At 40.9% G+C, this 288,358-nt stretch overlaps 1 protein-coding gene and 1 long non-coding RNA gene across 3 annotated transcripts; one reads left to right on the forward strand and one right to left on the reverse strand.

Moving 5' to 3' along the window:
• Window positions 1-1,466: 1,466 nt before the first annotated feature.
• CLNK (cytokine dependent hematopoietic cell linker) lies at window positions 1,467-234,110 on the reverse strand. Of its 2 annotated transcripts, none has more exons than XM_037829402.1 (19): window positions 233,922-234,110; window positions 184,914-184,966; window positions 120,177-120,248; window positions 109,589-109,617; window positions 99,143-99,180; window positions 88,785-88,926; window positions 86,713-86,819; window positions 83,846-83,891; window positions 69,024-69,049; window positions 68,793-68,812; window positions 65,057-65,167; window positions 56,776-56,803; window positions 53,253-53,271; window positions 50,125-50,206; window positions 48,202-48,242; window positions 31,940-32,073; window positions 28,989-29,063; window positions 28,221-28,376; window positions 1,467-3,349 (listed from the first exon to the last, which is right to left on the reverse strand). In XM_037829402.1, the coding sequence occupies exons 1-19, from the start codon at window positions 233,922-233,924 to the stop codon at window positions 3,203-3,205; spliced, it is 1,329 nt and encodes a 442-aa protein (XP_037685330.1). In that variant the 5' UTR covers window positions 233,925-234,110; the 3' UTR covers window positions 1,467-3,202. The 2 variants fall into 2 exon arrangements, with proteins under 2 accessions (XP_037685330.1, XP_037685329.1); XM_037829401.1 differs by having other exon boundaries at window positions 184,754-184,966.
• LOC119529227 lies at window positions 140,111-184,470 on the forward strand. Its single transcript, XR_005215829.1, has 4 exons — window positions 140,111-140,311; window positions 145,725-145,853; window positions 177,770-177,919; window positions 183,758-184,470. It is a non-coding gene; the product is annotated as an uncharacterized LOC119529227 (long non-coding RNA).
• Window positions 234,111-288,358: the final 54,248 nt, after the last annotated feature.

The raw sequence follows: 288,358 nt of genomic DNA on the forward strand, positions 1-288,358 counted from the left end.
ATGAACGTGTTTGATGAACCCCTCAGGAAACGAACCGGCAACTTCGACGAACTCCTCAGGAAATGCTTCACTGGGCAGTCAAAGAAGTGAAGGTCCTCTATCTTTCTCGCTTATAAGTCTTCAACTGATTAATTGGATTAAATCCAGCCAACTGCCTTCTCTCATTGTGGAAGGCATGCCTTTTGGTGAGTCATCAGTCACAGCTGCAGTCAATTGACTGATGATTTAATAAACCAGCCTGTTGGTTTACTAACCAGCCTTAAACATCTTCACAGCAATTGTTAGGCCAGTGTTTGCTTGACCAGACAGCTGGGTCACCTGGCCAAGTTGACACATGAACCTAACCATCACAGACAATGACCAGGAAACTCTGACCCACTATCGCAGCACCCAGACCAGGAAACTTAGCCGTCTTCCTGCAGCAATCAGTCCAGGACGCTGGCCACTATCTACAGCAACCAACCCGGGAAGTCTAGACACAGTCCTTAGAGCAATTGGCCCAAAATAGCCAGACTTGATTAATAACTGACAGCTGCACTGTGGTTTGCCCTGCAGCCAGTAAAAGCCAAACATGTTCCTCTAACCAATCACAAAGTATGCTCCAGCCTCCCCTGGCCAACAGCCTCCAATCAGAGCATAGTGGAAGGCTTCCTTTCTGCACTATAAAGCTTTCCCACTCCTTTCAGTTTCTGCCAAGCTCAAGTGATGGCGGCTGACTCCTTTGCTATAGTGAGCTTTGAATAAATAGCTCTTGTTTGTTCTCATTCAGGTGTTCTTCATTTATTTCCACATGTATAAGAGGTGATGAAGCATTTAAAAATGTGAACTGATAGAATGTTAGCCACCCGATGCCCATCTTCTTTAACAATAATGCTTGAGGAGACTCAGAAACATTTCTTGAGAACACAGCACTGAATGGCGCAGCCACATGAATCAGGGAATCGGGAATCTTGGTGAGGGAGAGATTCCTCCTGCATGTCAGCCTGGGCCTCTCTCTGGAGTCTGTTTCCATGATGGCCTGGGCTTGCCGAAGTCCAGCTGAGTGTGACCGGCAGCCGTCCTTCCTTCAGATCTGATCATTTAGCTTCTTGATAGCCAAGCTCCAATTAAGCATCTTGTTCACATGTTATCTAGTGCAGGTGTACTTTAAGATAAGCTGACTTGGACATCAAGAGTTCCAATTTTATAAGGAGCTTCCTCATCAAATGCTCCTGACTAATTTAGGAGGCATCACCTCATGTTTGACCTTGCAAAAGAGGAGTGCCTGTGAAGTTGTTGGGTTGATGGGTAGATGCTAAGTGCTCCTCTCCAAACTCATTGTCTGCTATTTTAGAGTAGAGACACCCCTCATTTTCCTTTGCGTTGTTTCCATTGATTTCTTCTGCCTTTCTATTCTGCTTTGGTTTTATTTCTGCATCGAATCTGCAGATTCAGTATTACACAAATACAAATACTCCCTGTATTTCATATAGAGGCTTTGGTAACATCTGATGCCATCATGTGCTTTTAATTTCAATAGCAACTCCTTTCTTTCTTCTTTTTTTTTTGTATATTCAATCTCTCAACTATAAATGCATGATATAATGTTAAGAAGAAAAAGAAGTAGCTATCACCACCTCAAGAGTTTATTTATTTTTAAGGTGGGTGTGGTAGGTTGAATTATGTACCCCAGAAAAACATGTTCTTAATTTTTACTCCGTTCCTGTGGGTGTAAAGCCATTGTAAATAGCACCTTTCAAAGCTGTCATTTTTAGTTCAAGTGTGGCCAATTGAATCAGGATGGGTCTTAATTCTATAACTGGATGTCATATAGAGAAGGTCACAGGGAGAAAGTCAAGAGGGAGGAGCAGAAGTTGGAAGTCAACAAAGCGAGAAGATAAAGGAGAGCACATCATCATGTGACAGAAAAGCCAAGGAACCCCAAAGATTTGCTGGCCAGCCAGAAGCAAGCCTTCTAGTTTCTGATCTGTGAGCCAATCAATTCCTGTTGTTAAGCCTACCAGTTGTGTGGTATTTGTTTTACCAGCCAGGAAACTCAGGCAGTGGGTAAATCTATATTTTCAAATTATTTCTCTTTCTCTTTTTAAATTTAGCTCCTCAACTCGACTGTCAACTTCCATAACACAGGGCTGTACTGGAGGAGATGAACTTGCATGGAGCCCGGCAAAATGGATTAAAATCTGGGCTCTCCAGTGACACTGCGTAAGAGAAATAACTTCTTTGAGCCTCAGTTTCTCCATCTGTATTATAAAACAGGAATGAAATTATAACATGTGCACTGACACTGCAAAACATTAGCACTCATTTGAAGAAAGTTCTCTACCATAGAACGAAATGAAAGTCTGTAATTAGAGTTTTTAAAAAATTTATTATTATTATTTTAAAAATTTTACTTACACTCAGATTTAGGTCTGATTAATGCCTAGCAGGATACAATCTTCTAAGTTCCTCACCCTGAATTTGCTAATTCCATTTGGATTAAAGCTACTCTAATCAGCCTATGGTAGAGACTAGTCCTGTGACCATTTCTCACCATAGTAAAAGTGTTTCTGATTTCTGTCTTTAAGGTGATATTCCCAAGTGCTCTTGTTTTCCATACCACATTCCTTCCCTATAATTGACATTCCAAGATTGCAAAAAAATATATATATATATAAAATAAAGATAACATTTACCAACTCATTTAGCATAAGGAATTACTAAAACATTGTAAAGGCACAAATCCAAATAGTTCTGACATAAAGACAGCGCAGTGTCCTGGACATAGGATGGATTTGAGAATCTCACATAGACATTCAGGTGCTCGGTGCAAAAATCAAACAAGATTCTTGGAACCTCTTTTGCTCATCTACAACATGCCTATAAAGACCATGTTTATGTGCTTTTTTTTTCCTTAGGAGGTGTTTTTAAAAAGTTAGTTTTTATATTTTCATCTTACAAATATTTCCTCTTAAGGTTTGAACTTTCACAAAAGTGATTGCTGATTTGTTTTGTATGACTACGTGGTATGTGAATATATCTCAATAAAATGAAGATTAAAAAAAAAATTGATTGCTATTCCAATTTCCATTAAAGAATGTTTTTCTTTTGTATGAAGTCCGAAAAGCAAGCCCTTAGCAGGCACAGAAAATAATCTTTTGAAATAAGTGAAAAATGATAGGGGCATCAGATCCACTGAACTAAAGATAACACAAAGACCAGGCTACTTAGGTGAGAAGTGTCTATCGAGAGAGAGTGGCTGAGTTAGGTAGCATTGTTCCCTGTGGATGCCAGTTTTATCTTTCCCATCAATTAGTATAATAGGAAAATTCTTGTAGTGTTCGATGATATCTTCCACGGAATCAAACTTCTGAAACACAGAAAAGAAAGTTAATGAAATTTAAATAACTTTAGTGTCTGTAAGTTAAAGCGCAGTTCTAAAATGCTTAGTTTTGCTTCAGAAAGAGGTTAATTTATTAAAAAATAATTCGTATTGTAAAGGTGTGCCAGAAGTGATTTTTAAATAAAGATGAGGCACAGAAGCTCTTGAAAGGTGAGTGATAAGCATGACAAGATACCAAGGGAGAATGAAGGTGCTAGGGGAGATCAAAAGGCAAGTTTCCCACCCACTTAGTCTTCACCGGAATTGGGTTACTTAGACTGGTCAAGCTCCACAACTTTCATATCCTAAGCAATTTGGATGGGTTAATTACACAACAATTAACCACATGGAAGCTGTAATGCCTTCCTAACCTCATCCGTAACGGTGACAATCCAAAATGTAGAAGATCAAGGCTGATCCCACCTAGTGAATGTGTGGGAAAGCCCTGCACTGAACTTCTCCCATGAGTCCCTCTTGTTCTGACATGTTCTAGAATACTCAGAAGGGACAGAGTATTGGTTGTCCTTGACAAATTTTGTTTCCTTCCCTGAGCTTCTTGTGAAGTAAGATGACAGTAGATCACTACCTTTCTGTATTTCTAGAGATTCATAGATAAAGAGCTATGACAATTTGCTGGAGAGGGAGATTATTTCAAGTTTAGGGGAATCAGAGAGTTCTTTGTCAAAGATATAGACGTGAATTGGGCTATATGCCATGGATAATTCTTGATAGGTGGACAAGGAGAGTTTAAAGATATTGAAAGCAGAGTAACAAGCATGCACAAAGAAATGCTGTTGAGAATCGTGGGCACAAACAGATATTCTCATTTATGAATGACTGGATGAAATCTTGAAGGAGACTACTGGGAGATAAATTGGGAGAGCTTGCTGTGCCTTAAGACAACCTTGATCATCTTCAGCAACCCTGTAGTGAGCAGGGCAGGTAGAGTTATATTCCCTGAAGATCTCAGGAAATTGAGGCTCAGAGAAGTGAACTGATTTGCTCAGAGTCATACATCCAGAGAGCCAGAACCAGGAATGGAAACTTGTTTTTCTGACCGTTCTTTCCATTCTACCACTTGGAGGCTTGTGACAGCTGGTGTTCCAACAGACTAAAGTAGCGATGACCCAGCCTGTGAGAAGGGAGCCACAGTGGGAGCTACTTTGATTTTGATTTAGTTTTGTACACTCCTTCCTCCACCCAGAGTATCCTAACAGCAGAAATGTTTGTAGACCTTAAGGATATCCAGTGGCGATGGAGATTTACAAGGTCCCTGTCCTCGTGGAGATTACATTCTGGTGAGGACAGACAGAAAGTAACTGCCTATATGAAGAGATGATCTCATTTAGGATATGTGCAATGGGATAAAGTGGCTGGGGGCCAGACAGGGAGGTATCTCAGCTGCAAGTTGACATGAGAACGAACTAGGCACGTGAAGATGTCAGGGGCTCAGTTGACGTTTAGTGCCACCAACCTGAGCAGAAATGAGCTGGGTATGTCTGACAGATAGAAGGCCAGTGTACCGGCACTGAGTGAGAGATTGGACTATAGAGCTTTTCCTTTAGCTGTATTTTAAATGAGATACAGTATCTTAGAGTTAGGTTGGGATCAAAATTCAACTTTTGGAATAATTTTTCAAAAATGAATATGCTTACTGAACTCAAATTTACTGGCCCATAAATGACACCCCAGGGTCTACCCAGTCCCTGGGGAATTGGGTTAACTTCTTGTGGACATTCATTTCTACCCAGTAGGTGATGAGTTGGAATTTTTCCTGTTTTTAAAGTGAATTTAAATTCCAAGCTGAAAAATCTGAATAATGTTTGGTGACAGGACCCTAAAGATATTAGCTGAAAGTTACATAAATTTTTGCTTTAAAAACAACCCCTTTAAGTGCTACAATTTGCATTTGCACATTTTAGTGCTACAATTTCCCCCTCTAAGTGCTACAATTTGCATTTGTACATTTCCAAAAGGAACAGGGCTGAAGCTTACCATTGCATTATTAACAATGGCCAATTGTCAAGAATCCTAAACATGCCTGTAAACTGTAAAGCCTGCACACAGAGTAAAGGGGCATCATCTCACCTATCTCAGAGGGTTACTGAAAACCTTGAGTATTATTGTCTTCACTTGGCTCGGAGAACTTCAGGGGCTCAGAGAACTTCAGAGACTTGTCCAAAGTTGCACAGCTAATAAGCAGGAAAACTAAAAAGTTTGAGTCTAGATCTGTTTGATCCCAGAGTTTAACCTTTGAACTTTAGGCCACACTGTCTACCTCTCTATAACAATGCACGTTTCAGTATTTTTATTTTTTTGGTATGGATACACTTATATGAAACATAAAGAATAGGCAACCCATAGAGACAGAAAGTTCATCAGTGGTTGCCAGTGGCTGGGGGCAGGCAGGAATGGGCAGTGAATGCTAAAGGATACGGGGTTTCTTTTTGGGGTGATGAAAATATTTTGCAATTAGATATTCATTATGATTGCACAACATTGTATATAGAAAAACACTTAACTGTACACTTTAAAAGGGTGAACTTAATGGTACGTGAATTATTTCTAAATAAAACAAATGAAAAAAGATTATATTGCTACTTTTTAATAAATTTTCAAACAGTGAGAAACTGCTGTAATTAGAAATTCAGATTTTCATGTGAGTCTCTTTCCCTGAGGATAAAACATTTCCATTCCCATTAATTCATTAATTCATTTTACAAAGAACAGGCAAGTTTTCCTTAGAAAGCATCTGTAGTATACTTGACAATGTTGTCCAAAAAACTAACAAAAAAGCTAACTCAGCATTTTAGGAACACATATTTGTGTAAAATGAAGGACACGTGCATGTAAGTTTGTTGTGTTTATTTGAATTAGAGGGCTTTGATTGCTACTGAAAATAGAGACTCTCAGTACCTAATGAACTTGAACCTCAAATATTCAAGTTCCTAGTGAAATGCTCTTAGGGCTTGGATGAAATGCTTTCTAAATCCCTTTCTCTTTTGAATGACAGTGTCCTTCACAAAATCTAATGACTATCCTTATGAATATGCTTGCCATATGAAGCTAGAGCAGAAAGCTTTTGGTGTGCCTGGATTATTTTTCCTTTTCCCAACCTATCTGTGATTAATCCCTAATCCCTGATTAGATCTATCCCTGATAACTCCGAGTGACAGCACTGATGTGGATGATTCGGGCATTTCCATCAGATTCCCTTCAGCATCTCAGCTTTACACCTCCCAGCTCTCCAGGTCAGACATGGTGTGTCTTTTGACTTTCTTACTCTGAGTTACATTGAATTTGAGTTTGATAAATATGTTTATAAGTAAAAGATGTTTATACTGCTATTTCAATCAATTATTATATGCATACATATTAGAAGTAAATCCTTTGCCCTACTAGACTATAGGAGTAAAAACATCAATCAAAGGATGTATGTTTATAGTTCTATAAGTATTTATCATATACCTCCTATTTGCCAAGTACTGGACCAGACACTGGTATATAAATTGATGTCTCTCTTTCTGTTTTACTGCTTATCAACTCTAAATTGTGGGCTTCATTTGGGTAGAGACCATGCCTGATTTTTATATTAATATAGACCCAGTGCCTGGCATATATTATATAGTCAGTGAATATTTGTTGAATGAATGAATAGTTCTAAATGATATTAGAATGCTTATTAGGTGTATTTCTATAAATAAAAAGAAGTTAATTATCAAATAATATAACTGTATGAAAAAAATCTTGCATAATTTAATTTCTTTCTAATTAGGTCTTTCACATGATGCAAAGTGTGCTTTTAGAAATGAGAATGATCAAAATCCAAAAATAAAATGGAGCCTTCTCAATAAGCAAATAATTTATCTATCTGAATAATAATAATAGTAGTAGTAACAATAATAGGGTAATGTAAGCACTGGATAAATATTAGCCAAATGCAGTGTGTGCACTACTCTGCTTAATCTTTACAACGCTCCGTGAGGTGCTACTGCTACCATTTTATGGATGAGATAAATGAGATTGTGTGGTGGTTTGAAGCTTTTTGTTCCTGAGAAGAACATGTTCTTAAATCTCATCCATTCCAGCGGGTGTGAACGCATTGTAAGTAGGACTTTTGATGAGGCTATTGCAATTAACGTGTGTCCTACCTCATTCAGGATGGGCCTCAATCCTCTTTCTGGAATCCTTTATAAACAGAATGAATATATGAATATACACACACACACACACATACATGTACACACACACACACACATATATATATAAACATATATATGGGGGAGAGACAGAGAGAAACAGAGAGAGAGAGAACCACAGAAGCAAGAAGCTAAAAGCAACAAAACTTTGAGGAGAAGGGAGAGACAGCAGATGTCACCCTGTGCCTTGCCATGTGGCAGAGGAGCCAAGGATCACCGGCAGCCGGCTTTCAGGAAGAAAGCATTGCCTTCATGATGCCTTGATTTGGACATTTTCTCAGCCTCAAAACTGTGAGCTCATAAATTCCCATTGTTCAAGCCGAACCATTTCATGGTATCTGCTTTAAGCAGCCTAGGAAACTAAAACAGGTGAGGAGAAGTTAAGCAATTTGTCTAAGCACATATGACCAGGAAGTGGTGGGCCCAGGGGTCTACCCGACTCCAGAGACCACGCTGCCCAAGAGGAGCTGTGTGGGCCAGAAGAGTGAGCACAGACAGAGAGAAAAAAGCCGGAAGTCTGCCCTAGCTTCCCCTTGTATATGTGGTGTGACCCCAGAGAGGCCCTTGGCCTCCCTCAGCCTCAGTCCTCTTGGGAGGGTATGGCATCTTCTGCCTGACTTCTGAAGACAAGCTAATTCACCTGAAAGCTCTTTGCTGCAGCAACAATCATATTTCCCCCACTTTCAAATATTTCATTTATACAGTAGCAGGAAGTTGTTGACGGGAATTTCTCAATAGAAGTTTCTGTTAGAAGAAATTCCTCTGAAGCAATGTAATGATTTAATTAAGCTTGCTAAATAGGCTGTCCTGGGCAATTTTTTAAAAGGACAATATTTCCATCCTCTCTCATGTTAAAAATGCAATGTAATGGAGACAGCCTAGCCTCTGGGGACACAGAAAGACCTGGGTTTGAACTCATAGTCATTCATTGTTTTTTTCTTTAACTTTATCAAAAAATTAAAAAACAAACAATAAAAAAAATTTCAAACAAAAACAAAACAAAGGAATAAGAAAAAAACAAATAACCTAAAATAACTACATTGCTTCCAACATGTTCCTACCCTACCCTAAGAAAATAAAGACTATAACCCAACAAAAGAATAAGAACAAATAACCTAAAATAACTACATTTCTGCGAACTTGTTCCTACCATACCCCCCAGAAATTAACATTAACTTTACCCTCCATAACTTATCCTTACTTATTAAATTATCGCTCCCCCTTCATTATTTGCTGTCTATTGCTAGGTTCCCTACATTCTATAATAGAAACCATGTACTTTACTTTTTTCTCAGTGTTCATATTAGTGGTAACATACAGTATTTCTCATTTTGTGGCTGGCTTATTTTGCTCAGCATTATGTCTTCAAGATTCATCCATGTTGTCATATGTTTCATGACACTGTTGCTTCTTACTGCTTGTAGTATTCCATCATGTGTATATCCCACATTTTATTTTTCCACTCATCTGTTGAAGGACATTTGGGTTGTTTCCATCTCTTGGCAATTGTGAATAATGCTGCTGTGAACATTGGCGTGCAGATATCTGTTCGTGTCACTGCTTTCCGATCTTCCGGGTATATACCGAGAAGTGCAATCGCTGGATCGAATGGTAACTCTATATCTAGTTTTCTAAGGAAATGCCAGACTGTCTTCCAGAGTGGCTGTACCATTATACAGTCCTACCAACAATGAATAAGAGTTCCAATTTCTCCACATCCTTTCCAGCATTTGTAGCTTCCTGTTTGTTTAATGGCAGCCATTCTAATTGCTGTGAGATGGTATCTCATTGTGGTCTTAATTTGTATCTCCCTAATAGCTAGTGAAGCCGAACTTTTTTTTTCATATGTTTTTTGGCCATTTGTATTTCCTCTTCAGAGAACTGTCTTTTCAAATCTTTTGCCCATTTTATAATTGGGTTGTCTGTACTAATGTTGAGTTGTAGGATTTCTTTATATATGCAAGATATCAGCCTTTTCCAAATACTTTTTCCCATTGAGTTTGCTGCCTCTTCAACTTTTTGACAAATTCCTTTGAGGTACAGAAGCTTTTAAGTTTGAGGAGTTCCCATTTATCTATTTTCTCTTTTGTTGCTTGTGCTTTGGGTGTAGGTCTAGGAAGTGACCTCCTAATACAAGGTCTTGGAGATGCTTCCCTACATTATCCTCTAGGAGTTTTATGGTACTGTCTCTTATATTGAGGTCTTTAATCCATTTTGAGTTAATTTTTGCGTAGGCTGTGAGGTAGTGATCCTCTTTTGGTTATGGATATCCAACTCTCCCAGCCCCATTTGTTGAATAGACTGTTATGTCCCAGTTCAGTGGTTTTGGGGGCCTTACCAAAGATCATTCAACCATAAATCTGGGGGTCTATCTCTGAATTCTCAATTTGATTACATTGACCAATATGCCTATCTTTGTGCCAGTACCATGCTGTTTTGACTACTGTGGCTCTAATAAGCTTCACAGTCAGGGTGTATAAGTCCTACCACTTCGTTTTTCTTTTTTTTTTTTTTTAATCATCATTTTATTGAGATATATTCACATACCACGCAGTCATACAAAACAAATTGTACTTTCGATTGTTTACAGTACCATTACATAGTTGTACATTCATCACCTAAATCAATCCCTGACACCTTCATTAGCCCACACAAAAATAACAAGAATAATAATTAGAGTGAAAAAGAGCAATTGAAGTAAAAAAGAACACTGGGTACCTTTCTCTGTTTGTTTCCTTCCCCTACTTTTCTACACATCCATCCATAAACTAGACAAAGTGGAGTTTGGTCCTTATGGCATTCCCAATCCCATTGTCACCCCTCATAAGCTACATTTTTATGCAACTGTCTTCGAGATTCATGGGTTCTGGGTTGTAGTTTAATAGTTTCAGGTATCCACCACCAGCTACCCCAATTCTTTAGAACCTAAAAAGGGTTGTCTAAAGTGTGCGTAAGAGTGCCCACCAGAGTGATCTCTCGGCTCGTTTTGGAATCTCTCTGCCACTGAAACTTATTTCATTTCCTTTCACATCCCCCTTTTGGTCAAGAAGATGTTCTCCATCCCACGATGCCGGGTCTACATTCCTCTCCGGGAGTCATATTCCACGTTGCCAGGGAGATTCACTCCCCTGGGTGTCTGGTCCCACGTAGGGGGGGGGCAGTGATTTCACCTTTCAAGTTGGCTTAGCCAGAGAGAGAGGGCCACATCTGAGCAACAAAGAGGCATTCAGGAGGAGACTCTTAGGCACAAATATAGGGAGGCCTAGCCTCTCCCCTGCAGCAACCGTCTTCCCAAGGGTAAAACCTATGGTAGAGGGCTCAACCCATCAAACCACCAGTCCCCTATGTCCGCGGTCCCGCCAGCAACCATGGAGGTGGGGTAGGCAAACACCCCGCATTCTCCACAGGCTCCTCAAGGGGGCACCACATCTTTTTTTTTTTTTTTTCCTTGTTTGTCTTTTTTCTTCTTTTTTTTTTTTTTTTCTTTTTTCTTTTTTTAACTTTCCCTTCTTTTTTAAATCAACTGTATGAAAAAAAGTTAAAAAGAAAACAAACATACAATAAAAGAACATTTCAAAGAGACCATAACAAGGGAGTAAGAAAAAGACAACTAACCTAAGATAACTGCTTAACTTCCAACATGTTCCTACTTTACCCCAAGAAAGTTACATAATATAGCAACATTTCAGTGAACTTGTTCCTACTACATCCATCAGAAATTAACAGACCATAGTCATTTCTGGGCATCCCCAGAACGTTAAATAGCTTATCTGTTCTTCTTGGATTATTGTTCCCCCTTCCTTAATTGCTCTCTACTGCTAGTTCCCCTACATTCTACATTATAAACCATTTGTTTTACATTTTTCAAAGTTCACATTAGTGGTAGCATATAATATTTCTCTTTTTGTGCCTGGCTTATTTCGCTCAGCATTATGTCTTCAAGGTTCATCCATGTTGTCATATGTTTCACCAGATCGTTCCTTCTTACTGCTGCGTAGTATTCCATCGTGTGTATATACCACATTTTATTTATCCACTCATCTGTTGAAGGACATTTGGGTTGTTTCCATCTCTTGGCAATTGTGAATAATGCTGCTATGAACATTGGCGTGCAGATATCTGTTCGTGTCACTGCTTTCCGATCTTCCGGGTATATACCGAGAAGTGCAATCGCTGGATCGAATGGTAGCTCTATATCTAGTTTTCTAAGGAACTGCCAGACTGACTTCCAGAGTGGCTGAACCATTATACAGTCCCACCAACAATGAATAAGAGTTCCAATTTCTCCACATCCCCTCCAGCATTTGTAGTTTCCTGTTTGTTTAATGGCAGCCATTCTAACCGGTGTTAGATGGTATCTCATTGTGGTCTTAATTTGCATCTCTCTAATAGCTAGTGAAGCTGAACATTTTTTCATGTGTTTCTTGGCCATTTGTATTTCCTCTTCAGAGAACTGTCTTTTCATATCTTTTGCCCATTTTATAATTGGGCCGTCTGTACTATTGTCATTGAGTTGTAGGATTTCTTTGTATATGCAAGATATCAGTCTTTTGTCAGATACATGGTTTCCAAAAATTTTTTCCCATTGAGTTGGCTGCCTCTTTACCTTTTTGAGAAATTCCTTTGAGGTGCAGAAACTTCTAAGCTTGAGGAGTTCCCATTTATCTATTTTCTCTTTTGTTGCTTGTGCTTTGGGTGTAAAGTCTAGGAAGTGGCCTCCTAATACAAGGTCTTGAAGATGTTTTCCTACATTATCTTCTAGGAGTTTTATGGTACTTTCTTTTTATTGAGATCTTTGGTCCATTTTGAGTTAATTTTTGTGTAGGGGGTGAGGTAGGGGTCCTCTTTCATTCTTTTGGATATGGATATCCAACTCTCCCAGCCCCATTTGTTGAAAAGACCATTATGGCTCAGTTCGGTGGCTTTGGGGGCCTTATCAAAGATCAGTCGGCCATCGATCTGAGGGTCTATCTCTGAATTCTCAATTCGATTCCATTGATCTATATGTCTATCTTTGTGCCAGTACCATGCTGTTTTGGCAACTGTGGCTTTATAATAAGCTTCAAAGTCAGGGAGTGTAAGTCCTCCCACTTCGTTTTTCTTTTTTAGAGTGTCTTTAGCAATTCGAGGCATCTTCCCTTTCCAAATAAATTTGATAACTAGCTTTTCCAAGTCTGCAAAGTAGGTTGTTGGGATTTTGATTGGGATTGCATTGAATCTGTAGATGAGTTTGGGTAGAATTGACATCTTAATGATATTTAGCCTTCCTATCCATGAACATGGAATATTTTTCCATCTTTTAAGGTCCCCTTCTATTTCTTTTAGTAGAGTTATGTAGTTTTCTTTGTATAGGTCTTTTACATCTTTGGTTAAGTTTATTCCTAGGTACTTGATTTTTTTAGTTGCTATTGAAAATGGTATCTTTTTCTTGAGTGTCAATTCCGTTTGTTCATTTCTAGCATATAGAAACATTACTGACTTATGTGCATTAATCTTGTATCCCGCTACTTTGCTAAATTTGTTTATTAGCTCTAGTAGGTGTATCGTTGATTTCTCAGGGTTTTCTAGATATAAGATCATATCATCTGCAAACAATGACAGTTTTACTTCTTCTTTTCCAATTTGGATGCCTTTTATTTCTTTGTCTTGCCGGATTGCCCTGGCTAGCACTTCCAGCACAATGTTGAATACAGTGGTGACAGCGGGCATCCTTGTCTTGTTCCTGATCTTAGAGGGAAGGCTTTCAGTCTCTCACCATTGAGTACTATGCTGGCTGTGGGTTTTTCATATATGCTCTTTATCATGTTGAGGAAGTTTCCTTCAATTCCTACCTTTTGAAGTGTTTTTATCAAAAAGGGATGTTGGATTTTGTCAAATGCTTTTTCAGCATCTATTGAGATGATCAGTTGATTTTTCCCTTTTGACTTGTTAATGTGTTGTAATACATTGATTGTTTTTCTTATGTTGAACCATCCTTGCATGCCTGGAATGAACCCCACTTGGTCATGGTGTATGATTTTTTTAATGTGTCTTTGGATTCGATTTGCAAGTATTTTGTTGAGGATTTTTGCATCTATATTCATTAGGGAGATTGGCCGGTAGTTTTCCTTTTTTGTAGCATCTTTGCCTGGTTTTGATATTAGATTGATGTTAGCTTCATAAAATGAGTTAGGTAGTGTTCCATTTTTTTCAATGTTTTGAAAGAGTTTGAGTAAGATTGGTGTCAGTTCTTTCTGGAAAGTTTGGTAGAATTCCCCTGTGAAGCCATCTGGCCCTGGGCATTTATTTGTGGGAAGATTTTTGATGACTGATTGGATCTCTTTGCTTGTGATGGGTTGGTTGAGGTCTTCTATTTCTTCTCTGGTCAGTCTAGGTTGTTCATATGTTTCCAGGAAATTGTCCATTTCTTCTATGTTATCCAGTTTGTTGCCATACAGTTGTTCATAATATCCTCTTATAATTTTTTAATTTCTTCAGGATCTGCAGTTATGTCACCTTTTTCATTCATTATTTTGTTTATATGGGTCTTCTCTCTTTTTTTTTGTCAGTCTAGCTAGGGGCTTGTCAATCTTGTTGATCTTCTCAAAGAACCAACTTTTGGTGATATTTATCCTCTCTATTGTTTTTTTGTTCTCTATGTCATTTATTTCTGCTTTAATCCTTGTTATTTCTTTTCTTCTACTTGGTTTGGGATTGGTTTGCTGTTCATTTTCTAGCTTCTTCAGTTGATCCATTAGTTCTTTGATTTTGGCTCTTTCTTCTTTTTTTAATATATGCGTTTAGTGCTATAAATTTCCCCCTTAGCACTGCTTTTGCTGCATCCCATAGGTTTTGGTATGTTGTGTTCTCATTTTCATTCGTCTCTATATATTTAGCAATTTCTCTTGCTATTTCTTCTTTAACCCACTGATTGTTTAGGAGTGTGTTGTTTAACCTCCAGGTATTTGTGAATTTTCTAAGTCTCTGATGGTTATTGACTTCTAATTGTATTCCATTGTGGTCAGAGAATGTGCTTTGAATAATTTCAATCTTTTTAAATTTATTGAGGCTTGTTTTATGTCCCAGCATATGATCTATTCTGGAGAAAGTTCCATGAGCACTAGAAAAGTATGTGTATCCTGGTGATTTGGGATGTAATGTCCTGTAGATGTCTGTTAAATCTAATTCATTTATCAGATTGTTTAGGTTTTCAATTTCCTTATTGGTCTTCTGTCTGGTTGATCTATCTATAGGAGAGAGTGATGTGTTGAAGTCTCCCACAATTATTGTGGAAACATCAATTGCTTCCTTTAGTTTCGCCAGTGTTTCTCTCATGTATTTTGTGGCACCTTGATTGGGTGCATAGACATTTACGATTGTTATTTCTTCTTGCTGAATTGCCCCTTTTATTAGTATGTAGTGGCCTTCTTTGTCTCTCAAAACATCCCTGCATTTGAAGTCTATTTTATCTGAGATTAATATTGCTACACCTGCTTTCTTTTGGCTGTAGCTTGCATGAAATATTTTTTTCCATCCTTTCACTTTCAGTTTCTTTGTGTCCCTGTGTCTAAGATGAGTCTCTTGTATGCAACATATTGATGGTTCATTTTTTTGATCCATTCTGCGAATCTATATCTTTTAATTGGGGAGTTTAATCCATTTACATTCAACGTTAAAACCGTGAAGGCATTTCTTGAATCGGCCATCTTATCCTTTGGTTTATGTTTGCCATATTTTTCCCTCTCTCTATTAATATCCTTTATTGTACCCATACCGAATCTCTTTAGTACTGAACCTTTCCAAGTCTCTCTGTCCTGTCTTTGTTTCTCTGTCTGTAGGGCTCCCTTTAGTATCTCCAGTAGGGCAGGTCTCTTGTTAGCAAATTCTCTCAGCATTTCTTTGTCTGTGAAAAATTTAAGCTCTCCCTCAAATTTGAAGGAGAGCTTTGCTGGATAAAGTATTCTTGGCTGGAAATTCCTCTCACTCAGAATTTTAAATATATCGTGCCACTGCCTTCTTGCCTCCATGGTGGCTGCTGAGTAGTCACTACTTAGTCTTATGCTGTTTCCTTTGTATGTGGTGAATTGCTTTTCTCTTGCGCTTTCAGAACTTGCTCCTTCTCTTCTATGTTTGACAGTGTGATCAGTATATGTCTCGGAGTGGGTTTTTTTGGATTTATTCTATTTGGAGTTCGCTGAGCATTTATGATTTGTGTATTTATGTTGTTTAGAAGATTTGGGAAGTTTTCCCCAACAATTTCTTTGAATACTCTTCCTAGACCTTTACCCTTTTCTTCCCCTTCTGGGTCACCAATGAGTCTTATATTTGGACGTTTCATATTATCTATCATATCCCTGAGGTCCATTTCGATTTTTTCAATTTTTTTCCCCATTCTTTCTTTTATGCTTTCATTTTCCATTCTGTCATCTTCCAGGTCACTGATTCATTGTTCAACTTCCTCTAGTCTTGTACTATGAGTGTCCAGAATCTTTTTAATTTGGTCAACCATTTCTTTAATTTCCATAAGATCATCCATTTTTTTATTTAGTCTTGCAATGTCTTCTTTATGCTCTTCTAGGGTCTTGTTGATTTCCTTCATATCCCGTACCATGGTCTCATTGTTCATCTTTAGTTCTTTGAGTAGCTGCTCTAGGTGCTGTGTGTCTTCTGGTCTTTTGATTTGGGTGCTTGGGCTTGGGTTATCCATATCGTCTGGTTTTTTCATATGCTTTATAATTTTCTGTTGTTTTTGGCCTCGTGGCATTTGCTGAACTTGATAGGGTTCTTTTAGCGTTTGTAGACCTACTGAAGTCCTTATCTCTAATTTATCAGATCTACAGCTTCGTGGAGTACACTTTCTCTAACTAACCAGCAGGTGGCGTCCACGAGCCACCTGTTCTCCACAAGCCAGTTCTCCCCTGCTTAGCCTTTTTGGTGAGTGGGGGAGTGAGTCTTGTGGGGCCCAATTGGTGTACCAAGCTTGCGTGTGTAGTTGGTGTTGCCTGCCCTGTATGTGGGGCGTGTTTCTGGGCAGTCGGGGAGGGGGGGTGGCCCTAACAATCAAATCTCCCTGATGATCCTAGAGTTTTAAAGGTGCTGCAATAGTCTAATCCTTCAGTTCAGTCCTGCCACAGTTTGTCTCTGCCACTGACCCACAAGTCTTTGGTATTGGCGTATGGCTCCTGAGACTTGCAAGTGGGCCCCTCTTCCAGGCTGTGCACCCCAGGTCCTCTGTTGAGGGATGACTGTGCTATGTCACAGGTGAGTGCCGTCCTCCCAGGGCAGTTCTGGGCTGCTGGGCTGTGTAGGGAGGCTCCCAGTCTGCTCAAATGATGGCTGAATGGGGCTTTGTTAATTCACACTGCTCCACCTTCCCAGTTCTGGGACATTCAGCTGAGGTTGCAGGGAAGGCTAATGTCCACGCCCAGTTTTGTGGTGTGCCTGTTATTTGAAGCACTTCCGTCACACTGGTTGTTTCTGGGGCAGCTCTGGGCTATGGGGCTGGCGATGGGCAGGAGTGTTTCCTGTCCACCAGGATGGTGGCTGTGAGCGGACACCCCCCTGTTCTTGGGAAGTTGTGTTGTTTATTGAATTTTCTCAGCCACTGGATTATTGCCTTTTTCTCAGAGCTCTCTTAGTTCTGCTCTTGACTTGACGTGCCCAAATTGAAAGTCTTTGAAGCTTTCTGTATTGGGCTTCTTAGAGTACTTGTTTTAGAAAAAGAAAAAAGGATTTAAAAAAAAAAAAAAAAAAAAAAAAAAAAACGGCCCTCCTCAGAGATCTAATGGGTTATTGAAATGCTAATAGACGAAGCAACCAGGGTCATTAAGGAAAGGTCCACAGGGCAGAGAGATCAGCTTTTCTTCGGGATTTGCATATGCGCCTCAGGGCCTGAGCTCAGGCTTGAGCTCTGCCCTTCCCCCTTCTATGTTCACCAGAACTCCAAAAACCTTCCGCTTTTATTTTGGAGTTTTTCGTGTTGTTTTTTTTCTATGCCTGTCTCCTCTCTGCTGGGCTGGCTGCTCTCAGAGTCTCTGGTGTCTGGTCTCAGTCTATCTATGGTTGGAGTTTGATCAGTAGAATGAGTTTCCGATAAGAGCAGCCACTGCAATTCTCCCTTCTCCTTCCCGGAGCTGACAGCCCCTCCTCCCCCGGGACTGAGCCTGGCAGGGAGGGGCGCGGGTCCCCTGGCCGCAAAAACTCACAGATTTCGCTGATCTCAGCAGTTCCACGTTTCCACGAGTGTTGTATGAAGTATGCCCAAAGTCAGATTGCTCTGTGGTGTCCAGTCCACGCAGTTCCTGGCTTTTTACCTACTTTCCTGGAGGAGTAACTAAAACTTACAGCTCACCAGTCTGCCATCTTGCCCCGCCCCCTTCTCGTTTTTCTTTTTTAGAATATTTTTAGCAATTCAAAGCATCTTCCCCTTCCAAATAAATTTGATAACTAGCTTTTCCAAGTCTGCAGAGTAGGTTGTTGGAATTTTGATAGGAATTGCATTGAATCTGTAGATGAGTTTGGGTAAAATTGACATCTTAATGACATTTAGCCTTCCTGTCCATGAACAAGGAATATTTTTCCATCTTTTAGGTCCCCTTTCATTTCTTTTAGTAAAAAGTTATTAGTTTTCTACATAGGCCTTTCATATCCTTGATTTTTTTAGTTGCTAATGAGAATGGTATCTTTTGCTTAAGTGTCTCTTCAGTTAGGTCATTTCTACGTATAGGAACATTACTGACTTATGTGCATTAATCTTGTATCCTTCTACTTTACTAAATTTGTTTATTAGCTCTAGTAGCTGTGTCGTTGATTTCTCAGGGTTTTCCACATATAAGATCATATCATCTGCAAATAATGACAGTTTTACTTCTTTCTTTCCAATTTGGGTGCCTTTTATTTCTTTGTCTTGCTGGATTGCCCTGGCTAGCACTTCCAGCACAATGTTGAATAACAGTGGTGATAGCAGGCATCCTTGTTTCATTTCTGATCTGAGGGAAGGCTTTCAGTCTCTTGCCATTGAGTACTATGCTGGCTGTGGGTTTTTCATATATGCCCTTTATCATATTGAGGAAGTTTCCTTCAATTCCTACCTTTTGAAGTGTTTTTATCAAAAAAGGATGCTGGATTTTGTCAAATGCTTTTTCAGCATCTATTGAGATGATCACTTGATTTTTCCCTTTTGATTTGTTAACGTGCTGTAATACATTGACTGATTTTCTCAAGTTGAACCATCCTTGCATGCCTGGAATGAACCCCACTTGCTCATGGTGTATGATTTTTTTAATGTGTCTTTGGATTTGATTTGCAAGTATTTTGTTGAGAATTTTTGCATCTATATTCATTAGGGAGATAGGCCTGTAGTTTTCCTTTCTTTTCTCATCTTTACCTGGTTTTGGTATTAAAGTAATGTTAGCTTCATAAAATGAGTTAGTTACTGTTCCATTTTCTTCATTTTTTTTTCAAGAGTTTAAGTAAATTTGGTGTCAGTTTTTTTTTTTTTTTAATGTTTGGTAGAATTCCCCTGTGAAGCCATCTGGCACTGGGTATTAATTTGTGGGACTGATTGAATCCCTTTGCCTGTGATTGGTTAGTTGTGGTCTTCTATTTCTTCTCTGGTAAATCTAGGTTGTTCACGTGTTTCCAAGGAATTGTCCATTTACTCTATATTATCTAGTTTGTTGGCATACAGTTGTTCATAGTACCCTTTTATAATTTTTTAAATTTCTTCAGGATCTGCAGTAATTTTGCCTCTCTCATTTATTATTTTGTTTATTTGGGTCTTCTCTCTTTTTGATTTTGTCACTCTAGCTAGGGGCTTGTCAATCTCGTTAATCTTCTTAAAGAACCAACTTTTGGTGTTATTTATTCTCTCTATTGCTTTTTTTTTTTGTTCTCTATGCCGTTTATTTCTGCTTTAATCCTTGTTGTTATTTCTTCTACATGGTTTAGAATTTGTTTGCTGTTCATTTTCTGGCTTCTTCAGTTGTTCCATTAGTTCTTTGATTTTAGCTCTTTCTTCCTTTTTAATGTATACATTTAGAGCTATAAATTTCCCCCCCAATACTGCCTTTGCTGCATCCTATAAGTTTTGATATGTTGTGTTCTCATTTTCATTCATCTCTTTATATTTAGCAATTTCTCTTGCTATTTCTTCTTTAACCCACTGATTGTTGAGGAGTGTGCTGTTTAACCTCCAGATATTTGTAAATTTGCTAAGTCTCTGATGGTTATTGACTTCTAGTTGTATTCCATTGTGACCAGAGAATGTGCTTTGAATAATTTCAATCTTTTTAAATTTATTGAGGCTTGTTTTATGGCCCAGCATATGATCTATTCTGGAGAAAGTTCCATGAGCACTAGAGAAGAATGTGTACCCTGGTGATTTGGGATGTAATGTTCTATATATGTCTGTTAATTCAAAATCATTTATCAGATTGTTTAGGTTTTCAATTTCCTTATTGGTCCTCTGTCTGGTTGATCTACCTCTAGGAGACAGTGATGTATTGAAGTCTCCCACAATTCTTGTGGAAACATTTATTGCTTCCTTCAGTCTTGCCAATATTTGTCTCATGTATTTTGGGGCCCCTTGATTGGGTGCATAGACATTTATGTTGCTATTTCTTATTGTTGAATTGTCCCTTTTATCAGTATGTAGTGACTGTCTTTGTCTCTTATAACATCGTTGCATTTAAAATCTATTTTATCTGAAATTAATATTGCTATTCTTGCTTTCCTTTGGCTGTAGCTTGCATGTAATATTTTTTCCATCCTTTCACTTTCAATTTCTTTGTATCTCTGTGTCTAAGATGAGTCTCTTGTAAGTAACATATTGATGGCTCATATTTTTTAATCCATTCTGACAATCTATACCTTTTAATGGGGAGTTTAATCCATTCACATTCAATGTTATTACTGTGAAGGTATTTCTTGAGTCAGCCACCCTATTCTTTGGTTTTGTTTGTCAGATATATTTTTTCCCTCTCTCTCTTTATTTCCTTTAATGTAAGTTCTGAACCCTTCTCCATACCTCCATACCTCTCTCTCCTTTCTTTGTTTCTCTGCTGGTAGGGCTCTCTTTAGTATCTCTTGTAGGGCAGGTCTCTTGTTAGCAAATTCTCTTATCATCTGTTTGTCTGTGAAGATTTTAAGTTCCTCTTCAAATTTGAAGGAGAGCTTTGATGAATAAAGAATTCTTGATTGACAATTTTTCTCTTTCAGAATTTTAAATATATCATGCCGCTGCCTTCTCACCTCCATGGTGGCCGCTGAGTAGTCACTGCTTAGTCTTATGTTGTTTTCCTTGTATGTGGTGAATTTCTTCTTTCTTGCTGCTTTCAGAACTACCTCCTTCTCTTCAGCATTTGACAGTCTGATCAGAATATGTCTCAGAGTGTGTTTATTTGAATTAATTCTGTTTGGAGTTCATTGGGCTTCTGTGATTTGTGTATTTATGTTGTGGGCTGGGAAGTGTTCCTCTACAATTTCTTTGAATCCTCTTCCTAGACCTTTACCCTTCTCTTCCCCTTCTGGAACACCATGATTGTTATATTTGTGCACTTGATGTTGTCCATCATATCCCTGAGATCCATTTCAAATTTTTCTATTTTTTTTCCTCCATTCTTTCTTTTGTACTTTCACGTTGAAGCCTGCACTCTTCCAGTTGACTTGTTCTTTCCTCAGCTTCCTCTAATCTAATACTGTGTGTGTCTGGAATCTTTAATTTGAGCAACAGTTTCTTTTATTTCCATAAGATCATCTATCTTTTTATTTACTCTTGCAAATTCTTCCTTATGCTTTTCTAGGGTCTTCTCTATGTCCTTTATATCCTGTGCAATGATCTTGTTGTTTGTGATTACTTCTTTGATTAATTGCTCCAAGTACTGTGTCTCCTCTGATTTTTTGATTTGGATGTTTGGGTTTGGGTTATTCATATTTTCTTGTTATTTTATATGCTTTAAAATTTTCTGTTGTTTTTGGCCTCTTGGGATTTGCTTATCTTGATCAGGTTCTTTTAGGATACGTGGGCTTATTTGAACAATTATCTATAATTTGTCAGAGCTACAGCTTGGTGGAGTGCACTTTCCCTGACTTACCAGCAGATAGAATGCCCAAGCCACCTATTATCCTCAAACAAGTTCTCTCCAACTTTGTCTATGTGGTGAGTGGGGTTATGAATCTTGCAAGGGTCCAATCAGTGCACCAAATTTCCATATACAGTTGGTGCAGCCAGCCCTGAAGTTGGGGTTTTTTCCCTGTGCAGTTAGGGAGGGAAGGTGGCTTTAAGACTTAGATCTCCCAGCTATTCCTGGAGACTTAAAGCTGTTGCACAATTCCAACCTTTTGGCTCAGACTCCCCTCAGTCTCTCTCTGCTATGGGCCCAGAAGTCCCTGGGATTGGTGTAAGGCCCTTGGGACTTCCATGCACTCTGTGGGCCTCTGTGGAGGGAATACTGTGCAACATCACAGGCGAGTGGGATCCCCAAGGGAAACTCTCAGCTGCAGCACCATGCAGGGGCGTTCCCATCCGGCTGAAAAGATGGCTGTATGGAGCATGGTAATTTCCCTCTTCCATGGACCTCTGCCTTCCTAGCTCCAGGACAATTAGCTTCAGGTGTGTAAAATGCTATCATCCAGGCCAGATACTGAGGTGGGTGCCTGGGGTGTGGAAGGCACTCCCCACCATGCTCAACTGCGCGGCTCTTGCTTCTGGATCTGCAGCTGTTTTTGGGGTTTTTAAACCAATCTATCTCCAAATGCTGACCCCAGGTTCCTCCCCACTGCAGGCTGACTGTCGTTTCCCCAGCAGCCTCAGTCACTTGTTTCCAAATGCAGACTCTCGGTTTCACCAAATGCACAGTCGCTATGGATGTAGGAGACTTTGTACAGCCAGTACAACCCTGGAACTGGTATTTTGGAGCACTTTCTGTCTTTTATCTAATGTTTTTCATGGAGAAGTATTTTGCTCTGTCTCTCCTAATCTGCTATCTTGGATCTTCTCCAACCCTGGGTTTGAACTCAATGTCTCCAACTTACTTGCTCATGTTTTTGGAGACATTAACATCTCTGAACCTCAAGCTTTGTTTCTATTTAGTCTGTAAAACAGATGTTAGAATACTGCCTCTGGGTGACAGGAGATAATGTGCTACAAAACAAATGGCTGGAGACCTGGTAGTTGTGCTAGAATGTTCATTCTTGAACATTCATTCTAACTCCTTCCCTATATCTCAATCTCTCTGGCTTTAAATAATTGGAATCCTATCAATTTCTCAGAAGGTAATTGGTGGCTGAATTGGACTCCTTGGTCAGAAGTTAATAGACAGCTGCATTGCTCTCAGATCTAGAAGTATGGCCTTCCTAAGGCTCCTCTGCAATTCCCTGGCTTCTAAGAATTTGGACACATTTTTATTTAGAGAACTTCTAATTTGAATGTCAAGTGAGTTTTTAATATATTTGAGTATATAAAAGTATTACAAGAATGCATTGTCTAAAACTGTACTTGAGAAATCTGAAATGGATACAGGGCTCCCAATGACTTTTTCCCAATAAGAATTTTTATGGAGGATATACTTTTCTCTGCCTAATTAATGCTAGTAGTTAAATTATTCACCATTGCTTTGCATGTCATTAAAGATAACAACAGAAGTACATAGGTCTTTCGTTTCTGTTTTCGTGGTATATGATGAGTTGCTTTACCCAAGGTCATAAGTAGTGATGCTCATTTGCTCTTTCCCACCCTCCACAGACTGGAGTCATGAGCCTTCTGACATTGTCCAGCCCCTTCTGGTTACATAAGTCCAGAAATCCACATCCTATTCCTCCTCCCCTTATATTTAAACTTACTTGAGTTGGGTTTTTGTGTTTTCAGGTGTCCTGATTAAATCTGGAAGTGACATATCTATTCTTAGCCTCTTTACTTGATCTGTGGCAGTTTTTGATGAGGTAATCTAAATGGCTGCACCTAATAGGTACACAATAAATATTAGTTCGTAGCTACCCTATGCTAAGGTAGGATGGTTTCCCAGTTGTCCAACAGGGATGGTTGAGTGTTTTGCCATAGTAGGATAGCGATATCTGAAGAGCAAAGCCTGGCTCTCCCGCTATGGTAGATTGAATTATATACCCCAATGTAGATGTGTTCTTGATCTTAATTCATGTCCCTGTGTGCTGCAAACTCATTGTATATAGGACCTCCTGAAGATGTTATGTTTAGTTAAGGTGTGGACCAACTGAATGAGGGTGGGCTTAATCCAGATTAATGGAGGCCCTTATGAGCAGAAGAAATTCAGACACAGAGAGAGCCACAGGGAGAAGCCAGAGCTGGAAGTCAGTGGAACCCAGAAGAGAAAGGAGAGGACATTGTCCTGTGATGGGGGAGCCATGGAACCCAAGAGTTGCCAGCCAGAAAGCTGCCAACTGAGGAAGCCTCTTAAAATGTGAGCCGATAACTTCCCATTTGTTATTTGTCATAGCAGACTGGAAAACTGAGATACCTACCTACTAGCTGTGTGAACTTGGGAAGTTTCTTAACCTCTCTGGGCCTCAGTTTCCCTATCTATGAACAGTGACATGAAGACCCACTTCCCAGGGTCCCGGTGAGGAGTAAATGAATTAGTGGGCTTACAGCCTTCAGAAGAGAGTTTGGGACACACTGAGTTTGTGTACACGTGAGTCCTTGTTATTTCCTCCTTCCTTCTAGGTTTGCCAAGAATGTGATGTGAGAATTATGAAATCACCAGAGAAGTTTACAGACTGTTAGGTAAGTCTCTGTGAAGAAAGAAAACTTCCAAATTTCATTTCCAGCTGTAAATCAAGGACAGTGTTTTCTTCCTCTTTTTTCACACTTGACAAAACAAACGGTGATTAATGAAAAACTTTTCATGCAGAACCTTTCCACAAAATTGGTTTAAAAAGGAAGCCTTCTTTGTTGGTATTCATCTTCAGAGGGAAAAAGCTTGCTTCTTATTCTCCTTCCTGTTTCCTTTTTATTATTGTCTCAAAATAATAAATCCAACATTGTTTTAATAATCTACTACATGAATGACATTTTATATGACACTGTAATTTTAATAGGTAGTAGGAAGCAATTCATCATACTGTCATTTCTTATTATTGGCATCTACTGATGTGCCTGCAACTGAAATATTACCCTAAAGAAACTTCTAAAAAAGATTTTAATTAAGCTCTTATTTTTAAATTAATTTATTTTTTCAAGGTGACAGCAAATATCCTTCTAATATTAGATCTTAAAATCTGTCTAAACCTTTGTGTTTGTCCTGCAGGCAAACTGCAGGCAATTTCTTTTTACCAGTAAGATAAATAAAATTGTTTGGGTACACACATAAGAATGAGAGAAGGAAAGAGAGAAAAAGAGAAAGAGATCAATGGAAGAAATAGGAAGAGAGAAGAAGGAGAAAGAAACAGAGAGGGAATAGAGGAAAAAACAGGATTTAATCATACATCTATGTCTCCTAGTTTTTACAAGTTTAATTTAGCAAGTAAATGTCTATTATAATTTTTAGAAACTTATCCTAAACATTGCAGGACAAGGAAAGTTCTGATCATTGTAATTCTTCCTTCCCCTGAGTTTTCACAGAAATGTTTTCAAATGTGACTCAGAAAACCTAGACGCAGGATGGATGTTCAGCAGCAGATAAAGCTCTGCAGGCTGTTTAAGGCGGGTCCCCCGGTGATGGGCCACAGTGCAGTTCCAGCAGCTGTTAGGTATTTCCTGTCCTCTCACCCCTGCCCGGGCGCAGACAGAGATGGGCAGAGACAGACTGAGTAGCTCCTCGGTGGCAGGTTCTCTTCCTTACTCCTCTCCGTGTCCCCAGCACGGAGCCCTGAGCCTGGCAGAGTGTAGACGTCTAATTCATGTTCGGCCATTAGCTGAGTAAACTGGTGTCGTGAGCTGAATAGCAGCCCTCCCAAAAAGAGTGCCTGTGCTTCTACCCCTGGAATCTGGGAATAGCTCCTGACATTGCAAAAGATGTGATTATGCTAAGGACTGGAGAGGAGGAGCTCATCCTTGATCACCAGGTTGTCCCTAAATGCCATCCCACTGTCCTTATACACAGAGGCAGAGGGGGAGCAATGGGACCACAGAGGCAGAGATTGGAGTGACCCAGCCACAAGCTCCGGAACACCTGCAACTACCTGAAGCTGCAAGAGGCAAAGAAGATCCCCCCCTAGAGATTTCAGAGGGAACATGACCCTGCTGATGGCTTGATTTTGGACTTCTGGCCTCCAAAGAGTGAGAGAATAAATTTCCATTATTTTAAGGCACCAAGTTTGTGGTAATTTGTCACAGCAGCCTCAGGAAACTAATACAATGGGTCAACTCCAAATCCAAATTCGGCCATGAATTTCCAGCCACATGGCTCGCTGACTGACCCAGGTACCTAACATGTATGAAGACCGATCGCCCCAGGCATATCTTGCACACACAGGTGTGGTTTGTCACCCTCCGCCCTCCGTGCATGTAAGAGGCTGAATGTGCTGTGCCTTCCCTGGCTGCCACATCCAGGCCTTCTCTCGTGGCTCGCTCTCCAGGCCCTGGGGTGAGATTTCCCTGCCTACACCTGGGTCACTAAACCCAATAAAAGGGCTGTCAGGAATCGTTAAAAATGAGAACTGATAGACTTGGTCAGCTCCATGTGTCAAGGACTCTTGTCACATCATCTCATCTTACACCCAAAATAACTCCCATGAAGTTGGTGATTCCATTGAATGTGTGGTTATATTCTAAAGTTTGCATGACAGCCAAACAGCTACACAAAATTGAAATTATCCTTGAAAACCCCATTTCCCATGAAGTTTTTCCTGCTGAGTTGGACTAAGATGACATTTCCTTATTTGAGCACCAGATGAAGCAGCTGGGTTGCATTTAGCTGCCCTGCTGAACCAAATTCATTTATCTTTTTTAAGGATGGGAGATTGTTCCTCATCATGTGGAAGGGCTCACACCATGAAGGGCAGGGGAGCAGTGAAGATGGAGCTGGTTTGGGGGAAAGGCAGGAGGAACCACCTGTAAACTGTCATTTTTTTACTTACTGCCAGGCACACAGTCACTCTGTGCAAGTGCTAATGAGTTTTCAACTTGCAGTGTCCTGGACAGTTTGCATTAGGTATTGATATTATCTCCCTGCATCCTGCTGATGGGATTCTCACATGCATGCCGACTGAAGCATTGTGGAAGCCGTGGCAATTTTCTCTATTTTGATTTCTATTAAGAACTGTTCAGCCAAATCCTGGAAAACAGTTGTAGCATTGTGTACTGACTCTGAAGACACTGGACATGCTAAATGAGAATCACTGAATTATAGAGTTTTAGATCTAAAAAGAACATCTTCTCAATGTACATTTATAGAAACTAAAGCCCAGAGAAGTTAAGTGTCTGGCCTGAACTGACATACTTAGTGAATGATGATGGTCTGGGGTGCCAGAGCTGCTGTAGCAAAGAATTGCAGAGGAGTTGGCTTAAACAATAGAGGTTTCTTGTCTCACAGTTCTGGAGGCTGGAAGTCCCGAACCAAGGTGCTGGTGGGGCCGTGCTTCCTCTAAAAGGGAGCATCTGTTCCCTGCTTCTCTCTGGCTTCTGGTGGGTTGTGGGCAAGCAATGGGGCTTCTTGGCTTGAGGGAGCAAAACTCAACCTCTGCCTCGGTGACATGGCTCTCTTTCTCTCTCTCTCTGGCTCCTACTGTGTCTAAATTTCCATATTGGACGAGGGCCCACCCTAATCCAGATTGGCCTCTTCTTAACTAATAACACCTGTAAAGGTCCTATTTCCAAATAGGGTCACAGTCATGGAAGTGTGGGGAAGGACTTGAACATGTCTTTTTGGAGGACACGGTTCAATCAATAACGATGACCCAGAGCTTGAACCGTTTCATTCCTTCCTTCATTCCTTTATTTATTCATCAAAGGAAGAGTTGGAAGAGAAGCCTCTCTGAGCCCTCTCTCTTAGCACCTGGGTGACCTTGGCTATTTATATAATTTTCTGAGCCTCAGTTTCCCTACATCTAAGATGGGAGCAATCAAAGAGTTGTTGTGTCAAAGGGTTGCTGAAGATCCAAAAGAAGTGATACATCACCACCTAGTCCTAGCACATAGATATTCAGTGAAAATCCATCCCCTTGCTCCATCAGTGTTGATTTTTTGATACAGTTATTAATGAATATGTTAATTTATTCATTCTTTCACCCATCCATAGACCAACAGACAGGTACTGAGGACACGCATGCTTGGCATAGCACTGAGTGCCGTGACTGAGCTCATCATTCATTTGGGAGACAGCATACCCCTAGCGCTAATAGAAGGCAGAAATGCCTGCAGTGGGACCACAGCCCTGGGGAGTGGAGGAGTGTCACATGAGCACAGGCTTCAGGGAAGCTACAGGGGAGGCTGCAAGGGAGGCAGCATTTAGCTGAGTCTTGCAGAAGTTTTCTTTCATAGGCACAGCAGTATGGGAGGTGCATGGAATGGTCAGGGATTGGTCTCCGACTTGTTGCGCTGGCTGTCTGGGGAAGGAGGCTGGAAGGATGTGACTACACCCTCTACCTCGGACAGCACTCTCTGACCATATCCTGGGTCGTGGGGGTATGATGCTTGGCCAGCATCCCCCACAAGCTCTGCTTATTGTTTGTCTTTAGCCTGGTAAAGGGAACAGGCAAGTTGTACCCACCTCATCTCCTCTGAGTCCGGTCCCTAGGGCAAACTGCTGATTCCCCTCCAGAAAGCGGATTTTCACATTGTAGACTTTGTTTCCATAAAACACCACCAAAACATAGGGTTCTGCCCTGGATTTCTTGGAACAATCTCGGACCAAGAAAGTCCCATCCTGAGGCAAAAGGAACAAAGGTTTTCTTTCCAGGCATGCCCATATCCCTGCCTTGCAATCTTGGCAACAATGCCTATGAGATTTCCAAACAGCTTTAGTTCTTGGTAAACCAGTTCTTTATTCAATTTAATTCAGTAAGTATTTTCTCAAGTGTCAGTATGCATAAAGCATCTTGTTATTTTCGAGAGTGTACCATTCAGTGCCTAACACTCCCTTACTAATCTTCCACCATCCCTATTGTCCTCCAGGTATTCTAAAATGCTATCATGGCGTTCATGGAAAAATGCACCAACCTGTCTTTTGATTTTATCTCTCATCACTCTTCCTTCTGTCCCTGAATCCTAGCTCCAGCAAGGATCCTAGCTCCACCATTCCTCAATATTTAGGGACTTGAGAAAGTCACATAGCTGATAAATTGTGCAACCAAGCCTCAACCTGCAGCTCTCCCTTTCAAATCCCCTTTCCAATTACAACCTCCCCAGCTTTGAGAAACACAGGGTGATAAAGAACCACTACCTCAAAGTGCCCTGCTTATTCTGTCCTGTTACCGAGGGATGGAAACCATAAGATGAGATCAGAAACAATGACAATAGGCCAGGAATAGGACATTACCTTGTTCTCCTTCATTAATGCCTCTTCAACTGCTTGGCGACCGTATTCTCTAATGTACCAGTCGTGCTGGGCTTTCTACAGAACAGGTTCAATAATGAGTACTTTGGGGTCAAAGAGAAGTACTAATGAATTTGTTCAATATTTACTTTTGTTTCACCAGTGCCCATTCCCAGTTTGATTTATAGTAAATATGTAGTAAATAAATCCAGTCCCTGAGCCTGGAGAAATAAACAGATGTGTTGGGAAAATGGACACGGGCAAAATAACTGCAGGTTAGGAATTATGAAATTGATTGTCATGACAGAGCCTGTCTGTCATTGAAAGTATCCAGAAATCTCCAAATGGAGAGCTGCCATCAATCTACCTATGCTTTCTGAATCTGAAGCTGCCAAAGCTTATTGATGGGGGAGACACATTGCCCCCAATGCCTGCACTGTCCCAGTCATCATAAAAAGAGAAGGGGGAGGGGAGAATATTTGTGCACCTGCCTAAAGCCACATACAGTGGAGCTGGGATTTGAACCTAGCCCATCTGGCTTGCCCTCTGTGCCATGCTTCCTTATGCATATTGATATTAAATGATTTTAAGTTGATTTCTCTTGATTATAAAACCCATGCTGATAGGGAGAAGGAAGGGCGGTCTATGAAAATGTGCCATGGACCCACAACTCCTTCGGAGGGTTCCAAGATTCCTAGTAATATTAAATAATCCCCCAGGCGAGAGCAGCCTCTAGGAGACCCTTACCGGTTCGTTCACTGAGAAGCAGGCTTGCCAGGTGGTGTTAACCCCACCGAGGGTGGGCAGTGGGGGCTCAGCCTGAGTCTCTGGTCTTCCCAGCACAGGCCTGACCCCCCTGATGACAGACACCCCGAGCACGTGGGTCACCATCTGGAAAGGGCAGGCGCTAGCCCCAGCGGGACAGTGCAGCCTCCCTCCCTGCCGTGCCCGGTCTCAGGACCCGGGTCTGATGAGCCGGATCTGCCTGCTGCTCTCCGGACACAGGGCTTCCTTCCAGATCAACTCTCCCTTCAAGATCAGGACCCAAAACCATTTCTTATTTGAGATCTTTTTGGAATAAATTCCTCTCGTTTAGGGGAGAGTCGGTGCTGGAAGGGCCAGAGGCAGGGCCAGCTCTCCCCCCCTGCAGCAACGTCACCGTGCAGGCTCCCGAGCGCTCGCCCCGGGGCCGCCTCTGCTTGCCGGGGAGAGGGGTGGTGGTGTCCGGGGCCCTCCGCCAGGCCGGGGCTCGGGGGAGGTGGAGGCACCGTGCGTTTTCTAGGCTCCGATTTTATTCATTTGTTCCAGGTGGCAGACTCTTAGAATTTGCTGTCCTGTGTTCCTCCAGGTGTGGACGTGAGGGATGGATGGCTGGTGAGTTCAGGCGAAGCTCAAACACAGCAGGAAATCACCCTGAATCACCTGATCGGAGAAAGATCCCCCTTTCGATTCTCTGTCTAGCTCTGTGAATAATTCCAGGGCACTGCTTCATTTTGGTGCCAGTAGGGACTTAATGTCTCTCTGCCTTTTCCAAGCTCTCCTTTTAACAGCAGAAGAGCACTGTTCAGGCCGAGAGCTTTAGCAGGCAATGAGATCCTGCCACGGTGTGATTGCCTTGGGTTGTTTGCACCGCAATTATTCCTATCTAGGGTATGGGATACAGTTTTTTTAATTTAGAGTAGTCATGAAGTTTCTATTGTTTCTAATATATATGCATTTATATAAGTAAAAAAGAGCCAACTTCAAGAATACTATTAAGTAAATATTCTTCTAGATATGGGTGTGTCACAAATCATAAAGGCATGTTCAGATCATTGAAATCAGCCCAAGCTTCTCTCATGTCCATCAGGGACCCTGCTCTCTGAGAAAGGGTGTGATTTTGGATGACATCAAGTTAGAACCCAGGGTTCTTATGTAGTGCATTTGAAGAAGACAGCAGGGTGAAAGAGAGTTCAGGCATATAATAAGGGACATACAAAGCAGTGTGTTCAAAGAACTTCCCAAAGTTTAATTTAAGATCATGAGACTCCTTTTAGAATTGAGGTAGAAATCAGTATAAATATAAGGATTTTAGGATACTGTGGGAATTATGAGGAACTAATGATTATGAGGAATTATAGAGATATCCTATATACTGGGCTTCTGTTTAAAAACCCTTGTGACTGCTACGCCAATTTATGGAGTAATTAAAAGGATAAGGGATGGAGACCCAGAGTAAGCATATCTTTCAATGCTTTATGGTAAAAGATTTTTAATAAGTAGTGTTATGAGGTGATGGAGAGAAGAGCACACAAGCTAAAAAGAAAGTTTTGCTCTGAGATGGTTCTTTGTTCTTTCTTATAATAACATCCCATAAACCCTAACTTGAACTGCAAAAATTATGAGGCTAATACAAGTGAAAGAACTGACCACAGGAATGGAGCGCATTTTAGAAAGATGCCAGGGCATAGATGAATAGCAAACAAGAACACATCTGTTGTGTTTGTGCCTCTCCTCGCTTTAAATCTCCTCTGGGCAGAAACCATAACTTCTAGAACATTCTTTAACATATAAGTGCCCAATAAATGGTTGTTGGCCTGTTCAAATGGAATGAGTATGCAACATGTGGATCTTTTGTTGGAGAAATAATTGCAATTGTGTAAATCCTGTTAATCCCTCAAAAGATTATTGAACAGCTGGCAAATAAAAAACACATGTTTAAATATCTATATTTTTGGAATTAATGAAAAACTACTTTGAGAATCTGGCAATATGTACTTTAAAGAATCTGGTAAAAGAATAATATAATGTTATAAAGCAAAATATTTTTTGAACATAAAAAAACCAATATTATGTAGTTAGGAGGAAAAAAATTTAAGTCAATCATACTAATTTCCTTTTAGTCATTGCTCAAGAAAGTCTAATTCCATGCTAAGTATATCTAGAAAGATATGGCAGAGAAGTATCTGTTTTACCTTTTTATCAGATCTTGCAGGCAAAGGTTTTCTCCAGTTTACATTTTTATAGGGTAGGTTATTTTCATGAGGGATGTAGCTGATTGGGAACTGACATCTCTGAGGAGAACAGGATTGCAGGTTTCCTTTATCATCTGGGAAAAAATAAATTCGTATTTAAATAAGATTTTGTTACTGTCTCAGATCATCTCTCTCAGTCACGGAGCTCAGACCCATCCCCTTCTTTCTGGCTCTGTGGAGGCTCTCTTGGTCCACACGAAGACCGTCACTAATTCACATGACTGCAATCACTTCTGTACTGTGCTCTTGCTTCTGCCCTTCCCCCTCTCTTTCCATAGAGCACCCAGAGAAGTCTTGTGAAAATGTAAATTCTGACATCGTTACCACATGGGTTAAATTCTTCTGTGGTTTCCTTTATGCTGGAAAGAAAATGCAAACTTTTTACTTCTGTCCATAAGATCCTGAATGACCAGGTGCCTCTTACTTTTCCATCCTCGTCAGTCTCCTCCCCTCCCCCGTTGCTCACTCTGCTTTGGCTTTACTGAGCTCTGTTCATGTTCTCAAGTGTGACAAGCTCACTCCCAATCCAGGAAACACCTTTTAAAAAACCTTTAACTTAAATGATCAACATTTTTGTTTTTTAATGAAGCCAACTTTCTAACCTCAAACAATGACTAACAGATGAATTAAGGCTATTCAGACTTGGGTATCTGGCAGACATTTTATTTAAAATGAACAAAGTGAGCTGGTCACTTTAAGGAAAGCAAATGGCAGTACTTTTACCAGTTATAAACTCAGATTTTTCAAGTTCAGATTTGAATCTGGGAAAACTTGTATCTGCCATGGTAAGTATAACGGCTTCCCAGTCATTAGACTTTTCTGATGTGATTGGTGGTATTATTTGCAAATGTGATTTTTGTAATGTGATATAATAACATATGTTAACATTTGAAAGATCTTCACAAGTCTGTGAATCATTATTTTTCAAATGACCGCTGCATCATGCTACAAAATTACACCTGGACTAAAGATTCATTCAACATGAAAGACAGACCAGTAGATTCTAAAGTAACAGAGTACAAGAAATTCATTGATATCATTTTAGATTTCACATGGCACCTAAACTTTAAGATACTACCACTTGTCAAATTTTGATGTGGTATTTTCTTTATGTATTTCAACCAAAATAACATATTTCAACTGCATGTTCTTCCAGTAAACACCATTAAGGGATGAATTTCATGAAATTAAGATGACAAGGAACAAGTGAGCTGTAAGAAGGGATAGTGAAAAACAGGTAAAAAAAAATTGAAAATATGCTAGCAAATTTAAACAAGCACTAATTGTATAAAACAATCATAAAACCTTGGGAATATAATTACAATGTAGAAATAACTAGTAGAACTTCCAGGGAAGATGGTGGGGTGGAGCAGGGAGCTCTGGGGTTCATTCCTCTTCCAAAGGATCTAGTAGACAGAGGGGAACTGTCTGAAACAACTGCTCTGGGGCTCCGGAGGCCAGGGGAGCATTGCACAGCACCCAGGGAAGAGCGTGAGTAGAAGGCTGAGAAACTGCAGTAAAGAACTGTGATTAACTCACTCCACAGCAGCTGCTGGTGCCCATCCCCCACTCTTGAGGCAGCTGCCTTGGGGTCTGGCCCCTGGATGCCTGCTGTGGCTGGAGAGGGATGTGGAAATCCTCTTCCCTAAGAGCAGGGTGGGGATGGGGAAGGATGAGTGCATGGCTAAGCACTGACCACGGTTTTTGATCAGCAAATTCAGATCACTGGGTATCGGCTTTGACCACTGCAGCTGCTGTTTCAATCCCACCCCCGACAGGCATGGAGGTGATGGTGGCTTAAAGACTCAGTGCCTCCTCAGGGCTGTGTGAAACAGTTTGCTGAAAGATGTCATCTGCTGGGCAGGCAAAGAAAGTGTAGCTTTGGAAGCTGTCAAAAGGCTTTTTGGTGTCTTTTGTGACCTTCTCCCCATGGCTCTTCAGACTTGGTCTGCACCCCTTTCATGGGTCTCTGGCCCTGTTTTGGCTGGAAAATACTGACTTGGGAAAGTCCTCTCTGGGATATCCCTCCTCAGAATTTGCTCTCTAGGCAAAAACAGCTAATGGCAATGAAAGGAGTATAAAAAATTACTGTGGAGGTAAAACAAAAACAAATAGCACAGATCAAGATTCCTGGAAAAGGAACAGAGGAAAGGAAGCTTACTCATGGGGGTGAAACAATTGGACAAATAATGCAGTCTTAAAACTTGTACCGCATATTCAGAGCAAGAATCAGATGAAAAAGAGCTGCAAAAAACCTGTTTAGTTAAACACAGGCAATTCTAAAGGTCTAGAATAAATTGAAACAAGTGTCCAAGAAAAGCCTTAATACAAAGCCAATCAACAATAAAACCTTAGGCAAGAGAGAGAAACTGACCTTCAGAATAAACTCTTCAAGATAATCAGATGCCTAGACATCAGCAAAAAATTACAAGCCATATTAAGAAACAGGAAGATATGGCTCAGTCAAATGAACAAATTAAAACTTCAGAGGAGACACATGATTGGGAATAACTAATCAAAGAAGTTCAAACAAATCTCCTAAGTCAATTCAAGGAGATGAAGGAAATACGGTAAAAAGATAAAGGATATTAAGAAGACACTGGATGATCATAAAGAAGAATTTGAAAGTATAAAAAGAAACATAAACATGGGAATGAAAGGCACAATAGAAGAGATTAAAAATACATTCGAGGCATATGACAGCAGACTTGAACAGGCAGCAGAAAAAATCACTGAACTACAAGATAGGATAATTGAAATCTTACATTCAGAAGAGCAAATAGAGAAAAGAATGGAAAAAATTGAACAGTTCTCAGAGATTTGAATGACAGAATGAAGCATAGAAACATATGCATCATGGGTGTCCAAGAAGGAGAAGAGAAGGGAAAAGAGGCATAAAGAATATTTGAGGAAATAATGGCCAAAAATTTCCCAACTCTTATGAAAGGCATAAATATGCATGTCCAAGAAGCACAATGCATTCCAAAGAGAAGAAATCCTAATAGACCTACCCCAGAATACATACTAATCAGAATGTCAAATTTCAAAGATAAAGAGAAAATCCTGAAAGCAGAAAGAGAAAAGTAATTCGTCACATACAAGGCAACCACAATGATACCAAGCACTGATTTCTCATCAGAAATGATGGATGCAAGAAGGCAGTGGTATGATATAAACAATGAAAAGAATTAAAAAAAAAGTTGGTTCTTTGAGAAGATCAATAAAACTGACAAACCCTTAGCTAGACTGGCATAGAAAAAAAGAAAGAAGATGTAAATAAATAAAATCAGAAATGGGAGGGGTGTCATTACTACTGACTCCATAGAACTAAAAAGGATCGTAAGAGGATATTATGAGTGTGCTGGTTTGAATCTGTTATGTACCCCATAAAAGGCTATGTTCTCTTAAGGTATCCCTGTGTGGGCAGACCTGTTGTTGGGTGGGACCTTTTGATTAGGTTATTTCCAATTCAAGGTGGGTCTTAATCCTTTATTGGAGTCCTTTAAGAGAGCTGAGAGAGAGAGAGAGAGAGAGAGAGAGCGTAGACAGAAACACCCTGGGAGAAACAAGCAGAGAGCCCAGAGAAGCTGAGAGAGAAATGCCCAGAGAAATTTGGAGATAGCCATTGAAACCAAAACCAGGAAAGAAGGACCAGCAGACATTGCCAGGTGCCTTCCCACGTGACAGAGGAACCCTGGATGCCATCAGCCTTTCCTCAGAGAAGGTATCTTCCTCTTGATGCTTCAATTTGGACATTTTCAGGGCCTTAGAACTGTGAATTTGTAACCTAATAAACCCCAATTGAAAACTCAACCCATTTCTGGTTTATTACATTCCAGGAGCTTTAGCAAATTGAAACAATGAGCAACCATGTGCCAACACAGCATTAGACAACTTAGATGAAATGGACAAATTCCTACAAACACAGGAACAACCTACACTGACTCTAGGAGAAATAAAATAAATAAAATTTATTTTACAAATAAAGAGACTGAATCAACCAAAAAAAAAAAAAAAAAAAAAAAACCTCTCAACAAAGAAAACTCCAGGACCAGATGGATTCACAGGTGTATTCTACCGATAATTTGAGGAAGAATTAATATATACCCTGCTGAAACTCTTGCAAAAAGAGTAGGGATCACTACCCAGTTCATTACATAAAGCCAGTATCACACCAATACCAAAGCCAGATAAAGATACTACAAGGAAAGAAAATCAGACCAATTTCTCTAATGAATATAGATGCAAAAATTCTCAAAAAAAAATACTTACAAATGAATCCAACAACACATTAAAAGAATTATACACCATGATCAAATGGGCTTTATCTCAGGTTTGTACGGGGGGTTCAACAAGAGAAAATCGATTAATGCACTATACCACATTAACAAACCAAAAGGGAAAATCCACGATCCTCTTGACTGATGCAGAAAAAGCATTTGAAAAAAACCAGAATCCTTTCTCACGTAAATCACTTCAAAAGAGGAATAGAAGGAAACTTCCTCAACATAATAAAGGGCATATATGAAAAATCCTCAGCTAACATTGTGAAAGACTGAAGGCTATCTCTCTATGATATGGAACAAGACAAAGATGCCCACTGTCACCACTGTTATTCAACACTGTGCTAGAAGTTCTAGCTGGAGGAGTTAGGCAAGACAAATAAATAAAAGGTACCCAAATTGGAAAGGAAGAAGTAAAATTCCCACTATTTGCAGATGACATGATCCTATATGTAGAAAGTTCCAGAAAATCTACAATAAGCCTACTAGAGCTAATAAACAAGTTCAGCAAAGTGGTGAGATATAGACATCACCATGCAAAAATAAGTAGTGTTTCTATACACTACCAATGAGCTATCTGAGGAGGAAATTAAGAAAAAAAAATCCATTTATAATAGCAGCTAAAGGAATCAGATATCTGGGAATAAGTTTAACCAAGGATGTAAAGGACTTACACACAGGAAACTATTAAACATTGCTAAAGAAAATCAAAGAAGACTTATTAGATGGAAGAACATTCTGTTTTCATGGGTTGGAAGACTAAATATTGTTAAGAAATCAGTTTTACCCAAATTAATTTACAAATTCAATGCAACCCCTATCAAAATTCCATAGCCTACTTTGCAGATTACAAAATTTATTTGGAATGATAAGGTGCCCTGAATAGCCGAAAACATCTGGAAAAAGGAGAACAAAGTTGGAGGACTCATACTTCCCTATTTTAACATATAACAAAGCTACAGTGGTAAAAAATAGCTTGGTACTGGTATAAAGATAGATATATCGACCAGTGGAATTGAATTGAGAGTTCAGAAATAGACCCTTAATCTATGGCCAATTGATTTTTTTGTGTGTGTGCTCTAAAGCAGGTTTTATTAATCTTTTTTTATACTTTTTTAAATTGAGATTGTTCAAAACCATACAATTATCCAAAATCCAAAGTGTACAATCAATTGCCCATAGTGCCATCATACAGCTGTGCATCCATCACCAAAATTAATTTTTTTCAAATTTTAGAACATTTTCATTACTCCAGAAAAGAAATTAAGACAAAAAAAGGAAACTCAAATCCTCCCATACCCCTAACCACCCCAACCTCCATTACTGATTCATAGTTTTGGTATAGTACATTTGTTACTGTTGATGAAAGAATGTTAAAATACTACTAACTGTGGTATATAGTTTGCAATATGTGTATTTATTTTTCCTATATGCCCCTCTATTATTTACTTCTAGTTACAGTGTCATACATTTGTTCTACTTCATGAGAGAGATTTCTAATATTTGTACAGTCATGGACAATGTCCACCATCAGATTCACTGCTTTATACATTCCCGTCTTTTAACCTCCAATTTTCCTTCTGGTGACATACGTGACTCTGAGCTTACCCTTTCCGCCACCTTCACACACCATTCAGCACTGTTAGTTATTCTCACAATGTGCTACCATCACCTCTGTCCATCTCCAAATGTTTAAGTTCACCCTAGTTGAACATTCTGCTCATAATAAACAACCGCTCCCCATTCTTTAGCCTTGTTCTATATCCTGGTAAGTTATATTTCATGTCTATGAGTTTACATATTATAATTAGTTCATATCATTGAGACCCTGCAATATTTGTCCTTATGTGTCTGTCTTATTTCACTCAATATCGTGTCCTCGAGGTGTCTTCATCAACCCATTTTTTTAAAGATGGTGTTGTTCACACACCATACATTCCATCCTAAGTAAACAATCATTGGTTCCCTGTATAGTCATGTATTTATGTATTCAGCACCATCACCACTATCTATATAAGGACATCTCCATTTCTTCCACAAAGAAGGAGGAAGAGTCAAAGAAGGTAGAGGGACAAAAGAAAAAGAAAAGAGAGAGAGAGAGAGAAAAAAAACATGACAACTAGAAAGCAACAAAAGGAAAGACAGCATTAAAGTAAAATAGAATTAAGTGTCAGACGACATCACCAATGCCAGGAGTCCCATACCCTTCCCCTATGCCCCCCCATATGCATTTAGCCTTGGTATATTGCCTTTGTTATATTAAAGGAAGCATAATACAATGTTTCTGTTAATTATAGTCCCTAGTTTGCATTGATTGTATTTCCCCCAATCCCACCCTATTTTTAACATCTTGCAATACTGACATCCATTTGTTCTCCCTTATATAAAAACATATTTGTATCTTTTATTGCAATCATTGAGCACCCTAGGTTTCCCTGAGTTACACAGTCCCAGTCTTTATCTTTTGTCTTCGTTCTGGTGTCTCATATGCCCCTAACCTTCCTCTTTCAACCATACTCACAGTCATCTTTGTTCAGTGTACTTACATTGCTGTGCTACTATCTCCCAAAACTGTGTTCCAAATCTCTCACTCCTGTCTTTTCCTTTCTGTCTGCAGTCTTCCTTTAGTGTTTCCTGTAGAGCAGGTATCTTGTTCACAAACTCTGTCATTGTCTGTTTGTCAGAGAATATTTGAAGCTCTCCCTCATATTTGAAGGACAGTTTTGCCAGATACAGGATTCTTGGTTGGTGGTTTTCTCTTTCAGCATCTTAAATATATCACCCCACTTCCTTCTTGCCTCCATGGTTTCTATTAAGAAATCTGTACATAGTCTTATAAAGCTTCCTTTTTATGTGATGGATTGCTTTTCTCTTGCTGCTTTCAGGATTCTCTCTTTATCTTTGGTGGTTGATAATCTGATTATTAAGTGTCTTTGCATAGGCCTATTCAGATCTATTCTGTTTGGGGTATGCTGTGCTTCCTGGATCCATAATTTTATGTCTTTCATAAGAGATGGGAAATTTTTATTGATTATTTCCTCTATTATTGCTTTTGCCCCCTTTCCCTTCTCTTCTCCTTCTGGGACACCAATGACATGTACATTCCTGCATTTCATTTTGTCCTTAATTTCCCAGAGACATTGCTCATGTTTTTCCATTCTTTCCTCTATGTTCTTTTGTGTGTAGGCTTTCAGGTGCCTTTTTATCCAGTTCCTGAGTGTTTTCTTCTGCTTCTTGAGATCTGCTATTGTATGTTTCCATTGTGTCTTTCATCTCTTATGTTGTGCCTTTCATTTTCATAGATTCTGCCAGTTGGTTTTTTGAACTTTCAATTTCTACCTTATGTGCACCCAGTGTTTGCATTATATGCTTCATCTCTTTTTCCATATCTTCCCTAAACTTTTTGAACTGATTTAGTATTAGTTGTTTAAATTCCTATGTCTCAGTTGAAGTGTAAGTTTGTTCCTTTGATTGGGCCATAAGTTCGTTTTTCTTAGTGTAGTTTGTAGTTCTCTGTTGTCTAGGCATCTGGTTTCCTTGGTTATCCCAATCAGGTTTTCCCAAACCAGAAGGAGCTCAGGTCTTAGAAGAAGGCAATAGTATCACATCTCCATGAAGGTGTCTTAGAAGATTGGTTCACCCTGTGAGGCCTCAAGTCACTGTGCTTTTACACCCAGCAGGTGGTGTCTGTCAGCCTGTAGCTCCAGACTGGTGTAAGAGGTGTGGCCCATGGCTGTTTTCCCCCAGGCTTTGGTGTCTGGATCTGAATGGAAGGTGGGTAGTAGAGCTTGGCACCTTCTCTTTCCTCTTAGGGAAGATATACCGTCCCCCATCCCAGAGAGGCCATTAGCATTGAAATGGATTCTGACTCTGCTATCTCCACCCTTGTCTGGTTCAGAGTGCTGGGAATTGAAAATGGCTGAGGCTTTCCTACACTGAGCCAGAAAAGGGACAGAAAGACCCCCTTCTAGGTCAGTCTGTGGCACCCCTCAGTTTCACCTGTAGGCCAGAGACAGCACCCGGTCCTCTGGGCTCCTCTCCCTCCCAGAGATGTCCTCCAGCTCTCCAAGTTCAGTGGCCAAAAACCTCTGTCTGCTTGTTGGGGATTCATAGCTTGTATTGAGCGTGTGCTTATTAAAACCCGTTAGAGCTCAGCTGAGTTATATTCACTTGCTCAGAGAGTGTTGCTCTCTAGCACCACGAGGCTTTGCAGTTTGGGAGAGTGCCGCTCTCTAGCACTGGGAGGCTTTGTAGTTTGGCCATGCGGGAGGGGGCTCCTGGCTCAGATCCGCAGTTTTTACTTACAGATTTTATGCTGTGATCTCGGGCATTCCTCCCAATTCAGGTTGGTGTATGATGAGTGGACAGTCACGTTTGTCCCCTGACAGTTATTCCAGATTATTTACTTGTTGTTCCTGGTTGTTTATTAGTTGTTCCAAGGGGACAAACTAGCTTTCACTCCTCTCTATGCTGCCATCTTCTTCTGTCTCCCTGGCCAATTGATTTTTGATGAGGCTGCTGAGTCAACTCCACTGGAATGGAAGAGTATCTTAAACAAATGGTGCTGGAAGAATCAGATATCCATATACAAAAGAATGAAAAAAACCTTCTCTCACACCTTATACAAAAATTAACTCAAAATGGATCAAAGACCTAAATATAAGAAGCAGGAACATTAAATTCCTAGAAGAATATGTATGGAAGCATCTTCAAAATCTTGTGGTAGACAATGGTTTCTTAGACTTTAGACTCAAAGTACAAGTCATAAAAGAAAAAAATAGATAAACGTAACAGCCTCAAAATTAAAAACTTTTGTCCTCCAAATAAGTTCATCAAGAAAGTGAAAAGGCAACCTACTCAATGGGAAAAATATTTGTAAACCATATATCCAACAAGGGTTTAATGTCCAGAATATATAAAGAAATCCTACAATTCAATTAAAAGACAAACAACCCAATGTAAAAAAGGGCAAAATGTATCTCTAAGCCAACTCTTCAAATTAACTCATTACCATCCCCTTTTTGTGGGACATGACTCCCAGGGGTGTAAGTCTCCCTGGCAATATGGGATATGACTCCCAGGGATGAGCTGGCCCTGGTGTCATGGGATTGAGGATGTGTTCTTGACCAACAGGGGGAAAAGAAATGAAACAAAGTTTCAGCAACTAAGAGATTTCAAATAGAGTTGAGAGATCATTCTGGAGGTAATTCTTATGCATTATATAGATATTCCTTCAAGTTTCAGGTATATTAGAATATCTAGAAGGAAATATATGAAACTTTGAACTGTAATGCAGTAGCCTTGATTCTTGATGATGACTGAGTTGTGTGACTGTGTAATTATGAAAACCTTGTGACTGATGCTCCCTGTATCCAATGTATGGGCATATGAGTAATAAAAGACAAAAAAATAAATAAAGAATGGGGAGGGGGTAAGGGGTATGGGATATTTGGGTGTTCTTTTTTTATTTTCATTTTATTATTATTATCTTTTTTTGGAGTAATGAAAATGTTCTGAAATTTATTGTGTCGATGAGTGCACAACTATATGATGATACTGTGAGCCACTGATTGCATACTTTGGATGGTGTGCCAGTTTGAATGTATTATGTTCCCCCAAATGCCATTATCTTTGATGAAGTCTTGTGGGGCAGACGTTTTGGTGCTGATTAGATTTGCAGGGAAATGCGCCCCACCCAACTGTAGGTGATAACTCTGATGAGATATTTCCATGGAGGTTTGGCCCCACCCATTTAGGGTGGGCCTTGATCAGTGGAGCCATATAAATGAGCTGATGGGCAGGGGGAGCTCAGTGCAGCTACAGCTGTGAGTGATGTTTTGAAAAGGAGCTACAGCCAAGAGGGACACTTTGAAGAAAGAACAGGAGCTGCAGATGAGAGACAGTTTGAAAAGGGCCGTTGAAAGCAGACTCTTGCTCCGGAGAAGCTGAGAGAGGACCAATATCCCAAGTGCAACTAAGAGTGACATTTTTTGAGGAACTGCAGCCTAGAGAGGAACGTCCTGGGAGAAAGCCATTTTGAAACCAGAACTTTGGAGCAGATGCCAGCCATGTGCCTTCCCAGTTAAGAGAGGTTTTCCGGACACCATTGGCCATCCTCCAGTGAAGGTACCCAATTGCTGATGTCTTACTTTGGACACTTTATGGCCTTAAGACTGTAACTTTGTAACCAAATAAACCCCCTTTTATAAAAGCGAATCCATCTCTGGTGTTTTGCATTCCGGCAGCATTAGCAAACTAGAACAGATGGATTATATGGCGTGTGAACATAGCTCAATAAAATTGCATTTAAAAATGGGCAAAAGACTTGAACAGACATTTCTACAAAGAGGAAATAAAAATGGCTAAAAGGAACATGAGAAGATGCTCAATATCACTGGCTATTAGGGAAATACAAATCAAAACCATGATGAAATATCATTTCACGCCTACTAGAATGACCACTATTAAAACCAGAAAACTAAAAGTGTTGGAGAGGCTGTGGAGAAATAGGAACACTTATTCACTGTTGGTGGGAATGTTAAAATGGTGCAGCCACTGTGGAAGAGAGTTTGGTGGTTCCTCAGGAAGGTAAGTATAGAATTGCCATATGATCCAGCAATCCTGCTACTAGGCATATACCCAGAAGAACTGAAAGCAGGGACTCAAACACATGTTTTCACACTGATATTCATAGCGGCATTTTTCCCATTTGCCAAAAGATGGAAGCAACCCAAGTGTCCAACACCCGATGACTGGATAAACAAAATGTGGTATGTACATGCGATGGAATATTATTCAGCTGTAAGAAGGAATGAAGTCCTAATGCATGTGACAACATGGATGAATCTTGAGGGCATTATGTTATGTTGAGTGAAATAAGCCAGACACAAAAGGACAAATATTCTATGATCTCACTGATATGAACTAATAGTAAGCAAACTCATAGAGTTATAATCTAGAATATAGGTTACCAGGGGATAGAATGGTGACAGAGAATGGGGAGCTGATGCTTAATGTGTGCAGAATTTCTGTTTAGGTTGATTATAAATGTCTGGAGATAGAGGTGATGGTAGCACATTATTGTGAGTGTAATTAACAGCACTGAATTATGTTTGTGAATGTGGTTGAAGGGGAAGTTTTGGTCATGTATGTCACTAGAAAGAAAGTTGGAAGATAAAACGGGCCTGTATAACACAGCGAACCCTGTTGTGGATAATGGACTGTGGTTAGTAGTACACATGTAAGAATATTCTTTCATGAATTCTAAGAAACATACAACAGTATTACAAGATGTTAATAATAGGGTGGTATACGGGAAAAATACATCTAATGTAAACCATGGACTATAGTTAAAAGTAATATTTTAATATTTTTTCATCAATTGTAACAAAGATACTACACTAGGGCAAAGTGTCAACAATAGAAGGGTATATAGGAGTGTATTTTTTACATGACTTTTATCTAAACCTACAACTTCTCTAATTAAAAAAAATAATTAAAAAAACCATTATGCTAAGTGAAAGAAACCAGAGACAAAGTACTATATATTGTATGATTCCATTTATACTAAATGTAAATATAAATAAATTTATAGAGACAGAATTAGATTAGTGGTTAAGTAGGGCTGGGGAGGATAGAGGGATTGAGACAAGACTACTAAGAAGGATGGTATTTTTCTTTTTGGAGTAATGGAAATATTTTAAAATCAATTGAGGTGATGAATGCACAACTCTGTGATTATTCTAAAAGCCACTGATTGTACACTTTGGATGGATTGTATAGTATGTGAATGTATCTCAATAAAACTGCTTTAAAAATGCCAATAAAGTCTCTTTATTGGTTATAAAAACAATGTAGAACCAAAATACTGGATAATAATAACGTCTAAAATGGAAGACAGTTGATCAGTGCGAAAGCAAAATTATAAGCTTTATAGTCTGAATTCAGTCCAACGAAATGTAACCAAAGTTACGAACCTGATTAGCAGCTTAGCTAGAATTTTGAAAGAATTGTATTCTTTTGACCCTGTACTTTTTGGAGACAAAGAACACTAAAATGCTTTGTTAGAAAGAAGAAGAAAATGTGAGTGAATATTTACATGCCAGTTACCATGACAATTAAGTTGTATCTGTATTTATTTTGTTTCTTGTCATCAAAAAGCCAAGTTTTTCTCTGGTAAGTTTACTAAGAAGAATAAAGAACACTCCTGAAACACTGAAGTATGTTAATGGTTCCAAGGAACCTGGCTTTTAACTTTAAGCCCAAGAAAGTTTGTTAAAGAGGATTATGTATATCAAAAGTTTTGTTTATGCTTGATCACATAAAGTTTAAATTATGTCCATCATAGTAGGTTAATTTCACCCACAATTTAAGCCTATAAAACAGGAAAAAAGCTAAAGCCATTCTTCCTTTTAAAATTTTATTTTATACATAAATTAAAGTGATTATAGGAACTTAACTTTCAAACAGTGCAGAATCTATTCCACAAGAATTAAAATATTCTAATTTTGTTGTACTGTTTGCAAGGAGGATATGAACTTTAGATCTCTTAAATTCAAGTATGCTTTTATTTAAAATGTTAAAGGTAACCAATAGAACAGAATTGGAATGTATAACTTCCAAGAAAGAGAAAGAAAAAGGAATAAGGAAGAGATGGATCCAATGTATCGAAGGAAATAAAAAGCAAGGTTAACAGAAGGCACAAAATATTATAAAAAATGATCAAAAAATTATAATCACAATACTATAAAAGGTGTTAATTTAGGATTTAACAGGCAGATACAGATTGGTTTGAAAATCCCAGTTATTTGTTAATTTCACACCTAAAATATAATGCACAGAGATATTGCAAATAAGAGGACAGAGAATTGTACACCAAGCAAATCCTAAGCAAGAGAAAGCTGACAGAGCTATACTAATATAAAAAAAGACTTTAAAAACTTTATTTCAAATTATAGAGAAACAGTATATAGAGACGATTTAAATGCCATAAATATCTTTTAAACATGAATTGAAACAATAGGATACTTGAGAGAGGAAAGTAACCATTATCAGCATTTCCAATCACTTAGTTTGGATAGTATACATAATAGTATTCAGTGATTATGAATTTTTCATGATTTTGTGGCAACTGATTTATTATTTTTCAAGCCTGTGTGTGTTGCTTGAATATTTAAAAAACCCTACTTGAAAGAGAGTATTTGAAAACAGTTATGCATTTGTAGTCTATTCAGAGACTGAGTCAAGTAAAGTAAAACAAACAAACAAAAATATTACCACAGAATTTTCCCCCAAACACCTGGTTGGATCTTTGTTGAATGAATGAATGAATGAATGAATGAATTTCTGAGGCTATATCCCACTATGAGTGTTGAATAGATCTTACTCTAAAATACTGGTGACAGCTAATCTTTGGGAAAAAATTTTCATATAACATATTTCATTTGTGCTTTATAATCCCATGAAATAGAACTCTGCTCTTTGGGAAAACAGAGTTTTAGAGGAATGAAGAGGTTGACACAAGGTAAGTGGAAGAACTTTGTGGGAAATACTGAGTAGGTGATCAATAAAATTTGAGGTAGGGTGATGTAATATAAAAGGGTTTTTATAATAAAGGCCAGGTAAACTAACACATATGGGTTGTAGAATCATCCTGATGTAATGCTAATACTTAAAAATTCTTATGTATATAGAGCAATGGACCTGGACCTACACTAAACACACAATAAATATTGACTGTTGGGGTTTTTAATATTAGAAAAACACAGCTTTAGACCTTTCTTTTGTAACTTATACCAAAACATTTTATTTCTAAGCAGGTATTCCATAAATGTGCATTAGAAAATTTTAATTTATAATTACATACACTTTAAAAAATATTTTTTATAAGAAAAAGCCATATATTTTAAAGCATATTTATAAAATGCAGATAAAGAAACAGCGAACAAAAAGAAAATGAATCATTCACAATTCCAAACTTAGAGAGTAATGTTGTTACTATTTTGGAGTTTAACTAAAGATTTATGGATCATCTTCCAATATATCAAAATTTTTTTTGTCCTGAGATCCACTTGCTCAGGCTTAGTATGAATTCCTTAGTATGAATTACTTAGTATGAATTCATTTACCAGAGAATTGAGCCATCTGTTTATCAAGCAGCAACTGAATGTAACTTTTCCAAAATGCTTTTCTCATTTGTAAAATGAGGATTATATCTTCATCTCAGGGTTAATAAGATGAAGAAATAATATTCTACCTGAGAAGTCCAACACCCGAGGCTTTCAAGTTAAAACCTGTAAACTCTAGAGGCCCCCACTAGACCTGCTCCAGAACTCTCTGGGTGCAGGGACTGTGTGTTTATTTACTACACCTAATTTTTGCCAAGCACTGGCCCTCCAGAGAGGAATATTTTCCCAGTAGAATGAATATCTGGTCAATAAGTTGATGGGCAAGCATGGCAGGGACCTAAGCACTGGTGGGAAAGGAGCTGGGATTCTCTCTATTCTTCTTTCTTAAGACCCTAATTTTGGAAATATACCATGTGCTTGGGGTGTGTTTGTTGATAGAAAGATGAATTCATGGTGTTTTGGAGGCCCTGGAGAAACCTTCACCCAAAACATTTCCCCTGTCCATCCTCGGGCTGCTTCCTTATTGAGCAACCACATGTCTTCTACAATGAGTAGAGAACAGTCTAAAGGACCTCAGTACAAATCAGCTACTCGTGGCTCTAGGCTGTTTGACCTGACTTAAGTCTGTGAAGATGGTCAACTTCACTAACTCTGTTGCATTCTTGAATTGCTCTTTATGTTTTATTTGTGCTTGATGTTGTCTTCAAGTTAAGACTCTGGATTCTTCTCTAAGCTGTGATTCTGCTTCACCATCCCTGTAACATAGTCTTAGGACCTCTATAATTAATGCTCTTTCTGGGCCCATTCAGTCCCTGGAACTCCCATCTGGATATTCCAGCTGGTTTCATCTTCGTACACCCAGCTCTACCTGCCAGGGCTACTGTTGCCGACATTTGATTCTTGAAGATTGAGTCCATTGGGTTAATCACATCCCTCTTTGGTCACCTTCCTTTAAAAAGGAATCTTCTCTTGGGAAACTCTTATTAATAATAGGTACATTAGTGAGAATGATTTATTAGATTGGTTTTCCAAAATAATGCCCAGATGGCATATGTAGAAGAGAAATGAGGACATGATCTAGGCCAGGGAGGTCTATGGGGTGAATTGGGAGGGGAATCTCTGCAGGAGTAAAGGGGGTGCAGAAAAGAAAATAAGAAAGGATACTAAAATATGGTATATATAAATATAAATATAAAATACAGTATAGTATAGCTACCTACTATATGCCAAGCAGTGGGCACACACTATGTCACTAATCCCCCAAATGACCCTGAGTTAATATTATTATTATTATTTGAATTTTATGGATGGAGGAGGGTAAAGCTCAGAGAATTAACTTAACTCAAGATGACCAAAATAACTGATGGAAAGGATGCAGAACACAGGAGACTCATACACTTTAGGTTGGACTAACTGCTATATCTGCTTTAGAAAAATATCTAGTACCATTGAAGAGAGACCTATATCCTGAGGCATAACAATTTCCCTCTTAGATATACGCTAGAGAAATTATCATATTATGTACATGGGAAATGCATGAATAATGTAGATAACAGCATTATTTGTCAGAGCAAAAAATGGGGAAAAACACTTAAGTATCATATTTAATTACAGATAAAAACTGTGGTGTATTCACATGATGGAATACTATACATCAGTGAAAATGAACTGACAACATCTATACACATCAGCCCAGCACCTTTGATGTTCATAAAAGTTAAGTCACAGTGTGGGAATATGGTAGTATGATGACACCTGTTTATTTTCTAATCCTTATATAATGTGCTCTTACCTCTACTTTGCACTCTGTGGTTGCTTGACATGAAGGAAGAGCTAAAGGGAATGTTAGAAAGAGTTTTAATATAGTAGGAACAAGTTCACAGAAATGTTGCTATATTAGGTAACTTTCTTGGGGTAAAGTAGGAACATGTTGGAAATAAAGCAGTTATCTTAAATAAGAAAAAAAAAAAAAAAAAAAAAAAAAAGAAAGAGTTTTAGTATTTCCCATGATAGAACTCCATTCAAAGCCAAGGTCAGTGATAATGGCCTTAAGTCACATTTATAAAGCTATTCAGTTTACTGGAGATTCTAAAGTATGGTCTGTTTTGCAAGGCAATAGGAGGCTCATTTACTCCCTCTTTCTTAAGCTAGACAAACATTAGCTGTGGAACAAGCTGGCTGACCCATATAAGGCCTTTCCATGTCATTTCTGTGAGCAGAGATTATGAGTCTTCACTTCTAGAAGCCACGATTTTAGACTGGTCCTGTACCAGAATCAGCAAAGAAAATGATATATGGATGACTGGGGCCCATATTCTATAGAAACTATTTACCAATTGAAGGAGAGTCGGCCTTGATAATGCAGAATTTATTCTTAAAATATGAACTAGGTGAGGAACAGTGGAATTATAAGGAAACCCACAAGGTAAAAGGGATTATAAAAAAATACGAGACAATGGAAAAAACAATATGCATTTCTAAACAAACACAAAAGATGCGACTAAAACTATTCATCGATGGCTTTACCAAGATTAACACATATCTCTAATGCTCGGATTCCTTGTGTATGGTGGTCAGCATCGCCTCTATGAGCTCCAGTTGCTGCTCCAGTTAAATCTAGTTACATGGAACATGCTCTCTACCAAGGAGGGTGCTTTGACGAAAGCCGCTGGGCTACTCAAACCTAGCCCTTCTTTTAGCACCAATGGAATGAAGAGAGTGTGTATTTGCTTTTTGTTATCTCCAGAGAAGCCTGGGGGTCCAACAGCTTGCTCTGAAGATAAAAATGCTAGTAGACCTAACCATCTGCGCTGTCATCCCTGGTCAAGACCTCTACTGACATCCAAGCCATCTTGGGCTTTGGCCTTGGACTTGACTTCAGGGGCAAGGACTCAGCCTCTCTGGGTCTTGTTTCCTTCCTCTGACAATGCGATGTGTCAAAATTTTATCCCCTGGATTCACTGTGGTTTATAGGAGTTTTCAAATTAGGGAGGTGAGTATGGGAAGAGGAGTTATAGACAGAGGAATAGGACGTGCAAATGTCCTGCATTAAGTGCCTGCATGGCAAGTCAAGGAGGCAGAAAGACCTCTGAGTGTGAGGGGAGAGTGACGTGAACCGAGACCAGGACAGCTGGCCACAGGAGGATCATGAGGGCCTTGTGGTGCTGATTTTGGAGGTGCTGGATTTTATTTTAAGGAAGCTGCCACTAATTTATGGTGACCTTGCCAATGAATCATCTGCCTGGGCCTGAACTGCCTCAATTCTTCAGCTGAGATAGAGTTGTCACAAAGACTTGCTCAAATAAGTATTTACTCAGATAGTGCAATTTTTTAAACCACAGCCAGCTGTGAAGTGCTATACAAAAGTAACTAAGTTTCAGTGTTGTAATCAACTGAAAATTGTTAGAAATGGCTGTCTTTTTTCCCTGGTTTGAGTAACATCAATTCCAGTTAATAATTTGAGTATATTCAGATCTTGAAATCCCCCAAAGTTCCCTAACACTCCATCAATCACTTATAAAGTACAAGAAGTACAATATTATTAAACTTCGATGACAACTTTGATTCCCAGATTTCCCTGGGGTCTAACTTCGGGCTTCAAATCGAAGGCCAAAGATTTCCTCTGGTTTTCAGGATGCCTTGGCAAGTCACAATCTTAGACAGCAAGTGGCTGACTCCCAAGCTGGGACCCAACAAAGGATTCTTGGCTTCTTACCTGGCAATGGCAACAGGACTCTCTTGAATATTTTGGGTTTGTGACAGGTGAGATAATTCAGGCTTCATCTCATGATGAGGAACTGTGTAAAAGAGTGACATAATTTGGTCAGGTTGCAAAATGAAAATGATTGAGGACAATTCGAGTCCCACTGGAGCTACTATAATTTCATCCAAGTAAACTCTGATTATTAGGACAGGGCCTTGGGTGGTCAGTGGAAACTATAACCCATGTATTCTACAGCTCTTCCAGCCCTTGGAAATGGCCTCTCCCTGAGGCTATCAAATTTACTTTGAATACTTACAATCTGGAACTCATCACTGAATTTCCCAGAAGTACGGAATACTATTTTGGAGGGTATTTTAGGCATTATTCAAACAAGCTAATTTAAAAGATTTTTAGCTTCATTCACACTCATTATTCATTCATTCATAATTCAGCAAATATTCATTAAACACCTACCATGGGCAGGCACTCTGCTAGGGATACAGCAGAGAACAAGACAAACACGATCCTTACATTTTAGTGTAAGGAGAATGAAAATAGGCATGTAGGTAAATAAATAAGAAAATTTTAGGCAGTACAGGTGTCTAAAAATAAATCACTACTTTGGGATGGAAGGTGACTGTGCATGTAGCTATTTTAGGTGGTGTGGTGGTGAAGGAAGGCCTCTTTGAGAGAGAACATCTGATCTGAGATCTTATTGAGAAGGAGCCAGCCTTAAGGATCTGAGGAGTCATTCTAGATAGAGAGAACAGCAAATGCAAAGGGCCTGGAGCAGACTGAAGTTAGAGTCTATTCAAAAGGAAATTTCCATAGAGTCCTAAACATCTCGTTAAAGCAAAGAACTGTTCTGGGTGATGCAGTGGATGGAGATGCCCAGTTGGACCATGTGTGCTTGTACCTGACATCTCTTCTCTGATAGGGGAGGAGAGCTCCCCAGGGTTCTGATGTAGTCCAGCAGTCCCCCCTTGGTTACAACCATGGATACATTTTCTTATTTTTTTTCCCCTTGATCATTGTGCTCGTTTGAAAGTGTTATGGACCCCAGAAGAGCCATGAACTTTTAATCCAATCTTCCTAGGTGGAAACTTTTGATTGAGTGTTTCCATGAAGATGTGACACACCCATCCATGGGTGAGACCTTTGATTATATTATTTCCATGGAGATGTGACCTTGCCCATTCTGGGTGGGTCTTAATTAGATCACTGGAGTCCTTTAAGAGAGCTCACAGAAACAAGGGGCTCGGAGAAGCTGAGAAAGGTGTTTTATTTGGAGAGAAGCTCAGATATGGAATCCAGAGTTTGTCCCTGGGAGAAGCTAAGAGCCGACACAGATGTAGATACTTGGAGATGCCGGGAGATGCAGACAGAAGGATGTTTGTAGAGCTAGGCTACGAGATGAAGCCCAGAGTTTGCTCAAGAGAAGCTAAGAAAGGACCCCCAGATGCTTGGAGAGAAACACCCTGGGAGAAAGAAGCAAGGATCCACAGGAGCTGAGAGAGAGGAGCAGAGACAAAGCCCAGAGCATTTTGGAGGAAGTCATTTTGGAACACAACCCAGGAGCAAAGGATCAGCAGATGCCAGCCCTGTGCCTTCCCAGCTGACAGAGGTGTTCTGGATGCCATCAGCCATTTTTCAGTGAAGGCATCTTTGTGTTGATATCTTAGTTTGGACACTCTTATGGCCTTAGAACTGTAAATTTGTAACCTATTAAATCCCCTTTATATAAATCAACCCATTTCTGGTATTTTGCATAATGTCAGCTTTAGCGAACTAGAAAAATCATCATCTTTTGAAAGGTTCTACCAACCATATAAGCTGGAGTTATTTAGTAATTACACATGCCATTTGTATTGCCACATTTTATTTCCTTTTCATTATGGACAGACTTACCAGTCATCCAGAATTACCAAGGGCAGATGATAATACTATGATGTGAAATCACATAAAACTCTCCAGGTACGATCATAAGTAATAAAGTTAAGGAAGCATACAGACACCCATGTGTCTTAATTTTGGTTGTTATTCTGTACTCTGTTCAAGGTTGACCGTGAACTGGACACCTTTGGTTGAAGGACTATGATTAGTTGAATTGCAATTGGAGTCAGTGACCAGCCTGCTAATCACATATCTCATAAAATCATTTCATATCGTCAGCAGCCACCAGAACACCTGCCCCTCAGGAACCAAACGATGTCACATCACTGCACTGATGATGTTTTATAATTAGGTTGTTGCACTTTATTGTGTGTAGGGCTGTGGTTTGTTTTAGGTTTTCAAATTATTTAGAATTGCAGAAAGACCTCCATTCTCCCATCAGGGACACTTGGGAACCCACAAACACAGCTTAGGCTCCTCTTCAAGACTAATTTCCTCAGCAAAATAAGCACAGGCTAAGACCCATAGAGGAAATGCAGTCTGCTCAAGATCACACCGTGATTTGGTGGGAGGCTGCTGAAGGCCGAATCTAATGGGGTTTTGTCTTACTGCACGGCCTGTTGCTAAGTCTATGGGCCATGGTTTAGGGCTTACAGCTCTGGATACAAATTATCATTCCAAGTGAATGGTGAAGAGTATCTGAAACGTGGGTGTGAAGGTACTAACTCTGGTGAGTGAGTGTTGGATTGCACGCTTCCACCGCAATGACATCAATGGTGTGCTCGTGTGTATTTGTGCATGTGAATGAGTGTAGATGTGTGTGTGTGTGTGTGTGTGCGTGCACGAGTGATATAGAGATGGGGAGGTACGAAGAGGTTCCCCAGAGCAATGCCTTTCCAAAGTGCAGGGGGTCCTTTAGGAGCAGGTAACAGGGTGACCCCTTGTCAATAGCCTGTGGCTCAAGAAAGATCTCTAGCCAATTTTCACCAGCCCTGGGAAGGGGTTTGCCCAGTCTGGGAAGTCCCTACCACCTCTGCCCCAGAATTAAATCACTCTGTTTAGACCAGAGGATTCCTGAATAGAGTATTAAGTCCTATCCCTGTTTCCATCCGGATCATGTCATTATAGCCACACACACACACACCCACCCACACACACACCCACACCCACACACACACAGCCTGGGCACTAAAACACTTAAACCTTTTAAATAAAGACTTATCTAAAACAAACATAAAAAAATTCACCTTTCTCTGCTCCAAGGACCTGTATTGAATTAAAGCAAAAAAAAAAAAAAAAAATGTTGAGTTACTCCTAGTGATAGAGAATTTAACATAATATTATGTATGTTTTGGAGCAATTTTAGCTAACATAATTTCTTTTTTAATCCACCAATAAATTTCCAAAGGACTAAACAACAGTAAGAGTTATATACCCTTTGTGTGATGTAATAGTCAATTATACCATCTGCTGATGGGAATATAAATTGCTTTGATCCTTTTGGAAAGCAATTTGACCACAGCTATCAAGAGCCAAAGAAATAGCCTTAATTGTATCCCAGTAATTCTAATGATGAGACTCCTTTCCTAAGAAAATGATCTAAAATCTGGATCAAGTTCCATGCGTACAGATGTTGCGTACAGCTTTGCTTACAGTGTTGCGCTACATGCCCATCCAAATGAGAATCATTAAGTCAATTTTTGTGGTATGCCCACTTATTGGAATATTATAAAGATATTACATGTATTTACATAGTAGAGGATGGAATAGCATTATACTGGAAGTATTCCTCAATGTTACATGAAAACTGCAGGATAAAAATTGGGGTAATGATTTATTTATGAGCATGCATTCTTTATATGTATATGTGTTTATACACAGAAAAAATGATTTGAAGAAATATATAATATTAATGGAGATTGTGTTTAATGAGGAGGCTCTGGTTAATTTTCTTTCTCTGTAACTGTTCTGAAATTTTTATTTAAAAAAATGAGCATGAAAACATTCACTTGCTTTTGTTTTAAAATGTAGCCATTTATCTTCCCAAATATTTCCTTTTTCTTTTCTTCCTTAATAATGGTATAATTCTTTATCATTCCTCATTATGAAAGTCTACATACTTATCGGACTTGTAACCTCGGGCCCCAGGCTCCTCTTGAAGAGGCAAAAAGCCTTACAGTAGGTACAGTGTTTGCTGAAGTGTTTACTTAACTGCAGATAGTTTTTTGAATTCCATTTCATGCATTGCATCAGTTAGAGAAGACCTTGGGAATCATTTAGACAGGAGCTTCTTAACCTGGGGAATGGGTGGGGTTCATGAACCTTCCGAAATTAAAAATTAATTTCTTTAAAATAAAAATGTACATTATTTTTCTTGAATGGGGAAGCTGTATATCGTTCATCCATTTTTAAAGGGATCTAAGACCCGATAAGATGTTAAAGACCTTTGGTTTGCAGATGAGGCCAGTGAGATGCTAAGGTTTTCAGTTATCCAGTGGCAGAGTCGACCCTGGAGTGTGGGTCTCCTGACACATATGCTTCATAGATAGAAACCTTTAGCATCACATTGCTTAGAGAGACGTGGACTGTCTTCCCAGAAGCTTGCCAACAGACAAACCCTTTTGTTTTAAGAGCCTCAGGGTTTCCTAGGGTTCTGGCAAGCAGCTTAAGTTTTGTTGTGGACAGCAAATCAAGGCAAATCTGTAGGCAAAGTAAAAGGAGTAATGAATCCAGTCTAATGAGGGGTTTGAGACTTCCCTCTGAGTCTTCCCCAGGACTTTTTTTCAAAGTGCTGAACCAGATGCAGCGGTGGTTCTCAGGCTCGGCAAAGGGGAGAGCAAGCAGAGCTGAAAATACTGCTGAGAAGTGAAAGCAGTTGTTTTATTTAATTGAGACCCAGCCAACATTTTGCTTGAGGGCTCTGAATTTAAAATCAATTGCAAGTAGAAAAGTGAAGTTAAATGTCTCATTTCTCTACTTTAACAGTTTTTTTAAAAATAAACATATTCAAGTTAAATAGTAAACCCTGCCTCTGGCAGTCCCTCCTTCCCTCCCGTCCTTCTTCTTTCCTTTCTTCCTCCCTCCTTCCATTTCTCCTTCCCTTGCTCCCCACCTTCCTCCCTCCCTTCCTTCTTTTTAAATATTTTAGCTGGGAGTGTCCTTACTTCCTAAGGCAGTAAGACAAAGAGTCAGGGGAACCCTGGACTTTGATCTTTCAGGACCTGGCTCTGTTATCTTCCAGCTGTGGGAACTGGGACAAGTCTTTCCTTCTCCCTGAGACTCCATCTCTCTCAGGGTTGTTGTGAGGATGAAATGAAACAAGACCCTACTTTCTTTCAAAACTATAAAGTGGTATGTGAATATGTGGTGGGGCTGGTAGTGAGGGTATCATTTCTTCTGGAATAGATTAGAAAGTTTGCAAGACATAATTTGAGCACTTACACATTCAGGCACAGCATTTGCTCTACTAGATAAGCTTTTGTAATAGAGAAATAGCCTTGATTCTCAGCCTAGAGAGACAATAGGAAAGTATCTTGGCAGAAGATAAGAAGCGGGAATGTATTTTTCTACTAGATCTTGTTGTCCTTTGGATGATATCAACTTCTAGCAGAATGCCAACCAACCAACCTTGCAAAGAAAACAGTCCCCGATGTTCCCTGCTGTCTAGGGTGACCTCACCCTTTCCTTCTTGCTTATTAGTGAGTGGAGGTCCTATTGTTCTCTCAGGCTGACCAGTGAGTTATGGGCTAGAAGTTCTCTCATGTGGCCTTCTACTACTGGAGACACAGGGGCCTGACCCACAGTGAGAGAGGGGTGGAGCCCCGGGGACAGGGACTTTCGAGGTGTAGCTTTCCCCAGCAGCAGAGCACCAGCCCAGCTTTTCTTTCCTGCAGCACTGAGAAGTCCAGCGCCTTCCAGAAAGGAGTCCTCAACAGAACCAGCCCCGGGCCCTCTCATTCAGCTGTTACGCAGATTATCCTTGACAATACCTGTCCTAGCGTTGAAGTGCCACGTTAGAGATGATACTTTTGATTTTGGCATATTCATAACCCACCCCCACCACAAAAAAGAAAGTAAGAAAAAACAGATGAGAAGAAACCAAACCATATGTTCTAAATGTGAGGGCTTAGGTCAAATAGTAAGAAAAGAACCAAATCTCTTAGGAGCTCAGTTGGAGGCAGGCGAGGCCACTGTGTGGCTGGACAGAGACTTACTTTTGTCACAAATGGATACAGCACCTTTCCTTTGAAATCATCTTTGTGAGCACTTCCTCTTTGGGGACTTAGGTATATAAATATCCTTAGAGGGCTCCAAGATGGCTCCATCTTACCTGACTTTCATGTCCCTACCTCTCACCTGGCTTTTGTGCATTTAGCTTGACTTTGTCACAACAACTTTGCAAAGAAATGCACACATCCCAGTTTTATGGCAGAAGAAACAGAGCCCGGGGGGCTTGCCAAGGTTTGCAAAACTAGTAGGGTTGGAGCAGGATTTTATTTCTGTAAGCCTGGAGATTTTAGGTCTACCACATGGAACTGAGCAAGCTTTTCATTGTACCAGTAAACACTGGTCATGGGTGGTAAAGTATGACCTTGCTTTGCTTTGCTTTAGTTTTCTTACTTTTAAAATAGGGATAATAATACATTTTTAGCATAGATCTTATGAGAATCAAATACGATCAAGTATCAAACAAATAGCATCTTGCCTATAGCAGACACTTAATGCACAAAATTTCCCTTCCATCTTTCCCAGGTCAGAACTGCCACTTACCTCACTTAAGTCCTTTAAGCTCATCTGTCTGAAAGAAAAAGAAATACAGTGTTATATAAAACACAGTTCATAATGATCAAGATAAAATCATTCTAAGCCCTTTGATTACATTTTCATTGCCAAATTAACAGCCCATAGTCTAGTGTGATATTTATCACTGATCTATAAAACTAAAGCCAGGTTATTTTTCTTATAATTTTCCAAGGGAAAAAAAGTTACAAGCCAATATAAAAAGTGGTGACACAAAGGACACGAATAAACTCACTTCTCGTTTTGTGAGAATTTAAATATCATCATCATTCCAGCTGACATTTGGTTTTCCACACTGAATTTTATTAGGGGAGTCAGACCTGCTTTTATTACCTTGATTTTAAAGCTCTCAGTTTTTTACTTCAAAGAAGTATGAAGAGTTTCAAACAGGAAGCTGCCAGACACAGTGGGATTCCGGGTAAGCAAGTGCAAGAGAAATGAAGCTGATAATGTGAGGAGACCAGACACAGAACACACGAACTGACTGGTAGGGAAAGATTTCACCATGGAACCTGGAGAGGTGGACAGGTTTCAGAATAAACCGAGCCTTCCATTCACCTTGGCAAGTTGCTTAACGTCTCTAAATTTCATTTTTCTTATCTGCAAAATAGCAACAGGGGTATCCATTCTGGAGCACTGTAGCAAGAATTGTAAGAGATAAAAATGAAAATGCTGGGCATGCAGTGGAGACTTGTTCAAATGAGTAGAATGTGGTTGAAAGTGAGATGAGAAGATTGAAAGGAGTGGGGATGGGGGTCCAAATTCCATCTACACAGGACTGTCAGTGAAGGATGGTAACTTGAAATGCCAGGAGATTAAGGCTGCAAAACTGATTAAAGCTGGAGGCTGTTGATCTAGAGTTTGAAGGGTCTGTGTTTATCATGAAAGATTATCACAGAAGCATAAAGCACTCAGACACTACACCCTGGGTATAAAATCCTGTTCTAAAATCTTTGAGCAATATGCAACTGTACTGACAGGCCACATTTTTTAACCTCTTACATCAGCTCATCTGAGATAGTACATAGGCCCCCCAGCCTCCTTTTATTTGGACAAGCAAGAAGATAAAGAAACACAAATAGAGGCAATGAAATAGAACACATACCCAGAGTATTAATTGTTTTGGAGTTAAATTCAGGCTAATCTCAAGGTTTTTCATGTTTAAGAGAATCCGTTGTTAATAAGAGATAGTGAGACATTGGTTGTGTACTTTTGATTTAAAATGTGTCATTGATTTTAGTTTTGTGATGCTAAGTTACAAGAGTCGAGATTTTTTTTTTTGACTCTGTAAAGAGTTTGAGCTGTTTAAGAGAACTTGAATTTTTCCAAACTTATAAACGTACTTTATTAGATTTACAAAAGTTAATAGCTAAAAAAAGTTTTACTGGTTAGGGTTTAAATCTGCCCTGTCAGCATTAGGAGTGCTTAAAAATCAAAATAAGTTAAATTTATAAAGGCATTTAAAATGTTTCAAGAGATGAGGATGAGTTTATAAGTCTGTCTCATTGTCTGTTTCCTTAACCTGTCTCACCGGAGTTAACAGGATGTTTGTTGAAGAATAAGCAACTTGTCTTTTTAAATATTTATATCCAGTCACTCACTTTACAAATAGAACAATATGCCACAGGTTGAAATCAGAAGCTTAAGGAAAGCTAAGTTTTGGAATTTGTAACTTTAATAAATTGACTTTTAAGTGTAAACCCAAGTAATTGTAAGAACGTACAACCTTCTTTGGTCATTAAAAATGCCCATGTTGACAAGATCCTATGGGTTAGCTGCTCCCCTAGCTGTAAAATGAAGAAACTGGGCTTAAGGGGATGTCTTAAATGAGATTTATGGAGACAGAGGACCAGCAGAATGTCACAAAACGGCAGAGCAGGGGGAAACCCTGGTCTCTGACTCTGGTCCTCCCACTTCACCGTGCTGGCTCTTTGAACACATCTTTCAAACCAGAGGTTTGCCGAAGTACTGTTGTTGGAGATGACCAATAAAATATGGTGACTGAAGACCTAAAATAAGCTCGTCCACCTCTTCTCCTACGCATAAGGGGTGCTTAGTATATATTTGAGGATAGTGTATTTTACTAAAAATATAGGCCTTACTGAGTGGGCCAGTTTGGATGTATTATGTCCCCCAAAATGCCATTATCTTTGATGTAATCTTGTGTGGGCAGGTATATTAGTGTTGATTAGATTGTAATTCTTTGAGTGTTTCCATGGAGATGCGCCCCACCCAACTGTAGGTGATGACTCTAATTGGATAGTTTCCATGGAGGTGTGGCCCCACCCATTCAGGGTGGGTCTGAAGTAGTTCGCTGGAGCACTATACAAGCTCAGACAGAAGGAGCAAGCTTGCTACAGCCAAGAGGGACACTTTGAAGAATGCACAGAAGCTGAGAGAGTAGCTGCAGATGAGAGACATTTTGGAGATGGCCTTTGGAAGCAGACTCTTGCTCTGGAGAAGCTAAGAGAGGACAAATACCCCAAGAGCAACTAAGAGTGACATTTTTGAGGAACTGCAGCCTAGAGAGGAACATCCTGGGAGAAAGCCATTTTGAAACCAGAACTTTGGAGCAGATGCCAGCCATGTGGCTTCCCAGCTAACAGGGATTTTCAGGACACCATTGGCCATCCTCCAGTGAAGGTACCCTTTGTTGATGGACACTTTATAGCCTTAAGACTGTGACTTTGTAACCAAATAAACCCCCTTTCATAAAAGCCAATCCATTTCTGGTGTTTTGCATTCTGGCAGCATTAGCAAACTAGAACACTGAGCATCTCTTAATTTTTGGCTTACTTTTCTTTTCTTCTCAATAAATGTTTCCTGAATGAATGAACACTTGAAGAATAAACAAAGGAGGACATGAACGAATGGATAAGTGGTGAGTCTTAAGTGGCTCCTCAAGCCAGCCTTCCCTGCCGCAGGTCCTGGCACCCTGGCTGTTTGGCTCTCTTGCTGCAAATGCATTCTGGGTACTAGGCTGGCCCCGTAACCCCACCATCCCATGGATCAGGACTCCCTGCCTCTGCAACGCTGAACCTGCAGGCATTGGGGTTGCAGCTGCAGATGTGGAGCTGCTCGCTCCCTGAGGGATGGTTGAAGGAACTCTTGTTCCTGATAGAGAGGAACACCATGATGCAGACAACCCAAGAAGCGAGGTGCAGTGTGGGGTGCGGCTGCCCAGTGAGGGAGGGGGGTCCAAGGCGCCCCTGGCTTTGCCCGCTGGGTCCCCACCCCCTTCTGTCGAGGCTGCAGGCGCTGCTGGCCTGTGCATGGCTTAGTTTTAAATGAGCTGGGTTTGAATCCTTTCTGTGTCATCTATGAGCTACATCACCCTCAACAAGTTAAGGTCCTTCTCTGAGGCTTAGTTTTTCCCACCCGCAAAATGGATATATCCAGAGAGTAAGGAGGAGGGTCGTTTCAGGTTCTAATGAGATAGCATATGTGAAAGTTATATCAATAAAGTAACACCTTACATCTGCAGAACACTTTAAAATTCATGCTTTCTTCTTAATTAAACATTTTATTCTGAGATCATTATAGACTCACAAGCAGTTTTAAGAAATAATACAGAGATATCTCTGTGTAAAGGATACTCTTTACCCAGTTTTCCCCAATGACAACATCTTGCAAAATGAGAATAATAATAATAAAGTTCACACTTTGAAATCATATTTCCATTCATAAATTTAAACTTGTGTATCTTCTCCATAATCCAGACTTTCTTTCTTTGAACCATGGTTTCTGAAGATCTATACAGATTTTCTTCACACCCGAAGTCATCAGAATATACATTTTTGCCATGTAGAGTGCTTGCACTGACATGATGCCGGCATGGTTGGTGGAAAAGGGTAAGCCACGGGTAGGAAAGTGGGTGCTCTGCTTATTAAATATCAAGTGCTTTATTTAAATTCTATTTTGGATGAACCCTGTACCTTGAGCCACTGGGTTTATTGAAGCTTAGTGACTTCATTGGCTTGATACCTTCTCTGCACACTGTGTCCTCATGGGAAAAATGGGGAGAATTATATAGTTTTTCTGACAGTGCTGCTGCAGGTCTGACTGAGTTAGTACTTACAGAGGCTCCAGGCTGTGCCTCCAGTGTATTTAGAACTCAGCAAACATTGTGATTTTTCTTGTTATTATGTAGGATGATTTTATTCATTGCAGGGGCCATGGTAGAAAAATTACAGTGGCTACAGAGTGGGAAAGTTATTCCCTCTTTAATCCCCCCTTTTTTTCCCCCTGATTTATGTTAAGGGAAAGAATGTCAATGTGGTGGTTATTATATCCTAAACGTCACTCTAATATTTGCTTATCATGCTTTTAACAGAGAGAGAAAATTCTCCAGGCTCAAAGTTTTGGTCTGAAACTTTATCTACAATAAAGTCTCCTGCAGTTATTTGTGGCAATGATCTGTTATCTTTTAAATAAATTTATTTAAGCCAAGAGATGAGCTAAGTTTTTAAAAAATATACTAAGTACATGGTTATTGCAAAAAATCATCATAATTGTACTTTAATAGTTGAGAATATTCAGCCAATGTTTCCCAAACTTCAAAGTCGTCTTCTAGCTTTGAGTGTCAATGAATGATCTGAATGACATTTTCTTTAAACTGAAGGTTTTCCAGTCAGCAATTGTTTTGCCGAGCCAAGACTTACATTTAAAATGGAGAATGGAAGAGTAGGCAGAGACAAACGGGAGCCGAAACACAAAGCCTGGAGCCTCAACCACCATCTGAGTGCGCACGGGCAATTGTAAAGGGCTGCAGCTGTGGGGCTGACTGCCATGGATGCTGTCGATTGCCAGAGGTAAATCTCTGTCTCTGCTTTAGGGAGGGCCATTCATCTCATGCCTTATGGAGCAGCTGTTAGAAACGGAGCGATGCTCTTCTGTGTGGTCCAGCTGTGGGATCTCAGATCTGCAATGCTCCTCCAGAGAAAGGAAGCCGAGCGATAGCCTCACGTGGTTGTTTCCATGTGACTTGGGCCATCTGTAATGATGATCTGACAGCCCACATGGCATCCTGCTAAAAAATCTAACCTGAAAGCACAGCTCTCTTCCCAGAGCACATCTCTTTCTTGTTTGTGGGGACATTCCCAGGGTATTGCACAGGGATTTGCTTGCTTTTGCCACCTTGACGTCACACACCAACCCTGCAACCTTGAGCAGGTCATCTAACTTCTCTGAACCTGAGTGAAGGTATGTGTCCAACGGGTAGGGAAGAAATATTTGCTGAGCACCTACTATGCACCATCCCTTGGGCTGGGAACTTTACTCTTTCAAGCCTTAGAAAATCATAATTTATATGATGTGGGAAGGATTTGATGAGCTAAAATGTAACTACCTTCCAAAGGAGTTTGGGGCAGCTATAAAGGTCTCATCAGATCTAAAAATGACTAAACAAATGTAAACTATGACTACAGAAACCCTGGAGATACAAAATGCAAACTTCTAAAGATATCAACACTGCTTAGATGATGGCACAACACCTGGGTCTGATCCAGGCCACAGTGGGACTAAGTTGGAGATGGAAGGAGTATTATTTTATATTCTGGAAGTTTGACATATAAGGCCCTAGACTGTCCATGCTTTTGTGTATTTCCAGAAACTGCTTCCCTCTGGATGCTCAGCCTGGGCTGCATACTAGGTTCTCCTGGGGAGCTCTGAAAAATACTGATATCCAGGTCCTACCTCAGAGTAATTAAAGTAGATACTGGGGAATGGCGCTTTGGGAGAAGTTCTTCTAATTATTTTAATGTAAAGTCAGGATGAGAAACACTGCACTAGAATGCATAGCCTCTTTTTCAAGAAAAAAAATGGGATTATGGGTGCCTAATTCTTCCTGGTACAGATGGGAGTGGCTCCATAAGCGATTTGTCTTTCTTTCCTTCTTTCCCATGATGCAACCAGGCATTATTCTAGTCACTCTACATAAATCACATACCTCCTCACCACAATTCTGGCAAGGGGGTGTGGTTCTTTTCCTTTTACAAATAAGGAATCCGAGAGTCAGATCTATTAAAGAGCTTCTTGAAATTAAACAGCCACATGTGGCCCAGCTGGGAAACTCAGTTCTGCTGAAGTCTGAGATCTTGTTCTTTCCAAGAAAGAAGACTGTGGTGGTGTGAAAATGTACATACCCCAGAAAATCATGTTCTTAAAGCTAATCCATTCCTGTGGGTATGGACCATTGTAAGTAGGTTTCCAGGAGGCTACTTCAGTAGAGGTGTGGCCCAGGGTGGGTCTTAATCCTCTTATTGGGGTCCTTATAAGAGAATGAATTTCGGACAAAGAGAGAAAGCCAAGGAAGCAAGAAGCTGAGACCAGTGAAAACTGGAGGAGAAGGGAGACACCAGCAGATGCTGCCATGTGCCCTGACGTGTGGCAGAGGACCCCAAGGGCTGCCGGCAGCTGGTCTTTGGGAAGAAAGCATCGCCTCGATGATGCCTTGATTGGGACATTCTCACGGCCTCAAAACTGTAAGCTTGTAAGCTAATAAATTCCCATTGTTGAAGCCAATTCATTTATGGTCTCTGCTTTCAGCAGCCTGGCAAACGAAAACAAAGATAGATTCTCTGTCTTCCCAGTAAACAACTTCATCACCTTTGATATTTTATTGGTCCTTTTTCTCTCTTTACTCCTCTGATTTTTAGCCAGTTCTTAACATGTTAGACTATTTGATCAGGAGTTTTAGTGAAGGCACCCTTGACATTTCCAAATTCGATGAGACCTTTTCACAGAATTGATGCTCTATTTTTGCTCCCAGACTCTTGCTTTTTGAAACTAGAAATCAAAACAGAACAAATTTGGTGACTCCTAGTCTTGCTCGGTCCCCTTAGATGCTGCAGAAGGAAATATATATTTTTCGAACATCTACTGTATGTCAGCCGCCATGGCAGGAAAAACAGACAGAGAAATGAGTTAGTACCTCTTTTTGGGATGTGAGATAAAGATTTGTATCCAAATACATTATATGGGGTAACAAAGGCACCAACAGAAAAGTGCTCAAAATGTTGGTGGTAAACCCATGTCAAGCAGGCACTGTTTCCCATTCTGCAGGTATCTTCTCATTTAATTCTCACATTAGCCCACCAGGTAGGTGGCAGGTATTATTACCCTCACTCTACTGCTGAAAAAACCTTGGACTCAGAGTTTGGTAATTTGCCCTAAGGTAGAGTTCTCAGCCTTGACTTTTAAGGCCAGATAATTCATTGTGCATTATAGGATAATTAGCAGATCCCTGGCCTTTACCCATTAGATGCCAGTAGCACCCCTTCCTAAGCTGTGACAACCAAAACAGTCACCAGATAGTGTCAAGTGTCCCCTGGGGAGGTGGGGGGAGTCACCCCTGTTGGGAACCACTGCCCCAAATCTGCCAGTTCATGCAGAATAGAACCTGAATTTCAACCTGGGCAGTTTGATCCCAGGCAGGCTCCCTCTGCATTCCTTCCCCCCAACACTGTGCTGGTTGGAGGTGGGGGGCATAGATGGGGGAGGACATGAAAGGGGGGAGGGCAGAGGAAGGGTCCCTTCTTGCTTGTGTGGGGTTTTAACTGATGAAGAAACATTCAACAATTAAGAGGGAGATATGGCATTTTAGTTTATTTAAAAGCCCCCAGCAGAACCAGTGACAGGAACAAGAGGGAAACACCAATTTCTACTCTGACTTCCCAAAGTTTGGAAATTCAAACTCTCTTGGAAAACTAATATGCCCGCTTGAGTCCATTTGGTGATTAGAGCTGGCTGCCAAATATCCCGCACATGATGGAGTGGAGATCCATCATCAGCCCTTAATACCAGAAGGCAGGTTTTTTAATATTTATTTGTCAAAAAGGCAATAATGTTTTTGACAAATGGGTTTTCACATGTGGTTGTTTCCCCCAGCCTGGGAGATGGGAAGCTGGGAGCCAATATTGCTCCTGGAATGGTCTGAACCCCTTTCAGTTTTCATACGTATGCCCCAGCCTGTTTCCGTTTTGGCATTTAACATTTTCTTTAATTAATTCAGGCGTCATGTGGCAACACTCTCAACAACTCATTTTATTGAGAAGATGCTGTATTTTCTGTAAAGAATCAAACTACAGACTCCAAAGATTATTTGCCCTCAAGGATTGGTTGGTTCTCCCTGTCCCTTTGGGGAACTGTTCAAGGAGGGGTTTAGTTTGGTTTTCCCCATAAGGTCCCTCCACCCCCCCACCCCAGGTCATTTCAGCAGCACCAACAATAGCAGCAGAAACAGAGCTCTCACCTGGGCCCTCTGTGGGCTTCCGGAAAGGTGTGTCTCTGAGAGAAAGGTGACCTGCTGTTCTCCGGCTCGGGGGGCAAAGGCTGGTACTTCTTGGGAAGTGCCATGGGAGGCCTGTGTGAAAAGTCACAGGGGACACCTGAGAAGGTTTGCTGCACACGTGGCTCCTCAGACCTGAGTCACACTCACAGCTGTGTCTCAGCTTCCCCAGCTTCCATTTGGAAACTTCAGTTTCTGGGTGCTCACAGCTCAGCCTGGTCCATTTCTGGAAGCTTTGAATATTGGAATATTCATGCCAAGGATCTAACTCTGCTCCCTTTAAGTTGCCTATTGGCCTGGTTCTGTTTTCTAAAGGGTCTAGCAGACTTTTCTACAGGTTGTTGTGTGTTTCTCAATATGCCTCTAACTTTAATTTTTAGGAGACCTGGGAAATAGGATAACAGCCTTCCATTTATCCCAAACTGGAAAATCTGAGTTTTTAAAACTCCCCAAAGAAATATGAAAATGTTTGAAAGTTGGTAGATGGTCCACTCACCCATTTATTCACCCATTCACTGACTAATTTATGATGTATGTACCATGTGTCAGACACTATGGTAGATGCTGGGAATACAGGGAGTAAAAGACGCACTTCTTGGCTCAAGATGCTTCCCTCTAGGAGGGCAAAGAGGGACAGAAGGGCTGGGACAGATGCACTGAGAGAGCAAGAGACGTGGGTCTGATTTACTCAGAGCCTCTTGCCTCTTGATTCTCATTATCTGCAATAGTTATGTCCCATGAAAACACTGTGAACACTGAATGAGCAAATACAGAACCATTGCCCTGGGGGACATACAGGGTTAGGTTCCTACGAGCCTCTGATCACAAGATTTTTATCAACTGATCAATATATAACCTTTTTTATGTGTCCTTCTGTTTAAAGACGTTGTATTTGATACATATTATTGAATCATTAACATTGAATTCATGGCCAGCAGCTCTATAACTCCTGCCTGAACGAAGCTTGTGAACACATGTACTTTCTCTGGAAGGCGCATCACAATATTCTGGTGACTAGAAACACTAGACAGCACTTCAGCACTACATTTGGGGGCATTTTAAACAGAGGAATCACAAACTCAAAACACAAAAATGCAAAAAATGTGGCACTAAATATGCCCCCAAAAGGATTCCCATGTACAGTATGACAACTGGAACAAGAAGGCAGAGAATCACCTTGCTCAACCTCAGCTGGAAATGTGCATGTTGGGAGTCTCAAAATTTTGCCTCACTCTGCATGACTGAATGTCTGTGACAACACTGAGTATGGAATTCGAGGCAATGAATAAATTTCAGCAAGTAGGTGAATTTGTAAATACAGAATCTACAAATAACTAGGATTGATTGTAACTATATTCATCTATTAGGAGTGTTGTTCTTGATGATCTTCATAATGCTCTCATGTGTATCACCTTATTTGGTCTTCACAAAGACCTTAGGAAGCTAGGTATTTTTGTTGTCCTCAGAAAGGTGAAGACATGAGACCCATGGATTTTATTTGATCCTCTAAAGTCATAGAGCAGAGCAGAGCTGGGGTGGGATGGGGGCTTCAGAGCTCTGTAGGAACCAGCCTCTTTGTTGCAGGCCAGGTGCTTGGCTTGAGATTTAACTGAGTGTCTCAGTTCCTCTCCAGTATTGAACCTAGGAAATGAATTTGTGTGTCAGGAGTTTTTACAAAGGATGATCCCTCCAAGTTGTGGCGAATGAATAGAGAAATGAGAAGCCACACTGAGGAGAGCACATGTTGGACAGGTTAATGGGTCAATTTCCTCTGAGGGCAACTGGGGCTCACTTCTGCTGGCAACTTTCTGAGAGTCTCTAGAATACATCTCCAAAATTTCCACCTGGGGCAAGGAAGGTGAGATATTCATTCCCAATTCCTTTTCCTTTTTGGTTGAGGAGGCTCCTGGGGCACTCAAGTCCTGGAATGCCTGGTCTTCCCCTGGGTGCCTGTGGTCAGGGAAGACCCTCAGACAGAGGTGCAAGAAGCCACGGGCACATATGGGGATGGTGGCTCAGGAAACGGGGAGGGTGGTGGGGGTGGCTGCCCTACAGGATTCAGCATGGTTCACCTTAGGATCCCAGATGAGGATTTCTCACAGATTTCAGGCTATAGAGCTCTAGTTCTGAAACTCTTGGTCTTCCTGGGTCTATCATGACTACTTCTCTTCTGGGAACAAAATGCACCAGATGAACCATAAGACATATTGCTATGGATGAGACTCAAATGAAGTGATTTAGTAAGATAATAAATTATTGTTGTGCATATTAGGTAGTTAATATGTGTTTGCTGCATGCAGCATATTTGTTCAATGAATTAAATATCTCATCACAGTTTAAATATTTATCATAACTTTTAATCTAAAAAGTACATCCAAATTAGTCCTCACTTAACATCACACAACCTAATTACTTCAGATTATTATTGTTAGTTTTTCTTGTATGAGTCATTTTGATCACAATTTTCATAACATGTTTTCCATAGCCCTCTTATTATGTGATCAAAAATAGAAAATAAACTTGAAAAATGAAACATAAGTTGGAAAACCTGCCAGTTTGTAAGTCCCTTGAGAGCATGTGATGGTATGAATATTACCTCCCTGTTTTGTTATGAGTAAGTTTGTATTTGTACATAAGCAAATATCTTAGTTTTATTCTCTATCTTATCCCCTTTTCATGTGACATAAGTTGTATTGCTCATTTTGTAGTATTTAAGTTATAGGATATCAAGTTTAAGAGCAAATGATACCCAAGAACTTGCACCCTATTCTGGAGAGATTTAGTGTGTTTCTGGTTGTATGCAGGAAAGCTGAGTATTGTTAGGTGAAACATATGTCTGTTAGTGTGTTCTATTTGGAGATTAAATATGGTTTAAGGTGATGTGTATAGCTGCCAAGTTGATAAGGGGTGGACTGTGATGGTCAGGTTCATGTATCAACTTGGCCAGGTGATGGTGCCCAGTTGTCTGGTCAAGCAAGCACTGACCTACAATTACTGCAAGGACATTTCATGGCTGGTTAATAAACCAGAAAGCTGATTTATTAAACCATCAGTCAATTGATTGCATGTGTGGCTGATTACATCTATGATCAACTAAGGGAATATCTTCCGCAATGAGAGAGTCCAAACAGTTGGGTTTAATCCAATCAGTTGAAGAGTTTTAAGGAAGAAGAGAGAGAACTTTAATTCTTCTTCAGCCAGCCAGCCTCTCCTGGGGAGTTCATCAAGGACCTTCATCGGAGTTGCCAACTCACGGTCTGCCCTGAAGAATCTGGACTTGTGCATTCCCATAGTTGTGTGAGACACTTTTGTAAAATATTATCTTTACAGATATCTCCTATTTCCCTAGAGAACCCTGACTAGTACAGGTCATGTCCCCAGTGTCATCTAAATCTGGACAAGGCAGATGTAAGCACATTCTATTATCTGGCATATTTCTCTACTAAAAGAAAGGAGGAAGGAAAGGGAGAGAAGCAGGAAGGAAATAGTGAAGAAATGCATTCATCAAGAAATGAGTGAAAATATACTGAATAGATGACTGTTGAATGAATGGACGAAGGAAGATTGTATAATCTTATTGATTGGCCAACTTATTTTAGTGTTTCAATGTTAAATGTTTGAATTTATCTTGATTGAGCATTGGAACGAGTCATTTAAGTATACAGCAAAAAACCACAAAATACTATTTTAAGTGTCTTACCGAGGAGGCAGTAAAGGAGTCTGCAGAAAGAAAAAGAATAAGAAATTAAATGTGTTGTTCTTTGAGGAGGGTCAATGGCTAACAGTTAAAGGGTTTACAAACAAATGATAGATCCCAACCAAATTTATAGGACATATTTCTAAAGTGATATTTAAATACTCACATTGCCCACATTTCTATACTTTTAAGCAAAGAGTGGATAAAAGATATATTTTTAATGATTTCTCTTACCTTGTTTCCCTTTATGACTTTATCTCCTAAAAATTAAGAGGAAAAACCAGTGAATTTATGGAAAATATCATCAAGCATTACTTTTACATATGTTTAAAAGGAAATCATTCCCATTTTAAATAATTTTGATTATAATGACAATTAATATTTATTGAGATCTTATTAGGTTCCCAGCAGTGTGCTAAACACTTTAGTAACATGTTCTCATTGACTTCTTACCCTTGTTTAGTTAAAGAAGGAGCTGAGGTGTGGGGATATTAATCTCACCTACAGTCACATAGATAGTAAATGGCAGAATAAAGATTTCCTTGCATGAGGTGTGAGTATCAAGTTCCCCTCTTTACTACTCATTCCTGATTAGAATGAACACTCTTTTATAGAGAGTAATTTCATTAATTCAAGTCCCCACCTAATGCCTTAATTGGACATTTCCAAGCAAGGAAATTAACATCTCAAACTTTTCAATTTCATAGGGTCTTTGAAGACACCAAACTCCAACTCCTTTGTTTTATGGATGACAAAACTAAGGACAAACTAGGTAGGGCAATTGCTCAAAATCACTCAACCCTGGGAAGAGCATCAGTGGGTCTCGATAGATATTCCTGACTTCCGGGTGGCTTTATTTCTACATGTCAATCCAATTCAAAGAAAATTGTTGAGCTGCTGCTTTGAACTAAGGAGAGTACAAGGCATTACAGATAAAAGACAAATATGTCATGAGCCTCACCTAAGGCATTCACAGTTCTTTACAGGCCACACGCTAGTCTCAGGGAACATAACAGCGGTGATATCAGGCACTGTTTCTCATTAGGGGGTTTATATGTAAATGGGTACATGCCCAATGAACACATCATTAAAAGTTCAGACTTCTGGTCAACAAAGACGGCAGTGTGAGATCATCCAGAGTGCCATTCACCCACAGAATTGTTGAACTACTAGCATAAACTGTCAAGGCTCTCTTCCTGAAAACTCTGGAAAACAGTCAAGGGGTTGCGGAAACTGGGTGAGTGCCAAATCAAGAAAAATGCAATGTAAAGCTGGTGGGAGAGGCTCCTGGCGCCCTTGCTTGCTCCTTCTCCACCCCTATCCTGGCACGGTGTGGAGCCAGCCTGCACTGACATGTGGGTTCCTGGTCCTGCTCCAGAGGAAGCAGAGTGAACCTTATGAGCATACTGGGGTGCCTGTATGTTGGTGCCAATCATTGGGTGACATCCTTAAAGACTGAACTAGGATATTAGTCTCTGGCTCACCCTCCCAGAACTTGCCCTGCAGGCAGAAGCAGCTTGAGCACAGCTAAAGCAGTGTAAGAAACAATTAAATCAAAGTGGGTCTGGGCAAAAGATTACTAGCTTTAAGGCATACAGCAGAGCACCACAGAGGGGGAGAAAGTCTATTTCATAAGGAGCAGAGGGTACATTCAGATTTCTGCAAAAGGGGTAATTCCTAGGCTATGATCACAAGCCCAGGGCAAGAGAAAATCTCAGAAAAGTTGGAGAGGACTCTGCACTTTCACCTCAGGCTCATTTTCTTGACAGGAAGGCTAAATTCTGAAGAAGAGCACCAGCCAACATAAAGCCAATTTGCAAAGACTATAGAAGTTCTTATTTTTTTATTATTACTTTTTGCATTGGTTTGTTTGTTTTGGTAGCTCCTGGCACACAAGAAAACCTCTGTCGTATCATTAACTGGATGCAAACTTAAGAATCAGACAGCTCAGGGACTAAATACCAGAGTTAACACTTTAAAATATTAAAATGTACAGTGTGCAACAAAAGATTATGAGACAAGCAAAGAAACAGGAAATGATGGCTCATCAACAAACTTACCCATCATGAAATCATCAACAAAGAATACTACACTTAGAATATACCAAAGAATTTAAAAAGTGATCTTCAATATAATCAAAGAGTTAAAGGGTATAGAAAATTATGAACAATATGAGAATCTCAAAAGGAGATAGTAATTCTTAAAAGGAAATAATCAGAAATACTGTAAGAGAGACCACAATAATGAAATGAAAAATTCCCAGGAGTTTTTCAACAGAATATTAGAGCTAGCAGAAGAAAGAATCAGCTAACTTGACAAGGCAATTGAAATGAGTTTGGCTGAGGAGCAGAAAGAGCAAAGAATTATAAAAAGCAAAAATAGTCTAAGAGACTTCTGGGACACCATCAAGCAATGTGTAATCACAAGGACAGACTTACAGATCAATGGAATCGAACTGATTCAGAAATAAACCCTCACATCAATGGACAATGGATGTTTGACAAGACTGCCAAGACCGCTCATTAGGAAAAGAACAGTCTCTTTCACAAATGGTGCTGGGATAACTCAATATCCATATGCAGAAGAATGAATTTGGACCCCTACCACAAACCATATACAAAAAATAACTAAAAATGGATCAAAGACCAAAATATAAGAATCAAAACTATAGAATGCCAAGAAGAACACTTAAAGAAACATCTTCAGGACCTGGTGTTAGGCAACGGTTTCTTACTCTTTACACAAAAGCACAAGCAATAATAAAAAAAAAATAGATACATGGGATATCATCAAAATTAAAATCTTTGGCATATCAAGGGACTTTATAATGAAAGTAAAAAGACAACCTAGGAGTGGAAAAAAATGTTTAGAAACCACATATCTGATAAGGGTTTTAGTATGCAGAATATGTAAAGGAATTCTAAAACTCAACAATGAGAAGACAAATAGCAATCAAAAAATGGGCAAAGAATTGAATAGACATTTCTCCAAAGAAGATATATAAATGGCCAATAAGCACATGAAAAGATGTTCAACAGCGTAAGCCATTAAGGAAATGCAAATCAAAACCACAATGAAATACCATTTCACACCCAATAAAATGACTGCTATTAAAAATAGAAGGGAAATAACAAGTATGGAAGAGGATGTGGAGAAACAGGAGAACTTATTCATTATTGGTGGGAGGTAAATGGTGCAGGCCCTGTGGAATATCCATGACATACATACCATGGAAAATTATCCAGCCATTAAAGGAATCAATTTCCTCATACATGTTGCACCATGGATGAGCCTTGAAGACATCATGTTGAGTGAAATAAGCCATATACAAAAGGGCAAATCTTGTGTGATTTAACTTATATGAAATAATTAGAATATGCAAATTTGTAGAGTCAGAAACTAGAATACCAGTTATCAGGGAATGGATAGTTATCGCTTAACTGCTGAAGAGTTTCTGTTTGGGTTGATGGAAAAGTTTTGGTAATGGATGGTGGTGACGGTAGTAAAACATTGTGAATGTAATTAATACAAATGAATTGTATAATTAAAAGTAGCTAAAATGGGAAAATTTAGGTTTTATATATATATATATATGACCAGAACAACACAGTTTAAAAGAACTGTAGAACTGCACAACACAAATAGTGAACCCTAATGTAAATTATGTCATAGTACAATTATAATACTATTATTTCATTAACTATAATGAAAGTATCACGCTAACACCAAGTGCCAGTCATAGGGAATACTGCATGTGAGGGGGAATATGGGAACTCTGTACTTCCTGCATGATTTTTCTGTAAATCTAGTTTCTCTAATAAAAAAAGGTGGCTGGGTGACAGGGACTATAATATGAAGATTTCAACAAGAGAGGATCTGGAAGAACCATCAGACTTGGGGAGCTGAGAGAAGACCAAACACTAATTGCATCCAAATTTATTTTTTTAAATGAAAAAAACATTGCTCTCACTTGTGACATGACTTGGAGTTAAAACTCACTAATTAGTAAATGGTTGCACTGTACATGCTTAAAAAAAAATTCAATGAGAATTTCAAGTAGAGAAGGGTATGGTTTTAAAGGGATATATTCCGGAGAACTTGAGTTAGTTTGGGGTGCGAGAAGCGCTTTCTTGGGAAAGCAGTGTTTACTTATCCGTAAAAATGCGGGGTGTAATGAATCTTATTTTATAGGGCTGCGGGGGAGTCAAGGAGACAAAATACACCTCCTGGCATAGGAAATGCAAACCCCGACTGGAAACTGGCCCTTGTTTCCTCACTTGTAAATCAGTGGTTTTTCACTTTGCTGAAGAAACCCCACCCCCACCCCCAGCTCCTCTTTGGAAGCCTTCAGAAGCCTGGGGGTAGGAGGTTTGGGGGCTTGTCCCCCAAAACCCTGTGTAATCTCAGGGGGGTTCCAGAATACTTCCCTTTGGACATCCTCTTAAGATTTATTTTGGTGAAAGGTCCAGTTGCCCCCACCCATCCAAACAAGCAAGCAAACAATACAACCCACACTGCTCAGGGTGATTTTAAGGGCTTTTCCCAAGGTCTAGGACAATCACTTCATTGAATACAATTACCGTTTTCCAAGGTTTTTGTTGTTGTTGTTTGAAAACACCTTTTACGTATTTACATATACAGGATCAAATTCTCTATATGAACTCCTAACAGTGACTGCAAACCTAAAGGATAGATGCTCTTGGCATTATCGAATACTACAACACCGACAATCTAGTTGACATTAAGTCTTTGGCTGCTTCAATGATATTATCAAAAAGCTTAGACCACACATGCTTTCTAAGGTATCAAATTAGAAAAGATAAAATTAATTTCCCCTCATTTCATTGTTTATTGATTTTGTCTTCAGAGCTCCCTGGAGAACTATCTTGCTGCTCATGTAGATGACATCCCTGTGAAATTGGATGCCAGCTTTCCAAGATAGCTTTTTTTCATAGCTACCACTAAATCTATTGGGGATCAACTTAATCCATAGGAAAAAAAATATTCAATAAAGAGATTGGGTATCTGCAATTCAATAGTAACATTTTATTGATCATTTCAGAGATAACTTTCAGTGGCTGTGAGTTTAGAAAGGGCTCTACCTTCCTTTTATTCATTCACTTAACAATTGTTTATTGAATACTAGTATGTGTCAGGTATGGATTCATGTAAAATGTATTTAATGATGTAGGTGTTGAAGATAAAGCAGTTAATAACCAAAAAATGAAGGTGCGAAGCCTGTGTAAATTACATTCTAGTGAAGAGGGATAGAAAATAAATAAACAAAAATATACTACAGCAAGTGATGACAAATGCTACAAGGAAACATGAAGCCGGCTGAGGGGAGTGCAAGGGATGGAGAATGCAAGGCTGGCGAGGCATGCTGCTGTTTTTCTAGGCAGGTCTGGAAAGACCTGTCTGGTTAGAGGATGGGAACAGAGGCCCAAGGAAAGTGAGGAAAGATGTTGTGTGGATATCTGGGGAGACAGTACTCCTGACAGAGGAGACAGCAAGTACAAAGTCCCTGGGGTGGGGGAAGCACTGGTGGGGTTAAGTTTAGAGAGCTGGTGCTAGAGAGGGCTGTGCCCAGAATATGTAGGGCTTCTATATGCCATAGTAAGGTCTTTGGTTTAACCATTGTGAATCTTCTTGATACACTGTCCATGTGGCTGATGTCTTCATTAAAATATGTTGCTCTCTGCATCATTTAATATTCCCCCATCCCTTTTTAAAATTTTGCATATGGTACCATAAGCAACAGCAACAAAAATCCCAGAGGGTTTCGGCTATATCAGATATACCCACCAGCAATCATTTATGCCATCCAGTTACACTTATTCATTGCATGACAACTGAAATCCTACAAACTAAGAGATAGAGGTAAACTTCAGGAACTTCAGAAATGAGAAAACTGGATCAAGCAGGTGAATTAACTTGTCTACTGTCACATAACTTTGAAGATAATGCATATAAAATCCAATGAGGTTTTTTTTTTTTTTTGATCTTGCTTACTAAGAAACAATTTATGTATTTGAGATAGTAGAAACTGGGTGAGGAGTGGAGTTGAATTTCTTGGGTTTGAATTTTGACTTTGCTACTTCCTCTGTGCAGAATTATAGCAGGTTCCCAATAAATATTTATGAAATAAAGAAATGGATTGAGAGATATATGAATTTTCTCATCTGGCAAAGTTCAAAGGTGAATTTCTGCATCTGATTTATGCTTTAAGGGAATTCTTGCATGGAATGAATGGGTCAATATACTTAGTACATACTTACTGCTACTATTATTATATGATGGAAAATCAGAGGGAGAATGGCAATTTACTCCTCTGAATAGTACACTAATGTTCTCAACTGATATGAAAAGTTTGCTGTCAAACAAGAGGATCCAACCAGTCTGTCAAAGTCTTCCCCTCCAAATTCAATTAAGCAGTTTTCACTTGCAGGAGGCAGGCACGCTCGCCACCTGGTGGCCATATGTGCAACTAGCACCATCTGCCCAGACACTGTCCTTATTTATTCTCCGTTCTCAGACAAGATTGAGCTCACATCAGCTGCACAAGTTATTGCTTCCTGCGAAGTAACATTTCTGTTATTTCTGTTGTTTCTGTAAAGTTGAGCACAGCATAGCTCTGTAATCTTGGGGGCCTGGGTTTGACGATTTCTTCTACAACTTACTAGAGTGAGACCGTGAAGAACTTGACAGCCTCATAGAGTTCTGTGAGGTTAAAGCAAGGCCTCCTAGAGGACAATGTGTCAGGAAACCTGTCCACTGCCGCAGCCAGCTTCAAACTGCTTGCAAGAGCCGGTTGCTAAATGTTCAGGAATTTTGTAAGCCAGCTGTAAACCACAGCTGCTATTAAAAATTAAATTATGTAAACTCATATTCAAACAAAGTATATCTAAAACAAAGGTAATAAATGCTTAATACTCATTGCTTCCTGATTATATCACTACATTTCATTATGATCTTGAGACTGTCTACAGCTATTGCATTTATGGTGAAATACTATGCATGGTGTGCTCCTGGAGCCCATCTCTTCCCACCTCAGTGGTTCCCTGTTGGTGGCTTGAAATCGGCCATGGTGGGAATATCTGCACTAAGGAAATTGGCAAATGCTACAAATCAGGGTTGAATTTATTGTTTTGTTACTTGTCTAGACTTAAAAAAGTGATGAAGAAAATGTTAAGCAGATTAAATTTAAAAGTGTGTGCCTGCAGCCATTATATTGAGAATAAGGAAAATTAAGGAAATATACTTCCATTATTCAAAAAGTATTATCTGACTCAGCAAAGAAGTTTCTCATGTCATTGATGAATGAATGAAGTTCCAATATATGCCTATGTTGTTTTTACACTTTCACCTTATTTGGTAATGTATGTGAAAATCTCAACCATCGTTGCTGTTGGAACTACACTCATTTGTTGATTGCAACCACCGTTTGGCTAAAGGTACAACAGTTTGGCAAAATCAACAAAAGTATTCTGTGACAATCAATTGGTTATATGGAATTTATAGTAAAGAGTAATGTATATTTTACTATTATTTTTAAATTGTGTGCTACACATGCTTTATGAGAGTAAAATTTATAATACACTTACATATGCATGTGTATGCATACATCCCCCCCCCCCCCCCGCAGAGATCCAGTTGTGAAACATTTACCATTGCCAGCAGTCTAGTTTTGGAATTATTATTAATGAGTTTGGTGACTTAATAGAAGTTGCTTGTAATCTCTGATCTTTGATATTCTCATCTGAGAATTGAAAACGTTCGAAGAGAAGATATATAGGATCCCAGAATTTGTTTCTTGATAGGTTGACAGGGCAATGATAGAATGACGTAACAGAAACACAATTGAGTGGTCATAAATGGGATCTTGGAATCATTCCAACTGGGTTCTGATTCAACCTCTGTTGCTTACTGAGTGAGCTTAGCAAGTTATTTAAATATTTTGGACTTCATGTCTGTAAAATGTGGATACTGAAATCTAGTTCCTTGTGTTGTTAGGATTAAACTAAATATTGTCTGTTTTTCACTTAGCTACCATTCAGTTTGTGCTGAACACTTATGTATGTATATACTTTAGGTATGAAATATAAGCATGCACATCAACACTTTCAGAGACAGGTCATCAGCGTAATGCTCTGGAATTAGGGAAAATTGAATAATATTTGGCATCAATCACAATATTTATCATGTCTAAGAGTTTTATGATCTCTGAAAGCAAACCATTAGGATTTCATGTCCTCATGATTAATTACAGAAGAGTCTGCAGAATTGACTAATGATCATGTGGCTAATGTATAATTTGACCAGGCCTGTTTGAGAAACCTCTCCAAGTCTGTTGAAACTTTCAGAAGTTAATTACAGCAATAAATTCATGAAAATTTTTCTTTGGATTAAAGGGAGGGCATGAGTTAGTTAAAACCAAGGATGTACATGGGAAGAAGCTGCTTTCTCTAACAGTTCCTCACATTAGGTGAGAAAGTGCAATTTGGGCATTTCAACGGCTTCCATGTTGGGGTCAGTGAGAGATGCAAGAGAGAAACATCTTTACAAAACAAGCTTGGGGAGAAGTGTTCACTGCTGACCTGGGTGTCTCAAGGAATGTAGGCAGGGTGGGCAGGCAGAGTGACGCAAGTGACTAAGAACGAAGGAAGAGGATGATATTGGCAGTGGGGTGGGTGGATCTATGTGCATGAACATATCCATGGATTCACAAAATGTTAGAGAAACTCCAGTTCTACTACTTCCCTCCAGGAGAATAGGATTTGTCTAAATTTAGAAGTAGAGCTAGAGATGGGGCCACAAGCAAACGAAGCTTCTTGACTCACCTGTCTGCAGGTCCCCATCTAATGGGAACACATGACCAGGGGTTGCAGGCTGGTCTCCAGTTGAGAGGTAATGGTTATTCAATATGCCATTGAAATGCGCTACACTGTGGGATTAATTCAATAAATACCTAATATGTATCCACTGTGTGCCAGACACAGTACCGGGTGTTTGCCTCAGGAAAGCAATGTTTAATATTGCTTTAAAATGTGTTCTCTGTGATTGAGAAGCCTAGCTGATTTTCATATTCTTCTATCACAGATTTATTTTGTATGTTAAAAAGAAACTAGATAGAGCAGGAGGTGGTATCAGCATAAGAAAACTTTCTAGAGATGAGACTAGGACAGAGGGTAAAAGTGGGAGGAAAGAATTCTGGGAGTCATCTGTGCAGTTCAATATCCCTATTTGAGTGTCTACCTATGTCCATCACTATGTGCAGGTTATCACCTTTAAAGCAGACAAATACCTTATGATACAGGTACCGTTTCCTCCATTTTATAGATATAGAAACAAGCTTAGAGAGGTTAAGTGACTTGAAGGTCACATGTTTGGGAAGCTGTAAAGCAGGGATTTGAACCTGCAGTGAATTGTCATCCTATCCAGCATTTAGGCAACCACATTTTAGCTACTTCTGAGTATCAGAAACAATGTTTAACTCCCACCCAGGGGCATTCTCTCAAATGTCAGTCCAATGTCCCTTGCTCTGTGAAGCCGTCTTGGGACACACAATTCTTCCCAAAGGTGGAATTAATTATGCTCCTCCTTGGGTTTCCATAATTACTGAGTAAGGACAGAATTCACCAGATTGTGGGCTTCTCAAGGTCTAAGATCTAATGTGACTCAGGGCCAGCTCAGGGCCCTCCACATAGTGATTTTAAACAAAGTGACCTTCTATGATGGCTGTTAAAACACAGCATTAAAACTGTTGGCCATTAAGACATGTGTCTTCCGCTTTGGAAACTCATTGACTCATTGTCTGGGGAAATAGGTATATATATAGACCTACTATGTGCATTAGGAAGGTAGGATTTATTGAATGACTAAATAACCAGGCCTAAGTATGGAGAACACAGTAAGAGTTTCAATTTTGTTTGAATCAGACATTTTTCACTTCAATTTGTGTCCATTTTCCTCTTGCTTTAAAATCCTCTTCTCCACCTTTTCCATTTGAACAACTTTTAATACCTCAATTTCATGTTAAGTGTTAATGGCCTTTCACATTGTGATGTTGGGTATGGAATTAGGAAAAAATAAGCAGGGAGGAGAGTGAGAGAGCTTATCATTCTCCATCACGTCCATCCTCAGGACTGGCAGGAAGAGAAACAGAGAGCAGGCCAGGCTGGCAGGGATTTATGTCCACAAGTTTCTTTTCAGGTGGTTTTCATAGGTTGAGGAATATATGCTCTCCCAAATGGATCATTTATATTACCCAAGAAACTACTCTGAATGAGAAATACATTGTGAAAACCAGAATAGAAAATGATCTCTGAGTCAGTCTAAACTTTCCTGAGGGGCACCGGTTCAAGAACAGGATCCAAGGACAAGTCCCAAGGACATTAAAGTTGTTCAATGCTCCATGCTCTTTTCCCCTTTTGGAGAGTCACAGTGCTCTGAAAAGAGATCTGACTATCTTTTCTTAACTCAGTGTTTCTCAAGTTTATTTCCTCCAGAGTCTCCCTTTTAGTTAACATAGCCCTTAACACCTCACAGAATAATTTTGAGTTACTTAGAGCAAGAACCAATGGGAGGGAGTTACGGAGATGGAGAGCTTTCCCTTAGATGGAGCTGAAGTGAGCAGCTGGGGCAATTCAAAGGCGAGTGGGCTGCCTGCAGAGATGGTGAAGCCCGTGGGCATGTTCAATATCTGCAAGGGATGTCAGGCTTCAGTTGCAAGGAAGGGCTGGATGATCCCAGATTCTCTCATTTTAAAACAAAAGAACCCTTCTTTGTAGAGGTTTGCCCAGGAGTTTTTTGACTTTAGCCCTGAAAGTCTCGTGTCTCAGCGAAACACCTCAGTCCCTCCAGGGTAAATAAGTGTGGTTGGTCAAACTAGTCACATCCCAACTTTACCAAAAAAAAAAAAAAAAAAAAAAAAAAAGTGCTTTTTGTGATGTGTATTTGGAAATTGATTCTGAAATGGTTTTATGGAGAGGACCCTATTTCACCTATACCAAGAGAGTTCTTTTATATTGGAATCCTATTAGAAATTGTATCTTGACTGGGGAATTATTTGGGTGATGTGGATTTTATTGAACTTCCTTTATGGAATCCTTTGTTTTGAATTCTTCCCCTATTCATGGCCACTTTATATTTCTCTGTTGGGAAACATATTTGCTTTATCAAGCATTATCAGATGAGCTTCCTTTTCTCTGAGCCTTATTATTTCCTCTTTGTGGTGGTGAAACAAATACTGCAACAAGTACTGCTCTGCAGACCCATTAACGAGTGATTTTACAAATTTTACAACAAAACTTTGAACTGAATATTATATAAATGCCTTGGTTGCTTTTGAGACATGGGTTGTAGCTGAAATAAATATAAATCTAAATTGGGAGGAAGATCATCTTAAATTTATTTCTGGTCCACTCTGTGACCTAAGGCTTGCTATTTCTGTCAAAGATGTAATCTTTAGGATGCCAAGTTCCATCATTATTGCGATGTTTTGCGTTGCCAACCTTCTGCCACTAGGGGACAGTATCATCTATCAATTCACATCTTTTCTACAAAACCAACTTCCTTGGTTTGGATGAGTGGGATATAGGGGGAGGCTGCTGAGTGAATTTTATACACCAGAAAATACAGTAAAACCGTGGAAATAAACTGACAGCCGAAAAGGCAGTGAGTTCTGGTCTTGGCTAAAACTAATTTGCAGAATGACCTTGAAGGAAGCCAGTTCCCTCGCTTGCTACTCCTGCAAATGAGGGAATTGAACGAGATTAACTCTAAATCCACCTCTGTAATTTCTCTGGCCTATATTAGTCCAAAAATAAGCTGGTATGAAGGTCTTTTGATGAAATTTTGTGGAATTCTATTTTGCTTTTTTTTTTTTTTCCAACCAAGCTCATGTTTCTGAATATGTATACTAAGTCACCCCTGCATACTCTCACTTTCTTTTCTTGGATGGTTTATTGAATTTCTCTATAAACTCATTCTTGCATATGGTATGTTTGTCATCACAAGGGAAATTGGCTTAGAATTTGTGCTCAATTCACATCTGGGGCAAAGAGAAATGCTTTTTAGCCTCCTTTATTCTCAGAATTGGTTTCACTAAGGGATCACAGTTGAATCACAGTTGAATATTACAGTTATCCCCATGCAAAAATTAAGATGATTTCTTCTGGATCTGTGGTTAATGCTAATGCTTCATCACATACAACATGATGTATATAAATACTTTAGCCCCTCAAATAAACTTTTACCTATTTTTGGAAATGAAAAAAAAAAAGCTAAGTTTCAGGGAAGATAAGTTTTTGAAATCTGACAGTTCCCACATACTGTCAGAATATGATTGCAAGAAAAATGACATGAAATGTACATTAACATAAATCTATAACCGCTCAACTTGATAAAAAATATCACCATAAAATTCTGCCATTACTGAACCAACTGATGTGTTTTCTTTCTATGACATTTTGTGAGAATGAATAAATTATCGGAGAATGTGTTTGCATCAAAAATACAGAATTTTGTGATAAACACATAAATCATCCAAGCATCTTCCAGCAAGATGCTTAATCCTAAAAATGGGGGTGTTCAGATTAACTTCCTCTTTCACCTTCCTTCTCTGTATGGTACCTTAGAGCTCCAGGTAGGAAAGGAGAACCATCAATTATAGAAAAGTAAGAAGGGAAGATGTAAAAAAGAAACAACTCTTAACATACAGAGTCTTCTAAGCAACTTACCCTCACTTTCTACAACCCTCAACTGTGTCAGCCTTGCTTAGACTGAGGTTCTTTCTGGAATTACATCCTCAGTTTATACTGAGTCATATTTTTGTAGCCATGGCATCTACTATATTGGCTAATATTCCCTATAAAATAGACTACACTAATTTAAACCTGGAAGATATTTCATCATGTAAGAAACTTTGCTCTGTCTGAGGAATTGGTTTATGTTTTTGTTTTGATCTGGGCAATTAATTTTCCATAAAGGAGGATGATTCCCTTTTTGCTTAGACTACTGGGAAGCTCGGTGGCAAATCAGTGGTTCAATTTTATTAGAATTCAGTTATGTGTGCCCTACGATCCTGAATTTTGTCTTTATCTTAATCATATTGTCTATTTAGATTTTCCCTAAGATTTTTAGTTTTTTTTTCCTGCTTTACCATGTATGTTTTTTATTAACTACTTCAGTATCTTTGTGAGCTGAGGCAAAGCGGAGATAAATAAATGGCTGGATAAACAGGCATATTGATCTGTCGAATGATGTCCAAACTACTATCAAGCTACTGCAGTCAAAGAAGTGATCCAGGATACCCACAGTAAATGATAGCAAGAGAGCAATCGTGATGCGCAGTTCTGGTCTCGTTTTTTCCAGGACTCATGTCTCAATGCATGCCTCCCAGGCTTACGCTTATGGCTGAGGATATTCATATATCCATTGCTCATGGTGGGTCTGTGATCCCTCTGTGCTTGTTTGCTTTCTCTGTCAAGAGAAGTGAAAGTACTTTCTCTTTATAATCTGCCTGGTGGTAGAGACTAAATCAGCTAATGGAGAAGAGCTCTGAATCAAGTGCTGTGCATCAAAGGTATTGCCATTTTTAAGGTCTAAAGAGGTGCTGGTATGAAAGTGCCCTTGCATTTTGGGGGGTTGAGACAAAAGGCAGACAGTGATCTGCGCGTTTGTGCAGGAGGGAAATGATGAACTGCGATTATTTCTACCACTTCAGGGTCCTCTTGTCCCCTCTAATGCCACGTACCTGAACTGAACTGTCAACATAGCTGTACTAGCTTCTCATTTTAAAGATGAAGAAACTAAGATGCAGAAGGTCGGTGCCTTTCTCACAGCCAGGCAGTGGACAAGCCTAACTTTTCTCCTTCTCTCCTCGGTCCTTCCACAGGGCTTCCTGTTGTGGGCATCTTCTGTTTGCCCCCCAGGGCCCACCCTCCACCTTCCCCACCCTGCTCCACCCCACTTGGCCCTGAGAGACCGACGAGTGAGGACCACACATGGGCTGCCTGCTCTGCCCTCTGGTTTCCAGTTTGGTTCAACCATTGGGAAGTTCCAGCCGGAGTGGAGTGAGGGAGAAGAGGGAGCTGGGTATTTATTCCCTTGGAATTTAGTCCCTTGACCATGCGTCACTGCTCCTTTCATGGTGGCATGCTCTACAAGACCCACTCTTGGTTTTTGGTGACTGTCCTCTGATCTTTTTTGGACCTAGGTGTGGTGACAGCAGCATTGCTGTTAGCCCTGGATTTCTACACCACCCTTTTTCCTTCCCCTATACCCCACACACCTCAGTGGGTGGTTCCTTTGTAAATAAACTTCCTTCAATTATCTTGATTTGAGGGCAGCATCTGTTTCCTGTTGGGACCCTGTTCTATTTTCCCATTAAATCAGATTAGTAATGTGCTATGTAATAAAGCATTAGGCACATAAAGGATGACTCCTATATGCTTCAATTAATGGGAAATGTAAATCATGATAGTGTCATCTTTTCCAAGTGGACATTGTAAGAGGAGATGGGGGATGGAGGGGAAAATGGTGAGAGAAGCTAGAACGGATGCAACACAATTAAATCACTTTAGCTGCCCTTCTTTTGTGCCTCTAGCCCTACTAAAATTTATTGTTTACTTTCAGGCTCCCACTTGCATTTTCATCTCCAAAATAAGTTGCTTTTCCTAAAGCTTTGTAATAATTAGTCAGACTTTTAAAATGAGATTTTCACTTTATGATTTTTTCTGGGGGTGTGCTTAGGGAAGTAATAGAGTTATATATTTAATGCAATCCGTATGTTTTGGAAAACAATTCCTTTCTAATATTGTGATACATGGAATATAAGTTTTCCACAATTTCTTTATTGATAAGGTGAGGTGATTAAAAAGATATAAGGTGTGTGAGTGGCTTTCTCAAATTAGGTAGTTAATTCCTGAAGGGTAATTCAATAGATTACCTTGTTGAAGAAAACCATAACCACAAACAAAAATGCAAGAAGATTTTGGAAGTGAAGTTGATGTTCTCATCCTTATATCTCTACCTTTTTTGGGACATGGCTTTACCTTTCATATGTTGACTTCTGATGTCCTTGGAAATGGGTTTGTCCACCTGTAAAAGATAGCATGGTGTCACTATTTCTTAAATTGTGCCTGTGAACCCATCTGATGTCCTGCCCTTCTTTATGGTTGGATTTCCAAGGAGAAATGCATAAATCTCTAGCCTCACTGCTCTTGCAGACCACCATGCATGTACACACACATATAAACCTGTGCGCTGCAGCTGCCAGTGCAGGATGCTATCTGTTGTCTGTGTGGTTCTTGCAATAAAAATACTTGGGTTTGAGGAGAATGCTGCCTTTTATTGTTATGAAACTTTGCGAAAGGCATTTTGTTGATGACAAGTCCCAGATTTTTCATTTTCATATTAGAGGAAAGACTTTGTTAGTCCACCTCATTGAGTTATTATGAAGATCAATGTACATGGTCACATATGTGAAAGCAATCAAGCAGGCAGATCAGAGTGTGGCCTCGCAGGGATGGCTGGGATGGGACTACACCTCTTCCACTTGCTGGCTATGAGAACTTGTCGTCACTTACCTTTCTAAGCCTTGGTTTCCTCATCTGTGAAATGGTCTAGCAGAAGTGTTGATACCCCAAGAGGGTGAGAGAATTGCATGAGACACACCATATCATGTGCCTGGCCCAGGGTGCAGCACTGATCAAGTGTTTAATAATTGTTAGTTATTGGGATGGTTCATATTTCATGTCAACTGGGCTAGGCTAGAGTGCCCAGTTGTTTGGTCAAATGCTGGTCTAGATGCTGCTGTGAAGGTATTTTGTAGATGTGGCTAACATCTAAGTTCAAGTAAAGGCGATCACCCTCCATAATGTGGTTGGGCCTCCTCCAATCTGTTGAAGGTCTCCCAGGCAAGAATAAGTTCTGCCTCAGAAATGCAATATCAGCTTCTGCTGGGTTTCCAGCCTGCCGGCTTGCCCAACACATTTTGGACTTGCCAGTCCCCATAATCGTGTGAGTCAGTTCCTTAAAATAAATCTCTTAATACATAATTTCCATTTGTTCTGTTTCTCTAGAACATCGTGATGAAAGCACCCTGCCTGAAACAGCTATTATTATTATTAATCATTATTATTAAAGGCATTAGTGATCTATTAAGGGCTATACAATTGGAAGGCATGATGGTGAAGATAATGATGGTATCATAATGAAGTTCCAAGTATTTGAAAAGCTTTGAACTTAGGTCAATATTAGGTTTTAGCATTACCCCTTATTAGCACCCAGTTGAGGTGGCTGAGGTGGATAGGTGGGTTTTTGAGTCCCTGCTGCCTCTTATCCTCCGTGGAACATTGAACCATAGTACTTATGCCTGGAAAAGGAATAGTTTTAAAAAGCACTTATCACTTGACATATTGTCTTTCTATTTGTTGTCTATTATTGGTCTTCTCCCACTAGCATATAAGTTCCATGCAAAGCAGGGACTTGGCTATCTGTGGCAGCATCCCAGAACCTAGAATTGTGTGTGGTCCATGGCAGGCACATTTCTTGAATGAATTAGTTGAGTGAATGATTGCAGTGTTTAGCTCAGTGCCTTTGTAAAGAGGGAGTGTTCAGTATTTAATTTGTCTTCTTGCTCTCATGATACCTATTGGGATGTATTTAGTGTAAATGACATTGCCTGGTAAACTTTGCGGTTTTCTTTTCTTGCCAATATTAACACAAGCCCTATCATTAAATAGATAATGTGAAAAGATAGTGTGCAAAGAAGAATGTGCTGTGAATATTCAAAATCAGATTCACTAATAAATACGGTACAAATAAAAAAAGCCCAGTAAAATCCATTTAAAAATAAAGAGCAAAAATCTAATAGCCAGTTTTGTTGATAGTTCTATGAGGTGAACGTTCCCATATACAGCCTCTGGGAGAGTATATTGGAACAATTTTTCAATTAAGAAATCTTGCAATATGTAACAAGATCCTTTAAAATGTTTTCACCCAATGGTTAATATAATAAAATATCCCATAATGGGGTATGCTATATCTATAAAGTTATGCTTAGTATCACATGAAAAATTGTTTTATAACAAGAATTTATTGTGAAAAGAAAAGAGAAGAAAAGGAGCCATGTATATATTACACAAGTGCTCCTTTTCATGAAATATGCCTGCAGAGAAAATATTGATATGAAATGCAGCAAAATATTAGCATCAATAACCGTAGCCCCAGTGGTGATTAATTTGTATCTTATGCATTTCTGCATTTAGAATATTAAACATAAACAGAAGTTTTACTTAAAAATAAAATTTCTTATATATGTTCAGAGCATTTGCATTTATAAGATATTTTCATAAGATTATTTTTCGTAGCCTCCAATAGCCTTTTTTTATTGCAGTTTTATTGAGATATAATCACACACCATACAAACCATCTGAAGTATACAATCACTGGCTCACAGTATCATCACATAGTCGTGCATTCAACCCCATCCAATAGCCTTTAGAAGTAAGTGTGGTAGGGATTATTATTCCCATTTTGTAGATGAGGCCAGGAAGAGGCTCAGAGAGGTTGTATGACTTCCTTATTACCACCCAGCTAGCAGTGAGCAAATTTGGGTACAGAATCTGGGCAAAATGATAAATTATTGTAAGAAATATTTGAATTCAAATTCTGGTGCTGGAGAATGGGCTGGCATTGGGTGAAATGTATGTGGAAGTCCTTAGCCTGATGCCTGACTCACAGCAAATCTTCACAAATATTGGTTCCCCCATCCCTGCTAGATGGTTATTACACAAGACCATAGCCTGACCTGCTCATTACCTAATGAGACGCCTTGGGGAATGACAGATGGGAAAGCTCCTGGCTGCTAGGAAGGGCCCCACACATGCTTGGTCCACAGGGTCAAGCCTTCACCCACCTCTTCCGGCTTCATCCACCTGTTCCAAGTCTGCCCCTCAATGGAGATAGAGGTCTTGGCACCTGTTGAAAGGGGCGTGTCCATTACACCCTTGAAATAGCGCTTATCTGTGAAAGGGAAAAACATTAAAGTCATTCCTTTACATAGACTCAGCATATTATAATTTACAAAATATTTGCATATCCATCAGCTGATTGAATTATCATAAGCAATTCTACTTCCACCTAACAGATGAGTAGACTGAGGCTCAAAGAGGACAGATCAGTTCTCTAGAGATTCCTACAAATAAGTGCCAAAGTCCGCACTTGAACACCTTTCATTCTCTCATCCACTTGGGAAATTCTATTCTTCCTTTGAGAATTAGGCTGTGTCATGTTTTTTCAAAATCTTCCTAAATTCCACCCACCCACACTCCCTCCTGGTTCCCCTTTCTGTGTCATACATTTAGCACATTCTATCATATTTATCTGTTGATCTGTCCATTTCTCCCACTAGATTGTGGCCTTCCTTAGGGCATGAATTATGCCTTGTTTATCTCTGTTACCCTGATCCAGGCATAGTAATTGGTTGGGCAGGACAGGGTTAACTCTGAAGGCCTGTGGTGTCCAAACCCTGACAATTATTTTTTAAAAAGGCCTGTCTTCAGTCCTGGCCTTTGGCTAGCTCCTGGCAGATAAACTCTGAGTTCTTGGAATATTCTGTTTGATAACAGAGTTTTTGCATGCCTGAGGCCTTGGGCATTGCTGCAGCAATTTAACCTGATTTATGCTAATAGTGTGATTTACAGGGAAAGCCTGCTTCTTTTATTCCCTCTGGGGGTGAATAACAAGCCATCAGGAGTCAGGTGAGCTTCCCTGTTTGGCCATCAAGATTCAGGTGAGCTTCCTGATTGGTCATCAAGATTCAGGTGAGCTTCCCTGATTGGTCATCATGATTCAGGTGAGCTTCCCTGGTTGCCAACATGATTCAGGTGAGCCTCCCTGATTGGGCATCAAGATTCAGGTGAGCCTCCCTAATTGGCCATCATGATTCAGGTGAGCTTCCCTGGTTGGCCATCGAGATTCAGGTGAACTTGGCTGCTTGGAGAAACTTTGAACCTGATACCACACATCATTTCTGGGAGAATTAAGTGTGTCCCTGTATGACTGCACTGGAAGCTTGTGCTTGGTTTTTCCTAGACTTTGTCCCATGTGCCGTTTATCTTTTCTGATTTTTAAACTGATTCCTTCCACTGTAATAAACTATAACTGTGAGTATAGCTTTGTCTGCCTTCTATGAATCTTTCTAGCAAATCATCAAGCCTGAGGGTAGTCTTTGGGAAACCCAATGTACTGGCACAGAGTAAATACTCAGTAAATATTTGTTGAATGAATGAGCAAGTAAATATTATCATTTTTAATAAAATTATTCTCATTAAAGAAACTTCTGTAGATTCATTTCAGTGAGTCAGGCTATCAGATATCATGAATGCTTCTTGTTTACCTTCAGCAATGTGTTCTGTCTAAGCTTCAGAGACCATGCTGAACTTGCCCAATGTCTTCAAGTTAGAAAGAAGCAGTTGGGTGTGAAATTATGCCTTCTTACATGTGTCTGGATTGGCTGCCAGTGCTACTCATATGCTGGCTACATGTGAAATGAATCAACCGAGTTAAATATCTTCATTTTCATTTTCCTCCTCCCTATGCAAACTCTTAACATTTCATGCCCCTCCCCCACATCCCTGCCTCCCACCCCTGTCTTGACTTCAGTGGTTCCTAAGACTCAAGAAGGTCATCATGATAATAATAGCTAACAGTTACGGAGCACTGACTGTGCCAGGTCTTCTGGTGAGAATTTGACATGCATCACCTCGTAGTCTTCAAAAGAACCCTATGGGGTAGTTCTGTTATTATCAACCCTATTTTCTGATAGAAAGAAAATGAGTGAGACGTACTCAAGGCAACGCAGTTTGTAAGTGATGCAGGCAGGATTTTAACCTGGGATTGTTTAATTCAGAATATATACTTCATCCACTATGAAATATTACACCATGCCCATGCATTTTAAAATTTTAGGCAGACTCCAAATGTTACCTGCATATACAGATTCCTTTATAGGTCTGGCTGGTAAAATTTTCATTGATTGCCACGTCTCTGCCATCTGAAGCTCGGGTTCTGCATAGTCTTCATCACTGTGGCCCTTTGCTCCATCCAGGACTGCAGTGAAATCCCCATCCTGAGAAGGAGGGATCATTCAAGTGAGCCAAAAGAAGGTGCAATGAGGACAAAGATTACAGACTACAGCGATAGCGAGAGGAGCAATTTAGACTCTCTTGGTTGGGAGTAAAAGACTCGAAAGTCCAGGGTCTGATACAGTTAAAGCTTAATTTTTGTAGTTGATAGAATTCTAAAGATTTCCCCCAAGATCCCATATCTTGGTTATTCAATCAGATACTAAGCTAGGTTCTACTGTGAAGGAACATTATAGATGTACTGAAGGTAACTAATCAGCCGACTTTTAAGTAGGGAGATTATCCTCGATTATTCAGTTAGGTCCAATGTAATCCATGAGCCCTTAAATACAGAAGAGGATCTATTTGCAGATGACATGATCCTTTATATAGAAAATCCTAAGGAATCCACTAAAACCTATTAGAGCTAATAAATTCAGCAAGGTTGCAGGATCAATATAATAGATCAACATACAAAACTCAATTATATTTCTATATACTAACAATGAACAATCTGAAAATGAAATAACAATAAGTCCATTTACAATTATATAAAAAAGAATAAAATGCTTAAGAATAAATTTAACAAAAGAAGTGTAAGCCTTTACACTTAACATTGCAAAACATTGTTGAAGGAAATTAAAGGAGATATAAATAAATGGGAAGAAAACCCATGTATATGGACTGGAAGACCTAATATTGTTAAGATGGCAATTCTATTCAAATTGATGCACAGATTCAAAACAATTCCTATCAAAATCTCAGCTGACATTTGTTTGTAGAAATTGACAAGTTAATCCTAAAATTCATTTGGAAATGCAAGGGACCCAGATTAGCCAAAACAAACCTGAAAAAGAAGAACAAACTGGAAAGCTCACATTTCCTGATTTAAAAGTGACTACACAGATGCGGTAATAAAGAGTGTGGTTTGGCATAGTGAAAGACATAGAGGTTAAATGGAGTAAAATTGAGAGTCCAGACATAAATCCTTACATTTATGGTTATTTGATTTAAAAATTTTTTTTTATTGAGGTGTTCACATACCATACAATTATCCAAAGATCCAAAGCGTACAATCAATTGCCCATGGTACCATCATACAGCTGTGCATCCATCACCACAATTAGTTGTTTCTTTTTTCAATTTTTAGAACATTTTCATTACTCCAGAAAAGAAATAAAGACAAAAAAAGGAAACTCAAATCCTCTCATACCCCTAACCCCTCCCCCCCCATTATTGATTCATAGTTTTGGTATAGTTCGTTTGTTACTGTTGATGAAAGAATGTTAAAATAATACTAACTGTAGTATATAGTTTGCAATAGGTATATATTTTTCCTATATGCCCCTCTATTATTACCTTCTAGTTATAGTACCATACATTTGTTGTAGTTCATGAGAGGTATTTCTAATATTTGTACACTTAATCACAGACATTGTCCACCACAAGATTCACTGTTTTATACATTTCCATCTTTTAGCCTCCAACTTTCCTTCTGGTGATATACATGGCTCGGAGCTTCCCCTTTCCACCACCTTCACACACCATTCAGCCCTGTTAGTTATTCTTACAATGTGCTACCATCACCTTTCTCCCTTTCCAAACATTTAAGTTCACCCTAGTTGAACAAACATTCTGCTCATAATAAGCAACCACTCCCCATTCTTTAGCTTTATTCTATATCCTGGTAACTTATATTTCATGTCTATGAGTTTACATATTATAATTAGTTCATATCAGTGAGACCCTGCAATATTTGTCCTTATGTCTCTGTCTTTTTTCACTCAATATAGTGCTCTCAAGTTTTTTTCATCAACCCCTTTCTTTCAAGATGGTTTTGTTCACACATCATACATTCCATCCTAAGTAAACAATCATTGGTTCTCTGTATAGTCACATATTTATGTATTCAGCACCATCATCACTATCTATATAAGGACATCTCCATTTCTTCTGCAAAGAAGGAGGAAGAGTCAAAGAAGGTAGAGGGACAAAAGAAAGAGAGAGAGAGAGAGAGAGAGAGAGAGAGAGAGAGAGAGAGAGAGAGAGAGAGAGAGAGAGAGAGAGAGAGGGAGAGAGAGGGAGAGAGAGAGAGAGAGAAATCCATGACAGCTAGAAAACAACAAAAGGAAAGATAGCATTAAACTAAAGTAGAATAAAGAGTCAGACAACATTACCAATGCCAGGAATCCCATATCCTTCCCCTATCCACCCCCCCATATGCATTTAGCTTTGGTATACTGCTTTTGTTACATTAAAGGAAGCATAATACAATATTTCTGTTAATTACAGTCTCTAGTTTGCATTGATTGTATTTTTCCCCCAATCCCACCCTATTTTAACACCTTGCAAGGTTGACATTCATCTGTTCTACCTTCTGTAAAAACATATTTGTACTTTTGTTACAATCATTGAGCAACATAGGTTTCCCTGAGTTATACAGTCCTAGTCTTTATCTTTTATCTTTCCTTCTGGTGTCCCACATGCTCCTAACCTTCTTTCAACCATGCTCACAGTATCTCTGTTCAGTGTACTTACGTTGCTGTGCTACTATCTCCCAAAATTGTTTTCCAAACCTCTCACTCCTGCCTTTTCCTTTCTGTCTGCAGTGCTCCCTTTAGTGTTTCCTGTAGAGCAGGTATCTTGTTCACAAACCCTGTCATTGTCTGTTTGTCAGAGAATATTTTAAGCTCTCCCTCATATTTGAAGGACAGTTTTGCCAGATATAGGATTCTTGGTTAGTAGTTTTTCTCTTTCTGTATCTTAAATATATCACTCCACTTCCTTCTTGCCTCCATGGTTTCTATTGAGAAATCCACACATAGTCTTATCAAGCTTCCTTTGTATGTGATGGATTGCTTTTCTCTTGCTGCTTTCAGGATTCTCTCTTTATCTTTTACATTTGATAATCTGATTATTAAGTGTCATGGCATAGACCTATTCAGTTCCATTCTGTTTGGGGTATGCTGCGCTTCTTGGATCTGTAGTTTTATGTCTTTCATAAAAGATGGGAAATTTTCATTGATTTTTTTCTCTATTATTGCTTCTGCCCCCTTTCCCTTCTCTTCTCCTTCTGGGACACCAATGACACATACATTCCTGCATTTCATTTCATCCTTAAGTTCCTGGTGATGTTGCTCATATTTTTCCATTCTTTTCTCTATCTGTTCTTTTGTGTGTAGGCTTTCTGGTGCCATGTTCTCCAGTTCCTGAGTATTATGCCTCTTGAGATCTGCTGTTACATGTTTCTGTTGTGTCTTTCATCTCTGTGTTGTGCCTTTCATTTCCATAGATTCTGCCAGTTGGTTTTTCGAACTTTCAATTCCTACCTTATGTACACCCAGTGTTTTCATTATACGCTTCATCTCTTTTGCCATATCTTCCCTAAACTTTTTGAATTGATTTAGTATTAGTTGTTTCAATTCCTGTTTCTCAGTTGAAGTGTAAGTTTGTTCCTTTGACTGGGCCATAATTTCATTTTTCTTAGTGTAGGTTGTCTAGGCATCTGGTTTCCTTGGTTATCTCAGTCAGGTTTTCCCAGACCAGAACAGGCTCAGGTCTTGGGAGGAGGGAATTGTATACAGTTTTCCTGAGGGTGTCTTAGAAGGTTGGTACACCCTGTGAGGCCTCAAGTCACTGTGCTTTTCTGCCCAGCAGGTGGTGCTTGTCAGCCTGTAGCTCTAGACTGGTGTAAGCAGGTATGGCCCTTGGCTATTTTCCCCAGGCTCTGGGGTCTGGTTCTGAATGGAAGGTGGGTAGCAGAGCTGGACACCATCCTCTTCCTCTTAGGGAAGATACACCCTCTAGGGTGAGGTTATTTACATCTGAATACTCTCTGCCTGTGCTATCTCTACCCTTGTCTGGGTCACAGTGCTGGGAACTGAAAATGGCTGAGGCTTTTTCCACTGAGCCCAAAAAGGAAGAGAGAACCCCCTTCAGGGCCAGTCCGTGGCCACCCTCAGTTTCACCTGTCGGCCTGAGATAGCACCCAGTCCTCTGGGCTCCCCCTCCCTCCCAGAGAGGTCCCCTGGCCCTCCAAGGTCAGTCATCACCCAAAGCCTCTGTCTGCTTGTTGGGGATTTGTATCAAGCAGTCCACACTTGTTAATTAAAACCCCAGTTGGAGCGTAACTGAGCTATATTCTCTTGCTCAGAAAGTGCTGCTCTCTAGCACCACAAGGCTTTGCAATTTGGGCCATGGGGGGAGGAGCCGACTGGTTTGGATCTGCAGTTTTTACTTACAGATTTTATGTTGCGATCTCAAGCATTCCTTCCAATTCAGGTTGGTGTGTCATGAGTGGACAGTCACACTTGTCCCACCGCAGTTATTCCAGATTATTTACGAGTTGTTCCTGGTTGTTTATTAGTTGTTCCCAGGGGACAAACTAGCTTCTACTCCTCTCTATGCCATCATCTTCTTCTGTCTCTGGTTAATTGATTTTTGACAAGAGTGCCAAAACAGTTCAATGGGGGACCAACAGTCTATTCAAGAAATGGTCTAGGGACAACAGAATATCCAAATGCAAACATATGAAGTTGGACTCCTTTATACCATAAACAAAAATGAACTCCAAATGGCTCATGTACCTAAATGTAAGTGCTAAAACTACACAACTTTTAGAAAAAAACACTGGAGTAAATCTTTGTGACTTGGGTTAGGAAAAGATGTTTTTAGATATGACACCAAAAGCAAAAGTGACAAAAGAAAAAAAAGGATACATTGGACTTCATCAAAATTAGAAACTTTTGTGCCACAAAGGACATTATCAAGAAAGAGAAAAAGATAACCACAGATTGACAGAAAATATTAGCTTATCATATGTCTTGTAAAGGACTTATATCCAGAATATATAAAGAACTCTTATAACTTAATAAAAAGATAAGTAACCAAAGTGAAAAATAGGCAAAGGATATGAATAAACACTTCCCCAAAGAAGATACATAAAGAGCCAGTAAGCACATGAAAAGATGCTCAACAGAGGAAATGCAAATCAGAAGCACAGTGAGATACCATTTCACATCCACTAGGGTGACTACAATAAAAAAAGGTAATAATAAGTGCTGAAGAGGATGTGGAGAAGTTGGGATCTTCATACAGTGCTGGTGGGGATGTAATATGGTTTAGCAACTTTGGAAAAAACAGTTTTTCTATTACGCAAAATGATAAATGTAAAATTACCAAATGACCTGGCAATGCCACTCTTAGGTATATACACGAGAGAAATTAAAATGTCTGTCCACCAGAAAGTTCACATGAATGCTCATAGCAGCATTATTTATAACAGTCAAAAAGTGGAAACAACCCAAATGTCTAGCAACTGATGAATGGACATACAAAATGTGATACATCCATATAATGGAGTTTTATTCAGCCATAAAAAAGAATGACTTACTCATACATGATTCAACATGGCTGGACCTTGAAAATATGCTAAGTGATAGAAGCTAGTCCCAAAAGACCACATGCAGTATAGTTATGTTTATATGAAATGTCCAAAATAGGAAAATTAATAGACTATGTAGATTAGTGGCAGCCTAGGGCTGGGGCAATGTGGGGGAAGGTTGTTGAGGATGACTGCCAATGGGTGTGGGATTTCTTTTGGGGTTGATGAAATGTTCTAAAATTTGTGGCAAGGATTGCACAACTCTGTGAATATACTACAAAAACACTGAACATACATTTTAAATGAATTGTTAGTTACGTGAATTTTGTCACAATGAAGTGGTGATAAATGAAAGCAGAAGAGGGAGGCAAAGAGTGAGAGAAGTGTGGCGGAAGCAGGGAAGAAGAGGGATTCAATGTGTTAGAAGGATCTGACCCATCACTGCTGCCTCTGATGCAAAGATAGGAGAGAAGCCCCTAGGAAATAAGGGAGGCGCCCAGGTGACAGCCCGTAAGGACCAGGGACCTCGGTCCTGCCACGGCAAGGAGCAGGGTTCTGCCGACAACCGGAATGAATCTGGAAACAGCTTCCTCCCCATTGCCTTGGAAGGGAAGCCAGCCCTACCAACACCTTGATTTCAGTTTTGTGAGACTCAGAGCAAAGGAACCAGCTGAGCCACACTGTGCCCAGACTTCTGACAGCAGAAACTGTGAGATAACAAATGGGTGGTGCTGTAAACTGTTAAGTTTGTGGTAATTTGTTATCATAGCAATAGAAAATGAATGCAATTCTATAGCTCTCTAACCTCAAGGGTGGGTCCCTCAGGAAGTGATAGCTCTCTCTGTGTATTGCTCTAAAATATGTGAATATATAAAAATTAAAACAATTGTATGGCAAAATTTTGTGTGATTCTGACAATTATTTTCAAAATGTTAGCATGTTCAATTAGTTTTAGTTTTGAGAGTTTAGGAAAAAACTAAGGTTTAGAAAATTCTATGGATTCATTGGAAAAGACTGACATTTTTCCATTTCAGGGAGAGAAGCAAGGGGCCAGTTTATGGACCATTGGTGTTTGCCGGCATTTATGAACAAGTGACGTGGAGCAAATGTCACTGGACTCGGGACACAAAGACTTTGGCTAATGTTTCTACTTTGTTGTAGGGTAGATATGCATTTGTCCTGAGCTTTGGTTTTTTCATCTGTCAAATGGGATCATTCCTGTTAGCCTGGCTGTTACGAAGAATGATTGCACTAGAGAATGGCCTTAAATATTTCTGTCAATGTCCCAGGCTGTGCTTTGGACACTTCTCAGAGGCTCCGGGTCTCACTGCCGAGAATGGCAGGAACGGGTATCAGTCGACAGTAGAGCTACCCGATCTAATCATCGTCATAGAAATTCTGGAATCTGCAGCTGTGCATTGGGATCTAGAGAGAGCACTGTGCTGTGTTTAAGCAGGGATAGTGCTCTCGATCCTGCATTCCTTCACTGATTATACAGAGCCACCAAATTATAATTTATACTCCCTAAGTCTTGGAGCTCAAAAGGAGGAGATAGAGACACCTCCAAATGGAAGGTGAAAGTTGCCCTGAAATGCTGATTTATTCTATGAGTCCTATACTGTCTCCTCTGGTAGCTGTCATAGGGTATGGGTGGTTTCATGGTTACAGTACTGGGTTGGGAGGGAGTTGACAGTGGCAGACGGCTCTAAAACATACTAGGAAAATCTTTAACTTCTTATCATCTATGCTAAGGCTCAAAAAAAATCTTAAAATGTCTAAGATTCCAAACGGTCATAGCAGGCCATGGCAGGTCTAGTTACAAGAGATTTTTCACTCACATTCCCCAAATAAGCCTTCTTAATTAAGAACTTTTATCCTCCTGTTATGAATACAGAAGCTGGAATTGGTGACTTCTCAAAGCCACACAGGTCATAGGTGCCACGGACAGGCAGAACTGGGACTTCTCATCACATCCACACTGGAATCTTGCACAGTGAATTTAAAATTGATCTGCATCCAGAAAATGACGTGCAGAGAAGGAATCTGGAGACGTTCCTGGCATTAGTGTCTATCATCTTGACTTCTGCTTGCGTAGTGCAATGCTGGCCTGTGAGAGCCTGGGCTCAGACCCTTGGATTTTAAGCCCTTCTTTTACGTTGCAGAGTGCGTTTCATTTCTTCCCAGCCAATCACAGCCATGTCCACAGATTCTTTCCTCTGCACTACATGGGTGTTTGCAGCATTCAAACTTTGCATTTTTTTTAAACTTCAATGCACGGAAACTTAGTTATTGCTTTCTAGCATGCTTGTTAGATAAATGAGTGCATAATAGATTTCAACTAGGTTTAGGGTGTAATTATTTCTATGTGTATGATTTAAACATTTTCACGTATACTGTAATTTGTCTGGTTATAGAGTTAAATTTATTGGGAGCTGCTGGAAACTAATTTTAAATTAGATGGCTAGACAGAAATGCACACACACAGAGTAAGTATAATCAGACTTATTTTAGAATGACCTTGGCAACCAGAAATGTCTTCAATGAGATAATACATTCAACAAATATTCACTGTAAATATTACTATGACTTATATCTACTATTACTAAAGAAAGTTGGAGATAAGGGAATGAAACAAGCTGGTCCAGCAGCCCTGTGTCCTTCTTCTCTCCTTTCTAAAGTGTCTCATATTTCTTAGCACTTACTGTGTGCTAGGTGCTTTATGTACTTTATTTTATTGTATAAGCAGAAAAATATGAGATAATTTTATTACAGTGGAGGGATCTGGATTAGACAGGCTTGAGTTTGAATTCTACCTCTGCATTATTGTAGTTCTCAAATTTGTTTGAGCAAGTTGATCACCTGCTCCAAGAATCAAAGTGGGTGACTTTTTCTATCATCACTGTGTCTAAGCAGTTTGGTAAAGCAAAAACTTGTTACATGATAAATCCAGTTTCCAGGTAGGCAATAGGACAGGAAGGATTAATCACATCCCCACTTGAAAGGGCTTTGGGCTCCCCCTTGGCTCAGATCAATTCTGCTCATCTGATGCAGGGATACAAGGTATAATTTAGTAAGTCTGGGTTCTCCATGGGGCAACATATAGAGGCAGGTGGGGAACCTGAAGACACAGCCATTTGATTTTTTATATGCAAGCCCTTGATTCTCACCAAAGTGGTCCCCAAGGAAGGCAAGGCTGGATCTTACCTGAACTGAGAAGTAAAGTGAGTTATCAGGGTTAAGTTTATCAAATGCAAAGAACTCAAGCACAGGGGCCAAGGCAGTGATCCGGAAGCAAGAATAGGTAGAAGGGAGAGTTGGTCACCAAAAGAGAAAAGGCAAGTCATCTGGGCACAAAGCCAGAGGAGAACCATTTGCGTGGTCAAGTTGCTGCTGTGCCTTGTGACTGGGTGTTACTGCCATGAAGCTCAGCCTCCTTGGTCTGGTCTCAGGAGGTAAGCAGAGCTGCAACTGGATGTCCTTGGAAGGGAAACCAGGCACACTGGCCTGCTTAGAGGCAGCATGGCTTTGGAGTCACCCAGTCACAGATTTAAATTGTGAATCCACTTTATGACTCAGATTCTCTATCTGTTAAATGGAGATGACCCAACTTATTTCGATGTTGTCAGAAATTAATTGAAAAAATGCATATATGTATATAAAAGCTCCAGTTTGGCATCTGCCACATGACAGGATGCCAATAAATGTTAGGCTCCTTCTCTGTAAGTGGATCTGAGTGGCCAGGGCAAAGCAAAGCTGCTGGGAGGTGATCTCCAGAGGTCTCCACAATCAACCCGGCAAAGGCAGGGAATGTGATTGGGCTGTTCTATATGTGACTCCAGCATTTCATACAGAAGTGAGTTCTGAGATGGAGTGTGGGCACGGGGTTCCTCTGTGGATTTGACAGATGTACATTTTTTGCATGGGGCACTATTTATGTACTGCTCTGGTTTCCCCTAGCGTATCCCCTCTGGGAAAGTCGTGGACCTGCTAGATGAACTGGAGCCATGCGACTGAGCCCATTTTCATCCAATCCCCTTGCTAGACTTCCTGGGGACAGTGTAGGATGTCCAGGAAAAATAGCAGCCACCTTCAACCACAGGTTTAAAGAGAATATAAACCAGACTTCTGAGAATTTTGTCCCTGGGACCAAATATAAATATTTCAGTGTATTAATTTTAATCATTTTCTTTAGTCATGAAAATTCTTTTTAAATATTATAAATGGCTTAAGTATATGGATATGCCATAATATTCACCTATTTCTCTACTATTGAATATTTAGCATGATTCCAGTGTGTTGTTGCCATTTACTATATATTATTATAAAATATAAGTGATTGTGTTTAAATATTAGTCCAATTTTAGTTGGACAATATTTAATTAAATTCTGAGTTTCTTGAATACTTAGCTTAAATTCCTAACAGCGAAATTATTGGGACAAAGAAAATGGATACTTTTATGTATCATTATCAAAATTATGAAATTGTTTCCAAAAAGTCTGTTTCAACTTAAAATTTCTCCATCAGTGTTAAGCAATGCATTTCTCATCACACACTGGCTAGCACCATATGTTGGTATTTTCACCTATTTCAATCTTTGCAATGACCATGTGAATTAATTTTTATCTCCATTTTGTAGCTGAGGAATTGAAATAGTTTTATACCTAAGAACTGAAATGTAATTGCAGTTTTCCCTGCCAGGAAAGTATGGGAAGTTTTTATTTTCATTTTTTTTTAATTCGCCAAGCATGTTAAAAACAGAAGCACAAAAAACCACAAAAATTTACTTTATAAATATATTAAAAAAACCCTGGATAAATAGGTAAGACAGCAAACTTACATCATCAGGAAGAGACTCAGTAATACTCTGGTACTGGCCTGCCAGAAAAAGAAAAAAGACCAAACTATTATTGCAATCACTGTGGTAGTTCAAAACACTCATTTGTGCCAGAAATCTTGTGCTCATTTCTATTAATGTTCCTTGACTGTAATTTTTCCAAACTGAAGTACATATTTCCATGTTTCCTGTTCTACACACAGTTCTTGCAGTACACGGACAATGGAAAAGGAGGAAAGAAAATCAAATTCAAGCTAAATCACTAACGAATCCATGGAGGCAAGAAGAGGGTATATCCCCGAGGCTTGTTCTTTCCATAGCAGACTAACATTTTCCTTGAAAGAGAACCATAATGTTAGAAGACATCCCACAGCAACTGCACCCATAGTTGTGACTTAGCAGGGCTTCGGCTAACTGAAAAGTTTCATTTTTCCCTCCTCTCCCCTTTAGGACATGGCATGTAATCATCTGTGCATTCGTCTATCTCCCTGCATAGACTGTAAGTATTTTGAGGGCAGGGGTCATATCTATTCATCTCTCTATCCCTAGTTCCAGGAATACAGCCCAGTATTGAGCAAATGAGTTCTGGATAGGTGTTTATTGAGTAAATATTGGTTCCTTGAGGTTTCTCAGCTCTTAACTCCCTTCTTTGGACTGGTTTTATGAAACTGTCTGATGGTCATGTAGCCCACTCGGTGTTCTACTCTCAGACTGTGTGCAACCACCAAACAACTGCTCCCCTGGCCTTCAGTTTTTTTGGTTCCTCATAGACTTGATTTCCCTAAATTGGACTTTAATTTCACACAATTTATACTGCACTGAGGGGCATTATATGCAGAAAATGTTCCTATCACATTCTCTTCATTAGTAAAAATGTGAGGAGTTTCTTCCAGTTCTGCCAGCTGCATGCTCCAATTTTATGGAAAACACCAATCCCAGAAACTATCATAATCCTTTTCTTCCTTTGACTGCTCTGATGGTTAATTTTATGTGTCAAGTAGGCTATGGCTTCTGGTTGTTTGGTCAAACATTAGTCCAGATGTTACTGTGAGGTTCTTAGCAATTACAATCAGGGCAAATGGGATTAGCATCTACGATCAGATGAGTTGATTTTAAGTAAAAGAGATGATCCTTGACTACGTGGGTGGACCTCATTCAATCAGTCGAAGACCTTAAGAGCAAAGAACTCAGGTTTCCAGAAAAAAGAAGAAATTTTGCCTAAAGACTGAAATGTCAACTCGTCTCTGAGTTTTAAACCTATTGACCTCCCTAACGGATTTGGGACCCAAGACTGCACATCAAGTTTTTCCTGGAATTTCCAGCATGCCTGGCTGCCCTACAAATTTTGGACTTGCTAGATTCCACAATCACAGGAGCCAACTGCTTAAAATAAAACACACCCACACCCACACATGTATATGTATATGTAGAGGTAGAGGTAGAGGTGTATACACACACACACACACACACACACACACGTCTTGTTGGTTCTTTTTCTCCGGAGAACCCTAACTGATACAGCTGCTAAGAACTTCAGGGTGAATTTCTGGCCTGTGTCCAGGTACCATACAGAACCAACATGTGATGTGCATTTCTACAGCTTGCTCCTGGTTTTTTATTTTTCCTGAACTTTTGTCCTTTCACCTTGATTCCTGGCTTCCCATGCCAAAATATGAAATAAGCAGTTGTGTTTTTGCCAGCATGCTTGTCACTTGTGGGGTATCATATGTAAATCCATCGAAGTTTGGCTCAGTGGAGACATAGCTCTCCAGAATTTGCTGAGGAGTGTTAACTAACCACAGATAATCTCCTTGAAATAATGAGCTGAGAGGAGCAGAGTCCCATCTGCACCTGCCCCCAGTTCCAGCCTGTCCTGGCTGTGGGGCTATGACCACCCAGAGGTGCTAATGACACCTTCCTCACCAGGCACCAATTGTGTCCCTGCCGAGATCACTGGCAGGGAAACTGGCACATTTTCCAGCCCTTCAGAGTAGCAATTTGTATTTTCTCTGGAAACAAGTCAAATTAATAAGGTCACCCATTAAAGACCAGCTGGTCTGGAAGGAGCAAATGAACGCAGGATTATTGGGGATTCATTCTAGCCCTTGTGATCCAGGAAAATAGCTCCACCATCTAATTCGGGACTCAACATAATTTCACCTTAGGAAATTGGCCTGGTGGAGTATGGTCATTATGCCGACACCCCGTTGGAGAGCTGTGAGGCCTCTTCTCTCAACAGGATCTAGCAGTGCAGCCTTGGACCATCCGGGGTCCCCTAAATATGTTCCAGGCCACTTTCATGTCTTTGTTTGTGTTGATCCTGCTTGGACTCCCTCCCTGCCTCTCTCTCTTTGCCTTTCAAAGGCCTCCTGAGGCTTCCCTGTGTGACCACTCCAGGCCACTTAATCCCACTAAATTGTTAGACACTTATTTTCTGTCTGCTGTGACATAAATAAAAATAGGCAGCATCTGATTACTTCTTTGCTGTGTATATGCCCTGTCCTTATATACTGTTTATTCTCTGTCCTTTTTCAGGGAAGGAATGGCCTCTTACCTCTGTATCTCCCAGAGTTTTGGAAATGTGATTTTAAAAGCATACTTTTAAAACAATAAATCAGTTCGTGTCACTCACTGCACATGAAATACAGCCCACATTCCCTCCAGAGCCCAACAAGGCCTGGCTCCTGTCCCCACCCCCTCCAACTTCATCTCTTTCCAGTTTCTTCCTCACCTCGGAACTCTAACCACATCAGCCTCTTTTCAGTCTCATGTATCCCACGTCTTCCCTGCCTCGAAGACTTTGCATAAGCTGTCCTTCCATCCAGAATGTTCTTTCCTTGGCTCTGCCTATGCCCGAATTCCTTTTACCCAGTAGATCACAATCTTTGATGTCACATCCCTGGAGGGACCATCAATGACCACCAATGTCAGGTGCAAATTAAAGAGCCCCTCCCCACTCCCATTCCTCACTATTGGGAGTGCCTTGTGTGGCAGTGATAACACCGAGTGCTCACAAGGAACACTTCCTTTTCCCATGGTGCTCGGCTGGCATATATTTCCCAGCTTCTTCTGCATTGGGCAGGCCATGGGGTGGTGCTAGGGCCATCAGTACATGGCGACTGTGATGGACTGGCTGGTCCGCTGGACCTCCTAGGCTCTCATTCTTTCCTAGACCACTGGCCAGAGGCAGAGGACCCCAAACCCCTTGGAGAGAGTAGAGCCCCTGGATGCAAGGAGGGCGAATCCCGATTGAGTACCTGGAACAAGACACCCAGCCAACCCCACTAGATAGTGAGGTGAGAACAAATAAAGTATATCCTTATAGACTGTGTATCCTTATAGACTGTGTATCCGCCTTCCCTAAGAAAGTGTAAGTGCCAAGTTTTCAGGTTCTTGATCACTCCTATAACCCTGCTCAGAGAAGAGACTGGCGTAAGGCAAGCGCGTGGTAAATGAGAAGCTGGTTCTCAAATACAGCGTGGGCTGCAGAGGAGCTACCTCAGATCCAGCAGCTGGTGGCAGGACTTCAAATAGAGCCTGAGCTTCTCTCTTGCTGAGTGTGAGATCGGCCCTTCTTCTTGTTTTGTTCCAGAACCCCATGAGGTAAAGTGGCTCATCAAAACCCTTCCAGGTCTTTGAGTCTTTCTGGAACTGAAGGATAGGTTGGCTTCTCAGAGAGAACTATTTTCTAGAAAGATAAAGGGAGTTGCTCGGTAGCTTTTCATAGCGCCACCCTGGAAGAGTTACGGTTATTTTGGGTTGATCCATAGAAGATCATTAATTACTCACAGATGCTGGAGATAGAGCCAGAGAACAACTGATTTTTGTGTATACTTCAAGGAAACCTCTTTTTTTACAAAACCCAACATTCCCTTACAGGCTATTTTTAAGAGGAAGTAAAGACTAATATGTATGATATAAAGCACACAGGATTTCCTGAAAGGCAGGAAACGGCTACCCCAGCCCCTTGGCCATCAAACTCTCCTCATGCTGACAGAGTTAGAGCCAAAAGGGACAAGGGCATGAGACCAGGGCCTCTCAAGTTGCAGTCTCCCGACCACTTGCATGCTTAATTAAAAAAAAATACAGGGGGAAAAGCAAGCAAACCATGGACTCCAGTGCAAACCAACTGAATCAGAGTCTGCACTTTTTAAAAAAAAAATCGGTTTTATTGAGATAAGTTCACATACCCTATGAGTCTGCACTTTTAATAATCTTCTATGGTAAGATTTATTCACACTGAGGTTTGAGAACTGCTGACTTAGAAACTCAGACTCCCCTTCCACTGAAAAGTGAGTGGATGTGAGTTAAATATGGAGACTCTCAGATTATTTTCATTCATAAACACTTCTATAAACTCAAGTCCCTGGAGGTGCAAGGCTGGTGTATTTGTCCATGAACCCATTTAGTGCCTTTACAGGGATGGGGTAGCTGGCTGAGCCTGAAAGGGCTGTTGTCATGGATTATTCACATTTGGAGGAAATCATGGGGGCTGAAGCAATTCTCACCAGGTCTCATGAAGGGAATGTGTTTATCTAGTGTGAGAAGCAAAGTAAAAATAGGAAGCACACAGAGATTTAGAACTTTCTATTTCTCTAGGAAGCAAAGTCGGTGAGCAGGCTTTTCAGATGATTACATCTTCAAGCCAGACAGTTGCCCCGAGCAAATTCAGCTTCTGTTTTCATTTCAGTCACAAAAGAAGATGTGTGGGGAGATATGGTAAGGGTTTAGGGTTGGCTCCAACTCCAGAGGCTGCTGGATGGATCTACTTATAAATATTTGGTGAACAGCAAGAAGCCAATGAGTTCCAACTACGCATCACTAAGCACTCCAAGGCACACAGCTGTGTGTCTCCCCATATCCATTTCCCTTTTCTTCCCAGGCACTAGAACCCCTGATGGTTAGTGGGCACATGCCCCCTAGAATAAGTATTACAGATCCTAATCTTCCTTCTAGCCATGTGTGGTCAGGAGCCCAAGTTTTGGTCAATAGACTCTAGGTAGAAAATTAACTCACCATTTCCACGAGTTTTCTTGAGAGAAATAGTTGCTCACTTATTTTTTTCTTCTTTATTTCCATTTTCCCCTCCTAGTCTATGGGAATGGGGCCAAAACCAGTGAGAGCTACAGGATAGGAGTTGCTAGGTCTTTGAGTACTTTGAGGAGCAGAGCTGCCAAACGTCTTTGGACCACTTTCCTGGGGGCTTCATTTACATAAGAAAAGAAAAATATCTCATGTTTAAGCTCCCATGAGTTTGTTTATTTTCTTTCCTTAATGTCCTGCAGCCTTTTCATCTTTCCCCCTTCTTTGGAGGTCAGCCTAGGAGCTCACAAATAACAGCAAAGTCTCTGATCAAAGGCATGAAGAAGGCAACACGTATTTCATGGAAGTTGGATGAGGGGTGCAAGGTTCAAATTCTGGCTCAGCTTCTTCCTGGATCTATGACCTCAGGCAAACTCTATCACTTATCAGCCTTGGTTAACTAAGGTTAACTTGCAAACTTGGAATAAAAATATTTACTCCAAATGGCTGTTGAGAAGTTTAAAAAGATAACCCCCTGTTCCGGTTTGCTAATGCTGCCTTTTTGCAAAACACCAAAAATGGATCAGCTTTTATAAAGGGGGTTTAACTGATTACAAAGTTACAGTTTTAAGGCCATAAAGTGACCAATGTAACACATCAACAATCGGGGGTACCTTCACTGGAGGATGGCCAATGGCATCCGGAAAACCTCTGTTAGCTGGGAAGGCACATGGCTGGCATCTGCTCCAGAGTTCTGGTTTCAAAATGGCTTTCTCCCAGGACTTTCCTCTCTAGGCTACAGCTTCTCTCCAAAATGTCACTCTCAGTTGCTCTTGGAACATTTGTCCTCTCTTTGCTTTTCTGGAGCAAAAGTCTGCTTTCAATGGCCGTCTCCAAAATGTCTCTATAAGCTGAAGCTCCTCTCTCAGCTCCTGTGCATTCTTCAAAGTGTCCTTCTTGGCTGTAGCAAGCTCGCTCCTTCTGTCTGGGCTTATATAGTGCTCCAGTAAACTAATCAAGGCCCATGCTGAATGGGTGGGGCCACAACTCCATGGAAATTATCCAATCAGAGTTATCTCCCACAGTTGGATGGGGCACATATCCATGGAATCACTCAATCAAAGAATTACAGTCTAATCAACACTAATACCTCTGCCCCCACAAGACTGCATCAAAGAACATGGCTTTCTCTGGGGGACATAATATATACAAACTGATACACCCCCTGACTTAGTGCCCCACTAACAGGTGCCATTATTCTGTGTTTCAGGTCTTTTCAAGTTCAGCTTTTCAAGTTGAGCTCACTCAACCCAGAGATTTGGTTTCTGATTTGCATTTGGTTTCTGATTTATATTAGGAACTTGTTCATTATTTAGGGCTCATTTTTAAGGTCTGAAGAAACAAAACATGTGCCTTTTTCAACATTCAACTCTGTTCATATACACCTGCCAATTCTGGACAATTCTTCAAGCAAGGATCCCTTCCAGTTGTGAGGCTCAAGGATTTAATGATCCGCATCATCTTGGTGACCCTCTCATTTTAAAGATGAAGAAAAACAAGGCCAAAATGTTTGGCACATAGCACCCCCAAAGTGGAGATTTGGGGCCCACCCAGCTTTACTGATTTTTTTTCCAAATTATTTCATTTCTCTTGGTCTCAGTTTACCTTATCTATAAAATGCATACAATAAAATCTAAACCCTACAGATAAATTAGCCACATTCTTAAAATACCTGGCACAAAGTAGCAACTCAATGTACGTTAGTTTCTTTCCATGCTTCCCCATTCTCAGTTCATATGACTTGCTGGTGTATGAGAGAACCAGGAACAAATTCTGGACTCCAGACTCACAGCCCTCTATGTTGTGCCGCCTTTCTCAGTTTTTATCTTTTAGGAAGGTATTTTAAGGCATCAACCTGAACTTCACCTGGATATGATGAGAAAGAGGATATATATATATCTCTATATCCTTCCCCCAGTAGGATCCCAGCATTAGAACATCTTCAATATGGTATCAAATCAACCCATGGCTGGAGGGAAAGGCAGAATTTACACTGCCTTCCACTATCTCTGAGTAAAGGCTAGTGATGCCAAGGGACCTTCGGTATATGACTTACTCTTGGAAGGAGGAGACAGGGAGAGGGAGGGAAATGGGGACAGAGAGCAAGGACCAGTTCTGTCATCTAGCTTTTCAGGATGTTTCAGAAAATGTCCCTTAATGTGAACACTATGAGCTGATAATTCCTAGCCATAAATAGTCCAAACCCACAGAAATAGCCACATGGGAAACATTTACTGGGAGTTTGGAGAACAGGCTTGATTTTCTCACTAGGTGGCCCTTGGAAATTCACTTCCCTTCTCTAGTCCTTAATTTCCTCATCTATAAAGTGTGGTATTAAAACCGCAGACTAGCTCAGTTCCAAGGGCCTTTCATTTTCATTCTCTTTTAAAAACATCTGTGCCCAAAGCAGGTTGTAGTATCTATCATGGTAATAGACTAATACTGATTAGTTGAATGAATGAATGAATAAATAAATGGCAAGGTAAGGCAGCTGCTTTCAACCCTGGTTTCATGTTTGTCTTTTAGGAATTCAAATGAAATATACTGAGACAGCTGTTTTCTAGAGAGTTGATAGTAGCTTCTTGGTTGGTACAGAGTGGAAGGGGGGACTCAGACAGTGATTCTCTAAAAACCACCCTAAACTACCTGAATTGGAATTATCTTGTTAAAAGTAAGGCTTCTCTGGTCTTACCAGAGACCTACCGAAGCACAAACTCTGGGGTGAGCCTGATATGATGCATTTTTAACGGTTGTTATTTGAACACACACTGAATTTTGAAGACAATGGTTAAGGCTTGGGTTTGCCAATTTTGGGATGATTTGAAATTGTGATTAGGTTTATGAGAATCAGGCAAACACCCAGTGTCAGCAATTCAGGATCTACTCCTGTCAACTTTTTGATTAGTTTCTGTCCATTTATTTTCCTGACATCTAGGGAGATCTAGGTGTATTCATGGGTTCCCGCCTCAGGTAAATATGAATTAATACAGGTGTTGCAACATTAAGAAAGGGCCAGAAGAGGGCATTGGATGCTCACATACTCCATCTCCATCCTCAAGTCGTAAAATTATTATTTTTTTCTTTTAAAAGTAGGAAAAAAATCCATCTTCAAACCTGCCTTCCTTAGACAACTAAAAAATCAAGTGTTTCCGGACAAAATGAAATGTCTGTTTAATCAAGTCAGTCAAAATATATCTTCATCAGGTTTTTTAATGTATGTGGTGAGGCAAGACAGAAGGGCCTACTTTCTAAATATGGCCATCGTTGCCAATTTCATTCTTTATTCCATGGAAGGAAAAAAATTCCAGAGTTTACTTTATGGGAGAACTTGCCACTGTTTGCTGTGTATCAAACTCCGAGAAGTTGCAGTCACTGACAGTTTTCCCAAGTTTGAATACATGTCTGTCTTCTCCAGGCCTGGTATCTTTTTTTTTTTTCTTTTTAAGAATTTATTTTTGATAGATTGCTTTTATTGTACAAAATATGTTACTATAGAAAAATTACAAGACAGTTAAGAAAAAAGGAGAAAATAAAAATCACTATAGTAGCATTATACCAAGATAATTACTGTAAATATTTAATTATTGCCAAATGTAGACATAAACACACACAGAAGCCATTTGATATCACCAATATGTGCATATATATGATTTATATTTGATCACATTGTAATAATTATAAATATTTGATTATTGTTAAATGTAGACATAAACACACACAAAAGCCATATGATATAACCTATATGTGTATATATATATAATATATATGATCACATTGTGTGTACACTGTTTTCTTATCTGCTTTTTCATCTAATAATATGCTAGCAGCATTTCTATGTCAATGAATATGCTTCAACATCATCATTTTAAATGGCTACATAATATTCTCTCATTTGGATGTCTTACCATGTCTTCAAGCAATCGATGGGGAAAAAATTGCAAATATCCCAAGGGTTTGTATCTGATAATGTTACCAATATCACTGTGTTGAGCATTGTTTTATGTAAACCCTCACAAACATCCTTAAATGTTTCCATTCCAATATCTTTTCATAGACATTTGCAGGGGTTCATAAGCCTGTGTAGGCTGGGGTGGTGTGATTTGCTGCTGAGTATTTTTGGCAGGGTGGGCAGGCCTGGACAACTGCATCCCAAATGAATTCTTTTAGGCTTTGACTTGTTTTCTTTCCCTGCTTGTGTCTCCAGAATGTTGCTAAGGAAATGGAATACCCACCTGTCGGTTTTTCTCTACCTTAGCCAAGATGGGAAGCAAAGGAGGAAAAGGAAGGAGCCCAGGAAGGTAATTCTGGCTGCTTTGTTTTGCCCACCAACCACTGCATCAGATTAGCAACCCCACTCCCGGGTGCCGTCTCCCCTAGAGTTTTCTGTAGCCTTCTCCAGGACTCCAGAGGACAGCAGGAAGGGATGAGAGGCGGCGAGCAGATAAGGGGTGCATAACTGAGATCAAAGGCTTCAGGACAATTTGGAAGCAGGCGCCTTGAGTGAATCTAACCTTTGTGAGGACTGAAATGGGGAGCTTAATAAAAACATTTTCCGCAAGAGAAATTAGAGCTGGGTGCTAGTTTCCTATTTACCCTCACATTTCACAATTTTGATTCTACTCTTCCCCAGTTCTTAGTGTTGTGTGGAATAAGCCGAGTGCTAGTTATACGCCCCAGCATGCCCCCTAGTGAACACTGCAAATTATTTTGCTGATTATAGCGCTCTCCACGGATTCTATCACTTCCTTGCAAACTGTCTCTTATCTATGTCTCAATTTTTCTGTCTAATTCCAGTTGTTACATTAGCCACAGACTTTCTAAGGAAGTTCTTTGGAACTATTCCTTAAAAAAATAACATTCCATGATGAATAGTATTTACTTTACTGAAACTTTAATAGGCTCCTATGAGTGCTTAGTACTGGGAACCAGGCTCTGAAAGCAAAGCATGAGAAGCATAATCTGCGGTTTCTGACCCATTCTTTCACCGAACGCATATTTCGAGGGGACCCTATCTTGTAGAGTTTAGTAGATCTGACATTGAGTAGCTACAATGCAGTTAGGCCTAAAGTGTACCCATTTCATTGATGAAGCAACTCAGGCTTGGAGGAGCTGTGCTACGTCCAAGGTTGCACAGCTAATAGTAGAATGCCAGGATTCCTACCCGATCTGCCAGGTTCCAAAACTGTGCTTAGTCACATGCCGGGATGTGCCTTGGGAGCAACCAGGGGGAAACACAGGAGGTGGCTGATGTCATTTTGCACAAAGCAGTAGTTTTGTTGAAGGAATACCAGAAAAGAATGGACATAACAGTCCAAAAGACCTACGCTGACATTCCCTGGCTGCGGTGATAAAGGGCCTCTGACTCACCTGTGTCACTCTGGATGCGAGGCCATGACCTAGGGCAGAAGAGAGAAAGAATGTAAGTGTCACGGGCAAGGGGTTGACTGACCTCCCCGAAGGGGTGTGTAGTCTTCAAAGGCCATTCAAAGATCAACCTATGAGGTGATTTCTGGATGCTTTTATCTGTATAGTCTTGAAGTATATTGGGATGGATTGAATTGTGGACCCCAGTTTGGTCATGTTCCTGGCCTTGTAGATGTTCCTGGTAGATGTGGACCCATTGTAAAGAAGATCTCATCAAGATGATGCTTCAGTATAAGGGGTGGCCCAGCTGAGCCAGGGTGGGCTTTAATCTGGGTGACTGAGTCCTTGACAGGCAGAGTGAAAGTCAGAGGGAAAGAGCAGCCACGGGGAGCAGCCAGCAGCTGGAAGTAATCCAAACTTGGAAGAGAAAGGAGAAGACGCCTCCATGTACATTGCCACATGACAGAAAAGCCGAACCCCCAAATATCTGGTCAGCCAGAAGGTACCAGTCCTGCTAGTAAGTCTTCTAACTTCTGAAATCATGAGCCAATAAATTTCTTTTGTTAAACCAACCCATTTTATTTCTTTTTGCAGCTCGGAGACGAAATTATGTATTATCATGTTATTATAGAGAATATTGGGAATGGCAAAACACAGTGTAGAAGAAGATAATATGTGCATACATTTAAACATATCTACGTATCAAGATAGCGTAAAAGAATGTATAGGATTCCAATTTTAAAAATACGCTCCATATTTTTAAATGCTGCTCAAAAACATGACATTTTCATATGGTTCTATAATTTTTTGGAAGGGGTATTTAGGTTCCTGTTAGTCTTTTGCTACTATAAATAATGATGCAATGTGAATCCATCCTTGCATTTTTTTCATCTAATCTCTGAATATTTCCATGGAGAGATTCCATCAAGTGCAATTAAGGGGTCAAATAGTGTGGGAATTCTAAGTCCCTTGTTACCTGTTACTCAGTTGCTTTCTGGTTGGGTTGTATCAGTTTATATTCTTAGCCATAGAGTGGGAAGTGATCATCTCAGTACAGCTCACCACAGATTTAAAGTAAATCCATACTTTAAAGCAACTTTGCCTATCTGGCACTCGATTCCTTATTTTACCTGTTTTGCTTCCTTGATGACTGGTGAGACTGAATTATTTTTTTTTTTCACATGCTTTGGGCCACTTGTATTCCTTCTGTGGCATGTCTTTGTCCATTTTCCAACTAGGTCTTTGTATAGCTACAAAATTAACCCTTTGACAGGTGTATTATCGGAAGCGCTTTTCCCCAGGTTTCGGGCAATCATTTGAAAAGCCCCGAGGCAATGCAAAGCTCAGAAGGACGCTGCTGCTACCAGCCAACTTGTTTGTGCCTTTAATGGTCCCCTGCCTGCCCGTGCGTTACACCTTTCCTCCGAGGCTCTCCAAGTGCGTCACAGGAGCAATTAATCGAGCATCGCAACGCACACCGGGTGTAAATATTTATGAGGCCTATTTGGTGGCTGGGATATCGGGCACACGATACTTGCCTGGTAAATTGTTAGTAACCATGAAACTACAGCCTACCAGTCCAACTTCCATGCCAGCCTGTTGCCTTCTCTTCACCATTTTAACAATCCAAATGACCCTGTGGGATAACTGTTACTTGTTCCAAATTTACAGCAGATGAGATGGGGGATTCTGAGAGGCAGACAATTGCCTGATCCCACAGAGCCACTAGAGGGAGGGACTTGGCCCCAACCCATCTGACTCCCAAATCCATACTACCTTCCCTGCTCCTTTCCTGTAAGAAGTGACGAGTCATGCTTTGGGGGGACCTTACAGCTGTGGCCTCAGAACCCCTGTGGTTTGGAATTAGAGCCCTTTCAAGTTGCCTGAGACTCTGTAGAATTTAACAGTAAATTAGCAAATCTTTTACCTGGAGCCCAGAGTGCTCTGTCTTGACACTTTAAACATATGATCTCTTCCCTGATGTCTTGGGTTTTTATTAAGGCTGTTCAAATGCTCCCCAGACTTGCAACTCGTGACACCCAAAATGGAAATATGTTTCTGTAACTGTGTACAGTGAGCTTAATGCACGTGTGGTAAATCATCCAATTGATAGAAGGCAGAAATTCAAATCAGGCAGCATGAAGAGCTGAGGTCAAGGAATTTGAAAACTGTAGCTTTTAAATTAGGATTCTGTCCTTCTGATTTTAGCCTGACCTGGTTCTTAGAATCAAAGACTGTGAGCGCCAGAAAGCATGTTAGAGATAATGTTGTCCAATTCATTAGTTTTACAAATGGGAGAACTGAGGCCCAGAATAGCCAGGATGTTTTTCTAGACCTCAGATTCTTGGCGGCAGAGCTGAGGTCTTCATATTCCCAAAAAAGAGTGAAACCAAAAAGAAAACAAGAGAACCTGCATTTTTGAGCACCTGTTAGGCCTTAAATTCAGCACGACTCCAGCCGGAAGGCATTTCTATCCCTGCTTTGCAGATGCAGTGGACACTTAGAGCAGTTAAACAACTTGTCTAAGATGGCACAGCAAGCAGTCGGCAGAGCTGGGATTTGTCAAGCCCAGAGCCGCAACTTCGATTTCAGAATACTCTGCATCTGGGAGAGTTCTCCCAGTTGTCAAGGCTGTCTGCAGAGTGGCTTACCTGGTCCACTCCACCCTTCTGTGGGACCCTGAAGTGATGGTACTCATTCATTTGTCATATCTTGTGGGACTGTGCACCCTAGGGCCCCCTGTGCGTCAATGCAAGCCAAATGAATTAGCAGAGGAAGCATCAGTAAAACAGGGAATGGGGTTGTTATTCCAGCTGAGCCTGCTACTGTGAGCCCGAGAGCCAGAGGAACAGAGGGGGAAGGGAGAGCAGGAGGCTGGAATCAGCTGCCTGGGGCCTGGGAAGGAGGGGGCTGGGAAAAGTGTTCTGGACACCACAGCTATGTCTCGCTGCAATACGGACATGTCTCAACCCCAGCAGCTGACAAGCTCTCTGGAAAGACTCCTGTGTTAACATTCTGCAGCTCGACAGCCGGGGTGATGTATGAAAGTTGCTGCTAGCAAACTTCATGGAGATTTGATGTGCTCTGTCTGTGCTCATGCAAGGCCCATATGTTAGCAAGCTGCCTCTTGTCAGGGAATTACAAGGATGCACCCCAGCATCCTTTTGTCAACAACGTGCATAACATGGCCCTGTGCAAATGGGCCACAGCTGGATGGAGTTACAGCTTGGCAGCCACCCTTCGGCTCCTTCCAATGCCCCTGCTCCCCTCCACATCTGGGCATTTCCTCTGTATTTCCCGCTTGTACAGGCAAGTCTCCATACTGTAGCAAGGAAGTTCACGGAATATAAAACATACAAGGCTAAGCCCCAGAGGTTTGTGGTTTTCAATATTTAAAGTGTTTTTCCAATAAAGATTTTTAATTTTTGAATTATTTTTAATTTTTAATACTTATCAATAATTTAGTATGTTTAGCAATTTTTAATTTTTAAAGGGTGCTAATTTAAACTCATCCTCCCCCCCCCTTCTCTCCTCTGCTGCCTGGAAGAACTGATTCTGATGAGGTCGGCAGAGTGTACCTGTGTTCTCCTTAGCCATGGGAATAAAGTTAGGATTGTGTGTTATTCTGGTCCCACAGAGATAGGGCTGGGTCCTTTCTCCAGGGTCAAGCCTCTGGCACCGAGGTGGCCCCCCGAGTGTGGTATGTGCAGGCCCCGACTACTCGTCAAAACCCTTGGCTGATGTTACCCTGCCAGCCTTTCCGTCTCCCAAAGCCTTCCAGATGTGGCTCAGCTTCACATCCCATTTTAACGTCTGCCCCGTAAATTAAAAGACTACTTCAGAATGACATTCCCTAATTTTTGAAAGACAAGTGATACTTCTAAGAGTTACTACACTTATTTTTAATACAATCCAGAGAGAAAGGCAGGGGGATTAAAGTTTCTAAATTCATTCCCTTCTTCCCTTTTTAGATTGTTTTCATTGTGTCAGTAACTGTGTACCTGACATAACTGATTTCACCCAATCATCACTGCGCCAGTTTGAATGTATTGTGTCCCCCAAACACCACTATCTTTGATGTAGTCTTGTGGGGGAGATGTTTTGGTGCTGATTACATTTGCTTGGAATGTGCCCCACCCAGCTGTGGGTGATGACTCTGATGAGATGTTCCCATGGAGGCATGGCCCCATCCATTCAGGGTGGGCCTTGATCAGTGGAGCCATATAAATGAGCTGACTCAAAGAGAAGGAACTCAGTGCAGCTGTGAGTGACATTTTGAAGAGAAGCAAGCTTGCTAGAGAGGAACGTCCTGGGAGAAAGCCATTTTGAAACCAGAACTTTGGAGCAGATGCCAGCCACGTGCCTTCCCAGCTAACAGAGGTTTTCCGGACGCCATTGGCCATCCTCCAGTGAAGGTACCTGATTACTGATGTGTTACCTTGGACACTTTATGGCCTTAAGACTGTAACTGTGTAGCCAAATAAACCCCCTTTGTATAAAAGCCAATCCATCTCTGGTGTTTTGCATTCCACAGCATTAGCAAACTAGAACAATCACAATTCAATTTTAGGGGTGTTATAGAATGCTAGGGCCAAATGGTGCATTAAAAACCATACCTGAACCCTTTGATCTTACCAAGGGATTGACTGAGGACCAGTTAAGCCCCTGGGCAGTGACTGGTGCCGTGTGTCCCAGCGAGACTGCCTGGCTGCAGGGCCCTTGCTCCTTCTTCTCCACCTCTGCATGTGCAGGGTTAGTGTCAGGGAGCTTTGGGAATGCACAGTGTGCTCAGAGAGTGGAGAACCAGAAGGGAGAAACTAGAAGGCCCAGTTGTTTTGGTGGCCATGTGGAGCTTTGCAATGTGTGGATAAAGGATGCTCAGAGCTGTATTGCAGAAAAGTAAACTAGGAGCAGGTATGATCGACTAGAGGGGGAAGGAATGGGATTTGCAATAGTCTAGGTAAGAGGGAGTGATAGCCTTGACAAGGAGTGTCTGCCTTTCTGCCTTGTTTCCCACATGTCCACCAAAGCCCTCTTCTGGTCATCTGTGGCACCTGGCTAGCACCTGCTGAGTGGAATTCACATTCAAACAGTGACAACACCTGATTTCTCGCCCTCCTCCATTGGAACATGAGCTACTGCAAGGGAAACCCAGAGCCCAATTACAGTGCCTGGAACTTGGCCTATTCACAAAAAGGTTCTGCTTGAAGGAGAGTGAATGAGTGAAGGGGATGAATGAGTGAATAACTGAGCAAATGAATGCAATGTTCCTATGCACACGAGTGCGTAGAAAAGAAGAGAATCCCAAGAGCAAGACTGCCTAGAGGCATCCTGGACTCAGTTTGGGTCTCTACATGAACCTCTCCTCTCCCCCAAGGCTCAGGAGAGGGTTCCTCTGGGACCTACTCCATATGTGTATGCACAGGCCTCCTAAATTCCTCCGGAACAGGTTCCACATTTTCCTTATAGATCTGAAATTGGAGAAGCATCTCCCAACCCCTTATTCCTTTGAGGTAGATTATATGCACACCAAGGTGGGACCAGGCCTGGGCTCATAGTTAATAAGTGAATAAATGGGCATGTTCTCTGTTAAAGGCATCCCCAGTTAGCTTTAAGGATCTTCCATATATATATATATATATATATATATATATATATATATATACACATTTTTTTAATCTTAATTTTTTTTTAAATAAAAAATATTTGGTATAAGCAATTCCCCAAAGAGATCTTGAGAAAACAGGGAAAGTGTTTGGTGTCATTTGGAACTGCAGCAAAGCTCAGACCTCATGACCAGGTGAGGCGCAGCCTCATTCCCACCCTCTCAGGGGTCTGCCCTGTCACCGCCCACGTGGACCCCTCCTCCTTGGAGCTCTGGCAGCATTTTTTGCCCTAATAATATAGTCCACCGAAAAGTTTAAGGGTAGCTGTGCTGGTTTGAATCTGTTATGTACCCCATAAAAGACCACGATCTTTTGATCCACTCTTGTGGGGTAGACCTATTGTGGGTGGGATCTTTTGATTAGATTGTTTCCATGGAGATGTGACCCCACCCATTGAAGATGGCTCTTATTTACTTTACTGATGCCCTCAAAAGGCAGAGACATTTTGAAGAAAGCTCAGAGACATTTTGAAGCTAGCTGATGAAACTAGAACCAGGAGAGAAGCTAAGAGATGAAATTCAGAGTTTGCCCCAGAGCAGCTAAGAGAGAAATGCACCAGTAGAAACAAGCAAGGACACACAGAAGCTGAGAGAGAGAAGCTAAGAGAGACAGAAGCCCAGAGACATTTTGGAGAAAGCAACGGAAACCAGAAGCTAACCTGGGAGAAGCCCATGTGCCTTCCCATGTGACAGAGGAACCCCAGATGCCATCAGCCTTTCTTCAGAGAAGGTATCATCCCACTGATGCCTTAATTGGTACATATTCATGGCCTTAGAATTGTTAATCTGTGAACTAATAAAGCCCATTGTAAAAGCCAATCCATTTCTGGTATTTTGCATTCCAGCAGCTTTAGCAAACTGGAAGAGTAGCATGTAATTATTACTATCTTTTTAAAATCTCATATTGCTAAACCTTACATACGTTTGTTTGCTTTCCTCAACTAGAGTTTAAGTTCCTTGAGGACAGAGAGCATTGGTATAAGGTAAAGTCCATTTCATGTAAGCTATGTCCCTGACAAATATTCAAAAATGAAAACTAAAATATGTGACATATTGATGGGTTATGCAGCAGGGGAGTAAGAGTAACGGGATGATTTGCCAAGCCTGGTTTCAGATATTCCCCTGAACAACTCCCGCATTCCCCGACCCTCTGCCCTCTGTCTGATCCTCCCTCCTTGGTCTCCATCTTATATCTCTTATTCCCTCTATCCTTCTCCCCCTGCTTAACGGCCTTTGATCATTTATTTAAGTAGCTCGTATGTGCCAGGCATCGTACGAGACTCCGGGGATGGTACAAGCTAACAGCATCCTGGCTGCAGTGGGTCCTGATTCCAGCTCATTCTTTCCTGCCTTCCTCTCTCCCCTCCCTTCAGGAAACACTTATTGAGCCTCTGCTCTCTAGGAGCCCCTTGTGCATCCTCTGTGAAAGCATTTCAACCCTCCGTAGAGCTCTGGGCTTGTAAGATCTTTCAGGAGGACACTCTGCTTTCTGCCCACAGAGAAGAAGTGGCTTAAGGATTTCTCAGAGCTGTGGATTCCCAGGACAGCTCTAGAATCAGTGGGGCAAAACCAGAGAGGTCAGGAAAGCAGCAAGCAGCAGTGTTCGTGCCTCTACTGGGACCACAGATGTGCACAGGACAGAGTGGGGCTCCCTTCCCCTGGATTATGACTGGCTCTCCTGAGCCCTGGGAAATCACAGCCACCTGCATCCTTTCTCTCTGGAATTAACTATCACTGCAGGTGCTGGTAGAATCGATAGTCAATGAGGTGGTGACTCTGGAAGGGTTTGCATATTGATAGTGTGAACAACTCTGTTAATAATAACACAGTCAAGAGTAGGGAAGGTAAAATAGACTTGCCCTTGGGATGCGAAGACATGGTTGGAATCTTGGCTCTGCAACCCGTTAGAGTGTGGGCTAGTTCTTAACCTCCCTGGTCCTCAGTCTTCTCAGTGCTCCTGCAGAACCTGCATTTCTTCCCATCTTTGCACATGGCACCTTGTCTTCTGGTCTTTTATGTCCTGTAATGTTTCCATGCTGACCCTCCCACTCCCCACCATAGACTGAGCATCTTATGGCAGGGTTCTGGGTGTCCTTCATCTTCAATTTTCCCTAATACTGTGCATAACACAGTGACCTTCGGGAGGTTAAGTTAAAGGGTCAGACATTTCTCAAAGGGGAGAACAACTTCTGCATCCACCATCCTCATCCTCCCTCTTATCCTCCCCCATTTGGACCCTATCTTATTTCTTCCTCCCTCCATCCCACTTAATGTCACTCTGCAATGTGGGGCAGAGCTGGGAGTGGACCCCAGAGCCCCCCTGTGCCAACTCTAGGGCTTGCATTCTTGGTAATGATGCTCAAAATAGAGGTTCTCAAACATAAGCAGGCTTCAGCATCCTTGGGTGGGCTTGTTTCAACACGGGTGGCTGGGCTCCAGCCCTGTTTCTGATTCAGTAGGTCTGGGTTGGCCCTGAGAACCTGCATTTCTAAGAAGTTCCCAGGTGATGCTGATGCTGCAGGCCGCATGTCCACACTGTGAGAACCACAGCCGTGCAATGATTGTGATTATGGACACTCTTTGGAGAAGGGCAGTGCAGTGCCACTTCTAGGTAGTGGAGAATTGTGATAATTTAGAACCCAGAAATGGCACTTGACTTGAAGGTGGACAATCTGAATTCACATACAAATGCTACCACTTTCTAGCTTTGTGCCCTATCTGTATACAAGGGGAAACAGCAAATCATAGGGAAAATAGCTTTTGGCATTTAGTCAAGTGAATTCTGTGGCATATTCTGGAACACAGCAGTGTAGACAGAACTTGGAAAATGGAGAGGATTCCTTATTGCTCTTGTACAGCCTCCAGGGACACCACCGGGGTGAGGCCCTATGCTCAGTTTAGTGTGTTTTTGTTTTTGTTTTTGTTTTTTGTATGTACCAGAAGGCCAGTGCATGTTTGAGATCTGGGGGCAGGGGGTGTGGACAGCCCTCTGGCTCCAGTTAGGGTAGTTGATGCAGCACCTAACTGACCGATGGCAGTAACGAGGGCCGCAGCATGGAGCGCCAGGTAAAGTTATTCCTCACCATCCACAGTTGAAACCACTCACCAGGCAGAGGACATGAAGCTTGCCCCTTGTTCTAGAAAAGGAAGGCTCATAAGAATGTCATTGTTAGGACTCAGTTAATGCTGGTGCACACTCAGTGACTTCTAGCCTTTACTCTGATTGAGGATCTGCGATATCCTGGGCATACCACGGAGGTCATTCATTTATTCCACAGAGGCAGGGTGCAGGGGATGCAGTGCTTTGGGTGCAAGCAGTCTACCAGTTATTTTCAAATACTGTTTCTAAGATGCATGAGGTGCTGGAATGGAAAGGGGCTTGTCTGAGGTCACACAGCTAGCGAGCCCCCGAGATTTAAATCCAGGCCCAATAGGCCCCTTCTATTCTGCAACACAACCCTTAGCAGTATCCTCCTTACCTTCCTCATCATCAAAAGTTAATATTTATAATTTGTATGGGGAAAGAATACATAGCTTTGATAGTTATTAAATAAGATAGTAGAACCAAAGATGCAGTTTTCAGGCATTTTGATTTGATTTATATACCAAGCATGAATTTATATTCATATAATACTTTCATTATAAAATATGCATTGGTGTTGAGATTCATGTGTATATGGATTTTTTTTTTTAATTTGGGTTTATAAATGGGTTGGAACAGGTTGCAACAACATCATCTGTTGCTCTTTTTAATATATCTTGAGCACGCTATGACACATCCTGAAATAATTTCCTTCAGAAAAAAGCACTGCTCCTCTCTTTTTTTTTCCAAATGTAACTGTAAATATTACTGTGATGTATGTAATTGCTTCACATCTCCATTTGAAGGAAGACATCTAACCCTTCCATCTCCCATCTCTTGCCATTGTCAAGAAAGAGGAGAAATTTACTTAAAATGCATTATTCAAATGTATTTAAAGTAAACATGAAAGTCTGAGAACAGTCACAATTTTTTTTTTGCTTAATATGGTCTTGAAAAAATTTCAAGTATTCTGTCTTATAGGCATTCATTCAGTCTACCTGGGGAAAATATTTATTCAAGCAAATCCTAGGATCCAAAACACGCTTATAGTATCTGGCACACAGTAGGACCGAACAAAGTTTGGAGGCTTGCTACGAGGTGAACTAGATGAGGATGCAATGATATATGGAAACCCTCTGCTACTCCAGGAACTGAGCCTGCTCTGGGAGAGCCTGGTGAGGAAGTTTTCTGGGTGCAGGGGGCACAGCTCAACCTCTTGGAATATCCAGCAAGTTGCCTAGTATCAGACTGTTGGTCAGTGGCAGAGCTGGATTTGCTTTCAGATTTGGCGTCTGTAATTTCAGTTTAGCATTTGACTCTGAGCTTTTCGATTAGGTGTGAGCCCCTTGAGGGCAGGGCTTTGTCTTTCATCTCCGCTTTCTCAGTAGCCTGTATGGTTCTGATAACTGCTCAGTAAATGTTTTGCTGAACTGAAGACAAGAAATGGTCCAGGCACTTGGCTGCCTAATGAAGGCAGCTCCTTCTAGTCTGCTTGCTTGTGAGGTGTAAGGGGCTCGTGGGCTGATGAGTGATCCATGACTGAAACCACCCACTGGGAGAGGCAGTGAAGCTGGCGCCTTGGTGTCTCTCTTGGGCGGGTAGTGGAGATGGTTCCTGGGGATCCTCAGGCTGGGTTTGTCTGCACATCTGCTGGCTGTGCAACCCAAGTCCGATCCCTTTGCCTTCTGGGCCTGTCTCCATGGAACCTCTAAGATCCCGGCCAGCAGTATAATTCTATCATCTTAACTTTTTTGTGCATGTGCCTGTGTGTGTGGGTACTCAGCTTATTTGCTGCAGAATCAAAATTTTCACTCCTCTCTTAATAAATAAATAAATATTCTGACCTATTTTTCGGCAGAGCGAAGTTCTGGAATTTCAAATCACCGGCTCCTTCTTTTGTTGTCCTTCTATTGCCCCTGGGATGAAAGAAAATAGATTATTGTCGGGAAATAGCAAGAAGCTAGGGGGAAAAATTAATTAAGTGCATTCATTCATAGAAACAACCACCCAGTCAGATTTAAGAAATTAACATCTTACAGATAATTCCGTCTCTCTCTTTGCATTTCCAGCAGGGTTTAAAAATCTGCTTTAAAATAAATTCAATTCAATTTTTTTTTTTATTTTTGGTAATGTAAGGGCTTTGTTTTATAGAGGTGGTAGCAAGGGGTTGAGGAAGCACAGCCAAGGGAGGAGGAACTGGACTGTCTCCCATAGGGGCAGGATGACCCAGCACCTTTCTTCACTTCTCCGAGTCTCTGTCCTTTCTTCTGTACCATGAACGTTATCGTGCTTTCTCCAAGTGGTTGATGGGAGGATGTTAAACAAGATAATTAAAGAACAGCCAGGCAATATTCTTAATGCTTTGCTATGTTGGTTGAATGAGTAGAAAACAATGAGCAAACATCATCCAATGCAGGTAGGTAGATTATTTAGCAATAACGGCCCTGATTAAAGTAATATTTATTGAACTTTGCTAAGGCACTTTCTATGAAGAGGTTGAATTATATCAAATTGAGTTAATTTGTTAAAATTCGTTAAATTCACCCATTATCATAAATTATCCCTGTCACGTATTCCTAGTTCACTTAATTAGCCAAATTTAATATGCTCTCTCTTCTTTTTCAGGCATTTCATGTACCTTATCAAATATTTACTGGTGATATTTTCCTTGACAATGAGCTATCTATTGTTTCATGAACTGGCCTCTTCTTTGTCAGCGTTATCTTATCTCGTTGTCCTCCTCCTCCTCTCCTTTTGGGTCAAATTTGCCTCCTCTTGGTCCTTGTACTTTCTCTACTCCTTCCTACAGGGCTCCTTCAGGTACTGTTCCTTCTTTCTCAAATGTTCTTTCTTTCTTCCTTCTTTGAATTAACTCTAGCTCATATTTCTGATCTCGGTTCAAGTGTTGCTTCCTCAGAGCAACCTTTCTTGACTCTCAGACTAGCACCTTCACAGCACTTGTCTGAGTTTTAATTTTTCTCATGTTCTAACTTGCAGCTTGTGTTCACGTCTAATGGCCCTGCTGAACTGCCATCTCCACGGCGGGAGAGATTTGCAGGGCTTTGCATCCCCCTGCCTGGCTCACAGTGGGCCTTCAGCTCATATGAACAAATGCACACACAGGAATAAAGGACCTCAGGAAATACCCAAGAATGACTTGAGACTCCTTCTCCATCTGGGGTTTTGTTTGTAGCCTCTAGAATACTACGTGGTAAGTAAAAAAAAATAGGACTTGTTTGCATGTACTTTGTCACTGTGTGATTTGATCACTCAGAAAGATGATGGAATTCTTAGATTATTTTTAATCCAAATGTTATAAACCTGATTTATAAATCTATTCTGCACCCTGATTTCTAAGATCTAGTCATGGGTATCTGTTTTCCGGGCCTCTCTAATTGGGTAGCCTGTAGCTGACTCAGGTCCTTCTCCCAGTGAGCAGTTCTACACTCCCTTAGTGACCAAATGAGCAGTCTGACATCAGTCTTGAGTCTTCCTGACTCTTCATCATCACCTGCCCCCACATCATCTCCATCTTGCCTATCTTACCAGATCCCAGCAATCCCTCTCCTTCAATTCTGTGCCTTCCTCTTCACCCCCATAAGCTTCTCTCATGCTTAGTTCTGCTTTCAGTCTCTCTACCTGGCCTCTAGCATCAGTCCCCCAACTGCTTTCCTGGCCTCTGAGCTCCATCCATCCACCAATGGCAGCAAGACCTACTTTTCTAACTAGCAGACTCTTATCCAGTCACTTCCCCGCTTGAAAATCCTCAGCAGCCCTCCGTTTCTGCAGGGTCGAATCCAGACTCTACTAATGATAGCCAAGTTCTCTGCCCTGGAGGCCTTAAGTACCATTTCTGTCACTGGATCTGCATTTCCCACCACCCTTTCTTTCGGGTGGGGCCTTCCCTTATTGTGTTTCCAGATCGTTGGTCAGATTTTTCTTTCTGTTGCCTCTGGATCTGGCAAAATGCATTCCATCCTTCAAGTCCAAACACTATTTCCCTATGAGTCCTTTCCTGCTGCTTCCTCTTTGAGTCTTCTTAGTATTTGGTATACCTCAGTTTTGCCATTCATTCAGTTGTTCATTAGTCTACTCATTGATTTGTTTATTAATCCATGCATTCAGTTACTCAGCAAATATTTGTTGGGCCTATTCTGCACCCAGCAGTGTGCCAGGCAATGGTGACACAGTAATGAAACAGATAGACAAAGCCTGCCCTCATGAAGCTTTTATTCTAGTTGAGAGGCAGGCCATACATACAGAAATAGATAATCTTATGCTGCCATGTATGTGCCTGCCTATGTGTTCACATTCTACCGCCAGTCTAGCGACATATCCTGGGCATCTTTCCCTCCCAGGACACTGGCTAACTGGCCCCTAGCAGGATCGCAGGGATGCTGGTAAGATAATGAATAGATGAATGAACAATGGCCTGCCAGTCTGCTTCATACATGGTAGTGAACCATGTCTTTACTTGTGTAGGATACTTTGAATCTCTCCGAGACCAGGGGAATTCTGATCTTCCTCGTAGACAAAGAGGCCTTCAGTTTCATCATATCTCTGGGTTATGGCAGCGTTTCTGTGCTTTGAGAGCTCATGGAGCATTTGCCTAACTGACCTCAGTGAGTTCTGTTTTAGAAAGAATGGAAGGATTTGGGAAATTTCTTCAACCTCTTCCTATGTCCCTCAGGAACCCAGGAGCCTAGGACTTACCTCTGATCTTTCCAGATATTCAGCTTTGGCTTTTTTTAACTTTAAGAAGACAGTTGAACTAACTCTCTTTCTCTTTCATCTTTATAGCAACCCTCGGCAGCCTTCTCAGCCCCATGCTACAGATGAGGATATGGGACCCTGAGAGCGGCGGGGACTGGTTGAAGGTCACCAGGATGGTTTTTTTAAGGTAACTGAGGAACACAACACAAATATCAGAAAATGGGAAGGAGGAAAGGAGCTCCCCTTCCTACAAGGGCTTCTTTAAGGAGAACATTGACAAAGCTGGCAAATAAACAACTTTCTGCTTGAACAGTAAGTAGTTAAAATCTATTTGTTTTTAAAATGCATAAAAAGAGCATTAGCAGGCTTAGAAATAGAAGTGTTTTTCTCCCCTTCTGTTATCTGGTTTTGTGTGTGTGTGTGTGTGTGTGTGTGTGTGTGTTTTGCTAATTCCCAATCAAACTGCAAAGTCCCCACAGTTTTCCTCCCAGCCAGCTCTCTATGCCTCAAATCATTCTTTAGGGTTTGGGTTTATAGAGATGCTTTTTTTTTAGTGCAGTGTTGAAAAAATTATGAGGTCTCAGCCTTTCACTAAAGATGTTATTAAAGAACGCTAGTTATAATAGGTCAGAGATGTTTGTTTTGTATTAAATGGAGAACTGACCTTGGCAGAAGATGCTCAACTTTTCCAAGTCGGCCATTGCATCTTTGAGTCTGGGGATAACAGTACAGTTTACTGCAGGCTTGTAAATAGATACACATAATTTTACAAGGCCTCAAACATTTGGGACAAGCTGCCTTTCCTAAAAGCTGCCCAGTGCATCACACCCACATAATAAAATAAATCAAATGAGCAGTTTTGAACTGAAGTTCCATTAGCTTTTCACTGACTCTGGTCAAGTGCCCTCAGGAAAGCAACATAAGCTAGTTCATTGCATGGAGAACTCAGCACATCCCCATCAAACTGGAAGTGCCATAGGCTTGTGGGGAAACAGAGGCACGGAGTGTGGGTGGTCAGTCAATTAATTGTTCTTGCAGTCACCTCATAGTCTGCTGAACCAGAGAACATCATCTCACATGATCCAGCTTCTCTTTTTGACTTTCCTCCCAGAACTTCAGGTTCTGCACTTTGCAGCTACCTTTGACTCCCTTCTCCCTTTCTGTTCCTCCTCCTTCATATGTTTTCTTGCTCCATGCCTTCCTCATAACCCCTCTGAGATCGCCTTTCCAGGTCCTCCTTGCTTTGCACATGGACCTAACAGATTACAGTTCAGTGCAATGCAACCACCTATCCTATGCCAAGGGGTAGAAAATGATTAAGACCCATATCTGAACCAGTGCTTACAATGCATTAGAATATGTTCAGTGATTAAAACATGCAAACATCTAGAAGGAAATGGGAGAAAGAAGCTGGTTAAATCTTTAAGTGAGGGGTAGTCAAGGAAGGATTCAATGAGGTGGTGGCACCTGATCAGGGATTGAAGAAGGTGTAAGTATTTGCGAGATAGATGACATAGTGAACTGGCAGGTGGAGAGTAAGGAGGGGCAGCCTATTCAAAGGGTTATGCACCCTTCCTCCAATCAATAGGTCATGCCTCTCTAACTTCTCAGCTTAACAAGCGCAGGGCTCTCAGCCACAACCAATATGGCAGGTGCAGTGTGACCAGCACAGAAAGGAGAATCACTGTCTCCCCTATTGTGAAACTATACTTTTCTTAATGCAGTTTTAGATCAAATTAGTTTTTTCCACATGCTCCTCATTCTATACACTCAAAGTGGCTTTCAAGGCTTCTAAGAGATCAAATTGCTCTTTTGTTCTTTTAACAAACACTCACACTCTCCCCCTTCCTCCCCTTCCCAGGGAACCTCTAATCTGTTTTCTACCTCTATGAATTTGCTATTTCTAGTCATCTGTTATAAGTGATACCAAACATTGTTGTCTATATGTGTTGTGCTTATTTCACTGGGCATAATGTTTTCAAGGTTCTTCCATGTTACAGCATGTGCTGGTTTGGAGCTGTTACGTACCCCAGAAAAGGCCATGTTCTTTTAATCCACTCTTGTTGGTGAAGACCTATCGTGGGTGAGACCTTTTGATTAGGTTGTTCAGTTGAGAAGTGACCCATCCAATTCAAGGTGAGTCTTAATCCTTTACTGGAATCCTTTATGAAAGGATAAAAGGAAGAAGCTCTGAGAGAGAGAACTTAGAGAGAAATGCCCCAGAGATGCTAAGATGGAACTCACAGATGCTCAGAGAGAAAATTGCCCAGAGAAGCAACAGAACCCTGGGGCGAAAGACCAGCAGACATCGCCATGTGCCTTGCCATGTGACAGAGGAACCCCGGATGCCAGCAGCCTTTCCTCAGAGAAGGTATCTTCCTTTTAATGCCTTAATTTGGACATTTTCATGGGCTTGGAAACTGTAAATTTATAAACAAATCCTTATTGTAAAAGCCAACCCATTTCTGGTATATTGCATTCCAGCAGCTTTAGCAAAGTGAAACAGATTTTGGTACCAGAGAAATAAGGTGCTGTGATTTGCAAATACCAAAAATGCTGGAATGGCTTTATAAATGGATAAGGGGAAGATTCTGGAAGAATCATGAGAAGCTTTATATAAAAGGCCTAGACTGCTTTGAAGAGATTGTTGGTAGAAATATGGACACTAATGGTACATCTGTTGAGGCCTTAGACAGAACTGATGAATGTGTCATTGCAAACTGGAAGGAAGGTGATACTTGTTTAAAGTGGCAGATAATTTGGTAAAATTGAGTCCTGGGGTTGGATGAAAGGGAGGATTTGAAAGTGACATACTGGGATACTTAGCTGAGGAGATTTCCAAATTAAATGTAGAAAGTGTGGCCTGGCTTCTCCTTGCAGCTTATAGTAAAATGCAAAAGGAAAGGGATAAGCTGAGAACTGAACTCTTAGGTACAAAGAAACCAGAAATTAATGGTTTGGAAAATCCTGGGCTTCCAGCAAGTGAGACCGCAGAGGCTAGTGCCAAATGTACATGGAACCAGTCAGTCATTTCATTGCAAGCCAGGCTTGGAGATGGAGTTATACAGGAAGGATTCTTGGAAAGTTCTATTGTCTGATGGTTGGGACCCCTGTAATCTGCATGCTAAACCAAGTTTGTTGCAAGATCTGTATAAATGGAACCACTGCCAGAGTGGACTAAAAGGGACAGAAAAGGGACAGATTGAAGGAAAAATGACTTCAAAGGCAGAACCTTGGAAGCTGAGATCTAGAGTCAGGAAACCTCAGGCCAGGAGAGTGGACCCACGTATGCATGTAGAGAGGGTGAATTTGCCCTGGAATTTGTGGACGGACGGACTTCATCCCATTGTTCTGGAAGAGTGTTATCACCCTAGTGCTTGCAGATGCCTGGGGAATTGAGGGGAGCTTGGCTTCCCTGTTGTTCAGGAAGAGTGCTGCCACCCCAGGCCTCAGAGAGGGTGGAGCACATTTCCCAGGGATTGGGGAGAGCCTGGCCACCATCCCACTGTTCTAAGGAGTTGAGTGTGCCCTGCAGATGGCAGAGAGTCTGGGTGCTGCTTCCATGTTTGAAGAGGGTAGATCTGGGAACAGTCGTACAATTTTCTCAATTGCTTTTTTATTCTCTATTTCATTGATCTCTGTTCTAATCTTAATCATTTCCTTTCGTCTATGAATTTTAGGATGACTTTGCTCTTATTTTTCTAGTTATGCAAGATGTAGATTTAGGTTATTGATTTTAGAACTTTCTCCTTTTATAATACAGGCACTTATACCTACAAATTCCCTTGGAGCACTTTGCTGCATTCCATAAGGTTTGGTATGTTGTGTCTTTGTTTTCATTTGTCTGTAAGTATTCTCTAATTTTCCTTGTTATTTCTTCTTTAACCCATTGATTAAGAGTGTGCTGTTTAATTTCCACTTATTTGTAAATTTTCCAGTTTTCCTTTTGTTATTGATTTCTAGCTGCATTCCATTGTGGTTGGAGAGGTTACTTTAATGATTTCAATATTTTAAAGTTTATTTAGATTTCTCTTGTGCCCTAATGTATCCTAGAGAAAGATCCATATGCACTTGAAAAGCATATAAATTCTCATTTCTGGGTGAAGTATTCTATATATTTCAGTGAGATCTAGTTGGTTTATATTTTGCTCAGGTCCTCTATTTCCTTACTGACCTTCTGTTTAGATGTTCTGTCTAGTGGTAGAAATGGTGTATTGAAATCTCTAACTACTATTGTAATGCTATCTATGTCTCTCTTCAATTGTGTCACTGTTTGCTTCCTATATTTTGACACTGTGCTTTTAGGTACATATGTTTATAATTATTAAATCTCATTGAATTGACCCTCGTATCAATTTATAATGTCCTTGTTTTGTCTCATGTAACTTTTTTTTTACGTAAAATATATTTTGTCTGATATTAATGTAGCTAGCCAGCTCTCTTTTGATTACAATTTGCTTGACATTTTTTCTCCATCTCTCCATCTTTCATTTTCATCTATTTTTATCTATGGATCCAAGCTTGGTCTCTTGCACACAGCATATACATAGGCCATGTTTCTTTATTCACTCAGCCAATCTCTGCCATTTTATTGGAGAATTTAATCCATTTACATTTAGGGAAATTACTAATAAGGTCAGATTTACTTCTGCCATTTTGATAATTATTTTTTGTAAGTCTAATGCCTTTTTTTTTCTTCTTTCCTCCACTAATATTTCCTTTTTTGTTTAGTTGATCTTTATAATAAGTCATTTTGATCACCCTTTCCTTTTGTTTAGATTTTTTTAGATATTTTCTTTATGGCCACCATGGGTTTTTTTTTTAGCATACTAAATACATTACAATTTAGTTTGTGTTGATTTAAACTTGACTTAGATAGTCTATACACACTCAGGACCTATATCCCTCCATGCTTCTATTTTATGTTGTTTATGTCATAAATTACATCATGCATTGTGTACCCAGTAACAAAGATTCACACTTTCTTTATGTATTTGAATTTTCAGCCTTAGAAGAAGTAAAAGAAAGCACTACAAATGAAAAGAATATAATAAGGGCATATGTATCTACCCATATTTTCACTTACACTTGAGATCTTTATTTTTCATCTATCATCTAGATATTGCCTAGTGCCTTTTCCTTTCAACATAGAGGACTCCCTTTAGCATTTCCTGAAGGGCAGATCTAGTAGTAATGAACCCACTCAATTTTTATTTGTCCAGAGATATCTTATTTTATCCCCCATTTTTGAAGGATAACTTTGCCAGGTATATTACTCTTGGTAACATTTATTTTTCTTTCATCACTTTAAATGTGTTCTCCCCCTGCTTTCATGCCTACATGGTTTCTATTGAGAAATGGGAGGTTAATCTTATTAAGGAGGCCTTATATGTAAAATGTTGCTTCTCTCTTGCTGTTTTCAAGATTCTGTCTTTGTCCTTGGCATTGGACAGTATGATCATTAATTTGTCTCAATGTAGATCTGATTTGGTTCATCCTGCTTGGTGTTTGTTGAGCATCTTGGATGTATATATCCATATCTTCCATCAGATTTGGAAAGTTTCCTGCAATTATCTCCTCAAATATATCTATTTTCCCTTTGTCTCTCTCTTCTCCTTCTGGGACTCCTATGATGCATACATTAGTATGCTTGATGGTGTCCTATAGGTTTCTCAGGCTCTGTTTATTTTATTTTTTTTTGTTCTTTTCTTTCTGCTCCTCAATCTGGTTTTGTCTTCAAGTTTGCTGATCCTTTCTTCTGCCTCCTCCAAACTGCTCTTGAACCCCTCTGTTGAATTTTTCACTTCAATTATTGTATTTTGGGGTTCCAGAATTTCCATTTAGTACTTCTTTATAATTACTACCTTGTTAATTGAAATTTTTATTTTGTTCATATATTGTTTTGTTTCCTTCAGTTATTTGCCGTGTTTTCCATTGGTTTATTGAACCTATCTATGAGAGTTGTTCTAAGATCTTTGGTTAGTAATTCCAGAGATTGCACTTCCTCTGAAACATTATTTTTTCCCCTGTGACTGGGATGAACTTCTCTGTCTCCTTGTATGTTTTGTAATTTCTTATTGAGAACTGAACATTCCGAATATCATGTTCTGGCTACTCTGGAAAGCTAGTTCTCCCACTCTTCAGTCTGTCAGACTAAGAACAAGAAGAAATAAAGGAAAAAGGAAGGAATTAAAGAGTGAGAGAGAGAAAAAAAGGAAAAGGAAAAAATACTAACAAACAGCCCCCCCCCCCCCCGCAAATGAAACAAAAAGAAAAAAGGGAAAATAATGAAGTGTACTGCCTCTCCAACTCTCTTGTCATGTGCCAGTGAGAAGCCAGAAGCTGTTGGCTTTCAAGACTGAAACCTAGGCCAGCATCCCTGTTCATCTGTCAGGGATCTGCCAAACCCAAATATATATATCACAGAAAGAAGAAAACCAACCACCAACAACAAAAAAATAGACGGTAAGAGGTACACTGACTCCTTATATCCTGTGGATGCTGATGTATTGCCAGAAGATGTCAATTCTGAGACAAACCCAAGCTAGGATCTGTGCTGGGTCCCGAGGATTCATCAGACTGAACAATACCATAAAGGGAAAGAAGAAACCCAACCAATGAAAAAGTGCACAGGGTCTTCAAGTCTTGGTAGATGCTGGTGGGAGGCTGGAAGCACTGTTGCCCAGAAGGCTGAAACAGGCTGTTTTCCATGCTGGTCCCACACAGACCTACCAGACCAATCTCAACCCTCATTCCCAACTTTTATAGGAGGAGGTTTCCTCCGCCAGTCCCGGCCCCAGCCAGCTGCTCCTGGAATCTGGGTTGCATTGCTGCAGCTGTACAATTCATACAATTCAGCACTTTAAAATGAGAACTGGTCACTGGTTTCTGCTTCCACTTACAAAAGCTGGACTCTTGGCAGCCTACTGCTTCCTGTGGAACTCTGGTAGTTGTTCTAAATGTCCATTTCAGGCTTACCACCTAGTTAATTCCAGTCCCTTTTCCAGATGTTTCATTTGTCTGGTGGAGGGAGCAATTTGTAAAACTTCATACTCTGCCATTTTGTCCCTGCACTCTCTTCAAATTGCTCTTAAGTCATAATTTCCCTTTTGAGTTCTTAGGCAACTGGATTTTTGACTCTAAGGTCATGGTTAATAATAATTTGCAACATTGTAATTATTATATTAATAATAATTTATATACAACTTACAATTTACTGGGCTTTGTTTGACATTTTATGCATGTTGATTTATCAAATCCTCACGAAAACCCTATGAGGCAGGACCTATTTATAATTCTCAACCCTGTTGAATTTCTCCACTTTGTATTCAGCTCACACTTCATATCCTCAGGAACTGCTGGCTGCAGGTTAGTCTTCAGAGGAAATAGAGAAGATGAGCATGCAGGTAGTGCAATAAGGAGTGCTCTTGGAGCAGCACCCATGGAGACAAGGGAGCATGGTCAGCAGAGGGAGAAGGTGGGAGGGGATACAGTCTCAACAAGGCCTCAGCAGCCTCCATGGGGCTCTCTGAGACTGGCATGATGTCTCTTCAGGGCTGTCCCGAGTTGAGTGAATGGTTCTGGCCATTGTATTCCTGGATGGACCAATCAGTGGATGTAGGCTGGTCTGGGTGAGGTAGTTCCATTCAGCCCAGGCAATTCCAAAAAAGAGTCAAGAGCTGAGGGCTGTCTGCCTACAACCCTGCTAGGATCTGGTGCATAAGCCCTTCAGGGCTTAAGTGGGGCATGGACAGAGCCTCTCAGAGTCCTGTAAGAGATCATGTTGGATTCTGAGTCTTGTATCCAGTGAGTTTGAGGATCCAAAGTTAACACGGGCCTCTGGCTATAAATAGAGAATGAGGGAGAGCAGAAAGAGGAGGGAAGGATAGGGCCAAAGGCAGAAGTAATCCGGAGGGCAGGCTATCCCCTGGGAGCAAGTGGCCAAGCAGGGTAGCACAGGTGCTAGCCTCCATGGAGGTGACGTAGTGTGGACAGCAAAGGAAAAGAGTACAAACTTATTCTTGACCTAGATTTGAGACCCAATTCTGCCAATTGACCAAGTTACTTAATTTATCCTATCACCCCCATATAATACACGTGGGGGGGGGAGGAGAGACTTATAGTACCTTCCTCATATATGATTACATTTTAGTGACCATTTTTATTATATAGGGCCTAATTTTTACACTAAATGACTGAGGAATACCAGGGGTGGGCAGTCAGTACATCAAGGAGGATAGGTGATACTGAAAGCATTTTGGCTAGCTCAAAAGTGTGTGCTACTTGAGTACAAGGATGACAGTCTGCAGTCCTAGAGCTAAATATTACCTAATTTTCTTGGTCAGAAAGTTGTTTCTTTATTATTTTTTCTTTTTGTCAAGCAACAGCAGGCACTTATTATTTCATGCAGCTGAGGATACCAACCCAAGCACTTCTTAACTTGAGGATATCAAGAAACAGCCGACTGAGAAACTAGAGACGTATACTGATGTGGCCTTGACTTAGAGTAAAATTAAGCTATTTACCATTTTAGTTGTCATCCCAGCACTGGCTGATCATTCTGGGTCTGACCTACCCTAAATGCAGCAAGTGTATCATTGGTAGTCTGTTTAATAATCCAATATTTTCCCAAGAAAATAGAAAATTGGATTCCAACATGTCCTTTATGGCAGGAACTTCAGCCTCAGTATCTCATCCAATACTTCATGAAGCTTGGAGGTTATGTCATTGGACTTAACCCCAGAATTTTCTTCCAGTGCTCAATGTATGGCTTCAAATGCTTCACAAACTCCTGCATAGCATACAGATCAAGAGCAGACATGTCTCTCCCTGAGATGTGATGTCTTCATCTACATCAATTTCTGTTTCTCCACCTCCAGGTGCAAGATGTTAATGTCTTGATGGATCTTTGAAGGTACTGACACATCTTCTGCCTCTCCTTTCTCATCACCAGGTTCACTGTTGAGCCTGGAGTACTACTGTAGAAATGGCATCATCATCCTTTTCATCCTTGAAAACATCCACTCATTATGCTCCAGCCTCTGATAGATGAACGCTATGACCAGCTCTTCAAGAACAGGTGGAGTCAGGCTGGGACGGGTGGCAGCACTAACTCTTTTACAGAGTCTCCTGAAGACCAGTTTGAGTCTAGCCTGGCCAAAATGATATCATGTTCATTTGCACAATGAAGAGCCATGACTTCCATTTTGCCATTGGTTGCTCTTACATTTGTACCAGCATCAGCATTAGCTTTCACTAGTGCATACATGAGCTTTCCTTCTCCTTTATAAAACCCATGAGACTTTCTGCTCCCTTATAAATTCCATGGGACTTTCTGCTCCCTTATAAAGTCCACAAGAATTTATTCTTCCTTATACAAGCTATGAGATTTTCTTTTTCCTTATAAAATGTACAAATCCTTCCATATTTACCAATTTTGTTCCTTTTGTGTAATTTATCATGCCCTCTGAAGGACCAGAATATACTGATGCTTTGGCATTTTTAGAAATGCTTTGTTACCTTCTTAAAATTCATGTCATGCTATATCCCTTATCTATTTCCACATATCAATATCATCACAAACTTAGTAGCTTAAACAATGCACATTTATTATCTCACAGTTTCTGTGAATCAGGGATATGCATCCGGCTTAGCTGAGTCCTCCACTTTAGGATGTCTCATGAGGCTGCAATCAAGTTGTCAGCCAGGGGTAGAGTCTCATATGAAGGTTTGATTGGGGAAGGCTTGTTGGTAGGATTCAGGTTTTTGCAATCTATTGGACCCAGAGCCTCATTTCCTTGCTGGCTGTCACCTGGAGGATGTCCTCAATCTTTTGCCATGTGGGCCTTCCTAACATGGCCACTTACTTCATCAAAGCGGCAAGCCAAGAGGAATACAGAGAATATGCTAGCAAGAGAGAAGTTACAGTCTTATGTAATGGAATCACCAGAATGGCATCCTATTTATTTTGCCGTATCCTATTGTTTGGAAGGAACAACAGGTCTCGCCCAAACTCAAGAGGAAACACAGGAGCAAGAATACTAGGAAGCGGGGAAAATTGGTAGACCATTTTAGTGTCTGTCTGCCACACATACATACTGTCTATTCATTTTGGAGGTATGAGTAGAGATGAGCATTTAGCATCAACCAGACAATTTTTTGCAAACCTACAATCCAAATCAGGAAGAATCTTTCTTAGTGTATTTTATAACCTTCTATGATCTCTGAGTCTGTCGGGTCACTAATCCACAGTTTTCCAGCTAAATCCATAAGGACTCCAGCAAATAACAGAACGAAGTTTGTGCTATATCCAACTTTTCTCTCTTGCATGACAGAGACCATTGCAATCATTTTTGCAGCAGGATGGTGTACTTCTAACTCTCTTAAAATAGTCACTGCATCAGTTGTCACACACATCTTCCCCATTTGGTCTGTAAGCACTACAGGCAGTATGAGAAAGTTCCCTCTGAGTTCTATGTTGCTGGACACAGCTTCTGCTAAACCTAAGAAATGTTTAGTGATCTCCTTGAGCATATGAATAAAGTCCAGGTTCTTGCAGATGTGACATGCCATGACTTGGGTGCCAAACCCAGAAAACATGAAAGACATACAAAGCCTTCTTGCCACAGAGTTATATTTTTTTTTAAGTTTGCATTTGAATATATTTACATTGGGCCTATTCCCTCAAGCTCACAGTGTTCCAGTGTTATGGATTGAATCATGTCCCCCACCAAAACATGTTCAAGTCCTCATCCCTGGTTCTGTGGGTGTGAATACATTTGTAAATAGAATGTTTGAAGCCCCTAATAAGATGGGGTCAAACTGAATCAGAGTAGACCTTAATCAATGTGACTGGGGTCCTTATAAGCGGAGGAAATTTGGACACAGAAAGGAGGAGTCAGGAGGAGGCAGACAAGGAGACGGAGGGCCATGTGATTGGATCATAGTTGCAGCAAGCCTACACCAGAATGCTACAGATTTCAGAGAAAGCATGATCCTGCCAACACCTTGGTTTCAGACTTTTAGCCTCCAAAACTATCAGACAATAAATTCCTCTTGTTTAAGCCAAACAGTCCGTGGCACTTATAGCAGCTCTGGCAAACTGACACTTACCATTCCTTATAATCTCACATTTTAATGTCTGGCCCCTGAAGAATTGAGCTGGAGACACTTCACAGAGGAACTTAAGATGAAAGTCTGCTTGATAAGGAGTTGATAGCAATGAGTTGTTTTATTTGCTAATCCTCACCTACTCACAGCCTTTCCAGTTTTATCTTAGCGTTAGATATTGGGAAATGCCTCCTGACAAAGAGGGAAGAAGGAAATTTATTTCACAGGGATTAAGTCCCTACCATGTGCCAGATGTTGCCCTAAGTGGTCTGATATAATCTTCACAACAACCCCTCAGATCAGGTACTCATATTGTCCTCACTTTACAGATGAGGAAACCAAGACTCATGGCTCCAGTCATTGAGGTTCCTTAATAAGACAAGTCTTGGTTTAATACTTGTTCCATCACTAAACAGACTCCAGAGATAATAAATAGTCCACTCTACACTGTGATAAGAGTCTGAGGAATGGGGAAAGAGACACACACATGAGTTTCTGTGCTGATGGATCCCACTAGAGTTGAGCAAAGCTTTGAGTTGAGTTTCTGCTGAGGAAAAACTAAATGCAGGGAGATGTGAGAAGGCCCTCATGGGTTGCCATAATCCCACTGAGGGACTCTTTCTCTGCTCTGTGTCTGAGTCATGCTGGGATTTCAAGTGCCAATGAAGATACAGTGGCTGCAGTTATCTACCTGCCATGGTCTATTCTCCTGATTTGGATTGTTGTAATGAACCCACAGCTCACATCTTATGACAAACTACATAGCTGGGAAGGGGAAACTGCTGATGAGACATGATCTCTAATCCTGCTCTGGGATTGGAATGCATTAAGGTACAGTATCTCATTTTGCCTCTGCAACCAGCGAAGCACAAACCACTGAATCTGGAGGCTATTCTTTCCCTGCCTGGCAACACATTTGTAGCAGAAAGTGGGGACATGGCTCAGAAATAAGGCAGACACATTTTGAAGCATTGTCAACTTTAGTGGCACTGCTCATAGAGTCCTCTACATCTTATCCAGTGTCTCCCACTCTTCATATTTATAGCTACAATCCTGGACAGCCAACTGGAAGGGATTGAGAGCTTGGCTCCGTGATGGACACTTGGGTTTAATCCCCAGCCTTTTTGCTGACTCATTGTGTCATCTCAAATCACTTGACCATTCCAGGCCTCTGTTACCTCATCTGTGAAATCAGAGGGACATTAGTTGGTGTCTTCCACAATGCACTATTTTTGATTATATTCTGGACATTTTTCTGTCTTTCCATTAAACAGTGGGGGATAAGAATCCTGATTATAAGCAGATGAAAGTCTGGTGGCAAAGTCCTAAATGCCATTTCATAAAAGCCTATACAACATGCTGTGGGAAGTTAGGGGCAGGATGGATTAACTCCAGTGTCTTCTGCTCACTGAAGTCCCCTTTACCTTCCCCCTGGATCCCTGCAAGAGAGGCTTACTTGATCTCCCTGGCACCAATCCCTTTCTACTCAAAGATCCCCTACAATTTTGTCTCAGCCTCTCAGCCATCATTTCAACTCTTCAGTTTTGTTACACAAACCTTACTTTCTAGACAAATTGAACTATTCGCTAGGCTGAAACATGGCAAGTGGAAATGCTCTGTCCATGCAGTCTCTTCTGTCTGTGATTCCACCTTTCTAGCTCTCCCTCCTCCTTCTTCATCTCTACATCATCAAACTCTTCCTGTCCTGGTGGTCCCAGCACAGATATCATGTTTTCTGATCCTTCCCAAATGTGTCTAGGCAGATGGAACATTTTCCTTCTGTGAACTAGAGTGGTGCTTGCTCTCACCTTAGTGAGTGATGGCCACGTTTCTAAGCCCCCACACCCACCCTGGGTCCCCTACCCCTCTCCTCCTGCATCCTCTGGGGACGCCCCTGAAAGGCTTGGTCTCGTGGGAACAACAAGTGAAAGCCCTCTCAGCTTCAAGTCCTTTACTGAGCAGAATTGAAATTGGGAAGCAGAACCTGGTGGCATCCTCAAGTCAAATATTTATTTAGTAGCTAAGAGCTAAGTATTGTATTAGGGTCTGTTGTCACAGGTGGGCAAGATACCAAAGGTCTCTACCACCATGAAGCTGGCAGCCATGTATGTGGCACCCAGCAAGTGATTGAGGTGCTTACACCCCCCCCCCTTTTTTTTTAAATTCTGGAGCTTTCTGCCTTCATTTAATCATGATTTGAATGGCTACATGATTTCAGGACAGTCTTCCTGGCTCGGATCTTATTTTCTCTCTGTACACAGCTGCTGTGATCTGCTGGTCAGGAGGTAGCCCTTTTCTGGACCTACTTCAGGTCCCTGGGATCTACTTGGGCTGCCCCATCTCCTCACACTTCTCCTGACTCTGAGATAGGCTCTGACATCTCTATGGGAGTGGATCAGGTTTTGAGTTTCAGGGATTGTCACCTTCCTGTTCATTATTTGTGTGCACATCTCCCACCAAATTCTGCATTTCCTGAGAGCAGAGATTACTTATCATTCTGTTCATACCAAATAGCAGCAGAAGAAATATTTGTGCATGGGAAGATCCACAGATGGAGGCATGGATCTCTCAAGGAAATTACTAATCCTTGTTTACTAAAGCAGGACAGGAATCTGGAAGATTCTAGAACAGACAACTCTACCCATGGGGTGCAGCTGCAGAGAGGAGGGTGGTATCTGATTTTAGTTCCTTCCTTTCTCAGTGGTACAACCTCATACGATCTCAGAGTATGGGGCTGGATGGAAACAGATATCATCTGGTTGAAACTGTTAATTGTACAAATGAGAAAAACTGGATTCAGAGAAGTGACATGACTTGCCCACATAATCAGGTCTGACAGGGAGAAAGTTCCATCACTGCTTCTTACTCCAATTGTGAGTCGCTGTTCCTTTTATTTGACCTTGAGTTCTCAATACTTGTCTTTTAATTAAGCCTCTTTTTGTGCCTTCTAAATAAATATCCCTTATGTTTCTTTTTAATATTTTGAGGAGGGTAAAAGAGAGAACAAAAAGATAATATAATTTGGAAAACAAGAAAGTAATCCTGAATCCTTTATGTCTAGGTTTCAAAACCCCCATAAACTCTTTCCCTCCTTTTCTTTTTTGTTTAAATTTTGACAGCCAAAAGAAATAAATGAACCAAGAAAAATAGAAGCCTTAAATCTCATCTTCTCATATGTTTGCTCCTATCTTTTCTTTGTCTTGACTGTCAGGGGATGTAGTTTCTGATAGAACATCAATGTAAGCAATGAGTAAATACAATAATCACAGTGAATTACCCTTTTTATAAGTCCATAGATGTGTTCATGGTAGAATTTAATTTATATATGGTTGTGCATGAAAGATTCTGGATGCATAATAGAAAACAACATGAAAAAAATAATGTGCATAGAGTATTTTAAAAGTTTGGAAACAAAAGCCTCTATTTGTGCCTGGTTAATGCACACCCAATAACAAATCCAATATACTAGACTTAAATGGACACAAGTGACCTTCTTCTGTGGTTCACACAAATGCTGAAGACGGGCCTCATGCTTCTGGAGAAGGAGACCCTCCAAGAGAATGTGCTTTTCTCCATCACCTAGTCCAACACATGCTAATTCCAGAAAGTCCAAGGAAAGACAGGGAAATCAAGGCAGGGAAGGCAAATGAGGAGGGAAAGGGGAAGGTTCTATTAAGTGCCAGCCAAGCCCAGAGGCTGGGAATCTCCAGCATCCTCTGGGAATCTCCTGTGGGGAGATTCAGCATCCTTGGCAGTAACCTCCCAGTCCAGCCGCACCACTTCTCACTTTCTCCCATCCACCCACCGGGCTGCAGCCAGGAGCCTCATTCTCACCTCAGGTGTTTGCTCTGTCCACAGGTACAGCCCATTGTCTGACCACGGCACACAGCTCTCCCAGGGGCTGGCCCAACACCTTCCCCACCATCCTGTCTCTACAGTTGTCACTGTGCCCCCTAAGGACAGCCATCCCAAACCAGGGGTCTGTCCTGGGTGGACCTGGCCGCTCACATCTCTGCCAGCAGAGAAAGCATCATAAATAACAGCCCCAACTCCCAAAATATCTATGACAAAAAGGCCCACAGATTAACACTTAATTCAAGTTTCCTTATTGCAGCACATCTCGTTTAGTCCTTAAAACAGCTAACTATTGAGAGAGCTTAAGTAACCTGCCCATGTCTCCCAGTAAAAAAATGACATTTAATGGATCTCTGAAAGACCAGCTTGTTGAACAGGGCTCCCCACACAAGGAGGGGTGCAGCGCAGATTGGTTTGAAGAAACAGGGCTGAGCTTTAATACTAGGTCTATCTAGAATTGTGGAAGGAGCATGAGCTTGGAATCGGTCCCTAAAAATAGGGTAATGGGCAAATCAGCCCATCTAGGATACTATCATGTGTCAATCACTTTTCTCAATTGTTCCTATTGATAGCATTATCGGTTAATCCTTACTTTACAGATGGGGAAACATGGTCTAGACAGGTAAAGTCCATTGCCATTGGCTGTGCAGCTGCAAGTAGTAGAGCATGGATTCAATATCCAGCCTGTCGGACTCAAAGACCATTTTTTTCTACCACATCTCGCTGGCTTTTGTGGAAATGGAGGGTGGCTGGAATCCCATTCTGACCCCAAGGCTTATATGCTGTCTTCTGTGCACAGTTTCTTTTCCACCTTGATGAGCTCTGAGCCTCAGCAGAACTATCCTTTCATCTTGTCTGGTGACACTGGTTTTCAAAGCACTTATCAAAAGATAATCAAATCTGAAAATCAGGATTGAAGCTAATCATCATAATACATCATCTCACCTGTGCTTCCTGGGGACTCTGAGAGCATCATTTGGCATTTGAGGAGTTTAGGATTTTGCTAAATTCTGAGAACACTGTGAGAATTAAATGAGATAATGCATTCAAAATGCTTAGAACAGTGTTTGCAATATAACAAGCCTTAATAAATATTGGGGCTAGAAATCTTATCATAAGTAATTCAATAACACATTTTCTTTTTCAAGTTCACAATATAGGCCAAACTTTTTTTTTGTTTTCTGTTTTTGGTTTTTGCAATACTTCAGGGAACAAAACAGATTCCTATCCCCTTTTCTGTTTTTGGTTTTTGCAATACTTCAGGGAACAAAACAGATTCCTATCCCCCATGGTGCGAGCACAAAAGGATCTCTGTTCTTGGGAAAGAGAAGGCAGAAAATAACAATAAACAGACATAATTAGTGAATTGTATGGCATGTTAGTAGGTGACAGGTTGCTCTGGAAGAAAGAATGGAGTGAGTTGAGGGGGATCATGAGTGCTGGGTGGGTGGGCCCAGAAGGTGCCCATAGTGAGGGTAGGCCTGACAGAGAAGGTGACAGATGTGCAAATGTCCTGAGGCAGCTCTGGAGTATCTGCAGGGAGAGCTTCCAGGACCTGGGACAGCCGGAGCAAATGCCTGAAGGCAGGAGCATTGCTAAGCAGAGTCAAGGCAAGGGGCCAGGGTGTGGCTGAAAGGAGTGAGTGCGGGGACAGGGTGGGAAGGAGGCCCGAGAGCTGCCGGGGGAGAGTGAGGGCTGATTGGGTCAGGCCCTGAGGCCACTGTCAGGTGGTCAGCTTAGGCTCCCCGTGAAATGAGAAGCCACAGTGAACCCTTGGAGAGAGGAACAAGGATCTTAATTGTTTCCAAAGCATCAGGCAGGAAGCTATTGCAGCGTTCCAGAAGGGAGCTGATATTAGCTCTGACCAGGGCTGGAGCAGGGGCTGTGATTGTCATTGTCACAATAGCTGGGCTCTGCAGCGGCCTTCTGTACCTCCTCTCCCAACTCCACCCACAGAATTAATCTCTCCTCAATGTCTGTTCCCCTGGAAACCATGAAAACAGCAGATTTCCCAACACTTCACGTTTCCCCCATCCTGCCTTGCGTTGTTTATCTAATGACATGGCTTAGTGTTTGATGGCCTGCTGGCCATGTCTGGTGCCACATGGAACATAGACCAAGTTGTGCTTAGGATTCCAGAGGAAACAGAAAGCCAGGGGGCTGACCGAGGGCCTGGCCTCACCCTGGCCACCCTGAGTGGTGACCGTCACACTGGCCTGAGAGCAAAGGGCAAGGCGGACAGTTCCGGCTCGGCCTCTGACTCGTGTGAGCTTGCCCTCTCCAGACCTTGATGTCCTTAGAGGTAAATTAGAATTTGGATTATATGAGCATTGAGGTTCTTGTGGCTCAAATTTCAAGGAATTCAGAGACTACGCTTTCCCCCGGCAGCTGCTGTACTGAGATGTCTGCAGGGTGCCTGACAGTGCGGGCGACTAAGGGCAGAGGTATCTGTGGGCATTAGCAGCTCTGGGTGCAGGGTGTCTTGCCCGTGAATGTCTGGCTCAGGTGATGACAAGCACTGTGGTTCTGGAGAAACCAGATGCCCTGGCTGTGTTAGGCTCATCCACACAGGGCCTCGGATCCCATAAGTTTAGCTGAGTTGTCATCCCCTGTTCTGCAGACATGTCTGATGCCCCAGGGGCCCTCCTCAGTAGAGTCCTGCCTGGAACAGATCTCTTTTCTTTTCCAGAAAGTTGACTATCACTGTGGTTAAGAGTATGAGCTTTGGAATGAGCTGTTAAGAGCTCCAATGCAGTTTTCAACCTAGGTAGTCCAGTTCCTTATTAGCCAAAGTGTAATTTTCAGGTGACTAGCATCACTGGAGAGCTTGTTAGAAATGCAGGATCCCAGGGACCACAGCCAGCCCTAGTGAACCAGAATCTGCATTGTAACAAAATCCCCATGGACCCTGTGCACACCTTCAGGATAGAGGGGTTTATATGACCTTGGGCAAGTTACTTGATCCTTCATCTGCAAAATGGAGCTGCCCTGCAGATCACGAGTTAATCACTTGTAACTTACTATTGCTTCTTATGAATACTCGCCCTTCTAACCAGAATTCTTGGGGCCATCAGGCCAGAAACTGGAAGACTGAAATGGGAGTAGAAGAGTTCTGTACTGCCCAGGTATGGACTCCTGGGACATATGATGGAGCAGATAGGGTGGGAGCTCGTGTGCTCTCTTGTTACAGTTCTGGTCACTTTATCAGTCCTGATAGTAATGTTATGATGAAGGTCAGCCGTCCCCACTTTACAAATAAGGAAATGAGTCTCTGAGTTCAAATACCTTTCCCCAGGACAACTAGTAAATGAAGTGTTAAAGTAAAGCCTCAGGTCTTTTATGAGAAAATCCTGAACGAAGGAAGCCTTCAAGGGCAGGCCTGCGTGGGGAGGGAGGAGGCGGGCGAAGGGCTGCTTGGGGTTTCCAACAGGGTGCTGCAGCCAGCTCATGCTGCTTGCACATGAGTGGATACTTTCAGGAATTCTGTGAGCCAGATGTTAAACACAGTCATTATTAAAACTTAATTTAGATAAAATTACAACTGAGTAAATTATATTAAAAGTGACATTAATAAATACTCAAAAGGGATCACTTCTTAATTCTGTTGCTACAGGTTGCTTATACCTATGGTTGCAAGGTTATTCCATCTATTGTATCTGCATGGTGGAAATAGGCTCCTGTGCATCCCTTCTTGAGCCATGCTCAGTGATATCACGTTAGTAGCTTGGTAACGGTGATGGTGGGAGTATTTACACCACAGAAATTGGCAAATGCTAAAAATCAGGGTTTGCTTTATTGTTGTGTTGATCGATTAGACTTAACAAAATGATGGAGAAAACCTGAATAAAGCAGATTAAACTTAAAGGTGTGTCGTGTCCTTGGTTTTAACTTTGTGAGTAGCACAGAAACTGAGGAAGTACCAAAACTGTTACCTAATTTAACAAAGAAGTTACTTGCTTCATTGATGAACTAGTAAGACGTTTCCTGCATGCTTCTTTGTCATTTCACTTTTGTTCAACTCACTGATGTAAAAGGCAATATCAACAAACACTGATGTTTGAACTACACTTGCTTGTCACTTGCAACCACAGATTGGGTATGGATGTAAGAGTTCAGCAGAAACGAATGAGAGAAGCATTTTGTGAGAATCAATTGGCTCTATCAAATTTACAGTAAAAAGTACTGTATATTTTGTTATTATTTGTAAATTGCTATGCATCCTTTATATCATAAAAATTTTAATGCACTTACATACGTGTGTATGCATACATTTTTTTTCCAGAGAGCTGTCTGTTAAACATTTACCTAAACACCACTGGTAAGTCTACCTTGAACCACTGCTATCTATGATGGTAGAATGAGCTAATTTTGGGGGTCTGTGATAGCTAGTATATGGCATTAATAGGCTCAGGACCCAAGTTTCTGGCCTGGGTGATGATTTACTGCTCTAAGCCACATGCTTCTTATCTCTAAAATGGGGGTAATGGCACTTTCTTTGCAGTGTTGCTGAGGTTCAGTGCACAGTAAAAGTAATACCGTAATTCTATTCCTTGATTCTCCTTTCAAATATAGGAACAGGTGAGGAACAACTTCCCATAGAACTGTGCCACCTTCCTCTCCTTCCCCATCCCAGTATATGTGCAGATCAACAGACTTCCTTATCCCTTCCTTAATATGCTAATATCTTCACTATTTGTCTTGTTGTTCTCCAAACTCAACTCTCCAGCATCTATTAAGCTGTAAGTGCAGGGCGGATCCAACTACAAATATCCTTTTCTCTTTCCCCCTTAATAGAGTCTTTGTTAACAGGATTTAATGTGAGCACAAAAAGGAGAAAAGATCCAAAATCCCCTTTTGAACTACAGCTTAATGAGTAAGGTGTGGGTTTCTCATCAGTGGGGCTGAAAACTGCTTACAGGTAGAGGCTGCTCATTTGAAATTTCTTCCCCACTTCCTTTCTTGATCTGCGCTAGGCACTTAGGAGGTGCCCAAAACTCTCTGGCAAATTAAATTATGATGAAATGATGTTTAACTTTTGTTCAATGCATCAAAAGTAAAGACTTTAGTGATTCACGAACCAAACCAACTTTTCAAAGCTTGTGGTTTCACTTCCCCAGAGTTTTGTTTTCTCTACATCATACAACCAGAAAGTAGAGAAAAAGGAAAAACAAAACAAAACAAAACAACAACAACCAAAAAACAAAAGACTTTATTACTTTTCTGTCAGGCTTACTTTGTGGTTCTATTCCTTGAGCTTTTCTTGTTGCTTTTAGTCCTGGGTTGTAAGGAGAGGTGTAAATGGAGAGAAAGGACATGCACTTCATGTGAGAAGTTGGTGGCATTTAGTCATGGAGGAAAAGGTAAATGAGTTTATACAAAAGGAACAAGATTCAGGAGGCAGTTTCTTAAAATGCTAAACATAAATTTACCACATGACCTAGCAATTCCACACTTGGGAATCTATCTTAGTCTTACACATGAATGTTCCTAGAAGGTCTTATCATAAGAACACAAATGGAAAACAACCTAAATGTCCGTCAGTTGGTGAATGGAGAGACAAAATTGGGCGTATCTGTGCAATGGAATACTATTCAGCAATAAAATGAAATGGATTATTATACCTGGTACAGCATGGATGAACCTCAAAACAGTAGGCTAGGAGAAAGAAGCCAGACAACATAATGCATGACTCCACTTATATGAAAAGTCCAGAAAAGGGAAATCTATAAAGAGAAAAAGTCGATGGTGGTAGCCTTGAGCTGGGGGTGGAGGTTGGGAGACTGGGGTTAACCGTAAATAGGCACAAGAAATATTATTGGGGTGATGGAAATACTCTACAACTGAGATGTGGGGATGGTTACACAACTTGGTGATTTTACTAAAAAATAAGTGAATCATATACTTGAAATGGGTGAATTATATGAGAAGTAAAATATGCCTAAGTTTATATTAAAAAAAAGATTCAAGAGAAAACTATATATTGCCAGTGTCTTTTAGCTTTGACTGATCATCAGTGAACCTTGCGGGCTCTATCCTTGCCCACAGAAAAGCAGTGAGTTGGTCTGTTTTCTACACCACCAGAGTTACTCATCTCAGCTAAAACTTGATTACCTAACCGGATTGGTCCTTCTGTAGTTGCATTTGCAGACAGGCAAACATCCATGCACCAAGTGCATTCTAAAGCCACCCAGCTACCTCTGAAGGCAATCGTCAGGGCCTTTCATGCTAAATTAAGTTAAGCATAGTAATTGCCTGTTAGGAAAATAAAGCACACTTTGGTTTCAGGAGCTCTGTGTTTTGAAATCAGTCAGATTCCTTGATCTGCTGCCAGCAAACCAGAAATACACATTCAATGAGAAACAGATGGAGTCTTTGGGGCTGTGTTTCAATAATAATGATGTGGTCAATACCTTCTTGGAAATAAAATCAAGCATTATGAGTTACCATTCCTCTCAGAGAACATTGGCTGCTCTCTGGGTGTTCGTGACCTCACTAATTGGTTAATAGAATTAGCTTCATTTCTGCAGGAAACAGACATGTGGGGTTTGATGAGAAAAGAAAAGCAAAAAAAAAGAAAGGAAAAGGGACTTCTAGCAGCATGAATCAGTTGTAATAGATGATCCCTGTGTCCCATCAAAAGACATTTAATTAATACAGTGTATAATTTAAGTAAATACAGTGCTGTATACTTCTCATTTGAGTCCCAACTAATCCTCACAGCATCTTGTAGAGCTGACATTCTTGTTTCCATTTTGCAGATAAAGATACTTCGGCTGAGGGTTGAAATACCCTGCCCCAGTCACACAGCGATAAGTAGTGGCCACAGACCAGACTTCATTCCTGTTTGGCTTAAATCCAGGATTCTTTCCATGGTGCCCTCTGTTAATAGTCATTAGCGGGTTATAAATCGTGCGGGAAGAGGTTGCCCAAAGACCTAGCTCTGGTTTTCTTTCATGCAGGATGGGAAGAGTGGAGCCTGTGCACTCCTTCCTTCCTTTTTGTCTTCCCAGCGATCTTAGTCTGCTAGGCTGCCGTGACCTGTGCACTGGTTGTCTTAAGTGACAAGAATTTGATGGCTCATGATTCTGAGGTTAGAAGAAGTCCAAAGTCAAGGTATCGGCAAAGCTTGTTTGCTCCTGGAAGACTGCAGCGTGCTGGTGCTCGCTGCCTGCTGTCCTTGGGGCTCCTTGGATCCTGTCAACTCCAGGGGGTGTCTCTTTCCCTTTGTCGGCTCTTCTGGAATCCACTTGACTTCCAGCTTCTTCCTGTCTGGCTTTCTCTGACCCGGGATCCAGTTTCTTCTCTTTAAAAGGCCTCTAGGAATATGGAGTAAGATCTGTCCTGATTCTGTTGGGCCACAGCTTAACTAAAAACAACATCTTCAAGACATCCTATTTACAATGGGTTCAGGTCCACAGAAATGTGGATAAAGAACATGTTTTGGGGGAACATAATTCCGTCTACACCAGCCAAGTAAGAAATTCTGTATACCAGGATAAAGAGAGGAGAAAGGGACACGCACCTGCTTTTCTGTCCCCTGTTTCCATAGAACCTCAGGGCTCACACCTCCTCCAAGTAAAAATGAGGGCCTGGAAGTCCTGCTTCGTGACCGTCACTCACTTGGGCAGGGCCACAGCTCCCTCCACTCCTGACATGCACCCTTTACTGGAGTCTGTGCCTTCAATTGGGACCCATTGCTTTATTCTTTCCAACAGGGACTTTGCATCCAGAGGATCCACTTCCACGGATACGCTGACTGGTACCAGAAATCCCCCCACCATAAAGTCACCTCGTTCAGGCCCTGACTCAACTATCAAAGAATTGTTCATTTAATCTGGGTGAACGTAAGCATTGCTCCTTTTAAAAATGTCCTTTAAGCCTGCCAATCAGGCCACTTGTATGAAATCTGCGACCTACTTTATATTTATATCATACTTCGCTTTGTGAGTGTGCAGGTGTGTGTGTATTTGCAGGGGGAGGGAGTTATGCTATATAATTTACTATTTGTTTCCAGAAAGGTGAATCATTTTGCTGATGAAGAGACTTTGAGACAGAAAAGTTAAGTGACTGGTTCAGCGTCCCTGGCTGGGGGGTAGGACCCTGCCCTCACCTTTTCACCACAAATCCTATGGGCCCTGGACCTTAGCGTGTGCTCAGCACTGTCCCTGGAGTCAGGCTGTCCTCTCCCCTCAGCTCCTGCCCCCATCCTTTCCTTCCCCCCTTTCTGTCCACCAACATCGCTTGTAAGTGCAGTGTATGTGCCTGGCATGGCTTTTGGAGCTGGGGTTCAGTAATAAACAAAACAGCAAACAAACAAACAAAACCAGTGACAGCCCACATGGAGCTTACATTCTTGAAGAAGGCGGCAGAAAATAAAGGTAAATAAAATATCTTGTGTTTCATATTCTTAAGTGTGTCGTCTAGAGGGGATACGAGTATACGGTAGAAGTGTTCCGTAGAAGGTGACATTTCCACAAAGAAGGCAGTGAGGGAGTAAGCCCTGGAGAAATTTGGGCAAAGAATTTTCCAGGGGGACAAGTTTGCAAACACAAGGCTGGGGGCGAGTTCAGCTGTGGGGAGTTCATGTTCGTGGACCCGCTGGCCAGCGTGGCTGGAGGGAGGAGATGGCCATGTGCCTTTGTCTGCCAAAATTCTCTCCCTCAAAAAAAGAGGCATATGTGGAGTCCCACGATGTCACAACTAGAACAGATCTAAACGTCCGTGACATGTGCCAACTCTGGCCTGAGCACTTTACAATATACTGTTGTCAGCTTCAATCCTTATATCCCAAGCAAGCTGCAGTTACAGTACAAAGCAGAAGTCCTTTGTGGGATTTAGAGTCTTAGGCCCATTTTACAGATAAGGAACCGAGGCCCAGAATGGTGCCCAGCGTTGTCCATTGCACAGTTAAATGAGGGAGGGATGGATGAAAGTATTGTACCCAGAGGAGGCAGCTGAGGCCAAGGAATTGGGCAAAAGGCTCAGAGTTCGAGAGCCAGAAGCAGCCTGCATGGTGCCTAACTGGCACATGCCAATGAACTTCAGGAGGAGGCAATGCAGCGTGGATGAGTGAGGCCGGAGCAGGCACGGTGGCTGCATAGCAGGGAAAGGGGGTCCCAGCACAAACAGGAAGTGCTCTCTCCAGCCTCACTGTCCATTTCATAACCTGCCTGGGCTATAGGTTTCCCCACACTCCCTCAGTCTGCTAATCCTTGCTGTCTTTCAAAACCGAGGTCCAGTTCTCCTTCTTTTAGCACATCTTGCCTGCCTGACCCCTCTATATGACCCCTCTCTTCCTCTCTTGGTGCTCTGTGCTCATTTCTTGCATATCACCCTTTCTTTATCGTACAGTAACTGCGGGCTTGCTTGCTCATCTGTCCCTTGAGACAGAATAGAAACATCTTCCTTGAGAGAACAGAATAATAGCAATATATCTTGAGACAGAGAGATTCCTGAAGGCAGGGATTGTATCTTGTCTGACTTTTAATTCCTAGCCCCATGCACAGTTACTGGTAGATGACTGTATTTGGTAAAGATTTGTAGAATAAGGAATGAATAAGTACGTCTATAATTCAATCTGAGAAAGCTAAGCATGATTGGGACCTCTCCATGTGGGGCCCAGTGAGCCCCCTCGGGCCAAGGACACACTCTTTGATGGATAGAGTTGCTACCAGAACCGTGGCATCTGTCTGAATCCAACTACCTCCAACTAAGATCAACAACCATTAGCCACTGGAATCTCTGGCTCTTGAATTCATTCTCTCCTCAGATTCCCTAAACCGATGTCGGATTCGTTGCTATTATTCTGTCCTCTCCAGGAAGATGTTAAGAATGAAATATCAAGAAAAGGACAAGGCAGGGATTGAAAAACGAAGGGCAACTCGCTGTGCTCCTGGGGCCCAGGCCCATAACGTCTCAGTGAACTTTCTTTGTGTGCAGCAGGAAATTTCCCAAGTGCAGCCTATTGTCCCATGATTAGACACTGGAGCCCCACAGCTAAGAGATGAACAATTCTAAGGGTAATTGAACACTCCACAAATTTTCACAGCGGATCAGCACTGAGCCATTTAGCCCAGGTATTTCTGTGATTGCAATGCTGAGAAAAATGTACACGGTTAAATGGTCCTCAAATTACTCTTTCATCTGGGCAAAACAGGACTCGGTATTTACAGTCTCAGTTATAAAAGCAAGTGGTTTGTGAACAACAGCTGCTTAGAGACTAGGGAATAAAAGGTTTTGTTTGGAAATTCAAATCCTTAAAATCTAGGCATTGAAGATTTCAGGGACTAGAAAACACTTTCCATGTCTTTGAGCTCTACTCCTTTCTTTGGTAAATGCCACACAGCTTGTTAGTAGCATAGCCAGCCTGAAACCCAGCCTTGTAACAGGTCTTCTTCTCATTTTTACATCTGGGGAAATTGAGGCCGGTGGTCATCTAGCTTAAAAGGGGTGACGGTGGGAGGCGAACTTAGATCACCTGATTTCAAGTCCCTTGCTCTCTCTAGACTTTCATGTTACTTTATTCATTAGCAACATCTTGCTTCATTTTTAGCTCATCTAAAGAAGAAAAAGTCATTCTCCTCCAAGAGCTTATAATTCACAGGGAGGCGTGACTGGTTACAATTAGCTCGTGGCTAATTGTGATATAGGTACTGAAGGAATGAGGGTCTCAGCACAGAAAAAGAGGGGATCAAAATGGGGAGTGGGGCAGAGGGAGTCTTCACCAGTAAAGAAGCTGAGCTTGATGTCAAACAGCTTGTCATGGTATTAGTGGAGGGAAATGTAGCACAGATGCATAAAAAACTCTATACTATGAAATTCACCCATTTTAAATATACAATTCAATGATTTTTATAATGTAAATTAGACCTCAATAAGGTTGTTAAAAACATTACTAAAGCAAATCTATACTGTATACAGTTCTCACTTCAGAAAGTGGGTGTCCTTTTTCTCAGTTTGTTGGTTGGTTTCATGAGCTCCTGGCTTAACAAATCACTCTATGGGAGTTTAGGATAGATATTGGAGTTGGCAAGTTTTAACAGACCATTAACTTCCAGATTTTGAGTGTGCAAAATCAGAGAAGCAGCTCCCCTCCCCCCCACTCCGTTACAGAATGTTCATTTAATAAAGGTTTGCTTGGTTCTACATTTAAGCAATATTTGTTGAGTCTCTAGTCAATGAACTCTGGGCAATGTAATGCAGTGATCAGTGAGGGTGTCGGGCTACAACTGCCTGGGTTTAAATTTCAGCCCTTAACCTCATCGTGGTCTCATGGACTTGGGCAAAGTCACTGTCCATTTCTAAGCCTCAGGTGTCCTCGTCTCTAAAACGGGCAGTTCTGTTACCTACTTCATTGAAGTAGAAGACTAAATAAGATGGCGCCTAACACATAAGAACTCAATAAATTTTAGGTATTATTATTTTTAAGTGTCAGGCACACAGGTGATTGAATATTTAAAAAAAAAATGCCCTGACCTCTAGGGATTCCTAGTTTAGCAGAGGAATTAGACAGATGAACAAGCAACTCCAATTCAGGGTGATAATGGCCAGATGGTGGCAGGTCCAGCTGTGACTCAAAGGCGCCACAACCTAGAAAACCTTCCCTGGGACCCTGAAGTAGGATGGTGATCTCTGGACTTCCAGGTTAAGAAGGTGAATGTGAAGAAGGGAGGGAGATGTGTTAAATGTTACGCTTTGCAAGGTGTGTGTTTAGCTTGAAGCTTTGAGGCTTGCTTAGGACATGAATTCATGTGAAATGAGAATGTCCCAGTGTTTGCAGTGACCCAGCACTTTGGAGCTCTTGTTCCCATTCCTTGCTGTAAAAGTAAATCATCCGAATGGTTCAGATTTACGTTATTTAAATGATACAGAGCATTGGAGCTGGAGGGGTGCTGTAAATGCTAGAACAGATAAGCATAATGTACTCTCCTGGACCTTTATCTCACAAGTCAAATAATAGACATTCCATGAAGAAAACCAACCGTCAGGTAGTTTTGTTTAACACGTTGGGTATAAATGCAACAGGCATGCTTCCAGAAGGACTTCTCAGAGCTTTTAATGTGACAATGAGCATCATGAAATTCAAAGAGAGAGAGTTTGTCCTGCTTCCCGTATTTGGTTATGAAACAAACCCTTTTTATTCTTCCATGGAATCTTGATGACTAACATTCCAGGAAATACACTTTGGAAAATGGCAATTCAGTCCAAGTTGCTTGTGTCATGGTTGAAGAAAGAGACCTACAGAGTGGACGTGACCAGCCCAACATCCTTGAACCAACCGGTGACAAACTCAGGTTGGACTCAAGTCTGCCTAGTTTCTACGTCACTGCTTACAGGACAAAAAGTCCAGGATGTCTCTCTTGGTAGTTTCCAAGAAGAATGAATTGCAGTAGTTTCACCTGACAGCTAAATCAGAACCATCATAATATTGTAAATGTGAATGAGTCTTTCCATCCAAAAAGCCTGAGGCACACCGAGAACACATCAGCGTCACACTCTGAGATGCCTTTGACATGAAGATCTCCTGCATACGTTGCTGTAAAACCACCCCAGACCTTTAACAGACCAATCAGATGGGCCCTGGGGAGGTCTGGCAGGATTTGAGTATTGCTGTTTCAGGGAAACACTAACCGATGTAATTGAAAGCAGAGCTGTCCTCCACTCTGTAGTGAGGAGCATTCCATGTGTAAAGGGAGTGAGTGGAGGCAAACATGACAGGCTGACACCCCCGTGAGGTTATTTTAACAAGTTGTGTTTGCTTTTCTCTCTGCTTCTACACTTCCCGCTGACCCTTCTCTCCGGACCTTGCCCTTCCCTTACCCTGCTCCAGCTTTTGGAGGAAGCAATACTTAAAAAAATTACTACCCATGTAATCCTCCCTAGGATTATCTATTGACATCTATGTAGTTTTCTATTTAATAATATAACATCAAATTGGGCTTGATTAATGTATTCAGGCAATATTACCAGCACCTGTTGGTGCCAGGCCATGCTAGGGCTGTCCCTGGTCTGGGGAGCTCGGGGTGCAGTGGAGAATGACATGCGAATGACTGATTTCAGCACACTGGCAGGTCCTGGAGGATGGGCACTCGGGGACGGCTTATGAGAAGATAGATGGGGGCATTTGAGAAACATTGAGATGTCTTGGAGCAGATGACCTCAGAGGTGGACAATGAAGGATGAGAAAGAGTGTGTGTGTTGGGTTAAGATGGGGTGGTGGTGGGTGTTCCAGCCTTTTGGACAGAGGAACAGTGTATGCTAAGGCTCAGAGACCAAAAGCATATGCACATAGGAGCACCTGGGGGCAGGCTGGAAGGTGGGCAGGAGAGGGTTGGTCCTGACTGTGAGGGTCAAGCCAAGTGGTTTGGATTTTATTCTGAAGGCATCAAGGAATACTAAAAAATTTAGTATAAATATTAAAGGATTTCCTACAAGAGCATAATGTGGCCAGATGGCCTTGGAAGGCCCTACTGACTCTAAAATTCAATCTTGATGTAAGTCATAAAATCCTTTTTATTTTGTACAGCTCTTTGCAGCTAGGGAAATCCTTTCAGATACCCCATTTAATGCTTGTTTCACAACTAGGTTATGTGGGCAGAGCAGAGATGATCATTTCTATGTAATAGAGACACACAGAGTTTCAGGGAATTGTCCGGGGTCATTTAACTACTTTGTAGCTAAGTTGGGACTGAAATCTACCTTTGCTGTCCAGTGCCCTTTCCAGTCTACTGAACCCCTACTCAGCTGAGCTGCTGTGGGTTTTGAAAAGTAGAGGAAGGCTCTGGCTGATATCTTTATTTGGAGGGAGGCCATTGAGCTGATCAATCAGTTTTGACGGAGGAAAAAAATATCACATCTTTGAATGGTTCATTACATTCCCATATTCTACTCTAGTGGTTGATGATCATCAGAATGGAAAGTTATAGATTACTTAGGGTAGAGTCAAATTGATCATTGTATCCTACAAAATAAGCCTAGGGTCACCATTTATGCCATTTATATAACATACCCTTTGGAACCGTGATTGGCATTGCAGTAGATGCTGTTGATGTCTAACTGGATCCCCTTACCAGGAGGGGGCCAGAGCTCCCATCCCTCCAGCTCAGTTCATGTCCTTTTCTAGAGGATTGCCTTTGACTGACAGGAGTCACTTGGTTGGAGATGCCTGGGAGGTTGAGTTCTCCATGCCCATTGCCAGGGGCATCCTGAGCCGTTCATTGATGTGGCTCCCCTTGCTTCTGGGTACAATTGACACTCCTGGGTTCCCTGGGGGATCAGGCTGAGGCCAGAACTCTCCTATAACCCTCCTTTCCCATTCTGATTTGTCCCCTCCCCCGCAATGTTTTCATCTCAAAAGAATTGCAGTTTCAAGGCTCTGCTTCTTGAGAAATGGACCTGTGGCATGAGGGTTAGCAGGCAGTGAGTTCAGGTTGAGCAGTCTATCACCTCTCACTTGGGCAACAACAGCCTCTTCAATGGCACCTCCCACATCCCCTCTTGACCCCTGTGGTGGTTTAGAGCTACATACCCCAGAAAAACATGTTCTTAAATTTAATCCACTCCTGTAAGTGTGAGCCCATTGTAAGTAAGTAGGACCTTATGATGAGGAGTGGCCCAGCTCAATAAGGATGGACCTTAATCCTATTACTGGAGTTCTTTATTAAGCAGAATGAAATTCAGACAGAGAGAAAGTCACAAGGGAACAGCCAGAAACTGAAATTAACAGAACCCAGAAAAGAAGGGAGAGGCAGGAGAGGCCGCCATGTGCAGTGCCATGTGACAGAGGGGCCGAGGACCAAGGATCACCAGCAGTCAGCTCCAGAACACCAGTCTTTGGAAAGAAAGCATAGTCTTGATGAAGCCTTGATATGGACTTCTCCTAGCCTCAAAACTGTGAGCTGATAGATTCCCATTGTTTAAGCTAACCCATTGTAGAGTATTTGCTTTAGCAATGAGGAAACTAAGACACCCCCTCCAATCTGTTTGCCAGAAAGCAGACTACGGAAACTTTTCAAGTGCATATATGTTTGTTTTAATCCGAAGCTTGAAAACTTTCAGTGTCTTTCCCTTGCCGTTGGGACAGAAAGCACATTTACCTACATCGTCTGGTCTTTATTGGCCTTTGCAGGTTTGCCCCAATCTTCCTCCCTAACCCAGGCCACCCTGACCTTTCATTTCCAGCACAGGGCCATTTTCCAAATATGGGGCCTTCTTCCAGGTGGTTCCTTCTGACAGCAAGCTTATTTCTCTTCTCTCTTTATTTAGTTTTCCATTGTCCTTCAGACTTCAATGCAAGATTATTTTCTAACTCAGATCAAATCAACACCTCTTCTCATATCCTCTTACAGCTCCCTGGGCTTTTCTTTCATAGCAGTTAACAGTTTTAAAATATTTATTTGTGAGATTATTTACTTCTTTTCCTCTCTGAATTAGTGTTAAGATCCTGAAAGACAGGATCTTTCTCTTTTTTTTCTCTCTCTTTTCTTTTTTATCTCTTTCTCTTTTTCTCACCAAGATATGTTAACACTTAGAACAATGTCTGGCATATCACAAATGGAGCAGCAGATTAAACCTCAAAGGCTATTATGAGTTGAATTATGTCCCCCCAAAAGATACATTCAATTCCTAACCCCCAGTCCACGAATGGGACGTTATTTGGAAATAGGGTCCTGGGAGATGTGATTAATGAAGATGAGGTCATACTGGACCAGGATGTCCTTAAAAGTTGAGGGAGATTTGGACACACAGACCCCAGGGAGAAGACCATGCAAAGACGGAAGCAGAGATTGGAGCAATGCAGCAACAATCCAAGAAAGGCCAAGGATTGCCAGCAAACTCCAGAAGCTAGAAGAGGCAAGAGATGATACTTCCTTACAGTTTTCAGAGGGAGCATGGCCTTACTGAACACTGATTTTGGATTTCTAGTCTCCAAAACTGTGAGATGATAAATCTCTTGGTTTAAGCCATTTGTTTGTTGCACTTTGCTACAGCAGCCCTAGGCAACTAAGACAAGGAGGACAGGGTCTTTGGAGGCAGAGAGCGAGGGTCTCCCTTGAGCAATCTGATTGCTCTTGGCCTCTATCTACTTATACTTCAATGAAGACAACAATGCCTGCCTCCCTTGCAGGTGTGTTAAGGGCCCTGCTCAGTAAATGGTGGCTATTGTCATATTAGAGCTAATCTGACCCAGGCTTTAAAGTAGAATGGTGAGGTAGGCCCAACTTCCCAAGACAGACTCATAGTCTGGGATTCAGGGTAATAGAGTGTTCATGCAGGAAGCACCCTGCTGTGTTACATGTCCCAGGAACCAGAAAGGGGTGCAGATCTAGCAGGGTGGGGAAGTGCTACCACCTGGCAGAGCTGTGTGAGTAGACACCTGGACTTAGTTAACCTCAATCCAAGGTTCAGTGTTTCAGCAAAACTCAGAGTTTGTATGTTTACCTCTGGAGAGACCACCCAGGCCAGTGTGTCATAAGCCCAATTATGTTTTAAGGCAATATCTTCCAAACTATAGATCTCATGTTGGTAAGGCAAAAATGGAGACAACATTGGAAAGCACTGGATCAGATTAGCAGCTATGGCCCTGGCTGCTCATTTGTAGAGTGTCTTATAAATTTAGAATCAGTCTGTCTCCAGACTTGCAGAATTAGAGCCTTCACAGGGGAGACCCAGGAACCCATTATTTTTCAAAGCTTCAGAAATATTTCATAAAAGATGTAAAATTAAAAAAAGCTACTCCCTACTCATGGAGCTGCTTCTGATGCTGCCAGTGAACCCCAATTTGTGGAGGGTGTTTAAGAACCAGTGTACTATGTAACCTCTGAGGGCCTGGGGAGGCCATCAGTGCATGGGAGATTGGGCATCATTAAGAGATAAATAAAAGAATCAGCTCACTATGCTCCTACTTTAGTAAAATGGATTTACTGGACACTGATTAAATATTGTAGATCTGAATTAAATTGAGTGGATTCTCCATTCATTTTGTTCCTGAGCTGGCTGATTTCTTTCTAACAGCCTTGACTTTATGGTTGATGGCTGGCAACTTACTATGTTCCCATTTGGATTCTGTGACAATTCTGTGAGATCAGTAGAGTAGTTCTCATTTCACTTGTTACAGAGGAGAGGCTAGAGATACAGATGCTAAAAGGACTGGCCCAAGCTTTCACAGCTAGCTTGTCTGCTTAACCATAAACCCAGGGTTATTTCCATCTTTTCTTCTCACTAAATATAGGTGAATTAGCCTCTCTCTGCTGAGCCCTGGGTTATGTGTCGAGGGTTTAGAGACTATGGAAACACTATCTTTCCAAACAGACTGTGAACTTAATAAAATTAATTACTACAACAGAGTGGGAGCAGGAAAGCTGATCTTATTTTCCCCCAGTATGCCTCATTCCCATTTCCCACCCATATGAACTCACAGGTTGGTGTTATACATTGACTGTGACCCCAAAAAGATATGTTTAAGCCCTAACTCTGTGACCTTATTTGGAAATAGGACCTTTGAAGATGTCATTAGTTAAGATGAAGCTAAACTGAATTGGGGGAGCCCTAATCCAGTATTATTGGGGTCCTTTCAAGAAGGGGAGAGAACAATGAGAGAGAGTGAGAAGACGGTCATGGGACGACTGAGGCAGACACTGAGTTATGTCACAAACCAAAGATTGCCATGGATTGCCGGACACAGGCAGAACCCTGTAGACTTTAGAGAAGCCATGGCCATGCCACTACTTTGATACGGATTTCCAGCCCCCAGGACCAGGAGTCAACACATCTCTGCTGTTTTTAGACACCCAGTTCTGGGTCCTTTGCTATGGCAGCCCTGGGAACTAAGCTGGGCTGGGCATCCCCTCTGCTCATTCATTCTTTCATTTATTCATCTGTTTATTTATCCTTTCATTCATTCATAAATGCATACATTTCTTCCATAGTTTCGCTGATAAGCCATTATTTACGGGGAGCCTGACATGGTCAGGAACTGTCTGAGGCACTCTTGCCCCATGTGTGCCGTAGTGGGCATCCCCTTAAAACAGGCAAGCAGAATTAAGGCTGGAGCCTGTCTCAGGAGACCAGGTCATCTGTCTCCATAAGTAGATGAACAAGTAGATGAACAAATGAATAAGGGCTATAATTATGGTAGATACAGAAAATATAGAGGAGAAATACAAAGACAGGACCCTCCTCTGCCATACCACACCAGTCGGTGCCAAATGCCACCAGTGCTTTAGGGAATCAGCAGTTCCTGATCTGTCCTGGTTTTCCATCACAACACAGTAAAAACCTTCTCCTTTGGCCGTCCATCTCCCTTCTGCTCCTACTGATTTCTAGCAGCCTTTGGGTCAACAGGATAAGGTCAGCTCCAGAAGAACTCTATAAGATGTAAATATAGTCAGAGCAACCCCTGCCTGGAGGTTATTGATAGAAAAGCATTTCCAAGCTGTCTAAAATACACATCCTCTCTTATAAAGGCCAAGCTCTCCAGCTGCCTTCCATAGGAAGTCATTTAATTGTGTTCTGTTCTGGGATGTGCAGCAGTAGGTAGAGCAGAAGGCTGGAAACCAGGGACAGGTGGGAGAGGAGATTTCCTTTGCTTTAGATGCTCAGGCAAAGCTAAAGGAAATGAAATGGCCCGAGAGGAATGATCACAATTTCAATGAGCTAGAAAGTTTTTTAGATTATATTGTCTGAAAATAAGTGAGCATTTGGGATGGATATATATATATATATATATATATATATATACACATACATACATACATACATACACACACACACACACACACACACATACATATATACATACATACATATATATTTGCAGTAGTCAGAAACAGGGTAAAGCAAAGAGTTTTTTTGAAGTTAATTACATAATAACTTTTAGTGACCTTTAATTACCTGTCAAATATTAATTCACTGCAACCCCAACACCGAGTAACAGAACTGATACAGAAGGGAGAAAAGTAAATGGAAAGGTGAAAGAGGAAATAGTCCAACTATAGCTTCAAGCTATTAGTAATTTTTCTCTTTTTTCATTCTCAAAGCAATTCTGTGACATAGAAATTCTTTCTATTTTCCAGTAAATCTCAAACAGGCCAAGTATTTTCCCAAGGTTGCATAGCTAAAGGGCAATGGAATAAGGATTCAAATGTGTCTGCTTCTAAAGTCTGTCTTTTTCTTTGTACCTATTGCCCCTTTTCCTGAATGGAGTGCTCAATATGCATGTTACCTGGCCTTACTGTGATTGTGGTTTGATATTAAAAGGTTGCTTAAGGAATGAAAAGCTCACGGCCAGGGTGGCCTCCTGATAGCTCCATAATGCCTCACAAGCATCTCAACATGTAATCGAAATTCCAATGTAACTAAGTTTTTGAATCTCCATCTCCCCAGCCTCTGGCACCGTCTTTCACCCCATTGTGTAAACTTGAATCTCAGGGGTCATCCTTGACCATCCAGTTCCCCCAGAAACAATCCATCACCCATCTTGGAGATCATTCTTCCAAACTATGTTTTGGATCTGCCCATTTCTCTCCATCTCACCCCCCACTGCATCCTCCATGAATGTTCCCAGCCCACGAAGGGTACAGATGACATCTTATCCCCTTGTCAGAGCTCCATGTGAAGGAATTTAAAAGAAGAGGAAATCAACTTCTGATATAGCTCAGGAAATCTGCACAGAATTTTGCACATATCACAATATGTAACTTTCCCTTAGAAAAAATAACCTTTGTGTGACTATTTGTGGGGTCTTTGTTTCCTCCACCATCAGTACAGGGAGTAGCTCTCTTTGTGCATCATCATATCCCAGGGCCAAGCCTAGTGCCCAGTGATCACTTTTCCTTGCCTCCTGATAAATGCTGTTGCTGAACATCAACCACACATTTCAAACACAGCAGATTCATCATTTGTCCTCCAGAACGTTCCTATTATTGAAAGGGTCATGTGGCATCTATCATTTTTATTGACTTTTCACATAAAAATGTTCATTTTTATTTCCACCACTTTCAAAGCTTTCACTATTTTTGCATTAATCACCTATTATGAACTAAGCTTGACTTCGACCACTCATGACAGAGCCGAAGCATTTTCAATCTGGAACTTACTTTCATTTACAGAACTAAAGCTAATTTAAAAATTTGTAAGTGGGGACATGCACATTCTTTCAAGTTGAGACTTGTTTTTACTGTGTTGTTATTTATGATTATCATCCCAATCATCTTTGTTAATGGGTGTGACTTTCTCAGAGGATTTCATGAAAGCTGGAGTTTACTTGGTGCTTCCTATGTGCCAGCTGATGTGTTAACACTTCACCTGCATTCCTTCATTTGACTCTCATTCTTTATGTGAAAAATTCCATTGTGATCACAGTTTTGCCAGTGAGGGAAATGAGATAAGCAATATGATCAAGATCATACACCCAATCCAGGAATGTGTGACCCTAGAGCAGATGCTCTTTCCTCTTTATCATGGTCCCTTCTTGGGAGTCTACACGTTCTCCAAAGGCCAAGAATCCTCTCATTCTTCTACTCCACTCTTTTGTACCTGCTCCACACCATATAGAGAAGTATGAATATCATTGGGCAAAAAGATGAATTATACACGAAGCAGACAAAATCCATCCCACTTAGTGCTAATAATAATATTGGCAATGACACATAATAAGTGCTAGATATTGTGATGTGCTTTCACACTACATTTCCTTTGATTCCTGTGTCAGCCCTTTGAGGTTGGTTGTGATGAGTTAAATGATGTTGGACGGACAAATGATGATGACGTATGTGTTTTGTTGACAACCCATTGAGGTCAGAATCAGAACTTCCATTTCATCGACCAGTAAAACTGAGACCCACCGTGGTCAAGTTAACAGTCCAAAATTAGACAGGTACAGCTGGATCCTGACTCAGCAACCTCAGGTCTCACCCTGAGCCCTGCCCTTATCCATCCTGTAGAACTCCTTCTCCTCAGGTTTGCTGCTTCCTGTGGGCTGTAAGACCCCAGAGGAGACAGACAGAGGTTAATAGGGCCTTCAGCAAAGGCTTCTGAGAAGAGAGGGGAGACTGAAGAGAATCTAGGGAAGGAGTATGGGGTATTTGCCCTGAAAAGATGGCCTGCTGGAAGCTTCAGATATAAAAGAGATCCCTGGGTAGTCTCCTTGGGAAGTGTCCTGCACATCAGTCCCGGGTCAGTAGGCACAACCAGAGGCCCCACTTCCTCCCAGCTAGCCTGCCGTCTGCTCTGAGACCTTTGTAATTGGGGAATGAAGCTGAAGTTAATTAACTCTATTTATTGCATCTGCCTGTCATTTCCTCTGCAACTTAAGCTTTCTACCTCTCCAGATGAGATCTGAGGAAAGCAAAAACTCACACTTCAGCCTGGGTTCTGCCTAGCGGGTTTGTGCTGCGCTCTGAGAGACTGTGCAGTTTTAGCAATAATTATTTTAAATAATTTCAGTTGCCCTACTGATTTCTGGAGAGACACCAATGCGTTTTCAGCTTTCCCAATCAAACTATGGTTTTTTGAAATACCTGTCACTTCTCAGGTTTCTGAAGCTTTTTGCTTCCTTCCTGTGCAGAGTTCAGAACAATTTGACTTTTCCCTTCAGGATCATTCAGATCAGCGAAAGTCATTAGAGAGGAGGACGGTTTCAAGAATTTAATAGCTGGAAGGAACTTTGGTAAAATGCACAGTTGGACCAGGTAGTCTTCAGAGAAGAAACTGAGATCCAGAGAAAGGAAGGTCTTGGCACTGTTTCATGGCTCCTCAGTTGAAGACCTGGGTCTCTGGGTCTCTGATTCCAAATCTGTTGCCTTTCATAGCATAACAACCCATTGGCTAGGCCACATTTTATAAGTGATGACAATTCTATGAGACTTTAATCTGGTTTCTAGACTGATAACTTTTTTTTTTTTTTTTTTTTACTAATTGGTTGTCTTTGTTTACCAGGCTCTTCAGTCACATCATCTGTCTCTCCTGCCAAAGAATTGTGCAAGTGATCCAAGCTGGCCAATCAGATTTCTCCAAATCCTAGGGCAGTGACTGATTCGGGCTGTTGAGCCCTGGTATAGACATCTTTCCAGGAATTTAGATGTATTCTGGCTAAGAGACAGAAGGCCTAAACTAAAACTCTTATAGGTTAAACAGCTTGCCCAAAGTCACATGACTGAGAGGTGGCAGGTTTGGAACTTGAAGTAAAACTTGTCCCCAAAGCCCATGTCCTTTCTTCCATACTAGGCTGCTCTGCAGAACACCAGGTATTGTGAGAGATGTTGCTAGACAGAAGCAAAATATACATAAGATACCATCCCAGCCCACAAAGTGGGAAAGAGGTGTGACAACCACTAACTTTGACACTGGAACAAAAATCATACTTATGATATATGATGCATGAAAACACAGAGGTGGAGGGAGTAATTCTGCCCAAGGGTGAGTGGAAAGTCTTCTCAGAGCAGAAGAAACCTAAAATGGACCATGAGGCACAAGCAGTGTGGGGCAGTGGGGAGGGAAGGAAGGCTTGGCATGAAGGGACAACAGCAGGCCAAGGATGGAGACAGCTTTCCTACCATGCAATGCAGGATGTTGTCTAGAACTTGGACGGGCAGGCAGGAAATTATAGGCGGTGAAGATGAAACACCAGATTGGGACTGAATTTTGAAGGGTGGGGATTTCCATGTAAAGGTGTTTCATGTTGCACGACCACTTTCTCATCCTCTTGGTCCTTCCCACTTCCAGCTTTTCAGGAGTGGTTTATAAAGCTTTCCCAGTTCTTCAGAGTGGAGCATCTATCAAACAAACATACGTCTTTTGTGTTGATATTTTCTGCCTCTCATTTTAGTGTATGAACTCCGAGCTGGCCCCCAACTCCGAGGAGAGGAACAGTCCCCCCAGGGGAGCCAGGAGTGAAGGGTGCTCTGACTTTGCCCACCAGGTGCTGCAGTATGGAGTGGGAGCTCCCTGGTGCCCACTGGAGGCAGAGCATGTGGGCTGCTATGGAAGCAATGGGGACAGCAAAGTATGTTTGCATCATCCTCTGGATTCTGTGTGTGCTGGTCATCTGTAAGCGTAATTTCTTTTTCAATAATGAACTATCAAGGCATAGGCTTTTAGCGTTCATTGCTTGATGAGGATCATCGTGCTTCCCCACATTTCCCAGCCTCCTTGCAGCAGGGCAGGGCTGTACAACTAGGTGTGAGCAAAAGTGAAGTATATCACAATCCCCCAGCTCTCTCTCTTCCTCTGCCTCAGAGATCTGCTCTAGAGACTGCAGCTATAAGACGTGAGCCTGAATCCCTGAATCCCTGCTTGGAAGGATCTGCCTTGGAGAACTGCTGGACTCACACCAAACTTTGTGTGAGCCAAAAACAAATTTTTATATGTAAGCATCTTTGTGGGATTTGTTTGTTACTGCAGCACACTAACTAGTACATACTTGTAGATGTTTTGGGACAAAACATCAGAATTACGTATGCCCTGCATCCCCCAAAAGACCTCTACAGCTGGAACAGATCGATCATCCTTCTTTTACTGCCCACTCCCTTACACAATAGTCCCTTGTATTAAGCACTTATCAAATTACCCAGAGAAATAATGTTGGAAGCAGCTCATGGTTTATCTAGCTCAATTCCCTTAATTCCCACCTGCTGTAAGCCAGTGGCAGGTTCAAATCAAGAAGCTCGTGCTGTGATCTGAGCCCTGGAGCCCACCTCCTTCTCCACCCCACAGCTCCATCATTCAGCCTATGTTTATACCCGCTGGGTGTGGCAGTGAGACCAGCGATCTCACATAACACATTCCCTCACCATGTGTGTAGCTTCTGTGCTCCGGTGAGGATTTGCAATCCCTCTGTGAAAACTCTAACTATTAAATATGGCTTACAGGTAGGGTGACCCTGTATAACTTGAGAAACTTGTGAGAGTGAAAGGGGCACTATTAATAATTACTCTGAGAAAATAGCATGAACTTGGACTGTCTTGGGTAAATTGGGACACATGGTCACTCTGCTCACAGGCAGCTTTGGTGAAATGCAAAAATTATTTTGAAGTGGAATTTGCCCAGGGTGGAGGCATCCAGGTATGACTTGTGACTTGGCTTTATTATTAACAGACTCTGTGAACCTGGGAAAACCACTTCTCTTCCTGAGATTTCAGCTGCTCATCTGTAAAATGGGAATAACAATCAGTCCTCACAACAACTGTGAAAATATATGTGAAAGTGGCATATTAATTGTGAAGAGCTGCAATGTTTTAATTTACTGTCATTGCCTTTGTCATTGGTGTTGCTGAATTGAAGCAGGGGCTCTCCACCTGTATTACTTTCTAGAATCATCTAAGAATATTTTTCAAATCAATGCCTTCCCCCACTCCCCAGAAATGTTGGTTTATCTCAAAGCTCAGAACCATTGTATCAAAGGACTTTCAACATTGCTCTTGATCTGGCCAGTTAGAGACATTTCTGGCCAATCTAAAGCATAGTTGAACACCATATTTTAGGCCCTTTCTGGTGCTGCAGAGTGAGGCTGCCTGAAACTGATTGAATGAATCCGAGCCTTTACCCAGCCGGCTCTCTCTTACTGGTGATGGGAAGTGGTTTAGACAGGATGCCTTAACACTGACACGATGAATAATGCTTTGTTGGAGGCTTTGGCTCATTGTACAGAGAGCACTGTCTCGGCTTGGGCAGTGCTTGCCAACCTTAGGGCTCGCACGTCCTCTGCCTGGCTGGTGTTACGGGGGCTGCCCATTGTGACTAGTCTTGGTCACTCATGACAGCTGATGGCATGAGAAGCCTCTGTGAGATCTTAATGGAATCTTGAGTGGGTTGTTCCTCCTTTCTGAGCCTCAGTTTCCTCATCAGTAAAATGAGAAAGACTCTATCACATACTCACAAAGTTGTCATGGAGACCAATGTATGTTCGAGATCTGCACTGTCCAATAGGATAGCAATGTGCTTATGAGGCTGTTTAAATGACAATTAATTAAAATGAAATGAAATTAAAAATTAAATTAGTCAGCCACACATGTCCTATTTTCAGTTCTCAACAGACCCATGTTGAGATACACGATACAGGGTCAGGTGCAAAGCCCTCTGACCTCAGGGTCACTCCACATGCTGTTCCCTCTGCCTGGAACAGCCTTTCTGCTCCCCCCATCCCCCACCACACACACATCTGGCTAACTCCTACTCATCCCATGAATTCCTTTTCTTCCAGGAAAACTCCCTGATTCTTCAGACCAATCAGGAGTTCCTGATACATGGTCAAATCTACCCTGCATTCCCCACTGGAGGCAACACAAATGTTATTTATGATGTTGATCAGTTCTGTACCCTGCTGTGAGTTCTGCAAGGGAAAGAATGAGTCTGTGCTGCCATATTGGATAGCACAGATATAGAACTTGTCCAGCATCAAAGAAAGTTCTCCTAGACGGTTGATATGACGCTTGACATATCTTCCTACATGAAGGACATGATTATGAAAGCACAGCTGAACCACTAAGAATCAGTGAAGTTCCTTCTTCTACGTCACATACTGGGTGGAATAACTGAGACTCAACTCCAGACCTGTCCAATACCACACTACCTCCTATGTCCATCAAACATTAGAGTTGACAACACCTTAGTCTAAATTTAGTCCAACTTACAAAGAAACGGGCGAGGTTCTGGTTTCTAGAAGCATTCAAACCGAGGCTGTCAAGTAGGTTGTCCAGAACGTTTCTGCTGAGAGCAGGAGCCTGGACTAAAATTCTTGAAAGAAGTCTTAACTGCCTGTCTGTCTGTCTCTCTCACTCTCACACACATACACACACACACACCTCACATATAATTCTTCTCCTATAGCTACGTGGCTATGCAACCTTAAGCAAGCTATATAAACGTTCTTCACCTCAACTTCCTTAATAAAATAGGGATCTAAATGACTGGCTATTAATTAGTTCCTGTCACGAGACTCAAGATGCAGAGTACGTTCAGCTGTACTAGTCTGAGCTGTTACTATTGTGCTTACTTTTCCATCATGACTCCTCTGCCTTTTCTCCAGTGCTGCTGGCTTCTGCTGCCCCACCCAAGAACTGCCCTTGCAGCAAGAACTATACACAACAACGTGAAACCTACTCACAGGCAGATGAAAAGCAGATGCTGGAAACAATCAGGAAGCACTCACCTGGGAGCCTGAGCTTCAAGCTTCAAAGAAGGAGCTTTACTGCAGCTGGAAGGAAATCACAGCAAAGAGGGGCTCGAGGCAGCTGCCTCTGGAAGTTTGCCCACTCTCTGACCTCTGAGGATGTCAGGGCTATTTTTCATGTGAAAAAAAGAATCAAGTACTAGATCAGCATAGATGATTCTTGTGTTGGGTATCTTGAAGCTACAGGGGAATAAGAATGAGCTTTCAAGCCTGATTTAGATCCCTCCTGGGGGTTAGCTGGAGTGGAACTCTGCTGGGGTCTGGGTGGCAGGACTCAATGAGTGGGGTTTCAGAATTCCCCTGGTGGGTGGAGGACTGGCTATGGAACATGGCTAGATGGGGTGGCATCATCAGAGTTAGGCTGATTGGACTGGAGGCTGGGAGGCTGGAGGCAGACAGACAGCCTGTTACCGTAGCCCGGTCACTGAGAGTCTGGGTCTGAGCTAAGTGCACAGCTTGACTTCAGCAGAAATCCAGACTTTGCCTGGGGTGCTGGGGTAAACCGCAGATATGACTGTCACTCCAGTGGATCCCTGTGGCCCTCGGAATACAGCCCAAAGTCTGTGATGCCTGAATTGAAATCTTCAAATATGTTTGGGAGTGGACTTGAGGTTCATAAAAGGGGACAATATAAATGGCAAAAAAGTTACTTCCTCCAAAAGACCATCCCTTGTCACCCACGGCTCTTGCTCCAGCCTGAGACAGGTGGTCATTTGGACGATGCCAAGCACCCTGTGCCATCCTCTGTCACAGCACAGTTCCCTCCCATCATGAATGATGTGGTGTGAGGACACAGTGGATGGGTGAGTGACAAAATGTGTTGTTTCATGACACTGTTCCTGATGTCTAGTTGGTGCCCAGCCCATGACTGAAAGTTCACTCAATGCCTGCAAAGTGAATAAATGTGCTTCAAGGGGACTTTTACTCTTATTGTTCCAATGTTCTATATGCCTCTTAAAATATCAATTCCCCTCCTCTCTGAGTGTGAGAGCCTCATAAATCAGCATGGTTAAGTAGAAATGACACAGGTGCTTAAGTCAGAGAGACTTATGCTTACACACTTAACTGTCTCCTCTTTAGCTTTGGAGCTAATAATACATACCTCATTTAATCCTTAGGATGATCCCAAGACATAATGTATGTACTGGGTACATAGTGGGTCCTTTACAAACAATGGCATCTGCACACACACAAACACACATACATTACAGCCATGAACATAGATACCTGTTTTGAAATTTTCAAATTCTAATTGCATTTCAGCTAACTTGAGTGCTTCTTTTAAACAAAATGCAACCAAAAGCAAATTAGAGGATGAATTTTGCAAACTTAAAGTTTATTGTTAAAATAGAGAGCTGTGGACTTTGAAGGGACAGACTATGCCACTTACGTGTCTGTTCTGGAAACAGATCCAAAACTTGAGATGTAAAGTAAAATGACTGATGGTGGATTTTCAGGACATGTTTTCAGGTTTGGAGAAGAAGTGCTCAAGCAAATCTAAATCTATTTTGCCAGGAAGAAATTCCTCAATGCCAGGGAAACTGGCTAGTGGAAGACAGAAGTGGAGGAGATAGAAGTCAGCCACCCAGCTGTAGTGCTTCTTGGCACGGAGTGTGACTTCCTGGCTACACTAATGCAATAGAGATGGGCAAGGGTTGTCTCCTTTGAGCCCTACTACTGTGATGGAGGGGCTGTCTCTTCTCACCTGTTCTTTCCTTGATCTTCAGTGTAAAATTTAGATGTGTTCATGGGCAAATAAAACTGCCAATGACTAATGGGGGCAGTTCACCCAGCATTCTAACCATTTTTCCTAAATATTTATTATGCCCTAGGATTGACATTATGTAGATGTTCCTTTAACAACTGGGTCCAGCCTAGCATAATCTCCAGAGCCACGGATTCAGCAGCATGAATAGAATGCCAAACTAAAAGTTTCTCGATATCAAGTCACACTGAAGAAATATGTTGTCAAGGCAGCAATCCTGGACCTTCCTCCAAATCCTCAAGCAGACTTTTTTTTCATGCTCTCTTTGTTGCCATCACTGAACATTGTATACACCTCGATCACAGCGTTCACCTTGCGGCATTGTCATTTGTGTATCTCCCAGCCTTCCCATAGACTGTCGGCTCCTCAAGGACAAGGACTGAATCATATTTCTTCAGTACCTACAGGGTGGGCCCAGGCTGTGTGACTTCAGAGATGTAGTTCACCCTAGGTCTTCCTTGAAGTTACACAAAAATTCCTTGCCTATTGAGAGATCATTCATTTTCTCTGCAGTTTCCTCTGTTACCCCTTGGTGAAGAGTGAGAACTTTACAAGTGCAGTCACAGAATTTCAGACTTGTTGGGGAAAGTTCGATGTCTTCCATTCTTTTCCCCTATCTGATTACTTTTTTTGAGGCATCTGAGCTGGTGGATTACAAATAGGAAGGTCTTTAGGGTTCGGGGATGGCTAGATATCTGTGCTTTTTGGATCCTGAGTACTGTTTGCTTTCTTTTGTTTATTATCATTAATTCCTGCAAAGAAGGAGGTGGTTGAAGAGATAGCCTTTTGGAGGTGGAAAGACAATTGTATTAGTCAGGGTTCTCTAGGGAAACAGAACCAAAAGGATATATAGATATTGAGGGATTTATTATAGGAATTGGCTCATGCATCCGTGGGAATGGGCGAGTCTGAATTCCATAGGGCAGGCTGCAAACCCAGAACTCTGATGAAGGTTTCTGATGGATTCCCAGGGGAAGGTGGCTGGCTGAAGAAGAGATGGAAATTCTTCTTTCTGGTTGCTGAACCATCACTTCTCTTTTAAGACCTTCAGCTGATTGGATGAGACTTCTCTCATTTTTGAAGACAATCTCCTCACTTGATTCTAAATATAAGCAGCTATAGATGCCATCAACTTGCTGATGACTTACATCCCCGGAATAGCCTCACAGTAACAATCAGGCCTGTGCTTGCATGACCAAACCACTGGCCACCGTAACCTGATCAAGCTGACACGTGAACTTGACAACCACAGGCGCTTATGTTAACAACCTCTGGGATAATTTTGTTGTTTTGTTTTGTGGAATCTTAGGGGAGAAAGGAAGAGGAAGGGGCTGAAGTGTTGGGCTCTGGGTTTCCACTCCAACTTCAGTGGTAAACATTTCATTTTAAGCCATGTTAGACATGGGGATTCTGTTTATGATTTAGTTTGCAACAAGCATTTTGCTTTAAAAATATTTGAAAATTTTTGACTTAGTGTAACACTACTGATTTATGAAAGAAGCAGAGGGATGTGATGAATTCTGGCCACACTGCCAGCAAGCTGAGGAACTGAATCTAGAATCAGGTGCTTTTTTCTCCCACCACATCATTATTTTGTTTATTTCAGAAATTCAGATTCAATTCATTTTTTATCTTATGTGCACTTTCTATGGAGTTATTCTGCTGAGTACATGAATTATGTAATAAAAATCTCTAATATTTCTAATTAATGGATAGACATATTTTAATTGTATCTTATGAAAGATAGATATTTGATTAGTAGCCCCATTTACAAATTGGGAAACTAAGGCTCAGAAAAGTTAAAGTCTCTTACCCAGTATTACCCACTGAGCAAAAGATACTGAGTGCTGTGATTCAAATTCAAGGGCCATCTTTTCTCTTGGGCAGAAGGCTGTCTTGATGTTATATTTCCTAAACATGGTCTTGATGTCAAGAACCTGAGTTCAGCATTTTCTTCATGTTGCCAAATCCATGGCTGTGAAAATAATGTGGGGCTCAACTCAGGTGCTATGGGAACATTTGTATAAAGTTGATCCTAGGGAGTAATAAATAGTAATGATGACTTGACAGAGGGTACTTGAGGTCCTCTGAGTCACAGGCAATTTTGTTTGATTTGCCCGTGAACACCTGTAAGTTCTACATGCAAGAAAAAGGCAAAAGCTGGTGAGAGGAGCAAGCCCTCCTCTTCTCTCCATTCCTCCATGCCTCGTTCTCCACATCAGGCTATACCAGGGAAAGGAAAAATATTTCTCTAAAGGTGCAGAGAGCAAATATATTAGGTCTCAGTTACAACTATTCAGCTCTGCCATTGTTGAAAGCAGCCATGTAAAAGAATGAGCATGGCTGTGTTCCAGTAAAACTTTATTTATGGACATTTACATTGGAATCTCATATAATTTTCATGTGTTATGAAATATTACTCTTCTTTTGATTTTTCCAACCATTTATAAATATAAAAACCACTCTTGGCTTGCAGTCCTTCAAAATCTGGCTTTTGGGTCTGTAGGCCATAATTTGCTGAACCCTGGGCCATATACACCATTGCGCAACTTTTTTTCTTCTTCTTTTTTTTGCACATTAAAAAATAGCAGAGCCTAAATGGACATCTCTTTCTCAGCAGGATTCAAAAATCACTACAACCTTCCCTTTTTGTTAAGGGAATTTTTCCAGAAAGAATGCTATGACTAGCTATCATTAGTAGAGTATTGGGGAAAATCACACAGCAGCTAAGTTACTGAATATAACTTGATTGATTAAGAGGAGGGAGAGATCTGACATTGGTGTTTTTAACATATATTATCTTGTTTAATGCCTTTCTTTAGTCCAGGAGGTATGTGTTGGTTTGGATATATTTTGTCCCCCAGAAAAACCCATATTTCTTAATGCAATCTTGAGGTGGCAGATTGATTAATCTTGTTGATTAGGATGTGACCTCTTGATTGAATGTTTCCATGGAGATTTGGCCCTACCCCTTCAGTGTGGGTCTTGATGAGTTTACTGGAGTCCTTTAAAATGAGTCACACATGCTTACTGAAGCTGACACTTAGGGATGCTCGAAGATGCAGACAGAAGGACGTTTAGCTAAGAGATGAAGCTCTTAGCTCAGAGTTTGTCCCGGAATGTGCTAAGACAGGACCCCTAGGTGCTTAGAGAGTAATGTCCTGAGAGAAAGAACCAAGAACACACAAGAGCTTAGAGAGGAGCTGGACACAACCTGGGATCAGCAGACACCATCCATGTGCCTTCCCAGCTAACAGACATTTTCCAGATGCCATTGGCCTTCCTTCAGTGAAGGTGACATCTTGTTGATGTCTTATTTGGGACACTTTTATTGCCTTAGAACTGTAAATTTGTAACTTAATAAATCTCCTTTATAAAAGCCAATCCATTCTCTGGTATTTTGCATAATGGCAGCATTAACATACTGGAACAAGGTAGAAGATTATTATCTCCTATGGATCAGGAAAACTATGGCACATAAAGATGACAATAGTCAAGTCTCCTAATCTTAATAACTGGCATAAACCTTATTAAGCCCTTAACTCCGTGATTATTCCACAACAGATGCTGCCATTCATCTATTTTATATTTATTTATTAACGTTTTAATTATTTGTTTACTCATTCATAGATATAAAGATTAATTTGTAATATATGCATGTATCAAAACTTCTGGGCATATAGTAGGCAAAAATGTCCATCAACTGCTCTCTGATACTGTTTTCCCAACTCTCCACATAAGGTAGTTCTCAAATCCATCATCTCTAAAGATTAAATCTAGTGAGATAATATATACAAATACAAATAGCACAAAGTTTGGCATATAGGAAAAGATTAATTTATGTTCATTGAATGAACATTTGCAAAATTTTGTTGATTCACATTAAGCAGAGAATACCCTGACCTCAAGGATATTTTACTTTTCTTTATATAAAAATAAGTGAACCATTGATGAAAGTGAAAACATGAAATTATTTTTTCTTCTATTTTTTGAAATACAAATTTTCAAAAAAATTGAAGTACTTATAGAGAATGTGTTTTATTTCTTGCATTATAATGAATTAAACCTTTAATAGAAAAGTGAAAAAACACAAATAAGTGCATTATTTTTGTGATCAATGAATTAGCAAAAATAAGGAATACTTAGAGAGAGCCCCAAATCTGAATCAAGGTGAAAATTCAAAAGTGGTAAGTAGAGCACTGCAGCCAGCTCTCTTCTCAGTGGCATTGTTAACACAGAGGAAAGTGGTCTTTGATTTTCATGGTCTTGCAAAACATGGGGGACTTGAAACAAGGCTCAGTTATTCTACTTAGGGGAGAGTGTAGTGGGAAACATCATTGCCATATAAAACTGGAGACTAAATACTTATGCTCCTAGTGTTACATGTGATTTAAAGATAAATCTGCTTCCAACCCTGGGGGAGTAAGAGGAAAAGGCATGTCTCAAAAATTGGTGCAGAATGGAGGGATAAATTTTTTCCCTCAGAATTCATAGGCACACATGGTTTTGCAGCATATGTCTGCAAAACCTTCAGCCTGAGAATTTAGTGCAAAGAAGCCCTGGTTTAGTAGTTCCTTCAGGCACCTGACAAAAGCAAACAAAAGCCTCTCTAGAGGATCCCACCTTTAACCAAAAAATTAATTTTTAAGAAATATGAGTGCACAGACAAAATCAGAAAACCCTTAAGATAACAAAGCAGCTAAGTGAGAGCTAGAAGAAATGATGGACAACAGAACCTGCTGCTCAGAAAATTCAGGTGTTGAAATCATGCAGCAAAGTACATAAACTAAGTGTGTGTGTGTATTATGTTTAAAGAAAAAAGAAAGGGCTTTAATGTAAGAAATTAAAAAAGAGACTATAAAAACCACCAAGTAGATTTGGAAAAATAATTATATTATGGGTTTAATATAGTTTAGACACAACTGAAGAGAATTAAATAATTAGCTGAAAGATAGAGCTTTGACGCCATGGAATCTCATTATTTGAGGTAGTTATGCTCTGTTAAATGGTTGCAAATAATGAACTAGTGAATAATGAACCAATTTTCCTAGAGGAAATACAAGGATAGGTTCCTGTGAGGCTCTGGTCACAAACTATTGTCAATAGAGCAATACATAAACTTATTTCAAGTGTGCTTCTGTTTAAATGCAACTTATATAACACATATTGGTGATTAATTAACATTGAACTCATGACCAACAGTGTAATAACTCACGCCCAAATGAAGCTCATCTAACAGATTTTCTCCATAAGGCACATGACAGCCTTCTCGTGCTTAGGAACACTAGACAACACAAAGAGCACAAAACTGTGAAGACACAACAGTAAACATACTGCCAAAAGAACGCTGGCTTCCAGTACGAGAGCTGAGACAAGAAGGCAGGGAATTGCTTTGTTCAACCTCATCTGGGAACATGCATGTTAGGTGGCTCAAATTTTTGCTGCTCTATGCATGTCTGAAAATGACTGTGAAGGTGCTGTGAGTATTGGCTTCAGAGTTACAAATAAATTTTTGAAAATAGGCAAATTTGCAAATATGGAATGTGCAAATAACGAGGGTCAACTGTATTGGTTCAGAATTTAGGAGAGAGAGAAGAATTGGAAAAATGGAGAGGTTACGAGCTGAAGACTAGAAGGTGGGGTTCTAAAACACATGTAAATAGAAGTATAGATAGAAAGAGATGAGAGAGTCGGGAAAAAACAATATTTGAAGATACAAAGACTTGGAATTTTTCAGAAATGTTGACAAACCTCAAGATAGAGAATATCCACAGTAGGATAAATTTGCATTTAGTGAAGCTGCAGAAAACCAAAGACAAGGAAAAGATCCTAAAATCATCCAGAGGTAAAAGGAATATTACCTTCAAAAGAATGTTAGATTGATAACTGACTTTCACTAGCTGCAATATATGGCAAAAATGTGTAGAAAAATAACTATGGCTTTGAGAGAAAATATCAGGCAGGAATTATATGTCCAATGAAAATATCATTTTAAGAATCAGGACAAAACAAAGGAACTTTTTGGCACTAAAAAGCATTTTATTACAGTAGGCCTCTACTAAAGACAATTCCAAATTGTGACCTTCACACTGAAAGGAAGTAATTCTCAATGGAAGGTTTGATACATAAAAAGGATAGATGACCAAAGGATATAGTAAATATTTGAGTAAATATTCAAGGACACCATTTAAAATAATAATAATAGTCTTAAGGGGTTAATAAATAACATAGACTTAAAATATATAGCAACTGTAGTGTATAAATTGTGAACGAGTAATCTGTAGACACACATAAACATCTCAAACCAAAAGAAGGAAAAGAGGAGACAAAAAACAAAAACAAAAATAGAAAAGGAGGAACAAATAGAAAGCACAAAATACAGTATAGAGATAAATCCAAATATTTCACAATTACAGTATTATAAATGGAGTTAATTCTGTTAAGACAATTTTGTTTTATTAGATTAAAATTCATAATCCAGCTATATACTGTTTTCAAGACATATTAACAGCATATAGCTGGATTATGAATTTTATTCTAATAAAACAAAGATAGCTGAAAGATAACAGGGAAGTCTGAATATCAAATGATGTAAAAGATATTTCATGAAAATACTGACTAAAAGAAAGGTGATTTGGTTATATTGATACCAGACAAAATGAGCTTTTAGGATATGGCATTTTTCCTAAGAGCATCACTATATAATAACAAAATAATTACTTCAACAGGAAGATATAATAATTTGAAAATTCTATGTCCCTAATAACATATATATAACATAGATATTTGCAATAATGATTAGGAGAAAGAGGCAGATTTGCCACCATATGAAATGTTTTTTATACTCAGTCTTCATAAGTGATAGGATAAAAAGACAAAAGGTCATTTAGAATATAGAAGGTCAAAACATTATAATTAACAAAATTGTCCTTAGGGACGTTTATTAATGCTGCATTAAATTGTGGTGGAATATACCTTCTTTTCAAGCACACATGGAATATTGCAAACATTTACCTATATTTGAACATACAGGTAGTTTTCAATAAGTTTCAAAAATAATAGCATTAGATTATGTTCTATGACCACTGTACAGTTAGGGTAAAAAGTAGTGACAAGATAATTAAAAAAACAATTTATTTGGAAATTAGTAAGTTACAAGTCAAAGAATTAAAAATATTTAATAATGAAAAATAATGCAGAAATTTATAGTGGAAATATTTATATTAGAAAATAACAAAATCTAAACTTTAATTACCAAAGTACTGTACTTAATGGATCAGTAAAGTAATGAAAGCTTGATGCCAAGAATGCAGATGGAAGGAAATACTAAAGGTAAGAGCAGAAGTTAATGGAATAGAAAGCTAAATTACAATACAGAGGACTAATGAAATTTGTAGGCCTTTGGCAAGCTTGATCAAGAAAAAAGGAAAAGTGCCAACAGACAAAATTGGAAATGAGAAAAAGGCGACATAACTATACACACAACAGAATTAAAATGATAAGAGAAAATTATGGAAATATTGAAATGAAAAAAATACTTAGAAACAATAAATAACCACAAAAATTACTCACGAAGGAATCATTAAACTAAATATCTTTCTTTAGCCAAAAATGATATTGAATCAACAGTTAAAAAAACTTCCCCTAAGGAAATACCAGGCCAAGACAGCTTTATTGGTAAAGGAACAAATAATTCCCCTGTTACACAAACTCTTACAGAGAACAGAAAATTGGGAATTACTTCCTAACACATTTGTTGAGGCAGCACAAACATGCTACCAATATCCAACAAGGAGCATAAAAAAAAGGAAAAAAAAAGGAAATTCAGGCCAATATCACTATTGACCATAGTCACTCATTTCACCAAAATATTAAGACTAATGATATGCCAAAGCTAAGTTGGATTTATCCCCCAAATTCAAGTTTTGTTTAACATTCAAAAATCCATTAGTGTAAATAATTACATTAACAGATTGAAGGAGAGCAATTATATAATCATCTCAATAAACAGAAATATATTGAATAAATTTATTAGTTACTCTTGGCAACCTGGAATCTATTAGCTGATCTTTGAAGACTACCAAAATCTGAAAACAAACCTCATGCTTTCTGCTGAAATATCGAAAGCATTGCCTTTAAGATTTTAAACAAATGTGCCTGCTGTCACTATTTTAATTTAGCGTTGTTTTGGAGGCCCTACCAGTGCAGTAAGGCAAGTAAAAAATATATATGAAATGGAAAGGAAGAAATAAAAGTCAAATATTTATAGAAGATAGTATTCCTCAAAGAGTATGCAGACAAATAATTAGAACTGATAAAACATTTAGCAAGTTTGTTGTACACATCGTTTATAAAATTTATGTATAAACTATGAAAAAATGAAATTTTGATATCTTAACATTTATAATGTCATTAAAATATGTACAGTGTCTAGAAACCAGTCTATTAAAAGATGTTCAAGTCCATTCCATTGGGGAGAAAATCATAAAACATTCTTGAAATGGGTTGCAGAATTTTTTTTCTCTTTCTCTGTTTATGGACAGATATAACATGTTCATGAACGGATAACTCAAGTTGTAAAGATGTCATTTGTGTTCAAATTTATCTATAGATTCAAAGTAATTACAATCAAAATCCCTAAAGCTTCTGTGTGTATGTCTTTGTATGTGTGTATTAATAAGCCAATTCTAACATTAACATTAAAGAGTACAGTAAAGAACAATTCACTGCTGACACACAAGCTGGGGGGTATAAATTCCCGGAGAATTACTATAAATTGCCATGAATTACTATAAGGTACACCAATTAGGACTTGTATAATTGACATAGGAGTAGATACATTACTCAATGTCACAGATTAGGAAGCCCAGAGAAAGATCCACCTGTATATGAAAATTTGATTTATAACAGAGAAGTCTGCAAGTCAGCAGAGATGGGATGGAAATATATGGTGCTGAGTAAATTATTTATTTTTATGAAAAAAATCTCCCCTATGTCATATCATACACAAATTAATCAACTCCAGGCTGATTAGAGTTTTAAAAGTGAAGGGCAAAATTTATGATGTGTGGTAGTGAAAACAGGAAGCTATCTCAATGACCTCACGAGGAAGACGACTTCTTGAAACAATACACAAGATGAACAAATCTTAAAGAAAAGTTTGTTTTGCTCAACTACCTCCAAATTATGGTCACCAAAAGATACATAAAAAGAAAATGTAAATTAAAGTCGCAAACGGGAAAAGTGTACAGGATAAATAAATACTCATGCAAATCAACATGAAAGAAACAAAAAGCCTGACAAAAATAGGCAAAAGATTTGAATAAGCACTATAAAGAAGAGAAAAACTGAATGGCTAATAAATTTCTGAAAAGATGTTTAACCACATCTGCAGTCAACAAAATGCAAATTAAAACCCAAGAGATAATGCAAATGTCTATTGACTGGACAGTGCATAAATAAATAGTATTATAGTCACATAAAGGAATATTACATAGCCATGAAAACGAAGGAATTATGGCTACCCAAAATAGCATGGATCAATTCTTGGAACATAAATTGGGGCAGAAATAAAGCTGATTGTAGAGCAAAAACATATACAGCTGGCACTATGTTCCAGGCACTATTTTAAGTGTCTTCTGTAAATTAGCTCATTTAACCCTTGCAAGAACAATATGAGGTAGGTAATACAGCTTATTTCCATTTTGTGATTGAGAACAAGAACAGTATGGTTTACTAACTTGCTCAAGATTTCACAGCTAGTAAATGGCAGAAACAGTTGTAAAAAAAAACAGGCAATCTGGCTGCAAAATACCAATAGTATTCGGTCTGAAGTTTAAAAACAAGCACAGCCAGACAAGGTGTTTTTAATAATACAAACATATATAGAAGTAAAAATAGAAGCAAGTGAAGGATTATAACAAAATTCAGGATAGTGGCTCCCCGTGGGGGGCAAGGTAGATGAAAAGAGGTTGTGATCATAGGAGGTTCAAAGGAAACTTTAAAAATAATGGTAATTTTTAAAACTGAAAGTGGATATACATGTGAACTGTTTTATGGTTCTTTATACCTTATACATATTTTATAAATACTCTTTTATATCTAATCAATATTTAAAGCAATTACATTAAAAAAAAAAATAAAGACAATAAAGCCTAGCCAAAGGTGGCAGAGAAAGACTTCATGTGTCTTTCTTGTAAGATTTCTTGGGTCCTTGCTGATGAAACCCTTAGCAAAGTTGACAGAGGCTGAATTGGATGTAGACTTTGCATTATTCAAAGAATCTTTATTTAAACAAACAACAGCAAAGGACGGCAGCACAAATGCCTCTAATTTCACCCTGTGCAAAGCAGCATTGCCAGCTGCAGAATCCATCCTGCCAACATGGGATTGTTAAAATTGTCACCCCAATTCAGGCCTTTTTCCTTGTTCTGGTTATGCATTGCAGTGCCTTCTTTCCCTTGCTGATAAAGAGAAATTGGAAATTAAATTTCATCATCCATCATAAGTAGTCAAGAAATTACCTCTCCAATTACTTACAGTCAGTTTTTAAGCAACAACAGTCAAATTATCAGTCAATTTAATGTTACCCTTTACATTAAATCCTGATAAGAGTTTTTCCAGCTGCTGTAATTATTTAAGAAAATCTAACTCCACTCTCTCCTCCACTTGCTGCTTGGTAAAATCCCATTCTCCAAGCTCAGCTCAAGTGTCACCTGCTCCTCCAATATCCACAGGCCCTTCCCCAGTATTTGCTCCCAAACAGAATAACCATTTATTCCTCTCTGTCCCTTAGCACTTTGCACACACTCAGAGAAAAGGACTCCTTATTTGCATCCTGCTTGCCCACTATTACTGCTAAATTTAGTGACTTTCCTTTTTCAAGTTCATGTCATATAATTCTCCAAATAATATCCTGAATATCTAACAGCAAAGGGCCTTGCACGATGTACTAACAGTGATGAAGATAAAAATAGCAGACCATATTTGGTCCAGTCATCTTTTGCTGCATAACAAACCACTTCAAAACTTAGTGACTTAAAATACCTATTTTCTCTCTCCTGGTTCTCAGCTGGGTGGTTCTCACTTGGGTTTTCTCATGCCATTGCATTCAATTGGTTAACTGAAGGCTGAATTGGGCTGAATGCCCAAGAAAGCTTCTTAACCCTCATGCGTGGCTCCCGGTGCTCCTCAGCCTCCCTTTCTCTCCATGGGGCATTTCCTTCTGGGCTTCTCTTCATGGCTTGGGCTTCTCACAGCATGGCGGCCATAGCATACCATTTTGGTGGTAGCTGGCTTTGAAAAGCCATGAAGCAGAGCTATCGTGCTAGTTAAAAACTATGCCCAGACCTGGGACAGTGTCTTTTCAGCCACATTCCATTGGTCGAAACAATCACAAGCCCACCCAAGTCCAGGAGGTAGAGAAATCGATTCACTTCTAGATATCACCTCTAGACATCAAGGTCACATTGCAGTAGAGATATTGCCAGGCCATCTTTAGAAAGTACAATCTGTCACAACACCCATTGAATGATCCCTAAGTCCTGCACACAGTGCTAAATATCACACACAGTGAGACACTTAGTCCTCTCAAATCTTTGAGATAGTCACTATGACTGTTTTCACTGAACAGGAAAAATGAGTCTCAGAGAGGCTGTGTGCCTAAAATGTTACAGCAGATAAGTAGCAGAGCTGATATTCTAATCCTTATCAGATCACTACAAAACTCATTCTTAATCACTGAACATTTGGCCTCCCCACTACGGGAGCTAAAAAATGTTGACTTTAATTTAAACTTCTAAAAGCCCAGAAAAGTATTTATTTTCCAGAATAACAAAGAATGAAAGGCAAGAATGAAGAACCAAGTGGGATGCTTGCCTACCTATTTACTTGACACTTAGCCTGTGATCAGGACTCTTCTGCTCTTATTTGTGACCTGGACTCTCTTCACGAAGAATTCTGGAATTCCAGGCAGCCAGGTATCTATGAAATTCCTATTTCTCTTTCCAATGGCAACATTTTCTAAGACTTCCTGATATTGGTCCCAAATATTAACCATCCAAAACTTTTGGAAATAATTTTACCATTTTGATATCGGGTTCATTGGGACATGACCAAAGGTTTTCATGAAGTCAACTTTCAACTCTTCCTGTATCTTATCTGTATGGGAATGTTGGACATACGTAGGCAGAGATATTTAAGTGGCTGGAGGTTTGACCTTCAAAGATTACCCAATCATAAAGGCTGAACATTATTTCCAATTTCTCTATTCATTTATATAATGAAATACTACACAATTATTGTAACTTGCATTGTGGCTCAGGTTTCCCACTCACTCACTTGGTTCATGAAACCCCCTGGTTTTGTTTATCACCAGTTAATAAAACACAACATCTTAATATTTTGACTTGGTTATATTAATAGAGTTAGTCAATTTAGTTCATGAGTTGTATTGTTTTCCAGCAGTGGAGTAGCATAAAATATAGGATTCTGAAATGATGGAAGATTGAGTAGCTTAGAAATGACTTTAGCAACATTGGAAAATACCTGTGATATATTGTTAAGTTAAAAAAACCAAAATAGGACCCATAGTTGTGTTTGAAAGTCTAAAAAGAACTAACCAATCATGCTGACCAGTTTTTAGCAGTTTGATTATTGGTGCTGGTTTTTCTTCTTTATGTATAATTTTGTATTTAAAAATTTTCTGCAATGACTGTATGTTACTTTTATGATAACAATAAGCTGAAATATGAAAATAAACCACCATTCTTCTTCTCTGTGACATTTTTAAGGGCCATAATCATGAAAAGTCCAACCTTATGGATAATCAGCAGGAGACTAAATTTGTTTAACTGTAAGTTTCCCAAGCGGCTGTAAGCTAGTTAAGTCAGCTGGTTCCATCACCAGCTGGCACTTTTGCCATTAAGAGGGAAGGAAGGCTCTCTTAAAATCCTCCATCCAATGCCCTCTATCTCCAATGAGTCCCTGGGGCCACCCTCCTGCTGCTGCCAAAAAGATATCTCTGTCCATGTCTCCAACCTCTGGCAACTCTTGCCCCCCAACCCCACACCTCAACCATGTTCTTTCACAGCTTGTAGCTTTTTAATTACCAGCCAACTATAAAGCTGAATCCTGGCTATGTGACTTTGATAGCATCAGAGGACAGAACTGGTTGGCCTGAGAGATGGTTCATAATCACTTCTGGGTTACCAGGAGGGAAGCCATGCTGAAATACTCAGCTGATGCAGGACTCTGATCTCAGGGTGCCCAAATTACTGCTTCTTATTTCCCCTGGATTCAGTGGGATTTACACTTATTAATTCCTGCAAATCAAAATGAAGGCACTCCCTGAGGTTGAAGGCAGGGGCTGGTCACACGTATCAAGAAGGAAAATAATGGCCTGGAGTTTTCATGGAGATTTGTCATTCATAGAGAGGAAGATGTCATGTGTTGGGCATCTTTTTTTGGTGGCAGGCACTGAGTTGGGCCTTTTGAGAAAAGCTTCTAATAGGCCACCTCCAGTGATTGAAAGAACTTTATTGTTCAAGGTTTTGAGGAGAAAACATGCCTCTACTAAGCAATAAAGTTATTTAGTGGATGTGTCTTGTTGATAAGGCAAAGTATAGTGTCCTTAATCATTAGAAGTTGTTCAATATGGCACAAAGATCAGGGATTTTTGAGTCAGAGAGATGTGGCTTGAATTGGGGAGAGTTGGTACCCCAAGGTGGGGCTCATGTCGCCCCATGGAAGGGCGTTCATAACTCCTGAGCAGCCAGAAAACGCCGATCCTCATGCAAACCGACCAGCAAAGTACCTGGCTTGTTCTCGTCACCCTTTCACTCTCATAACCAAAACTGAATTCAAATGAGAAAAGCATTGCAGGGAAGGATCAGTATTTTGCTTAGGAAAATGTGAGGGGTCAGTGGTTAACATAGCCTTGAAGCTGGCTTTGTTGATGCCAACACAAAGGGGAACTTTCTTAGTTTCCTAACTCTCCTGGAAGGCAGTGAGCTCTTCATCCTGAGAGTATTTAAGAAGAGCCTCAATTCTGCCTCACACAGCTATTGCCAACGGGTTCACAATCACATGTGAAAGCTTGAATTCCATAACTCTAAGACTCTTTCTAGCTCTAGAGCTCTAATTTTAATCATTCGATTGAATCTGTGCTTCTATGAAGTAATAAGAGTATCAGGGTGTGATTGTGTTCCTTATGACAGCACATATAAGCATTGCATGCTAGAGAACATAGTGACACAGCCAACGATAGTGCACCTAGTGGATCAAGTGTTACGTTTCTGCCCCATAAAACTTGAAAGGCAGCAAATCAAATGTCCAACACCAAGGGCAAGATGAAATGAACCACTAGATAAAGCACAGGTCCACCCTCTCTTATCCACATCCCTTAGAGTCAGGTGTGTTCAGAATTCAGAATATATGGGGTTTTAGAAAGGTAATAGGGTACCTGTATGGTGTGTTATGTAATATCCTGGGTAGGTTCTGGTCACCTGGTCATTATACTAATCTTCCTGCAGTGAAATATGTAGACGTCCCCACAGAATGGGATAAGTAAGGATCATACGTATTTCAAATTTCAGGTCATATTTTGCTGTCAAATTAGTTGTGGAAACCTTTCAGCATTTCAAAGCCTTTTAACTATGGAATTACGGGTAAGGGATTGTGAACCTTATTTAAGAAGTAGCCAGGAAACATCAAGATTTTGAAGAATAGTTAATAATGTGAGGCGATGCTCATAACTCAATATTATTGAATAAATGATGGAAAACACTATGAGTTTTAAAAGTAGGTTTCCTAAAATTTTTAAAGGTTATGTGCATACATAAAGAAACACAAGAAATTTGCAATAAAATAGTGGTTATTTCCAGGTACTAGGATAATTGGGTGATTTTAATTCTCTCTGTACTTTTGTAAATTTTCTAAAATTACTATCAGGACTGGGAATTATTTTAACAAGGAACAATGCCAGTTTACTTTTCTACCTTTGTAGCTCATTTAAAAGTGGACACTTTGAGGACACTTGCTCCTTACATCAGTCTCCCAATCCGGGATGATTAGAGCATCTTTCTACTTGAGTTCCCAAGGGAGCTTGCCCTGGGTAGGAGCTGCTTACTGGAAAGGGCCTAGAAGCAATCACTCTTGTGACTTTGGTCTCTTCCAAAACCACTCAGAATCACAGCACTGAGGTTCTTATCAGTTCTGTCCAGAATGATGAAGAGATACTGGAAATTAAACCCCAAGACTCCTTTATTCAGCCCTGATGGTTTAATGGGGTATCAGGAAGGTCTGACTACTCTTCTCTAACAGGGTGGATATGCTGTGAGGGCTGTGGCTTTATGTCATGTGGGTGATTGTTAGGGAAGCTGTAGGTTTTGTTGTGTGGTATCAATATGAAATAGCTGCTAATAATTTTGGAAGCAATTTAGAATCATGACTTTGGGGCCCCTTCTTACAAGCTCTTCTTATAGAGCGTTCCCATCACTTTCTACATAATACTAAAAAGATTTGCTTAACATATAGCTAATGTTCTTGGAGGTCAGGAACTAGGTGTTATTCCTTCTTTTATGTGAGGCACCTAGCCCAATTCCTGGCATAGAGTAGTAGTGTAAATTCAGTAGATGCCTTTAACTGAAGTGATGTATTTATACACAAATTCCTGTGCATATACTTAACTTATATTGTATATGTCCACATATGTAAACACTTATGGCTGCATATATATATTTACATATGATATATATGTATGTCACTCATCCATTTCACTCATTCATTCATTGCAAAAGGTCCCAATGAGACTGTAAGACTTGGTCACAGATACATAGGACATTTAGAATTCAGGTTATAGAAATATAAGAAACCTTAGATCAGCGTTTTTCAACCCTGGCTGCATCTTAGGCTCAGTTGAAGATTAAAAAAATATACCAAAGCCCAGATCCCTAGGAGGATTCTGATTTCTTTGGTCTGGGGAGGACAATAAAATTGTTCATTTGAGTCTTCCTCTCCTCATGATGTTCAATCGGGTTTCATAGCCACTGCAGTCTTGAGACAACCGGGCTAATGATTTTCACAGAGGAAGGGATCTTCACCCTCAAGGCCTAGCAGAAAAACCAGCAACAAAACTCTGTGTGTGTGGTGGCGGGGTGGGGTGGGGGGAACATTTCTAAACTACACTTATGCAAAGGCTGATGTGTGCTGCTCTTTATGAGTCCCTCACTATTTCAGCAACTATGGTAGATACTTTTCAAGTATACTGGAAGGAAACCAGGTATTGGGAACCACTGTACTAGTCCAGTGCTTCTCAAACTTTGACAGGTGAAGAAATGGCATGGGGCATCTTGCAAAAATAGAGATTCTAATTCTGCATGTCTAGGGTGGGGTTTGAGATTCTATATTTCTGGCAAGCTCCCAGGTAATGCCAAAACTGCTGATGCAGCCTGCCTTTAGATCAACAAAATATGGCAGTTGAGGAAACAATGGGCATGAAATGATGAGATTGAGAATGAAAATGGAGTATAATAGGTCTGGTGCTTTGAAGCTGTGCGTACCCCAGAAAAACACGTTCTTAAATCTAATCCATTCCTGTGGGTGTGACCCCACTGTACGTAGGACCTTTTGATGAGGTTACTTCAGTTAAGGTGTGACCCACCTCAATCAGGATGGGTCTTAATTCTCTTATTGCAGTCCTTTTTAAGAGAATGAAAGCCAGACACACAGAGAGAAACCCATGGAAGTAAGAAACTGTAATCTGTAAAACCCAAAACCTGGAAGAGAAGGGAGAGATCAGCAGACTCTGCCATGTGCTTTGCCATGTGACAGAGGAGCCAAGGATTGCTAGCAGCCAGTCTTTGGGAAGAAATCATTGCCTTGATGCTTTGATTTGGACATTTTCCTGGCCTCAAAACCACGAGTGAATAAATTCCCATTTTTTAAACTCAACCCATTTCATGACATTTGCTTTGAGCAACCTCGGAACCTAAAATAATAGGGTAGCTTAATTTTCATTTATATGGTACCAGTTTATGGATTTCTCTTTGGTGTGCATGTGTATTGGAGGGAGATTCTAATTTTAATGCTCATCTTAGGAATATTGGGATTTCAGAACTACATAAGGGTAGGGAAACTTTGGGATTGATGAAGAAGTCTCAGAGGTCAAAATCAGGTGAGGAAAAGGGTGCCCTGAGCTTTGGGAAAGAAGAGAAGTTATTTAGAAAGACAGGTTCCAAATATTGAGGTATGAAGAGTCATATGTGTGGGCTCCATGTTGGCATATCCTAAGAGGAGAAAACTTATGTTTGTGAAGTTATGATGGTTTTCTCTGGTCCTCTGCCAGCTTTGAAACTGAGGTGACTCTAAAGCTGAAATAATAAAGCTACCATTTAGAAAGCTTGACGAGAAGCAATCTCCAAGAGGCCAAACTGTTTGACTAAACAATAAATCATCTACAGTCCTCCTGACAGGGGACATCTCCTCTCTTTATAGAGGAGGCCATTGGCACAGAGTAGAATCTCAAAGGTTACGAGGTCTCAACTAGAAATCAGATGGAAACTCATAGTAAACAGTGCTGAATTATCAAATAGCCTCACATCGCCCCCAAGAAGAGGTGTGGATCTGGAAATAAAGACTGCCTTACTGTTTATTCCATCACCCCAGACCTTTTATCCATTTATCTTAGAATGAAGTTAATGTTTTCCACATTTATTCTCAACATAACTTTGGGTCTGAGAATTCATCCTGTTTGTTATACAACCACAAAAACACCAACCCTTTCTGACTGACAGTCTTGCCTCCCTTGTCTTCCCCAGCTTCCCGCAGTGCTGGGATAAAGGAGCACTGGATTTGCAGCCAGGCACACTTGAATTCCAGCCCCAGATCTACCCCTGCTTTCTGGGCCATCCCAGACAAGTCACTAAGACAAGAAAGCTAAAGCTCGGGGCGGTTAGTGATGCCTGCCACTCAGCGCCGCTGTAAAGATCAAGGAGGAAAACAGGTTCAAGGAGAAGAGTGGAGATGCCAGATAAGTCAGATGCCCGGTCAGGCGAGAAGCCCATCTGTGGACCATGCATCAGTAGCAGCTGCCTGCTACACTTCTCCCGGCAAGAGGAAAAGCACAAGCTCTGGCTTTGCCATCCCACGGGCCTAGCGGTGTGTCAGGTCACCCAGCCTTGGTGCCTATGGGCAGCGGGGATGGAGGGGCTGCTGTGGCACTCACAGCTCTCTTGCATCTCTCTGGACACCAGCTCTGCACCCAGTGCCCACCTGGAGGCTCAGCCTGGGACTGGAGCTCTACCTGGAAAACCAGGTGATCCTCCTTCCTGAAGCTAGATCCTGCTATCTAGAGAGTTAAGAACTTCCCAAATATCATATAACTATAAAATAACCAGGCAAGGGATTTAAACTAGGTTTGCTTGACTCTGAAGCTCTGTTCTTTCTAGCACTGTTGCGCTGCTTCTTGGTTTGTACTGGAGGGGAAAAGCGATGCTACCTTTCCAATTGGCAAAATAAATAAAGCACATAAGTAAAGTGATTTTAAAATTATAGATTACATTTTCTCAATTTAAAGGTCTTTTTTTCTTATTCACCATCAATATTTCTTAAAACTTTGAAGCCCGCTAACTTTTTACTATATTCATACACATCTGGATGTGAAGCAACAATGGCATCTCTGGGAGCCCCTCTGGCATCCTGGTACCCAACACATTTTCCCCCCACCAACCCACAGCCACGCTAGGTGAGAACAAGTGTCAGGCCCACTCAAAACACTGTAACTAGAAAATGAGTTCTCCAAACACCAAACTCACGTTCTCAAGCCCTCGCATCTCAGCCTTGGCCTTGAAACTGGAAATCCCCCTCCCACGGTGGGCACATTGGGACCATTCCTTGGCTGGTTTTCCAGGATCTGACTCTTCTCCCCAGTAGGAGATGGGAAATTAGGGCTCATAGGAATATCGCAGTACTCACTGCCTGTTCATAGTTCTCGGCATCCGGCAAATAAGGGGAATCTTCAACTCAGCCTGTGGAAACAAAAGCAAACTCATTACTGGACCTTACAAATGCTGTTTTAATTCTGGTGAACATGCCGCTGTCGTTTCTTGTTAAAGTTGGGTACAGGTGCCAGCTTAGAGGAAACGATGGAAAGAGAATCAATCCAGGTCGATAATTGGTTTATTCTTGGAACACGAGTAGGGAAGGGGATTTTTTTCCCTGGCGTGCTGTCCTCTTTCTGTCAGCATTCATCCCATCTGCCCCGGGGAGTTGAGCAAACATACACGGGGCCTGATTTTCCCTGGCGTGCAATTGTGTGCTTCCCTTGGACACCGAGGGCACGTTAGCCCCGGCCTGGCTGGCCCTGCTCGGGGAATCCACAGGCTCACCAGAGCAGGTGGGAGATGGGAAGCTTTTCATCTCAAAGTTTCAATGAAATATTTATTGGAAGGTACATTTATATACTATCTTCGCATGGGATGCAGCACTGTATTTGAGCTTTGTATTCGCCCCCATAGGAGGGATCATTGGCCCAATTAAGCATATAAATTAGCTGCAAAGACCCTGGCAGCATTCAATAAGGGCTTTGCAGCAATGATTACATTTAATTTGCGCAAAGACCCTCGGTGGTGTAAATGATATCACCCTCTGTATCAGTCAGGGTTGCAGCAAGAAACAGATGGCACCCTCAAATTGGGTCATTTGAGAACATGTTAGTAAAGAGACTGTTTAAAAGGTGTGGATAGGGCTCAGGGAAATTGCAAAGGACAGTGAAGTAACTGGGAGTAGGAACAAAGGGTGCTGTCTCCACACTGGGGCCTGGAGGGGCAGGGAGGGAGTGGACACTGGGGCCCAGAGGCAGCGCTGGGTGGAAAGAGGAGCAGTGGAATTCAGTTTGAGGGGCCTGCAGGGAGGGAGCTGGGGTGAGTGGGATGTATGTCCCCATCTCATTCTCCTCCTGCCCTGGATCTCGTGGTGTGGTCCCCATTGGCCAAACCCAACAGGGAATCCATTGATACAGTTTGTATCCATCAGCTTCTTGGGACTCCCAGATGAGTGTAGTGGGGTACAGAGGGGATTTACAAGGCAGAAACAGCTATCCAGCAAGCCACTGTTTCACACTGTTTCCAAGTTAAGGAGAATGAGGCCTAATGAGGATAAATTATATGCCCAAGATCACCCAGCTACAGTAAGAACCCAGTTCCATAGGACTCAGAAATCCCATTTCCTGGCCAGTGAACATATTGCATGTCACTGAGCATTAGGTACTTCTAGTTCATTCTATCATCCATTTAACCTCCTACCCATCTATCCATCTATCCAACGACCATTTGTTGACTTACTTTGTGGAACCATTGTGCCAAATAAGACATAGTCTCTGCTCTCAATACATAATACAATTTCTGTATCTCTCGATCTTAGCTGTTATCAAAGTGCTGTGTAAACAAGTGCATATAAAACAAAATGAAAAATATCCTAACTGTGCCTTGGAGGGGCAGGGGACCTTCTCAGAGAAGGTAAACTTGAGCTGGGTCTAGCGTCTGGGTCTTCTAGGATTAGAATTAGGGAAGGCATCCCAGGCAAACAGAACACATGTAATGACATGGGGACATCAGAATGTATTGTATATCAGAGAGTCTTTGAGCAGCTGGATGGGACCACATTGGGCAGCCTCTTGGGGGTTGGTAGTAGCTGGTAAAGAACTTGGGAAAGCCTTTTGGATTCTGCTTGTCAAATACCCTGAATGCCAAGGGATGGGATTTGGATTTGAATTGTGTGATATTGTGCCAGGGATGGCAGGAAACTTACTAAGCCCCGTCTTCCCTGACTTCCATAGTCACATACCCCTGTCTATGCTTCTAGGTTAGTGAATGCCAGAGGGGAAAGCGGAGCTGGCTGTTAGGCTTACATCCACTGAGGCTCCTCTCTAGGTGGCGTGTAGAGTGTCTAGTTCCTGGCCTACTTTGGAAGTTGTTGGTTTCCTCCCTGGGTACGGGAAAGAGGGCTCCAACCTTCATCAGTATAACATAAACAGTGCATAGCACGACTCCAGAGTGGTCCTGGACTGCAAGTTCAGGTGCCTGAGGTTCCAGTGCTAACTAGCTGTGTGGCCTTCAAGGAGCACTGCGGCTCTCTCATTCATAAATGGTAGCACCCCTATCTTTCTTTCACAGTGTCATTTTTTAAAACACATTTTTTTGAGATACACTCACATCCCATATAATCCATCCAAAATATACAATCAATGGCTCACAGTATCATCATATAGTTGTGCATTCATCACCACAATGAATTTTAGAACATTTTCATTACTCCAAAATAAAGAAAAAATAAAAATAAAAAAGAACACCCAAACCATCCCATGCCCCTTATCCCCCTCTATTATTTATATATATATTTTTGTCATTATTTTATTAGTCATCTGCCCATACACTGGGTAAAGGGAGTGTCATTCACCAGGTTTTCGCTATCACATGGTCACATCATAAAAGCTATATAGTTACACACTTATCATCAAGAATCAAGTCTATTGGATTACTGTTCAACAGGTTCAGGTATTTCCTTCTAGCTCTTCTAATAAACTAGAAACTGAAAGGAATATCCATAGAGTGCATAAGAATAACCTCCAGATTGACCTCTCAATCCTATTTGAAATCTCTTAGCCTCTGAAACTTTATTTTGTTTCATGTATTTTCCCCTTTTTGGTCAAGAAGGCTTTCTCAATCTTATGATGCCAGGGCCAGTCTCATCCCTGGGAGTCCTTCCCTTTTGCCAGGGAGACTTACACCCCTGGGAGTCATGTCCCATATATGGGGGAGGGTAGTGAGTTTATTTGCAGAGTTGACTGAGAGAGAAGCAACATCTGAGCAACAAAAGAGGTTCACTGGGGGTGACTCAGGCATAATTATAAGTAGGCTTAGCTTCTCCTTTGCAGGAATAAGTTTCATATGGGCAAGCCCCAAGATCAAGAGCTTGACTTATTAAATTGGGATTCCCTAATGCTTGTGGTAATATCAGGAATTTGCTGGTGAGTAAGTTTAATATTTTCACATTTTTTCCTCAGTCCCTCAAGGGGACTTTGCAAACACTTTTTTATTTTCTGCCCAAAATACTCTGGGGTGCATTGGGGTATCACATTAACCTGTACAGAACAACAAGATCTCATTCTCCATTCTAGGTTCCATGCAACCATGTTTAAATAAACTGACTATACAGGTTATATTAGAAAGTGTGCTACAGAGCATATAAATTTTGTACCAAATAAGCATCTCTTTAATAACAGTCAAATTACAGAGTCATTTTAAATGTGAAATAAACTGATATATGTGAAAATGTGTTAAAAACTGTCAAATACTAATGACATGGATAATTACTTGTGTAACGAAGCAAAGTTTGCAAGTTGCTTCAACATCAGTCACATTATATTTGGGTATATAGGGTTATTGACACCATTTTTTTATATTGATATTTAAAGGGATTGTATTACTTGATTATGGCCAGGCAGGAAAAATGTAGTGCCCCCTGCCCCCATCCCTTTAGGAACATCTTCCACTTAAAGGTATGTGCTTGTACAACTACTTCATTCCTTCATATGTATTAGTTAGCGATGTTGAAGTTGTGTTAAAATGTGCTGAAATAATTCAGTCTTTAGGGAACAATCTTTATTTCCTGGCTTTTGGCCGGCTCTTACGTATAGATTGAGAGAACCTCATGACACAGGACAGGACCCCTACAAGGCTTACTGCCTCCGACTGGAGGCCTCAAATGGTGGTAAGAAAGCTGCTCTCCAGCCCGGCCCTGCCATTCATGGTGGCCCTGAGCAAGACCTTGGAACTCTCTGGGCCTTCTTCACCTGAAAAATGAGCAGATTTGGCCAAGTAGGCCTTTTCTGGCTCAAAGATTCCAAAAAAGAGTTCTATTTAAAAATCTATAATCCAACCACATTTGGTACAAAAAATATCTTTAACAAGTTAGAAATATGTCATTACATTTCTTACATTTTATTGTCTTTTCCCATAGAGGTCCTTGCAGAGCAAAATCCCAGAAGATTGTGCCAGAGTGCCGACACACGGGCCATCAGGGATGGGCATGGGAGGGGGTTGAAGGGGAAAACATTAACTTTTGCCTTAAACTTCAACCTTTGTAAATTATTTGACCTGAAATATCAGCACTTAGGCTTGTATTTTAAAATTTTAACAAAAGTTAAACAAAAAAAAAGGTATTTTACTTGCAGTGTTTGAGAGAGGCAAACGATCTATTGTATAAAAGGAGTTTAAAAACATCATAAAGAGAACCCCAAATTTCTGGCATTTACAAAGTAAAATCTGGGGCCTTAGTGACCCATAGCAGAGGATGAGTCAGCCAGGCGACTCATCAACCAGGGAGAGCGGAAGGGGCGCCACACGGCAAACAGCTTTCTGCTCTCCTCAGAGTGTCTGTGGATCTTCACACTTATCTGATCTTAGTCACTTTGTAAAGGATGTGGTGGGGAGAGTGAGTTGGTCAACAAATATCTCATGTCCATGGGTTTTCTGAAGTTAATATATTGTAGAAGACACAAGGCCCTTCCCTTCTTGAGGTATTTCCAAAGAGAGGCAGATGGACACTGAATGCCTTTTTGAGTCTCTTGCCCCCAGAATGCTCCATGACCTACGTCACCACCTTTACTCTATAAAAACCAAACCAATAATCACAGAAGGCAAGGAACCCACTCTATAACACATATATAAAACCATTGGCCCCAACACTTTTTAGCCATGTATTTGAACGACTGTTTACCAGCTCTAAGCCTCAGTTTGCTTATCTGTAAAATGAGGATAACATAACAGTTCTCTTGTAGGGTTCTGGCTAAGATTACCTGAGAAAATGAGATGGCAAAGATGTGGGGTAAGTAAGAGGAATTAAAAGTCAGTTGAACTTTAAGATTAATTAAGTGCCTAATATTACTTTCAGGTTTCAGTCTCCAAAAGAAGAAGGGGCTCACCAACTGCTCGGGACCACTGATGGTGCAAGCATTGAATGAGATGCCTGTCTATCCTATAGAATGATGTGGAAGCTTTAAAAAATAATGATGCCCCAGAAACTTTGATTCAGTTGGTCTGGGATGGAGCTCAGGTGTCGACACATATATGCATGTGTGTTTGTGTGTGTGTGTGTGTGTGTGTGTATTTATCCCCCTTTGTTGAGAGAAATTTTATATACAATAAAGTGCCCTAATTTTAAGTGTATATTTCCATCAGTTTTTGAAAAACTGATGCACCATGTGACCACCAACAATCTGGATACAGAAGACATACAACATAGAACATTCTCTGGCTTCTTCCAAGGTTTTCCTTCATGTTTGATTTTTTGTCTGTTTGTTTTTGCAGTTGTAATATGATTTGCCTAGGTGTAGAGTTTGCTGGTGTTTATCCTGCTTGGTGTTCTCTAAGCTTCCTGGATCTGTGATTTGGTGTCTGTCAGTAAGTTTGGAAAATTTTCATCCATTATTACTTCAAATATTTCTTCTGTTACTTTCTTTCTTCTTCTTCGGGTATTCCCATGACACATAAGTTACACCCTTTGTAACTGTCCCACTATTGATATTTTTAAATTGTCCCAGGTACTTTAATTGGCATGAGGCAGAAGGTGATGGGTGGTGAGAACTTCAGTCCCCTCTGGTCCCCGTGCTCATCTGTCCAGCACCACTCACCAAAACAGCTCATTGACATTTTCTTACTTTCAGGTAAAGAACCAAGCAATCACACTTACACTCAACTTGTACTCCCAAGCTCATCCTAAATAGCAATTCAGGAACTGCCACTGCCCATAAAGGATCCTCTATGTATTCAGAGTTATTTCTGAGTTCAACATATATAATGTAGATGAGAGTGGAAAAGGCTGCTAATCACGACAAGCACCAATTTCTCTATCAGACCATATGGTGCTTGGCATTAGGTACCCCAGAAAAACATGTTCTTAATCCATTCTGTCCTAGTTTGCTAATGCTGCAGAATGCAAAACACCAGAGATGGATAGGCTTTTATAAAACGGGGGTTTATTTCACTACACAATTACAGTCTTAAGGCCACAAAGCGTCCAAGGTAACACATCAGCAATTGGGTACCCTCACCGGAGGATGGCCAATGTCCTCCGGAAAACCTCTGTTAGCTAGGAAGGCAGCTGGCATCTGCTCCAAAGCTCCGGCCTCAAAACGGCTTTCTCCCAGGACGTTCCTCTCTAGCAAGCTTGCTCCTCTTCAAAACATCACTCCCAGCTGCACTCTCTTTCTTCCCCCTGGGTCAGCTCATTTATATAGCTCCACCAATAAGGGCCCCCAGAAAAACATGTTCTTAATCCATTCTGGTGGGTGTGAACCTATTGTAAATGGGACTTTTTGATGAGGTTGCTTCAGATAAAGAGTGATCCAACTGAATCAGGATGGGTCTTAATCCTATTACTGGAGGCCTGATAGAGACGCCCACAGAGAAAGAGAGAAAGAGAGAAAGCCAGAGGGAGCAACCAGAAGCTGGAAGTCAAAGGAGCCCAGAAGAGAAAGGAGAAGGTGCTGCCGTGTGCATTAGCATGTGACGGAACATCCAGCTAGGAGATTCTGACCCTGGGTGGAAGCCAGACTTCTAGCCTCCGAAACCTGTTGTTGAGCCAACCCGTGGCATGGTATTTGTTTTAGCAGCTAGGAAACTAAAGCAGACTATATCTAAAGGTAACGAGTAATTAAAATCCAGGCTCCTACAGTAGTTGTATGAAGTGCAATTTATTCATTTACTCTGCACACATTATCGAAGACCTACTATGTGCTGGGAATATTCTAGACTCTAATGATCTAGAGATCATAGAGCAAGCACCTGAGCTGATAGCAATGGAGCGTTTTCTACATAGTGTTGTAAATGAGTCCAATGGAGTGAGATTAAATATGTATCTGTATCTAATACAAGAATAAAAGGTGCCAATGGAACACTACGTCAGTCATGATTCTCCACAGAAACAGAATATGTGTGTGTGTGTGTGTGTGTGTGTGTGTGTGAATATAGAGAAGGAATATATATAGAAATCAGCTCATGTGCCCTTGGGGACTGGCCAGTCCAAATTCCATATGGCAGGTCATAAGCTGGGAACTCTGATAAAAGTTGAGTTTGAAATCCCTCAGGGAAAGCTGGCTGACTGAAGTTGAGGCAGAAATACTTTTTTTCTGAGTTCTGAAATCTTCAGTTCTGGCTTTTAAGACCTCCAAATGATTGGATGAGGAGACTCACCAGATTGCTGAGGGTAATCTCCTTTGTTGATTGTAGATGCAATTAGCCATATAATTTGAACTGATTATAGATGCAAATCCATCAGTGAAATACCCTCACAGTAACCATCTGGCCAGGGGCTTGCTTGGCCAACAACTTGATGCCATAATTTAGCCAGGTTGACATATGAAATTAACCATCACAAACATAGAGGCAAAAAATCCATCTGTGGCCCATACAGCTTCCTCTGGAGTCAGTAAAACAATTTCCTTGCCACCCCCTCTGATATACTCCTGAACCCCAACCTGCTGCAAGAAGCAAAGGTCTGCCTTTACAGGAGAGGGGATAAGGTTGTCGGTAATAGAAGAGGGGGCAGGACTTCTAGGCTTTCTCTAGGGGGCTCCAGGATCTAGAGCCTGTCCTGGATGAAAGGGCATCTGACATTCCCCAGCCTTGACTCAGTCAGTAACCTGAGAGGCTGCAGCGCCACAGCAGCAGGGAAAATCTCTTTGCCTCTTACATACACACTTTCTAGAGGGATCAGGGTATTGTTTCTCAGTTTTCACTTCCTAGCTCTCTGCAGAAGTAAAACCTAGACATGAAGGGACACACAGGTGCTATCTGTCAATCCTACTTGCGGAACTCAGAGTCACAGGCAGGCACTTGGTGGGACTGATGGTGATACGTCCAGCGTCCACCCTGCTGTGGGGAGAATGGCAGAGGCACTCAGGCGTCCCAGAGAGGAGACTGCAGCCCTGCCCGGGCCCACAGGCAGAGAGAGACACAAGAGGAGGGGACCTTGCCCGCAGAGACACTGCTGAGTGGTGCTGTCTGAAGGTGCAAAGGAGCCCTTTGCTCTTGGAGAGCCCAAAGCTAGGGGGAGAAGGGGGGCTTGTTCATTTCTCCAACTAGAGAAAATGCCAACTGCTTTAAGGTTAGATGCCAGTGCAAATCTAGTTGTTAATGCCAACCTGGGCTCTTAAATTGCTAGACTGTATACTGGGCTCTAAAGCATATGCAAAGGAGCCAAGATATACCCATATTAATTTATTTGAGTTTTAAAATTTATGCTTTCATTTCAGTAGTAGAGTTCCCATGGAATTTATAGACCCCTAAGGATAAATCCACAGAGCTCCAAGGGATCGACTATGAATTCCATTTTTAGAAACATTGCTATGCCCAATACTGCCTCCCAATAAAGTTCCCTTTACTTTCTTAGAGATATAAAGGGGGTCGTGTCAAAGAGAGGGGCATGGCAGGCCTGAGAGTAAAGGGTCCCGGCCTCAACCAGACATTTTGGCCCAAAAGTCCGCCAGTTTGGGAGGTGACAGTCTCAACGGTCATATTTGTTTAGTTCGCTAAAGACTTGGTGTGTTGAAAATGAGACAACAAGGCATTTTATAAAGACCACAGAGCTGATGGTTAAAACACACAGATATTCAGAAAACTGAAGTAAAGGAAAATGGCTCTTTAGGTGGACATGTGCTTAAGATTCCCAAAGCACTTACATTCCATTTGGGCACTAACCCAGGATACCTGCTTTTGGGTTCAGAGTGCAACTGGGGTGTCTGGGAAAGTGTGAGGCAGGAAAGACTTGTTTTATAAATAGATTGGATTTGGGTGTGAATCTTAATCAGAAAATAATTAATTCCCTTATGGTATTGTAAGCAGTCTAAACAATTGGAAATATGTAAAGCAACCAAATCACATTTCCTTGTTATCCTGGAGAACTCTTGTAATCCACTGGGAATTCACCAATGTTACCAAACTGAGCTTGCAAGGGGACATTTTATCATAAATATTTCTGCTGCATTTCACCTGATCTCAGATTAATATTTCATGAAGCAAAAACAATGCAAAGAATTTTTTCTTGCTCTCAAACATTTCCCACTTATTCCTTGATGTTGTACAAAGCTTATAAAAATACTAGCCTCTGTTTATTCCAAAGTTTAAGAAACATCATTCTCATAATGAAAATGTGCCTAACTGGGTAGAGGAAATTACCGAAAAGAAACGAGGCATTGCTGGAGAGAATATTAGAATCAGTCATGAAGGTAAGATATAGCTGTGCTGCTAAAACTGGGTCAAGACCAGAGGAGAAGGTCTAAATTAAGGCTTGAAGTTTTTTTTTTTTTTTCTCATTAAAACAGGAAAACAAGAAAAGAACTGTACATGAAATATTTCTTCCTTATGACACACAATACACATCTGATTATCTACCCAGTTACCTCTATCATGTCTAAAATGATGGAGCTTTTTGGAGTTGAGGGAGTAGTAACGTGTATTTGGGGAAGGGGACCTGGGCATGTGTGGGTGTGCATGCCCAGTGCACACACACAAATGTGTGCACTCTTGAAGACACACATTTACACCAATATTTCTCAGATCCAGATATTTATTAATTTTGTCACAGTTCAGAGTTATATGTAGTTTTCTTCTATTTTCATATTAAAAATGAAAAAGTTCCATTCCAGAGATGCTGATACTTACAGAAAAACATATGCTGATTGGATTTCTTATTCTATACCCTGGTCAGGGCAATCAGCTAAATTTAATTAAATATAACATTTAATTTTATTGAATTTCCAGTGAGTAGAGGCGTTTGAAGTCAAATGGATTGTTATTATAGATTTTTTTTGAGGATTAAGGAAGACTGTTCTCCTAGTTTTTCTGCTATTAAGTATGGGCATATTTTTAAAAAGATTCTGCAACTGTCTTGGAAACAAGTAACCTTCGTAAGTATCTTAAGGCAATGTCCCTGTGCATCCACTTTTTATTTTAAATGATTTTGAAAACATTCAAATCTTAATGGACTGATGCAATGTATAGTCTCTGAATTTATTATTCCTAGAGTTTTTTTTTGCTTTCAAAAGCCATCTCCTTTTCTCTCATACTGCTTGATGCTGCAGAGTGAGTTCTGTTTCTTTAATGGAGAGATTTCTTTTTCCTCTTCGTTTTTGTTCCATTTTGTAATATAGTCTCTTTCTTTCCCTCTTTTTCTCATTCACTTATTTTGCTTTTCCACATTTCTCTCCTAACTCTGTTTCCCCTTATTTTTTCCTTCCTTTCTTTTTTTCTTTTTCCTTCTCCTCCTCTTTCCCTCTCACCTTCCCTCTCTCCCTGCTCTCTTTTCTTTAAAATGATTTTCCTGTTCAAATAAAAAGAGGCTGCAACAAAATTAAATGTAGTTTAGCAAAAGCCTAATTAATGATTTCCCCATATTTTTGGAAGGTTTACCTCTGTTTCCCTCACCCATATTTTCATTTGGCCTTCTAAATGATGGGAGAATCATACTGATTATGATTCTTATAATCATAATCAGTATGCTAAGATTAATCAGAGCATAAATAACTATTATGGATTCTCCATTGATTGGCTAAAAGCTTTCGAAGGGTGTGGGGTGGCTGGTTACTGAAGGCAAATTTTAGGAAAAAGAAAGATATAAGGAAATAAACTGAGATGCAGGCAGTGCTAAAGTGCATTTCACCTTGTAGCTGGCCCTGGGGTAAAGACAGGTGCAGCCAATGGTCAAGGCACTGCTTTTCTTTCAACAGCCTTTTATTAAGCTCCTGCTGAATGCCAGACATTTTTTGAGGGGATGTTCCATGATAAGAAAAGTCTCTCAAAGTGGTTTGAGAGACATTTAAATCAAAAGAAGGGGGACGAAAGGCCAGGTAATCTAATGACAACTGGACAAAAGTACAATAAAATAATAATAATAATAATAAGATGATGATGATAATAATAATAATAGTAGCATTTACTGAATACCAGAATCCCATCCAGGACATTCTTTTAATTTAGATTCCATTGTATAGCAATAATCCAAATGACCCAGATTTTTTCATATTGAGCAATTCTCTCATTCTGCTCAGTGAGGGTCCCCTTGAGCCAAATCTGTCTAGTGAACAAATGCACAATATGGGTCTAGATGAGATCATCGCTTCACTTGTAACTTCAATACATTTAGAACTTAGCTCCCAGAGTAAACATCCTCATATAATTAAATATTTCTCTGTCCATTCTTTTACAATATTATTCAGCATCACTTATCTAGCAATAGGGAGGCAAATCTTTAAGATCAGGTGTGCTGAGAAGTGACTTATATGACTTGAATCTTAGCTTCTCTGATTTCAAAATGGGAATACCTGGCTTGCCTTCCTTTTCTCATAGGATTGCTTTGAAGACCAAATGATATCATGGAAGTGAAAGTACTTTGTAAACTATACACTGTTAGGCAAGTAGAGCTCAACAGATAATTATTAAGCAATTTCTATATATCAGAACCGTGAGAGACCCTGGGATTTGAAATCAACAAGGAATGTGTTATGAACTAATTGCTATCATTTTTCATTAAACTTTAATATTTCCAGAGAATCAGTACATTTAGAGTTCTGTACAAAGAATCTGATAGATGAATGAGTAAAACAAATATGGAAATAATGAGGTTAGCTTTCTGCACAACATGCCTTCTTTGTGTCATGATTCCAAAGGAGGGACAAAAGGCCAAAGAATCTAATGAAGTTTTGCTTGAACATAAAATATACTGATAATAATACTAAAAATGATAACAATAGTCATTATCATTTACTTTGCACTTACTCTTTGCTGGACTCAATAATATGCAATTTATGTACTACATCTGATTGTTCTCACCACAAATACAGAGGGTAGATATCGCAATTCAGTTCTATAAAGATAAATGAGGTTCTAAGAGATTAAATAACTTGAGTAAGATCACACTGCTAGGAAATAACAGTCTGAATTCAAACCCAGGCTATTTATCAAAGACTTGATGGTGTGATGCAGTGGAAAGACTCTGAAAACAGAAGTAGAAGTCTGGGGTGGGAGAGTGTGGAGGTATTCTAGAGGAATGCTCAGAGAGATGGAGTTGGTGGAGTTGGTCAGGAGACTGGCCAAGGAATGAGGGTGACCTAGTCCATGAATTTCCTTAAGCAATCCATGGCCAGATTTGCTCCCAAGTTGAATCCAGCTATTGCAATGACACAGCTCTGACTTTGTGCTTGCCAAGCCACCTCCTCATTGTAATCTGGTTTTCTGGGCAGATTTCCCTACTGGGAGGAAAGATGCAGATCATCTAACCATATGACTTGAGTATATTTTAATACTTGACCCAAAGTCACAAAGGATGGAATGAATAAGCCAGGATGCCAGAGTGGGCAACTCTCCTGAGCCTCGTCAACTCTGAGTGCCCTCGATGGAATTAGCCTCCTGAATATGCAGAGTTGATGATTAAATGTAGGTCTTTAGAGTCTCCACTAAGGTTCAGCCCCTTCAGAGGCCGGGCCTGAAGTATTAGCCAGCCCTCATCATTACCTCATGCTAAATTCTGCAGAGAACATAATTCAACTAAGGGTGGGCCCCAAACACATGGATGTTGTATTTCCAGACTTTTTGGCTCACCTTAGTTCATATGGCAAATAACAATGCCCGGTGCCATTTAAACATGATGAAATTCTATTTCTCATAATCAGGTGTTTGGGAAATAGTGTTTCAATCAGCATGACTGATGAAAAAAAAAAAAAGTAGGAAATCCACACACATATTTTTCTAATATCCTGTTATGCAGGATTATTTTTCTTTATTAAGTTGTTTCTATCTAACTGGGTGCTTCTTGTTTTATTGATAACTCACTTCGCAAAATCATTGGAAAGTTTGGTTAAATATGCTAAAAAAGCTTAAATCAAATTTAGATCCAGGTACTTATCTCTCTATTTAATAATTTAACCCCTTTGAACAGTCTATCTCTCAGATTAAGAGAGGGAGGCACTCAAATGGTAGAATTCTCCAGATTACATACTTTGGTAGAAATGGCTGTTGCTTGTGATGGTGGACATAATTGCTTCATGTAGTAGGTAGGATTCAGTGACGGATAGTTCTAGCTCTAGCCCTGCTAGTAAGTATGTGACTTTGGGCATGGCACTTCACAGCTGCCTTTTATCCATTTATTGTGCGCTGTGTTACACACTGTATGTTCATTTACTTTCATCCTACAGCAATCCACAAAACATATTATTATACCCAGTTTTAAGTGACAAAACAACAACTACAGTTAACAGCTAACTGAAGCTCAAAAAGTTAGGTTGCCCAAAGAAGGACACACAATTAAGTCACAAACTAGACTCATATCTAGTTTTGACTGATTCCAAAGTCCCCTCTAGTTTCATTTCACCCTGTTGTCTGTCCTCATCAACTTCTCTGAGCCTCAGTTTCAACATATTTTAAATGAATCCAATGTCTGTCCAACCTACCTCATTAGTTGTTAAGATCACTGAATAAGAAAATATATGTCCAAAGGCTCCATAGACTGTACATTACTATGCAAGTATAGTCTGCTAGCATTCTCTAATGAGATTATTAAATTAAAAGGCTCATAAATTTATCTGTATTAAAAACCCCCTGGTTACAATTTCTTTTCTGAGTAAAGCCAGAGCTGATTTGGGGAACAGAAAGGAAGTAATAGAGAAAGAAGCCAAAATTTATTAGGTACATGCTATGCATTAAGCACTTACCATTTTTCATTTAATATAAGTATAATATTGAGTCTAAATAGTTACCATATTTCATTTAATAAAAATGCCATATTATTGAGGATAAATAGTTTTCAATATAGGTCTTCTGTGTCTTGCCCCATTTTAAAGATGCAGGAATTGGGGATCTGAATGGATAAAATAATGTGACTGGACCAAGTAGCAGAGTAGGATTCCAACCAAATTGGTGAAGTGCCAAATCCTACAGTCTTTCCAAGTCAATACCCTGACTCGTGGCAAAGTAAGCTAGAAATGAGGTTCCCTGTTTGGTTTTGGAATGGTCTTGTTCATGGCATTCTCTGAGAGGGCATTTTGGAAAAAAAAATAGTAAAAGCATCATTAAGAGGGGTGGTGTCCAAGACCATTCCAGGAACAGACTCACAGAGGAACCCCAGAAGCCACAACCGAACGCTGGCCACTGCTCATACCCAGTCCGTGTCAGGGGAGAGTCTATTCAGCATGGTTTTGAATAATTCTGTAAGTGACATTAGCAACAGGACAGCCTTGAACATTCTACTTAGACTGCTCAAGTTCTTCTTTTGTAAACCAGGAAAAATAATATCTAATTCTCAAGGTTGAGTGTAAGGATTGACTGAGTTAATGCATACACACTGGTTGGCAAGAGACAGAGTTAAATAAACACCATTGGCCCTTCCCCCTTTTCTAGGGCATATTTTATTTTAAATTCCCAGAGGCTTTCTGATGTTTTGTGTTTCGTCATTTCTCTGGTAGAACTCAAATTAGCCAGAATTAGCTTGGTCGCCTGATTTTTGAAATGACAATTCCTTGTGATTTGGTTAGCCCTTGTGAATCCAAAGGGACAGCTGAGGATCTGTGCCCCAGTATAAACAAAGAGAGGTCTTCACATCAGCTAAGTAATATTGGTGCAAATTAATAACATGGGTATTGACAAATCAGCCACATCAATCTTTTAAAAGTATCTATACTTTGATAAAAATTTCTTTTCTGCCTCAATCCCATTTATTATTTGTTCCCTCAAGGAAATCCTGGAAAAGATGCTCCCTGGCACCTTTACAGGGTAAGCATTTTATCCCAGTTTTAACCTTGCTCTCAGGCTTCTCATCCCTGGTCAGTGGAACGATTGGGATCTGAGTCTTAATCTGCAAGACACGAAAAGTCCAGGCTCTCCTTTACACCAAAGCAGAAAAAAAGTAACTTAGAAAGTTCAAAAGAATATATTTCCATGGAGCTCTCTGCTTTGCATGATGACCTGCTTTGAATGTAGGGCAGCCTTCTAGCAGACCGTCCTAAAGAAGGTCAGAACAGAAGGCCTGGTCTTTAGATTTGTGGTGGAAAGCCAGGGATTCCAAACTCCGGGAGAGAAGATGGAAAACATTTAGTCTTTTAAATTTTTATGGGTAGGTATCTTGTTTCCTCGTCCCAGCAAAATGAAGGGATCTTTAAAAATTGAATCGAAGGGGCTGGCTTTTCTTTCTGCCCATTTGATGTTTTATATAAGGGCCAGAGTCCCAAATCAGAGAAAGCCTTTTTTGCTGGCCTACTTAGTTTACCTGAATGGCATGGGGAGAACAGAAAGTCCAGGGCTGAGCTCTCTCCTGTGAGGACGGGCCCTGGAAGCATCGTGGAGAACCCAGAGAGCCGGTGATCTGTAAGGCAGTGTGTTGAATTGTTCTCAGTGCTGAGCAATGTCCTTTAGCAGAAGCCTCCTCGTAAGTCCATTTTAGGTTTGGCTTTCTGGGAAATGCAGCCACAGGTCTGGGGAGGTGTGACCCATGTACAGGCAGCACTTCCTGGCCTTGAGTGGTTGCGTGGTAAAGAAGCTGTCTGCGGCCGAGGTGGCCCAACTCAAAGGGTGTCCTGAAAGCCACACGGCATGGCCTCATGCGGCACTTCACCGCTGCAGAACACCCTGAAACAGATCGCTGAGGAACAGGCAAGCAAAAAAGCTGGAATTTCCTCATCCTGTTTTACGTGCACACTGAACTCTAATGATCTGGTGACTTGATATTGATGGTCGCTTCTGAAGAACTCGCAAAACACGTGGCCCAAATCCCTCGGTCTTATGAGGACAGCGGGAGCACAGGGATGAGAAATACCTGGTTTTTGTTCTACCTGTTTTAGTCATTAGCTCTGTGACCTTGAACAATTTGCTGCTTCTTTCTGAACTATTGTTCATCTTTATGATTGGGGATCATGGTATTTATATTTTAGAGATATTCTAAAAAATGAACTAAATAGTGTAAATAAAGGCATGGAGCAATATTCTGGGCACTCACTATATTTTAATTTCTTTCTACCTTAAGCCCAGTGCATTTAAGCTGACAGTAAGTCTTGGTCTGGTGCTTGCTGTGCTCTTCTGCCTACTCACCCCTTGATGCTCAAGATTTATATAAATTAAGTTTGAACTACGTAACATACTTCAACATTACTTAAAATAAATCCCCATGTAAAAGTTTATATATTCAGAGGCAAATAGCTCTGATTTTAACCCAACATTCACCCCAAATATAATACTAAAATAAGCACTCATTAAATGCTAATTATGTGCCAGGTATTGTGCTAAATAATGAGCGGGCATTATTCTGTTTAATCTTTCCAATAACCACGTGAGGAAAATGTTTTCATTCCATTTTGTAATTGGGAAAACTGAGGTCTTCACAATTACAGTACAAGGGACTGAAAACAATACCCTTTTATTAGCCCACAATGTGTGGGTCACCTGGCCAGCTCTTTTGGTCTGGGCCTGATCATATGGCCCCTGCTGGTGGGCAGCTGGGTGACCTGGGATGGTCACATTCAAGTGTACTGGTTGGCAGGAAGTGAGCCCGGTGCCTCAGTTCACCTCCACATGGCTTATCATCATCCAGCAGCCAGCTCAGGCCCATTCACTTGGTGGGCTGAGCGTTCAAGTGCAGCAAGACAGGACAAGCCGGATGCATACACCCTTTTCAAGTCTCTGCTTTTATCATGCCTGCTGTGGTCTCATTGACAAAGGTGACATGGCCAAGTTCAGAATGAATGTGGGTGAGAAAGATTGCACGGTTCTCAGGCTCTCTCATGTTTGTCTTCTATTTAATCTTATCCTATGAGGGGGGATAATTGATTTTGTGTTCATTGCTGCATGAGTTGTTCCCTCCTACCACACTCCATACCCCACCTGCAGAGTCTACTGGGTCAATGGACACCAGTCACACTAGGGGAAAGGGGAAAATCCAGAGGACTTTGGACTTTGACAGACAGTCACATGTATCCCTGAGTGGCTGTCTGGCTATGATCCAGGGGCTTGACCCTTCTGAGTCTCATAAATAAAATGAAGATGATAATACTTACTTGAAGGAGTGACTGCCAGGATTAAATTATTTACCTCCTGCAAAGGTCTAGAACAGTGACTGGCATATAATTAACATCACTTCTCTTGATTTTCTCTGGAGCTCTCTCACAGTGCCACTAAAGCATAGCATGGGGCCGAAAGAAATACTAACCAAAGGATAAAGGATTAACCATGTCTGTGAACAAAGAGTGACATGGGTCTGAATAGGACATTCATTTCTGTGCCAATACTTTACACAATGAGTTTGTTGAATTTTCACTTTGTCTAATTCACTATATTAGTTTCTTAGGGCTGCCATAACAAAAAACCACAAACTAGGAGGCTTAAAGAAAGAGAAATTTACCCTCTCACTGTTCTAGAGTCTAGAAGCCTGGAATCAAGGTGTCAATGTTTCCCTCTGAAACCTGTAAGGGAGAATCCTCTCGTGCCTCTTCTTAGCTCCTGGTGGTTGCCGTCTATCCTTAGCATTCCTTGACTTATGGCAGCATGTTCCAATTTTTGCCTCTGTCTTCACGTGACCATCTTCTCTCCATGTCTGTGTCTGTGTGTCCAAATTCTTCTTGTAAGGAGTCCACTCCTATTGGATTAGGGCCACCCTAGTCCAGTTTGGCCTCATATTAATTAATCACATCTTCAAAGCCCCTATTTCCAAATGAGGTCACATTCACGGAACTGAAGGTTAGAACTTGAACATGTCCTTTTTGGGGACACAAATCAACTCACAACATCCACTGAAAGGATGAAAATCCTTGATAGATCATGTGGAAGAATTACAGGGGGAAAAAAACCACAAAAACAAAAACAAATGGGATTTTTAAGACCCAATCATACTCAAGCAGGGCCATGGATCCTGGGATGACTGGAAGAGAAGCTTTTCCTGGCTTGCAAGATCTGCTGGGAGGTGGAATTGTACAGTTGTTAGGCTTTGGAGTTTCTGCCTTAGTTCAAATCCCACCTGCTCCATTAATTGACTGAGTTAGGCAAGTTATGTACCTTAATGGATTCTGTCCTTTCTCATCTTTAAAAATAGTATGATACTACTAACTTCATAGTATTATTGAGTGAATGAAATGATAAAATTATCTTACAAGTTCCAGGGGTAGGAAAGGAGATATTGGCACACCAATCCTGTCTACAGCTTGGAACCCATTCAAACAGGAGCTCTTTAAATATTTTTTTTTTTTCAACTTCCACTACATATTTAGTGCAAGTGAGGAGAAGCTGATTTTTTTCTCTGTATGCTTTCTGGAAGTATTTTATTAGTTTTAAACTTTTTATTTTGGAATAATCATAGACTCACAAGAAATTGCAAAACCAGTATAGAGAGGTCCAGTGTAGTGCCTGCATAGAATAAACATTCTACCTGCAGAAACAGATTTGCTTTTTAATTCACCTCCTCTCTCTAAAGCTGAGGCAATATCCTGGGGGGGTGGGAGGGGGGTGGGGGGACGAGAAAACCTTACCTAACCTCACTGCTTTCTTGCGGTTCTTCTCTCTTCAGTTTTCTTTTGCAATGGTTTGAACCAGGCAAATCCTCAGAAGCATATTAAAATGTATGTTGATCAAGTAAATCCATAATCCTAGGTAAACAACACAATGCCGTGTGGTGGTGGGCTTCATGCTATCAACTGGTGATGACTGCCAAGTTCAGGTTCCTGTAACATGTTTTTGCTCAGGCTGGTGTCCAGCCCCAAGTTGTGCTGTGCAACTTCCCCAAACACACCCCAGAAAAACTCAAAAGATGCTGTTCAGCACCATGAGGGAGGGTATATTGTTTATGCACCTTATAAATGCCTATTTTAAAAATTATTTTTAATGTTTATTTTTTATTTTAGTAGTATTTTAAATCTTTTCTTCATTTTTAAATGATAAAAATGATTGTGTCCCCTGAAAAGATATGTCTAAGACCTAACTCCCAGATACATGAATGTGACCCTATTTAGAAATAGAACCTTGAAGATATGATTAGTTAAGATGAGGTCATTCTGGATTAGGATGGTTCTTAACGCAATGAGAATGGAGTCCTTGTAAGAAGAGGAAATGTAGACACAGACACAGACCGACACAGGGGAGAATACCATGTGAAGCTGGAGGAGGCAGAGATTGGGATGAAGCATCTACAAGCCAAGGAACGCTAAAGAATACCACCAACCAGTAGAGGTTAGAAAATGCTGGGAAGGATTTTCCCCTACAAGTTTCAGACAAAGTACGGTCCTGCTGATACCTTGATTTTCAACTTCCAGCTTCCAGAAATGTGAGACAATCTCTTTCTGCTTTTTAAGCCACCAGTTTTGGTAATTTGTTACAGCAGCCTTAGGAAACTATGACATTGAGGATGCTGTCTTCTACAATGGATCAAAATCCACATACATTTTTTTTTTTTTACAAATGATCTGAGAGTCCTGAATGGAAACCTGGATGAATTAGCACCAGCATCTCTGATTTATTGTAGTTTATCACGTGTTTATCTTGTGCCTCTGGCAGTTTGATTTTGGGCATGTGTGAGAGAGGCTCAACTCACGCTAATTGCCTTCCCATTCTTATCTCAATCCCTGCCTCCTTCAGGACACGTGCTAGAAGCCTTCCCCATCAACTCCAGTCTCTTTCACATCACACTAGCACTTTTGAAATGAGAATCTCGACTTGAGCTTCAGTTGTGTCCTGTGCTGAAGGTTCTCAATTTCCAATGATTTGATGCCTTCAGTTGGACAATTTTCATAGCTGCTAAGGTGGAGCTTCCCGGGGAATAGCTCAACATATGAACTTGGTTGGTATTCAAGCACATCTGGCCATGTCGGGGGGACAACTGGGGGGTGGTTCCCACAGAAGCCCATTTTTCTCGAGCAAGGATTCTCAAGTGTACCCAGGTTCCTGGAACAAACTCCGCAGTGACTCAGACTACAGGGAGACTAACCCCAAATGATTGACCCCAGGACCCAATGAATAAAGGACCCTACAGAGCAGATGGGAATCATCATCTTGGCATAAAATGGAGCCTGACCGTTGGATTTATTCCATAGTATAGTTTTGCTGCATTCATGTCTACGTTCTCTGGAAATCACAGGGATGGAGCTGACAAGTCAATATAGAAAGGGTTTTTCCTAAAATCTCTGCCTCAGTTTTCTGTGATTCCCCCAATTCCTTATTCACAGATATGTTTATCAATTAATAAATATTGATTAAATACCAATTCCTTGCTTAACTCACAAAATTTTTCCCTAGAATGGTCTCATGGAGCTCAGGTTAAGATCTTGGTATATGCTAGACATTGTTTTAGGTGCTTTGCATAAATGCATAACCTGATTGGCACAATAAAACCTCCATGTGGGCAATATTCTGGCTATTATTCACTTGAAAAAGCAGAATTGCGGAGTCATCAATTTCTCACCACACAGGTGATTGATGCATTTGTCCCCTGTCTCCATGAGTCCCTTCCCTCCCCTCACTTTGGCACCATGAAGGTTCTAGAACCCTGGTGGCTCTGTCTTACAGAAGCCATAGTGGCAAGTAGCAGCAGAGGCTACTGAACCTGGAAAAATGCCAATAATAAATAAATACATAAAAGAAAGTTCAGGGCAATGAATGAATGAGAGAGTAAGGTGGACAGAGAGTGGCCTAGGATCTATTGGGATAGGGAGTTTGCTTATTAAGGTGCTCTGGGGTAGTGTCTCTGCAGAGGTGACATTTGAGCTCAGGCTTGAGTGATGGGAAGGACCCAGAAGTTGAGTCACAATCCAGGTGGTTATCCTTGAGCCTGGTGTATCATAGAAATGGGAGAAGGGATGAGCTAAGGGTATATACATTTCTTAATAAAGTGCAATCTCCTTGGGGTGGTCATAGGGATTTATCATCTTGGAAGCCACTGTGATACTGAGAGTCCACCTTGCATCACCCAGCGCTGGGTGAACTGAATTTGCTGTAGTCTAAACTGCTCATTTTCAAATGAAGAAGTAAAGGCCTAAGGAGGTGAAGAACCAAGACAGGGGCTTGAGTTTCAACTTCTGAGTCTAAATCACTTTCCAAATCTCTTTCCAAAGCTATGTCTTCTAGTTCTACATTTAAGTGACAGTCATAGCTAGTCATTTATCTTGAGCAGAGACTTGTCTAGACAAATCTGACTGGGAATGTGACATCACCCAAAAGGAAAAAAAAAATCTGCTGTGGGTTGATTGCCAAACACTTTTCTCCATTGTTAAGAACACTGTACTATTTTTAAACCATGCGAGCAAAGTCACTCTCTCTCCACACAGGGGCTGAGTGGTTGCCAGGGCCACTAAATTGGCAGGGCAAGGGGCCCCCCACCAGCTGTCCTCATTCTGGTTGAATTTAGGTCCTGAAGCAAGAATCGGACTGAGAAAAAGCACAGCAGCCCTGGGGTCCCCTGAGAAATCCTTTGATGTGTTTCAAATTAGCACGTGTGATTAACAATCTGTGGGGGTGGAGGTGGGTGAGAGTGGGACAAGGAAGGACCTCTGGAATAGAAGATGAAAAAGAGAGAACCACATTTAGCTTAGATAGAATGCAACTGATTATGTGGCTTTTATGTAGGGACAAAATTTTTAACCTTTTTCTTTCCTTCTTTCTCTTTTTCTCTTATTCTCTCTTTTTCAAACTTTTTATCTTCTAGGAGGAGGGAGATGGAAACCAAAATTATTTTCCTCTATTAGAAGACTAATAGATGATATCAGTAGAGTAACTTACATTTTTCAAACTCTTTCCTGGACTTGGTTCTTCTTATTTGCATTTTAGTTTTTTATGTCATCTGAGCATGATTGCATCTGTCCCTCAGCATAATTTGGGGACTCCCAGAAGTTGAGTCATTCCACAGCTGGAACACCACTAAGCAAGGACACACCTGGATCTTTCACTTTCAGGTCGCTTGTTCTTGCCAGTACTTTTTGCCATGTTTAAAAGGGGGAAACAGAGGCATGGAGAAATTAAAAGTCAGGATCAAGGTCACAGTCAGCATTTGCCAACATGGGATTCAAAATCCTGTGTCTGTGACTCCAGGGCTGGAGTTCCTTGCACAATTTCATGTTGTCTCATTCTGTGAATATGGAATTTTTGTAACAGGCAGTAGGAATGCGGTTGCCTAATGATCAGATCCACATGTAAAAAAATCCTAAAGATATTTTATAGCAGACAGGGTAAGATGAGGCTCTTAAGCAGATGGTTGTACAAATGTAAAATATAGAGGAGAGGATTCTAAAGCACTTAAAGAGAGAATAAGGAAAAGGCCACTAGAAATGCTCATCCCATGAGTGTGGGAAAAACCCCCTTGAAAACTTCTTTGAAGAACAGTCCCAGGCACACAGTAGGTGCTCACTGAAGATGTAACCTCCCTGAGACCTGAACTTCTCTGTGCCGTGCACCTTCCATTCCCAGCACCTGGAACCATACTTGCTCAGTCTTGCAGATTAGCAGATGGGAAACAGAAAAAGAAAGGGTTAAGCAGACTTTTCAAATTATCCACATTACTCACTCCTTAAACCTCCGTATGGTTGATCCCAGGTCTCCTACGAAGGCATGGCTCCTGTAGTGAGAAATTGCCCAATATGGGTTGAATGCATTCTGATCAATTAATTAGGGAAGAGGATTTTCATTACAGGCCTGATACTGTTCATGTGACAGAATTTCAGCTGTTACATGAACCAGTTCCAGGGTATCAGAGAAGCTGTTGGACTTGCAAGACCACTGCTTTATTTGGTTATCCTTGAGCCTGGTATATCATAAAAATGGGTGTAAAAGAGATGAGAATGCACAAGAAGCAAAGTGGTAATGATTCTGATGGTGTTCATGGGAGAGAAGACTAAGTTAGGTTTAATCAAAGACTGGATTTGCTCAGTGATGTTTTAGAGCTGCACAGTTATAACTCTAAAATGCCAGTTCAAAGGAAATTCCTGAAGATAAACAACTTTGATACTGCAAGTCTATAAACCTCTGGCTCCAAACCCCTTTCATCCTCATTGAAACAGTTATTTCTATAATGTGATTTTAAATAAATGATCCAAGCCTTCTAAGGGACGCAAACATGACAGAGCATAGCCAGTATTATAGAGGTGGGAAATTAGACTTTAACCGTGTCTTCCAACCTTGGTGGCCAGAGATCCTATGAATAGCAACTGTAATTTCTGTTTAAATCTCACATGAGATAATGCATTCAAATTTTCTAGGCTGCTGTGAAGTCTTCCACAAAAAAAATACTGCCTTGTGGTCCCCAGCATGGTGCATCAGCTTCCTCAGCCTCGTCCTTTGGTTGTGGTAGGGTGGGGGAACAATTTCTAGGCTTCCTTCTCTGAACCATTCCCCAGAATCCTACAATTGCCACCTCAGCCTTTTGAGCAGCATAAGCACTAATGGCACAAGCTTGGCCAAATACACCTCCCTTTTGGCTGATTCATGCTAGATTTGCAAATTCTATTTAATTTCTACCCTACCAGGCACAGTCAAGTGTGGACCTTCAGTTTACCTTTTACCCCTTCAGACCACATTACCACATTATCCACATTACTCACTCATTAAACCTCCATATGTTTGATCCTAGGTCTCCTACAAAGGCATAGCTCCTGTAGTGAGAAATTGCCCAATATGGGTTGAACGCATTCTAATCAATTAATTAGAGAAGAAGATTTTCATTACAGGCCTGATATTGTTCATGTAACAGAACTTCAGCTGGAAGGAGGGCACTAATGCTGGTTGAGCATCTGTTTAATGCCAAGTACTGCCTATACATTATCCCATTTATGCAACATAAACCACTGGTCAAAGTGGGCATTGTTATCCTGACTTTTAAAGCAAGGAGATTGCAGCTCTGCATTTAAGCGTTACAAAACCAGAAAGAAGGCTGGGTCTGGGCTTGAACTGGTATCTGATCAGCTCTGAGGGCTTCTTTGCCCACTCTTCCTCCCTGGCTAAACTCAACAGCCTGCTCTTTGTCAGCTTCTCTTTATCACCACCCTGGACCCCAGGACCTTCTGCACAGAGGTGAGAGAGATGAGATGGGTAATAAAGCCCTCTTCCCTGAGAGTCACATCCTCAGGGCTTGCTTGCTTCTTTCTCACAGCCTGGTCCTGGACAGCTTTCCAAGCATGGGGTTCTCTGGTCCATCTTGTCCACACAAAGACACACATGGGAAATAGAGAAGAAGAGAGGAGTTTCCAGTTCTGAGTTTTGTATATCAGCCCACACGAGTTTGGCCCCCACATTGCATCTTTGAGAACTTTATTTTGTCCTTTTCCGCACTTAGAGTTTCTTCTCCAAGTAGATGGAGTGAGGAGAAGGTTGGCCTGGGATCCATATCAGATGGTTCTTTGTGTGCCACCACATGTCCTCTTGTCTTGCTGTTCTTTGACCTTTGCTCATGGGTCATGGCTACAGTTGCACTCTTTATGGGCTTCACCAGCCAGCTCTGCTGCACCTTCTTTCTATGGGTACAATCTGCCAGTGCCTAGGTCTGAACCCTCACCTCCAATACTGAGTACCCCAGTTGTTGCTGTAGTTGTGAGATGCTACAGAACTCCCTTGGGGTCTGTATATAAACTACCTGGAAGAGTGGGAGAGTTAAAACCCTTGTTGGAGAGCCTATGATCATAGGCATATGGAAGCTGCCAGATAAACTCATCCTCCTTTCATCCCCCAGAGGGAATGCCCAGGCCACAGTGGTTTGTAAGGACCCAAGAAGATGAGATAATGAAATGGAGTAATAACTTGCTCATGATACAAAAGGCTCAGAAAGCTCAGTATCATGTCATCTCTCTACCAGGTGTCCTCATTCCTGCCTCCCAAGGATTGTACTCTTGAATAAAGTAATTGACCATGGATACCTTAGGCTCAGTTTTCTGGGGGACCCATGTTAAGACAAGTTTTCTCTATGGTTGGGTTTAAAATATGTTTTCTCTGCATCACCCAGGACACTTGTTAAAAGTGCAGATTCTAAGGCCCCACCCCAAACCTAGGATTAGAATCTTTGGGTTTGAGGTGCAGGGCTCTGCATTCTACAAGTTCTCCCAGTGATTCTTACACATGTTACTATCTGGGAACCAATGGTCTAGTCTAGGATATCTTGGAAGAAGGGCAGAGAATGCAATTGACACCTGGCATCTATTCCCCCATAACAGCTGAGAAATCTCCAGCTAGGACTGGGAAACCCATCAGCCTGTGATATATTTCCCTGCCACAGATGAGTGATTCTAGATGCATGTGAATTCAAAAAGAACTCTTAAAGTAAAGCCCCTTAAAGAAAAACCAAGTTACGCAACTGGAATCCCCAGGGGTTACCAGGGAGATTCAGAGCAGAACTCTCACTGACATCAGCTCCATACCCTGCTCCTGCCCCAGAGTTACCCATGAGGAATTGCTGAGACTTAACAAGGCCTATCTGACATCTGGGGCCCAGGGACTTGAATGCTTGAGCAGGCAGGGGGTCTCTAAGATCTAAGACTATGCTGTAAGTGTCTGCATGGCCGACTTAATTAGGAAGGCTGTCCAGAGTTTGTGTCTGGGTAGCCAGAAGTTGGTTACAGAAGGATTTCACTGAAAGTCATAAGTGCAGTGAAAACAGAATTATGACAATGGATGAAAGTGTTAGATAGAAAACAACCGTTTCCTCCTTTCTAGAAAATAATTCACTCCCTTAATCCAGGGGTTTTGAGTACACTCCCTGTAGTTAGGAGAGCCACTGGATGTGTAGAGGATAAATTTGTTTTTAATTTTCTTTTTCTCCTTTTTGGTGAGAAAACCGAATTTGGTTTCAAAACCCAGCTTGGCATTTTATTGGGGACATTGAACAAACTACTCATCTCCCCTAAATTTTTGTTTACTCGTTTATACAATGAACATATTTACTTCTGCTCTTGTGATTTGTGAGAATAAAATGAGTCAAGTTATAAAAAATATACAGCACATTATATGAATTTAAGAAACAGTAGCTAGGTATAGTCACTGTCATCACCATGATCATCAGACTGGACCAGGAGGATGGGGACAGCATATGTGTCTATGTGATGTTGATTGTTTTGTGCTCATTTTGGTGGCATGAATATGACTATGGGGTAAAACCTACAGGAGGTAGGCTTTAGCTCAGAATTGGGACCTTTTGTCAGAGCTGAACAACAGTGGGATTCTAACTTGGGTGGGGGTAGAGCGATCTCTGCTTAGGTAGATATTTGACTGTAAGTTGGAAATCTACGGTCCAGTGGGGCAATGACATTCATTGGCTTGGACTAGATAATACTGAAGGCAACTCCACATAAAGAAAATTCTAGGATTTCAGGAGCATACTTTTCTGAAGAAATTTATAATTATGGTCAAATTTCTTGGGTTGCTTTGAGAGCAAAATCCATACTTTAGTTGATTCTTTTGCCCTTCCGCCTGAGGCAATATCTAGACTATGTTAGGCCCTTAGTAAATGATAGTTGGTTAGTGAATATGTAAATGAATGAATGGATAACTAATGGAAAAATAAAATGTGACAATATATATGTCAGGTTTGATCATCTTTCTGAAAATCTGTGAAGCAAATTTTGTTTGTGTTGCCCTCTGTTTGTTCTTTCTACACTGAGCCCTTGTCCCTTGGTGGAGCCCCTTCCAAGACCCTTCGTGCTTCTCAGATACTTCCACCCCCTGCAACCCAAACTAAACCTGCGAGGAAAGACCAGGGAGCAGAGTTTAACATAAGTTGTGGAGGAACACTCATGGGTCCCTCTGTTATAAAGTATTTGCATATCAGTAGGGAACAGAAGAAGCAACTTTGGCAAAGGGAAAATATCCAGTCACCGAATTTAAGGAATGATGAGATGGGGGTGAAGGCGGTGACTTTGGGGGCAAAAAACAGAGAATTGTAATGATAATAAATGACATAATCTGTGTGCTGCATCTGGCATGGCAAATGTTCAATAAAGACTGAGAGACTTGATACAATCATCCTATAGAAAACTGTTTTGATTTGCCAGGGCTGTTATGAGAAATACCACATGACGGATTGGCTTAAACAACAAGATTTATTGGCTCAGGATTTTGAGGCTAGCTGTCCGAAATCGAAGTGTCGGCAAAGCTGTGCTTTCTCCCAGCATTGTAGCATCCTCAGGTTGGCAGTCCTCTGTCTCCTGGAAATCATCTCTCTCTCTCTTCTCGGGCTCCTTCTGACTTCTGACTTCCACTGATGGGCTGCATTCAAATTTCCTCTTGTAAAGTCTCCAGTGATTCAGATTAAGACCCACTGTGATTTAATTTGACCACAGCTTAACTAATAATGACAAATTCGAAACGTCCTATTTACATTTTGGTTCACACCCACAGGAACGTGTTTTAAGACTTGAATGTATCTTTTGTGGGGGACATGATTCAATTCCCAGGAGAAACCCGAGGTCACTGTGGTTATTAATAAAATAAAATAAAATAAAATAAAATAAAATAAAATAAAATTAAATTAAATTAAATAAAATTAAAAAAAATGAGCTTGTATGTGGAGCCTGAACTGGGATTCAAGCCTGTCTGACTTGAAAGCCAAATAAACGTCAAGAGAGACTTTATAGAAGCCCTGGAATTATCCATTATTTTGGGTGAGAGACTTAGCTGGGTTCCTATTGGACATGCACAGTGCTTCACAGTCTCCAACTTTTTAACACTCATGACCTCATTTAAACTTCAAAACCCAAATTGCAATGGAGATACTATTTTTAATTTAACAGATAAGTAAGCTCGAGACTTAGAGAAGTGAAGTGACTTGCTAATCATGCAGCTTGAACGTAACAGTGGTCATTTGGTCATTCGGGAGCTCAGACTCCTGACTCCAAAACATGTGCTTCACCCTTTCTTCAGTGGTTTCTCTTAAAGGAATAGGTTGTTAAGTGAGCTGGTCAAGCTACAGCAGGCAGGGTGAAAATTACGTGTAAAAATCCCTTATGTCTTTCATAAAGTAAAAGAAACAGGGATTTGTGTCAACAGTGACAAAATATGATATGCAAATGTCATTGTAGAATACATATAATGGTGCATATATAATTATGCAGAGGCTTTGTATTCATAGGTGAAATCATTCAAGTGTTTCACTGCTTGAAATATTTCGGCAATTGTGAAGATTTCAACTTGCTGGAAGATACTCATCACCTTCTATTCCTATGAAGGATTGCACCAGCTTCAACTTTTACCTAGTCAAAATTTCTCTAAGCCCTCAATGAATACTTCCATTTCCTTTCTGACAATGTCCATGAGACTATCAGCCTCCAACTTGCCTGGCCATGAGTGAAATACATTTGTTTTTTGTTTTGTCAGTGATTAAAATCATGCTACAGATTTTGCAAGCAGAAATTACCTGTTTCAGGCTTGGTTGCATCTATTGCCTGTGGACATAAACCAAAATCTCTTCCATGAAAATATTCTCTCCCTTGAATCTCTCCTAACCAGTGTGGTTAAAAGTCCTTCACTAATGTGTGTGTGCTAGCCACTCTGTACCAGGCTCTAAGTGCAAGAACACAGCTGAAAACTGGCTTTTTTTTCTGCTACCACAAATCTTCACCGAACACCTGACCCTAGCCATGCACAGGGCTAGAACCTGGAAATATGAATAAAATACAGTCCTGTTCTCAAGGAGCTTAATGAGAAGTGAGAGACTGAAAATAAACAGACAGTTTGATAATTTGTTTGCTGAACAAAAAATAGAGATATGCATAGGAGGCTGTGGGAAGTAAATTCCTCTTCTAGTCTGGGAATAAACCTTATAGCATGCAGGAGATGATCATAATAAACACTCATGTGGTGCTTGCCATGGGCCAGACAGTGTAAAGGGGCTTCACATGTATTAGCTCATATATATTAGGTTATCATCGTCCCCATTCTACAGATGGAAAAGCTGAGGCACAGAGAAATGAAGCAGCACAAGGTCATCCAGCAAGCACATGTTTGAGCAGAGATTTGAATCTAGTTTGACTGGTTCCCAAGTCCTTACTTTGATCTGCTATCCCACCTCATCTCAGCTGGTGGGCAGTGCCAGAGTGGTTGACCAGTCAGGGGAGGGGGAAAGCACATTCCAGCAGAGAAAGCTGCATATTCAGAGACAAAGGGACAGCAACAGGGAGGGAGACCTAAGCACTGGAATTCCTGTCCCACAGGCCTGAAAGCAGAGGTGCCTCAGGTGACGCTAGAAATGTCAGCCTGTTGATCTTGCCCCACCAGGGAGTGGCTTGCCTACTTTATTCTTAAAACAACAGGAAGCCATTGGAGAACTGCACTCAGGGGAGTGGCATGACTGATTTCTGTTTTCTAAGAGGTCACCTCTAGGCGAGGAAAAGGAGATTTGTGGGTTAGATTTCTGGGAGCCCCTGGTCATAACATTTTCCTCAACTGATCAACACATGACTCCATTTTATGCGTGTTTCTGATTAAGTACATGGTATTTAATATATGCTGTTGATTCGTTAACACTGAACTCATGGCCAACAGCACTATAACTCATGCCTGTTCATCTAACACACATATTTCTTTCTAAGGCACATCACAGCCTTCTTGTGCCTAGGAACCCTGAACAGTACTTCAGCACTACATTTGGGGGCCAATAAGATAACCAACCAAAAGCACAAAAATGTAAAATCTGGCACTAAATAGACTGTGAAAGGATTCTAGTTTACAGTATGAGAGCTGAAACATGGAGACAGAGCGTCGCCTTGTTCAATCTCAGCTGGGAACACGTGCATCAAAGCAACTCAATTTTTTCACCTCTCTGTGCAGGCACAAGAGTGACCATGAAAGGACCCTGAGTTATTGATTTTGGGGTTACAAATAAATTTTAGCAAGTGGGCGAGTCCACAAACACAGAACCTGCAAATAATGGGGACTGACTGTATTCTATTTTGGATATGTCATTTTAGAGGTACTTGGGGATATGTCTGGGATGATGTACGCACATCACAAATAGTTCCATCCAGACTTCTGGGAGAGCGGAGCTGAGAGGAAGCATCTGGTTAGAAGCAGTGACTGGGGGGCCTTCCTACAGCTGTGTTTATAGGAACAATGATATGGACAATTGACTATTTCTCAATCAAGGGGGAGGGTGCTAGAGGAGACTGTGGGCAGCCCAAGTCCTCTTGACACCACCCTTTTGGCACCACCACCTCCTGGGTCTGAGTCTTGTATCCTGTCTCCAGCCAGGCATCATTCCTAACCTGGGGAAGTTTTCAACCCTAAATGAACTATTATTTATAAAATACCTAAAATTGTGCCTGGAACTTAGAAAGTGCTGCAAAAGTGCTTGTTAAATAAATAAAATAAATATATAATCCTGCATCTAAATGGTAGCTGAGCTGTTTCTTCTCTCTTAGTACACCAGAGAGAAGCCCGAGGCACACCAGCATCTCAGAAGTAGGCTGAAGACGATCCCCCTGAAAGAAGGACCATCCAAAGAGGAAGAAGGGACACCAGCAGAAACTCATGTCACCTAAAGTGAGTTTCGCCAGGGATATAGAGTTCACAGGGCAGAATCCAGGGGAGAGGACCATTAAGATAAAGACGGAAAATGATCAATTCGATTTGACAGCCACCTAAAGATGGAGTTGATGTGTGCTTTGTGGGATCATTTCCAAGTGTTTATCTTTAGACCGTTTGGGTTCAGCTGCAACCCATAGCCAGAGGCATTAGCAACTGCCCCAGTAGCCTATGTGCCAGAAGTGGACTATTCTTCTATTCTGTTTCATTAACTCTTTCAATAACCATTTATTGAGCACCTAATATGTGCCTGGCACTGGGTCAACTATGTTTAATGTCTAGGCACAATTTGCCTGCTTCCCTTGCTTTGTGCTCTCATGGAGTTCTGTCTCTTGCTTTAAGACCATTTATTTGGCCAGAATTATGTATTCCTTACGTATAATTGATTGAGACAGTCATAGCAACTGTCATACTCTCCATTTAGACAGGAAACTCCATGAAAACAAGGGATGGGCCTGGTTCTACACTTTGTTGTATCCTAAGTACCCAGCACATAAACACCCATGGAATAAATTACCACAATTTCAGTAACTGCTATGAAGAAATGGTATAACATGATTTGAGAACGTATAATAGGGAATGCTCTTATTTAGAACAATGGGGTGACCAGAGAAAATTCTCTAAGGAATTAACAGTTTAAATGAGATTTGCAGAAAGAAGGGGGAGGTAGCTAGGAGAAGAGAGGGGTGAGAGCATTCTAGAAAGACACACACACACACACACACACACACACACACACACACACACACACACACACACACAGGAGGCCCCCAAGGGAATAGAGTATTTGCATTCCATTTTTGTCGTGTCAAAAAATGATTTCTTGTAAACTTCTGTAAAATGTCATTTCAGGAAATCATGTTTTCTGTTTCGTAAAATGACTCATGTAAAAGAGTCATTTTGTTGTCATTGACATTAAAAATAAATTCAGAATAAAATTACTTGGAACCACTTTTATTTTCATTCTTGATTGTTTTTAAATGTGAAATGATGGAATTGTGAGTTTAATTTTTCTTACTCCATTTTTTAAATGGATTTTTCCTTGCTGGGCTGGTGTCAGCTGCCTACCATGGGCCCTGGGGATGGTGCTGCCTGCAGCCCCCTCCTCTCCCTCCACCTTGATCAACGATATGCTGAAGCAAGTCTGTGTCTTCCCCCCCAGATGGAGCAGGGTGCGGCCGCCAGGGCAGTGCAGCCACCCCTGTCCCACTGCTGCCCAGGACGGCTGGTGCAGGCAGAGCCTCTGGGCCTGCAGCCCCAGGTCTCCCTGTCCCCTAAGTTCCGGGCATGCTGCTTTCTGGCTGTGGGATTCAGAGAGAGTTGACAACCATCTTAAGCTCAGAGCTCTGAACTGGGGAAAAATAATGACACAATTATACAAAGCACTTGGCAAAATGCTCAACACACAGTAGGTTTTCAACAAATATGACTTGGAGCAGTTGTGATCCCTGCTGGCTTTATGTCTTCCTCTCTTAACTTCAGCCCTAACTGTGCCCATTTGGAATTGAGACATCTTCGTCCGATGAAGAATTGAGGGAATCCCTGGGAAACAACTTATCCAGAGGGAAGTGGGGTCCGGCACACAAGCTTGATCTCTAGAAATGTTTCTGTGGTCTGTGAGCAGGGCCATTCTAAATGGAGACTGTTTGCCACTCAGATTTGCTCTTGGACAAGAGTCCATTGGGGGAGGGGCTGGATGAGGGGTTTATTGGGGAGGATGTGGATTTAGTGTGTTGAGGACTTACGAGAACCCTTCACTTTGGGTGCCTCAGGGGCCCCATTCAGTGCACTAGTGCTGGCATCTGGGCTCAGAGAGGCTGGGTTGGTTTGGCTCAAATGCAGACAATGGGTGCAAAGGAGTTGCCTTCATGCAGGTGAGAAGGCAGGGTGATCGAGGGCTGGAAGAGAGTAGGGAGAATTTGCCACATTCTAGAGGATAGGATTTGCACAGGACCTTATGTAAAACACTCCCTGGGAGCCACAATAGTAACTGGGGTGAAAAGACTGGAGGCTGAAGGCCCTGCCACAAATGGAGAGAAAAATTGAACCAAAGGTACATTAACCCTGTTAGAACTCATTTGTCCTTCCCAACTTGATTAGCACAGTTCACATTTTGGCATTGTATTCCTTTTCTCCTTGTTGCTATAGCAGATCAAAAATTTAGCAGATTAAACAATCCAAATTTATTATCTTACAGTTCTGGAGGTGAGAAGTCTAAAATGGGTCTCAGGGCTAAAATCAAGGTGTCAACTAGGCTGAATTCCTTTCTGGAGGCTCTAGGGGAGAATCCATTTCCGTGCCTTTTCCAGCTTCCAGAGACTGCCCACATTCCTTGGCTCATGGTCTCTGCCTTCATCTTCAAAGCCAGCAATGGCGGATCACTTTTTTCTCGCATTGTATCACTCTAACCTCCTCTTTTGCTTCCCTCTTCCACATTTAATATCACTTGTGATGACAGTGGGCCCACCCAGTTAATCCAGGGTAATCTCCCTATTTTAAGGTCATCTGATTATTAACCTTGATTCCATCTGCAACCTAATTCTTCTTTGCCATGTAACATAATATATACATCCTGGAGATAGGACATGGATGACTTGTGGGGGGTGGAGGGTCATGTGAAAAGTGCAAAGCATGCAACTAGTTTCAGAAGCCATGGACTCTGGTTTTAGTGTCATTGACATGTGATTCAGGCAAGACATTTATCTGCCAGTGTCCTGTCTCCTTGTTGTGGGAAGGCAGCCCCACAATTGTGGGAAGACAGGAAGCAAACATGAGAAGCGGAGGAGCAGGGGAAGAGGGGTGTGTGTTTGTGTTATGTCCATGATTTGCCCCCAAAAGACAAATACATAGGTCCTATGGATTGAATTGTGTCTCTCCCCAAACATATTCAAATCTTAACCTTTGGTCCTGAGAATGTGATCCTGTTTGGAAATAGGATCTTTGAAGACATTATTATTTTATATGAGGACAAGCAGGATATGACGGGTATCCTTATAAGAAGGGGACAGTTGGACACCGAGAGAGAGGAGATGGCCCTCTGATGGAGGCAGGTATTGAGTTAGGCCATGGATTGCCAGCAAGCCACTGCCAGAACCCTACAGGCCTCAGAGGGAGAATGGCCCTACCAACACCTTGATTTCAGACTTCTATCCTTCAGAACTGTGAGACAACAAGTCTCTGTTGTTTGTGGTACTTTGTTATGTCAGCCCTGGCTAAAGGAGACAGTGGGAAGCAGGTACAGGAGAAAAGTCAATTGTCTCCAAATCTCAGAATCCAAGCCTCAGTGTACCTTAGGGCAAGTACTCTGATTCTGCTTCTCAATTTGATCTTTCATAGAAGGAGTGACACATAGAGTCTGAACTTGTAGACCTTCCAGGGCTGTGCTTCTATCTATTGTTATAAATCCTGGGCTAATGGAAGCATTTTGAGGAAACTTTCAGGCAGTCCCAGGCTTTTGCTTCTATGTTGAGCTAACCCCATACAACAGTTCCCAGCCAAAGACCACATGTCAGGGTTCCCTGATATATGGGCAGAGGCACTGAAACAAACACCAGGGTTGCATTAGGTGAGGGAAAGTCTTCATTTCAATCTCTCCTGAGTCAATGATATCAGCTGGGGAGAGCAGAGTATCTATGTCATCCTTTGGATTTCACAGGCTGCCTCATCCATTTTCCCCCTTTGGTTCCTCCCCTCACTCTTGGAATGCTTGCAGAGGGGCTTTATGATCTCTTTGAACAGATGAAGAAATCAAATCTTGGGGCAGCCGGCTGGCCACTGACCAGGCCAAGGCTCCAAGCGTCTCCTTCCCTACGTGATCGTCTATCGCTGGCAGATCAGCAGCATCCTAAGACACAACTGAGGTTCACTCACTTATTCTTTCTTTTAGGGGATATAGGAGTAAGTCAGCCCTGCTTCCCAACCTCCAGCAGCTCCCAGTAAAAGGGTGAAGAAACTAAGGTGATGCAGTGCAGCCTGGGCCGTGATGGAGGAAGGGGCAGGGAATGTTTAAACCAGTGTGGAAAGGGTTAGAAGTTTCCCCGTGGGAAATGACACATATTCTGAATTCTGAGAGCAAAGTAAGCCTTCACTGGGCTGAGAAAGGAAGAAGGGGTTCCAGGCAATGGAATGGAGGTGATGGATGCCTGCCACTTCCAGAGAAGAATAAATGGTTTCCTACAACTGGAGGGAGTGACAGGAGGAAGCCCGGCATGGTGGACGGCATTCAATGCTGAAGTCAGGGAGACCTGGATTCGAATCCTGCCTGTCACTTACTGCTGCCACTTAACATTTCTGAGCCTCCGTTTTTCACATCTGGAAGTAGAAATATGATTTTTGCTTCAAAAGTCTTTCATGACAATTAAATTTGATAATAATAAGACAGCAAACATAATATTTATGAATTGTAGAGACTATTCTAAGTGCTTTATACATACTAACTTCTTTAATCTTCATATTAACTTCTTAAATCTTCCCAACTCTATGTGGTAATCCTATTATTTCTGTCATTTTACAGAAGAGGAATGGAAACGCAGAAATAAAACATAGCTTGTTTAAAGTCATGTGATAATCAGTGGCAGAGCTGGAATCCAGATGAAGATGTGCTCCTGGCTGAGGTTTGTAGACAATGTATACAGAGCTCTAACACAAAATCCAACACAGCAGAGCAGAGGGGGTGTTGTCAAGCAGTGGAGATGGGTAGAGGCCCGATCATATGGGCTCTGCATGTCTTTTATCTTTCAGAGGATGGTAGGCTGTATGCACTGGCTGGATTTTCATTTTTGCATGATCACTCTGGTAACAGGCTGGACAGGATGTCTTTGCAGGATGCTGGAGGATATTTTATATTTGTTGATAGAGATTCTAGAATCTTCATTCACAGCCTTTTCAGGGTCAGAGAAGGACAGGTTGTAAAGGAAGAGAGAGCAGGATTCTGGTGGGGCTGCCAAAATGCCATAAGACTACGTCTCTGATTATGTTAGAAAGCCTTTTTTTTTTTTTTAATGACATTTTCTATGAAATAGCCAAACCTATCGAAAAGCCTGGCTTGACAAATCAATTTGGAAGAAAATACAAAATGGCATTAAAAATAATCTGTTTAAGCTAGGGACTCATGTAATAGTTTTAGTAAGTAAATCTTCATATTAATAAGATGTCATCCATTGCAGATAGTGGTGTAGAATCAGAGAAAGAAATGGCAGGAATTGGGAGTCTTGAGTTTGAAACTTATTCTTGCACTGACTCTGCATTCCCATGTGCAAAATAATGCACTTGATATTCTGAACATATTTTTAACTGGAAGGTTGAATATTTTAACTGATGTTTATTGAGTACCCACCACAATAACCAATCCCTTTTGAGTGATCAAGTACTAAATATGTATTAGGTATTATTCTCATAGGAATTTTCTTGTCTGATCATTCCAGGTGACTTGGGAGGATGATGAGATTATCATCTCCATTTAATAAATGAGGAAACTGAGTCTTCAGGAGGTTGCCATTTTCCTAAGGCCTCACAGCTTATTTAAAACTTGGGTGTGTCTGATTCTAAAACCCCTATTTTCTGCTTCTTTGTGTGGAGTGACTGGGTTTGTTAGACTGATAGCAAAAATGGCTATGATTCTTTCCTCTTCTTATAGCCAGGCCCTTGCAATATCATTTCCCCATTCTTCCCATCAAGAGGTGAAATCTGTTTCCCCACCCCTTGAATCTGGGCCACCTTATGGCTTGCTCTGGCCAATAGGTTGTGGCAGAAGGAATGCTGTGCTGGTTTCAAGCTTAGGCCTCAAGAGTAGTTGTGCACTTTTCTTAGCTTTCCTGAAACACTGCCACCACGAACAGCACTAGGCTGGCCTGCTGGGGGCTGAGAGACCCATGGCCCAGTGGTTCCCATCACCCCGGCTGACGTCAGACAACTGCAGACATACAAGGCCATCCTAGACCAGCCAGGTCACGAGCGACACCCTGCTGACATAGCCAGTGCAGGCATGAACCCAGCTCATATCAATCAAGCGTGATCCACGCCAGAGGAAATGTCCAGCCAACCCCCAAATACACACCCTTAATAAATGCTTATTCTTTTAAACCATTGGGTTCCAAAGTATTTGTTAGCCAACATCATTGTGATAATTGATATAATAACCATTGGATTTGTTAACTAGAATGGAACACTTTTGAAAGTAAAGGGGGGCTTTATTAATAAGTGCACCCAAATGATAAGCCAAAGGGAGCCTCCTTCTCTCAAGAACGTGCATGGATCTGATCTCTGGGCAGTGACACATCCCTTGGCTATCTGAGCACAGGAGGGAGGGGTTGAGGGTGGCTGGTTCTCTGTGCTGGTCGGTCTGAGTGTGATGAGTAGCCAGATGGAAAGGGAGACAAGTTGGAGCTGGGATGGCCATCAAGCCTCCCAGAAGGAGGGAGAAGGGGAGGCTGGTCATGATTAAAATGTATTGGGAAAAAAGTGGGACAAGGAAACCTTGCAAATAAATGAAAGGGTACTGGCTGTGATGGTTGGGTTCATATGTCCACTTAGCCAGGTTATGGTGTCCAGGTGTCTGGTCAAGCAAGCGCTGGCCTAACTATCACTACAAGGACATTTGTGGCTGGTTAATAAACCAGAAGGCTGGTCTATTAAATCATCAGCCAATTGACTGCACTGTGAGTGATTGCATTAATGAAGGGCATGTCTTCCGCAATGAGAGAATTCAATCAGCTGGATTTAATCCATTCAGTTGAGGACTTTTAAGGGAGAGAGAGAGAGAGGACCTTCACTTCTTCTTTGGCTAGCCAGAGAAGCGTTTCCTGAAGAGTTCATCAAACACCTTCATAGGAATTGCCAGTTTGCTGCCTGCCGTATAGAATTTGGACTTGTGCATCCCCACAGTTGGATGAGACACTTTTATAAAATCTTATATTTACAGATAACTCTTGTTGATTCTGTTTCCCCAGAGAACCCTAACTAATACACTCACCTTTTGCATTTGTTTGTTTTGGGACATTCTTTTTCCTCTCTGTGTCCTCTCACCCTCTGCTTACTGTGCTAACAATAAGAGCTGATGTTTTCCAAACACTGTTCTGGCTAATTTGCAAGTATTAACTCACTTCACCCTCACAGACAGTCCTTGAGGCAGGCTCTGTCCTTGTCCCATTTTACAGCTTTGGAGGCAAAGGATCTTGACCCAGGACAAGATCTTCAGAACCAGAGTCCTGACACGTTTAATTCCAAAGTCGGAGTGCTTGTCTCTCTCCTGAACACCTGGGTGCCTCTCGGAACACATGGGGCAGTCACCACTGGAGATCAGTTCCACTGTCACAACTGTTATATCTCTGTCTCCCTTTAGACTGTCACCTCCTAAGCTCAGGGCCTGTCTTACTAATTTTTGTACAGTCCTCTTCCCGCATATGCTCCTTGATAAAAGCCAAATGAATGACTTGATGAGAGAACATCAAGGAATGGAAGGGTAGGAGAGCCAGTTTGCTTTGAATGTGAGACCTAATCCACAGGGATTGTTTCCTCCTGAGCTGGAGGTCTTGGACCATTAGCATAAGATGAGCAACATTTATAGATGAAGGGCTGGATTTGGTCTCACAGGTGATCTCCTATTCAAGGTGTGAAGGACCAGCCTCTCTGCACAGACGAAAAGCCATAGATCAATGGACCAGATTCAGAACTTGTTGGCAACACACTCCTCTCTCTCTCAAGGTGTGAGTTAGTGGCCAAACTCATGTTGCTTTCTTGCACTGATGATGCAGGCTTTGGGGGCAGAAGTGGCAACTGGGCTCCTTCCGTACTTCAGCATGGGGCCTGGTGTCCAAAATGAGCCAAAGAACCACCAGTTTCACTTAGGAAAAAAAAAAAAGTGCTCTCTAACTAGGGTCTTTCACCTCACAGAGGAACTTCTAGCCTAATCCTGCTGAGTCACCGAACATTCTCTCCCAAGTAATAACTGCCAAATAATTTTTGGATGTAAAAGTATTAATCCTTGAAACAAAATTTCAGTCTTGGAAACATACTACTCATAGCTTCTTCACTAGGTCTTTCTATTTTGAAAGATTGGTTTAGTCTCACTTTAAAAATGAAAGATATTTTCATTCTTCCTCTATTTTTAAATTTTAAAAATTGGAACTGCTCTCTTTTTCTTAGACCCTCAAATGGTGGAGGAGTCTGCGAGTCAAGGCCTCTTTCCATCTCTCCCATGGAGAACCCGGATCACATTAAATGCATCAATAAACTTTATATGCATCAATAAACTTTCTGGGACCCATATTTTCTTTTCTATTAATGGAAGGAGTTGAAATAGATTATTTCTAAAGTCTGTTCCAATGTTAACATTCTACTGAAGTATTTACAAAAAGTTTCCCAAACTAGTCCTGTGATCTGCTCCATAAAAGGAAGGTTTGAAGTTGGGAGAAGGTTTAGAAATACTCTTGGGGACCCCGGAGGTCCATTAGCATAGTTAACAGCGTGTGAACATGGGAACCAGAAACACTGGCCGAGGCACCAGGAGACGATGGATCTCTGGTTTCAAAGGAGGTGCTAGATCATATGCACAATGTTCAAAGTAGGAGATCAAAAGCTAGTTAGATGTTTCACCCACATCTAGGGTATCAAAAGGGTCAGCAGGTTGGAAAGTGAGGAGAAATTTTTTGAATATGTATTTTTGGAAGATAGATAGTTGTGCCCTGAGACTACATCCCACACAAGAGGGGAGGGGAGTTACCTGCCTTCATCTCAAGTCTTGGGGTGCCTTCCAATGGATCACACACTTTTTTTTTTACATAAGTCCCCTACAGTTTGGTGTGGGCAGGGGTGTGGGATGGTGTCACATTCTGGAATCTGATTCTTCCCAGATAAATTAGAAGAATTAGAGTTGGTGGTAGTGGGCAGACTGCACTCCCAGGATTTCTCTGTGGAAACGATGTGTGAGTGAGTGTTTTCCAACGAAATGAGGAAATTGAGCAAGAGAGAGTTGGTGTGGTGTCAAGTTATCTCCAGCCCAAGATGGCACCTAGAGGGAAAGAGACCTCAGCTGAGAGGAGACAGAGGAATCTTTTGATGCTCAGAGGCTGAGGAAGTTGGGAGCACCACCCATATCAGAGAGGGAAGATCCTCCAACAACAGAGGCCGCAAAGCTGACAGCCTGGGGAACACTGCAGGGCCCTTCCCACCGGCTGCCAAACCCAGACACCAGCCAACAACAGTAACTGCCAAACAAGCACTTTCCTGTCACCCTCTCCTTCCCTTCCTTTCTCCTGTGCCCCAAACCCAGACAGGCAGACACTGGGGAGGTGAGGAGTCAGGGACTGAAAGAGCGAAAGCCAACCTCAGCACCTTCCCTGACTGCAGGCCTCTGGAGGGAGCAGAGAGGGTGAGTCTTCAAGTCAAGGTAGGAGTTTTGCTTTTTAAATGATAAACTTTTTTTAAACACTAAAGCAAGATTGTATCTGACTTACACCCACTAGAATATCTTGTTTTATGTGAGAAACTAAGAGCAAGAAAAGAACCAGCCTCCTGAGTAAATTTAAACACAGTAGAATAAATGAAGTTGTTTTGTGGTCACTTCTATGAGTTATGTTTTGAAAAAGTTCTCCAGCAAAGAAACTTGTTTAACTTTGAACCATGTATCCCAAATTTATTTCTCCATAAGCTTCTTTTTGTCACGGAAGACCAATCAATATGCCACAGAAATGGAATCATCTGGAACATATTTAGGTATATGTCATTGGAATGGTTAAAATTTTCTTGTAGAATAGTACGGGCAGGGTTATTGTTTTGATTCATACAAATTATAGATTCAAGCATCAGAACAGCAACTGGTATATAAGCAGCCCCAGGTCCTTAGATCACTTTTAATTTTCTGATTAGATCATGCATAAGCCTTGCTCAGTGTGTGTGTGTGTGTGTGTGTTTGTGTGTGTGTGTGTGTGTGTGTGTGTGTGTGTGTGTTTTATTTTCAGGTTCATACCATGAATTTACCAGTGAGGTTTTTCAGAATTCAATGACATGTTGCTCTAATTATCCAGGAAAATCCTAATCTTATTTTTTAGACCCTGCCAAACTGTCAGATCATGTGTTCTGATTTTTGATTTAGGGATTATAGCCAATATAGGTAGAGGGTATTGAAAACTACTGCTGAGAGTCAAGGGATTAGTTTCCCTTTATATATTCAGACATTTTTCTTTTGATCCATGCATGTGCTCTGAGGTGTTTGTTTTTTTAACTGCCCTGAATCAACATCCTTATTTGATTCCAGTATCAGTAACGAACCTGCCATATAATTGTTATTACTATGTTGAATTCTTAAAAGAAAATAAACACAGCACAACGATGAATAGCCTGGGATGCCACATTTATGGATGAAATCCACATTACCATCCCTTATATACTGTCTTATATATTATCAAAGTGGATCTTTTAGATATTGTCTATTTAAAATCAGTGTGGATCACCAGCATCAAAAAATACAGGATCCTGTTAGAAATCTAGACCTATGGAATTAGAAGCTATAGGCCCTTCAGAGTTTGAGAAGCACAGATTTAGATATTTATGTTATATTCAGCATAGTTTTGCTATTCATGTCTTTAACTAGAACTTGTGTCACCCGCCTCTACCCCATCATAGTGGAAAAGATAAAAGCAGAGCTGCTTTGCTTGCAATTGCCTTAACTTTTCAGGCCTGGTGTTCTCGTTTTTAAAATGTGGGTGATACTCTTTACCACAATTCTGCAAAGTAGGACTCCTTTGAGATAATAATGTCTGTAATGGATCAGTCTACTATCTGGTTCATAGCAATGTTCCATAAATTTTGTTTCCAATATGATAACAGTATAGCCCCCACTGGCAAAGCAACAACATTTATTATTTCCTCTCCCTTCCTCCTTTCCCCCTTGCTCTCCCTCCCTCTTTCTTTCTCTTCCTCCTGTCATTTTTTTTTCTTTAAACATCTACTTGTTTGACAACCTCAGCTACTCAAAGTATAACTAAGAATATTAAATTAAGTTTAAACTACTTCAGTGGCACTAGAATTATTATGAAAAGCTCTGTGATGCAAATCCGCTGCTTGTTGCTTGGTGGGAGAGACCTATGCCCTCAGTCCAACTGTTAGATGTCCCCCAACTCTGCCAAGCACAGTTGTCTCATTCCCAGTCCATCAGAACACTGTGAGCAGGAATTAAGGATTTAAGAATTAAGGAATTAAGGATGCAGGGTCTGGCAGCAGTGGGAAGAGTGCATTAAGAGCTTGCATTTGCCTGGCAGAGAAAAAGCAAAGCCCCAGCAGCTTAGAATTAGAATCTGAGTCATTGGGAAGAGCTGAATTCTTTTCCTGAACCTCTGCTGCTTGAGAAGGTAGGGAAGGTTTTAATGATGCCTCACCAAAAGTTGAGCATGCAAGATTATTTTTAAAATTGGTATTTCTGTGTGAATGCCACAGAATTGAGGTTTCAGCAATATTAAACCAACAATAAGCAGTTTCTATCCGAATGAATTCTCAAAAAGTTTCTTTTTATAAGTGGCACTATTAACTCTCTCCTGACGCAGGAACATTTCCATGATTTAGCTGTTGTTGATGTTTCACGTTTTGTTGGCTTTGGGATTCTGGTAAGGTCAAGAAACGGGGTAATAACAAAAAGGTAAATGTCTCAATTGAAGGCAAGCATATGAGCAATTTGACTATTTAAAGGATAATCATAATCATAAAAACACCTTGAGATTTCTGCTCCTGGGAAGGTGGGAAAGATGCACTTTTATCTATTCCTCCTGCTAAATACATTAAAAAAAATATGTATACATATTTATATTTAAAATGAACAAGATTCTGAAAGGTGGAGAGAGGAAGGCACACTGACTGGGGACCTTGGGACTCACAGAATGACACTGACACTGTGATGAGTTACCTGGATTTTCTTTCTGCTTCACAGACCACAGCCTTGGAGCGGAAGAAGGTGGCAACCTGGAAATAGCGACAGGTGCAAACAAAAAAAAGGCTCAACAAAAGACTGACCTCTCTAGCCAAGGGAACAGGAAAGGGGCACACTAGCAAGAAGGGAAAAAAAAAAGAAAAAAGAAAAAAGAAAAAAAAGCACTCTAATGCAGCCAAACCCCACAGAAAAAGACAAACAAAACTGTGATCCCCACCTCCCACCCCCCTCCACCCCCGTGCCTGCACAGGCTGAGTGGGGGTCTAGACTTCCACTCTTGCCAGGCTGCAGTGAGGGTCCCCAAACCCCTTGTTGTGGGGGTGTCAGGGAGGGCCGAGTAGGGCACTGGGCAGGAATGAGTCACCCTTCTCCTTGCAGCATCAGAGGAGACCAGGTGGTGAACTTGGACTTCCAAACCCACCCAGCAGTAATTGAGATCCTCTCCCCAACCCCATTGGGGTGGTGTCAGAGGAGCCCCAACCTACCTCACAGTAACAGGGGGCAATCCCTGTCAACAAGCAGTGACCTCACAAATCCAACCCACTGGGGAGGAGAGCTCATAAAGAGCCAGCAACTTTCTGCCTTTACTTGGCAAAATTCTCAGCAAAACAGTGGCTTTTTCCTTCAGTTTAAGATTGTGAGGCCCAGGCAGGGTAAGTAAGCACACTTTATGGGTCAGGTGAGTAATAAAGGTCAGTTTGAGAGTCGTGGAAAATTCTGTGGTGGAACTCAAAGCCACTGAAAGATATTTCATGAGTAAGGGCATGGTGGAGACAGAATGGGTTTGCACCAAGGTTCTTCTCTCATGTGCTGTATGGCCGGGACGGGTTGTGGGGAGGGGACATTTAAATTAACATCCCGATTCACGCTGTGTGCAATTGGTGGGAGTGTAGCTGGGTTCAGCCATTCTGGAACATGCTCTGACCGTACTTCTTGACATAAGAATCCATTTACCCTCTGGGCTAGCAATGTCATTCCCGAGTATAGACTAGGGGAGGGACACAGGTACCAGGACTCTGAGTGCAGCACTTTTGTGGAAATAGGATGTGGCCATGGCCAGGTTGTTCATCATTAGAGGAATGGATAATCAGAATAGGATGAAAATAAGGTACATCAGGCAGCCACTGGAGGCAAAGAACTAGACTGGTGGTTCTCAAAGTAGGGTTCCTGGACCAGTAGCATCTGCAACATCTGGGAAGTTGTTAGAAACACCAATTCTCAACAGCACCCCAGTTCTACTGGGTCAAGACCTATTGGGGCAGGGCCCAGAAAGCAATATTTTAACAAGCCTCCAGGGAATTCTGATGTATGCTCAAGGTGGAGAATTACTGAACTAGATCTACACAAGGATAGATAATAAAATATAGTCTTAAGTAAAATAGTGAGAAAGGGAATGTGATTTATAGCTCAATGGAATTATTTAAATTAAAAGCATGTAATGCAAAAAATACTAAATGTTAGAAATCCTCATTCTAATTCTAAATATTTAGTATTAGAGATCCATGAGGAGAAGGGAAATTGGAGAAGGGATGAAGGACAAGGTGATGAAAAACAAAATGCTTTGAGCCTTGTAAACTAATGCGAATATTATACCATGATCTGAGAAGTGGGATTAACTCAATTTTATGCATCTGAGATTCTATACAGGCGAAATGGGGATAATAACAATAAGCACAGCATTGGTAAGGGCTTCCCGTGTGCCTGAAAATTCTAAGCTCTTATCATACCTTGACTCATTGAATTCTCCCGAAAATCCTGTGACACATAGCATCCCTGTTTCAGAGTTGAGGAAACTGAAGCATAGAAAGGTTGGGAAACTTAATCAAACTCACATGGTTTGTAAGGGACAGAAGTGCCACTCTAACACTACCATCTTGCAGATCTAGCTCAGTGGTTCTCAACAGATTTTGATACCCATGGGTCATTTGACCATATCTGGAGACATGTTTGGTTGACCTGACTTAGAAAGTGCCACTGGCATCTCGTGAGTAGAGGCCAGGGATGCTGATAACATCCTACAATACCCAGGATAGCCCCTGCTACAAAGAATTACCCAGCCCCAAATGTCAATCATGCCAACTTTGAGAAAACTTGTTGCCATCTCTTTGACAAAGTTCCTCTTGTCCACCCCCCTGCCCCAAAGCAATGTTTGAGAAACTGTTTAGAATACATGCATGGGTTTTTAACTAGGTATTCTATTGGGGGGAAGAAACATCAAGGAAACAATATTTTATCCTAAAGTGTGTGTGTATATGTATATAAATACATATGCATGAAATATATACTTATATATATAGGTATATATGCATATGTATATAGATATATATTTTATGCATATGTATTTATGTGCATGTTTATGTTTGCATAATATGCACATGTGTATATATGTATGTATATTATATATATATAAGCTTACTTCTCTCTCCGTGCTTATCAAGTTCAGCTTCCATTAGCTGGATGAGTATAACTGCTGTGAACTCTGGTAAGATAGTTTCCATCTTGCATTTGAATGTAAATCTGGTTGGCTCCAAACTCTCCTTACCTCAAAGGGGACTTTTAGCCACAAATGAAGTATGTTCTATTCTCTACGTTCAGAATTTGGACCAGTAGCTGTTTCTTAGGCTCCCTGTACCCGGAGATCTGAGTAAAAATAAAAACACCTGAACTCTCCATGCCTCATGTACTGGAAGTCGAAACTAACAAAAAGATTTCCATAAATCCCTAGTCTTTCTTGATTTTCATCACTGCTGGCACAGCAGGTTTCTCACTGGGGTTATTCATGTCTCTCAGTTCTCCAGCCTCAAGTCACTGCGCTTTCTCCGTCAGTCCTTCCATCTTCTCTGCCTTCTCATTCTCTTTTCATGTTCCCTCTCTGAAGCAAAACTCTGTCCTTCTCCCCTCTTTTAGGGGTGGTTAGCCACATCCTTTGTACCCCAGCTTTCGGTAGCACCCAGTTCAGGGGGCATTCCCATCTACCACAAAGTATTGTTCGAAAAGAAGACAGTTTTTCTCTAAAAGGAACTCTCCTTCATCTGTTTAGATAATATATTATTCTTCTTTAAAAGAGGTTGAACATTTCAACTCAAGTTAAACCATTCTCATAATTAGAGTTTGATATTCACCCCACCAATATTTATGGAGAACTTCTTAAGAGCATGGCATCATTTTGTTGCTGGAGATGTAATGGTGAGCAAAATCTAGCAAGACTCCTGCTCTAAGAGAGCAGAATCAACATATTTAATAATGTCATTTACTGGCCATGTAAAATTACAAAAGGAGGTAAGATTTTGCAAGAAAGGAATTTAGTTCTATGAAATCATACTACATGAGAACCTGAATTACAGTAAGGATCAGGAAAGGCATTTACAGGGGAGTGAGGATGGGGTGTTTGAAGCAGTGGTGTGCTGGTAGAGGTTTAAAAACCAGCACTGGTAACAAAAGAAAAGCAATAAAAATTAAAAAAAAAAAAAAAAAAGCAAAAACAAACAAACAAATGAACAAAGAACAGCACTGGGGATGGGTGGCAAACCATGACATGTAGCAGTTGCCAGTTCCCATGGTGTAAACACTCCTTTTGTAGCTGAAATGACCTTAAAAGCATAAATGTACATACCATAAAATAATAAGGAAGGTATGAGTATTTTTACCTTTGTTTTTAATACAATTAATTTAATGTTCATGTAATTTCATATTTAATAATAGCTGTGTTTAACAACCATCTCATAACATTCCTGAAAATTTAACCATCCACTGCTGTGAGCCCCTGCAAGCTATATCTAGCACTTCACTGCAGGTTGAGTGGCTTTAGCCAGACGTAGGGGTGGGAGAGCACAGAGGCAGTGGCATGTGCAAACACTGCCAAGGCTTTTTGCCCGGCCTCCTAATAGTAAGTGAAGCCCCTGCAGGTTTATAAGCAGAGGTGACATGATCAGAATGTCCTTGGGAAAGGTTTGTTGTGGGAGGTGGAGAGTTCCCTTTGTCACTGCAGTTGTTTTGACTGAATTTGGAGAAACACTTGGGGAGAAGAATTCAAGCTCTGAATGGGAGCCAGATGCCCTTTAAATCCCTTTCAATTCTGAAATTTCCACGACAAAGAAAACCTGATGTTTTATGGAACAGAGAAGAGACATGAGAACTGATGAATTAAGAACCTAGAAAAGAGGTCTTGCACATTATAAATAGATATATAAATGTGTCAGCAACTTAAGGACCAAAAAAAAAAAAAAAAAAAGACCTTATCTTTACAATAAATAGTCACAGGAAGCCAAGCGAGTCAGGTGCTTTCTCTCTTTCTCCCTCTCTCCCTCCTCGTGGGTTCCTATTTTTGAAACATCACTTCCTTGAAGTGTCAGACAATTATAACTGCTAATATATTTTTGCCAACATGATCCTAAAAAGGATAACGTGAATTATTTATGCCATTCCCTCTTGGTGGGAGTGAATAGGACAGTAAGCACTGCGACGTTTCATTTTAGGAAACTGCTCGTGCAAGAGATTTCAGAGAGCACAGCCCAAGATCAGGAAGGCTAATGAGTAGCCTCAAATAGGCAGGAAACTGATCCCCTAAAGATGCCCCCTTTTATTTAAGGTGGTGGCTACAACATTTTCTCATTGTCTTTTTATAATCCTTGCTCCCTCAGTTTTCAATCACGATGTCCTGACCTCACACCTGCCTGCCTCGTGGGTGTTTCTGCTGGCAACTGCTTGAATCCTCCCACCCCCCGCCAAGGAAGGGCCCAAGGCCTGCACATTCTATGCCACAGCCCACCCTAGGGTCACCATCCCCTGTCAGGCCTTGGCCACCCTGGAGACTCCTGAGAACAGCCTCCGGACTCCCCTTCACTGCTGGTTCACACTAAGTCCCCTCAGGCCTGGCTGGGGTCAGCCTAAGTAAAAGGGCTTTGGAGACAGTCAGATTCCTGCTTCTTTCTTAACAGAGTAAGTGAGGCAACCTCTCTGGGCCTCAGATTTCTTTTCTACAAAACGAGGATTAGAATACTCTTTTTATTTCAGGTTATGTTCTGAGGAAATGAGAGTGTCTCAAAGGACCTAGCCACGGTGGGTTGAATCACGGCCACCAGAGAGATACCTGTGAACGTGCCATTATTGGGAAATAGAGCCTGTGGGGAGACGAGATCATCCCAGATTAAATGCAATGACTAGTGTCCTTGTAAGAGAAAGGAGAGGGGGATTTAAAATGCAGAAACACATGGGGCCACGTGAAGCTGGAGCTAGAGACTGGAGTGATGTGTCTATAGGTCAAGGAACGCCAAGGAGAGCCAGCAACTGCCTGAAGCTGCAAGGGAGGCAAAGAAAGGCTCCTCCCTCACAGCCCCCGGAAGGAACCCACCCTGCCGACACCCTGATTTCAGACATCCGGCCTCCTGAGCTGCGAGAGAACACATCTCTGTTGTTTCAAGTCACCCAGCTTGTGGAAATTCACTAAGGCAGCCTCAGGAAATGAATACACCAGCAAGATCAGCAAATGGTAACATATTACCTTCCATGATTATTGTGTTTATCTGCTGCCCAGCCTGCCTTGAATCTGTTTGTCAGAGACCCACTCATTTACTCATTCATTCTGAACATCTGCCATGTGCCAGGCTCCCAGCCCTCTGCCTTCTCTTGCCAACCCCGTAGTTCATAGGAAATATTCACTCAGAGCCTCCTGTGTTTTGCCCAGGGATGTTTTCATCACTTTCAGAGAATGTTAACTCTGTACTGCTGCTGAGCTAAGTGCTCGAGATACACAGAGAATGAATGAAGATGTCTTTGCTCCTCATGGAGGTGACATTCCTGCATGCCCACTTTACTTGGGGGCCATTCTCTTAAATGGTTGGTTTTGGATGCTAATTGCCAACGGTTACTTCTTTAAAGCAAATTATCCTAGGGTTCACTAACCCATTAGATAAACATACTGTTTTCCCTTTGTTATTTTTTTTTTTTTAAAGGAATGCTAATAAGGGAAGGAATGATCTAAGTAGCCATGGGGCAATGGGGTTTGCATTTTCCTCCCTGCAATGTCCGAGTGAAGAGACATCCTTAACCTGGTTTTGAAACTGAGTTAGCTAAATGTTAGAGAGATTAAGTAACTGGCTCCCCATTCCCAGGATTTGTGAAGCAAGACCTCAGGCTACCTGGCAACAAAGCCTGAGCTCTCTGTATTATGCAGTTCTACAAATCTACTGATAATCTTACAGTTCAGCCATTCTTATTATTGGCCAACACTTACCACCTCTCAGAACATTATAGCAAAAGCAATAGACTTGTACTGCCAGGTGAGGGAATCCTGACAATGCACACCCAGCTCAGTCTTCCCCTCCTCTTTATTCAAGCATTCAGGTTCCCTTTTATGGGAGCCAAACTTTTGACAATTTTGTTCTTTACATAGTGAAGGAAACTTAGCAAAAACAATAGAAAAGTTTAACGGACTCACCATTGAATGCACAGCAATTTAGCAAGAAATATGACTAAATGACTTGCAATTGCACTCACCATGTGTCTTCTAGATTATAGACAAATCCCAGCTGCCATAACAAACAAAGCCTCCAGATTTTCTTCACTGTTGAAATGCCTGGTGTTTCACAAAATCAGCTCTTGTTCAGAAAGCTGATCCTTTTCGGGCTTCCTTGTAAGGATCTTGGTCTGTGTGATGGCTACAGTGGTTAAGGGGAGCCAGATCAGGCTGAAGCCACTCCCTGCTGCTCAAGAGGAAGTGAAGTGGTTAGCAGGAGCCTGCACCCTGGCTGTGGGACCATGCAGGTGAGCAGAGCCGGAGTGGAGGCTGTGAGCCTGACACACCTGTCATGATGTCAAACAGGTGCATCTTTCTGTGGTGCCCATTCCTTGTGTCCATGAAGGCCTAGCTCTGAGTCTCACAGAACCCAAGTTTGTTTGTTTTTTCTTCCCCCAGAATCTTCCTAGAACAAAGGTAACAATTGTGCCTTTTCTTTTCCTACCTTATGTGGAGGAGTTCTGTATAAGATATGGACACTGATACACTGTTATGCACATGGCAAATATCTTCTTCCAGGATGGGTCTTTTCTTCATTGTTTTCCTTGAATCTTTTGGTGAACAGATGTTCACATTCTATTTCACGTTGATTGGTATTGGCTGCTGGGAGCACCACTTTACGAAGGGCTCTGAAACCAAAGGCTGACTCAGTGGGAGAGAGCTCCGTGATCCAGTAGAGATGTCTGACAACCCCGAGGGCCCCTGGAGTAAGCTAGCTAATTAGTCAAATGGATTCCAGTTCTCATTTCCACCAACGCACCCACTAGTTGAAACTTTGGGGACAGGCAACTGAAATGATGGAAATTCATACAGGGAGCAGGAAATGATAGAGATACGCGATTCTCTCTTTCTCATGGGCACAAGTAAATTTCACCTTCCTGGAGGAAGTAAGCTCAGGATTTGGAGTATGAGTGGAGTTCACCAAGTAGGAAAAATAACATCTCAAGAAATGTAAATGGACAGCATAATGAACAGGGGTGTCCAGGGGAAGTCCAGGCAGCTGGGGGGCTGGGGTCATCCTGGGTGTGGGAGGTGGTGGTGACTGATGGGGTTGGAGAGGTTGCTAGGGTCCCTGTCACCTTGGCCACGTGTTAAGAAGATGGAACTTCATTCTGCAGGTTGTCGATTATCCAGTCATGGTCCTGTCTACTAGTTGGCCTCGGGGTCACAATGTAATATAATATAAGATTACATATATTGCACATGGATCATAATATAATAGGGCCTGAGTGACAAGAAGGACATAGAAACAGGAGCTCGAGCCAGGAAATGCTCAGAAATTAATAGGTCAGAAGGAAGCATCAGCTAAGTCTTTCAGCAAGGAGTGGGGCCCAAGTTTCACATCTGGTTTTAGTGGAAGTAGCTATCTGAGGATAGAAAGGAAACCAGGGAAGAATAAGTTTGGACCTCGGTCTTTGGAAGATTGGGGGAAATGGGAATAAAGGATACTTAGAAAGTCCTCAGGCCCGTGAGTTGTGGCAGTAATGCAGCTATTTATCAATGCTAGAGCACACAGGGAAAGAGTCTGCAGCCTGGGACCAGCACTGGTCCCTCGTGTGGGCAGTTAGTCTGAGGATGAGGAGGAGGCCCTGTTTCCAGAACTGGGGCAGACGGTCAGGTTGTGAGCAGAACAAAGCTACCCTGATGCTCAACTCAGAACATTAAGCTCATGTGTTGCCTGCAGCCTTGGCAGAGTGAAGGCACAGGCTGAAGCATTTCAGGTACTTGGGTTTAATCCCTACCAGCCCCTCTGCATCTGCAAGCTGGTGAATAAAGCCAGTTCTGCCACTAGAGGTTAAGTAGCTCCAACATGTCAAATGAGATTAGTGTAAAGAATGGTGAGCAAAGAGGACTGGATAGTCCTCTGGCTGCAGGACAGGAAGTTGGGTTTGTCTCATCAGCTCTGCCCACTTCCTAGCCTCTGCCTCTTTCTCCTCCCCATGACCAGGGCTCCTGGTATTGAACCAGTAAGGACAGAGTTGAGTCGTTCCAGAACCACACTCTGAGACTCACTATTAGAGGAATCTTGTGGGCTGGATTTAGTGCTACAGTTTTGATCAATCCAGCGTCCACCTTATTCTCCAGATCATGTCCTGGGCTTGAGCTCCAGTTCTCATTAGAAATCAAGTATTGCCCACCTCGGTGACCTTTGTCAAGTGTCAAGGACTTTCTGAGCAACTATTTTCTCATCTGCAAAACAGGGAGAATAATCCAGACTTCATAGAGTTGACATGCAGCTTTCCTAAGCACATGTGCAAAACATACCTACTTCATGCTAAAATGTCTGTTTTGCTCAACAGATGCAACAATTGCTCTGACAATGATGATGGCAACAATGCTGGATGACCTCTTGTCTTCCATGAGTTATACCTGGGTAACGTCTTCACTAGCCCACTTGTTCCCAAGAGAGAAGAGCAGGTATGTCAATTTGTAAAAGAGCAAGGCAAATGTATATGAGAAGGGTGCAAGGTGGAGTAGGAAGAGATATCAAGCTAAAGAGGGCAGAATCCAGGTGGTAAAAGGTCTTGAATTCCAAGTTAAGTAGTTCTTTAAATTTTCAGTGGCTTCTTAGTGGTTTCAGAAGAAAAGAAAGTATGCAATACTTATGCAAAGATTGTATACAAATGAAGTGTTAAGGGGAATATTAGAGAGACCTTGGGCAAGTCCAGGAACCCATAGAATGAATTCCATTCCATGACATATTAGAGCTTCATGTTTTGCACAGAGGGAAATGAAAGCTTTCCCCTTCTCCTAGGCATGTTACCTTGTCTTTCTCTTCGTCTCTGTATAAATCTGTAGCATTACACGGACCAAATTTCATTGTAGTTTTCTATTTATCTGTCTTCCCCACCCGTCAATGAAATCTTTGATGGCGAGCACTATGTGTATATTTTAACTTTGTTTCCTGACACAAGTTAGGCAATGCAGATCTTTGTGTTTGTAGAAAGAATAAAGGTCAACTTGTGGTGAAACCTCTCAGACACAAGATATATAAACAGCTCTCAGAGGACAGGCTTGAAAATGTAGTTTCTTCATAAAGGGGTAAATAGGACAGAGTCAAACAAACAGATGTGTATAGCAACAGATCCCTCAAAGAATAATGGAGACAAACACAAGAATGCCGAAGGCTAAGTTATTGAGGAATTATTTTTAAAACTGCCTTTGAAAAGAGGCCTGAATGAAGGAAAAGAATTTGTGCAATTAGAATGTATTTTTCCTTTGTGTTCTTATCTGCTTCCTTTACAAGCTATTTTTGGTAAGTTTGCATTAACCTTCTAACAAAATGCCAATTAAAGCAACTTTTAATAGGCTGTGTTTAAAAGACTGAATCCAAAGAGGAAAGTGTGTTAGATCAGCACATCGCTATAGGAACTAGATTCTTAATCCTGCTTGGATAATAATGGAAATTTTCAGTGGTTTTCATGTGGGATAGCAACATATTAAATGAAAAAGCAAAACTCTCCAGTGGAGATATGGAATCCATCTAGTGCTCCCTTTGTTTACATACATCTTTCTTTTCCCTTTCTTTCTTCCACCAGTTTCTCTCCAAACAGTAACTTGTTTTCCAGATATTGTCAAACGATATCCCAGCATTCATGTTTATAATATAAACTGACAGGACAATTCAGTCTGTGTTGATAGTCTGTATGCTGTGCTTCAATTCAGTGTTCACCTGTTTCTGGGAATATGAGTTAAACTACCCTGAAGTATTTACATTTGAATTACAGATGTTCTGGGCATAATTCCAGTTATGATCAGGACTCTTGCTCAAAAACAACCTCAAAGTGGAACCAAACAAAGATTTAAACTGGTCCTAAGCATGCCTTAAAAGATGGGTAAGGTTCTGAATTCATTTTCACAACCTCACATATTGGTAATTCTGTTCTCTCTTCTTTGTCTGTTTAACTCCTAAGTCTCCTTCAGACGTCACCCCTACATGTCCCCACAGTATCTTCTGCTAATCTCCATGCCAAATATATCACACTGAATTGTCATAACTTGCACTCATCAGTCTCTCTCCATGTGTGGTAGGTTGAATTAGGGACCTCAACGAAATGCATCTTCATAATCTTAATCTGCACTGCTGTGGATGTGAACCCATTTATAAATAGGAACTTTGAAGATGTTATTATTGTGAAGGCATGACCCAAACAAATCAAGGTGGGCCTTAATCCACACTACTCTGGAGTCCTTCTTAAGCAGAAAAATGTGGCCACACTCAGAGAAGCCCACGCAGGAAGGAGCTGGAAGTCAGTGGAAACAGGAAAAGCAGACACAAGTTGAGAGAGAAGTGGCTATGTGTAGGGAGGCAGAGATGCAAGCCACAGAACCCCAAAGATAACTGCAAGCCAGCACCAGAATGTGACAAGCTTTGGAGAGAAAACATGGTTTTGCTGACTGTGTGATTTTGGACTTATAGCCTCTGAAACCATGAGATGATCTGTCTATTCTTGTCAAGGCATCTGCCAGAGCAATATGACAAATTAAGGCACCGTGTATACTCTAGGCAAACTGAGGGGAAGGCTTTTGCATTATTGACTACAGTATCCCTACTAATACAAGGATTGAAAGATGTAATAAGTGTCCAATATATGTCTATACAATAAAGAAAGAACATTTACAAAGACTATTTAGAGAGAGAGATGGATAGAAATCTATACATGTAGTTTATTGATAGATATGGATGATAGATGAAGGATGGACAGATTTATGGATAAAGGGATAGACAGGTAAATGGATACATAGGTAGATGGTAGAAATAGAACTGAGACTGGAGGAAGAATGTAATGATCTAAGGCCAACGTTTCTCTCTTATCTCATCACTTCTGCATTCTTCATGACCTTTTCATTCAAATCCTTGGAAAATGCTAAGCAGTGTCAGGCTTATTTATATTGGATTAGCTGATTTCCTTCTCTATTCCCTAACTCAAAAAGTAAAAACCATTTTTTTGTTGTTGTTGATATTATTTAATTACCAGCATCCAATTTTTCAAAGTTTCCTACAGTGTATTTAGATTTCTTTTGAACTATTTTAAGAAAAACAAAATATTTTCTCCAATTATATCTGATAACACACCTATTATGTGTTTAGATGGTAGAGGCTGGCCACTATACAAACAAGGGAGCTAAGAGGAGTTGTATCAGTGGGTATTGCCTTTAGTTACCTTACCTAGAAGGAGTGGCTGCTCCCAAGCCCTAATATCGTCTTTTGCTAAATGAAATCAAACTGACAGATTAAAGGTAATTTGCCAAGAGGAAGTTCTCTGATACCTTGTTCATGGTTTATGTGCTGTATGATTAATATGAAGAATGCATTACTCTTATGCCTTTGACTTCTATGGAGAAATCTGAGCTAGCCACACTTGATGTGAAAAATCTCTAGCCCACAATGTTGAACATAACACCCTAAGCTAGAAGAAAGTCCCATTTTCTTTAGGAGTGAAATATGGGTTTTTGGTGGAGGGCTGAGATGGAAAACCTGACCCTTCCTCTCATAGTAGCTACACTGGAATTCAGTCTTGAGCAGTGAACAAATCCCAGGAGAGTAGAGGGGTACCTGGGGGTTAGTGCAGCTTAAGACATCCAGGTGTGAGACTTTGGTAAGTGAAGAATGAAGACTAAATCCTTGCTGAATTTCCTTCTGTGTAATTATTTGGATGTTTTTAGGGATAATTTAAAGGAAACTATATATTTTAATTTTTTTACATGTCTTATAAACTTTGACTCTGAGTTTATGACCAATTAACTTTTAGGACCAACATCACCAAGACTGGACTGAGGAATAATACAAGGATCCCCTTTTCTTCTAAGTTTCTTCCTGGGTCTAATTGGTCCCCTCTCCTTCTTCTTTCTCTCTGAACCCCCAAACACAGGTTTTCAGTCTAGGTGTTACAGAGAAATTGTTTGTTCACCCACTACAAACAATTCCTTAGGATTGGCTAGGAGTTGTTCATAGACCCTGTGTTCATAGACTGATGCATAGCGGCACTGAGAAAGAACGGAAAGCACTCCCAAGTTTCTCCATCTGTTAACTGCATAACCATGACTAGGTTTTCTAAAATCTCCTGGTCTCAGTTTCCACATCTGTGAAATCAAGATGCACCTGATCTCTTGAATTATGAAGATTCAATGATTAATTCAAAGAAAGTATGTAGCAGATTGCCTGACACATAGCAAATGCTAAAAAGATATTTGGTATCATTAAAATAAAATTATCTACAACACATCTTACCTTCCTCAAGCCCTCAGGTCCAAAGGAGCAGCTATGGCTATACCTCTTGCTAGCTTGGAGTTCCTTTGGTTTCCCGTGTCACATCTAGCTGAATATATGTTAAAAAAAAACTCTGAAAATCATCAGTGCTTGTGTTATTCATAGAAGAGGAAGACAATTGAAACAGGAAACATGAGCAATGCACCATGAATTTGGTATAGTGTCCTTGATTACCACAGGGTCACAGTCCAAATTTGCCAGCATGGCAACCGAGGCCACATCCAACCTACTTTCTGCAGTTTCAATTCTCACTGCATCTCTACATGAAGATTCATGCTAAGAAGACTGTTTTTCCCATGTACTTGATCACCTGCACATTTTCTTCTTGATTCAATGACTATTCAGCTATACAATGGAAGTCCCATTGTGTTGCTCCTTTGAGTCAGATGGGGAGCCACTGGAAATACTTGAGCAGAGTATAATCCAAATCCTTGGCAATGGCCTGTGACTCTACAGAACTTGTTGGGTTCCACCTGCCACCTCTTTCCTCTTCACTCCCTCCACTCCAACCATGATGGCCTCCTTGCTTTCCTCAAAGTAAATAGAGTGTCTACTTCTGGACATTTAGATTTTCAGTTCCCTCCTCATGGAAATGCTCCATGCCCAGGTTCCATATGGCTCACTCCATTTCTTCCTTTGGGTCTCTGCTGCAATATCACTTTCTCAAAGGGAAGCTGCCTGCATCCTCTCTCTATAGAATAGCTGCATCTCTTTTGTTGCTTTCTACCTCCTTACTCTGCTTTATTATTTTTTTCATAGCACATATCACCACTAGACCAAGTCTATCTTTCTTTAATATTTATTTGTTAATTACACAAGGTCCATGAGATTATGGGCTTTGTTTTAGTCTACCATCATTTCCCAAAACAGGGCAATGGGCAATATTGACTACTTCAGAATAGCTGGAGGCAAATCTGCCTCTATGTTGCCCATTCTTCCTCCTTGTCTGGAGTTCCCTTACTTTGTCTTACTTTCCTGCAGCTAACTCAAACCTGCAACCTCCTTGGATCCTTCAATATATATCCAAATGTATAGTGGACCCTGCTTTCATATACTGCTGGAGTAATAACAAATCTTACCTGTCAATTGTCACCAGGGGCTTTGTATATACAGAAAAATGTATTAGGTCAAGTGAAGATGCTCTGGAGTCAGACTACTTGGGATCAAATTCTGGCTCAGCCATTTACAAATCAGGTGGCCTTGGGCAAGCTGCTTAGCTCACCTGTGTGTCATTCTCTCACCTGTCAAAGACGACAGTACCAGTGTCTGTCTGTTAGGGGTTGAATTGTGCCCCCATAAAAAGATAAGTTGAAGTCCTAATTCACAGTGCCTCAGAATATGCCCTTATTTGGAAATAGGGTTTTTACAGATGGAATCAGTCACTTTATAATGAAGTCATGCTAGAGTAGGCTGGGGTCCTAATCAGCATGGCTACTGTCCTTATAAGAAGGGGAGAGGAGGCAGGAGAGATGAGGGGGAAGAGCCTGATGACCAAGGCAATGGACGCCATGGATTTCCAACGAGCCCCTGCCAGAAGGCACGAAACAGGCATGAAACAGTTTCTTCCCTACAGACTCTAGAGGAAGCATAGCCCTGCCAATACACTGATTTCAGATTTTTATCTTCTGAAACTGTGAGACAACAAATGTCTGTGTTTTTAAAGTCACCCAGTTTGCGGTATTTTGTAATGGCAGTCCCAGGAAACGTAAACCCTGTCTGGTGAGTTTGCTGGAAGGATGAAATGAGTTACATTCATAAAGCACCATGCCTAGCACTTAGTAAGCATTTGATCACTGTTCACCCTTATTTTTATCACTTGAATAAATTGTGTCCCCAGCTAGACTGAAAGTTCTGTTCTTTTAATGCCCCATAACATATGCCAGAGTCTTCCACACACAAGTGCTCCATAACTCTGCTGATTTTTGATAAAAGTATTTCCCTAAAGAAATGTCAGAAGAAACGCTTGGAAAAAATTATTCCAAAGCAGTTAGGTTTGTGAAAGCTGTTTTGGAACTAAAAGAGTCTAAGAGATTCTCACAAGAAAGTCCCCTTGCACATACATTCTGAGAACATTTTCTAGGCATGTCCTGTGGGTCCCACATGGTGCACGGAACTCTGAGGAGGCAGCAATGAAAAACACATGGTTGTTTTCCTTAAGGGGCTCCCCGGGACTGATGTCCTAACCAATAGCTGCAAAGCAGTGTGAGTTGGGTGCAAAGGGTTTTGGTGCTATTGGGGTCATTTATGGATGGGGATGCACTTTTAGTTACTTTTTCAGGTTGACTCAGGAAGTCTACATTGCTATTTCTGCAAACTGCATGAGTGATTTTGAAAATAAGAATGATGTTAAAATTGAAAATGGAATAAGTTTCTTGAGGAACAAGAGAAGTGGTTTAGGGGAGAACATACCAAAGCTGTGTAAAATAAGAAGCATAGATGGAATGAAAATTGTGATTTTTTTAGGTTTCAGTATAATCTAAAAAAAAAAAAAATCCTCAGGACACAACATTCAATAAGACTTGAGAATTTTCCCTTCTTGCCCAAGAATGTTGTTAATGGAGAAAAGTGCTTCTATCCTCAATGCTCTTTTATTACAAGAATGTAAAGATGACATAAAACAGTAGGATAGCTGGCAGGCCAGGCTGAGAAAAGCACATTCTTGCCACCTGGCCCTTGCTCATGCTGTGATCTCACCTGACTGCTCCTACTCATCATTCAAATCTCTATCTCCTCTGGCAGTGTCTTTCAAAGAGAAAGGCAAAATTACGATGATTTTTCTGATTAATGCAGATTTAAAATGTAATTTGAACCAACACCTTTAGGAGACAAAAGAAAAAGGAGGTGTCCTTGACTTCTGGGTTTACCAGATTCCAATTCCAGTTTTCTGTTTGGCATTGTACCTGCATGGCTGCTGTTCCCGCCGTCAGCTTGAATCTCACTTGCTGCTGGGATTCACACATATCTAGCAGGGGATTGGGGAGTGCCCTTGGGGATCTGCTTGCCTGAGGGACTTAGTCCCAGGAAAAGAGAAGGCCTGAGGGATCAGTGTGGGCCTATGGCAAATTCTATCATGCTGGGGAAGGCTGTTTGTGACCCTAGCATGGAATCTGATCCTTGGATGTGCTCTTTAGGCCAGTCTGATGGGTTTGTACCTGAGCTCTAAGAAGGAGGATGTGAAGAATGAACATGGCAAAATATCGGCCAACTGGTCACCCAGATGGGACCAGTGGAGTCCAAGTGCATGACAAAGCCTGAGCCCCAGTGGAGGGGAGAGGAGCATTGTGCCTACTCTGCAGGAGAGTGGAGGTTGCTCCAGTTCATGAAGTCCAGCAATTGTATTTTGGCATCACAAGGGCTCCAGTATTGGGGATTGCAGTAAAGCCAGGGAGTATGGTAGGGACAATCAGTGAGAGGCCCCGAGAAGTAGGTTGCTACCTTAACACAGCATTATGGTCAGAAAACCCTGCAAAGAGAAGTGAGCAGAGATGAAGAAATGGCAGGTACCAAGCAGTAGCTGATGTCAGTGATATCTGGGAATGCCTCGATATCAGGCAAGACTTGAAGTCACATCTCCTTCATTTCCTATCTTCCTGCTTTGCTTTATTTGTCTTCTTAGCACATATTGCCACCTGACTTATTATATACTTATTTGATGTTTTGCTTGTACTCTGTCTCCCCTGACTAAAATGTAAGCTCTGTGAGAACAAGGGCTTTGTTTTAGACACTCTGTATCACCGTCACCTGGAACACTGCCTTCAGTGTAGCAGGTGCTTAATAAATGTTGCTGAGTGGCATAAAGTAGGAATGTTCACTGTGTTCAAGGTATGAACCAAGGCATTTTACATACATCATCTTGTTCCACTCTCCCAAAAGCTTATGAGGGAAAAGCTATAGCTATATCAGGGATCCAAGACTCAAAAGCTTAAAGCACTCAGACAAGTCCTATAAGGGAGTGAAGTAGTCAGTCCACAAGAACGGTGATAAGAGCTGTGGTAAACTAGAGAACACATGCCCAAGTAAAATAATTCAAATTCAATAAGAGAAAAGAGACAAAGAAGGAAGGAAGGAAGGAAGGAAAGAAGGAAGGAAGGAAGGAAGGAAGGAAAGAAAAAAGAAAAAATACTTCAAAATTTGAATTGTGATATTTGACTTCTGGATTTGATCTCTGAGGTGAAGATACCTAGGGTTGTGTAACTTGCCTAAAAGCGTATGTGTAGTAGTGGTGGAGCTATCATTTGTAACTAGATTTTTCTGGCTCCCATGTCCTAAGTAAGAGTCTTTCTCATTATTCTGTGCAGCCCTACGTGTCTGAAGCAGCACCTAAGATGTGGGCCCCTAAATTGTTGTCAACAAAAGCAACTTCCCTTTCTGTTTGTTTGTTTATTTGTTTTATAAAATGGGTCTCCACCCATGTGAGTTCATGTTTTTATAAGGGGCATTTTTACTTGGAAAGTTTTACCTTCATCATTGCCTACCAAGGGGGCAAATGTCTGTTGTCATATGTAAATGTCCACAGATGCTTATCCGTGTTTTTAGCTTATTTTGTATTATTTTCAAAGATAGCCTCCCAGAAATGAGATTACTGAGTTAAAGCACATGAATATTCTTATGGCCCTTGATATCTGTTAGGCAAAATTTTTCTGAAAGTATTGCAGTAAATTTTGTGATGTCAGCAATGTTTGAGACTGCCAGTTTCACTACACTCTTCCTAGCATTGAACATTACTGTCTGCGCTGGTTTGAAGCTGTACATACCCCCAGAAAAGGCCATATTCTTTTAATCCACTCCTGTGGGTGCAGACCTGTTGTGGGTGGGACATTTTGATCAGGATGTTTCCATGGAGATGGAACTAAGCCCATCCAAGGTGGGTCTTAATCTGCTTACTAGAGTTCTTTGTAAGGATAAAAGGCAGAAAAAGCCCAGAGAGCATAGAGAGAGAAACACCCAGAGAGAGCTGAGAAGGAGAGAAAAGTCCCAGAGAAGCTAAGAGAAGACCCACAGAAGCTCAGAGAGGAGGCCCCTGGAACCAGGAGCTGAAAGCAACAAAATCCGGGAGCAAAGGACCAGCAGATGCTGGCTATGGGCCTTGCTATCCGACAGAGGAACCCTGGATGCCAGGAGCTTGCCTTCAGAGAAGGTATCCTCCTGTTGATGCCTTAATTGGGATATTTTCACAGCCTTAGAACTGTAAATTCGTATACTAATAAATCCACATTGTAAATGCCAACTTATTTCTGGTATATTGCATTCCAGCAACTTTAGCAAACCGAAACACTACTAATGTGAAAATTTGCTTATTTAACAAATACAAAATACTACTTTCTTTTCTTTTATTTAACAACTCTTAGGGATCTCATTTTGGTGGTCATTCTGCTACATTATGGAGACATTCTCCACTAACAATTGAATAGTGATCCTGATAAAAATCTCTGTTTCAAAGAAATGGTTTTTGAAAGTCAATTTGTCTGGTTGGTCTGAAGTAGGGACATCAAAACTTGTGGGCTGCAGCTAAATCAGTGCTTAGAGGGAAATCTATAGCTGTAAACACCTATATTAAAGAAAGGTCTCAAATCAATAACCTAACCTTCCACTTTAAGAAGTTAGAAAAAGAAGTGCAATGTAAACCTGGGGCAAGCAGGAGGAAGTAGTAATACAGATTAGAGCAGAATTAAATGATATAGTGAATAGCAAACTAATAGATAAAAAATTGTTTTTAGGAAAGATTAACAAAACTGACAAACCTTTAGCTAGACTGACCAGAAAAAAAAATAAGATTCAGATTACTAAAAATTAGGCATGAAAGAAGAAATTACCACTGACAACAGAAATGATTTTAAAAAAGAATGTAAGGGAACTGTATGTACAATTGCATGCCAACAAATTAGATAATTTAGATGAAATGGGAAAAATCTTAGAAAACACAAATATTGAAACTTACTCAAGAAGAAATAGACAATCTGAATAGATATCTAATAAGTAAAGAGATTACATTAGTAAAAACAAAACAAAAACTTTCCACCAACAAAAAGAAAAAAAAAAGGCTTCACAGGTGATCTCTACCAACAGTTAAAGAAGAATTAATACCAAACCTTCATAAACTGTTCCAAAAAAATGGAAGAGGAGATAACACTTCTCAACTCATTCTATGAGGCAAGAAAATGAGACAAGGACATGACAAGAAAAGAAAACTACAGACTGATATCTCTTTTGAATATAATAAAACACTAACAAACCAAACTAAGCAATATATAAGAAATGGATTATATACTGTGACCAGGGGAGATTTATCCCACAAATGCAAAATAGACTTAACATCTGAAAATTCCATGTTAATAGAATAAAGGACAAAAATCTTATGATGATCTCAATAGACACAGAAAACATTTAACAAAATCCAATGCCTTTTTATGATTTAAAAAAAAATGTAACAACAATGATTAGAAGGGAACATCCTCAACCTGATAAAGGTCTCTACAAAAAACCCACATACTGATGGTGAAAAACTGAACGCTGTCCCTCTAAGATCAGGGACAAGATAAGGTTTTCACTCTCACCACTTCTATTCATCATTGTACTGGAGTTTCTAATCAGAGTAATTAAGCAAGAAAAAGAAATAAAAAGCATCCAAATAGGAAAGTGAGAATTAAGACTATCTCTAATGGCAGATGGCATGATTTTACATAGAGAGAATCCTAAGGAATCCACACAAACAACTATTAAAACTAATAAATGAGCTCAGCAAGGTGAAAGGAGACAAAATCAATATACAAAAATCAACTGTATTTCTATATACTGGCAATGAACATTCTGAAATGAAATGAAGAAAACAATTCAATTTATGATAGCATGAAAAAGAATAAAATACTTAGAAATAAATTTAGCAAAAGATGTGTAAGACTTGTACACTAAAAACTGCAGAATATTACTGAAAGAAGTTAAAGAATATCTAAAAGATGGAAAATTATCCTATGTTCACGTATTGGGAGACTTAATACTATTAAAATGACAATACTCACAAAAGTGATCTACAGATTCAGCACAATCTTTATCAAAATCCTGGCTTGCTTTTTGTTTTCTTTTCATAAATTGACAAGCTGATGCTAAAAATCTGTGGAAATTCAAGGACCCAGAATAGCTGAACCATTCTTGAAAAAAAAAAAAAATAGGAAGACTCACACATTATGATTTCAAAACTTACTACAAAGCTACAGTAATCAAGACTGTGATATTGGCATAAGAATGGTCATATAGATAAGTGAAACAGATTCAATAGTCCAAAAAATAGACCCTTACATTGATTGTTAATTGAGTTTTGACAAAGATGCCAAGACAATTAAATAAGGAAAGAGTAGTCTTTTCAATAAATGATAATGGGAGCGCTAGATAGACACATGCAAAAGAATGACATTGCATCCGTATGCCTGCACTGTACAAAAATTAACTCAAAATGGATCACAAGCCTAAATGTAACAACAAAAACTATAAAACTCTAAGAAGAAAACATAGAAGTAAATCTTCATAACCCTATACTTGGCAATGATTTCTTAACTATGATACCCAAACCACAAGTGACAAAGAAAATACTAGACAAATTGGACTTCATCAAAGTTAAACACTTTTCTTCTTCAAAGGACCCATGAAGAGCATGACAAACAACCCACAACTTGGGAGAAAATATTTTAAAAGCATATATTTGATAAAGGACTTGTTTCTGGAATACATAAGGAACTCTTATAACTCAACAGTAAAAGAGACAAATTAATCAAAATTGAGCAGAGAGTATAAACACATATAACTCAGAAACACATACAAATGGTCAATAAGCACAAGAAAATATACTCAACATCATTGGTCATTAGTGGAATAAAAATCAAAACTACAGTGAGTTACTACTTCACACTCACAAGGATAGCAAAAATTAAAAGAAAAGCAGGCAATAAATGCTATCAAGGATGTAGAAATAATGTTAAAAATAGAGTTACTACATGACCTAACTATCCTACTTCTAGATATATACTCGAGAGAAATGGTAACATATGTTCACATGAAAATTTGTGCATGAATGTTCATGGAAGTATTATTCATAATATCCCCAAAGTGGAAACAGCCCAATCTTCCATCAATATTTGGGTAAACAAAATGTGGTATATACATACAATAAAATATTCTTTGGCAACAAAAAGGAATGAAGTACTGATTCATGCTACAGCATGGATGAACCTTGAAAACATGCAAAATGAAAGAATCCAGTCACAAATGACCATGGATTTTATGATTCCATTTATATGAAATGTCCAGTGTAGGCAGAAATCCATATAGACAGAAAGCAGATGTGTGGTTGCCAGGGGCCAAGGGGAGGGGAAAATGGGGGTGACTGCTAATGGGTATGGGTCTTTTTGGGAAGTGATGAAAATATTCTAAATTAGATAATGGGGATGACTGCACAATACTGTGAATACAATACTAAAACCCAACTGAATTGTACAATTTAACAGGGTGAATTTTACGGTGTATCTCAATAAAACTGTCATTTTAAAATTGCAACAACAAAGTTAACATGAGTGCGTGTCCATGTGTATGTGCACGTGTGTGTGTGTGTTTGGACATTTTGAATGAATCTTGAAAGTCTTCTAGGTAAATGATCTTTGTTTTGCTTGAATTCTCTCCTGGAAAATGGGTACATCTGTGTTAGTTTTACATTAATAACCAGGAATTATTACCATTCCTTCTCTGGATGACTCTCTTTGCTTGTTAAGTAACAAAAATAGCTGCAATTATTTTTATATTTTTGCATTATATTTTTAATGTTTTATCACGTTATTATGCTTGTTATGAGCCAGGTTTCTATATCACTAATTTATCTTTATCATAAGTTCCTTATGAGGTTTATTATTAGCTTCAATGTTCAGAAACAAAACTGAGACCTAAGAAGTCAAGAATCTCCCCCAAATTCAATAGCTCATGAAAGGAACAACTGAGATCTGACTCCATGGCTCACTTTTAATTGGTATCCCACATTTCCCCAATTCTGATCTAAAATATATCTCCCTATAATTGCTTGTGTTTTTTTTTCTCTTTCTAATGTCTTTGTATCACCCATACATGTCTAATCACTTTTATACCTAACTTGAAGATGGCTTTCATGTCTCCAAAAGGCTTCTTTTTCTCCACATGAATCATCTCGATTCCATCACTCTTGCCTGAGATGTTCGAGTTTTGGTCCTGTGCCACTTTCCTGTGTCTGCTTCAAAGGCAGTGTCAAGGAAGAAGATGGAATTATTCTGAGTGTGTTGTTCTAGGCATGTTGAAAACATGGTCTCACTCTTCTCACAAGCTTTTAGAGTTGGGCACTGTTCTAGTTTGCTAATGCTGCCGGAATGCAAAACACCAGAGATGGATTGGCTTTTATAAAAGGGGGTTTATTTGGTTACACATTACGGTCTTAAGGCCATAAAGCATCCAAGGTAACACATCAGCAATCGGGCACCTTCACTGGAGGATGGCCAATGGTGTCCGGAAAACCCCTGTTAGTTGGGAAGGCACGTGGCTGGCGTCTGCTCCAAAGTTCTGGTTTCAAAATGGTTTTCTCCCAGGACGTTCCTTTCTAGGCTGCAGTTCCTCAAAAATATTACTCTTAGTTGCACTTGGGGTGTTTGTCCTCTCTTAGCTTCTCCAGAGCAAGAGTCTGCTCTCAATGGCCATCTTCAAAATGTCTCTCATCTGCAGCTCCTGTGCTTTCTTCAAAGTGTCCCTCCTGGCTATAGTAGCTTGCTCCTTCTGTCTGATCTTATATAGTGCTCCAGTTATTTAATTCAGACCCACCCTGAATGGGAGGGCCAACACCTCCATAAAAATTATCCAATCAGAGTCATCACCCACAGTTGGGTGGAGCACATCTCCATGGAAACACTCAAAGAATTACAATCTAATTAACACTGATAGGTCTGCCCACACAAGATTACATCAAAGATAATGGCATTTGGGGGGACATAATACATTCAAACTGGCACAGGCACCATCTTGTACATTTTACAAATGACAATATTGAGCTCAGAGGGGTTAAAGTCTTGTCCAAGGTCACACAGCCATGAGGTAATGGACCCAGAATTTGAAACGAAACCACATCTGGTTTTATTTGTGGGTCACTACTGACCTGAATTAGTTGACTACAAATCTCCCATTTCCTCAACATCCTGGGAAAATAAGAATGGACAACATTGGCCCAAAGGATACAACTGAAAAGGTAAAATTCTCCAAGCAGCTGGGGGTTATAAATCTCAGGGATGGACGTTAGTCTGAAACTAAGCTTATTTGTGGTAATTAGAAGTTCTTGCAATTTCAGAAGGGCTCTTTGTTTGCTGAGCTTGCCACTCTCTCGAAAGGGAAAATCAAGTCTTTCATTTTATTTCATTTTACCCTATTTTTCTTACCACAGAGAAGTAGTGTCTGTGTGAGAACCTTCCTTCATCCCCCATTCCTCTCCCAGGGCACTCTTTACACACACGCCCTTTTAATCGTGACTTTAAAAAAAAAAAGACTTGGAAGTTATTTTGAATGCAGAATAAAATTACCTTTTTTTTTTTTTGTCTGAAAGATATTTTTTTCCAAAAAGCTTCTAGAGTGATCGTGGCTCTTTGGCAGTAAGTTGAGAATGGGGCGTGTGTGCCCATCCCAGGTTTGGAGGCCTGTCTACTTCAGCTGCCAAGTCCTGGGCACATCCCGGGGGTGACTAGCAGCTCTTTTCATATGCCAGGTCCCCTGGGCCCGGAGGGCATAAAGCAGGCTTTATTCTAATAAGGCAGCTGGCACCAGGGCTGCTGAAAGTAAAACTATGGCGACTGGGAAGACTGTCGAAAACAGTAAACAAATTGCATCCCTTTTCCCAAAGACTTCCCGGAATTCCCTTGGGGGTAGGTTGGCCATCCCCACCCCCACAAAGGAGCCTGAGCTTCAAGGGGTGTTTCTCTGACACGCAACTTTTGGTTCTCATATTTACTTTCTAAATGAAGAGTGAGGAACTGAGGGCTTAATAACCAACCGTGAGTGCCGGTCTCACTTCTCCATCAGGCAAGTGTCAGAGGGGCCGGGGAAGCAAGCCCGGTAGCCCGGTGATGCAATGCTTTGAGTATCAGACTCCGACGCAGTGACTTTGCACATATCATCCTTGTTAGAACACACAATAACCCTATGGGGATAAGTAATCCTGACCACATTTTATACACAAAGGTCAAAGTGGTGAAATGACTTGCTGAAAGTCAAATATTAAGAAGGAGATGTGCATATGAACCCAGATCTGTGTCACTCTCATACATTTGCACTGTGTTTCAGAGCCTCATAGAATAAACACATTATTCCATGATTATTAGACTTCTTGGTACATCACAAACGGACACATTCGTGCTTTAATGAGAGAATGGCCTCCCCATTTTGTTTTTCTTTCTTTCTTACCCGACCTAATCTGATATTAAGAGGAAGGTAACATCTCGTTTGTTGACCACCATTGCTTGACTCCATTCATTTATACATTCAACAAGTATTTATTGAGCAAATGGGGTATGTTTATAGGGGCTGTGAATACAGTGATGAAAACATTAACAAAGTCTCTGCTCCCATAAATCCTATATTCTGGTGATAATAAATGCATCTACAATACAATGGCAGCATTAAGTGCTCTGAAGAAAAATAAAGCAAAGGGGAGAGGGGGAGGAGGGTGGCTCTTTTGGAGGGGTGGCCGGGGAGGGGACAGTGAGGTGGTGACATCTGAGCAGAGAACAGAATGAAATGAAAGTGCACTTTATACAGATATCTGAGGGAGACTGCTGCAGGTGGAGAGACTTTTTAATATCACTTAAGCAAATTTTCCTGTGAGGGAAAGATTACTACTTTTGATAATTTCTTCCTAAAGGGACAAATGTAAAGATTTTAGAATCTTTGTTCAGTGGTTGACAGTTCCAGGCACCATGGCTTCGAAATTAATGAAATCTAACTCTGCAGCCCGCTCTGAGAGGGACAGCCCTGTAGTGGCCTGCAGAACTGAGTTTAACCTGATGACCAGGCCAAATCCTTGTAACGGTGATTATTCTACAGCAAGGGTTGGCAAGCCTTTTCTGCAAAGGGCCCGATAGTGACTACTGCAGGTTTCATGGTTATATGGTCTCTGTCAAAACTACTCAACTCTGCCACTGGAGCATGAGAGCAGCCAGGGATACGAGGTAAAAAACAAATGAGTTACAGCTGTGTTCTAATAAAACTTTATTTTTATTTACAAAAAACAGGCTGCAGGATGGATTTGGCTTGTTGATCTATCTTGCTTTAGAATAATTCCTCCAGGGACTATCTGAGGTCTGGATAGGTGTCTGCCCTCCCTTGAAAGATGGTAAACTGCTAGGCTTTTAGTTTCTTTCCGTCTTTTCATGGCTCTTCTCTCTCAGCCCTCACCTTTAGGAGTCCAGCCATCACTGTCTGCTTCCTGGATTAGTGCCTCTGGAACCTCCTGATTTGGTGCTTTGTCTGAGCTCCATGTGGTCTGTTGAATATATAGGCAAGCCTGTCCTAACCCTTTCTAAATTAAGAGTAAATAGAGTCTAAGCAGGAGAAAATGAGTAAAGGTGCAAAAGGAAGGGACACGGGTCAGCCCTGAGGATAATTCTCTCACACTTCAGGGCAGGAGGGGCACTGCGGAGCCTCGGTGGCCTTTACTTGCCCTGTCCTATGTTCTCTGTTGTGTTCTGGAAAGCTTAGGATTCTGGATAAGGTAAATTATTTGGGACTATAGAATGAGCACCCCGTTAATGGTATCCTGTTAACTAAGACTTAATATAATTTTTATGGGAACGGAACACACAGCCACAAATGAGTTACTACTGTGAATTTATGGACTGTCCGGTGTATGGTGTCCTTTCTCTAATAAAATTCCTGTGCCCTGAAATCTATACAATTGAGACGTGGTGATTTGAAGATGATCCCTGTGATAGCTGGAGCCTGGGTGGCACTTCTCATTGGCCTTTGGAGTCAGGGTGAAGTCAGGCTTTCCCTCTGTACAACCCCAGAGGGCGACATTCACAACCTTTTTGACCAAACTTACAGTCCTGGGAGGAGAAGTGATTGTGAACCAAGACTGAGCAGTCCTGCAAAATTTGGCAGGGCACCCTGACTCTTGAGTCACAGTCTCATCTGAAATGTGAAAATAGGAACATCTACCTTGTATGGATTTTGTGCAAATTGAATAAAATAAATTGCATGAAAATGCCTAACACAGAGCCTGACAGTAGGAACTTGATAAATGGTATTTTCCTTCCACTGAATAAATGAACAGATGAAATTTATGAATGCAAAATGATAAATCATAACAAAGAAACTTTTGGAAATTATTAAACAACAAAAAATTAGGAAAAAATAGAATAGATTAGAAATATTTTCCACTATGAAGCTAGAAGCAATGGGGTTTTTTGTTTATATCAGTGACCCACAGATTTCAATTTCCTGCCACCCCCTGATGCCTCCAGTTCCCACTTCCAGCTAATGTTTGCTGCCTTGAGCAGTCTTGTGCATTGATGTTGCACTGAAGGAACTTGGAAAAATGAGACTTCTTCACTATGTTTGTGATTTGGCACATGATAATTTTCTAGGCAAACGAGAACACGTGATATAATAAAATTATGGTAAATTGCAATGCAGTTAGTTATACATTGAGGCTTCTCTATAAAATACTAGGGTCTGCTTTCTGAATAGCAGATTTTCAAAATACAAATCTAAATATGTTATGAAGTGTCTCCCTGCCTGAAGCCTGTGGATTATTTCCTGTAGCCCTCAGGTCACGACATTCTGCTCCATTGAGCTGGTCCCCTGGTAAGTCTCGTCCACTTTCTCCTGACAGAACCAAGGGACATGGAACCGTGACTGTGGTCTTTCTCCTGCCTGGAGGAAGTTGGTGCCCTGTGTCTCTTGATTCAAGTGTTGGCTCTTGGATTGCAGAGACCACCCCAGTCTGAATTTATCTTTTGATCCCTGGAGTCTGTGATGTCCACGGGACTTCATATGCAAAGCCCTAAATGCTTTTGAAATAAATATTTGATTTGCATAGGATAATGGCCATTAACTGTGGCCTCGTCAGTACTCTACTGACTCCTGAACTTGTACTGGGTCTAAGGAAGTGTTTTAAATAAATCTCTGGAATTTTCTTCCTTTGTTTTCATTAACTCCATTTAGTCTTTTCTCCCATGCAATTCAAATGAATCGTGTTATCTGGTTTCTCAATTGGTAAGAGATTAAAAGAAAAATGAGAACACTGTATTATTTAGAGTGGAAAGCTTAAGAATGACAAGCTTACTTTTACTCCCTTTCATAGAAGGGACAGGGAGGGTACATGGAGCTATTGTGCAAAGGTACTTGATGAGGGCTTCTGCATGATAAAATCATTCCTGCAAGAGGAAACTAAGGCTGGGAGAGGTGAACTACTGGCCAGTGACCATGGTTTCATTTGTGAGACAGCTGCATTCAAACTCGCGTGTGTAGCTCCAAATCTGTGTGCGTTCCTGTCATGATGCTGTGAAAGGAAATGATAGGAAAATAGGGAAAGTAAGATGTTTGTTTCTGGTCTAGAAAATTTTTTTTTTTTTTGACAACATGCTTCGTGGAATCCTAGGTTTCCAAAAAATGCTTATGAGAGTTCTCTGGGAAATTTTGCTATTGGAGTTAAGGTTTAGATATGTTTGTTAAATTCCTGAGATTTTAAAAGAAAAAGTGCATTCAGACCATGGTTTCTGAATCTAGATTCCCTTATGTGTCCCTAAAACACACATCATCCTTGCTGTGCATCATGGGTTGATTCCCAGTTGCAATCAGCAACCAAAGCAGAAAGCAAACAGTAGGACTTTACCTCTTATTAAACTTCTTACTTTTGATTCCTTCATAGCAAAAGTAGGAAAACTCCTAATGCAGAAAAAATTCTGCTCTTTTATGCTTACGGTTTAATCAGACCATATCATTGTTCTTTCATTTTTTTTTTTTTTTTTAATCATTTTATTGAGATATATTCACATACCACGCAGTCATACAAAACAAATTGTACTTTCGATTGTTTACAGTACCATTACATAGTTGTACATTCATCACCTAAATCAATCCCTGACACCTTCATTAGCCCCCACACAAAAATAACAAGAATAATAATTAGAGTGAAAAAGAGCAATTGAAGTAAAAAAGAACACTGGGTACCTTTCTCTGTTTGTTTCCTTCCCCTACTTTTCTACACATCCATCCATAAACTAGACAAAGTGGAGTTTGGTCCTTATGGCATTCCCAATCCCATTGTCACCCCTCATAAGCTACATTTTTATGCAACTGTCTTCGAGATTCATGGGTTCTGGGTTGTAGTTTAATAGTTTCAGGTATCCACCACCAGCTACCCCAATTCTTTAGAACCTAAAAAGGGTTGTCTAAAGTGTGCGTAAGAGTGCCCACCAGAGTGATCTCTCGGCTCGTTTTGGAATCTCTCTGCCACTGAAGCTTATTTCATTTCCTTTCACATCCCCCTTTTGGTCAAGAAGATGTTCTCCATCCCACGATGCCGGGTCTACATTCCTCTCCGGGAGTCATATTCCACGTTGCCAGGGAGATTCACTCCCCTGGGTGTCTGGTCCCACGTAGTGGGGAGGGCAGTGATTTCATCTTTCAAGTTGGCTTAGCCAGAGAGAGAGGGCCACATCTGAGCAACAAAGAGGCATTCAGGAGGAGACTCTTAGGCACAAATATAGGGAGGCCTAGCCTCTCCTTTGCAGCAACCGTCTTCCCAAGGGTAAAACTTATGGTAGAGGGCTCAACCCATCAAACCACCAGTCCCCTATGTCTGTGGTCTTGTCAGCAACCATGGAGGTGGGGTAGGTGAATACCCCTGCATTCTCCACAGGCTCCCCAAGGGGGCACTACATCTTTTTTTTTTTTTTTCCTTGTCTTTTTTCTTTCTTTCTTTCTTTTTTTTTTTTTTAACTTTCCCTTCTTTTTTAAATCAACTGTATGAAAAAAAAAGTTAAAAAGAAAACAAACATACAATAAAAGAACATTTCAAAGAGACCATAACAAGGCAGTAAGAAAAAGACAACTAACCTAAGATAGCTGCTTAACTTCCAACATGTTCCTACTTTACCCCAAGAAAGTTACATAATATAGCAACATTTCAGTGAACTTGTTCCTACTACATCCATCAGAAATTAACAGACCATAGTCATTTCTGGGCATCCCCAGAACGTTAAATAGCTTATCGGTTCTTCTTGGATTATTGTTCCCCCTTCCTTAATTGCTCTCTACTGCTAGTTTGTTCTTTCATTTTGATTCTTGAAATCAATGATGTTCCTTAAAATAAAAAATTGTAAATTCCAAGCTATAAAATCCATGGAGTTTTCTACCATTTCTTTCAGTTGTCATTGAATAAATACACTAAGTAAATCTCCAACATATGACTTGGCTGAATCCATACTGTTGACAAATTGAAAGTATAATCTACTTGGCAGGTAAAAGAAAGTTAACTTTCAATGTACTGCACATTGCTTCTCCCAGAAGGACATAGGATAGGGAGTTGAGTTCAGGTTTCTGAATTTAGCATTTTTAAAGACCTATGGTAGACTTTGTGGGCTTATACTGAGGCAAATAAGACCTTAAAAGGATTGCCATCTCAAAGGTGAGGCAGACATTTAAACACAAATTCTATATACTGTTATAAATACAAATATATTTGTTCAGTTGTTTGAAGAAGAGAAATGATAAAATGAGGGATGTATAAATTCTGTCTAGGTGATTCATTGATGGTTTTGCCAAGAATATGGTGCATTAGCTGGGCTTTGAGTAATTGTAGGAATTTGCCAGATGTGTAAGTGTGGAGAAGGGGTTTCAAGCAGAGGAAGTAGGAGGTGCAAAAGTGATATGAACCAGTGGGATGTGTGAGGGACGATCATAGAAATTGAACAGTGCCCACAGTGTAAAGTGGAAGGGAAGGAATGGGAGGATGTTGAGCTCATAAACAAGAGTTTATGTGGGGAAAATGGGTTAATGAATTTTGAGACGGAAAAAAGTGGATACTCCAAAGCACTCAAATGCCTAGGATTTATGTTAAAGCTTGGCTTACAGCAGTTCATTACTTCAGGGTGATTTAACTAAATAACTCATTAAAAAATCTTAAAACATTTTTAATTAATTTCAAAAGGCATGGTGAATGCACTCCCATATTCCCTATCCAAATATTAATCCCCACTCATTGCTGTTAAGCACCAGAATAACTACAGATACTTTAAATCTTGGATTGCTGAAGTTAACATTCTTCCTAGAAGAAAAAGAAAAAGTAAAAAGACTCAATGCTTTTAAATCCTACCTCTAATTAAAATTAGGAGAGGATTTAAATTAATATGCAGAAAGAAGCCAACAGCTCATAGAAATGAATACAAATGTTAGGAAATGATTATATTTTATGGCAAGTATCACTAATACTTTCCAAACACGTCTGCTTCAGATTATAGTTGTTGAAGCAAGAAGTCATTCCTGAGTGACTTAGGAAGGGGAGTGAGTAAAGATTCTCAAATTCTAGAGGCTTTATTTGAGGCCCTCAGAAATGAAGATACAGTAAATGTATGGCCCTGCCATATTCCTGAAATGTCCTTCCACGTGTGCCAAAACCTTCTTTGTAAAAGCATTGAAGATATTCTTCAAACTGGCAGGAACTCCAAGGATAATTTAAGACTTCGGCCATTAAGGCCTGCCTCATGTGCAAACCTAACGTCCACAGGCTGCTCTGGATTGGCAAATTGGAATCGCATCCAAGAAGTCGGAAGCCTCCCCAAGGGTACGCCAAATCTCTTCTTGGGGCCTCAGTCTTGTCATCTGCAAAGTGAGACTAGAATTGTCATGGACATTGCTTGTGCATGCACATTATAAAAAGGGTCCCATCCTCCCACGTGGTGCCCATCACTGCTGCCCGGGAGTGGACCCTCCAGGCCTTCCCTGTGGACTCTTGCATCACTTTCTTAGCTTGTCTTTCTTTTTATCGTGCAGCTCCACTCCAGCTCATTCTTTACCCTGCTGAACAATTAAATTAAGAAATTATATTTAAGTTAATACATCCTATCCTTGGTCAGAATCCCACATTGTCTCCTTAACTGTGGAGTAAAGGTTTCACTCTTTAGCTTGCGTTCATGCTGGGCCCAGTTTATTTCTCCAAAAATGGGTCTCCAGTCATGTTGCTTCCAGCCGACAGGCCGTGCCTGCTGTATCACTTCTCTGTGCATTTGGGCATTCTCACGGTATTAGTTTCTCAGCTGCTAAAACAAATACCATGCAATGGGTTGGCTTAAACAATGGGAATTCACTGGCTCATGGTTTTGAGGCTCAAAGTCCAAAATCAAGGCTTTTTCCCCCAAAGGCTGTGGGGTTCTGGGGATGGCTGCTGACAATACTTGGTCCTTGGCTTCTCTGTCGTATGGTAATGCACATGCAATGTTGTCTCCTTTTTCCTCTGGGTTCTACTGACTTCTGGCTTCCTTCTCGTGGCTTTCTCTTGGTGGCCTTCTCTATAAGACTTCCCATACTAGGAGGTCTGATTCCATTGAACTATACCTTAACTCTTAACTGAAATAACCTAATCAAAAGGTCCTCTTTATAATGGGTGCACACCTACAGAAATGGTTTAAGATTAAGAACGTGTTTTTTCTGGGGTACATAACTCCAAGCCAAAATGCCCACTCCCTGGCCCGTTATTTCATTCTCCTATTTCTCTCTCCACTCAAAAAATACCCCCGATGGTGAGAATGCAAAATGGTGCAGCCACTGTGGAAAACAGTTTGGCAGATCTTCAAAAAAATTAAACATAGAATTTTCATATGACCCAGCAATCCCACTTTTAGGTATTTACACAGAAGGATGAAGCAGGGACTTGGTCAGATATCTGTATACCATTGTTCATAGCAGCATTATTTGCAGTAGCCAAAAGTGGAAATAACCCAAGTGTCCATCAATGGATGGATGGATAAACAAAATATGGTATATTTGTCCAATGGACTCTTAGTAATAAAAAGGAATGAAGTTCCTGCTACAACAGGGATGAAGACATTGTGCTAAGTGAAATAAGCCAGGCATCAAAGGACAACAGTTGTATGATTCCATTTATATTAAATATCTAGATTAGGAAAATTCGTTGAGACAGAAAGTAGATTAGAGTTTACCAGGGGCTGAGGAAGTGGGGGACTGGGAAGGAGATTGGGGCGTTATTGCTTAATGGATACAGAATTTCTGTTTGGGATGATGAAAAAATTTTGGTAATGGATAGTGGTGATGGTTGTAAAATATTGTGAATGTAATTAATGTCAGTCAATTGTACAGTTAAAATGGTTAAAATGGAAAATGGTAGGTTATAAATGTATATATGACACCATAATAAAATGAAATATAGCATAATGAAGCATAACATAATAAACATCTCCTTAGATAGCATCCCCAAGGCTCAGAGGCAATTGGGTGCTCTTCTCTCTGCTCCTAGGCATGTGACCTTCCCCCATTCGACTCCTTGAGGAAAGGACCAGAGCCTTGACATTCTTTGTCTTCACAGCCAAGCTTCGGGCCTGGTGTGCCATCCACGTTTGGTAAATTATTACTAGATTCAATTGCTCCTCTAGGCCTGAGGTCAACTATTCTGAGAAGGATGTCAACAGCCATTTCTGTTCCCTCCTGGCAACTCTGAGCAGCTTTACTGAGCCCAGCAGGGAGCTGGGCTCAGCTCATTTTCTTGCATGATCTGCAGGTGTGTGATCAGGGATGGCAAGACCATAGTGGTTCAGAAAAAGCGCCTTGGACTCACAGCATGGAACTGCAGGTGTACACAGGGCCTGCCCCACAGGCCAATTCCACAGCCATGGGGATTAACTCAGAAGCTGTGACTTGCTGTGGCAACCTCAGTTCCCAAGGCTCTTTTCAGGGGAAAGAGACTATTTTAGGTAACATAAACTTTGGTCACACTTCAGACATACCATTCCAAGAGGAGATAGAAATTGGAAGGCCTTGCCTCAAAGGCTTTCCCATTCTCCTCACCCCTCCTCCCCTGAATCCACTACCTCCCTGCTGAAGGAGGCTGCTTGGACAAGGCTAGGTCTTGCTTTGACACCTCCTGGATTGTATTAGTTAGGGTTCTCTAGGGAAACAGAATCGATGAGAGATATCTGCAAATGTAAGATTTTATAAAAGTGTCTCAAGCAACTGTGGAGATAGATGCACAAGTCCAAATTCTGTAGGGCAGGATGCACGAGTCCAAATTCTATAGGGCAGGCGGTGACCTGGCAACTTTGATGAAGGTGTTCGATGAACTCCTCAGGAGACACTGACTAGCTGAAGAAGCAGTGAAGGTCCTCTTTATCCCTTAAAAGTCTTCAACTGATTGGATTAAATCCAGCTGATTGAATTCTCCAGATGAGGAAGACATGCCCTTCGTTGAGGCACTGGTGCAGTCAATTGACTGATGATTTAATAAACCAGCCTTCTAGTTTTATAACCAGTCACAAATATCCTTGCAGTAATGGTTAGGCCAGTGCTTGCTTGACCAGACACCTGGACACCATCACCTGGCGAAGTTGACTGATAACCATCACATGGATCTTCCCATTGCCTGTGCTGTATGAAGTATAGAGCAACCTTCTTCACCTTGCACCTGAGGCCAGTCAAATTTTGGCTTCGAGTTACATAACTGCCCTTTTCTTCCATGCCATGTCAAAATTTGCCACTCACTGCTCTGCAAATATTTTACCCCAGTATCCTTCTTTGTGTCTTTAATCAATAGCAGTAACATACTAAGGGGAAGAATAAATAAGCACCGGAGTTAATATATACTGGGGCAGGAATTGTCTTGATTCCTTTTGATACTTGCAAGGCAGGTATACATTCCCAGATTTTACAAATGAGGAAATTGAGGCTCAAAGAATAATTAGCTTGCTTATTTCCAATAAATAGTGGATGAGCAGGATTTGAATCATGGTCACTCTCTGCACTATTCTCTAGAACATTTGATACTTTCTTTAAATAATTCCCAGATATACCTGATCCAGGAAGATATAATCAATCAGAAATCTAAGCAAAAGCACAGAAAAAAAGAATTGCAGGTAAAAGAAGCAATTTAAGGCTCAATGAAATGGTGTTTCCTCTGCTATTCCTATTTATCATGCTTTCAGCTTTCCTTGGGTTATTTCTGTTTAGTGAAACATCAATATCTTTATGCTCCACTATTTTATTAAGTATATTAAACATGGGAATTGAATTCACAAAATGTACTTTGAAAAGTTAAAGTGCTCTGCAAACAGAGGCAGTATTAGAATTATTATCATTGTTATGAGTTTTTCTTTTGCTATAGTTGGTTGGTTGTTTCGTCTAATCTGACCGTTTTATTGTATACATAGATTTGGTGGAGGTTGCTAATTGCCTACCCAATATCCATTTTCCCTTTCTTCCTTGTTAATGGAACGTCAGTTTTTTTTTTTCTCAGCGATAAACAGCATTTTCAATTTTCTGTTTTCCTTAGTAGTTGGAGATGACCACATGTCACACTTTGGGATAATTTCATGTAAGCAGAAATCATTGAGTGAGCACCTGTGAAAGATCCTTAAAAAGTGAATGTGGTTTAGCTATTGCATTTTTGTTCATCTTCCTTTCCATATTTACTTGTCTGGAACACAGATATAATAGCTGGGTGGTTGTTTTGCTAAAGCTGCCGTTATACAAAATACCAGAAACGAATTGGCTTTTATAAAGGGGATTTATTAGGTTACAAATTTACAGTTCTAAGGCCATAAATGTGTTCAAACCAAGGCATCAACAAGAGGATACCTTAGCTGAGGAAAGGCCGATGGCATCTAGAACACCTCTGTTAGCTGGGAAGGCATGTGACTGGTGTCTGCTGGTCCTTTGCTCCCAGGTTCTGGTTTCAAAATGGCTTTTTCCAAAACATGTTGGGCTTCTGTCTCTCTTAGCTTCTCTCTCTCAGCTCCTGTGCATCTTTGTTCTCCCAGGGTGTTTCTCTCTAAGCATCTGGATGTCCTCTCTTAGCTTCTCCAGGCAAACTCTGGGCTTCTTCTCTTAGCTTAGAATCTCCAAATGTCTTTTGGTCTGCATCTCCACGTGTCTTCAAGTGTTAACATGTGTCAGCTTTTGAGCTCTCTTAAGTACTCCAGTGAACTAATCATGACCCACCCTGAATGGGCAGGGTCCACACCTCCATGGAAATGATCTAATCAAAAGATCTTACCCACAGTTGGGAGAGTCACATCTCCATGGAAACAGTCAATCGAAAGTTTTACCCAACAAGATTGGATTAAGAGATCATGGCTCTTCTGGGGTCCCTAACAGTTTCAAACCAGCACACTGGGGTTGGAACATCTTACAGTCATGAGAAAATGCCAAGATAAAAACAAGTACTTCATCCCTAATGCCCTTGAATCAATAAACCAAAGTCAACAAACACCGACCTGTGAACTTTTTGCTATATGAGAAAAAAAAGTAAGTCCTTATCTTGTTCAAACCATGAGTTTGCTGATTATAATTAGTCCATATTATTGAGATCATACAATATTTGTCCTTTTGTGTCTGGCTTATTTTACTCAATATAACATCCTCAAGGTTCATCCATGTTGTTGATGCTTCAGGACTTCATTTCCTTTCATAGCTGAATAACATTCCATTGTATGTATATACCACATTTTGTTTATCCATTCATCAGTTGATAGATACTGGGTTTTTCCATCTTTCGGTAATTGTGAATAATGCCACTATGAACATCGGTGTGCAAATTTCTGTTCCTGTCCCTGCTCTGGATCTGGTGAGCACATACCTGGTAGTGGGACTGCTGGATCATTTGGCAATTTTATACTTTGCTTCCTGAGGAACCACCAAACTATGTTCCATAGTGGCTGTACCATTCTACATTCCCACCAGCAGTGAATAGGTGTTCTTATTTCTCCAAGTTGATTTTTTTTTAACTTTTTTATTCTGAAATACTTTCAAACTTGCAGGCAGTTACAAAAATAATACAAACCCTAGGCAGAGAACTCCAATATATCCCTACCCAGACCCCAGATCCATCAATTTTAACATTTCACCACATTTGCTATATCATTCTATCTGTCTGTCTTTCTATCAGTCATTATATCTAATAATCTATCTATCTGTCTGTCAGTGTTTGTTTATTTACCAGTCCACTCAAAGGCAGAAATTTTGAGTCAGATAGATCCAGGATCTTTTGTGCAGCTTGAGCATATCTGGGTGGGTAATTTACCTCTCCTCATCTAGTAAACAGGGATAATAATTTTTTTTGTGCATGTTTATTAAAGAGATTGACTTTTATATATAAGGGAGTTGTCAAAGATCATTAAGAAGCATAAGACAGTATAGAATAGGGGTTAAAAAGATAGGGTTCTGGGGTTAGATTATGTGGGTTCTTATTCCAGCTATACTACATTGGTAACGTATAGCATCTGACCTTTTAATGATAAGCTTTGACTTGCATTTTTTATACTATTCACCAATCATCATTCAAGTACTTTGGGTCTTTTAATTGTCTGGGAAGTTTCAATTTGGAAGGGAGCCTGGGGATTTAAATGATCCGTACAGACAGAATGGGTGTAATTTGGTATTCAACCTTAAAACTTCAATCATTTATTCACCCCAGATCTTTGCTCCCATCACTATCTTGCTGATGGCTGGATCTAAATGAGGCATTGCCGTAAATCATTTCTGCTAACCTGGAGCTATCAGTCCTCTGTTAAGAGTGAATTCACTAAATAGTAAAATTAGTAATAGGCCAATTGGTAATCACTTCTCAAACTCCAGTAAGTGTTGGTCTAGCATATTTGCTCTTTAGTCTGAGACACCTCTAAGGTACTTTAGCCTTAAGCTGCAGAGCTGTCATATTAGCAAGGATACCTTTTACATTTAGGCTATCAGAAGTCTCCTCTCAACCATGACTTTAATCACCAATTACAGATGGAAGTCAAGTTTGCAGGAAGCAGAACCTTCATGCATAAGGAGGCCTAAAAGTTTCAATGCATTTTCTATGAGAGGCACAGTGTTACTTTTAAAGATCATACTCTCCTCAACTTTGTCATGATATTTTAGAACTTGGAGGGATCTAAGGGTTCCTCTAGTTATAATTGCCTTCTTTTACAGTTGAAGGATATCAGGATCAGAGAGGTTAATTGCCCAAGGTCATATTTAGCAGTGCTTCTGTTTTAATGAGAATAAGAATCATCCAGGGATCCTATTATAATGCAAATTTTGTTCAGTTCTTCTGGAGTGGGACCTGAGAATCTGCATTTCTACAAAAATCCCAGGTGATGCACCAGCTGCTGCTCTGTTGATCACTCTATGAATAGCAAGGATATTCCGTGAGAGAGGAATAAGAGCTCAGAATTTTTGATACCCAATTTACTCTTTATTTTACCTACTAAATTATCCCTGTCACTGGACATGGAATCTTCAAAATCACAAAGGCTTAGGAAAGATGAGAGTCAGTAGTTACTTGGGGAGGAGGGGTATACTTTTTAATTAACTATAGCCTGAACTTGTAAAAAGTTCAAGTAAACTGTCTACCAATCAATTGGATAGTAAATTTTAATGCCATCTAACTGTCCAGTTGTGGTGACTGTTGTGATAGACCACATAGGACCCCTTTTGGAGTAAAGGATAATAGCCTCCAGCTACAGGAGTGCTGCTGGTAAAAAGCCCTCAGCTTCTAACACTGTTGCCTTAGGTGAAGAGTGCTCTATCATCCAAAGTCATACATCTTTCCTGGGGTGGCCTATATCCAATGACTGATCTGTGGGCACTAGGTGGTCATTTTTCTGGTCCTCCATTATTTTATTAGAATAAACATTCTTGGGAGTTTTCACAATTACCACACTGGTTTCTTAGCAAGTGGGGTACAAACTTTTGTAATGGGAAAGGCCAAGCGGAAGTCTCTGAAACTGTTCCCCCACCTCCAGCCAAAACAATCTTGCATACCAGAGTAAAATGCAGAAATTAATGTCATCCTTAAAAAATGAAAATATGAAGATATGGTGGTACCTAATATATTTCACAATTTAATTGGCCGGTCTGATCCCTGAAAACAGCAGACAGGTCTTAGAGGGTGACACTAGACTACTGCTAACTTATACAAGTAGTAATCCTAACGATAGCTGCTATATCACATATGGGATCTTTTCAAAACCGGTTAACCTGTTCCCAGGTACATGGCATGAGGCCATGATTTGGTATATCCATTCCTATCATCTCCATCAGAAAGAGATGCATTCGTCTAGAGGGGACAATAGTGTATATTCACTGTATTGGCCCAGGGCTGTGCTAGCTCTGTCACCTTCTGTTGTAATACATGGTCCTGATCTGAAGAGTACAGGACTAGTTAGACATTCTGCAAAATATTGTACTAGTCTGCTATGTTGATGATCTTACGCCAGTCAGTCTGGGAGAGCAAGATGTGGCTAGCACATGGGAAACCTTAATAAGACTCCCGTGCCTCAAAGGGCAGGAGATAAACCTCTCTTTGACCCAAGCCTGCCACTTCTGAGATGACCCTTTTCTGTCAAGGCAGGGAAAAATGGAGCTGGTGTATGTGGACTATGCATTTACATATTTCTTAGCCCCACAGAAATTTTCTCATTGTAGAATGAAAAAGTGGCCTAGGATGTAAAAAAAAAATTATCTCTGTATAATTTTAGTTTCTGTCTTTCATGGGTTTTAAACCATATTAGAGTCTGACCAGCCATGATTGAGTTGGACACTTGCATTCTCTTCCCATTATTGAGGAAAATGCTTGTTTCTTAGAATGAAATGAAATAATTCACAGGAGACACTTAATAATGCCAGTTATGCAACAAGTGAAGTGAATTTTATTAGACCCATTTCACATTAATTATTGTTGCTCAGCAAATACTTATTAGTGGCAACTATGTCCCAAGACAGATTAAAGAAATATATCTTATAATAACAGACCTTAAGGAAATCTGAGTTTAATCCTAGTAAAGCTGTTGTGAAGATGAAGTGAGTTAATTCATATAAAATACTTAGAACAGTTCCCGCCACACATATATTGCTAAAAATGTCAATTATTATTAATATTAATTTTCCTTTTCCACAGGTAAGCATAGTAAGCCCATAATTTTGGGTGTGTTCTTCTAGGGAATAGAGAGTGATTGTGAGTTACAGATTGTAAGAAAATATTTTAGGGAAATAAACTGACAGAGATCAAAGATGAGATGAGAGAAAGAGTTAGACTAGACCACAGTTTCTCAGCCTCAGCGTGATGGACATTTGGGGCCAGCTCATCCTTTCTTGCAGAATTGTTCTGAGCATTATGGGATGTTTAGCAGCATCTTCACACTACATGCCAGTAGCAGCCTCTCAGCTATGACAACCGACATTATCTCCAGACATTGCCAAATGTCCCCCATTGTGTAAAGTTGTGTAAAGTCATCCTCGGTTTAGAAACTATGATCTGCTATATTGAGAGACTGTGACACGTCTGATCCTTGGCAAGAGCGGAGGGACTGGTGATGAAAAAGATGGTGAGCAAGGGTTGGTGGAACTTGGTTGATTAGTTTAGAGGGGTTATGGGAAGGAAGGAATGAAAGATGGTCCCTAATGTAGTTTTTGTTTCTTGAATACTGGTGTAATGATAATAGTATATTCAGAAAGAGGGAAGCTGGTATATGGAAGAAGTAGGAGTGTTTTGGTTTTTAACTCTCGACTGAAAAATCCTTGAGGGCTAAAATCACTATTTATTTTTGTGCCGAGTGATTTCTCCTCAAGAACCTGGTGAGTAAGTCATTGTTTTCCTTCCCCTGTGTGCATTATGGTTCAGAGACAAAATGACCTGCCCAAAGTCATGGGACTTTTGAGTAGTAGAGCAAGATTTGGACTCACATCACCCGACTCCAACATCTGTGTTTTTTCCATTGCTCTCCACTGTCTTACTGCAGTACAGAAGTGAGAGCTATTGGAGGGTGATTTGGAAGGTACCAGTGTAGAGGTTGAGAGGCTCACGTTTCCCATGCAGGGAGGGCAAAAGAATTACATTGCCTCCAGCTTGCCTAGAGTCAGCTAAAAAGGTGCTACGATGTTTGCACGACTGCAATCCCAGAAAGGCTCTCACTTACAGCTGGTCTTTTCCAGCAATAGACAACACTGATGTGCTATTGAGATCTGATGCTCCACATGCACGAATACACTACCAGTGAATCATGAGCCAGTTTTCTGGCTTTAAACAGAAGGCAGATTTTCACAGCTGGGCGTCAACATCACCTCCAAGGAGCTATTACTCATATATCCTCTTTAAGAGCTGCTTTTCTCCAACCATATTAAAATGCCTTTTCTTAGTTCTGAGAGCAGGTGAATCAGGCAGGGGACATGGACCAGAGCTGACCATTAGGCCAGGAAGCAAAGTGATGTAAGTACCCCAGCTGCTAGGGAGTGGTCACTTTTCTTGGGATTTGGGCCAGGGTGTGTTAGATCCCAAAATGCTTAACTTTGGCTTGTCTGTTTAGAGCAGAAATTAAAGATAACAGTTAATAGAAAGACAGCCCTTCTTCAGAAGTGTCCCAAAGGCCAAAAGTTTCCTCATCATACAAAAGATGCCTCAGAAAGGATTAACCAGAAACTGTTGACAATAGCAGCATCTAGAGGGACTCAGCAGAGAGCTGAAGGGAGTCAGGGGTAGGAGAGACACTTCCTTTTCCCTGAATATATTTTTTGAACATTTGAGTTGTCACCATGTGAATTCATTATTTAGAAAACATGCACATTGGGGTGGAAGTTGTGAGGGTGGTGACCCTTGTGGGAGTGGATAGCGAGCGGAAGGTGCAGGGGGCTTTGGAGTTACTTTAACAGTCTATTTCTTGAGCTGTGTATTGATTACCCAGGTATATTCATTTTTTGAAAATGCATTGAGCTTTCCACTGATGATATGTACACTTCTCTCTATGGATTTTATATTTTAATAAAATTCCCAAAACAAAATATGCTTAAAAAGTTAAGCAAGCCAAAAAAAAAAAAAAAAAAAAGACTACAGTAAATAAATTAAATTTGGTAGAATAATTCATTCATTCATGCAAACATGCATTCATTCATGCAAGTTAAAAAAATTTGTGTTTACTTTGTGACTAACTGAGAGTGCAAAGATGAGTAAGGCAGGGTCCTTCTCCTTGAGAAGACTGTGGCTTTGTGATGGGGAAAGGAAGTTACATTACAATGAAGAAAGGGTGTGTGTATTAGTTTTCTATTGCTGCTGTGACATACTACCATGAACTTAGAGACTTTAAAAAATGCACATTTATTATCTTACAGTTATGGAGGTCAGAACTCCAGAGTGAGCCTCATGGAGCCAAAATCAAGGTGTTGGCAGGGCTGGTTCCTTCTGGAGGCTCCAGGAGAGAATCTGTTTTCCTGCCTTTTCCAGCTTCTAGAGGCTGCCTGAATTCCTCGGCTCATGGCCTCTTCCTGCATCTTCAGAGCAGATCACTCCAACTTCTGCTTCCATTGCCACACTGTCTTTTTCTGACTCTCTTCCTCTTTCACACAATTACTTTGGACCCACAAGGATATTCCAAGATTCTCTCTCCACTGCAGGTCCTTAACTTAATCACACCTGCAAAGTCCCTTTTGCCATGTAAGGTGGTGTATACATAGGTTCTGAGGATTAGGGTGTGGATGTTTGGGGGATCTGTTATTCTGTCTACCCCATTGTGATCTCAGTGGCTCAACATAAGGGAATCAGAGGAGCCAAAACAATCAATATGTGGTGGGTAAAAGGTAACATTTTAGGTGACTTGAAGGCAGAATAAGGAGTCAGGTGAGGATGTGTGTGCGCAGGGGCCCCATGAGACTCCAGAGATGGGAAATTGCATATACAGCTGCCACTAGATTATTTTCCAGTAGACCTGCACAGATCCAACCCCACAAAGGGTTTTACCAGGGAAACAGCATTATAACTGGATCTGGATGATGAGTAGGAAATGAATGGGAAAGAAAAAAGGGGTAGAGCATTTCAAGCAAAGGGATGAACCTTTACAAAATTTCATAAGGGGGAGAGTGCTTAGTATGTCTGAGAAGCTGGTAGGCACAAATGTGATCTGGCTGAAAGGAGGGAGAGCTAGAGGGAAAATATCAGGATGAAGACCAACACCTTTTCCATGGCCCAGAAGAACCCGCACATTCTGTTCTTGTCTGCTTCACTAGCTTCATCTTCTAGGAGAAATGGGAAATCACAAGGATTTTAAGCAGATGAGAACACCTCCCAGGGATCAAAGCGTCAAGCTGAGCAAAGAAGCTGCAGTTGCAGAGCTTATGTGTCACCTTGCAGAAGAGAAGAATATTAGGTCAACAAAGCCCAATGAAATCGCACCTATTTCTAGGCAGTTCCTTCTCAGTAGTGTCTTCTGCATGACAATAGACAGTAACATATCTGCACAGCGTTTTTTTGAAGCATGAGACAGATTAACTTTTCTGAGTATCTTTCAGATTGAAAAATGACCTTCAAATTGATACGCTTTGCAGAGTACTTAATATGCGAGAGAGGCTGCAAATCATGAATTATGTCCTTGTCATAATCTTGATTCCTGTCCAATTAAGTCTCTTCCTTTCATTTCTTTTAGCCAGGTCTGGAGTTTGAGGGCCTAGGACACTTGCCACAGGGCATTTAAGAGTTAAATATTATTGCCACCTGTGTTAGCTTTGTCACAAAGTTCTTCCATGACAGCCATTATCCTTGAAGACCTTCCATCACCATGGCCACTCTAACTCACCAGTCTCGCCTCTTGCTCAGCCTATTCTATCCCAGGTAGAGTTCTGTGTCTCAGTCAGATCTCATTCCTCACCATCCTCCCAGATAAGCCTTCTAATTTCTCACCTCCTTGCCTTTACTCCGGCCATTGCCCCACTCTGGAATGTCCTTTCTGTCTGAAATTTTCAAAATGACTTTAGATTCAAACTCCTTTAGGGTGCCGTTGCCTTGATCTGCCTTGTGACACATTCCTTATTGAGGCAGTAAGCAGTGATCTGCCTCTCTACTGGAACTTTTAAATGTTATTTGGGACACGGGCATGATCTGTGAAGTTCATCAGTCCAGACTGGCCATTTAATAGTGAGAGGATTAAGGGAAAATAAGTCAAGACCTCTGAGTTTCGTTTTCTCCATGTTGAAATGAATAAACTAAAGCAAAACAAAAATCTAGTAAACAGGGAAAATGCTGCTTAACACCCATCTGCCTACAGCTTGTTTGTTTGCCCTTCTTAGGGACAAGAACATCTGGGTTAGTTGGCTCTGTTTTCAAATAGACTGTGATAGGTCCAGTGGGTATGAAAAATGACAATCTCCTTTGCCCTGAGGTAATTCCAGGAAAGGAAAGCAAAGCTGAAAGAGGTGGCTTGATCTGCTAAAACTTTATAGGAATTAGGAGTTCTTGGGGACAGCTGGAGAAGCTGGGAGTAATGGTGGAGGTGAAGCAATTGAAGTGACGGAGCCCAAGATATTGAAGATGGTATCTAGAGAGGGGTCTGGGCCTCTGAGTAATGAAGAATGAGAAGAAGAGGAAGCCAGTGAGATTGCCCCAATATTTAGCAAGGGAAAGACAATTTAAGAAAAGTATGTCCAAATATTCTTTTAGGAATCTAGTTTTTTGGTTATCTTCATTTGTTAATTCCAAATCGTCAGTAAAAAATGTTACCTACAGAAGTATTGTCTTTGTGGTTATTTTGGAGAACGAGAGGGGATGGAGCTGTCTTTGATGTCTGAATGGTATGAGAATAAATCAACTGCAGAGATAAGAAACAAACAAGAGCTAGAATCCAGCCGAAGCAGGAAATTGGAGCAAAAACTGAAGAGGAAATGAAGGCCCAATAATGATCTCTGAAGACATTTTTTCAGTGCAGTAGATGATGAGTTCTCTACTTTATGGGGAATAAGGTTTAAGCCATTTTAAATATAAATTTTCAGCACAAGTGATCTCACCCGATGAGTGCATTAGGGATAGTGAGGCTACTGACATTTGGGTTACAGTATTTTCCAGAATTTCTGGGATGATTAAATCAGGCAGCATCTTGTCCAGACTTAGTACACAAAACCTGGCATTTAGTAGGCTCTCAATTGCCAGCAATTATTCTGTTGCCTTCACCCTTGTTATTAATATGTAGCAGTTATTTGTACACATCTTATGTCTGCAATCACTGCAATTCCTTGAACACAAAGACTGTGTCTCACCACTCATTTCATAAAGATGTGTAGAGCACTTCCTACTTGAAAGCACAGTGCAGAATTCCTAGAAGACACCACGATGAATCCACTGATACCATCTCAAATGAGTTCAGAGACTAAAAGGGGAGATAAAATGCACATGGATAATTTCAATACAAGCAACACAGTGGCATCTCAAACAGTGGAACTTGCTATTTTTTTGTTTGTTTGTTTGACACACACAAGGCTTTAATATTTTAAAAATTTGCTGCCAATATTTAAAAATCCAAAAGTTTTATATACAAATCTGAATTTCTTGATAATTTTCTTAAAAAATTGATAAGTGCACTTATGATAGTCCAAGTACCAAATGGTCCTTCATGTTTGCTGAATAAATGAATGAGTTAAAAATAGATGAATGATTGAATTGCATCATCAGTGTGCTTCAAGTGGAAGGGACTCTGTCTTGTACTGCCATATCCACAGTATACTGAAGCACAGCATTCATTCAAAGAAAACATTTGTTGAATTAATGATGAGTCCTTTCATGAAGGACAGCAGATGATCTAAAGAGCCTGTTAATTTGAAAGCTCTATTAAAGTTCCAAGGAGGGCATCTAAATGTGGCCTTCTTCTCTCTTGACCAAAAGAAACCAGAAATTGAGAGTCCACTTCATGTCATGGTCCAAGAGGAAGAAGCAGAACTATATTAGGGTTCTCCAGGAAACACGTAAATATTACGAGATTTATTATAGGAATCGGCTCACATGACTATTGGGATTGGAAAGTCTGAATTCTGTAGGGCAGGCCGCAAGTGGGAACTCTGATGAAGTTTTGACGAATCTCTCAGGAGAAGCTGGCTGACTGAAGTAAAGATGAAAATTCTCTCTTCTGACTGCTGAAATCATCACTTCTCCCTTTAAGGCCTTCAATTGATTGAACAAGACATCTCTTGTTATTGAAGGAAATCTCCTCAGTTGGTTGTAGATGTAATCAGCCATAGATATAATCCACTTACTGATGGTTTAAATCCATGAAATATCATCACAGTAACAATCAGGCCAGTGTTTGCTTGACCAAACAACTGGCCACTATAACCTAGCCAAGTTAACAGATGAACTTAACCATCACAAAAATCAAGAAGAAAGGGGTATTATAAACCAAATATCCAAAGAAGTGTTCATAGAAAATAACCTGGAGCCACGTCAATAATTGCAATAAAAACTTTCATTTATTGGGAACTCTCAGAATACTGGTTGCTGAACTAAATATTTTTACATACAGACCATTTAATCTTCAGGATATCCTTATCGCTCTATGTATCAGTTATCTGTTGCAACAATCTACAAAACCTTCAGTGGCATAGAACAATAAGAATCCATTATTGCTCACATTTCTGAGGTCAGGTGAGAGGAGACAAGACAGCTCTGTTGATCTTGTCTGGGTTCACTCACATCTGAGGGTCAGCTGGTTGTTGGCTTATCTAGGAAGGCTTTCTGCTCCATGTATCTCTCATCTTTCAGGAAACTAGCCTGAGCACCTTCTCATGGTGATGACAGAAGTGCAAAAGCACAAGCAAAGTCATTCAAGTGCTTTTCTAAACTTCATTTTCATCACGTTTTTTCATACTCATTGGCCAAAGCATATCAATAGGCTGGCCAAGATTCAAGGGGAGGGGAAATGTATTCTGCTTCTTTATTGAGGAACTTCAAAGTCAAATAGCAAGGGGCATGGATATGGGGGGGGGGGGGTGAAGAATCGTGACCATTAATAAAATCAATCTGCCTAAAGTAGGTAAAGTTAATCCATTTTTTATGAGGAAACTGAGGCTTATATAACCAAAAACATGGTGGTAGAAGTGAGTTTCAAACCCAACTCTCTCTAGTACTGCCCCACATTTATCATTATCCTCATTTGAAGAAACTGACATCTACGATAGGTCAAGAACACAAGCACTGCAATCTAAACTGACAGTATTGGGACAAATAAATATGTTTTTCTCTGGAAGAAATTGAAGGTGTGGTGAGGAAAATGGATCTCTCAGTGCTATTATAAATAAAACACACTGAGTGCTATAAATGCTGGTGGGATGGGGCAAAGGGTGAGGGGTACCAAAGGAAAGAGTGACTCACTGTGAGCACTAAGGGGAATGGAGCAGATGGTTTTCCCCAAAAAGGTGACATCTGAGCGGAGACTTGGAAGAGGAGAGGAGTTGCTGAGAAGAGGGACGGGGTATCAAGGCCGAGAAAGCAGTACAAGCAGATTCATGGAAGTGGGGAATTAGATAGAGTGTTCAGAAGATCACTGAATACTTCGCATTCCTAGAGCACAGCTCCTTATCTTTAGTGGCATCAGAAGTACCTGGAGCATTGGATAAAGAGGCAGCTTTGGGGATCTACCTCCTGAGATTTGGATTCAGCCCATCTAGCCTAGAGTTCAGGGATCACCTTTTTATTAAGCAGCACTGTGACTCCACTATAGGCAGCATACAAATCCATAAATTGAGAGAAACAACTTTCAGTGAGGGAAAAGAAACAGAGAGAAGTTGGGAAATCATGTGGTCAAGTAGTCAGGGATTAGATTAAAAAGGGTCCCTACCTTGCAATGTTCGGATTAGAACCAAGAAATTTTTGAGTAAGAGGAATCATTTTGGAAGTGATTGCAATAGTCTGAGTGAGTCACAATCAGCAATTTAGGCGACTCTGCCTTATCAAATAATTGGTTCCTGGGTCATAGCAGTAAGTTGAATGTACTCAGTAATTATATGCTGAATGAATGAATGAATGAATGAATGATAAAATAAATATCAAATGTGAAATATGTATATTTGAGGTGGGATAGAGAAAGACTATTCCAAAATCTGCAATCATGAATTCGAGTTAAGCACACATTTAGTGGACCCTAATTTTTGGTGAACTTAATGTTGATGGCCCATATTCATTCAGAAAAGAATACTCTACCTGAATTTGACCTCCTTTCAATGAGATCCTCTTGGAGGGAGCTTAGCTCCTTTATTGAAGGATCATTAAATATACACTTCTGCTTCCAAGATTAATTAGGGGATCTTCCTGGGTCCATTCTATCAACCTGTAATTAGAATGTAAAGATACTAACGCTCTACAACCCACATTTTAATTGCATCTCACTGCGTACTGATATTATACACACCACTGGAAAACAAGGCAGGAGGAATGGAACTGGCTGCAGAGAAAGTGGCTGCAGAGGAATGAAACTGGCTGCAGAGAAAAGCTTTGGCTGCTGGCCTGATTCCCAGGCATGGCGAGCCGGCTCCCGACCCCTCTACCCCAATGCTGCTGGTGTACTTCCCTGGAAAAGAAAGCAGGACGGGGGTAGCCGGTTTCAATTGTCTGGATATTGTGCAAAATAGTGTGATTCAGGTCCACCAAATGAGCATGTTTGTATCTTTCCTTAGTCTTCTCTTGCCCTCAGTGTATTGCCAGTGAGAACCAGTGATTGAGGGTGCATTCACCAACAATAATAATAAACATTGGAAATGTCAGGACAGGAATTAGTTTCCCATTTTACAGATGCAAAAACTAGGAATTGGGAGCAGGATCAGAACTTGGTTCTTCTGATTTCTAGTCTTGTGTTCTTTCTAGGCTGTTCTTTTCTGCCTACGCCAGGCAGGAGAGTGTACATTCCAGTCCATTCTCTTGGAAGTTTCCACATATTCTTTAGCACCCACAAGCCACAGTTCTGGGGCTAAGGTTAATTCTTTGAAGAAGCTCTAGTTCTTGTCTTCACGGAGCTCACAGTATCGAAATTAATCAATCAATTTTCACAGTGCTGTAATTACAAATAAGTATAAGTTTCTGTGAATATCCTCATTTGCAAAAATGTAAATGCTACATTTGCCAACCATTCCAACTAGACTCCCTATTTCTGCTCTTACCAAACATAAGTGTTGGTGGCATTTCTTGGTTGGGGAGGCAAAATATCTGGAAAAGGACATTGAGAAGGAGGTCACGGGGGTAGAAAAGAACCGAGAGGCAGCAGGCAGGACATGTGCTTGGGTGCATCACTTTGGAGGCACAGATGCTCAGGTTAGAATATGGGCAGGGTTGGCCCTGGCACGAGCATGAGTGGAAGAGCCTCCTTTTATGTTACAGATCCAGGTTTCTTCAATCTACTCCAGACTCTGGAGAACAGGATTTAGAACAGAAGAACAGAGGCCAAAGGGAGAGGGTCTTTCCGGAAAAGAGAGGTCAGCAAGATCAAATGTTAGAAAGGCCAAAGGGCAACAACTGAGTAATGGAGATGGACATTCAGGAAAGAGCCTGGCACACAGTGCCTGTTCAGTGAGGGCTTCTTTGATTTTATCTTTTTGGCATGGTGTCTCTTAGATGTCCACGTCTACAGGAAAACCAGCAGTACTCAAGCGTCAAACGCTTAGCATGCTGTATCTCACTTCAATTCCCGGATATGAGCTAGGAGACATTATTCTCATTTCACACATGAAAAACGGAGGCACAGAAATGATAATAATTTTCCATGTGTTGTTGTGATGGCTAAAACCCAGATCACTCTAACTCTGGTCCAGCCTCTCCACGATGGCTGAGTTTGTTGGTCAGAATTTGAAATAGCCACAAGCTGAATTCCTTCTTTCTTTCTGGTTGCCTGATTATGTGCTTTTCACCATCTTAGGTATCAGATATCTCTGCCTTGAGTTGGTTCACAGTCTTATGAAGGGGCAGTGCTATAATAAACCATTTACCATAAAGAAAGAAAGGATAGATAAATACTGAATAGGAGAATAAGGATGCCCGGGACCCAGCACTGCATCTTGGTAAGTAAGAACAAGCCGTGTGGGAAATGCACTTGCTTCTACATGCATTCATTCAATCTGAGGTTACATCTACCTCGGTTGGACCAAGAAGCCATCTCATAACTCTTTTTCTATCAATTGTCAGTGTTTAAAATACTTCCAGTGCAAGCTGGGAAATAACTTTCCTTTTGCCAATGTTGGACTTTCAGTGTTTTGAATGAATTTTCTGTGCAAACTGCTAAGCTAATTGAACCACCATCATTTCAGCTGAAAAAACATTCTGCCTTGCCAAAGCACATTTGCTTGTGTACTGAACTTCACCAATGAGGGGGCCAGAGCTGGGGGAAATAATTGTTTTTAGCCTAAATGCCAGGTGCAGGAAGGAAAGTTTTTTGTTTTGATTTGTTCTGTTTTGGGTCAATGGGGGCCAACATTTAAAGGGCCTACTTCAAGTACAAATTGACCCTGAAAGGCAGATAATATTTTTCTTAGTTCACAAATGGAAAGAGAGGGTGACTCAGAGAGGTTAAGTTTTTCAAAGTTTTAAACCTAAGGAATGCAGGCAGGATGCTCCCGGTTGTCTTATCCCAGCAATGCCATGTTGGCTTTCATCATCGGAAAACCCTTGGAGCTCTAGAAGAGTTTAATTCCCTGTCTGATATCTACACCTGGATTCATATAAAAGGCTATGACTTAAACTTACATCTTTATGATTTCAATGCCCGTAACTTATATTTTTTCTCCAAATGATTCCTTTAGTCTCTCATGAATGCAAGGCACTTACAGAAAAAGTTGTTCTAAAAAATTCTCTCAAAAGAAACATCAGAACTTTCCATGAAATGGATTTATTTGTGTAAAGTACCACTTACCTTAAAAAATTCATCTTACTTTCTTGACAGATTTATAAAACTGGGCTATTTCATCATAAAACCAGGTACTATATGTGTGATGTTCACTGATGTTGAAATGTAACTGGGAATAAGATAAAAGTATGTCATCTCTGACTAAATTTAAGAGATCTAAATTAAGTTTGCATCTCTTAAAAAGGGAATGAGAGGGTATTGAACTAGAACACACTTTGGAAAAGACACTTTTTTTCTTAAATTAAAATTGTGCTCAACTCAAGGCTGAGCTTTTTGTTGGCTGAAAACTTACCTAGATTTGGGTAAAGACCATCTCATATTTTGAAGTTACATGAGCTGTTCTATAAATGAGCAGTTTTCACCATATGAGTCGCTGCCTGAATGACACAGCCAAGAATTATTTCTGAGTAACCAACCCCCAGCATCCAGCTAAGTATTTGGCACATAGAACGCATTTAATAAAACCTAAAGGACTGAACTGAAGTTATATGTAAGCAGTTGGAAAACTTAATACCTTAGAGTTGTATCTTACAATTTCTCAAAAAGAAGTAAAGGAATACATTGCTATTCTTCTGTGTCATTGTTTTAACAAAGAAAGTCACCATATCAGAGAAATAAAACATATTTAATAAGAACATATGAACATCATACTTACCTCTATCAAGTCCATTGGAGTTCAAATTGGATTAGAACTAAATCATTTAAAGATTGTAATAAAAGAATAGCTAACACATAATGGTTGCTGTGTTCTAAGGGCGTTATGTCAGTATGTTTAATCTTCACTACAACTCTCCCTATTTTCAGATTGGGAAACCAAAGCATAGAGAGTTTAAGCAGCTTGCCTAGTACTTCTAGGGTATAACAGAGCTGAGAGTTGGAACCCAGGCCATTTGACCTTCAACTGACCTTCACCACTATGCATGCTATTTCTTTAACTTACACACCAAATCCTGAAATCCAGCTCAATGCCCATCTTCCTTATTGAAATTTTAAACCCAAATAGTCTCTAAACAGTGAACTTTTCTGTTTCTTTTTATTGTTGATAGATTTATCATTAGCTATTTTGTTTCAGGGACTTGATCTAAACTATCTCAAGTAATGGCCACAGTAATTCTGAGAATTAACTATGCTAATTCCATTTTATATAGAAGAAAAAAGGAGGCAGCAAGGGGTTAAGGAGTCCAACCAAAGCCACAAAACCATTAGTGGCAAACACTGGATTTCAAGTGCGTTTTTCTTTCGGATTCCAAAGCTGAATTCTTCTTACAAACTACAAATATATTAACATTTCACTTACAAGTTATTGCGAGAACACAGCTTGTCCTAAAACTGGAGGTGACACTACTCAGAGAAGCTGGCCTCCCCATCACTAGCTGTGTGTGGACCCTTTGCAGGGGTCATCTCTTCTTAGCTTCAGTCTTTCCTCCTCAAAAAGCACTGTCCTGGACATGCTTCTCTCTAATGTCCCTTCCAGGGCTAGGAGTCTATTAAATCGTGATTCTGAGCAGTTTCTTTTCACTTCCCCCCTCTCTGTTATTTTCGTCCTTGGCATTTCAGCGTCTGCGTGCCTGCCTGGGGGTGGCTTGGGGGCTGGGTCCGCCCGGGCGTGAGTGAGCAGATGCACACACTCACTGTTTGGGCTAAACTCTTATTATTCTGAACCCTCGTGGGCTGTTTCCTCGTTTGGCTTTCATCTTTCCCGTGACAGCTTGGTTCTCAAAACTGTAGTGTTCTGTTTGGAAGTCTGTTTAGAGCCCCTGAGAAATACCATGATTCCCCCTTGTGCCCAAAACAGATGGCACCTGAGAAGAAGCAGCAAAGTGGACTCCGGGCCCCACAAAGGGCTCCACGTGGCAGCTGGGGATGTTAGTCAGGGGAGCGGTGGCCTCCAAAGGGCCGCGCTTAGAGAGAGGCCTGGCGGTGTGTTCCCCAGCAGCTGCGGGTTCTCTGCTGTACCCCTGACCGTACCCCTCCTGCACACCAGCCCTTTACCCTGCTGTGGTCCTCTGGCCCTCGAGGTCCAGAGAGGGCTGCGTGGACCCTGAAGCCTTCCCCAAGGTTTCTGCAAATTCCCAGAGGCCGTGTGTCTCAAGGTCACCTCTGGTTCCAGAATGCTGCGTCTCCCAGAGCAACACGTTTGTTGATTTTAAATGTGAAATTCAACCCTTTCCTCAACTTCTAAAAAAAAGGGGAGGGCAGTAGGGGTAGAGACAACAACACTAACAAAAAGCTGTTCATGCATGAAGGGACTTAACTGAAGGGAGGGTAGCTTGAATAAAAAGAATTTACACCACAGAAATGTGAGGTACTTCAAGCTGGAAAGAGGACACCTTGTTTTTATGACGCTATGGCAACCTTGACCCCATCTACAGGGTAAGCCTGGGACTACGAATGTTTGTTGTGTGTGTCTGTCTCCTAGCTAGGGTGGGTGGAGATTTGGGAGGGCACGGCTGCCCTGAGCGTGGCGTTTCCCACGCTTCGCCGCTCTGCCCTCCGTGCTCAGTTTGCCAGCATGCACGGCCCAAGAGCTGCCCTGGCCCAGGGCTCGGTCTCTGCTCTCATGCCCTGTCTTCTGTCATTCTCAGAGACTCAAGTTTGATATTTTGGGCACCTAACTGGGGACAGGGTCACATGTGTACAATATCTATTTAATCATCACCAAAATGCTCTGAAGCAGGAATTATGACTCCTCTCTTTTAATTAGAAGGAGAAATCTGAGCTTGGAGGGTGTTATAGATTGAATTGTGTCCCTCAAAAAGATATGTTCAAGTCCTGACCTCTAGTATCTCAGAATGTAAACTTATTTGGGAACAGGGTCATGGCAGGTGGCATTAGTTAAGATGAGGCCACATTGAAGTAGGGCAGGTGCCTGATCTGATATGACAGGCGTCTTTAGAAGAAGAGAAGAGAACAGACACACAGGAAAGAAGGCCATGTGATGATGGAGGTAGACATTGAGGTGCTGCAGCTACAAGCCAAGGGATGTCAAGGATTGCTGGGGTCACCAGAAGCTGGAAGAGGCAATGAAAGAATCTTCCCTAGAACCTTTAGAGGGAGCTCAGCCCTGCTGACACCTTGATTTCAGACTTCTGGGCTCCAGGACTGTGAAAGAATACATTTCTGGTGTTTTAAATCACCAGCAACGTAGGAAAGCAAGACAGAAGGCAAAGCACAGCACCCAGAGCCCATGATACATTTGTGGGCCCCCCAAAATGTTTTAAAATCAGAAGGCAAAGATAAACTTTTAGGACAAAGAAAATGCTTTAACATATAATATTAATATAGTAATTTTATACCAATGCAATCATAAATTATAATTCTTAATATGTTTTTACTGAGGAAAGGACTCATGAAGGCAAAAGTGCTCACGGAAGTCACTCTGCAGCCTTTGGATCTCCCAGTGCCACTAATCTACTAAGGGTTGCTTGAGCTTTAGTCTTTGTTTCTTGATGATGTGCCCAGAATTTATTTCTTAAAAAATGCAGCTGTCTTCTTACATGGGTGACCTGGTGTGGATGATCAAGAAGATTCCATGGCTCACAACAATTGCTCTGGCTGGATGGCAAATCTCAATTTTTCACTTTTCCCATTGTCTCTGCTTCTTACACATCCCCAGGGGTGATCAGGCGTCAGCTCACTAGTTCTTCCTGAGCATCAAGGCGTTATTATTAACAAGGAGATGTTAATCTCTACCAGAGAAAGCCCTTCATGTGTCACTTTCCTTATCAGACAAGTTGTTCCAATAATACTTTCAATGGGGAAAAAAAATCACACATTAATTTGCAATTTGGATGTATCTCTGCAGCATGAATTACATGTTGTTAGAAGAATGGAAGGCAATCTTTTGCGCTCAGGGTTCTCTCAACCTCCTTGGTCTTACTGATCAGGGAATGTTCAGGATGCTCTTGGTTGGCTGGAGAGACCGTCTTCACGATGACATAGTTCTTGTAGAAACCTCCATGCATTCAGCATGATGAGGTTCAATGCCTTTGGAAATGAAGTGACCAGCAGCTCAAAGTCAGATCTTTCTGGACTGAGATGGGCTAAATAGTATCCCAATATTGTAATAGCTGATATCTACTGAGATCTTAATATAGTCCACACTCTGTACACAGTGTTTTGTATACATCTTCTCATTTGATCCTTGCAACAGCCCCATGAGGTAGGTGCAGATTTCCAGTTTACAGCTAAAAATACTGAAGCCCCAGGAGCTAAGGAAATTTCCCAGGGTCTCTGTCTGCTTAGCCAAATTCAATGGGACTAGCAACCACCCAGGAGCTTTACGCTTAGGTAAAACCATTCTCTCACCTCAGGCCTTGGAGATGTACTCTATTCACACTAAGGATAGTGCGATCTGTTTGCATGCATTTAAAAGTCACTGGGCTGGAGCTGAGGAGCTATTGGTGTGTGTTGCTATTAGGCCAAGTATACCAAGGGTAAAGCAAGGGAAAGTAAGTCTCTCCTCACCCAGCCATCAGGGAAGGTGGAGTTCTGAGTGGACAGTATGATTTTGGTGTGGGGCAAATGGGCATTATGAATATAGATATAAACCACACATCAACTCAGACATGAAACCAGAGAGACAGATTTTGACATTGTAAGTGAAAGCGTTTCAATGAGGCTTCTCTCTCTTCTCTGAGTCAAATGAGGGCTTATGGAAGATGGCCCACCCTCAAATCCACCCGTACTATGTGAGTCACATATGTGCTAAATCCACTCCCTACAATGTCAATTAAAAAATACATACACAACTTCAGATCCCCGCCACCCACCCTCAGTTTAAAGCATGTTGTACTGGAATCTCATGCACTTTGCCCTATCAGTCATTTTTTGTTTGTGTGAATGTGTTCCTTCTATTATTTCCTGACAGCAGAATAAAATGAGGGAAGCAGTGGAGGGTGGCTGATTTTGCATTGGAGGGCATTCCCTTGGATCAGGACCAAAACTCAGAGAGCCTGAGAAGTCATGACAAGTTTTCCAGAATTTTACTATCAGGAAACAACAGGGCATGAACATGCGCTTCTATTCAACTTTGGGTCTACAGAACAATGAGATATCAGAACTTGCTCCTGGATCCACTGTCTACTTGCAGTCTGATTTTGGACAAGTTACCTGGATTTTTAATTAAATGAGGATGCAAAATGCTTGACATATAGAAAAGTCTCAGTGAGTTTTAGCCCAATGTTTTATTCAGTCTGTGGGCTCTTGCTGTTAGCATCTACGTTTGGAAAGGAGTGGAGGATGTGGCTCTCCCAGCCAGGGAGCCTCCTAGGCCTAGCAAGTGCTTCCCATGAAAGCCCAGTCAGGAGGGGCCACCTGTGGGTGGGAAGGAAAGGGTTTGCCTGCTTCCCTTGTGATCCCTGGGAAGGAGAGAAGGAGAAATAGCAGGCAGTGGATGGGAGATGAAAAGTAGAGCATCATCAGGGGCTGCTTTTACAATCCAGTCTAGGGAGAGGATGGGTGGGAAGGATAAGAGGGAGAAGCAGAGAGGAGGGAGGAGGGAAGGGAGCTTTGCATCTAGAAAGGATAGGGCAGTGCTCTGTTAAGATAGGCAGCTCCTAGGCCTATTCCCTTCATCACTTGGAGTCAGGCTGTGCAGCCTGAAACCAGGCCCTTCCACACTCCTCTGAACTCACCCTGAGCCCTCATAGGATAGAAAAAAGGAAGGTAATGGCCAGTTTGTATTATTGGAACACAATTGCTGGCAAGTCTAAGATATAGCCTCAGTTCAAATGCTGTGGTGGATCTCAAAAGTGCTGTGTTTGGAGGCTGTCATGTAACTTCGTTCTTTGCAGCTGAATGGCAAGTATTTTCTTGAAGGGGAACCCAGGAAGCTCTTTTCCATGGCTGCCACAGATATGTACAGAAATCCAACACCAAAGGCATGACAGTATAGTAGCTAAAACCTAAGGCTTGGCATCAAATGTGCATGCTCTCAAATTCCAGCTCTGCCCATCACTGGCCATGGGGACCTGGCACATCTCTGTCACCTTGACTTTCCTCACCTGGGAAAGGGGGGTGATGGCAGCTGCCTCCCAGGGTTGTGTTTGGGGATCAGAGAAACACGCATCTAGACGTGGACTCAGAGTGCCTGGTGGTTGGTCAGTGTCCAATACATGGAAGCAGTAATTGTTTGATAAGAGAAAAAGGAGTCACTGTGAGTCTTAATTATCTGCTCTCTCCACTGGGTCAGTTATTAGGTCTTGGGTACATGTGGTGATTAAGTGAAAAAAATAATCTGTCAGCTTTAAACTGTTATACAAATGACAAGTAAATATATATATACACACACATATATATATTACATGTTTATTTCCACTAATATTACTAGTACTACACTTTATTACTTTGAATAACTGTGTGCCAAGTCCCTTCCATATGAAAATTTTGGGAACCAAAGTTTATGTGAAATTGGAAGACAGGGTTCGGTACCTAGGACAAAGCTTGACACAGTCCAGATCCCTGTATATTTGCCAAAGGGATGAGAGGATCCCACTTACCAGAACAAAAGCTAGGTGAATGGCATTCTAATGTCTTTGTATTTAATCTCCATAATTATCCTTGAGAGCTATAATATCATATTTTGCAGATGAGAAAATGGAGGCTCAGAGAAATTGAGTCACTTGTCCAAAATCATACATTTTGTAAATGGCACAGCTGAAAACTGAATTCAGTTCAGTTGATCTTCCAGCTCCCAGACAGTTGACTGTCCTCCATCCAATCAAGGATGAGAGGCAGAGCACTTACGGGAAAATAAATGAAAAGGGAAAGGGAAGGGCTTGATTGCTCTTTACAATTTCTCACTGTTAGTTCATCTTGAGTATTTTACACATGTATAAGTTATGTAGAGCACTGTATTTTTCATATTACTTATTCCTTGATGTGGGATCAACATAATAGTGGGCATAGAATTGTCTGATGAAGATTCATCACTGGGCATAGAATCAATCCCTTGTGAAACTAAGGACTAGGACATGTACTTCAAAAAAATATACTAAAGCATCTGGTTATAAGCCACACCTCACTTTTTCCATTTACATGATAGATAATAAAACCTGGGCCATCAGGTTATAAAGATACAGTGGTTACTGCAAAATGCTCACCCCAGTATCTTCCGTGTTGCCACCAAGGAGCAATTCACTATTATTGAGCCCTGGCATTTCCCTTGGTGTTTTGGGAAATCAACAATACGTTAATATTTGTACAATGTGATGTTCCTACCATTGCTAGAATCCAAGATGATTTTAAGCGATACACACATGAATATGTTTATTTTCTTTTAGGTAGGGACTATTGTTATCTAATTTTTATAGATGAAGGAAAGGAGGCTCAGAGAGATTAGGCAGTCACTTATTCAAAATCACAGTTGATAAGTGATGCAGCCAGGACTTTCTCTGACACCAGAGGTCCTTCTGAGAAGAAAGGCCCATTAGACTCAGTCAAGGAAGGGAGCCAGTGGTGTAACTCCCAGAGGAGGTAGATGAGTAGCCTGACCTTGGGGCAGCATTTAAAACAAAGGAGAACACAAGAGCTGGGATTCTCAGAATCTAGGCAAGTAGCTGCAGGGACATCTGGGGTCTCCAAGGAACATGTATCTCAGTCACCAAGCTAGATCAAAGGCAGAGAGAGGGCAAGGCAGGGAACTTGCACAAATAAGGGAGAACCTGGTTGTTGGAGGCATGGGAATCCTGACAGGATAGCAGTTGGGAAAACAGATGTGAAGAGCAGCCAAAACCTTCATATTGGTGTGGGTATTAGAAATTCACTGGGAGACCATTGCAATAAATAGACCTGTGCTTCCAAATTAGCAGCAAGGGGCATTTGTTACAGAACCAAGGCTGGGGATCTGGAAGGATTTAGGTTTCCTAGAGACTGGAAAGGACCTTGACTGATCACCAGCTATACTGGACATTTGTCATGCTTTTGGGCTTCCTGGTACCTTTTGAACACCCTTATTAGATTTGGTAAAATGAAGAAAAGTCAAATTCCCAACCTCCCTTGCAGCCAGGACAAAATCACGGGATATGGGCTCCATCTGCCAGAACCACCCATGGGAGATGTCATTTTGGAAGTGGGTAACTGGCAAAAAGGACTAATGTGGAATCCACTTTTGGAATCCACTTTGTGGATACAGGAAATTTGGGGGGTACATGGGTCTGAAGGCTGACCAGATGGTCAGGTGGAGTTTCTGGGGCAGAGGTGGCAATGTTGGAGACCGAGGTGGCAGTTTCTTCTAGTACTTGTGGGCAGCAGCGGTTTCCTCATCAGGCTTTTGCAGCATTGCTTGAAATCTATACATGAATTTAATCTCCCATAAATCATGTAAACTGTTAATATGCTTAAAACAAAACAAAACTAACAAAACAAAAAGCACCTTTTCTCTGCTTAAGCAGCCGCAGTTATCTTCCATTGCTTGCTACCAAGAGCCCTGGATTGAGGTTCACACCATGAGTCAAGGATTGTTCCAGTATATTCAGCTGCATTCAATCCTCCTATAGTTCTGAGACAGAGGCTTCTTTTTCTTATTCCTACCTCCCCCTTCCCTAGCAGAATATGTCATTTTCTCCATATCCATATTAATCTAAACTTCACAGAAGAAAACACATGAATGTCAAACTCATTCTCATTAATTTTAATTTTATAGCATTTTTCTCCATCCTGTGAAAATTTCTCTTAGGATGTTATAATCTGTTCAGCTCGGGTACATTCATACTGATTATTTAACCTTGGCTAATTTTTTGAATACTTCCTTCCAAAGCTCCTGCACACATCCCGCAATAGCACAGCCTTTCAAATGGAGTAATCAAGATTTCTTGTGATATGACATCTCTTTTCATTTGTTCCACGTCTCTTCATTATTTTACCTTTTTATTTCTTTTAGTAGGTGGGAGCAGAGAATTTAAATTGAACATTGGCAATGAAAAAAAAGCTTAAATTCAGACTGGGAAAAAACGTGTATGTGCCAGGATATACTGCAATCCTTGGAGAACAATGGAAAATATCCTGAATTATATGTATGTATACATACACAACACACACACACACATATATATATATGAACTGTGATGAAGAGAGGAAAAACTGGACTTAATTGGAAATCTCAGTTTTTTAACTTCATTCCTTTTTAACCTTGGGAAAATCATTCAAGTTCCTGACAAAAAGTTTCCCTCTTTTTTTTTTTTAGCATAGGAAATCTATCATAGTCTACAAAAAAAAAAGGATAATAGTATATACTTTCAGAATTATGGTGAGGATTGAATAAGCACAAGTAACTCAGCCAGCATATATTTGGGAAACGTAGGCTATAGATCCACGTGTATCAAGCATCAAACTAAGTTCATTCACAAAACCACAGTCAGGAAGCTTAGTAGTTGAGGGCATCAAGGTCAAGTTTGCTGAAGGGTCCTTAGCCAGGCAGGCAGATAGAAACCAAGAGGACAGAGAAGCCAATAGGTAGGGTTGAGGGTTCCATGCCAGCAGGACCACAGAAAGTGACACAGTAAAGCAAAGCAGTGCCAGGCTTCAATTCAGGCTCCTCCACACTTACCAGACCTCAGTAACAGAGATGTCCAGCCTCCTGAGTCAAGGACTTACTCACTGCTTTTGGTTAAGATCCCTGTCCATCCATCCCTCTACCCACCCAACCATCTACCCACCCATCCATCCAATATATATTGAGTTCTTTTTACATGGCAAGTATTATGCTAAGCAATGAGGATGCAATTCTGAACTAACAGATTCATTTCCTATCTTCTTGGAGTTTACAGGCCAAACACAAATCAAGAATCATTAATACAATGGCATAAATATATTAATATGAATTATGATAAAAATCTATAAAGAAAAGGCATTTGTGGCTACAATAGTCTATAAATGAGGATCTGACCTAGTCTCTTCCAAGGAGGTGGTATTTGACCTAAATGGTGGGTGAGTACTGAGTGAAGAGTGATGTGAGGACCATAGGATATCACATGGGAAGGGCCTGAATCTGGCTTTCAATTTCTTGATTGTTCCATGCTCTTCCCTGTGTGACTGTAGGACCAACAATCAGCACACTGGTAGGAAACCAGAAGGGACAGGTCAGCAGGAACATGAGAAGGTTTTTGCCTTTATCTAAAGGACACAGGGAAGCCTGGGGAGGATTTGGGGAAGGGTGTGAATTGATAATCATGTTTGCATTCTGGAACTCCCATCCGGACTTCAGAGACTGGTTGAGGGAGAAGAGTTGATGGGAAACCAGCTGGGCCACTATATTACAAGCATTGCCATTGGACCCCATGGTGCAAGATTACTAAATAGCTCCCTGGGTTTGGAATCCAGGGGCTACAAGAGGATTCAGCCTGAACAGTAGGGGAAATTTATATGTGGGATGATGAGAAAGGAGAGGAAAGTGGCCCTAACCAAGCACCAACCATATAAAATACTTCACAGACATTATTATTCTCAGGCTGCACAAAAGCATCCAGGGTCAAACACTTAATCTGTCCTTATGCTTCCCTTCACCATCTCTAGCAATTTCTTCCGTGTGCTGAGTGCTTGCTATACACTGAGAGCACCAATGCTTAATGGATGTTCCACCCATTGGTTCTCTAGGGTAGGTAGCATCATCCCCATGCAGGAGATGGGGGCACAGGAGTTTGTAAAGTACGTGATTCTTCCATTCTACAGAGTTGGGAAGCCATAGGTCAATGTTTGTGCTTACAGTTTTGGTTTCTGTTGGTTTCTGTCTTGTTTTGTGTTACTACAGAACCTGGCTCTTTCATTTGCACCTGAGAAGGTGAATTGCTTCGTTACCCTCCGTGTGTGTGCACTTAAGCCACTTACTGCAAAGACATTTGGGGACAATTACTGTCATATACAGGGGTGCCTCACGTGGTGGTGGTGGGGTCTTCAGGAGAGTGGGCCAATGCTTTGAGATTTTTCCCCTGACTTTTCAACTAGCACATTTTGTGATTAGCTTTTGAATAATGCTTCTCTCTGACACATTCTAATTGTTAAAAATTATACAATCAAAATATCCATTGAAGTAAGTGTACATCATTATTGGTGTAATTAGGTCTAAAAGACAGAATTAAGGGGAATTAGATTTGCTATCCCTCCCCCCTTCATCTCCCTTACCCCCTCTTTCTCCCCTTTCTCTCTCTTTCTCCTTTCCTTCCTTCCTGTCTCTCCTATGTCCTTTTTTTCTTTCTGTCTCATGTATGTATGAGGTGTGCACATATGTTTGTGTGTGTGTGTGTGTGTGTGTGTGTGTGTGCAT

This window comes from Choloepus didactylus, chromosome 3 (genome assembly GCF_015220235.1).
Source record: "Choloepus didactylus isolate mChoDid1 chromosome 3, mChoDid1.pri, whole genome shotgun sequence".
In the NCBI taxonomy this organism is placed as follows: Eukaryota; Metazoa; Chordata; class Mammalia; order Pilosa; family Megalonychidae; genus Choloepus; species Choloepus didactylus.

Excerpts from the sequence above, each read along its gene's own strand:
- CLNK (XM_037829401.1), bottom strand. The coding sequence starts at position 184,893 with ATGAGCCCTAATTTCCCATCTCCTACTGGGGAGAAGAGTCAGATCCTG. Across the intron at positions 83,892-86,712 it reads GGTGGATGAAGCCGGAAGAG|GTGGACAAACCCATTTCCAA; the intron begins GTGGGTGAAGGC and ends TATCTTTTACAG. Across the intron at positions 65,168-68,792 it reads ACTCCTTTACTGCCTCCTCG|GCCTCCCATGGCACTTCCCA; the intron begins GTAAGACACTTA and ends CTTTTCACACAG.